We start from the raw sequence: 235,116 nt of genomic DNA on the forward strand, positions 1-235,116 counted from the left end.
CGGAAGTGGAGGAGCCAACTGGTTTGACATTTTGACCAAGAACAAGATCAAAGTGGTGGTCTCTTTCTGTGTTAACCCCAAGCCCATTAACAAGAGTCAGATCCAGGAGCAGATTGAGAGCCAGAAGCTGAAGGGGAACATGATGGGAGTGGCTCTGTCGTTGAACAAGAGCTTCCCCAACTGCCTAGTCCATGCTGTTAGCCATTACAAGGAGGTGGTGGAGATCAACAACTTCCATGAGGATTGTTACTACTATGGGAAACACAAAAGAGCCTACCTGTGTATCCACCCCGAGTAGCTGCACACGGGAAGAAGTGAACAACAAATCAATTTCATGAATGTCTTTCCCAGAGAACTGGAAATATTTCCATTAAATATAGAAATGTATTCATAAATATTGTCTGCGCTGATGCATAATCCGCTATGTCTGGTTTCTGGTATGTGATTAATTTTCTTATTTGTGATTTATGATGATTTTTTTATTATTTTATATCTTTCCTCTGTTGATGATACAGCAGCTTAAGGGTGTTGTAGAAATTTCAGAGCCTTACATCTCCATGCCAGCTTCAATTTGTTATGTGCTATGAAAACTTAGAATGATTCTGTCCCCAGTGGATGTTATAGGGTTGGGCGATATGACGATATTAGCCTGTTTGCTGCCAGAGACTTTTGTCATACACCAACATACCCATCCCTTTTAATCTGTTTACCATCTCTGGGTGTATTGGACAATTGTGGGTAATGCTGTAAATCAATTAGCTTTATGGCATTATTGTGGTGCAGTACCCAGATTTATCAGTTTAGATCTAGAAAAATTATATAATTTGAGCTTCACTGTTCATTAATGGCCCTTGAAAGCTCTAGAACAAGCAAGTAAATGGACCTTGAGTTGAAACTGTTTAATCAGCTGCTGTTTCGGACGTCAAAAATGAACCGTCAAGCTCAAAATGTAATGGAATATTTGGACATTTTAGAGAAACCACTGTTTTCTTGCCAAGAGTTGAATGAGAAGATTGATACTGCTCTCGTGTTTGTTAGATAATGTGAGCACAGCCAAGAGACAGTTAGCTTAGCTTAGCATAAAGACTTGAACTATGCAGAAACTGCTACACTGCCTTTGTCCAAAGGTAATAAAACCCATTTACCAGTACCTCTAAAGTAAACTAATTATAAGTATAAAAACTTAATTTTGTAGATTATGTGCTAGAGTAGTTTTTGGCTGAGAGTAGTGACTTCCTGGAGTCTCAACAAATAAACTCCTGTATCATTGTAATGTTCTTACACTTTGCCTTTTGTTCGATTAAACAAATGGGATCAAATATAATGTGTGAGCATTAGAAGTGCTTGTAGGCGGACTTTTATTGCCTTTGGACAAAGCCACTCTAGCTGTGTCCTTTTAGATCCAGTCTTTATGCTACGTCTTAAAATAAGCGTACTTCTCAAAATGTTGAGATATTCCTTTATGTCAACATGAATAAGAAGGTTCTCAGACTAAAGGAGATAAGTTTATCTCCCGTCATATGAGATTGTTCATTTTATCTCTCTATTCTTTGATTGATTTTCCAATATATTTACTATCTACACAACGTACATAGCCTATCACAAAATAAATAAATGACATACACTGTGGTAACAGATTTTATTGGTATCGCCCACCCCTAAATATAAATGTGTACAAAGAAAAATCTATTCTAATATTTGTGCAGCTTTTGGTGCAATATAGTGCTACTGGGAAAACTTTAAAAATCAATAGTCCACAATCACTTCATGAAGATACTTATGTATATTTTACTTTAATTTGTAATAAACAACAAATATGAATGTTCTTGTCATCTTTGGTAATCATTACTCCGTTACTTTAAAGCACTATTTGAGTTACAACCAACTAAAAAAAGAATGAAAAACATGACTAAGTATTATGTATAAGGATCGGCTGACTATTTTCTCTTTTACTCTTTCTAAATCCAAACAATCTCCTTCAGCAGTTAGAATGATTTAATAACTCCATTGTTTGTTAAATGGGTGGTGGTTGAACTGTAAAAATATCGCCACAGCAACAACCTATTATGCTCACAACTTTTTTTCTCTCCCTCCACCACCACCCAAGTTTTTTTTCTATTTAACTGGGTGTGCCTCTGCTCTGTAATATGAGAGCCACATGACCAATAGGAAGACAAACAGTCTGTTAGTGTATTTCTTCCGCAAACTTTATAAGGTGAGTCCATTTCTGTTCAAAATGCTTCATAGTGGACAGGAACATTTAGGTTAACTGTGTGTTAGTGATGGGACACTTTAATAGTAAATGATCGATTCAACTCCCATCGACTTCATTCCAGTCTCTTGTTACATAATCGAGCTTTTTCTTTCCTCTTTTGACGCATTGCTGTTAAATACGTCAAATACGCGTACATACTTTGTTAACGCAGCTTCATCTAATAAAGTGAAGTGGGTCCATTAAGATGAATCTGCAAAAAATGTAATGCAGTTTAAACAAAAAGTGTCTACTTTTATGGGCGTTGGTTGCCAGCTCCGGTGCCACCGCTTTAACTTTTTCCAGGAAGTGTCAAACTTTTTAAAGGCGTTTATAAACTTGTGTTGCGTTGTAATAAAACCCGAATCTGTGGCGTTAACCTGCGATGTTTGTTTGGCTCTCGGTCCTTCGGCTGTAAAATGATACAATTAGAGCCCTTGTACACGGACTGATCGATACGTTGTCCATTAAGAGGGCGCATTAACAGAGCGATTAGTTGTGTCTCTCTCTGAGGCCAGACTGAGTGGTCAGCTGTCAGGAGGAGGGTTTGGTCATCTTTCTGTTTAAGAGGAAGCTCTGGCACATTAACATAAATGAAGCATCCATAATTTGATCTATTTTATGGTCATTCTGTGGTTTGAAGTAGCCTGGAACTCGAAGCATGTTCATTTTTTTTTTTTTATAGTAATAATCACAAATGCAGTTAAATGAAACTGTCTCAAGAAATGGACACTTTTCCACTGTAGCTTACCATTGTTTTCAATCAGTGCATTTCATCTAACTGTTTATTACCAGATGCGGAAGAAGTGCTCACATTCTTTACTTAAGTGTCAATACCACACTGTAAAAAATCTTCCTTTATAAATAAACATTCATGTTATAAGTAAAAGTACACATGTATTATCATTAAATGTATCAGAAGTACTCGTTCTACAGCAAAACGCCCCCTGTTACTGACATATTATGTACTGCATTGCAGATAATTACTGAAGCATCAGTGTGCAGCATTGTACAGTTGTAGCTGTTAGACGTGGAGCTAGTTTTAACTACTTTACTGTATATACACTGGTATTAGTCCAGTGATTTGCTAACTAGAGGTTGGTCTCCTCCAAAGGGTGGGAAAAGATGAAAGATGTGAAGGGTAGTGAAATGATAAATGTGGTAGGAGAGATGAAAAACAAAGGTCTGCAACACAAATCTGTATTTATTTATTTAATCAATCTTTGCTTTTTTGGTGCTCAAACAGTTATTCAAATGAATCTAACAAGTGTAGAGGGGGAATCAGTTTTTTTATTAGTGTCACAGGTCAAAATGGTTGGAAACCACTAGTTTAATTTTGAACGCTGCATTTTATTTTATCAGGTTATCTTTTTTTAAATGTAAAATCATAATATAAAAAGTAGTAGTAACTTTAGCTGTCAAATGAAAGCGGTGGAGTAAAGAATATAATGTTTCCCTCTGAAGTAGTATAAAATGGAAATACCGAAGTACCTTAAACTACAGTACTCTGAGTAAATGTACTTATAGTAGTGACTTACCAGCACCGTAAATGACTGAATATTAGTAGAAATATTAGTGAAAACAAGACTCGCTATGCTTGTCTATATCTTGGCCCTCATATTGCTGGTATGCGGACTGCAGTTACACCTCCAGCTCTTTGTCTCTGAAAATGCGATTTCTTTAAGCACTTTTATGTTTGAATTGTCTGTGTGAAGGTGGTTCACATGCACTCAGTGCATGCAGTTACACAACCCCTGGGACCCTGAAAGAGATAGAGAACATCAGTGGAAAACAGGAATCACACTTTCAGCATGGTCAAATCCAATAAATTACAGTCACTGTAAATGTTCTAACATCCTGCTGGAGTTTCCTTTACTGTGTTGTTTTTTGTTCTCAAGGAAATTGTGCGGATATTGTATATTTTATATCACAATTATAGCAGTTGTGGAGGTTATTTAAATGAATAGTTTGACAATTTATGAAAAACACTTATTCTTTGCTTGCTTTCTTGATGCCACTCTCATGTCTTGTCAATTAAACCTTAAGCTGCAGCTCGCTGCTGGTCAGTTTAATTTAGACAAAAGACAGAGAAACAGCTAGCCTGACTCTGTCCAAAGATAAAAAATCTCCCTACCAGCACCTCTAAATCTTACTAATTAACACATCGTATCTCGTTTATTTAGTTGGTACAAAATGTAAGAATAAAACAACAAGTTGCTTGTTTTGTAGGTTGTGTGTCGAGGCATCAGGAAGTCACTGCTCCTGGCCAAGACATCATGGCCAGCACATAAACCGCAATGCGTCATTTCTACACTTTGGTTGACAACAATGTATAACATGTTATTTTGTGAGCTTTATAGGGACTTGTTGGCGGATTTACCTTTGGACAGAGCCCGACTAGAGACTTCTCTCTGTTTCCACTCTTTACGCTTATCTAAGGTAACCAGCTGCTGGCTATAGCTTGATATGTAATGGAAAGACAAGAGAGTGGTATTGATCTTCTTATCAACTCTGCGCAAGAAAGCAGATAAGTGTATCTCCCATCACGTGGAACTATTCCTTTAATTTCGCAGACATCAGACAGATATCTTTGTGCCCATGGTGGAATTAAATCACCAGTGTGGACATCCTTCATGTCTGTGGGTGCCTGCAGATGTGTCTGGCTGCTGCAGAGGTGTGTGATGCATTAGGCAGAGGAATGGGTGCTATCTTCTTCTCTTACTGCAGTCTTCTGCAGTCTAGCTAGATAAACCCCCAGAACAAACCTCAGCAAAGAGACAAATGAGCTGACAGATTATTTTCCATTGTCTTGTTGCCGTGGTAACTTGCTGAGTTTCATTGGAAAACGCACCCTTGCAGAGCAAGTTTAACCTCTTCCACTTAATCACTTCCCACGCCTGCTGCTCCAATATTGACTGGGCCGGCTGAGGGACAGACAGCACTGCTGCTTCTCCTTCAGCCACAATTTAAAAACCGAAGGTGAACAACACTCCGGTGGCCAGAACATTGAATTAAAACATGTGACGACAGGTTCATTACATACAGCTGCTACGTAGACAAGGAATGTGACTGAGTTTGTGAAGCCAGCTGATGACTGTACCATCATTCTGTACCAAAATGTGATTTCCACCCAAATTACACATTTCCAGTTTTGCAAAAGAACATGTCTGAACATGCCCAGAGACTCAACCTGGGTTGCTGTTACAGTCAGCTATTACTGTTTCCTGGCCTTGGAGGAGTTGTTTGTGTGAGATCAGGATTTTCCAAATCCACTGGACTTGTTTTTAAAGTGCAAGACAGAAAGTAATTTCCTTCATATCAACAATCACTTAACATCACACAATACTTACTTTCAACCTTTCATATTGTTATGTTAGGGCCATTTCCAGACCTATCAGATATATAATACAGTCTTCATGTTCAGTTGTCATGGAAATGAATGTGTTGATGCCAGCTCAGTGTATGACTTAATCCGTAGCACTTCCTCATCCATGTTGCCTTAAAGTTAAAGCAAAGGTTTCACATTTTGACGTATGCTTTTTCTCTTTCTTGCAGCAGTGTTAGATGAGAAGATCGATACCATTGTCATGCCTGCCTGTTCAATTTGGAGCTAGAGCCAGCAGCTGGTTAGATTAATTTAGTACTGAGACTTGAAACAAGGGGAAAGGGTTAACATAAACCCTGTCCAAAGGTAACAAAATCTGACGTACACAAGTCACAGTCACTGCTCCCAGCCAATCGGTCCAGCCCATAACCCCACATGAAATCTCTTCTGTTATTTTTAGACAGTGTTTTTTGTTTGGATTAAACACACAAGATGCATTAGTTAATTAGTGAGTTTTAGGGAAATTTTTTAACCTTTGGACAGAGCCAGGCAAGTTGTTTCCACTCTTTATGCTAAGCTAACGGCCTGCTGCAGCTCCAGGTGTGTATACAGTATATGAGAGTGGTATCGATCTTCTCATCTAACTAACTAACTGTAATGGGAAAGAAAACAAAGAATATTTATCAAAATCATAGCATAAAGTTTGTAGAATAGCATAAACAGACTGGCTGACAGGAGAAATACTGGCACTTATTTTGTTCTACATTATTGGACTGCATACTGTAATCTATTTTCTTTCTATTTTAAACCTGAGTTCAGGGAAAACGTATGAGTTAGTAGTTTATTTGTAAGGCTTAGCTTGGTTTAAGGTCAGTCAGTGTTCCTCAATGTTGCCCCACAACTGCACCAAGAGAAATGGCTCATTGCTTGTTTGAGATATACAGTTTAACATTAAGACCTTTAATACCTTTAACCCAACACTAAACACACAAATAACATACAAACAGTTGTTTCCGTCACTGCTGAATTCCCTTTGCATTGTTGACTCATTGCTCACTGGGTGTGGCCAGCAGCCAGCAGTGAAGCTCACTTGGCTGTTTCTCTCTTTCCTTATCAGTTTTTGCCGTGTTGTACGAGGAGCAAGGGAGAAGGCCACAGTCCAACAACACTGGAAAAGAGCTGTAAGTAGATCAAGAAAACCCAACATTTATGTCAGTATAATGACTGATACTTTCTTCCTCATTTTTGTTCAAGTCTGTATTTTTACTTTGTTCTTATAAGAGGTGTACTTGGACAAATTTTGACTTTTAACCATGTCAACATTTTTCCCTTGTTAGAATCAGTCTGAGAGACATCAGCAAACATGGCAAACCAGCTACAGAAGATTGTAGCAGAGAAGAAGGATATGGTGGAGACGGTGATGGAAGTGTTTGAACAGGGAGCTGAAGTGGTGGCCAGTATCGCCGGCGACCTTTTCCCTGTTTTCTCCATCGCTGCTCCAATTGTTAAACTGGCTCTGGACAATGTAGAGAGCAAAGAGGCTGCGTTCATGAAGGAGCAGTTTCAGAAGGTGCGAGAGCGTCTGGAGGTGGTCTCAGAGGAGATTCAGAGGATCAACGATGAGATCAAGAAGAGCGGATTGGATGCCGTGTATTTCCCGCTGGAGGAGAACATCACTAACCAGTTCAGGAAGTACATGGACATCCTCAATGCCAAACCCAAGTTCCGGGAAGTCAAAAAGAAGCTTTTCCTGGAGCATTTCGCCAAGACAGGAGGTGACAAAAACCTTATCACCCTTTACAATGCTGTGACGGGGGATAACTTCTCTGGGGAATCTGTGCTTGAGATCACTCTGAACTACGAGGAGAAAAGTCGCCGGCCAGTGGAGGACTTCTGTGCTAGGCTGAAGAAGCTCTTCTGTATCGGGCTCATTGCGCTGTTGGGCCACGCCGCTCTGAAGGGATATGATGAGGAGGATGCGCTTCTGAAAGACTGGGGTGAGAAGATGAAGGTTGTCCAGGATAAAATGAATGTTGTCATTGAAGACTGCATCGTCAGCTTCCCCAAACAGGCTGAGTTGGATTCCCGTCGACTGGTGAGAGACCGGCCAAACTTAACCAACCAGCAACTAGCAGATGCTATCATAGAGACATTAAAGAAGAAGTATGACTGGGTGGGCTGGTCTGTGCGCATATTCAAGTCCCCTACAGGCCTGTTCGCCAACAAGAAGGATTTCCACTGCCCAACAGGGAGGAGTCGCTTCGAGGTCCCCTCATCAGATGAGAAACTTAACATCTGGGTGTCCTACAGCTCCTCGCCTGAGCCTGTGGATAAGAATCACATCCAGCAGCTGATCCAGAGTCAGAAGAAAGTCACGGTGCCGAGTGTAGCAGAGCTCCTCTTTGAGAAGTTGCCCGGCGACTGCGTGGTCCACACTGTGAAAACCAGCAAAGACCTGGCCTGCTCCTGGAGCTTCGCAGATGATCTCCACTACTGGGACGAGCACAAAAACTTCTACGTCTGCGCTCACTCAGCTTGAAGTTGTAGACACTGAAAAAACACTCAAAAGTCATTCTCATTCTATGTTTGTAGGCCACTTTGTTACACCAACAATCATAGAGTCTAATGCTGCCTCTCTACTTGGCCTTAGCAGTGGAATATTACACAGTATGTGCCTTAATTTCACCTATCAATAGCCCCCTTTCACTGAATTATTCCCTTTTTCTGAGAACGTTCACTGTGAGTTTGTTGAAGTCAGCTTCATTTTATATAGTCCAATATGACCAATCACAAATATGCCTCGAGGGGCTATACAATCTGTGCAGCATACGACACACAAACCGACCAATCTCGCTTAGGATATGGAAAAACTCCACAAAAAACACTTAAATGGGGGATAAAAATGAAACAAGCCTCAGGAAGAGCAACAGAGGACAGTCCCCTCTTCCAGGACAGACAGACTAGCCATAAATGTCTTGTGTGCAGACTTCCACAACATGAACTAGATTCTTTAACTTATAATAATTACCTTCTTGATCACATGGAGCTGTACTTTGCTTATTTCTCAGAATGAATGGAAGAGCTTAGCCTTGGTTTATGCTGTATTATATCTAAGTGGTTTTGTTATGTAGTTAGTGAAGCTGACAGTTGCAGAGTAATTCTCATATAAGATCTACAACTGCATTTTCTTCTGTCATTATAAATTTAAGGGGGACCTGGTTGTTTTGTTACAGTGGGATGTGCTGGGAAAGCTGTTGATTTAGAATCCGGGTGTCATACGGAGATTAAGTTTTGCTCTTAGAGATAAGCGGGGACCTCGCCCTGTTGAGGACATATATACCTAAGCCATGAGCGAAAATGTCTCCAGACATTTACAGAGAATGTAACAGTAGCCTTAAAGTCTTCATTTTGATTTCACCTTTTTGTACTGGTGTGATAAAAATGGTAAACCTTGTTACTGGCTGCTGTACAGTTTGAACAAAAAACACAGGAAAGCACAATCCCAAGGCCTCAAACAGCATTTGCTGTAGTGAACTGGTGCCCATGAAACTTTATTTACACACCCTGCCACGAACATGCCGAGGCGTAGAGACAGCAACACTTTGTTTACATGCAGATGCCTAACATAGCTATTCTTGTGTCTTTACCTGTTTGGGTGTGCAACACAACCTGCAAAGTTGTACCTGCTCAAATCCCTCAACTTCATTTACTCTGTACTCTTATATGTAGAGAATTTACCTTTAAGTAGGATTGAACTGTTGAATTGTGGGCAATGTTTTTTTATTATGGAGGTTTTGATCAAAATTTGTATAATCTGACCATGACAGTTACACTACGTTATGAGAACTAACATATGTTGACTCTGCAGAAAGATTCTGTTTGTAATCTTTTAGACCACTGACCTGTTTTAATGTTTGTTGTAGATATCTTGTGCATTATTGTACACAAATATGTGTTTCTTCTTTGTTTCTATGTGTCATTACCCAAATTTAATACATTTTTAGAATATTTTATGTCACAAATATATGCCCCACATTTACTGTAAACTTGATACAAGGCGTTTACGTTGCACTCCTGTTATATTATTAGTATTTCCATACAGCATATTTGGGTTCAGATTCAACATCCTGTTGGTACACCAAAGCAATGAATGTAATAAATCTTCCAAATAAACTCATATATCATTTGTTTGTGTATTTTTGTGAATGACTTGCAGTTTGTGTGGTTTATATAAGACACAAACCTCAGACTGTCTGGTTACAGGACTGATTGAAAAACTGAAGTAAATACATATAAGGTCAAAAGTTGCACCCTCACTGAAACACCTGAAATTATCCCAATATCAGCTGTATGTATGTATGTATGTATTTATGTATTTCTCAAAAGAGGAACATGTAAAATATATGGTTACTAATATGTGCAGATGTTCAATTATCAACATGTGCTGTGCATTACAAAGTCAACACAAACTTTAAGCATTTATAAGTACTGTATTAACATTTAATGAAAGGTTTATAACACAGTATACTGTGATGTAGTGAAGAGATAGTATAACATTTTATTAATCTTAGTATTTTACAATTATAGCTTATCCTATGAATATGCATATGTTATACTATTATGACTGTGTTTGACCTTATTAACATGCATTATTGTCCACTTAGGGGCACCTATAGGAGGAGATGTAGTTGTTGGCAACTACATTAATGAACATAATGCATACAACTAGATTATATTGTAAATTATAAACCATTTATTAAATACTTATATACTGCTTAGAAATTCTAAATAGGACAACTTAAATTAAAGTGCTGCTGTTTTATATTTTCCTTAAATACTTGACTCTTAAAGGAAAATAAACACATTTGGTCACAGTCAAAAGCACTTCAGTAAAGGTTCATGCTCTCACTCAGAGAGACCTGAATCTGGGCCTTCTGGTTCTAGGATGTCTCTTTACCTGTTGGTCCCACTGAATTCCAGTAAAAGCAGAATAGTGACATGGCCACTGTACTCTGTAACTTGCAAGGGGGAGTTTTTACCACACACATTAAGGTCAAATGTCACAAGCAGCTCAGATTTGTTTAACTACCAGAAGAAGAGAAAAGACACAAGTACTATATCAAATTCCACCCTACTGATGTCAATGAGCGGGGTAACATCAAGGTAACACCCAATTGTTCTGAGGAAAAAATGTACATCTTGGTGAAAAAAAAAAGGAGAGAGAAAAGAGAAAAAGGATATTATGGTTAGCCTGTTTGGAAACACCCATAGTGTGCTATAATTATGTGGTTGTGGCTTTTCTATCTTCGGCTTAGAAAGACTCATGTCCCTTGCAGTACATCACACTGGTGAGACAAGTGCCTCAACAGAAATGAACAAGTGCAAAGGAAAACAAGTGGGTCAAAGATTGTTGTCTAAATGTGTTTTTATGGAGATTTCTTGGATTTGGACATAAACAGAAGGAAATTCTGAGTAAAGCATGTTACTGTATAATACAGTAATAATACACAGTAAAGTGAATTCAATAAACATGGATTCAAAACAGTACTATTTAGATTTTTATCATGTCTAAAATCAAAGGCACTTGTTACCTGTATGGAGGTTTGACGCCAGCCATGAGACCTGGAGATGTTAGCCTGCTGAACTGGTTCCCAAACCAACCCCAGCCTCGGGGTCTGCATAGCCTAACAGCGCCAAAAATCAATCTGAGGGGTCACAAGACAGGTAACAAGGTATAAAAGGACAAAAAACAACAGGTTCATCTTGATTTGTATCTTCCCTTGTGAAATACTGCATAGTTTTACTTTTTCAGGCCTCTAGAAAATAATCAAATGAACCACTCTGAGAAGGTAAAACTCACTCTGAAAGCTCACATCTCATAGTAATATGTATTGTAACCTTTGACAAGTGGTCACGAGTTGTTTAGCTTTGTTTATGAGGTTGTTAAGCCAAAAGGGTGCTGTAGTCCTCTCTGTATCTCTATCTTCTCCTACACAAGTTCATGTTTAAGGTTATTAGATTTATTTATACAGCCTTTTATCACAGGCAACAGAATCCAAAGAGAGAAAAATCCCACTGTGATAACTGTTCATCCTCCTTTCCCTGAAACAAAAGTACAATAACATGCACAATGACATGGAGTTCAAGCTTATATGACGGGAGAAAAGGAACCCAAAAGAGAGATGGGATTTAGGCCGGTGCCAGCATAAGTAACATAAGAAATTCTGCAATAACAGCAGGAACTTTGTCTTAAATTTGGAGGGCTCAGGCAGTCTTTTGATGTCGGGAAAAATACTCCAATTACGAAAATCTGGCTTGCAGAAGAGACATGCCCTGCTGTCTGGATACCTGTTTGCCAATGGAACAAGACTAAGACTGAGGGAATTTAAACTTTCCCTTTGCTTCCTAACGAAGCAAATCTCTCACAAGTGCTTTCCAAATTTCCACTGGCAAGTGACCCACTTACATCAATGCTCAGTGAACTGAGCCCCACACACTGCTTCATCAGCAACTTACAGAAAATGAGCCTGAAAATGATCACCGCTGAAAAAACATTGACAAACACCGGCAATATGGGAAGACATTTTAGAATCTGAATATATTTCAAACGTGCCTTTTAAGTTGATATGGTGAACTTATTAGCACACAGTTGCTTATTTACACTTCCATCCAATACGGAGCAACATTAGCATTTATTTGGAGTTGTGTTTAAGAATTTAATATTCATTCTCTTGTAGCTCTGTTTGGGTCTCAACCAACTCCTGAGGGACTGATAAATGCTCCATTATGTTCACCATCTACCTGCTTACTGTGTCTGTCTGGTGTAGTGGGGTTTATCAAAGATTTTTATATTATAACAGCTGCCTACAGCGGCCAAAAATGACACAGTAAACAGTAAAGTTTTACATTTCCATAATTTTACACATTGACCTTGACTATGACCTTGAAGGAATTGTAATGGAGTCAATGGGAGCCATAAGGAAAATAATGCACAACAAAAAGATTTGTTCAAAACAAATACAGCTACAAAAAAAGAACCAACAAATAAAAAAAGCTAAAATAAATACATATAAATTAGGAAAGAAAACCAGCCAATGAGGATTTTAACTGATATTTATCAAAATATATGGTACTAAAAAATAAATATGACCTTTCTTTAGTAGTAAAGATGGAGACATATAAAAATAAAGCAATAAAACCAACAGTCATATACATTTAAATTTATGGAGTGACCCCTCTGTTCTTCCTCTGTATGGCAAGGCTGCTACAGGCCGGGTTTCTATCTCCGCCCAGGTGGGTTAAAGGGGTGACTGACATAAAACTGTTGAATAGGGGAAGTGATGCTTTTAATCAGACCAGAATTACTCTTCCATGAATATGATTTGGCCACACAGCCCTGCATTGAGCGCGACCCATCAGGTGATCTCAGGAACGCAGAAAAACATCACGTGGCAACGAAAAGATTCGCCCGCCTTGCAGAAATACATTGTACTGCCACCCGTTATCTAAGTGAAACCATCAACTCTGCCTTAATTCAGTTTCAGTGGAAAAAGCAGTCATTTTGGTTTTAAAAAAGTGGTCACATATTTTAATCAGATGGTGCAGGTCAGATGGGCTGTGGGAGGGGCTAAGTTTCTGCATCATCTGCTCAGGGCTTTTGAATGCAGCTCACTTTAAGACTTACTTACTTATTTTAAGGAAACAAATATGTTGGGTTTGAGGATGAAAGTAGTCTGCTGATGCTGAACAAAGTGAAGGAGACTTCAAAGAAAGCCCAATGAAGTTAGTCAGATGCTGACATGTTCCCAAGTAGAGCTGATCTTTTGAAGGACTTCTTTGTGGATCAGCTACTGCAGCCTACATCCAAACTTACTCATCTTTCTAGTCAGCATTCTAGCTGTGGTAGATGATTGCTTTACCAAATTATTTTGCTTGTGTTATTAAATGCTGTATTTGTGCATAATTGTTTTATTGGTTGTTCATAATCTTAAAGAGTTTCCAATTGCATTACATTACAGTGCATTCCAGTATGAAGAGCAACCTAAACCACCAACTGCTGTAAAATGCTTTCCAAAGTATGTGCATTATCTGAGTGTTCTGTAGATTAACTTTCCTGATATTTTATGTAAAATAGAGTCTTAAAACTGATGCACTTTGCTATGTGCTACATGGATTACATGTTAATAAGTTGTTTATTTTTCCATATATTTTTAAAAGTGACTACACTTAAGGCTGCTCTTTATATTAACAGTGGGTCAAATTACCCTGTTTAATGTGAAAAGCAGCATTTTAGCGTTTTTCAGCTCATTGTTTTGGTTTATAGGTGATAATATGTCAGTGTTGTGTTTACAGTTTGTTGCGCTTCAACATGGGCTAAGAATCAGTTGATTCAGGTTTAAAGTTTTTAACTCGTGTCAATGCTTCATTCATGAAAAATATTGACTATTAATTGAAATATGACTTGTGTTAATGCATCCACTGAATTTACCCAGAAAAAAACCCTCTAAAGCCACAAACTAACTGACTTATAATCTCTGTCCTCAAACACCATGTTTTCTCCCAGAACCTCTTGGTCCCCTTCCTCACCCGTGATCCTCTGTCCTCCCTCCTCACATACCAATGTCTGGGCAAGACCCAACAAGCTTATGTGGCACTGCTATCTGACTATGTGTCAAAGAAAACTCTCTACTATGGAGCTTCAGAGGTGGTATCACAGTCATTGTAAGTCTGGTATTTTTTTCTAAATGTAACCTGGGGCGTCTTTTAGATCCTTTGATACCTCTTGCCTTTTAAGGAATGTACAAGCAATGACTACAATATCTGTTTTGCAATATAATAACAAACAATGACCGCAGCACAAACTATGCAAAGCTTTCAGACATCTCCACTCCACCTCTTTACTACTTCAAATAACTCCTGACTGGTTTCTCTCCCATTAGGCAGCAAACCAAAAGGTTAGAAAAGAGACAGTGTGGCTATATGGTGGCAGGTGTGTAACATTTAGGTGGATCTATCGGCATAAATGGTATATAATATTCATAGATGTGTTTTCATTATAATTCCCTGAAAATAGGAATGGTCATCTGCAGTCTGCAGGAATATAAATTGATCACATGTTAAACACAATTTCAACGTTCATATTTAATCAGCACTTGTAACTTTCAGATATTTCATAAGTGAAATAAAAGAAATCACATGTGGACATTTTTTTTTCTCATACAATTAGTTCATATATATAACGTGCTATGTAATATTTCAACTGTAAATATCACATTTCATGTATGAAAACGTGGATTTCATATATATTTTTTCAGCAAGGAAGTTGGAGGTTAAGGGCCTGCTCAAGCACACCTTAGTGGTGGTAATAAGGGTAGGGCAACTGCGGATCTTTGCCCTTTTCAGCTGTGTTTACAGACCTGGCTGGTGCAAACAAATTAGAAATCATACGTGGAGTGGTTGCCCAGTGTTAGTCTGTCAAACAATGTCAAACAATTTGTGAGTCATATCAGTTTCCAATCCTACTGTACCTTTAAATACAGATTACGTAGACATCTTACACCTCATCATTCAGGATTAATACTACATGAAAAACACAGACATACCTGTGGCTCTGCCTTAAGCCACTCCGTGTGTTTGTAACTGTATTGTGCAACAGGAATTCAACATGAATCAACAAGTACATTCGAGGCACCTGCTGTAATTTTAATGAGAACAGAATATTGTAGGCTGCACAGAAACAGGGCAGGTGTCTCTGACATGTTCGGATATTTATGGGTCTAGAGTAAAACTTCTGTCTGACTCTGCATTAAAGATAGCTTACACTGACATGTGTGGCAGTAGGTTAAACACACAAAACATTTTGTTTTATTTTTAATGCCCAATGGCTGCCCAGAATCCCACAATTTCCTCTCAGCTCAGTGTCGCTATTTTAAAACCACACATAGTTGTAAAGGTACAAAGGTAATCTGGGAAGGAATCTGTATTTAAGAGCTATAAATGCATCTTTAAAAAGACATCTGGACGAACTGAACCAAAACAAAATATTAAATCAAATTAGGTCACATTGTATAGCTGGCTGGTTGTTATTTTGAATCACATTTCAGATTACTACGGTATCTAAATTCATCTTTTACAATACTAACAGCTACAGTAACCTCAGATTGACTTACATTGTCACCAAAACTTTGAATAATTAATAAAAATTCTATAAATGATCTGTAGATTCTTTTTTAACCACATCAAGGCTTGTTTAATCAGAAACTCAAAGCAATGATTCAACTCTGTCATGTCTGTCCATCCATGCACATCAGGTTGGTGGTTAAATAAGTATAAAAACAAATAATTGTGATAGAAATACAAATAAGAAATGAGAAATAGTTGAACAAAGAGAACAAAGAGAACAATATGCCATCAGACAGACTTGGATAATCCTTCTCCCAGCCATAACAAACTACTGATAACTCTTAGTTTAAGGAAACATTTTTTATTTTGTTTAAGCCTGCTATGAGCCAGTCTTCTTGATCATTTTCCCATACTTTTTGAGTTAGTTGCAAATCCTATAATAATATTTGTCTTTCATTATGTTTCATGCTTTGTCAGTGTCTGAACATATCCTCCTCCAACATTCCTATCATGTTAACCAAGCTTATCACCAAAGTTTGAAGGCTGAAAATATGGACATATATCTGTACAGAAAAAAGGATTTTTGTATTTATTTTATTCACCAATGTCACTGTATTTATTATTTCCTAACCTAATATGCAATATTATTTTTTTAGGAATTGAAACCCTTTATAAACAATATTAATTGAGCCATTATTTATATTGCATAAAGTCGAGCTTGGAGATGGTATATGTTTGTACAGTATCACTGCTATCACTGTTTCCTTCTCAAATAAGGAAACAGTGTCACATATTTGGAAAAACCCACAGTTCAGCAGGTCATTTACAAAGTGTGTGTGAATTTAAGAGAATGAACACCACCTAGTGGCACACAGTGTCATTACAGGTTATACATACATACATATTTTCCACTTAACCCGAGAGGTATCCAGGCATTCAGACAGGTGGATTTGCAGAGGTTTTGAGATAACTACCTCCCCAATAAAATGGAAATAAATAGATTTTTTTTGTGAGGCGCACAGAAAACTGAAAATTGAAAATTCACCGCCATGTATCTTTCAGTATAGTCCCTGACGAACAACAGAGATGAGAAGAGAATAAATGAAAGGAGCTGCACCATTTAGCCAAGATTAACACATTTTGTTCATTAACAAGTGAAAGAATATATTTGCTTTTATCTGCCAAGATTTTGAGATATCTGCCTCCCCAATGTAGTAAAATTTAAATTGCTTTTAAAAACTCAAAAACATTGCCTTTTTACACTTTCCTCTTTTTATTCAAGCAAGTTTAACTTTCAGAAGCTGACAGAAAAAAAAAACAATAAACATTCCCAATGACAGACATTTTTTTCTTTTGCATAAAATTATTGTGTCTTTGTAATAAAAGCAGTTTTGATTATTTTCAGCTAGAGGAAAAAACCCCCAAAAAAAGTGTTGCTTATTCATCTTTTACATCTTCATTTTTGGATGAACTGATTTTAAGCTCCAGGACTGGTCATGAGGACTTCCTTCAACACTGGCTCGTAAATCTCAACATCTCTGCCACCCTGTTGACACAATACAAAGAAAAATCTGATAAAATAACACAACAAAAAGTTTTACTTTTAATTTAACTCATGTTTTACAATCACTACAAACAGTAATCCATCCTAATACCACAACCTCTACCACTAATGCTACTGATATTGCTAGTCCAGCAGCTATACTAGGAATACTACTACTAATAAGTACTATTAACCACCAATTTGATTGTGATCTTGTGGGTTTGCCTTGGTTCATACCTCGCCGTTCTTCCTACCAAGCAGAGCCTTGATGCCCAGAATAGCAAAGCTAATGCAGACACACAGCTGGAGAACAGCCAGGACGATCATAGTAATGTCCATGGCTGTCAACAAACGCTGATGAGGAGAACAAATAAGAAAGACAGAAAAAAAAGGAAAACATTCAATTTGAAAGAGGTTTGACACTAAACTTTAATGTTTAAAAGTTTAAAATGTAAGTAGTAATGATTTACACTGATTCCTGCACTGTGAAACAGACTCTGTTTTAAGTTACATTGTGAATACTGTACTGAATGCTATACTGTATTGTGTTTTCAAGTTTAACATTACAGGACAGGGCTGGAAAATTGCGATGTTTTTGTCATTGTCAATAAAAACCCCAATATTAATTGATGTCTGTATCAAAAGCCTGATAATTGTATTCCTCTGTGCCATAGAGCTCCATTGATCCAATAAGGCAGTGGTTCCCAACCTGGGGGTCGCCAAAACTTCCCAGGAGGGCACAATCCCTCATTTTACACAAACTTCCTGAAGTTATTGTGTACACTATTTGGGTTCATTGTACAGTTTATCAGCTGTTCTGCATTCATTGAATATTATATGAAATATCCATAAAATCACTTTGTTAGGGGTCGCCAGTTTATCATGACTTTAATCAGTGATAGAAAAGGCGTCCCTTCAGGATGAAGGTTGGGAACTACTGCAATAACATGTTGCTTCATTACTGTGAACGCACATACTGTAGTTTATTTTGAGTCTGTTCACCATCCTGCTGCATCCTCTATAAACTCCCCTTTGAATAACTAAAATCTACAGTGCCCAGTTGCTGAGCCTTTAAAAAAAAAAATGGAACTATGTATTTGTGTGTTGGTTTTAAATGATTATCTAATCAGTTGGAACATAAAGGCCTTTTCATGGGATTTGTTGAAAGTAAGAAACATATAGCATAAAACAAGCATTATCCTTTAAAAGTATGCTTACCTGGTAAAGGTACGCCATGTATCTGCAGTTGTCATCATTAGTAGACATATTGCTCATGTACCCGTTGCTCCAGTTACACATCCTGTAGACAGTGCTGTCTCCCAGGTCCATGCCATACAGCACAATGCCAACAATGGCAAAAATGGATCCAATTATGTTCACGAACACAGCGAAGCCCACCTGAGAGGAAAGACATTATTCTTTTAAAAGTTTAGTCTTAAACCCTTTTCAGATGCATAACATCTCCCGTTGTACAGGGGTTTTTTCTACCGGACTGCAAGGGTTTACTGATTGATTTGACATGTGAAGAATCACCTGAGCAACTTTTGGCTGATGATTGAGATATTCATACGTGTGCCGTGCTGAAAGTGATACGGAAGACTTTCACATAAAAGTGGGATCAGGGTGCTTATTAAAACCCCAACAGAAAGAGCACGAAAGGGCCTTTAGTCTTTACTTACCAAGCAAAGAGAGGGGAACCGGTCAGCAAGAAGTGACACAATTCCAGCTGCAATGTACTAAAGAGGGGAGACAGCTTAGTCAAATTCATTAAAATTTGTTATATTGTATTTCACTTGTGCTATAAGTTATATTTCCATGAATTATTTCTCATAAAGAAAGAATCATTTCTAGAATCAGTAAATGTTGTTCTCCATTTAGAAAAGCCTGTTCTGCTCATTCTGGTATCTGGTTGGTAAAGCACCTCAAAAACATCAGGAAACTTCCTGTTGTTGCCACAACACTCTAGAGCAAAGTTAAACAAATTAAATAAATATGATCTAAAGCTATAATTAATGTAACAAAACTATTTACCACACCACCCAGCCAGTAAGCAGTTCCCAAATTATTAAAATCATCAGGTTGATGGCTTATCCGTCCTGGCCCAAGTCCAATGTTGAACAGGCCCACCATGATCTGTACAGTCTGTTAAAGATTTAAAACAATTTAAGACATCTTAGGACCACCACTTAATACTGCATATGAACACACATTTCAATTTATCTCACCCCAAGAGCTGAAATGGCCTTGTTCTGCATCAGCCCCTTGTACACTGAGCAGCACACTGGACTGTAGCAAAGACTCTTGAGGATTTGGCACAGCGGTGGTAACATGCTCTTACTGTCAGACGTCACAGTGACCACAGTCACTCCCTCGTCTTTGACAACAGTGACGGACATCTCTCTCACACCTGCAACATGACATGGAAGTTTTGGGATGGATGGCTGGATGCATGAATACAGTTCTTTGTTAATCCCATTGGGAAATTGCAGTAACAGCAGCCAAGTAAATCACAAAACAAATAATATAAGTAAACTCAAAGAGGTAGATAATAATTTAAGTTTTAAAAACATAAATACAAACAGAACAGTATAATTTAACTGAACTAAAAGTAAAACCTGAACAATAAATGTAATATTCTGCACATAATCTATACATTTATGTACAGGTATGTAACACACAGGTATAATACAGAGATCAACACTAAGATATTGAAAATAATAATAAAAAGCAATGTTTTAATCAAATCTCTAGAGTCTCTGGTAACCCTATCAACAACCCAGTGGCAGATAGGTATCACAAAACCACCACAAAGAGACAAAAAGACCACAAAATTAAACAAAATGAGGCTAATAGCAGATATGAATATAGGCCTATTACATATGTATAAGACTATTTTAAGTTGTTTATTTTGTGTTCATTGTTACACTAAATAAAAAATGGTGCTTTTCAAAAGACAGGGCATCATGTTGTCTGTTCCTCATTTGCATAAGGTAGGGGTCTAGTCAGGCAATTTTAATAATGAATTGCTATATTCACTTCTTAAGCAAAAATGCCCCAAAATTCCCCTGTTCCAACTTCTCAAATGTGATGATTTGTTGCTTTTCACTGTTTCCTGTTACTGTAAACTGAATATTTGGGGTCTGCAGGCTTTTGTTGACAAAGCAGGACATTATTTGCTTCAGTTTTCCGTTTAAGTCCCTCCCTGAGGTATGATTCCTGCATGTCTTGTGGAAATAAAAACAAGAGAAAGTTGTGGACTGAGTGAATAGCGTCCAGTCAACCAGCACATATTTCAGGTATTTAACGCCTGTGATAAGGTGTTCTCATAGCCAGTGTGGCATGGATCATGTTGTTTGTTAAATAATAGTTATGCAGGTTTAAGGTTTCACAAACCGGCTTTGTCATGTGGAGGGAGGAAGTTCCCAGATATCGCTTCTCATCCTCACATATCTCAACCTCTTATCGTAGAAAGGCTGACACAAAATGTAACAAAAGCTTTCCCAAAAGGTTTAAAGTAGGAAATTAAAATCAATCAGCAATACACACACACACACACACACACACACACACACACACACACACACACACACACACACACACTAAAATAAAAACTGTTCAATCAAAATGGTAAAATGACATAAATACATAAACAAAGGTTTATATATATATATGTAAATATATATATATATACCATTACTCATATCATTAAAACATGATTAACAAAAAATCCATATCACCATGTTCAAAGCTCAATAAACAGATTATCTCTTTGTAAGGTTCATATTATTATGAATTGTGTGTTTTTGTGTGTGCAGAGAACTCACCTGGTTCGAGGATAAAGACTACCTGAAACTGCGACAGTCTGGTTATTTGCTGGTGGTGAGTTCAGGTTCAGGTAGCAGCAAAAAAAAAAAAAACAACAACTGACATCCTGTCGCCCATTTGATTTCTTCAAAATAAAAGCGACATTAACTGCTTGAGTAAAAGTAGCAACACAAAGTAGTTATAGACCTGCAATCAAAGTTTTACTCATGCGTAATTTAATGTCTGTGATCAGTTTTAAAAGTATATACACAATACTTCTCTCAGATGTTGGGGTACAATCACAAGCCGAGAATCCTCAAAATGTCTATAAGACAGTACACCCAAACATTTTATAACTCTATAAACATTACTGGTGATAATCATTTTATTTTTAATGTTTATGATAAAGGATTAGATACCAATTAAAAACATTTTTAACTTTTATTACATTTTACAAAAAACAATCGTTTACATGTATTGTTTCTAATTTTATCTTTAAAATGTAATCTTTATACAATATTAAAACTCACAGTTGCCATGTCAAAAAATTCTTCAACCTTATTTTTATCTTAGTTTGGGTATCTCTAATATCAAAGTTGCATCCACAATAGTGATTGTTGATCCACACAGTGTCTGTGACTGCTCGGTGTGTTTAATAATGTACATTCATCGTGTTGTGTGGGTCGGTTCTTCTCTTTACTGAAAGTATCCCAAAAGCTCAATCAGTACACCTAAAACATCTACAAACACCAACACTTTAAGTTAACCTTAGTATCATCTATGCTCATAGTTTTGGTTTTATCTGCTATAATTTTGAGATATCCAGACATCCCAGTATGACTGAAGTGAACAAAATTTCATCAGAGAAAAATTACAACTGAATGCATTTCCGTGGTTTTAGTCAAGCAAGTTTATTAAAAAAAAACAAAAAAAACACAGATTGGAAAATAAAATGTCAGTGTCCTTGATACAAATCAGTTTTGATTACTCTCAGCATGTGTACTGTTTGTAAAAGCATACATTATTATTAGTATTACAATGACGTGCAGGTAATTCATAGTCATGCATCCATGTGTTAAGTTTAAATGATTTTAAGCACCAGGACTGGTCAGGAGCACGACCTTCAACAGTGGCCGCTGATCTTCAACATCTTCGCTACCCTGTTTGGACAGGAAAGAAGTTTAATGAACTTTAATAAAGCAAAAACAGGATAAAGTTGAGAATTCTACACGTGTCTCTTTACTGAATTTAACACTGCAAGTATAGCAAGCTACTACTTTTATCCTCACAGCAGTAACAATTCATGTTATTCCTAATGCTACTACTGTTGCTACTCCAACTGCTTTCACTGCTCGTACTACTAATACTTTGCTTCATGAACCAGTTGTCCTCTAATTCATGTGTACATTGGGCTCTTTTTGGTTCATACCTCTTCCTTTTTCGTTTCACTGGTCAAAGCCCTGATGCCCAGAATAGCAAACCTAATGCTGACACACAGCTGAAGAGCAGCCATTGCAATCAGTGTGGAGTCCATGGATGTTAACAATTTCTGATGGATGAGAAATGAAAAAACATTTTTAATTTAATTTAGTTACTTTAAACTAATATTTGAACAAAAACTTGCAATTCAGTGTAGATTCTTGTGTGTCAAAGTAGTTTCAAATCAAAAAGTTAGACAACTGACTCCACGCCATATACTGTCTGATAATAATTGTGTTTTCCAGTCCAGCTTTAGGAGTATGATCACCTGGGCTAAGAGCGCCAGATTTCTGCAGTTGTCAGCATGATCAGCATTGTTTCTGCTGCGGTCACAAATCCAGAGGAGAGAGGAACCTGTCAGGTCTATGGCATACAGCACAATGCCAGTAATGGCGAAGATAGCTCCAACAATGTTCATAAACACAGTGAAGCCCACCTGAGAGGAAAGATCCCATCAGTTAAAAGTCCTAAGATAGAAGACATGTTATCATATTTACAGTACAATGCAATTTCCTTTAGTTAGTCAGTGCAGTTTGTTGTACTCTACTTACCAAGCAGGATGAAGGGAACTGTCCAGCCAGAATTGACATGATTCCAGTTACAATAAACTGATGAGAGGTCAGCAGAGAGTTCATATTAGTGACAATAATGCAGAAACTGTTGTATTTGTTTATCATATTATCAGGAATTATGTTTGCTCTCTTGTGTCCCTCAACAATATGATCCTCTCACAAAAATTTGAATCTGTGTGGACCTCGCTGCATGTGTAAAAGTTTTGGCAGCACAACTGTAACATAACACAGCTATTAAACAAGAGCTATTACAATTACAATATTACAGCATATATGCTCTCATGGTAAATACAACAATTTTATTTTACCACAGCACCCAGCCAGTAAGCAGCTCCCAAGCTGGTCAAATCCCCAGGATATGTGCTTGTTCGTCCTGGCCCAAGTCCAATGTTGAACAGGCCCACCATGATCTGTATAGTCTGTAAAAGATTCAAAACAATCAAATCTCATCGTCTATACTGAACATTGTAAGACCACAAGTTAATATCTGTATGTGAGTACATTTATTTAAACTCCTCTTACCCCAATAGCAGTAGTGGCGCTAGTCTGCATGGGACCTTGGAACAACAAGAAGCATGGACTGTGGCAAAGCGCCTTCAGGATTAGGCACAGTGGTAGAAACATGCTCTTACGGTCAGCTGCCACAGAGATGACGGTCACTCCCTTTTCTTGGATGACAGGTTTGGGCATCTTCACACACCTGAAACATAAAATGGGATATTTTTCTTCTGGTTCAGCAGTGTGTCTCCTCTCCTCTTGACCAAGGCTGTCTTCTTGAATGATACTTTTGACTTGAGGTTGAAGCTCTTAAGTTGCTCATTTTATTTTTTTGTTTGAGAGAGAGCGAGAGAGAGGGTTAGTGTTTGTAGGACAATGGGTCAGTGTATGAATGTGTTAAAGCCTCAGCAGCTGGCAAAGTAAATAGTCACTGGTATCGACCAACAACCCTATCAAATACAAATATGCAGATGTATTACGGTTGTGGTTGTGCTATAAGGCAGAAAGATTATGCCTATTGTCCCTTGCTTGAAGTTCTTTATTCAGTAACTCTCAAATATGCTGCAGAGCTTAGCTGCCAAAATAAAAGCATTGTTTGTTTCAGTTTTATACCTGCCTTTTCTCTGGGGGGCTGCCTCAGTTACATTAAATAGTATTTATTTTAAGTATTTTTCACATAGTCATATGGTGTACTTTAATGACATTAAAATTAAGTGCAATATGAATCTACTAAGCCTTTTGTAAAGATATACAAAAAAATGTTGTGTAGTTTTTGTAATGGTCACTATCTCAGAAAATTCTGAAAGTTTCATCGTTGCTTACTAGTATTTTTAATCTAAAACATTTTCCCACTCCCCTCTCTTACACAGACAACACAAAAAACAATACATTATTTATTTTTAGTAAACTTTACCATTAGAAAATATCCACAACACCCACTTTTGAGCTCACTCAACATGTTGTCTCCTTATAAAGTTCACACTAGAACAGATGAGAACTCACCTGTTATTGATTCGATGCTGCAATTGCTAGTGTGCTTCCTCTGCCAGCAGCCTCAGTTCCTTTCGCAAAAGCTAAAATTTTACTTCCTGTAAGACCGTTTTGTGTCAGAATAAAAGCCCACAAAAAGCAAGTAATCAGTGGTGTGGGGAGCAGGTGTCAGACAATATTGTTGGAGAAGCATTAAAGGTAATACAGAGCAGTGGAATAGTTATAATCTATATTGTTATATTTAGGGATGCACGGTATGGATTTATTTCAGAAGATACGATAACCGATAATTACCTGCTTCTCACGGCCAATACCAATAAGATAACCAATAATTTCATATTTTAAGTTCATAACATGTAGTTTCTGAGATGAAGTGAGCAAAGATGGATGATTTATTATTCCATATCCCTGTCCAAACCAAATCTAACTGACGTCACTATTGTTAACACAACACCAGCAACAACAACACACAAAAAACTGTTGTGATTCTTCAAACGTTCATTTTTTTGTTTTTAAAGTTCATTAGAAAAACTTCACAAACTTAATTTGGCCTTCATAGAACACAAAGGCTAGCACACGAAAATACATTATTATTATTATTAGAATGGACCTATAATTTAATCATAATAATTCATAATAATATATCATATGCATTATCAGCTGATCATTTATCTGCCCCAATAATTATTATTATCCAATAGCATTACATAGCAGAGGCCAGTCAGACATCACTGCATACACTTCAACATCATCTTCAACATATTTGGCTGCAGTCATAGACACTGTGACATTTGGTCCTTGTAAAGATCAAATTTGCTAACACAGCAGCTATTCTATTTGTATTCATTCACTCACCAATCAGCATGTTAACCCCAATCATGTGCAGAGAAGGAACATCAGCCCAGGCGGAGTCATTAAAGGTTTTTCATTTTGGATTCACTGTTTATTATTAAGCAGACTTTCAGAATTAAAGTCAGAAGTACATTACATTTACATGAACAGGCTGATGTGCAATTTACCAAAGAGCAAACAGGAAATTCCCAGCCAGAATACATATGACACCAGACACAAAAACCTGAGGTTGATGATGACAATAACAAGTGCCGGTGAGTGCTCAGCCAGAGAAATATGAACAGTAGGTGGAGTAGGACCCACAATGCAAAGTGTTATGTAGCCATGACAACTGCTCGGAAGGTCAGATTCTTCTTCATCAGTCGTAAAAAAAAAAAAAAAAAAGATCAACACTGCACTTATGAGGCAGATCAGAAAGTCATTTTGAAATGTTAAGTTTGAGTTCATATTTTTAATCAACCCCTTCCACATTTCCATTAGTAATTGAAAATGTAGTGAAGGTCATTCAAAACTGTACTTCAGCACTTGAATAAGTGTACTTAGTTATTTCCACCACTGGTTAAGACTTATTATTGCCATTAAAGTGACTCAGGACTAACAGCACATATTAATTCTATTTCAGGTATGTAACAGGATGATACTCAGCATCAGCAATTTAGTGCAGAACAAATACATTATTATTAATAAGTGCAAATGTTTCTTTAAGCAACCCCTGTAGGAAAAGACCAGAAGATTGCACCGGATAATTTGTGTAAATAACTGCATACAGTCAAGTGTGAATGCACATGATTACAGCAGTGTATTATATTAAAGCAGAGATTTTCATTTAGACTGCAGGGTTACTGGTGACTTCCTCCAGCAGTGCTTTGTAGTTTTCTGGGTCATCAGTGCTCTAAAAGAGAAAAATAATGCCAAGAATGAACGTAAAAAGGTGCAGATATATTAAAATCTGGAAGAATAGCACATACGCACATACACTTATGAAGTGAACTGTTTCCTGGAGGAATACATCCATGTTTTCCTCTATTTGATTTAAGCTCATTCTAAATTTCAGGATCCCCCAAAAAAGTAACGAAATCATCAACCGGCACTTTCCAAAATGTCTAACTATTTTAATCCTATCTCTAATTGATCTGCACTGTAACTGGCATAAACCAGCATTGACTTCCTGTTCTGACTGACGTGGAAATAAGGAGATAATTTAAAGTTAGAAGTGAGATTACCATAGGTTCATTACATAAACATTCAAACAAGAAGCAGCATGAAATTAAAAATAGAGTGTTTGTATTCAGTCTACCTTTCCTGGGTTGACTGAATGATTCTGCAGACTCTACCTTGTTTTCTTTCTTCTCACTGCTCCTCAGAGCCTTGATCCCCAAGACAACAGAGCTGAAGGTGACACAGAGCTCCAGGACCGACAGAACAATCAGCACAGCATTGATGCTCCTCAGAAGCATCTGGTGGGTCACAAAAAAGTGTTTACTTTAAAATCTTCAAACGCATTTGTTTGTTTCATTAGATTTATTTAAAATAATATATTTTGTTCTTACGTAACCCATTTCCTTCAAATTAACCTTGTTTCTAATTGGCTAATTTTGAGAGGTTCTTCATAATCAATGGATGGTAAATTTTGAGACAGTATCTGTAAAATACTTAAAGCCCGCCATCTTCCACTAATCAGTTACACCACTTATATGTTGACTGCTGAGATGATATTTTCCACACTTACCAGAGTCAGTGCTTCGCCCTCCAAGCATTTCTCCTTTATGAGGTCATCACGAAGATCTGGAGCTTGCGTATAGGATCCGTAATAACGATTATAACACGACAACCGTATGTGTATGTGTGCTATATTGATGCTGTAGCGTACGATGGCTGTGATGGCAAAACCAACTCCGGCTAGATTCAGAATCACATTGAGGATTACCTAAAATACAAGACATGTCAGTTTGTGTACAACCAAACACAAAATCACACCAGGCAATAAACAGCATAAAGTACATTCTTTATGGCAAAACACTGAACCTATTTTCTATCCTCTTCAATGAAAATACGTGTTATATACATGTCAGACAGTGTGTGTGTGTGTGTGTGTGTGTGTGTGTGTATATTGTTGAACTAAACTAAAACAAGAATAACAAATGACAATGCCATGAAATATAACATGAGGATGTTGTAAAGCTGAACTCACCAGACATGGACTGGGATACTTCTCAGACAAAATGCTCATGACACCAAATAACATGAACTAGAGAAAAGACAAAAATCATCAAGACACTTTACTGGTTCACCCAAATTATTCACAATATTTTCACATTCTCATTTCAATTTTCACTTGCATTTACAAGTGAAATATTTGCAGATAAGAAAGGATGCAATCTTGATGTGCTTTATTTTAGCTGATACCAATTAATTAAAATTAGCTTGGATTAGACCTGATACCAGTCCTTTGGATGTTCTTGGGAACTCTCTAGACACTTAAAAGTGAACTCATTGAGTATCTAGACAGTCTCTTATGAGAATAACTGTGTGACAGATTTACAGTCCCAATAAAGATGTATTTGCAAGGAAAAAGAACATTAAAATAACAAATATATCATTAGCTTGCTTACCAGTCCTCCTAACCAATAAGGATAGCTACGGTCCGTTCTCCACCACAAACCACCATCACTGGTACTGAGTATCACTCCAAGGCCGATGTTGAGCAATCCAACCATAATATGAAGAGCCTGTGGAGGAGGAAACACAGTATAAACAACAAATACATGTACAGTATAAATGCAGGTGACAGTTACAGTGAAGTTAACTGTGGTACAGAAAATTATATAGGACCACTATATAGTTTCATGGTGATTTCTAACTGTAACTTTCCTAAACATGAACATTACCTGAAGGCAGGTACAGAGCAGTGACCTCTCCTAGAGTGTCACAGAGCAACTTCAAACGTATGGTCGTAACTCACCCCCAGCACTGACTGAGACATTCTCTGGATCTTCCTCAAGTGCTGAGACACAGAGCAGCACACGGGGCTGTAGCAAAGGCCCTTCAGGATTTGGCACAGTGGAGGACAAGTGCTTCGGGGGTCAGAGGTCAAAGTGAGCACAGTGGTCCCATCATTCTTGGCAATGGTCACAGACATCCTGCCTGCTCTTTTGGACTGAAAAAGATAAGAGAGTATATCAACTTTAAATATGCTTTATCATGTTACTGTTGCTGTTTTTTTAAACCTTAAACTACCATAAACTAACCTTTGCACTCCATAAATTATGCACACAAAGACCAGTTTAGCCAGCATGAGGAGTGCTGCACTGCCTGTGGAAAAAGGTATACAATGTCTGGTGGCTCTGCGGGAGCTTCCGAAGCTCATCAGGGTTATCAGAGGCGACAGATGATATATAAGACAATAAAGAACTTGAATTTGAATTCAGGTGCAGGGCTGCTCCAAACGCTTCAGAGCACTCAGTGAGGAAGTTATGCGCCATCTTGGATTTGAACAAAAATCACCCACATTTCATCGGAATAAGTATTGTTTTTTGTTTGTTTTAGAGCTGCCTGACCCACTTTTTTTCTCCTGATAAGTTGCCAGGAAGTTCACCTATCCTCCAGTGAAGTTAAACTTGAAACATTGTGAAAGCCTCAGGGTTGGCCTTATCTTGTTCTTCCTTGTTGGCCGTGTTTATTCCCTGTGTTACAGGAAGTTGGAGCTGAGACACACACCTGTAAGCTGGGCTCTGGCAGACCCACATTGCATTGTTTAATAAAAAAAACATTTATGCATAATTTACAGACTATATATGGTCTCCTCCTTTTGTCACATACTTTCAAACCAGGTTCTGAGCACTAAATGGCTTAAATGGATGCGTTCACTTAAATGTAGGTAGCAGGGAAGGACCATGTATAATAGGAATTGGCTAGAGTTTAATTAAGCATCAATAGGTTACCAGTATAATATGAATAAAGCAGACTTACCTCTTTGTGTCTGTTAGAGTAGAAGCAAAAGCTTGACAAATGTACTCCACTCAACAAAACCTGGCTGGCTGACTGTATGTTTATTGCACAGTTGTTTGGCGTAGGAGAACAGGAACTAGTGTCCACTTATTCCCAGAAGTACCTCCCCTCTATTGGGAAGCAATAAAGAAACTTAACCCTTGCATTCAGTTAAAGAAAAAGATCTGTGAATATTCTGCTTTGATTTTTATTTATATGCTATGCTTACACCCTAAATCAAAGAAATGTGTCATGGGCGTGTAGGTTCATGGCCAGAGATTTGGAGGTCCACAAAATATTCAATATATTTACAAGTATTATTTTTATATTCAATATTTGATACAAGAAAACAAACCTCTCCAAACTCAACCATTTACATATACATAGGCACATATATGTAATAGATATGTTATAAGAAAGAAAGACAACCAGAGGGGTGGGGCACACCCGACAAATAGGTCCTTATTTGCAGATATTTGTAACTTTCATTAGGGGAACCCGTCATAAGCGCCAGACAAACCAACCCCTGTCCAACCCCTATAATGCCTATTGGCAGTGGTGTAACTACTACATGTATATGATGGCACAAGCCCCTTCTGCTGCTACGACTACTGCTAAGCCTGACATATTACCCACTATATATTCCTTATCCCTACAACCCTCCAGCAGGACAACCGATGCCAGGACTCCCTGAAAATTCCCAAGTTTACTACTACACACGTCCGAGCAGTACCTGAGCAGAGGACGCAGAGTGCAATCAGTCAATTCATGAAATCCCCAGAACTGTACAGTTGTTCCAAGGGCTAGGCTACCTCATCTTTCCTGAAAAGAGCTGGACTCAAGGTTAAAATTACATACATTTTATATACATGCCTCTATACAGTATAAGACAACTTAGTTGTTACTTTTTTGTTGTTGTTTCTCCACACTTCCCTCACTCTAGAACAGGTTGATCTTTATTTCAGTGCCTACATCCAGGAGAGCTTTTCTGATCAGTTTCACACAAAAAAAGTCATTTATTTTATTTTGACAAACGTTCTTCCCATGTCTATGAACTGATGTTTTGATCCTGTATTTCCTTTACATTCATGTTCAGAGTAATTTTAAACTGATGCATAAAAAGACTAATTGGTGTTTAAAATTTCACCAGAATGCAGGAAATTAAGTGTCACAGTTTGAGTGACACTCAAAATCTCATGGGGGAAGACCCCCCACTTAATTCGTGTCCCCCATGGAATGAGGCCGCTGCTAAAGTGTCCCATATTTTTCCACGTTGAAGGTGGAAACCTTATCTCACTAAAATTATTTATAGAGGCAGTTTCCAGGACATCCAAACATACTGACTCTAAGGCACATTACCCGATAGAAAATCATAGTAAACCAGAACAATTTTATAAAAACATGAACAAAGAATGAAATGGCCAGCAGCATATATAATATAGTTCAGAATATTACCAAGTACAAATTTTTTAAAGTAAAAGTTGATGGAAAAGACCAAACGTTTAGCAGAGACTATACCGTATAATGCATTATGTGTTATAGTTGTAGTATAGACAAAAGAGTCAATGGTGTAAATGCACATGATTAGAGAAACATATTACAGTGAAGCTTTTTCATTTTCATTTAAGCTGTAGGGTTACTGGTAACTTCCTCCAGTAGTGGTTTGTAGATCTCTGGGTCATCAGTACTCTAGAAGAAAGAAATAATATCAGAGAAGCGCAGAAAGGTGCAGATATATTCAAATCTTGAAGACTGGCACATCATTTGTCTATGCAAAGATTTTTCAAAGGAATAGTTCAACATTTTGGAGAGCACAGGATGAGAACAGGAATTCCACTCTTGTGCTTGCACAGTAAATGTAAAGCTGCAGCCAACTGGTGATTAGCTTAGCATAAAGACTTAAAACAGGGAGTAACAGCTAGTGAATGAATGATTCTGCAGACTCTACCTTGTTTTCTTTCTTCTCACTGCTCCTCAGAGCCTTGATCCCCAACACAGCAGAGCTGATGGTGACACAGAGCTCCAGGACTGACAGGACAATCAGCACAGCATTGATGCTCCTCAGAAGCATCTGGTGGGTCACAAAAAGTGTTAACTTTAAAATCTTCAAACGCATTTGTTTGTTTCATTGTTAACTTTAAACATGTGTTCGTTTTATGGAGCGAAGCCTGCGAGCTTGTTCTGGCAGTCAACTCGAGCTGCGCTGTCATACACATATGACATGCCTCACACTCCATAATCACTAACCAAGTGCATCCTTTCAAACTGGCGGTCTCATGAAGCTGCAACATTTCCCAGCTCTCCATCTGCTCTGTCAATGCTGCTGTTGCCCTGCATCCATATTGCTGCCTGCTGTGCTGTAAGCCCCACCACCATCCCAGCATCCACCTGTAGGCTCTGGCTAGGGGTTTAGGTATTTGCTCATCACTCCCCAATATCTCTATGTAAACATATCTGCGAGGAGTGATGAGGTCGGAGCCTAGACGGCAAATTCTAAATATGCTATACTGCTGTAATAAATATTTCAAATGTGAGTTGTCTGACTGAAACTTATTTATATGTATTATGGTAGGATTTGTTCTTACTTGACCTATTTCCTTCAAATTTCCTTTAAACCTTTTTTGTGAATTTCTACTTGACTTTTATTTTGGACTGTAACAAATTACACACTAACATTTTGTTAGCTTGGATGCATTTCTGATGTATGACGTTGTATCCATGCAGCAGCTCATACTGGTTTATAACTGGTGTATAATGCCTGTTCCAAAAAGAAAAAACTAATAATCACCATCCAGTAAATTGTCTTTGTGTCTATAGTCTATTGGGATTGATTATTACCAACACTGTGGCCCCCACAAGGGAGCACCAAATCTCCAGCTGCATTTACTCTTGATACAAACTGCTCTGTAGATAACTACTGAGGATGGTACATTTTTCAGACAATATCTGTAAAATGCTTAAAGACCTCAATCTTCCACTCATCAGTTATACAACTCTATTTTGACTAATGATAAGACATTTTCTACACTTACCAGAATCAGTGCTGTGGCCTCCAGGCATTTCTCTTTCATGAGGTCCTCACGAGGAGATGGAGTTCGGACATCATACTCTCTATCATAGTCTTCACACATCCACCACATCCATATGTTTCCTATGCTGATGCTGTAGAGTATGATGGCTGCGATGGCAAAACCAACTCCGACTAGATTCAGAATCACATTGAGGATGACCTACAATACAAGACTTGTCAGTTAATCAAACACAAAATCCTACCAGGCAATAAACAGCATAAAGTACTCATGGAATTTATCTCACTCTTTTACACTGATCAATCTATATTCCTGCAGTGGAAGCAGCTGGGTGGCTGGTATTCATTTTAAGACACCTCTTACTTACTGCCCAAGTGCTTTATAGCAAAACACTGAACATTTATCTGCCCTTGTCACTGAAAGTACATATTATATACTTGTCAGACAGTGTGGGTGTGTATATTGTTAAGAGATATGTGACGTTAGGCCTCTTCAGCCTGCTGCCGTCAGGGAGGAGACTGCGGAGTCTCCGGCCAAAAACCAGCAGGCTCAAAGACAGTTTCTTCCACCAGGCAGTCAGGAGATTCAACTCCCTCCCTACTCTACCGTCACTCCAACCTGTACCCACCCTCCCCCCTCTTACTTGTCTTTTCTATTTAGAGAAAACATTTTTTTTATTGCCTGTCTGCACCGTGGGTCCGAGAGGACGGAAATTTCATCTGTGCTGTATGTTGTGCATATAGCATATTTGACAAGAAAGCTGACTTGACTTGACTTGACAAATACAAAACTGCCCTGCATTTTATTTGTCTTGAAATAAAACCAGAAATACAAATGACAATGCCATGAAATATAACATGAGGATGTTGTAAAGCTGAACTCACCAGACATGGACTGGGATACTTCTCAGACAAAATGCTCATGACACCAAATAACATGAACTAGAGAAAAGACAAAAAAAACTAAATCATCAAGAGAGTTAGTGAATTCAGACTCATACTGGCTCACCCAAATTATTCACAATATTTTCACATTCTCATTTCAGTTTTCACTTGCATGTACAAGTGAAACATTTGCAGATAAGAAAGTTCAGATAAGAAAGGATGCAATCTTGATGTGCTTTATTTTAGCCGATACCAATTAATTAAAATTAGCTTGGATCAGACCTGATACCAGTCCTTTGGATGTTCTTGGGAACTCTCTGGACACTTAAAAGAGAACTCATTGAGTATCTGAACAGTCTCTTATGAGAATAACTGTGTGACAGATTTACAGTCCCAATAAAGATGTATTTGTCTTCACTTGAGCTTTGGGATAGCATTGGGAGTTAACAGATGTACATTTTGCAAGGAAAAAGAACATTAAAAAGACAAATATATCAATAGCTTGCTTACCAGTCCTCCTGACCAATAAGGAAAGCAACATTCACGTATCCACCACAAGCCACCATCACTGGTAATGAGGATCACTCCAAGGCCGATGTTGAGCAATCCAACCATAATATGAAGAGCCTGTGGAGGAGGAAACACAGTATAAACAACAAATACATGTACAGTATAAATGCAGGTGACAGTTACAGTGAAGTTAACTGTGGTACAGAAAATACCATTATATATAGGACCACTATATATTTTCATGGTGTTTTTCTAACTGTAACTTTCCTAAACATGAACATCATCTGAAGGCAGGTACAGAGCAGTGACCTCTCCTAGAGTCTCACAGAGCAACTTCAAACGTATGGTCGTAACTCACCCCCAGCACTGACTGAGAAGTTCTCTGGATCCTCCTCAAGTGCTGAGACACAGAGCAGCACACAGGGCTGTAGCAAAGGCCCTTCAGGATTTGGCACAGTGGAGGACAAGTGCTTTGGGGGTCAGAGGTCAAAGTGAACACAGTGACCCCATCAGCCTTGGTCATGGTCATAGACATCTTGCCTGCTCTTGTGGACAGAAAGAGACAAAGAGTATATCAACTTTAAATCTACTTAATCAGGTCATGGTTGCGGTTTCTTTAAAGCAGCTTTAAGAATCTTTCTTGCTGTGTTTATTATGGCAGCCCCTGTGGACAAAAGTGGTTGTGTTTCCCAATCTCCCTGATTAAGTAACATATTTAATGGATATTTCGTATTATATTACGATAAAGGCATAACAATAACAAACCTAAAAAAAAAAAAAAATAAAAATAAATAAACTGGTTGGACATTAAAAGTGCAGGATGCAAATCATGATCATGGTGTGAAGCCTGTGCTCACAGTTTTCCTCCTGTTACTGTAAATAAAAAGATGTAACTGACAAGGTCTGCAAGCACTATAATGTTTATTTAATAATGAAGCTCAATGTTACCTAACTTTTCAGTCTCTCTGTCAACAAACAACCGACCTCCAGCTGAGAATAAACAGGAACAGCCTGTATCTCAACCTCAGGTGTAAGTACGCCATGGACCAGTGTGGAAAAAGAAGCAATTTGAGACATTTATACGGAAGAATAAGACTTGTTCTCGACCTACCAGGAGGAAAATGTGAAGTAGCAGAAACACGTCGGACTGTAGGAGATTTCTTTAAAGCCAATGCGACATGAAACTCCACGATAATAACGCCCTACGTCTGCTTTTCTCAGGGACTAGGGTGCAGCTCACTCTGCAGCTTTGTGCTCGCTGCTGCCACCGGTGGTCGAAAGCTGTCACTGCAGTATCTGTCACTGACTGTATAAGTTATTCTTGACATTGAAAGCAGCTCGACAGAGTAAAAAACAAAAAAGGAGCTAATAGCATTTGTTGCACAATATTGAAAAAAATTATGTGCGATCTTTTTCATATGGGTTGTATTGAATTTAAAAGAAATGCCCCCACATTTCTTTTCAGTAAATCCTGTTGTTTTTGCTCCTCTTACTGTTGTAAAACCTTTAGGTAAAGCCTAAACGCTGTCTGAAACCCACTTTTAAATTTGTGTTTGTTTGTTTCTATTTGTCAAAATGCTAAAAGGGGAGAATGTACTCTTTTTCCACATTTAGGTCATATTGGACCAGGTCCAGGTCAAAAACCAAGCAAGATATGTCAAATCTGGACTAGATTACCCCCGAGAGACCAGAGATTCTTTAAAACACAGTTTCATATCTGTGAAACCTTTATTCAAACATAGTGCAAATAAATAGCAATGTCACCAATTTACAGTGTTGACACCACATGGCCTTTTTTTGGATTCAAGTCCACGTCCCTCCATTTTATTTCCTGATTGCCATAGACATCTCTTCTTTCTCACTTCAAAACAACAGTAGAAAAGTTATTTTTACTTTTTGAAAAAACCTTGAAAACCTTGGCCAGTTGTTTAATTTACTCTTTCAATTCTTCTTTCAAAAAGAAATAACTGTTGCTGTTAATATTGTTCAGCTTCTCTCTCTGCTTCTGCCGTGTTTTGTTCCTCACTTCACAAATCCTGAACTGTGCCTCTGTTATCATCTTTCAGCCATTAGTGTGCTTGTTCTTCATTTTATCTAAATACTGTATGAAGACATTTCTCATGAAAAGATTCATGTCTATATGTCTTTGTCACAGTTATCAACATTTTATTGAAAAATCCTTTATTTTCATCTCGTTTTTCTATCCACCAACATCTGCCATCATTTCAGACCCGTTTCCTGCCCACCAGTTGTGGTGACCTGGTCCAATGTGGTCTCGATGTGGGAAAAAAACAGGACCGTATACATAATAAGGACTGAATCGAAAATAGAATAAAGACTTACCGTATGTGTATGTTAAAGTAGAATCAAAACCTGGGTTAAATATAATATTACAATATTATACTGGGTTAAATCTGTCTGTCTGTACGTTCTTTGTACAAACAACACTTTGTTCCTCTCTCTGCCTTGTTCCCAGAAGTACCCACCCACCCCAAATATGGAAGCTTTAAACAAACTTAACCCTTTGCTGATCATGCAACTAAGAACAAAGATACTTGTGAATACTTTGCTTTGTTTTTATTAATTTATGTTATTCTTACAGCCTAAAACAAAGAAAAGGTAGCAGTGACATGGCCGTAGCAAGTCCAAAACTTGATATTTATTTTTTAAATGTATGTATTTCTATCATATCTATGATATCTATTCACCAAATTATCTAAAGCTACACATCTGGATGAGGTCTTGAATGCTTCCAAAACTTATGATAGTGACAGTAATCTGATTACCACTCTCTAATAAGGAATACTTCACAAAGGGTTTATAAGTTTAGTAAAATGGCTTTATTAATAGTCAATAAGACATTCTTTATGTAATTTACTAATTGATAATTCTGATTTATTTCAACCTGGGTCTTAATTTCCTGGCTTTTCTAATCTATTTCTATTGGCTGTATCAATACAAGTTCATTTCTGAGATCTGGGAACGGAAGAACAAAAACACTTTATTTGGCACTAAAACCAAAAGTGAGCAGACCTGAAATGTCAATAACAACTCCTAATTCTACAATTAAGGTAGAGCAGGTCAAAGTGAACTGTGATGGATCATTTGCACGGTGTTTTATCTTTTATCAAGTCAACATTTAACTATTGCAGTGATTTGGCAACCTCAGCATAACAAACATAGCATACATAACTGAACCATAACATAATCACATAACGTTTGTGACTATATATAACAAAAATGATCTTGCTTACCAAAGCACCAAACCAAAGAGAATATTGGTACTTCGACAACAGCCAAGAGCTGCCATTGTTATTAATTAATATGTTCCCGAGGTAGAAGTTGATAACCCCAACCATAATCTGTGTAGCCTGTGAATCCAAAAACATAATTTAAACAAACAGCAAACACTTAAAAAAAACAGTTAATGGGTGTCACAGCCGACTAACTGAAGACATTTTCATGCACCACATGAAACCTTTACTCATAGTCATAGATAGTCATGCACTGACTCCCAGTGCTGACTGAGAGGTACCCTGGACCCTCCTCAGGTCCTGAGACACAGAGCAGCACAGTGGGTTGTTGCAAAGGTCCTTGAAGAGAGGAGGCCAAACGCTTTCGGGGTCAGAGGTCACACTGACCATAGTGAGCCCATCAACCTTGGTCATGGTCACTGACATCCTGCCAACTTGTGCAGGCTGAAAACAGAATAAGAATACAATGACTAAAAATTCACGTTGCCATCACTAAAGTCATGCTGCCAGTGGGCCAGTTTACTGAATTTAATGTATTAACTTTTGATAATGAAGGTACAGTTTTCTAATTAAATTCATATTTTTTTGACTTGAGTAACATTACAATACATGTCTTCACTTGTACAAAAGTCATACATGTTTTGTTACTTTTACGGAAGTGAAAGATCTTAATACTTTCAGCTGACTTTTACTGATAAGATCTTGCATATCAGCTTTTTTTATCTGGTAAATACGTTTCTGAAATTGACAAATATTAAAAAATGCCTCTCATCTAGATAACCAAATGTTATCATTAACAGCTGAAACTTTCGGTAAGTTGATAAGACTAGAAGATAAAAATGAGCACAATACCTATTTGTTTCTGCAAGCAGCTGTTTTACCTTATCCACCTGGCAAAAATATCCTATTATTTAGGTTTCAAAATACCTGTATCATGTCATAAATATAAACAAAATAAAAGATTATAAATGCTGAACGTAAGACTGCAGTTTAAAATGGCATTATGGACTCATCGTACACAGTACAAGTTTTCCCTGTGTGGTGTATATCCGTGGCTGCCAGAAGTTGGTCTGTGGATGACTGAAAAAGGAAAGGTCCGCCACTCTTCTTGCTTTGATTAAGGATTGTATTAAACAAAAACAAGTGAGTGTGTCAGATGCATCTTCTGGCCGAATTCCTCTCTTTCCTCCAGTCCGGCACTTATATAGTCGGATGTAAACATTCTGTAGGTTATAAAACTAAAGAGATTTCCCTCTTTACTTGCTCTGCTCCCAGCTGTCACTATATCTCCCTACATACGAAAACAGACATGAACATAAAGCAGATGATTCTTACATTCCAGCATTTCCTAATATGGAGTTTCCCTGTACAACAAATGAGTGTGAAGCACTGGATACCATCAAGGGAACAGATGAGTTCTTCACACAGACAGAGAGAGAAGTTCAATGTATGTATTATCAGGAGAAAATATACCTCACTCTGCAAGGTGTGAATTTAGGCCACGAAAAGCATTTCCTGCTCCGTCTCTCTGTTTCTCTTGCTAAAATGTAAAATGACTAAGCCCCAAGACTTACGGTAGCTCTAGACCCACTGCTAATGCCTTGGAGAATATAGCCTGAGATATTTAATGTCATAATAAATGAAGCAAAATGACGAAATTAGCTTTGGAAAAATTAACACGTTTACTAATTTACCTTTTTAAGATATACTTTTATTAATCCCCCATAGGAGAAAATTCTTATTTGCTCTACTAACAAACTCTTTGAAGGATCTACATCTGACAGACCAGTTTCAGAAGTTGAAATCCTCTTTAAATCGTGCTTGAAACATCCTAAACAGCTAAATAAGCATTTGGAGAAAAAAACTGCCCATGATCCCTGACGTGAAATCTTTTTACCAATACAAACACACTTTTTCAACTCAACTTAAAACATTTTTATACTATAAAATAAAAAATATATGAATAATATTAGAACTTAAATGCTTTTACCTGTTTCTGATGGTTTGGCTGCACAGGTTGAGCTTCACCTAAAACTGTTATGGAATATATTGTACAGTTCGTAATATTTAGAAGAGGAGGAGTTACAATTGCCAGTGTAGTACTTCCCCTCATCCTGAAGCAGAAGCTTAACCCTTACCTGAAAAAGTCTTGTTTGATTTTTATTTAAATTCTTACATTTTAAGAACAAGTAAATGTAAAGGACAATCTTCTCTGTTGAGGGGGCTGTGAAATGTTTCAAACGCTGGTTTCTGACGTATTTTTGATTACAAACATGCAAGATTAAACATATCAGTAAACATAAGATATAGGTTTTAGTGGTAGATGGCTCAGCTGTTAAAGTGATGGTGCTGTATTGTTTCTGCTTATTTCCATCACATATCTACTTATTTAAGGGAACAGATTGTAAGGTTTTATTTTTGTTGTTTAAAAGACAACAACTGCAGTTACAGTGATTAATATTTTCTCTTTGTTGAAAGACCTAGCTGATCAACTTTAAAATAACTTCCGATAATTTATTGAAACATTCATCAGATGTCGAGTAAGCTTCTGTAATAAGATTGATATCTTTAAAGTTATTATGATACCATAACTGATATGTTTTTATTATATTTACACAGTAGTATAACGTAACTATATACATGTATCTAACACTGTACTTGAGTACAGTATTGAGATACTTGGATACTTTGCTTGTATTTGCATTTTATGCTTCTTTATACATCAACTTCACTACCTTTCAGAGGGAATATATTTATAGATTTAAGTAGAGTTACTACTTTTCAGATTAACTTTTTACATAGATTAGTTTGATATGATCACTTTTATTTCTGGATAAAACTATCCAACAGTATATAAGGCAGTTAAAATAAGCTTAACCTCAACTAGCAATATGCAATATACTCTACACTTTAACTACACTGTGCCAGTTATACTTCTGTACTTTACTTTACTTTTGAATGTGGTACTTTTACTTGTAATTGATTTTAGTAATTAGATTTATTTGACATGTAAAAATATATATACCAGGTCAAGGATAACACAAAAAACTACAAAGCAAGGTTTATATCATCACACTTACTGAACATACATGTGCTACTTAAACACATTCTCACCTATTACCTCCATAAATATAAACAACTACACATACGCCCTCCAGCCACAGTTCAACACATCCAACACAAGGTCCGCTCCCATCTTTGAGTGTGGCCACTTCTTTAGGCACACTGTCCCCTGAACGCACCTCTAGCATACTGTGTATACAGTCTCTGGTATGCGTATACGTATACCTACATTCATACACATACCTACATTTCTATGTCTTTCTCTCTTTTTGGTCAGATAACTATTTTCCACCTTTAAATCTATAACATTAAGGACTGAATTGATTTTATCTCTACTGGAACTCTATTCCACTCTATTGTTGCCATGTACAGAAAGGTATTTTGCCCATTACATTTTTTAAATTCACACAGCACAATGTCTGTGGCCTTGTCTCTAATTAAATAATCAAGTAACTAGCTTTAGATTATATATATATATATATATATATATCTTGGGTCATGATGATTGGGTCATTACCTTGTAAAATCTTATGTATGTATGTGTAAGTCTTAATTTCAGCTGCTTTACCTTATTTTCTACCATCATCAACCATTTTATTTCCTTGAACTGGCACTGAGCAATATGAGACATGGCTCTAAGGTTGGATACCACCCATTGTTGTATTGCTACTTTTACCTAAGATAAAAGATCTGAGTGCTTATTCCAACACAGCAAGAAGCACATTAAAGCAGCATTTAACTTCATACAAAGTCACTGGGATGCAAGATCATTGAGCAACACACACTTCAGATCAATGAGGAGGCAATAAAGGGAAATTTATTTTTCTCATAATTATGGTCAGAACATTTTAGTGAAATTGCTTCCAAAATTACACAGTTCAGGATACAACTGACAGACAAAGAGAGTATCAGTTTTCAAATTACATTTTGGATTTCATGATATATCACAGTGTGTACAGTGATACGTGATGGGAAAGATATAGAAACAATTTCATAGTAGTTCCACCACATTACTGAGCCTTTACCACCAGTTTAAATTGGTAACCGTTTGAATGAGGTCAATGCCAGGGAAGTCCATGGCAATGATACCAAAGCATGGTCTGGGCTGATTAGGGTAAAACTGTCTCAAGTATTGATTGAGCCATGGGTTTACCTTTTCAGCTACTCTTTTTGGAGTCAGAAACATTCCCCAGAAAGTACCAAAGCCAGTGCCGCTAGAGTAAGTCAGAACAGCATTATCACCTCCACAAGCTTCGGTGGCTTGGTTCAGCTGTTTGATTATTTTGTTGTCCTTATTTTTAACGTCACTAACCTTTGTGCTACCTTTCTCGGTTGTTTCTATGAGGGGAATTCCTAGTGTGAAGGTGCTCTTCTGCAAAAACACAATTTTCCCCCTGACCTGACCCATATTTGGCATCCCAGAAGCCACCCAGACATGTTGGTCATTGCCAATCAGACTCTGCACCATCTCATTGACAGTTTTCTTCTCAAAAGACTCTGGTTCCACTCTAATGAGCACAGCCTCGGTCTTAAACTCGGACAGGAAGGCTCGGACGATGTCCAGGACCTCCTTGAGAGTGCTGTGCTGGTAAGCCACCCCATCCATGACATAGAGGGTGTTACCCAGGCCAAACACTTTGAGATCCAGGAAACGAATGCCGACCTTGAGCTGATCCATCAGAGACAAGGCCTGGTGTTCAGTCTCTGGACCTCCGTACAGGGCCATGCTGGCATGAGTGCCAGGGATGGTGATGAGAGAGAGGGTGCGGAAATCCTGAATGCCTGCCATCCATGGAATATTGTAGGACCCCGGGAGTATGAGGTTTCCATTGTCATTGAAGAACTGGTCTTTTCCATGGCACAGAAAACTGAGGATTTAGAACAATTCACACAATTTTTTGATGTTACAATGTGACAATGTTTCAACCTAAAAAAAAACATTTTACCTTTTATTATCTTTCATATTATACTTACGTGACAGACAGCAAAATATAGTGGAATAGCAGACACTTCTGAGCAGCCCCCATTCTTGCAGAGATATAATCTATAAGATCATTTGTAAAAAAAAAAAAAATATCCATTTATCACATCAAAATCACCCATTTTGAATAAAAGACATGCTTGAATAAATTGCTAATTAATTATCCAGGGTAAGAATACATGTGACGGGTTTTAATTAATAGATGAAAAATGAATCATTTTTTGGACTACTATACCTTACAGCCAGGAGGATTTCGCAGCAAACCACCCCAATGGTCAGTGTGGACAGCTCAACAGAAAATCCAGAACTTATATTGCTTGGTTATCTGCAAAATTCTAGGTGTGGACCACAAATATCAGTTGTATGATTCAGACTGATTGTTTCTTGAGGAAGGACAATGAAACATGTTTGTACAGATTGTGGTGTTTGCTTCCAGGGTGTTTGAGAAGGTGGGTCCCCTTACTGGAACAAAACCTTGGGTCAGATTAGATTTGATTTCTAACAGGCGTTATCGCGAATGCTAGCAGCCACACCAGTGCAACAAAAATATGATGACTAAACTGTGAAATAAGAAGCGAGAAATGTGTAACTTATCATCTTTACCAGATAATTATTGAACATTTGCCAACAATAACTAAACAAAAGCTTATTACCTAATGAAAACAAGGCAGAACTGATGAATACATGTGTTTAAAAAAGACAATGAGAAATATGTATAATGCCCAACGAGGTGTCCATTATCAGGAATTAATGGACGACATGGAGGCCAGGACTGTCCGACGAGTAGCTGAGCCGAAGGACCTCCCAAATACCTGGAATGAATGAGAAGAGTCAATCAGAATCAAATATTCAGCCAGACCATGGTATAAATTGAATTACACAATCAATTCTATGAGATTTCAAAGAACAAAAATACATGTAGGGCAAGACCAAGACAAGTAATGTATTTCATTTTCAGAATCAAGGTTATTATAGTTAGATAAAATAAGATTTTTCTTTATTGATTAACTAAAAGGATATTGTGTACTTACAAAAATAACTACATCATATAAAAATATACAAGAAAGCATGGGCCATTTATTTGTATATATTTATTGGGACTGGGATGTTTACATGTCAATGAATGTGCTTGTATTTTTATACCCATTTCCAACTTGCCCCTGACAAATACCCCCCATATTATTACAAGCAAACTCACTAGGTGAAACTAAACTGAACTGGGAACAAAAAGTAAAACTGGATTGCACTTGGAACCACCGTAAAACAGGAAAAAGAAGAAGTTGTAAAGATAGACTGCTGTAGCAAATATCATCAAGAAAGGAGGGAATTAATATCAGCATTTGATGAGGGACACAATATTACGTTGGAGAATCTACTTGGAAAGAAATCATGGAAAGTATATAATCTTATATACTTTATATAACAATGATTTAAAAATAACAGGAATAATATTTTAAAAAACATTTTTATTTAGTTTTTTTATTATTTTTTTTTATTTTTAATTCTATTCTTAAGGTTAGGGATTTTAATTTGTATTTTGCATGCTACTGGATACTTGAATTTCTTGAATAAATAAAGTATCCATCCATCTATCTACCTATCTATCTATCTATCTATCTGTCTGTCTGTCTGTCTGTCTGTCTGTCTGTCTGTCTGTCTGTCTGTCTGTCTATCTATCTATCTATCTATCTATCTATCTATCTATCTATCTATCTATCTAAGTCTGTCTGTCTGTCTGTCTATCTGTCTGTCTGTCTGTCTGTCTGTCTGTCTGTCTGTCTGTCTGTCTATCTATCTATCTATCTGTCTGTCTGTCTGTCTGACAATCTATCTGTCTGTCTAACTATCTATCTATCTATCTATCTATCTATCTATCTATCTATCTATCTATCTATCTATCTATCTGTCTGTCTATCTGTCTATCTATCTCTGTCTGTCTGTCTGTCTGTCTGTCTATCTATCTATCTATTGCGCCATACTCCAGCCCGTCCAGCAGGTGGCGGTAACGCGCCTACAAGCTGGATTGCCAACCGCCATTAAAACCCGAAGAAGAAGAAGAAGAAGAAGAAGAACAAGAAGTTGTAAAGATGGCGGAGAAAAGTAGCACAGACCAAACCGGCGATGACAGCGTAGATAAAAATGTTGCTCCCGGAGGATCTATGATCGTCGTCAACATCAAAACCCCCAATGGAAAAGAGGAAATTTCGATTTCGGAGGATTCTTCTGTCGCCCAGGTTCGTTAAAAGACATTAATTCCCCCCCCCAACCTCCACAACTGTAGAGGAAAGGTTAAAACGTTATTTCTTTACATATCGTCCAGGAGCGGGACACACTGTCAAACATATGTCACACATATCTTACTCTCTGAGCAGTGATAAAGTCTGTGCCCGGAGTTAAACCAACATTTAATCACATCTGTGATTGCGGAAATAGCAGGAAAGTTAGCCTATCTAATATCACAGCTAACGTTGGCGTTGGGGCAAACATTTAAAAAGACATCAATTACGTTTCTCCTCCAGTGTTTGTTGTGTTTGCCCTGAAGCGATAACGACATTATCTATCCCCCTGTCCTCAGTGACTGGGTGGGGTGAAGTTGACAAACGTTACAAAGCAAATCCAAGTACTGTTACTGTTCAGCCACTGTTCGATACCTTAAACTATTTGCTAAGCTGGTTTACTTTTACACACTTATCCTATCCTGTCCTTCTCCTGTTTACAGTGTACGACTGCTATCTGACTCCAGGTTACATACACCTGTAGTGAGATGAAACATTGAGGGCATATTATAAACTAATATAATTAATGTTTTAGAACTAGAGTCTGACACAGACCGCCTCTTTGAAAGAGGGCCACACAATCCCTGTAATAATGCAGGAACAAGTGGATATAATGCAAAATCTGAATTACCAGTTCTCTTCTCTTGCTCTTGTCTCATTTGTCCAGTTTAAACAGGAGGTATCCAAAAAGTTCGAGGCCAAGCAGGACCAGCTGGTGTTGATATTTGCCGGAAAGATTCTGAAGGATGGTGACACTTTAAACCAGCATGGTATCAAAGATGGGTTGACTGTTCATCTTGTTATCAAGACTGCCCAGAAGTAAGTATTTCATGAGGCGTGTGTAGGTGAAGAGGCAACGGTCAAGTCTGGTGAGAGCCGTATTTCACCATTGCTGTGTGTCTTAAGATCAACAGGTGGCAGTACATCTCAGACCAGTCCCAGTTCTGCACTACCTCCAAGTTACAGCAGCAGCACCTCCAGCGCCACTGTAGCAGACAGAGCAGCGGGTGGCACAACTCCGACACCAACACTACCTGCTAATGCAATGGGTAAGAATGTACAGATGTTTTAAATGACTTGCTTGCTTTTTGCAAATAATTGACACAGTGATTGACATAATAATGGCAGGTGATGGCAAGTTGATGAAAACGTAGGAAATACTGTAAATCCACATAGTGAAAAGACAACATCTGCATCCATATGCAACGTTTCTTTCCTGTAAGGAAATTATTATATCCTTCTAGGGGATTTGTCTTGCATAATGAGCCTTTTTAGAGCAAGCGTATAAAACATACATCAGACACTGTACACGTTATAAGCCGTGCACTAAACAGTAATGAGTCAAAACATTAATCACATAGGCCTACAGCAGTGTATGGAGTATTTCACAGAGGTTCAGTATTGGTCGACCCTTAGAATTGGGGAGTGGGCTCCAACATTTGAGGCTTGAAAGATGGTTTCAAACACACTTATTCACAAGCTGATATTTGATTGGGGTAGTTATGCTTATTATTTATATGACTGAACATCAGCAGCATTGTTTCGGACTTGAAATCAATCCAAACTTTCTTTTGCATTTCCACACGTGCTTTTGGCAAGAATAAAAACAAATAACTGTGTAAATTTTAAAATGTATTTAAGTGACTGCACATATATTAGGGAGGACCTGCAGCAAGTTACCATTAAAATGCCACATCGCAACCATGTGGGAGTTCCCCATCAACACATACCTGCAAGGAACTAATCCACAACTCCTCCTCTTCCTCCGCAGGTGGACTTGGTGACCTGTCTGGCCTGTTAGGTCTAGGCATGGGTTCATCCAACTTAATGGAGATGCAGCAGCAGGTGCAAAGTCAGCTGATGTCCAACCCACAGATGCTCACGCAGATTATGGGGAACCCGCTTGTCCAGAACGTGATGTCCAACCCTGACTTGATGAGACAGATGTTTGCAGGCAACCCGCAGATGCAGCAGCTCATGCAGCAGAATCCGGATGTCTCCCGTGTGTTAAACAACCCTGAGCTCATGAGACAGGTCGGTGCAGAGCTTCCATGTTAGTGCCCTGAAACACCAAGTCACCCTCACAGAGCTAGTGCTGATAAATGTCCACTCATCAAGTGAATGCCTTGTGTTAATTGTCGCATTAGTTCAGTTATTGCCCCAGTGACAAAGGCAAACAATTAAAAGCTGTGGGTGGCGAAGCCTATGTTGTAACTGTATTAATTTTCTGTGGGATGAGAACAGTTTGTTTCTCAAGGCAGAGTAGCCGACAGCATATGATGATTTTCTTAGTCAAAATACTACACATCGCCTGCGTCTTGGCGCATGTTAATTCTCCAGAAAAGCAGCAGTTTTATCACATTCACTCTCCAGGTCGGCACATCTCAGCTACTGTGTGCTGCTTGCTATCCTCAAGTGTAGCTGAGAGAAGAAGAGAAGTGGTTGAGGTAGAAAGAGTGTCAAGAAAAAGAGGTACATGGCTAAGGAAACACACAAATTCTATTTGGTCTGCAGCTTTTTTATCTTGATTGTTTCAATCATTTAGTCTATAAAATCTTATACCCTCCATAATTTCTCAGAACCCATGGTGATTACGATCAAATTACGAAAGACATTTATGGTAGTTTGCAACTATTTGGTGACTTATTGTTTTACTTTTTATTTTCTCTAAGAAATAGGAAAAATCCACAAAAAAAGAAAATCCACAATAAAACAAACTCAGGGCTGATACTGATGGCTATCGTACGCCACCTCAGCTCTTACAGTTTTTTTGTTTTCGTTATTTGACTCCTCTATTCCCTTGAGAGACCCTAGAGTTGGCAAGGAATTCAGAAATGATGCAAGAGATGATGCGTAACTAGGACTGGGTGCTTAGTAACCCTGAGAGCATCCCCTGGGTTTTTGAATGACCTACAGAGAATTTATGCAGACACCTAAATTGGTATCTTGTGTGCAAAAGATGAAGAGTGTCACCTTTCAGGACCTTGGGGAATCTGTTGACTTCTTTCACATTTGTCTGTGCAGATGCAGAATCCAGAAACAATGTCCATGATGACCAACCCCAGAGCCATGCAGGCCCTCATACAGATCCAACAGGGCCTGCAGACCTTACAGACAGAAGCCCCGGGATTCATGTCCAGGTACCAGCTATTTGCTCTAAAATGGATAAACTTAATTTGGTGGTCCACTATATGTAGCCATAGTATAATTTATGTAAAAAAACATTAAGCCAAATAGTAATATTTACACTGTATGAATTGTTTAATATTTGGTCAATATTTGGTAGTGGTCATTTAGAGTCACTGCAGTAGTAAAATGACCACAGTTGTTTGGATTTTTGACATGATCATTACTTCCCCCTTTCTAGATCCCCTTTAGGTCTCTCAGTTCCTCCAGCCACAGGGGGCAGCATCCCTCCAGCAAACCCTCCCCCACCAGCCATGGCAACAGGACCCAGCCCATTCTCGGCCACCAGTCCCTCTCAGCAGCAGCTCATGCAGCAGATGTTACAGATGTTTGCAGGCGGAGGGCCATCAGTATGTTTCAACTAATTGCTTGAATTTGTCCTGTTTTCCAAAATCGGAGCAGAAAGTCTTACTCATGGTTAACTTTTAAAACATACGTTGCAGTTTCATCTGTTTTGATTCTTATGTTGTCTTGATAAACTCCTAATTAGTTTTTAGGCTTGTTAGTGTTTGTCATTGAGACCACTAGATAATGCTATCCTCAACTTTGGTTGGCGTTAAATATGAATGTTATCCGTTTTGAATAAAATCAGTGTGACAGAAGATACATTTTCAGAAGAAAAAATGTACGTGTACAGGAAAAGTAATACAATAACAAATACAGTAACTGAAAGAAGTCAAATTGATAATTAAACTTAATTTAGTGCTGAAACCTTTTCAGTTTGAGTGTTAAGTAAACATGAAGCATCAGCTGAAATGCATTAATTTCAAGTGTATAAACTGAAAGAGAATTTCAGCTGAAACGTAAGGACTGAAAACACTTGTATTGTGTAAGAACAGTGGAGTTTGTGGGAGTTACAAGAACAGAATTATTTATATTAGATTTTTTATTAGAAAGAGAAAAGGGTTCAAAGTGTATGCATTAAAATGAGTTGTGATGCCAGCTGAAGTAGAGTTACTGAAAGCAGATTTAAGTGTCAACGTGATAAAAGCGCCATCAATTTGAGTTAATGCGAGTTGAATGGCTCTTCTGGCTCTTCTTTTCTGAAGGTGAAAAGTAAAACTTTAAATCTGACATTGTGTGAGAGGACAAGTTCAGCCCATATTTGAATGCATAAATGATGCATGAAGTGAAGTTAATACCAAGAGAGCATGATGTCAGCTTGATTTATATTTTAAAAAAGAAATTGTGTTAAAATGTTGTGTCAAAATCAGCTGGTATAAAGAAACATTCGGTGGAATCTCTTGACTCGCTAAAAAAAGCCTGTAAAACTGAAGCCTCTTTTTAAATAAGCAGTTTCTGACCTCATGCGTCATCTCTTCCCTCACAGCTTCAGACCCCGGAGGTTCGTTTCCAGCAGCAGCTCGACCAGCTCAGCGCCATGGGCTTTATCAACCGCGAAGCCAACCTGCAGGCGCTCATCGCCACGGGAGGGGACGTCAACGCCGCCATTGAAAGACTGCTAGCCTAACTCACTCAGTTCATTCTGGGGGTGAGGGTAGGAAAACTGGTGGAGTTGGTGACTGGCATCGGAGATTTTTTTTTTCTTTTTTCTTTTTTTAATTAATAACACAGTCATCAAATGCAAGTCTGACCTGACACCCAGATACTCAGTGGTATTCCAATCACCTGTTATCTCTTCAGCTGATCTGTACATCATAGGAAGGAGGTTGGGAAATCATGGCGGGAGACGTTGTGGAAGGATGTTGCTGGTTTCCAACAGAATTGGTCCTGTACTAAATGCCGTTGCAATACTGCTACTGTGAAATGACGCCACGACTATCACTGCCGTGACCACCGAGTTACTCCTGCCAGTGCGGCCGGTGATGATTTCTGACATGACAAGTGCTCATTCACTGGATGTCTACATTATGTTACCAAGGAATTAACTTTTAATAGTTACTTATTTTCACATTATTTAATTTGAACAGATTGTATTTAGGTGGTTTTTAAAAAAATGTTTAAAAAAAAAGTTGTGAATCCGGATGTTGTTGCAGTAGGTTGGATGATGGACTTCAGCACTCTGGGTCATGAGAACCAGCTTATTACTTTTTTTCCCCTTCTCCACCCTCTTGCCTGGTTGACTGGTATTTATTTAAGTTATCTCTTCACTTAAGTTTTTTTACCCTGACAGGTTCTTGACTCTTTCTATTTCCTCTCACAAGGTTTCTCTGAATTGTACGGATTCTTGTTGGTATGGCACTGCTGCCTAAATGGTTTAGGAGGAGGAGGAGAAGGTGAAGGTTTTTTGGTTGTAGGACCAAGACTATAACGTGTGTGTGGATAAGGGGTTGGACAATGTGACTTTATATACAAGAGACAATTATATTGAGACAATAGAGACTTTTCATCTGGTAGAAGGTTTGCTATGTTGAGGTAGATATCCCTCTTTGTAATACCTCTGGTTGTATTGCCTGAGATATTGGATTTACGGGATCTCCCTTGAATACATTTGTCAGGATTTTCATTTGCAGAATTAACCAAAACTATTGTTCACCTTTTTAAAAATAACGTACCGAATAAAGGATTTTATTCATATCACCCACCCCTTTAGACCATGTCATTAGAAATAACTTTCTTAGCAAAAGGTTTGAATCAAGTTGATTTTCTGTCGACTAACAGTAAATAAACAAGAAGCCATTTGGATTTTTTTGTTCTAAATTATAAAATGGTCTATATGAAGTGATTAATTGTGGTTATTGATTATTCAAAAGAAATTGAAAAGCTATTTGGGAATTGTTTTTAAAGTAAAATCAAACTCTTTCACAGTAACACTGTTGTGAATTTCCATACAAGCAGTGTGTTGCCTGAATATAATGTTGGGCTCTGCACTATATTGCAAGTTATCTAGGAAATCTATTGTTTTACCTATGGAGAGATGAATAGTCTTTTTTTATCTTAAACCAATAAATTATTTGCAATGTTTGTCTTGTCTATTGTAAATGTGTGTGGATAATTTATTTTGGCAATGCAATTTGATAGTTGTATTATGCTGAATTTAATCCTTGATTCAGATTTCCATTTGTCCTTGCAGTGTGTTTTTGCCTATAACCTATGACACATTGTTCACTTCTTCCAGTGATATCTGAAAGGTCTTACAAGTATGTTACTCTTACTAATTATTAAATGAAAATTTAAATAATGTCTTCGTCACTGGCAGTCATCTGTACAGTTATGTTAATAAAGTAAATGTAGCGATACCACAAATATTATTCCGGGAACTGTTAAAGTCTGTATTGTGCCTTTATTAAATCTTAAGTACACAATACTTTATAAGTATTAAAAGTAAAATGACCTATTTGTTCTTATTGCTTGTTTTTAATGTATGTTTTAATTTGTCTCTCAGTCTTTAATGTATTCTGAAAGGTTGGATAATTTATGATAATATGAAAATGAAATTCACATAAAATCTTAAACTACAACAGAATATAGATTATATATTTACATCTGAAATATTATAAATACTTTACATTTACACATTTAACTAAACATAACTATGTTAAATCAGTATATTAAAACGTTATCCTTTCATCAATGTGGACTTTTAAAAAAAAAAAAAAAATATATATATATATAATATATATATATATATATATATATATATATATATATATTCACTGCCTACAATTCCCACAATGCATTGAGAAAACACCCGGAAGAGCAAGAAAACATCAGCTGACTTGACTTTGTTTGTTGAGTAGTTTTTTGACAGTTTAAAGGTGTTTGTTTGGTCACATAAGAGCACAACTATTTAAAATATAATCACAAGTGAGTGATTAAGTAGCCATGTTACGACCAAAGGCGTTAACGCAGGTCCTCAGCCAGGCGAACACAAACGGAGTCCAAAGCACACTGTGAGTACGGTGAGCCCGCTAGTTAGCAGCATGCTAGCGGTATGTTACTCGGTACGAGTTAACGTTAATACCGGTTTTTGGCTATTATACAGTTTGTTGTTTTAATGGTTACTGTGGTGGTATTTTTTTGACAATCGTGTAAATATAAAGAGGGGTAAAATATCGGGAGGAACAGACCCTTTCTCCTGAATGCTGCGGTGCAAGTGGCAAATGCTAATAACATTAACCAGTTGTTTATTTAACTGTAATTACTCTTGGCAGTTTACTAACACTGGGTAAACCTTGTGTTTAAAAATCTTATCTAATCTTAATCTGTTTTATTAGTTGTTACTTTTTTTTTTTTTTTATTGTGTAACAATCTGCCAATTATTGAAATCGTGTTGTGTTCATAATGTCTGAATATAGTTATATCGTTATAACTTCACCAGCCAGGTTGAGGTCTTCAGTTTGCCTGATTTATCCAACCAGCTGTCCAAATCCCAAAGATATTCAGTTGAATATCACATGTGGGAGGGAAAAAAAGCCATCAAATACTCACATTTGAGACATTATTATCCTGTAACAGTTTATAAAGTCATTGATTATTTTTTCTGATGATTAATCTAAATTCACTAATTAGGTCAAACCTTTCCTGTAATTTTACAGAAGCTTTTTATTTCTAATTACAGCCTTAATATCAATTCAAATTGGACTTCAACACGGTCCGGCACGTTGGTTGAACTGTGACCACCACATGGTCATTTTAACTTGAAGCAAAAAAGCAACATAATTCATAAAATGTTCTGTATTTGTACGTGGTTCAAGCAGTTTGATATAATACTTTATATGCAGCATATACAATGATTGTATTGGTAGCCCACACCTCCACTACACCCTCACCCTAGCTGTAGATATTACCAGCAGTGTTAGGTAGCTTGATAAAGATAGCTCGAGTAAAATCCACATGCTGACACATTTTTATCTGCTGGATACTGAAACATCCAAACTTTGAACTATTTTTCACCAGTTTACTGAATAATGAAGGTTCACTTCTGGCTTACTCTGGATATGGGGACACTGACGCACGAGTGACAGCCGCCATCGCCAGCAACATCTGGGCAGCCTACGACAAGAACGGCCACCAAGCCTTCAACGAAGACAAACTCAAATTCATACTCATGGACTGTATGGTAAGAAACTATTGCTGTTGTTCTCATGTATGTGATGAGTATTAATCAGTGAATTCAAACACCTGACACTTGGGCACTTTGTCATTCTCTCTCCATCTCTCTCTTGTTTTCTCTCTCAGGAGGGAAGAGTGGCCATTACTCGTGTAGCCAACCTACTGCTGTGTATGTACGCCAAAGAGACAGTGGGCTTTGGGATGCTTAAAGCCAAGGTGAGAGTTGTAACACTTGTGCTGTCAGTCTCATTAGTTCCCCATACCACCAATGTCTTGGTTTCAATGTCATGGTATTTTATACATTTGCTGTAATTTGCTTAGTCTTTTGTGTATTCGAGGTTACAGCACAAAAATGTGATAGGGCCTTTTTTATCTTTGTTGAAGGTCCCTGACGATCACCGTGTGATATTCAACAAAACATTAATTAATTGGACATTTGTTGACAAAAGGTGTGACGTATTACGACATGAACAGGTTTAAATGTATCTTAATACAGTCAGCAAGGGTGGCAACTCTCCAGTTAGCAGCTTTTGAAACAGCAGATCAGGTTTAAATGCTGTATAATATGTGAGGAATGGGAAATAAGATGCAGCCACAAGTGAACAAAGGAACAAAGACAGGTGCATATTGAAGTTTGTGAGCTTGTCAGAAGGTGAACACTAAATTTAGTTGTTTTAGTAAAGTGTGGAGACCTCCAGCATTCAGGCTTTTTTTTTTTTTAATCAGACAGAATATTTTAACTGGTTGAATGATGAACTGAAATTTCACACCTGTAGCTTCTTGATGTGGTAGATTTCAGTTAAGTTGTGTTCAAGTGTGTGTGTTAAATGTGTGCAGTTGAGAAGCTTCAGCTGGCACTTTGGTATACTGAGTCAGTCCCAAATAGCCACACACAACTGACACAACTGCATTTAACAATATGGTAGAAACATGTTCTAGTTTACTGTAGTCATAACACAAAATGAGTTATTTTTAAGTTAAATCTGCCTTTTACTTGCTCAGTTAATTCATTAATCATCATTTGGTTTATAAATCATCATAAAACTGTCCATCGCAGTTATTTAGAGACTAAGATGGTGTCATCAAATGCCTTCTTTTGTTTAACCAAAACCCAAAAGCAGCAAATATTCACGATCGATACAATCATATAATTACATTTTTGCTTGAAATCTGACTTAAAATGATGAATTGATAATCAGAATAGTTCCTGACTCGTCAAAAAACCTACAGCCTTTGATAGCACTGCACCGTGTATGTTGTGTGTGTGTGTGTGTGTGTATAGGCAGAAGCTCTGGTGCAGTACCTGGAGGAACCATTAACCCAAGTGGCGGCATCATAGTGGAGACGTGACTGAAGCTGTGCCTGCTCCTGTCTGCCTGGAGGAAAAAGCACCATATGATCCAGGTCATTGATGGACTACTGTAACATTCTGTGTACATGCATATATCTATGAGTGAGTGCGTGATTGTGTGCGTAGGAAGGAGGAGTCGGTGTATTTATAAAGAAAGTATTGAAACTAATGATTTCTATGGGTTTTTAAGTATTTGCCCTCCCTTGTGACTCTGTTCATCTAATGGTCTGTAAGTCCTGTCTGTCAGTGGGAAGTCTGATTCTACTGCTGAAATGAATCCATTATCAACTGGTCCCACGGTCGATTCATTCATTTGCAGTTTTAGTTCAGGCATGCCGAGAACAGTTAAGCAGAAAATTGAACATTTTGAATCCCATTGGAGGAATAAAATGCATAAAATACAAAAGTTTGTGGTAACCTTCATGAGAATTTCTGCCTGATAAAATGAATTATGATTACTTGCTATGTTTTGTTTCAAAGCTTTTAAATAAACAATTTTTTGGAAATATATTCACACAATCTTATTTTGTTTTCGTTTTGAACTGAGTGCTTGGTGTGACATGAGTCAGCAGAGATGGACGTGACACAGATTAGTTCAAAGCTAAAATATAATGTTTACCAGGATTAGGTCTTGAAAATACCCATAGTGTCAGTATTCTCTGATTCACGTATAACTGTATCTGTTTTTTAGTAAGCTTGAAAGAATGTCTTAAATCAGTATGAAGTAGTTTAGATTTATATTATAGTTTGTATTATTACCCTCTAACAAAGCTTAGTAATTATTAATTGCTTTTTCAGCTATATGCAAATTAAAGAACCAGATATCCCTCATGTTGTTATTTTGTTCTATTTGTAATTCTTATTTTCATCGTATGCACAGCATATCTGTTACTTGAAGATGTGACAACGTTACAATTTGCATCCTTAGCTCTTTGACATTTTCCTGTAGATAATTACAGGATATACTTGTTTAATCATATCAGACTTTCTCTTTGCTTGCTCACTTGCCTTAAAACCTGAAATGAATACCGATAAAATCATTTGAGTAGCGTAATAATTGGAAAACTGAAAATCCTTCATTCGAAGTGCAGTTTAATCACAGCCCGAGGCTTTTTTCACTTCACTTTAAATCAGTTGGATATTTAAATCAGATTGATTAAAACAAGATTTCCCTTTTTAGTGTCTTTGTTGCACACAGCATGTCTGTGTTTAGAGACAAACATGTTCAATAATGTAAGACATACTGATGACTTACTGCTAGAAACATAGTGAAAAGAGTTTTATTTTAACACGGAAACAGTGTGCCCATGGCCGAGTTAACCATGACGGAGGGAAAAAAAAGGTGCATTAATATGTTGTTGGGTGCATTAATGGCCCAGAATACAAAATCTACAACTCGCAACATTATTAGTGACCTTGACGTCTGTGGCAAAGAGAAATTGGAGAAAGTTAAAGATGTCTGACTAAATACATAATAGTCTCAAAATAATAGAAAATAGGAAAAATGAAAGCATCTCTTGACAATACATTTTGAAGAGATGTTACTAAAATGACCACACAACAGATCTGTATTTAAAAAAGGAACATGACAATCAAGAAGAAAAAGAATTGGTTGTTATTGGCAGAGGGAGACATATATCATGTGTGAGTCCATATTCCAGTAAAATCAGCATAGATACTGTTGGTCAGCTTAAGACTGACACACAATTGGTCATGTAGTGATGAAGCAAGTGCTTACTCCATGCAATAATCTGATTGGTCCAGCAGGAGGCGCCTGGCAGTCCCTCTCACCTGTACCTGGTAGTCGGCCCACCTGTCCAACCTGCCCTGCACTGACTCCATTACTTAAGACACACCTCCACTGCTGCCCCAGCACTCCCTGACACAAGCCCCGCCCTGCTACAGCAGAGCAACCTGGATACACTCAACATGTCTTGTTCAAACAAGCCAGCTTTCTATCAACTCAGATAGGGAAGGGTAGTTAAGGGCAGAAAACTGGCAACTGGCATTCATCTGTCAAAACATTTTTGCTGCCATTTCCTTTCCCAAAGCCTGAGGAACTGAGGGGCAGGCTGGTTGTGGTGTGAGTCAGTGTCATCTTACATCCTGCAATCAGTTTGTGAGTGCTGGAGTCGCGGCAGTAAACTGGGGTGGCAACATTGAATGGACAGAATATGGGGTCAGATGAAGCCTACAACTTTGTCTTTAAGGGTGAGTACAGTTCTGCTTTCTTGAGTCGATCTGCAGGTACATCCCTAAAGTCTTTCAAAGGTGTTATTGTACAACGTTCCTTTGTCCTTCAAATTATACTTCCTTGTTTATTATTAACTTGGCAGTTTTTAGGAACAGGCATATGTGTGTCAACTGAATGTAATAGATTATTAGTAATAAACAGCTTAGTTTAACATACAGTACATAGTAATACACAGCTCAGACAACTAATAGCCTGAACTTATGTGTCTGTGTGTCAGCAGTTCTGTCACCTGTTTAGGTAAATATTGTGAGAAGGTATTTTGCAAGTCTTAAAACATATCAGGTGAGTTGCATTATTACAAAGTTGAGTGATACTACAATCACATTTCCAGTTCAGCACATTTTCCCTGGGTACGTATGCAGTAAGCATGCATGGTACAGCTTATTGTTGCAACCAGGATGTGTACTTTAATTCCTGCTTATCTGTTTCATTTCATGCACAACAACATTGTAACAGAGTGTCTGGTTTAAAGTAGTATATCTGTGCCAAACAACAAAGTACATCACTCAACCAACACATCCAGTGTGTAACAGTGTTTTCAGTGCATCTTCACTGAACTTGAACTCTGTTCTTTGAAAAGTTGCACCTTGCACTATTCACTCTAATTATTCAGCCCATAACTTACATGGCATAGTACTGATTTCTTATGTGTAGCTTGTTAAGGTTCCAGATGGGGAAGTGAGAAGTGAAAGTCACTCAGAAAGGTGATTTGGTTCAGGTACAGTGATCTGACATTTGGGTACAAACATGCTATGATGATGAAAGGCACTGCAGGGGAATGATGAAGCCAAAGTAACTGTGTCCAAAACATCAACAGCATCACTCACAAGTTCCTCTGCAACATTAGACATGTAGACGGCTGAGTCAATTTTATTCACACAGCCCAAAATCACACAAAATTCATCTAGAAAGGCTTTGGGGGCGGCCCAAGAGCTTAGTGGTTAAGGCTCATGCCACATTACAACATGTAATTGTTCAGTTCCACCTCGGGGGCTTTTTGCATATCACACCTCTTTCTCTCTCTCTCTCTCTCTCTCTCTCTCTCTCTCTCTCTCTCTCTCCCGCATTTCCTGTCTATCTGGACTGTAGGCAGAAATGGAGGGGCTTGTTGATTTGGTTAAGAAAAACTCCCCCCAAAACTGTAAAGGTATATTTGTTGTCTTGCTAGATAAGAAAACTCATCACCTCCAAAGCTCACTAATTAATACATCTCATTTGTATATCCATGCAAAGACTGAAGTGTAAAAACAACAACTTGTGGTTTTGTGTAAGGTTATTTGCAAGACTATTTCTCAGCCAGGTGCAGTGCATACTGGAGTCCCCGCTGGTTGTCTAGCAACCTCATGGTGACTGCAGGAAGTCACTGCTACCTCTTCATAAGGCTGTAAAATATTGAGCTCTTCCTTTAATGGAAAAAAGGCAGAAACCTCAAGAGCAGCAACAGAGGAGGAATCCCTCCTCTCGCCGGTGAATTGTGAATGTGTTCCCAAACTGATTGTTATCGCTGAGTAAACTCACTCCTAAAGCAGTGTGTGCTATAGTATCTTATGAGTATGTGCAGGTTCATTCCACCCAGCGATTCCAAGATAGCTCGAAAAAGAAACTTATCAGTAAAATCAAATTCTATGGTTTGCTTGGTATGTAAGCCTACACACTTCACACAGTACATGGGCACATTGTGGGAGAACACTGCAGGAGTCAGTTTATTTTATCTTAGAAATATTTTTTTAAGTAAGTATTGCTACTGGACTTTATAGTTTGCCAAAAACTGTATCACTGCATAAAACTAAGTTACTAGGTATTTAAAGTTAAGTTAAGTTAAGTTGTAGGATGTCATAATGAAACTTTGCTCTATTGAATATACCTCAAAGTTATTTTTAAGTTTCCATCAGGATTTCCACTGGGATTTCAGGGCTTCAGTAGTTACATTTCCACTCCTAAAGGTCATGAAAACACAAAAAACGAAAAGGTAATCCTCACAGCAACACATCAAGTTCTTCCCAGCTTCCTCAGGATCAACAAACCAGGCCGGCGCAGAGCTTGAAGGCCTCTTGTCCCGCATTGCCATAGAAACCATGGGTATTGTTTGCATAAGAAGTTACTTAGTGGTGGAGGAGAAGAGAGGGGAAAACAGGCATTCTCACCTCACCCATTGGAAAAAGAAGCAGTACAGTAGATCGCTGTGCCACTGCAGTAAACAATTACCTAAAACAAGCAAAAGTAGAGCAACTTGTAAAACATTGTTTGCAGGACCTTAGACTTCAGGTTAAACATACTGTTAGTGAAGAACAGGGGCCACCTTTCAGAGTGTACCTTTATGGGAATGCGCAGGTGTTCAGGAGAAAACGTGCCAGCATTTTTTATCTGTGACTAGTGAATAGTGAGCAAGTGATTTGTAAACTCCAGTTGAAGTTCATTCTTTGCCTTCGACACAGAGTTTGAGAAAATAATCACAAATCACAAGGTCCATTTTGTAGCTGATCTTAAGCTTTCAACCACATACTCTTCATAAGCAGATGGTTTACCCAGGTGATGTTTAAATTAGCATTTATTTGGAGCATTTTAAGGACATCATGTTCATGTTGGCTTGAAGTTCAAAGTTAATATCCAACTTTGGAAAACAAAAAAGTTACAAAGAAACGTCTCACTACAAGGTTCATTGGGTTCATTTAGTAACTGTCCTGGTACTTTAAATCATATCATATGATCATTAGCAGACTGAGATGGAAATTTGAACATCTACAGTTTCATGACATGGGTAACTCCATATGCTGATGAGGATCATGTGATATGACTGAAAGCCCCTAAACAGTTACTAAAATGGACCTTGTGGTGAGATTGTTTTCTCAACCAGCCAGCAGAAGAAGAAGTATTCAGGTGCTTTACTGAGGAACAAGTAACAATACCACAGTGAAATAAATGCTCCATTATAAGTTAAAACCCTCCATTCAAAATCTCACTAAAGCAAAAGTACATCAGTATTAGATGCTACATTTACTTTAAGTATATGAACTAAATGTACTCATTATGAACATGCTTCCATTCAGAGTTCTATATTTATCATATATATATATGATTGCTGGTTCATTAAAGTATTTTTGTTTTTAAATGTCAGTTTTTGTACAGAATTAATAAACATGATTTAATGTGTTAATTACCTTTATAAAGATGTTCGTACAGAGTCAGGGGAGCTGTTTCCCCCCTGCTTCCAGTCTTTATGCTAACCTGTGCTAACCTACTGCAGACTGTATGTTTAATGTACAAACGTGGGAGTCGTATCAATCTTCTCCTCTAACTCTCAGCAAGAAAGCAAATATTTCCTAGAATGCCAAAACTGTTCTTTCAACTTTCATCACACCCTAACTCCATAGCTACATAATTGCAGTGGAGATTTCACAAGAACTTGGATTGTCTCACAAGCTCACACACCTCAGCAGTAAGCTGTGACTGTGTCCTATCCAGTTGTGCAGAGATCCCAGTACTTTCCTGCCTGTGCCAATTAAGCCAAGCCTCTCTCTGAGTCAGCTTCTAACAACTGAAACCCAAACATTAGTCACTGAAATGTACAGAGGGGGTGTCTGTATTATTAATTGCCCTGTTTACCCAGTAGGTAGGTTCCTCTGACCAAGATAGAAGGAAGTAGCAGCTTAACTTGTTCCACCTGATTTGGAATCACCTTACACTCTAAGGGACTGTTTTATCTCCCAAAACAATGGCTCACTTGTGAGTGTTTTTTACTTCAATGGTTTTAAGTGTTCTAGAGGGGGTAGTGTGTCTTCAGAATGTCTATTGTAAAGTCCCTAAGTCTTCTGTCACCACATTTCTGCCCCAAGTGGTGAATGTTTTAATTCTGCCTGTGCTTTGCAGTGTATTCAGTGTATTTTAGAATTGGCATCTCACCAGTGCATGCTGGGATAGCCTACCACCCCTCAGTATCCTTGGTTATCTCCTTACCATTAAATAATGTGGTGTATTTTATTACTGTCATCCCATGTTGTTCCCCAGTGTTTTACTCAGCAGTATTTGCTCTTCATGTAAAAACGATAACTGATTTACCAACAAGGTGTGGTGCTGTTTTTAATATAGGACATCATATCCCTAAGTGTGTAATTAGCTCCAGACTTAGACAGTTAAGACTGAGGATGTATGGGGCAACCAAAAAAGACACACCTAGACTAAAGACTTCAATTAAAAAGGGCTGTAAAGGATGACGTGGATATTACAGTATTAGACTCTGTGAATAGGAGTTTTGTCTTCTTTATCCAAAAAATACTGGGTTTACTTTTGCAACGACCAGATCAAACCCTAAAAAACTGAACCTTAATTCTTGGGTTTATTTACTGTATTTTGTGTCCTCTGCAGTGGTTCTAATAGGAGAATCTGGTGTAGGAAAGAGCAATCTGCTCTCTCGCTTCACCAAAAACGAGTTCACCCATGACAGTCGCACAACCATAGGGGTGGAGTTCAGCACACGGACAGTGCAGCTCAGCGGCTTCACCATCAAGGCCCAGATCTGGGACACAGCCGGGCTGGAGCGATACCGGGCCATCACTTCTGCGTACGTGTCAAAACCCATCACAGCTTTTTTATAAATCCATTAGTATGTGTGCTCATTCTCTCTCTCTCTCTCTCTCTCTCTCACACGCACACACACACACACACACACACACACACACACACACACACACACACACACACACACACACACACACACACACACACACACAGAAACACAGAATGGCAGTGTGAATGTTCAAATGTTTTTGCATATCTGTATGTCTGAATATTGTTGCCCAAATTTGCAATGCTTTTCAGCTGATTTTCAAGGCATTCCTGCAGTTATTTTATGATTAAATATTAAATTTCTAGTCCATCCACATTTTGTTAAACTGTCTCAACTGTAACAGTTTACCCACAGAGAGGGGAAGTGACCTTGTTCCTTTCAGTCTAATTAGGGCATATGGGCATGTAAAGAGCCAGAGAGTCCCCTGTTTAAATTGCAACATGAATTGTGGATGTAGTATTTTATGATCTTACTCTCAGTAAAGAAATTGGCAACTGATCCAGGCAACCAGCGGACATGTTAATTAGTGAGCTTTAGAGGTGCTGGTGGCTGGATTTTACCTTTGGATAGAGAAGACACAGAGAAAGTAGAGACAGTTTTTTAAATCAACATTTCATGCTTGTTTTCTTGCTCCATAATTGTTGAGCAACCAGTATGTCAGCATCTTAAGGTGGTGCTGTTATCAGCCAAAACACACGCAAGGACAGGCACTGATCCTCAGTTTCCTCCCACATTACCTGAAAAACCAGCACATTCTCGTCTCCTGTCAGTTTCCAACTGGCACACTTATGCGCCAAAATCCAGTTGGTTAGGGCAGAGACCTTTGTTTGAACACTCAGCCCTCAGTGGGTCCCTGTTCTATCTGAGGGTGCTCCTGATTCAGTCTTTTTTTAATTAAACTAGAAGGATTACCAATGTGGAAAGTGGTTTTAAAACAATAGAACCATGTCAGTTTTATTTGAAAGACACGGAAAAATCTGAGGATATGCTATAACGCTGGCTTAGCTCTTTTCTGACAGCTTGGCTTTTTAAGTAATTACTTGCCGACTTATTCCACTATTCAAATTCTCACTCCCATGGAGTTTCTCATTTGTGCTGTAACAAGCAGCTAAAACCTATTAAAGTGGAATTAATTATGCTACTAGAGGACAGTAGCAGAAATGTAATTGTGATGAAAGTATTGATTGGTCCATGACTTCAGAGCAATCGTCAATCATTCAATTTTTTACAGTTGACAGCAGAACAATGCTTAAAGCGTCTCAAATCGATCGGGATCAAATGACCGTGTGCTGTGAAAGGGGTCACTCTTAGCAAGAACCCATAATCATCACCCGACTCTGCAGAGCTGCATGACATCTTTCAGCTCATCGTTTTGGTTTTTACGGCGCACAACTTTACTGTTTTGGTTCACTGTAGCTGCTCTCACATTGTCACAACAGCTAATAATGTACATATGCATGCTTGCTGCAGAACCAAATGGCAGGCCGACCAAAATAGCATCTAGCTGGAATGGAAGAGCCAGATATTTTCCTCAAATGACTTACGTTACACTCCAAAGTTGGAATGTGTAAAAAGGAAACTATTTGCTAACAAGTTCACCATTTCAACTCAAAATGCAACGATATGTAAATGTGTTTGCAGCTTTTTTCCACTGCCTCCAAGTGGCCAAATAATCTGTTATTACATTGTGTTTAGTGTGTGTATGCAGATTGTTAAGCTTCATTAAAGTATTTTCCTAAATGTCACATAAGGAGTAACTGTAAAGCCACTCTCCTCCGATCAGGTATTACAGAGGTGCTGTTGGAGCCCTGCTGGTCTATGACATCACCAAACACCTCACTTACGAGAGTGTGGAGCGCTGGCTGAAGGAGCTGTACGACCACGCTGACCCCCACATTGTGGTCATGCTGGTGGGCAATAAGACTGACCTGGAGTCAGAGAGATCTGTGCCCACTGAGGAGGCTCAAGGCTTTGCAGGTACAAAGAGCTGTGCTGAAAATCATTACATTGGATTTGTGTGCTCATTGTTCATAATTGGTTAATGGGAACTGGATTTATGATGATTGTAGAGAATGTAAATTAGTCTGATGTTTTGTGATTTGGGGAATGTAGCTTTAAAGTGACACCAGCAAGAAAATTATAAATAATATATTTAAAATAACTAACATAGCCTATTTGTCTTATTTGTATTATCTAGAAAAGAATGGTCTTTTGTTTCTGGAGACCTCTGCTTTGGAGTCAACTAATGTGGAGGCAGCATTCAACAATGTCCTAGCAGGTAACTTATTTTACTGTATTTTAACTTTTTTGCAGGATATATTCTTACCAATACAGTATGGTTGTTATAGTCTATTAACTGTGTGGGTGGACATATAAATGATGTGGGTTGGATACACGCGTTTTCCCACAAACATGCTGGGATAAGGCTCTACCCTGTGACCCTGAATTCAACCTCACATAGCCATACCTCCATCTCTTCAGCTCATGGAGGTTTAAAAAAGGCTAGGTCTAGAAAAGGCCAGGAAAATTTGACCTTTGATTTGATTGACTACTTTAGAAAGAAACCCCTCTGGTTGGTTTTTGGTTGGAAATGAACAATTTCACCTATTAATTTGTTTTGTGAAAGGTTCTTGTCAACTTTTTTGCATCATTAAACTCAAGAACTAGAGGCATATTTACTTGTTTTGGTGCTATAATACTTCTACTTTTGTCCTCTCAATGTCCTCTCTATTCTAGCATGCTGTAAATATATAATTTATATTAATTTTCTACCACAGAGATTCAAAGAAAGGTGAGCAGTAAGGAAGTGGTCCGTGGCTCCATCAGTGCTGTGTCCTTAAACTCCAGAGCAGAAAACACAGAGGAGCAGAAGCCTTGCTGCAGGAACATCTGATCACAAGGTCCTTAAGAAGCCCAGGGGCCTCAGGGTGGGCGACAGGTGAACTCCTCCTTCACCCACAACCCTGTGCTAAAGCTCGACGAGAGGCAGGCGACACGGCAACCATGGGTGCCAATATTAATGGTCCTCCTGGCTTAAGTGGCACTTTGAAATGACTGATTTACAGGTTTTACAAGCTACATGGTGGCTCGATGTATACAAAAGATGATTCATGTGAACGAATGAAGCTGGAGAACAACATCAATCTTTTAACAGTCCCTGCTGACTATTGAGCATAGGTCAAAAATAACACACTGTGTTACCTGTAAGATGATATATTTATAATCCATGCAGAGAATTGGAGTAACGTAGACGCACCATAGCATGTGTAATGTTTAAAACGTAAATGACACATTGGCTATTACTTTATGTACGGACTGTGGGTCTTGCTATCGCTGCTGTGTGTGTTCTCCGGCTGATGATCTAGGATGAGTCCGATTTCATTTCTTTGGAGAAATAAACGATTTATTGAGACGGTTGGCTTACTGCGTGTTTTTTATGTCTAATAACAAAAGACAGGCCCTTTTCACAGACGACATTTTGACATGTCAAAATAGAAAATCACAGGTGTAAATAATATAATGAATAATGGCTGAAATCAGTTTATAAGTTTCAAGGTTCTGGTATTGTGCATACTGGCTCACTGGAAACCCTGAAGAGAGCAAAGCCATTGTTAGTGTTTTCAGTAACACCTGTGCTCTTCCCTCAAAGTAGGGATAGATAGATAGATAGATAGATAGATAGATAGATAGATAGATAGATAGATAGATAGATAGATAGATAGATAGATAGATAGATAGATAGATAGATAGATACTTTATTTATCCCGAGGGAAATTCAAGTATATAGTCAAACTATCTGCAATGATGAAGGCCTATAGACTTTTCAAGTAATTATAAATTAGATTAGTAAGTTTTACCATCTCAGCAATGATTCAGTTCAAGTCAAATGCTAGTTTTCAATCACAATAACACACACACACACACACACACACACACTCCTAAACTGACAATTTCTGTGGTAAGCTCAACTTTCTGAGAAGCCCTCCATTATTTTATGAGTTAAAGTCAAGTTTTAAACCAGATTTGGCCAAGATCTATGTGCGAACCATGCCCTTCTCAAACTGTTTCACGTCAAAAGCTGCATCAGCGGTTCATAACCTTGTTCATAATGAGGTCTGAAAATTCTGGAGACTTCTACATTAAAAGAAATGAAGACGAAAAAGGTCCTGAGAAAAGAACAGCAATGAATTTTAGACGTACAGCAGCATCTCCGTCTGACAGAGTAGGTCAGGTGTGGGCAACCTTTTCAAGCATATCTTTATTTTGACTGTGCTGCAATAATTTACTGGCCTAATTAATGTTGGCTAAAGCAGGCAAGAATGATGATGCATGTAGTGAATGAGCGTGCAGGCCTCTTTAGAGGGCTGGGGAGATATGATAAAAATGTTTTTCCTTCCTGCTGCAAATTTAATAACAGTAAAACCCAAGCAGCTGTCAGTTTTATGGGAAATTAGTAGACTGCCTCATAAAAAAACAAGAGCTTAACCAATAACTGCCTTTTATCAAACACCGGATATCAGCTGGTCTTTGTTACCGACGGCTCCATGTCTGATATGATGAGGAGGTTCATCCCTGACCACAACAACATGGAGACTGTCTGTAAAACCTGCAGTGAAATCTCATTTAATGATGTGCTGAAACACTGACTCAATAAAGGCTGAAACATGTTTCAGGGACTTTCTGATTCTGGCAAGTATTAAATTTTTAATTACTGTTTATACTATGTATCATTATTCGCCCTTTGCTCTATAATAAATTATATAGATACTCAATAGGGTGCATTTATTTAAATCTCATGCATTTATATCCCACATTTCAGGATCAGTATCTTAGGTTCCAATATTAGCTTCTTACCCCTTTGTTTAAAGTAATAGATGTTCAATTTAAAATAGTTTTGTTTAAGATAGTAAGCTGGACTTGGTGAGATACTTTCTTAAAAGATGTGATGAAACTTGGATGTTTGTACATCTACAGCCAAATGTTTTGGATTGACCAGCAAATTCTCAAACCATAAAAACTAACTTTTAGCCACTTTTAGTATTCCTCTGAAAACTTTTGCGGAATTCAATGGATAGCTTTAAATCCTCTTTTCTCTGTATCTTTGTTGTGAATTCAATTATCATAGTAAAGTCTCCCAATAAAGTATTTGAAAAAGAATATTATTAATCTATTAATTGTATTATATTGTTAGCTACACATTGCAGGCAACAACTGTGACTTGGGGCAGCTGTGGCCCAGGAGGCTGAGTGGGGCGTCCACTAATCAGAAGGTTGGGGGTTCAGTCCCCAGCTCCTACATCAATATCCCTGTATCTTGTACCTTGAGATCCACTGAGCAGACCATAGAGTGTGTAATTCAAGTTGAACTACAGCTACTGTATGTGCCATAGACTGTGTCTACTGTAACTGTGGTTCAGCTTGAATTATTTGTCTCTATATAAGATGACAAAGAATCTGATAAAGCCTGAAATCCTCACATTTTAAAGGGAAGTGGAACAAATATTTAGGATCAATTAATCCAATCATTGCAGGTCTGCGTGTTTGTTTGTTGGATTTAGAAATTGATTTGGGAGGGGTGACGCTGTGGAAATGCTGTAAACATCGATCACAGATACAGAGCACTCAAAATTCTATAAATCAAAATTTAAGTGTATTTAACCATGTTTCTCTGAGACCCCAAATATAATGCATTTAGGCATCATCAGTCAAAATCATATTTATAAGAAATTCCTATAAGTATAGGATAAGTCCTTAGGTCAAGAGAGTAAAACAATGTGTACATTTTTTTAAACTGGGCCCAGGGTCTCCATGGACCCCAGACAGAAGCTTTGTATTCTCAGAATGGCTTCTTTAGTACTCCACATTATCTGCAGCCTAATGTGGGCTGAAGTGACACATTTCTGCTGTGAGATATTTGTGATAGCAATGTTTGCCAGCTGGGCTTTGCTGCTGCAAACTAACCTGAAGCTTGATTTCTTATTTTTTATTTATTTTATTTTTATTTTTTTTTACTTACTTTGCAAACAGGTGAATAGACAATACACCAAAAGACAATGTCAGAGGACAGACGGAAATCATAGATTAGTTAAATAAATTATACAAGGTAAGCTCTGATTGCTTTCTAATTTAACAGTATGAGGGTAGAGTAATGTTTTGTTTGATTTCACTTACAAATAAAAAAAAGATGGCTTTTAATTGGAAAATTAAGATTTGTGGATGTGGAATTTTGCAGGCAGAAGGATCAAATTGATGGTATAATACTGATTTCTTTACGCAGAGGGGTGAGACAACAAACAAACAATGTATTTTCATATAAAAGGGTAAAATCAGAAACTTCAAAAGCACAAATATCTATATAGGAATGGGGGACAAGTCCAAAATAAATGACATAAATCTTCTCCAGTTGACAAATTAGCACGTTACATCAATGTCCTTTTTATATCTTTGCAAAAATAATTTGGAGTGATGAATCATTTTAAAAGACACTTCCTTGACCTTATTTAAAATAAAATATCTATTTAGACACCATATTTTTCTCCGGTCCAGGTCTGGATAGATTATTCCAGTAGGAGACAACATTTGCAACAGAGACCACTTCTTTTTGGAATAAGGCACATATATATCTATATAGTTATTATTCTTTTTAGAGGAGAAACAGATTGGACCAGGATCCAGTGGTACTACAGTCAGTTCAGATATAACTAAGTTTCTAAGAAGCATTACAGCACCAGAAGCAATTAAAAAAAAAAAAAAAAAGCAAAGCATATTCCCTTTGGTGGTATCATATAGGAACACCATACTTGTCTTAAAAAAAAAAAAGAAAAAAAAAAATGACATTTACATACCACTAGAAATTATGAGCTGAGTAAATTCCTGAAGCTTGATATTACCTGTTGAGGCTTGGGGCCGCAGACGTCATCAACAGCGATCAAATCATGAACGACAGCGCAGCGGACCAATCACGGCAACACTCGTGACAGGTGTCGATCAGCTATTGACCAGTGGGAGTGAACAAGGGGGCGGGACAACAGAAAAAAAAAAAAAAAAAACTGACGTTACGTCGCAGCCTCGGTAATGGCAAATGACAGAGGTTGAGGAAGAGGAGGCGAAACTTTTTCAGTTACTAGTTGCTGTTAGGGGTTAGGTTTTTTTTTTTTCGGTCTACGCTTGATAACAACAGCAGTATTATATTCTTCCACTCCGGGCCGGTAAATTTAGCGTCCTCGTCGTCTGAGTGAGAACTGACCCCCTTTTTCCCCTCCTCGTTTGAGTCGTGAACGGTGGTCGGTCGGGTCTCGAAGTAGCTGAAATACACCAGAAGTTTGTTCGACTTCGAGTAAATACGTAGCAGCCGCCGAAGAGGAGTAGCTATGACTAACAGAGAAGACGAATATGACTATCTTTTTAAAGGTGAGTCGCTGTGTTTATCTTTTTATCTACGTTCATTTTATTTTATTGTTTTTTTTTTTTTTTTTTTAAGCTAGGTAGCTAATTTCCGACACCGAGCGTTTCACCTGTGAGCAAGTGTCATTTGATGCCGAGGTGTTGACCCTGCATGCCTAACAACAAGGTGTAAGACGACATTTATCAGACCTAAGAGACCAAAAAAAAAAAAAAAAAAGGCACCTGCTGCGAGTCGTACGCTAACTTTTTTTTTTTTTTTGACTGTTGTTAGTTGAGACACACGCTGCGGGGCATGGTGTTATTTGCCAAACCCCGGCCATATGATTGCAGCTTATGAGGACTTTTTATGAATCGCGTTGAAAGCAGCATCTGCGGTGGAGTCATCATCTTTTTCTCAGGCCGATGACGCAATCATCTTAGGATGCGGTGTTGATGGGGGGTCATAAAAATGTGACAGGGACCATAAAATCATTGCAGCCTCCGTGTAGACTTGCTTAGAGAAGAAAGCTCGGTCCATTATTTATTTTTTTAATTTTTTTTTACCTGAGGACTTCATTGTTTACTGGAAGAATCATCCATGTTTGTAGTTCTTACTGTATAGAGCTTTGCCACTTAGGCCAAACTATCACTTCTTCTGTTGATAACAGTTTTCACTTGCTCCTATTATTAAACCACCTTCTCTCTAATAATTAACAGTTGTCAATATGGTGTAACAAACATTTTAAAAGCCTTATATATATATATATATATATATATATATATATATCAGCAGGCTTTCCTTGTGACTGGATATTTTTAACAATATGCAAAAAACACTATCCCATAATGTGTCATCTGGTATAAAAGATACTGGGGGGCTGCTAACTCGTACAGACAGTAGTTCATAGTTGTACTTTAAGCATAAGCAAGGGGAAATTAAGTGCCCATGGTCTGTTCAAATATAGAACACTAAACAAGCATGTGCTGTCAAACTGGAAATACCTGCATGAAGTGTGTTTGTGTGCGTAGCCACAGAGAAGCTCTATCCCCCGAGCATAGAGATGATGAGATTCGCTTACTCCAGGATTAACAATGACATCTGGTGACCAAATAGCAAAGTTATCTGAATCAAGTGCAGCAGTGCAAGGACACTGATAAGGTATCGGCTGCCATTCAGTCTTTGGCTTAAACCAGGAAAGGGCTAGCGTTATTGTTACGGCTCTCTTTTGTTCCTACAGCCTCCTTTTGTCCCTCGCCGTTGGACAGCATGAGTCAAGTTGGGTGAGCTCTTAGTGAGTCACATAAACCTTTCCCTACTGATGGAGACATCAGCACAGGAAGTCATCCTGCTGTCCTGCTGAACTCTTTGTACAGCTCATTGTTATTTTAGTGATGTGCATGAGCCTCCAATCGTGGGTTTTTAAAAAAATAAACTTTTCAATCTCCTACGAACTGCTACACTTCTGTTCTTTCTCCCAAGACATCTCTTTTTTTGGATTAAAAGCACATTTCACTATTCCAACTGAGTGGATTATGTTAAAGCCATCTGTTTCTTTAAGTGGATAATGTTTTGATTCTCATTGATGCCTCTTGATGCCATACAGTCAGAGCAGAGGAGAAAGTAATTATCCTGCTTTAATAGAAGGTATCTCTTTTAGATTGCCAGCCGTAGCCAACATTATACGCTGCTTTAATTTCACATTTATGGTAATGAAATTGGACATGTGACTGTGATATTTTATAATATTTATATGGATTCAGGAGATGAGATATATCAATTTATTTCACTGAACTGGGCGCAGATTGTCAGTTTTTATTTAGTTTCATTCTTATTTCCTACATTCACACGGCCATAGGTTAGGCTACATTACTGGGTGCAGGATTGCATAATATAATAGAGAGGTGTCATATCTTCATCTTTTTAGCTGAAGAATGCAAACCCAACAATGGGTGAGTGAATGGGTGTGTAATGCAACTATGATAATACCTGTCTGATGGCAGAGGACCTGGTAATGGTTGCATAATGATTTTTGTCCTCCGCCCAAGATCTTTTGTGTCAGACAAAATGGAGAATGACAGTGTTACCTTTTTGGCATGTAAGGGAGCCACACTGTTAGGATTGTGTAGTCCCCCCCTTTTTCAAAGTATAAATTAACCAGCCCAGATTTTAATATGGACAGGTTTATACTAGTGTCTATGCAGTTTCTCTTTAGATTGAGCAGTATTGCTTAAATGCAAATGTAGACACAGTGTTCGGTTTGTTAATGCAATTTCAACATACCATAACAAGTTCCTATTTCCTAATAGCAGGGTGGTGTACGAGCGAGGTTGGTTCCCTTTGACAGATTGACTCACCTGATAATTGTGGAAGTAGTTTTCTGACATACACTCACTGTATTATATTTTAGGAGAGTATCCAGTAGAGGTGCCTCGTCATGGTTACACACGAAGCATTAAAGGTCTCGTGTGTAACATTCAGGAGGATTTGTTGGCAGAAATGGATTATAATATGCATAATTATGTTGTCGTTAAGTGTATAATCACCAAAGTAATAAATGTTTAATGTTTTATATGTGCTGCGGGTCGCCTTCCAACGAGGCCACCACGTTGGACCACCATGTTTGTACAGTAGCCTAGAATGGACATACCAAACACTGACTCTCAATAGGGCCGTTCATATATTTTGCGTCTCATGGCCACTGTAGCTTCTCCTTCACGCTTGGAAGACAGAGGGAATTTGTAGGAATTGTTAGGGGTGTTTGCTAGATTTGCTAGATTTTTACGCTTTGTTTGGGGAGTGTAAAATGGTGGTCCTATTAACTAAAGCAATCTGGAGGAAGGTTTAGATATAACTTAATGACCCACTGCATTTTGTGTTTGGCATTCACACAAACTTCAGCAGAGTCTTGGCTGAGATCAGAGTGAGTGCTCAACTTTAGTAGCAGATGTCTAAATGTTTTATTTTTTATTTTTTGCAGTGAATTTTTGGATTATATACAGCCTTTAAAACAGCAGGACAACTTATACAAATTGATTTGAGCATCTGTGTGGAATAATCTATGTCTTTATCTTGAGGATTTAAGAAAAAAAAAGAAAAGAAAAACGTATTTAACTTTTTAATTCCCTTCTGTCAAATAATATAATGACTGAAGTACATTTGATGGGTGAAATCTACAGCGAGTCACTGGTTTAACCTGGATTCATATGCTCAGTCTGCATCTATTTCCTGAAAAGAGCAGGTGGTTCTAATATTTTGTATACTCAGTGGGAGTCCCGTGAGTTTCTGCTCTACCTCGGCTGGGAGCCACACATGTGCGTCATTGGCGAGGCAGGCTTCCTAATAGAAATGAAAATCAAATTTAATTAAAAAAACTCAACCCATCTTGTTCAGTGTAACTTCCCTTTGGTTTAATGGACTGTAACACCAAAGGTATATCTTAAATTTTCATTTATTTTTTTACAGCTGCAGCACGAAGTATGCAAAACAAACACAAAACAACTATTTGTAGTCTATTCTCCATATGAATATTTAATTCTTGACAATTTTGTTTGCAGGTGATTGTCACACAGTGTGACTGTACTGACGACTTTCTCTTTCTTTGTCTAAAATCCCCCCTTTTTTTCTCCTGTAGTGGTGCTGATTGGAGATTCAGGTGTAGGGAAGAGTAACCTGCTGTCCCGCTTCACCCGGAATGAGTTCAACCTGGAGAGCAAGAGCACCATAGGGGTGGAGTTTGCCACGCGCAGTATCCAGGTAGAAGGCAAGACCGTCAAGGCTCAGATCTGGGACACAGCTGGACAGGAGCGATACCGTGCTATCACTTCTGCGTGAGTACAATATACTAATGTCCAGCATACATGCTGACACACACACAGGTCCATATGCACTGGTTAAAACAAGCATATTCTTGATATAGATACATTCTAGGCAAAGGAACTATAAAGGGCCTCTTTTGCTTCTTCATGCATGAGCATTCTGCAATTTTTTAGTACAAACGTATTCAGTCACATGAAGTTTGGCTGCATCATGAATGTCTTGGGTTGTAGTTTAAGGGTTATAAACATCCAGTCATTGCCATTCTCCATCCATGTATTGAATTTAGAATAAATCAATTACTGCCTTATCATTACTAAGATACCTAGAAAGAGATATTTAAAAGTGATTAAGGCTACAAAATGCACCTTTTTGCCTTGGGGCAGGAAGTGTTTTGTTAATCACAGCTTCTTCCTCATTTCCTCAACTTCCCGTACAAACCTTTGTCACTCTTTTTGAGTTCTACCTTGATGCAGCAGCCAACCCTAAGGCATTGGCATGTACTTTGTACAGCCCCCACGGCCATTGAGGTGGTCGTGCTTTTTTAATTAAAAAAGTAATGTCAATAAATGTTCAGTTATATTATGAGCTTTGTCTGCAGGCAAATATGTTCAGGCTTTACTGTTTTATTTCTGGTGTCTCTCAGTTTCTACCAATGTTGTTGATGAGACGTCCTTGTTCTTCAAAGCTGGCCAAGCCCATGTGACACACCCACAAATAATCCTGAAATCAACAGGCTGTGACAAGAAAAAGTTGTCTACTCCAATGAATATCATATTCACCTCCTCTCATGTTGCGCAGGTACTACCGTGGAGCAGTTGGAGCTCTTCTGGTTTATGACATTGCCAAGCACCTGACATATGAAAATGCTGAGCGCTGGCTGAAGGAGCTGCAGGACCACGCTGACAGCAACATAGTCATCATGCTAGTGGGCAACAAAAGTGATCTACGCCACCTTAGGGCTGTGCCCACAGACGAGGCCAAGGCCTTTGCAGGTATTGTCACTGTGATGGCACTGTATGTGTGTTGTGTGAACATATACAGTATCTAGCCGGTATAGGCCTGTGAGGCTGCTTTAATTAGGCCCCATAAGTACTTTATAACATATTATGTGTTGTGCAGACACTGGATTTAATCAATGCTTGTACAAGTATAACAAGATTCTTTTCAGTGTAGTTTGTACTGTTTATTTAAAACAGTCATTCCCACTAGGAACACCCATGATAGAAATGTTTGCACTGTGATACTGTAAAGCATTTTACATGAATGTGTCCACCAAATATCATATGCCCTTGGCTTGAATGTGTTTGAGTACATGTAAGAAAGTACAGCACAAGGTCAAAATAATTAATTAAACTTCCAATTATCTCTGCCGTCTTTCAAGGCTTTGTGTCAGAGCAGGTGTATTTTTTACAGTCAGCCTTGCAGTTCATATAATTATCAACCTTGTGTAAGAATGGTTGCACCTTGTGTTTACTCTTGACCTTGAGTTTGTTGGCCTGAGTCCTGAACAGTGTTGCACCTGCTTTGACTGGTAAATGACTCTTGATAGGACTGCGTGTAAGAAAGTCAGGTACACGACTACTGTTGATCCATGTTCGTGTAAAGAATGAATTTTTGTTGGCAGATAAATAACGTTCTTTTACTAGTTAGCGCTTTCTGTTGGTACTGATTTGGTTTTTTTTTATTCCACTGACCTTATTTATGATACCTGATTTACATAAAGGCCATGTGGTGGACACATCCATGCAAAGTGTATTATAATGCAAAGTGTAGGGTTCTCTTCGAAGAACACAACAGTGGACCAGTTTGATGTCTCACTTACGCTACGGTGTGACTGAATTATATACCTCACATATAATAGTAATGATTTTATACTACATTTTATTTTTAATCTCTTTTATACTTGCAATTGAATTGTGCTGTTTTTTCCGACCAATAGTCTAAAACTAAAACCTATTCAGTTTACTATAATGTTAAGATTAAGAAAAGCAGCAAATTCTCACATTTAAAAAGCTGGAAAAGCATAAAGTGCTCTTCATTTTCACTTGAATATTGACTTAAACTATTTTAATCGACTACCAATCATTGCAGGACGTAAAAGCACCAAATATTCGCTGGTTACATCTTCACAAATGTGAAATGTCTCTCGGTTGGGTGTTATTCTGTTGTTGGTCCAATTGAGTAAGCATCAAACAGTTTTTGACTTTTTGATGCTGGTTGAAAAGCACAGGTTTAAATGATCAAACTAAATGTGGCTGAATTCCATTTAACTGCCTCAGTTTCAGGGTCCTGGTATTTTTCTAGTTCACTGTCACGCTGTCATGACTTACTGGGACACATGAATTGATGAAGTTGGTTTTAATAGTAACATCTGAGCTTTTCCTACTATTACAAGTTAAAATATTTTCAGTGAAATGATTTTATTGAGTAAACAGTTAATTTATTATTTGAATATAATTCACAAGTTAATCATGCCTCAGTCTATACAGTTAAATTAGTAGCATAACCTTCTTAAATGGAGAATGTATGCCACAGCAGACCATATTCTTTGCTTACAAAGATTTTCTTTATCAGAATGTAAACCATTATATTTGTTATTCTGTATTTGTGAGTAACATTGCATTTCATCAGATTGTGAACCTACATTACTGAACAAACCAGTCAGCTGTCACACAACCCATTCAATTTTCTATAATTACCAAGCAGATCACAGTGGGCAATCAAACAGGGTGCGTTTGAAATTACTACATTTCTGGGGAGAACCCTGGAGTGAGTGCATTATGCAAAGAAATCAATCCCAGTGCCAGTACAGTCCAACAATACCATACAAATGTTAACTGAAAGTTTAAAATAATGTAGGCCTAAACATATTGTGGCATTATGTGCGTATGTGTTTTACAGAGAAGCATGGCTTGTCTTTCCTGGAGACATCAGCGTTAGACTCATCTAATGTGGAGCTGGCTTTCCAGACTATTCTCACAGGTGAGTTTCCCCGTTTGTGTTTATTTCTTGTCATTTTTTGTGTTTATATCAATTTAAAGAATCAAATTGCATTTTATCCTGAAAGGTACTAAAGTCTTAAGCTCACAAGCCGTCTAATGATATGCTTTATATATATTACATATTGATTAGTCTGAAAATTATACATTTCCATCCAGACTTTAATGGTTTACATAACACCTATCATCTGCCACTAGATGGCAGCAAAATCCATCTTATGAGTTCTCCTTGTTCATCACTCATGTGCAGTCTGTGGCAAGAATACCACCTGAATGCATTTTAAGGTCAAAAATATGGGTAATTGGCACATTAAAAGACTACTCAGCCAATCCACCACTTAGCCCATCAGCCAGCCCTGATGAGAGCCTCTATGAAGATGGTCAGTCGCCAGCAAACCATTAGGAATTTTTTTTTTGTGTGGTCACAAATCCACTTTGACCATTGTACCAGATCTGTTCAAGAAAGAAATACTGGTTCACCAATATCTTTCATAAATGCATATCTATGAGCAGTTTCCCCAGTAGGCAAATAGCCACGTTAACAAGTGCATGCGATGTTGGAGATTTGTAACATGGAGAAAAAAGCTATTGTTGTGACTGAGTCAACCCCTGGAGTGCCTAAAGGGACAATCCAACAGTGAGTGGTGCTTCCACTTCAATTGCTCCAGGGGCTATCATTCTGCAAGTATGTGCTACTTGCTGTTTGTATTCTGCTTCTGCTCCATGTTCAATTCCCAGACGCCTCTGCTTGAGCCGTTTGAGCCATTCTGCCCAAACCACAGCTTTATCAGTAATTTGTAATTCATAAAAAACTTCAAACCAACAAGCCCCATTGAGCTAACGTTGCTAATTGGCTCATTAAGGGAGGAGAAGAGAGGAAGTTAGCAGTGCATTAACACGCCGGTAAGAACTGAGCTTTAGACCCAGTGGAGCAGAGAATACATCATGTGTAGATATCAGCAGCAGACAAATCGTAGGTCAAAGAGTGTCATGCTGATGTATTATTGTCTTTACAGTCAAAGCAGCTGGTGCTGTGTAGGGTCTGTACAATGACTCATAGTTTCACCACCTGACGTGTCACGTCACAGTCAGCCAGGAGTCTTGTTTTGCTTTAGACCTTCTTGCTTCATAGGCAGTTTTTATTTTAGGGCTGTTTTGTTCCACATCTGGCTGTAGTTTAGAGTTAAAGCGGCAGTATGCAACAGTAAGAGGGGTGTTTGCACTAGTCCTGCTCTCCTCTGTCAAGTTGATCAACTGACCATCCCAGTGGCATTTAGGCAAATGGCATTTGGAAATGTATTGAAGTATTGAAGAGGCAAATGCTGATGACAAATAACTACTAACTAAAAAAAATCCTCACTGACTACAATATGCAATACTGAAAAAAATTTAATGCATATTGTAGCATTGGGGAATGCCTAAAATGAGACTTGGTACTGCCACATGACATAACGATGCCAGTTTAGGATGGAAAGAATCCCTTACTGCTGCCAGGAGTCTGGATAGAACAGTTGTTGTTCAGTTTTGCCATGCTGTTTGTCCTTATCACAATATGCCCCACTGTTGGCTGGATTTATAGGCATCTACACATAACTCATTCCCTTTCACCCTTCTCTCCATCACAGCCATCTACAACATCGTGTCACAGAGGCAGATGTCAGGGCGAAGCGACTCAGACTTCTCACCAGCCTCCAACGTAGTGCCCATCACAGTTGAGCCCACCCAAAACTCAGCCAATAAGGGTGTCTGCTGCCAGAACAACTGAGACCTTACCACTGACCTCCTCCTTCACCTCCAGGCAATTGGAGAAATAGCCAGATAGACAAACAGACACAGACAGGTGGACAGGCAAAAAAGAGAGACAGGTAGAAATAACCATTTCACATAAGGACACTTGTTCCAGGGTTGATTCGTCTATTGTCTGGTTAAGAAAACTTAATGCAGTATAAAGAGGGGGACCAGTGAAGGATGGATAGGAAAGAGGTTTAGATAAACAGACAGAGGGGTGTAGTGAGGGAGGATTAGTATCAATGGAAAAGAAAACAGGTGAAATGCACCGTACCCAGTGCATTAAGCTATGAAAGAGGTACATCATCAGAACTGATTCACAATCTAATGAAAAATGTAACACATTATAAGGTCCCTTTTGTATCTCATCATGATTTCTGTCTTTGCACACTGTCTCCTTTTGAAAGCTCTTTTTTACAAGCCAGTAAATGCTTTCCCTCAGTTTCCCACCACCAGGATATTGGGCAATAAAAATCCACATTTAAAAGACTGAGCTGTCACCCCTCTGTCACCACTGTCATTCCCATTTTCCATAAATGTATAATATTTAGAAAATAATGTCCCTTACAATATTTATTGAACACTAGATTAAGTTTTTGTTTGTCCAAAGGGTTTGCAATTTAACGCTAGTTGGTTTAGATTTTCCACACTGATTGTTTCACAGGAAAGGGAGCTTGCTTTTTGATGCTTTTGTTTTTTCCCCACAATCATATCTCTATGTGAAGCGTGTAAGGGCACCTACCCCCCACAAATGGAGGAGCAAGGGCCTCAAGTCATTTTTCCTAAATCCACATGCTGGAATTTGGTCTAAGTTGGTTGGTTCAAGTTGTGTTCCACCAGGCCACTCAGAGCAATAACATCCCTTCCTAACAGTGACATGTAATTTCTTTTTGATTGCTTTTGATCTTTGTTTGGAAGGCTTTCCTGCTCTGTGCACACTTGGTACTCTACAGATGAGTCATGCTCTTGCAAGCTTTGCACAGCATTAACTCTAAATGAGATGGGATCGCTGCATCACTAGTGAATGGGTTAACAGCCTCACATGTCAGTGGGATAGAAGTATTGGCTCTGCTTATGACTGTTTCACCCCTGCCCTGAACCTTTGGGTGCAGTGGGAGAGGTTAGGGAATTGGTGTAAATGCATGGACAACCCTGTGCTGCTGCTGCCTGCTAGCTGGGATAGATAGATGGATGGATGGATAATGTTTCAGGGGATGAGGTAGTGAGGGCACTCAGCCCTGCCCTGCTCCTGTGGTCTCTGATGTACCCGAGATGGCTTGTTTTACTGTAAGTGAAATCCTCCACTGCCTGCTCACCTACTCCTTTCTGTCTCTCTCTACACTGTATGTAACTGGAACAGGACTCTGCCTTCTGGGATCTCCCTGAGGTCTGCCCTCGCTCTCACTTGTCTTTATTTCCTGTCGAGGGGGCGGGGGTTGTATTCAGGAGCCAGGATTGGGTTTGTTAGTATCTAATAGTTTAATAGATCAGGAAAAGGAGAAAGGATGGTAGTGTTAGGAGGGGCTTAATTAAATCCAAAGGTTATGCACACAGATGGTGTTTATCCTGGTGATGTGTTTCCACATCAACACTGACTGTTGACTTCACAGGTCTTAAATTGGGTGGTGTAGGTTAGGGCTTTTTAACATTTATTCTAATATATGTATATTTGGACTGCATATGTATAAATAAATCTCATTTGTTATAGCCTGCCTCTTCTCATGTCTCTTTAACAATAATGGCGGAAAGTAACTGACTTCTTCTTCATTAGTGAATCTGGTTGAAAGCGTGATCATAGAATACTGATATTGCTGCATTATATTATTTAATTCTGAATGTCTACTAACTTAACACAAGATATTAGCTGTTCCTTTGATCCTTGGTATTCAAATATGAATAGTCATCATCATCAAATTATCAATTAAGGCATAAAAACTCCCACAAACAAAAAAAGACAACTGTTTTCAATTGGAGATCATTTCATTTTTGTTTTATTAGAAACATTTACAATACATCTTGAATCTTGGAAAAATAACAAAGAACCAGAACTAACATGGCGCAGATACAATAATAATAATAAAAATGTCTCCAAAAAATGTAATTCACAAAAAAACATGTGCTATAACAAATAAACCTGCAATATCACATGCCTTGTAAGGGCATGGCATACTGTAACAGAGTTCAAAGACTTCTTTTTTTTTTTTTTTTTTTCCATCCATCAAAGTTGACGGTCAGCCACAGAGAGCCACATTGGTAACCCTCTTTCACTGTTCACAGAGAAACCAGAAACTAACGCCAGGTGATGCTGGCCCAAAAACTAATGCACTACGACCACTATTAGACCGGTATGAAACACCTCTACTGTGCTGGAAAAATTGGAAACGCTACCAAAGACAAACTGTCAGACTGTATTGGCCTCTTTGGAAAAGGTTGCGAGTTTCACCAGCGAGTGCCACTTCAGACCCCGTCCTTTACATGCAGCAGAAAATGTGCCATTGTAGTGTTTTCGTCAAGTTTTATTTATCCGTATCAACTCTTAAACGAAGAACTTCAAGTTAATCAATATGAGGTGCAAACAGTCTTTCATCACTAACAGGTAACTGAGAATACAAAATCCGACTTTGATGTGGGGACTGAAATGGTCTCTTTGCCTGGCTCCAAACTCATGTCAACTTTCCAGTTTCCAAAGAGACTCCAACTATGAAAATCTACAGAGGAGAAACAGCCCAGGTGCACTGATGTCAAAGGACAACACAGGACCTGCACCATTTCTCCTGTCTAAGTGACCATACAACATACATGCAAACTAGTACGGTAATGAATCTGTTGTGTGTATATGTGTGCATCTAGTTACATAGATCTACTACACAGTGCGCTGTTGTCCTCTCCTAGATGCCTCCGCTCAATTTGCACATTTCACCTAATTAACACATTAGGGAAAGTCTCTCATGAAGGCTGTCTTTAAGCTGATTATGCTCCGTCGCTAGTGATCACAAACTGTCTGAGTAGTAGATGTAGAAAATGTATGAATGAAAGTGTGTACAAGTTATGTGTGGCCCTTTTGGCGAGAGGGTCACAGCTGCCTCATTCATTCCAAGCGTTGCAGTCGTAACATGTTTTATACGTTTGATAAGTAAAAGCGAGTTTAGATTACAGAGGAAATGAGTTATGTGTTTCAGTCAGTAACATGGGGTTAGTTGAAGGGGAGAAAGGGGTTACAGCAAGCAGCACTGCACAAAGAATGCTGATGCAGGAAAAATATATAATTGAGGCACAAAATTGATGCTCTGTGACTAAAATATCTCCAAATTCTAAAAAATATTATATTATTTTCTGTAATTATTCCATTGTGAATGCACCGATGTTGAAGTAGTGCATGTCTGAAGTTAAAATTTAAGCTATGGGGAACTCTCGTTCCATTTACTTCATTTACCATGAAGTACGTGGAAAAGACGAGCGTCCATAACTTTCATAAATAAAACTTCTAAACTTCTTTTCTCATTTTACTTATTAGTAGAAACTGACTTCCCTGTGTTTAGAAATATATTAACTTCTTGTAATTTTAATTAAAAAACAAAATGTCTTGAGGTTACTCATAAATATGTTGCTTCATTTTTTTTTTTTTTACTTTTCATAAATAACTTCCAGATACTGACTTCTTTTTTTTCCTCTGCTTTCTATGAAATAATAACCCATGTTAGCAAAATAGATTTGAGAAATTGTAATATGTTTTTTTTTATTCATTTTAAGTTACTTTCTATAAATGTATGTGGAAGAACTCAAATATAGTCTACGTTGAAAACCTGTCGCAAATCCTTTCCAAAAAACAAACAAAAACTTAAAGCTCACTTGTAAATTGACAAAACAATAAGCATAAGGAGTGCATTGAGTTGAGTGGTCTTTTTTTTTTTTTTTTTTTTTTTTTTTTACATTCAAATGCATTACTTGCTCAATGTGTGATTTAGACAGGTTGGTACAATTGCTTAAGTGCATCCATTGAAAATAAGGATTTCCTATCACTCCTTAAAAGGGATTCTACATAAATGCATAAAGACCTTTTCATATCAAGAGAAGAAAAACATCAACAGTTTCTACCATTACTATAATAGTAAGCTTAATACAATATTGTAAATAATACTAACAAGAACTTAATGAATCAAATGTCACTGTGAGTCACCCCACCCCTTTGTTGCACCACTGAATTAAAAAGTATTTCATACTGGGTGAGTTGGACAAATGAAACTTACACCTTAGCATATTCTTAAGAATCATAATTAAACTTTATGTATCGATTAGTTAAACTACACGGTAAATATATGATTTTAAACCGATGTTCACTTTAAAGTCTTAAAGCTTTTTATACACTTTAGGTATCAGGCTGATGAATTCGTTATGCGATCTTAACTTTTTTCTGATAAATCTTACCTACTTTACTAACATGCAGTTAAACTTAAGGATACAGTTAATGGCTCTCTAAACGATATTAACTAAAAACAGCGTTGTGTTGTTCACTATTACACTGTCACTTTGTTTACACCTAAACGTAATCCCTCACAGTTTACTCTGAGGGTCCTAAAAAATTAAGAATTCAGCCTGAATTTTCACTGACTTGTCATTGTCAACACAATTCCTTGTCTGTCTATTTTTTTTTTTATTTCTTGGGCAGTCCCGTTTTATCTCAACTTCTCAACATCGGTCAGTTTTTCAGAAAGATTAAGATATTCCCTGGACTGTTTTTCTCCCAACAACCTAACCAGGACAATAGAAAAGTACTCAAAGGACTGTGTAAGTGCCAGGATGTGCTTTAAGCTGATCTCTTTGGGGAGAAGTAAGTCTGTTACCGGCGCCTCTGTAGTATTAAACTAATCTTACAACACTGAAACATGATATGCCTTCATTTCACAGATATCGATTGAGTGGCTTCTAAGACTTTTGGGTAAACAGAGTAATTCTAGCTATGCGATTATTTCTTAATAATCCTGATTCAATAAACTCTAAACCAAGTTGATTTTGATGCTAAAATAAGTTAACTCAAGTGATAAGTTAGTTCATGTTCTCTTCTTGTATTTTGTTCTTTGGCTATGTCTGACCTTTTTCTTTCAAAAACAATAAGAGATGAAAAAGTAGGTGCACGTATCAAATAGAGCCATGAAATCAGAAACCTATAATTACTATGTAAACAGAAATCATCTTAAGATATGCTGTAAGTAACACGTCTGCCCTGTATGTAATTTAACAAAGAATAACGAGTGTAAAGAATCAAAGATTGACAACATGACTGCAGAAAGAGAGTGACTGGTACATCATATCATGTTGTCCTACCCTCTCCTTCTCACTACTGTGTGTACGTTCTAGACCAAAGCCTTCGAGACATCAGTCTGTCATAAGTAAAGTCACCAGCTCCTGCTTTTTAACAAGCAGGACAGACTCCAGTGCTTATGCTCTGGTCTTGCTGTTTGTTTACACTTCAGGGATCACTTTTACAGCGTAATGAGATTTCCTCTTAAGTCACAGAAATTGCAGTTTCATCTTTTCAGTGCTACTCAGGAGAAGGAATCCTTAAGTTTGTCTTGACCCACCCTGTGATCTGATTGATATTCAAAAAAGTTTAAAAAAAAATTAAATAAAATAAAAAATTAGGAATTAAATGACTAAGACCCTGATGAACACAACAAGAACAATTACTTATCCTGAAACGGTTACTAATTAATTATATCTCTGTTTCAACTGGCATGAATCCATAATGAATTTTAAGCAGATATGAGACAAAAATGCAACGGTATTATCCTAATAGTGAAGGTCAATTTCTGAATAGAATATTATTTAAAGAACTGACTAAGCAGGCTCCTTTGTTTATTGTCCCAGTATAGTCATATTATTGCTTTTCATCCTAATATACATAGAAACTGATTTATTCATTTGGGCTTAGGTTATTACACATACTATTCATTTGAGTTTTTATTTGAGATTGGATTTATACATCAGCGGCTTTATAAAGGATATTCATTATTACAGCTTATAGTAGTGTCTGGTTAATTTCTTATCTATATATTTGGATGAAATACTAAGTTAATCAGTTTAAATAATATTTCTTAAATGTATGGATCTATCTAATATACTATTATAGTCAAAAAGGAGGATGGGGCGCATATATAAAAGATTTACTCTCCCTAAAACTCAGAAACATTTTGAATTCCATAAGCTAAAACATTGACAATGACACCTTCAGTTTGTAAAAATAATCAAAACCTCACTTCAAGCGGGGCCTTTGTCTGGATGTTCATAACCGATACACATACTGTATTTACATAGATGCTCAGAGTGCTTTCCAATAAAGTACAATACTCATTAACTTATACAGCGTCTAAATAGGGAGATTCTCAAATAAGCCCTCTCTTCATTAAACCAGTGCAAAACTCAACCAAGTCATCAGCATTGACTAAATGGATGAGAGGTCTCCCAAATTACAACTAGTACTACTGTAGTATTAAGAACAAGAACCACCATAATACAAAAAAATGATAGGGAATCCTTATGTGCATGTCTTTCAAATTCTATGAAATGTATTTCACCATCAGTGGTCGGTTTGGTATTAATCAAATGCGCATGTTTTGTAATAAGGTGCTCTACTTTATATTTTAAGAAAAGTGTTGAAGAGCCTAATTTCCTGAATCCCTCTAATCCCCACCCAAGCAGTTTGATTCACATTCTTTTCTCCAAAAATAAAGTATTTTAAAAGTTGTTTTAGGGGGCGGTACTATCAAAGGCCAAAGTTGCTACCTTGTATGCCAAAGTAATGGCGATATTTTAGTAAAAAATATTAAGGCAGAAAACAAAATAACAAAAATACTACGTTCAAAGAACAGTGTCGTACTGCCTTGAATTTGACATTGAAAGCTTAAGCCAAACCACTGTGCAATTTCTCCATCCATAAAATCATAACTATTCTTTCTTTCTACATCAGATAGATTTCAGGGTACTTTTTTGCAAGTACAGTGCTTTCCCTGCAGTCCACAGGCGAGTGGTCTGCTTTAAATGTTTATTTATTTATTTATTGTTTAAAAAGGAGGGGCCTTTGTGTCCAAGAAGACACAATCTGTAACTGTTAGTTCTTTTTTTGAGACAGAAGCCGAGTTGAATTGTTCTCTAGCACAACGCGAGAGAGGCCTGCTGAATCACCGGTGTTCCCCATCACCACTACTGGCCCACATGTGACAACAACTCAAAATTCGCTGCAAGACTTGAGTGATCAATAAAACTGCTGCAAGGTTTAATATTTTTGGAGCATACTTGTCTCTTTCTCCAGCCAAAATGACCCCCCCCCCTCCCCTATCATTCAACAGCTTTAATCCCTACCCCCATCCGCTCTCCTCTAGCCCTCTGAAATCCCCAGGCTGGGGCTAAGGCAGACGCAGAGGGTGTGTAATTTGATTCAGCATGAGTGCTGGTTAAATGGGGCGTTTCCTCTGCTTTCCTGTCAATTACAATTGTCTGATTTCATTCTGGAAGCTCAAAGCGGGGGGGGCTGCCATTGGCTGAAGCCCGGGTGTCCATAGTGAAGGGGCAGCTGCAGGATGTCCCATACAGTAGCGAGCTGACACGATCTGCACTGGCGCTGTCACACAAACACGACCCCATACAAATTTCAGGGTGGTGCAGTTGGGGAGTGTGGGGGGGGGAGTTAATGCTGCACCCCCGTGCGATAGGATCACGCAATCTTTCTTTGTAGGTAAGCACGTACATTATCCTCATTTGCAAAGGGTATACAGGAAATTGTGCGACATTAACGCTGAAAACAGGTAACTGGTATATCTCCTGATAACTGTAGATAATTTATTTTGCTGCTAAGCCTCCCCTCATTTCACAGGCGCTGCCAAATTCAGCTAGTGTCTTTCAAATTTTGTATGTGTGTGTGTGTGTGTTTTGGGACAAAAGAGGCCCCCTCTCCCCAGTAGGGACAGCTCAGAGCAGCAGAAAAGGAGAGGAAAAGGGGGGAGGAAGGGGCAAGAGGGAGTGGAAGGAGGGGGTCCTATTCGCCCAGCTGCATCCAGACCGTCCAGCCCCCTCTCTGTGCCTGTAACACTGGGGTGGGGCGCGCTGCGGGACCCTGTCCTACCCCTCATACAGTTCCAGAGTCCCCACACGGTCCGCACCTGGACCAACCCATTTGCCTAATTATCAATGAGTAGATCCAGGCCGTGTCCGAGCACTCTGCAGCCCACGCCGCTACCGGGCCCAGACAATACGCCCCACTCAGCGAGGCCTTCGAAAGCAAACGATCGAACTGTAAGCAGGGGGAGACATAAAAGCCAAAGAAAAGAGAGAAAGAAAGGGGGCTAGGCGAGACCTCCAACTTGGGGTCACAGCCACAGTGTGCCATGAAACACCTGCTCCTGTACAGCTTTGCTAATTACAGGGGAGACAGCTGGCCCCTCAGAGCTCACACATAATGCTGTTAGAATTGGGGACGTGGAGTAAGGATTACTGATTTGGGGCTCTGTATTTTACAGTGTCAACTATTTTAATCTGAGTCTGCTGCTGATTCAGGAAACATTTTACAGTTTTACTCGGCTTCTGTCCACATACTAATTCTCCTCTTTATTTACAGTGCACACCTCAGAGAAATGCTTGTTGACTAGAGCTCTTGCTGTGTCCTATATCGTTCAGCGACTGTGGCCAAATGACCACACAAGACAATAAAGCGCGGTTAAGGTGGCTTTGAAACAAGTCCATTGGGGAGACAGATATCGAGAACTAGCCAACTGGATGAATTCCAAGGCTTTCGGCCTCACAAATTAAATCAGTGCTTTAAGCCAACCCAGGAACCACATGCTTTTCAAGTGCCACGAGGAGCAAGCATTACTGAATCTTTTCAACAAACTGCAGTGACCAAAGTGTAATCAATGGCTACTGGAAAGAAAATTTGACTGATACTTTATACAACTTTTATCTATCTCTGTGAATAATCACACCAATAAAATGTAACCAATTGTTATAAATAAATGTTGTAATGTCCTATCCCTTCTTAGGATTAATCTGGTTTATAAGACTTTAAGGTATAAGAATGAAATATGGGGGTGTCTTTTGTTTTCTTGTAAAGGTTACATGGCTTTGACCGGAACCAATCTATTCACATTTTCATTTTGCTAAAATTAATATCTATTTTGGACCTATTATATCAAACCACAATCACAGTAAAACTGAAAAGGCTGAATTCACCTTCACATCAGTTCCCAAAATTTCCAGGTATGATTGAAAATCCTATTTTAGACAAAGATGATTGTAAGGTGCAATGAAAATTCTGTTTTTTTTCCTTCTAATAACAACATTGACTTTCTAGGTCAGTCAGGTGCAGATTGGGTACCTCAACAATCATCTTCCTTCCATATAAACCCACTTCATGGTAAAATAAAAATTTGAATAATAAAATGTTCACATTACTGTCTACCTCTGCCTACACTGTGATTCATGAATGAAAAACAGCAGCAGTCAAAAAACTGAAAATGCAAGGTACTATACTTCTCTTATAAACAAAACTTTTATAAAATATATATGCATATATATATATAAAAGAAAAACTTAAAAATATTTCTTATACTTTTTAGTAAAGCAAGCAGTGCCTTCTAAAATATCTGCTTGGTTGTTTTTAAATTTTCTGAAAAACAAAAATGTGTATTATAATAATAATCATAATAACAGTAAATAATTATTGAACAAACACTGACAAAACTAATGATAAAAACTGATGTGGTTCCTTAGGAGAATATTCGGATGGCCTGTGTGACCTGGGTGTGGCACACTGGGCACTCCGGGTGGTTGAGCTCACAGATTCGGATGGCACACTCCATGCAGAAGAGGTTATGGCCACAGGGCACCAAGGCAGCCGTCACTTTGCTTTCAAAGCAGGTCATGCAGTCCCGCACAGTGGCCGGTGGCGAGTCCGGCACTGGCAGACGGCCTGGGAAACCCTCGCCGGCTGAGGTGGGCTCGCTGTGGGCGCGGCGGGCCTGGGCATGAGGTGAGCCGGCTACGGGCACAATGCTGGTGACTGAAGAGTTGTTGGTGCTTCCACCTCCGCAGGGCTCTGGTAAGCCAGGGGAGAGTCTGGTCAGGGGGAGCGGGAGGCCTCCAAAGCTCTTGGAACGCTGCTGGGCGTAGAAGGCCACCTGTTTGGGGTAGTCAGGATCGCCCCAGCTCTGGGTACCCTCTGATCCAAAATAAGAGCAAGGCTTCTCTCCAGAGCTGGAGAAGTTGCTCTTGTTGTAGATTCCCCCTCCCTCACTTCCTCCTCCCCCTCCCCCTCCAACCATGGCATCTGAGAAGTTCTGGCGGTAGCTGCTGGTGAGAGGCTTGCGCTGGCCCCCCTGCAGCCCCCACACCTGCTGTAGCCGGCTCTCCAGACCACCGCTGCTGCCCGCTGGGCTGCTTCCACCATTCGGCCCCAGACAGTCGTTCTCGTTATTGTGGTCATGCAGGCCTCCTGTTCGGAAAGCGATGTGTGCTTCAATCTCCTCGCGGGCCCGCTCGGCGTTGCTCGGTGACCCTGTGATTTCAAAGACAGGGTCGCGGTCTCGACTGGGAGTGACGATGTAAGTACAGGTTTGCTGCTGGATGCGTTTGATGGTGGATCCTTTAGGCCCCACTACCAGCCCCACAACACGGTATGGCACTCTCACCTGAATGGTGGTCTGACCTGGCAAAGGTGTGGGCGGGGAGCCGCTAAAGGACACTCCCAGCTTGTTGCGGGATGCCCGGAGCATGGAGAAGTGCTCTGCAGCAGAGATGATTTCACGGCGGGCCAGTGCAACATCCTCCTTCCGGCCAGTGATTAAGAACACAGGCTCCTCTCCTCTAACGGGGGTTTTGATGTAGGTGTTGGTCTTGGCCCTCAGGGCTTTGATCTTGCAACCTGCAGAGACACCGAAATACATTTTAAAATAAGTAAATAGGATACATCGGATAAATTTTGTGACTCACAGATCAAGTGAAACGGTTACAAGTGAGAACACACTTTGCTATCAACCTGAGCTCACAAAAATATCTCCTTAGTTCACTGTAAATTCAGATTTGTTCACTGGTTATGATAGTTTCACCTAATATGATGCAGGTTTTTACTGGCCAGGGAGTAATTATCATGATTTATGAGGTTTCAAGCACCTAAGCATTAGTGTACTTCTCTAGTGTACTTATTTTTTAGCTCTAAATCAAACACACAAATTACTAAGAGATACATGGATGATGCAGAGGCACTGGTCAGCGTAGACTGGAGTGTTTTGGAGGGTTGTAAGAGCAAATGCAATATATTTGCCCTATGCTGGTGAGCAATCGCTTTCCGACCTCTCCTTGAACTTAGGAGACAATACAGTCAATCCACATATGCTTTGTTTTTGGGCCTTTTATTGCTCTATATCTGCCCTGTTTCTGATCAGTGCGCAATAGTTTACTCTATTAAGTGCTTTTAAGGCAGAGAGTGCAGGTTGATGTTATTTCATGACAAATTACTTGCCATTGTAATGGGACAGAACAGGACATGGAGTAAATCAGTAATTATTTCAGAGGATTGTCAGGTGCATTTGAGGTCAAGAGGAACATGCTAAGAAAAGACGTAGCAATTCTGTTCCCATTACACCCCATGAAGAATGCATCAAGTCGTTTTCATTCAGAAACTCTGGCAGCTTCCTCATTAATACATTCACGTTTATTGACGACCTAAACATGCCTTTCCCGTTTCGACCGTGTCTTAAAGAGGCCGGTGCATCTCTTTGGACAAGCAAGAATTATCAGGCACCTATATCTTCCTGTTGAACAAATTTCACCAGACTCCAAGTGCTTCACATCACACAGCACATCATTGCATTACCTATCTGAAAATCACAGCAGCAGCAGGTATCAGAATACCTTATGGTGAAGAGGAATGTAACTCTAATGCTACTAAATAGGCCTACTTTGTTCAGGAACACTTACTTCTCAGGGACCCGTGGTGCGGACAGAAGGACAGTGATGCTCTAAAGGTTTAGTATTGCTCATATCCAAAATGTGAAAATGCCCTTTGTGGCCATTGCCTGGTATTAAGCTAATAGACCTGTTCATGCCACGGGGATCAAAGAGCAATTGCCAAATTCCTTTTCTCGAACTACATTGTACCTTTTAATTAGTCCAAATTAATGTCTCAATTAAATAATTATCTGTAAACAAAATAGGCAAAGATTAATTACTTGCAACCAGAAATTGAGGTCACTTGTGACAATTGTATTTTCGACTGTGGTGTAAGAGGTGCCTGTGATTCAAAACAAAGCCACCCTTGATCTGAAGTGCTCCAGAGGAAGGTACAAGAGCATCCTCTGGAATCAATGCCTGTGACTCCCGACAGGAGAAAACAATCATATCCAACCCTTTCTTCGTGACAGGATACTCCGTTTGCCAGATTCACCAGGCGGGCTGTGATGCATGGTGCTGAGAAGAAGGGGGTGTGTATGTAGTGCTAACTAACGAAGGGCCTGAATCAAAAGCAGCTCGACTCAAATCCCCCCAAATCAGCACTTCTTCTCGGTCAAGGCAAAAGGGTCCTCTCCTTGCACTTGTGCTCACTGGATCCACCCTCCGGCTGTCTTCGGTTACCCCATTAAAATTCAAAACTTACACTTCAGAGTAAAGAACAGGAGCCGCAATGGGAGACAAGGGGCACTTAGCAACACAAAGTAAATCCACATTACCACAGCAGTGGAGCAAGAAAGGAGAGTGTTGGTAAAAGAAGCCATCCCAACTCCTCTGAACCCCCTTTGACATTATTCGCGACCTGTTTGTTTTTGTTGCATGATAAATCAGGATTTGCTAATGGTACCTTATCCACCCTGCAGTGTTTGTACTTCTCTCAGTCCGACCGCCTATTACTCCCTCTCCTGACAGACAACCATGTGGTATTGAGAGTGTGCAGTGAAGTGGGGCTCATGAGGAGCCCCTTGTGTTGAGCTCCAAGGCGTGACTCCCATTCAGCTTTTAAATGCTATACTGCCCTTCCGTCCCCATCCTTGTTTTTTCTGCCCCTCTCACCCATGGGTCCATCACAACAGTTAACAATGGGTGCAGCCACACAAACACCACCACCAAGCAGAAGAAAGAAGACAAAAAAAATCTACTTCTGGGTCCCCTGCTTCAAAAGCAACTTAGGTTCAAGCTTGGTTGTACACAAATATGGAACTTGGATAGAGCAAAAAAATTAAAAATTCACCTGACAACAGCTTTACTACAAATAAGCACAAACAACTGAATTTTCTGTTTTTTAAATAAGGATTCCCACCTCCTGGTGCAACTTCTCGCTGAGTCACCCTTTAAGGCCATCCCGTGTGCCAAGCAGAAACACTGTCTTAATGCGCCCCTCCCCTCATCCCCCGACTTTCACACCTTTGTTTGACAGCTGCTGTCATTCAACTTCAGGTCTTTGTTCAATAAAAAAAACCTCCAACTGCAAGAAAAATGGGGCAGAACCTGTAATGTGTCTGGAATTGAACTTTCCAACTCCCTCGTTTGAAAAAAAACAAGTGGACCACGCTCGCTCTATTGTCCAATTGTGTCACTGGGGCAGTGCGCAACATAAACAACGAGCTGAATAAATGTGGAAAGAGGCACAACATCTTCCACCACTGAGACCAAACGTGTATATTCTGGCCATTTTCCTATCAACCATTTAAAAGTGAAAGACATTCCTCTCCTCGCCTGCTGCACGTTGCCTTTTTTGAACAGTCTGGCGCGTCTCAGACGACAAAGGAAGCAAGTGCTCTCCGTGCTCCAGTGTGTGTCTGTGCGCTGACATTGATGGCGTGGATGTAGAATAATTCGCCCAGTAGGGAACGGGGGGGTGGGCGGGGGTGGGGTGGGCTCTCTCTCATGCTCTCTGTGCAAATTCACTCCAAAAAAAAAAAAAAAAAAGCAAAAGCTAAATAAAACCCCCAAAAGCAGCGAAACGACTTGTTTCAATGTGTGAGTGTTAGGATGAGTACACGAGAACTTGCAACATTGTGGCTGAAAAAGTGGGAGGCTGATGTCTCGGGGGAGTACAAAAAACACGCGAGCACACACACACACACCACTCCCTTTTCTTTGTCAAATAACACCAGGTAACAGTTAGAGAACAAAAAACAAAGCACACGGGAAACCACGGCGGGGGTAATGCAGCACTGTTAGTGGGATAAAAGCACTAAGTTTGACGGGGGAAATTATTTGCAAGCCAGCGGTTTACCTTGTCTCCCCACTATTTCGGCCACATGTTCAGAGCTGGGCACTGGGACGCATTCTGTTATGTTGCAGCCTCGTCCTTTCGTCTCACTTGAGGAGCTCTCGTACAGGGCGCACAACTTGCTCTTCCCTTGCAGAATCGCCGTGTCCCCGCCACCTCCGACGCTGTTCGTGTGGTTGTGGTGGTTGTTGTTATTGTTACTCCGGTCCTGTACTCCTGTTGTTGGGGCTCCGCCGCCGTCCTCGCCTTCCCCGAGCCCCAGCAGAGACAACTGGCCCAGCGCGACCCTGAGGGCACGGGAGTCGTCTTCCTCCTCGTCGGGCGGCACAAGGAGACCTTCGCTTCCGAAGCCGGAGCCGGCCAGATCCCCGCCGTAGCCCCCATTTTTCTCCATGATCCCTGCTAGAACCAGCAGGCTAGGCATGGCTAACAAAAGAGTGTGTGAGACAAAGACAGGGGAAAGAGACTGGAGAAACAGCACCCGTGCCGCCTCCTCCTCACCCCCTCCTCCTTCCAATTCCCCCCTTTGCGCTAGTCCCTCCCATAGACCGGCCCCCTCTCTCTCTATCCAGACTTTCAGTACAGTAGTCTCTCTCCGAGCTCCAGGCAAACGGGACACAAGGCCGTCTGCACGATAGATGGGGCGGGCGATGTGTTGCTCCACCCAGTCTGGTTTACACAGCTCCCCTCCTCGCCGAGACAAAACGAGCCGCCCTCCCGTTGTACCATTCCGTCTCAGGTTCCCAAGCCTGTGGCATCTCAAATCAAGCTCCTTCCCCCCCCCCCCCGTTACCTATAGAAGAGCAGAAAATACCTCATAGTTTACATCCTGCACCGCACTCGTCTCAACGCACACTGGTCCGCGGCTCTCTAGAGCTGCAGTGTAGCCCGAAAACCGCATTTCGGCGACTTATGTAAGAATAGCCATCCAGGATGTAAACAGTTGCGTATCAAAAGGTGCAAGTACAGTGCGCACATGGTTCATCTGGTGGTGAAAAGATGATGTCAACTTTAACGTTCAGAGAAAAAACGAGCTGCTCCTGCATATTATGGGTGGGATCGCGGACCATCTGACATGAATTTTGAGAGTAAAGGAGTTAGTGGCATTTTTTTTTTGGGGGGGTGTCCGCCCACCTCTATGTAGCCGTGCTTTGCGGCAGGTCACCGCGTTGTTGTCTCCGGCGCCGTTGCGCATGAGGATGTTATGTATAGGAGGGAAAGAGGGTGTCTGGAGGGGGCGGTGGGGGCTGTATACGAGGAGGAGAAGAGAAAGGGAGTTGTCAGACAGGCGTTGCAGACCCTATGCAGCGAGGGAGCATCAGAAAAGCCCTCACACATTTCCCGTTAAAAAAAAAAACACACACACACACAAAAAAAACCAAGGGTTTTGCAGCAGCCCCGGTGAACAAAGAACCGCGCCGTTCGTTTCGCGCACAGACTCCCCAAGATGTCCTCGACAGAAGCCACGCCTGACGGCATGGTTGTAGTACAACACAAAGACTCAAACTGCAGCAATAAGAAGTAATAATAATAAAATAATATAATAATAAAATAACAAGAATGATTATCATTGTATTAATTTAGTTAGACTTTTCTTCAATTTTTGGAGTTTTTTTTAGGTTTCAAACAGGTAGCAAAGTACCTGCAACTTACATTTATTGCCATTAAAACCTGGAAATTTTCATTTATCTGCAATAGATAAATAAGTAAGACCAGAAAAAAATAAAGTGAGGAGATTTCTCTTATACTATAATTATTTTATTACTGAGTTGTAAATTATCATTACTCTTGGGTCACCACCATAAATAAAGCTTTGAGGAAACATTGCGTCTGGTATATAAAATTGCCATACAGTGCTGAACAGCAACTGATGTCATGTTTTCAGCTTCCTTGTCAGTCTAACTGGAGCTTAGCCTATCGTTACCATCTGTGCATATGCATGGTTGGGATGTACAGTGAGTATGTGTTGCGTAAGGCCACCTGAATGACGAGGCAAACTCTGGGGATGTTTTTCTCTGAGAAAACATTAATTGCTCCACCGCTTCACCGTCCATATGAGCAAAAACAATAAATAAAACACAATAAAAACACTGAATTTGATGTCCACTGATGTTTATATATTCATTTCTGTTGAAAGGAAATTTCTTGAAATCTGTGTGTGTGCTTTGTGTTCCCAGGGGAGGTGTTGAATTCACTCTATAGATGACTTGTGCATTTTAACTCCCTCCATTAAACCCAATTATTAATTCTCCATCATACGTGGTGTTTTCTCACACTCTACCTGTAATAAGAAAAACTTAAACACACACGCGGTCTTCCATTTGGGCTTATATGACAGACTGAGCGTGGCATGTGACTCTAAGGGAGATTCAGCATGAATATTTTAGCATTTCTAGTGAGAACGCCTTCTGCCTTTTAATAACACATAGAATTGAGCAACAATATAATCACAAATTTCCAAACACCATGTCTGAAAATAGAATAAAATATAAATGTTGTGATAAAACTGCTACCAGAACGATAGAGCAGGTGTATTTACATGCATAATCACAGTCTAGACGCGCTCTCTGGGTGCCAATCAGGAAGGGGTTTGTTCCCCAAGGGTGTGTTGCAGATGAGAACTCACAGGGAGACTCCTGGTAAGAGTCCTGGATTAAAACATCCCCTCTCCACCCAATAACATGGATAAAAAGCAGCAGCAGGAAGAGAGCAGGATGGCGTGATGCATGAAGGACTAGAGGGTGGGCCCGGGGGGTCTGCCCCCAATCCCCACCCCACCCATTGGAGAGACCAGAGGATTGGGTGAGAGCATGGTTGGGATGGGGACGAGCACCACACAAGGGCCAGCTTCTCAGTGGTGCACTGAGTATGCCAGTGTGTCCAAGAGGTCGTCTGGCTCCATTAAAAGGGGTCCGCCGGGAGTCCAGAGCCCCAATCAATAAAAAGCATGGATCTGGGATAGTGTTTCCCCCCATTCAACACATCCCTCTCTGCCTGGATGTGTGAGTTAGGCTTGGCCTGTTGGAGGCCTGATTGGTGATGCTGTTGTACCACATAACCTTTGTGACCCTGAACTAAACCTTCTCTTGCTCTGAATGAGCCACAGCAGGTCTGGTCTTTCATTTAGACCTCACTGCCTATGGCTTTAGGCTACAATTCTCACTTGCACACTTGTGTTTCTGTGTGCATATGTGTGTGTGCGTGTGTTAGCTACACTTGTGAAACACAGAGTGTTGAGGTCATGTTACTTGCACACAAAAAAACTCAATGATCTTGACCATCTGGTCGTCACAGTAGTGCGGTTTCTCTTTTTTTCCCCCGATGAAAGGCTGACTGGCATCTTTGGGGAGATGCTGTGGTTTACTGTGCCGCAGAGACACATACCAATCTCTTTGTCCAAGAACCCATGCAAATATTGCTCTCACCTATGGACAGTTTCTGTCTTTCAAAGAGAAAAGCTTAATAGGTTGTAAAGACATGTCTGTGAATCCCTAAAGGACATCCCTTTGACTTCCACGGCCAGATGTCCTTTTCAAGACTTTTCTGGTGCCCCGCTGTCACTTGAATGAGGCTTCTGTGAGCACAAAGGGATATGTTGGCTAAGCACCACGTGCTGATGCCATAGTGAACGAGCTCTCAGGGATGATGTAAGACCTCATGCAAATGATACCACATCTTGTGCTCATGAGCTGACGAGAGCCCTGAAGTCGATCAGCTGCACAAATGAAACACTAAATGCAGTGGCCACGTTGTGTGTGGGGTTTTCCCTTCTGTATTAACAAAAGAAAAGTTTTATTTGGTTGTTTTTTTTGTATTTGTTTTTATTTGATGTATTAATTTGTTTTTTCCCACTTTTTTTCATGGGAGAAAAGGGCAGGGCAGCAGTAGCATGGGTACTTACAGACAACAAAATAACAAGTAAAGAATAGAAAACAGAGAGAAAGGGGGTTGAAGAGGAGGATGGAGTACAATTAAACTGTATTCCAAATTTGGGGTAAGTCAGACTCATTAAGCTTCACTAGTATTACCAGAAAGTGAAGCTTAATGTGTATGTTGTTTAAAACTGCACATTCTTTTAATAAGCTGAGACAAGACATGAAGACTCTGTAAAGTAATACAGTTCAAATCTAGGTTTTCATTCCACATTGGAGTCAATCCTGTCAGCTTATTCACTTTTTTACAATGCTTGGGGATTTGTTTAGTGAGCAGTGTGTGATCCACAAATACACTCTGTAGAAAACTACTGTTTGTGAGTGAGACAGCTAAAAAGTGTTATTCACAACTTTGGCTGTTTTTTCAGGACCACAACTGGTTATTATTTTCTTGATTAATTACTCTATTCAATTTGTGTGTGTTAGTCAGTTAATAGTTTAGTATGTAAGATGTAAAAGGAAAAACTGACAAATGCTAATCACAGTTTCCAAGGTCACATGTTAAAATGGCTTATTTTTTCCAACCAACTGTCCAGAATTTTATTTTATTTTTTTACACATTTGCTTGATAAATGAATAATAATCAAAATAATTGTTGATCAATCGACTTGCTCATAATTTTAGCTCTGCTATGTATGTGACTATGCTTGCAGCAAAGCCTTTGGTGAGACAAACATGTTGGCACTTTTTTTTCCATCTTTAAACTCTCTGCACAACAATGTGTGATTTTGTCTACTCCCCACACACACAAACACAGAAGCAAGTGCAGTCTCTCCTCACCCAATGTGAAATACTCAGATGCATATGAAGCTTTTTGACACACACACACACACACACACACACACACACACACACACACACACACACACACACCTCACCCTCTAACAACAAACACACAGGCACTGGGATGTTGTGATTGGGAGAGCTGGTGTCAGCAGGGAATATGAGTCAGGTAGTATGACTTCATTGCTTTTTACGGGTATTAGGTCATCTCTCTTCTGACTCCCCCCCCCTCCACACCCCTGTCTCTCTAATCACATTGATGCTGTACAGCCAGTGACACGCCTAGTGATGAGTAAGACTCACCTCACCGCTTGCTTCCAGTACGGTGGTGATCTCACACACGTCACTAAGAGCTTTTGAACTCAAGAGTCCTGCTTGGTCTTCACTTTCTTCTTGGCCTTCATTTTCTCATTTTACTGAATGTACTGCCGTCAATGGGATAGTCAAATATGGCTTTAACGGTACGCTATGAAAGAGTGCATTCTTTCTGATCTGCAGAAGGATTAAGTCACGCGATCCTTATCACACTGTAGAATTACTGGTTGGGTCACATTTGAATTTAAAAAATGTCACTGAATTATGATGGCGTGGTAGAATTAAAGCCTCTCACACCTGATTGCACAACATGCAGCTCTACTGCACTTCAAGATCATTTTTATATGTCAAGGATAAAAAGCAAAGTGGATCAGCTTTAATGTCATTTTCAGACAGTATAATCAGTGATGGAAAGTAATTGAGTACATTTACACAAGTAGTGTATTTAAGGAACATTTTAGACGAATCTGCTTCACTTGAGTATTTATATTTTATGCTACATAATACCAGTGGTGGAAAGTAACTAAATACATTTACTCAATTGCCATACTAAAGTTAAATTCTGAAGTATTTGTAATTTACTTGAGTATTTTCATATTATGCTTCTACTCCACTACATTTTTAGAGAGAAACATTACAATTTAGATTCATTTTACATACACAATGACACAATAACTACCCAGCAGTAGTAGTTAATGTTGTTATGTTGTTTACACATTAATGCATGTACAGTAATACAAACCTCTGGAAGGAGCCATTATGCCATTTTTGAATAGAGGACGATTACTCACTAAGTTTGAATACTTAATGCGCCACTACTTAGGACTTGACTTCCACTACATTTATCTGACTGCTACATTTAAAACTAATTTTGCATATTAAGAAAAAAATATACAATGATCTTATCAAATGTGATCATTTGCTATCATTTTAACTGCCCAACAGTGTATGAAGTTAAAAAAAAAAGTATCTCTTGTGTTGTTTTAAAGGCTTTATGCTGAAGCCAGAGACAATAAAGTTACTAAACTAGCAAGAGAATCCAGAGAATCCTGTAGTGTCTTTGTGCCTATGTCTGGAATAAACCTGAATAACTTCACTGAGATCTGGACATTACACCTGATGAACATGCTGTTTGATGTGTTGTAACTGTCTTATTCTTGTATTGTTTGTTTGTTAATATAGTAGTAGTAGTCCTGGAGGATAGCACTGATACTGGATGGTGTCTTAAATTATCCTAGTGATGTAAACTTTGATTTTACTGATATTTTCAGGCAAAAGGAATGGATTAATGTGGGCAACATTACAACATTACATTATTTGTAGAAGAAAAGTACAGCTTACAGGCATTAACTGTCTATTTCCTCCTGTATTTGACATATTGATCATATTTCTCCATCAGTTTCTCCATATAGTTTATTCTGTTTACAACGGCACTGCTTTTTTCCTCTGTTTGCGGGTGTGGCTTTTTCCGTGTGATGACTAAAAAACATTTAAATGCTGATAATAAATAAAATATAATATATATGGTCACATAACACTGTGAAATTGTCAGTTTAGCTTTGGAGCACTTTGGATATTTGCTAATAGTACTTTTCATTTTGTGTGGCACTTTTATTTGTATTGGAGTATTTAAAATTGTAGTATTGCTACTTTCATATAAGTAATTAAGATCAGGGTACTTCTTCCACAACTGTATGTCATTCAGAGATTGATCTTTTGGATCATAAACATGTTTACTGTTGGGCTCCAGCCTAAAAGAACATTTTGAAGGCTGTAGTTTCCTCCCAAAGCATCAAAATATGTACATCTTTGTTAGTGCGATTATGCAGTCATTTCAGAGTTACAGATGACAAACGAAAACTGCCCTGAAGGTACAGTTTTAGTACCAACGTAAGCTACAATCACAGCAAGCATGGGTACATTCTCGGCCTTATTTTCTCAGAGATCATGAGGCCTCCGAGTGACCTGCAGTCCTGTTCCATCATTTATGAACATTATGAATGTAAACAAACCATTCACAGCTCGGTAACATAGGTCATGTAAAATTCATGTTCAGCTGTTACATAATGATAAGCATACCCACCCAGAGCTCTGTAAAATATTTCCAGCAGCACCCTTTAGTTGTTTTTAATTTGTGCTTTTTGTTTGTGTTTAGAATGAGTTTGGGATCACGGGGAATTAAACTGACTGCACTATTCAACTGGGCCATCTGTACAGCTTGATAGTGGTGGCCGTGCTTGGTATAGCTGCCTTGAGGAATGTTTGTATGACGCTTCCTGGCTGCCAGTTTAATTAAATTATCAATTCATGTGAAACCCAGCTCAGGTCAGTGTATCAATTATTGCCAAAGTGGGGTCCATGGAGTCCATGGAGGGGCCCCTCAGGGCTCTCCAGGGGGTCCCGAGCGAAATGTATACCACTGTTATTGTACTCAGAGCATTCAATCAAAGTGTTTTGATGATTGCTGTGATATGAAGTATCTGAATGGTGATGTGATGGATCTGTGATGAATTTGTTGAGATTTCTGTAGCACTGAGTTTACAGACTCCAAAGTACATATATTTTATTGTCTACAAACTTCACCTGCTTTCTCTGAAAATTCCTCACCAGCTAAAAATAATCTCAATCCGAGGCGGTCTCAAGCATTAATGATGGTCGCCAGGTGGCGCCTATAGGCTGCATTGTAATTAGCAGAGATTGGCAGTTTAATCAAGTGTGTTGATTTGCAGGTGGCTGTTGGCTGCTGGCTCGGCTCAAAGGAGTTCTCCTGCACCGATTTGTTCTAAGAAAAACCGACCCAGTGGATAATATCATGATTAACTGGACTGTCGACATTTTGAAAGGTCAGTAGTGACCGTGGAAAAAAAGGGGGGGCATGTTTTAAACGACTGCAGAAGCGCTTCATTGTTTCCCAGAGAGAGAAGGTAGGTGCAGCCAGTTGAGTCCGTTTCTGTGTAATAAGTGTAAATAATGTTTAAACTGGAAGGCTGTGTGTTGTGTTTTCGGGTCCTTACTTAAAGGAGGCAGGCAGGATGTTGAACCAATTGGTGAACTCTGTGACCCATGTTGGGGGACGTCACCCTCAAGTTTCCATTCAGTGTGTCAGCCAGTGGATGGCGCTTAGTATCTTCGCTGTGCTTGTGAATGATTTGACAACAGACAACAGAGAAGACAGGGGGCGCCAGAGAGGCGCAGTGTGAGAGCTGCAGCATCATTCATGAGGAAATCGGACTGCAGGGATGGACAGAGATAACAGTTGGTTAGGTACACCCAGCCAGAGGCGGATAGTACTTATATATTCACTCAAGAACTGCACTTAAGTACAATTTTGAGGTACTTTGTTTGTGTTTTTCTATTGTCTGCAACGTTCTCCAATTCAGAGGCAAATGTTGTACTTTTTACTCCACTAAATGTATTTGGTACTTTACTTACTCTACAGATTAGGGTTAATAATACAAAAGAGTTGCTACTTTTTACTTAAGTAAAATATTTGAGTACTTCTTCCACCACTGCACCCAGTCTAATATAGTGAATCTTACCTTCCTGAAGGTTATAATGCTCAGTTTTGTGGAAACTGTTTTAGAGAGGAGTTGATTCAACTTTATGGTCACTTTGGAGGCTGCTGAATATCACGTTACACTGAGATGTGTTTGATATTTTTATCTTTTATATCATTGAGAGTAGCTATGCTGAGAGTATATCATCTTAGAAAGGATAAAATGTACTTAAATTAATTTAATATTTAACATTTGTTTTATCTGAGGGTAGTGGTTTGTAAAGTTATTCAAGTGTATCTTATTACAGTACTTAAATGTTTATATGTATATTGAAAGGGATATTGGTCACTGTAATTGGGGAAAAAAAAGCTTCAAAGAGATCCTAAAGAAATTTCAGTGTACAAGAAATTGGGGACAAACATCCCTTATTATGTCTAAACATATATTATCAAGTTCAGCTGAGGCTTCAGCAGTATGAGTTAGTTAATTCAAGTGGTCCTTTTAGGTGTTTTTGAATACATGCATCAAAATGGAAATGCATTAATGGAGTTGCACTTATATAGTGCCTTCCTGTCTCTAACCACTCAAAGCTCTTTACACTACACGCCACATTAACGCACAGTCATATAGTGATGGCAGAGGCTGCCATGTGCAAGGTGCCAACTTCTCATCAGAAATGAACTAATCCCATTCACACACTTTCACACCGATGGCACAGGGGACACTTGCATTGGGAGTAGCTGGGGATCGAACTGTCAACCTCCTGATTAGTGGTCTACCTGCTGTACCTCCTGAGCCACAGCTGCCCCAGGGTGGTGAAAGAAGTATTCAGATTCTTAAGTAAAAGTATGAATAACAATGTCAAAAATAGTTAATTTGGTTAAAGTATGAAAGTACTCAGGACGTAAAATATCCTCTATCAATGTTGTAATATATATATTTTACATTTATTATTATTATTATTATTATTATTATTATTATTATTGGTGCAGGAAGCATATCAATCTAGATATCAATCAAACTTTATTTGTATAGCACCCTTTTGTACAGGTCTGTGGAATTCAAAGTGATTCACAGATGACTGACAGGCTCATGATTAGACTGTAAACAATAAAACAACTGATGGCTTATACAGACAAGATATACAAATTTGAACTATGTAGTAACGAACGCATGGAGCTAATTCCACCTATTTACTGTTGGATGGTTGGATTTAACGTAGAACAATGAATAATTTAATTCATAAACCACAGTCAGTATATTTACTTCTATTTTTCCGGTAGAAACAGAAGTGACTCCAGAGGTGAGATTGTTCACCACTGCAACATCACACACGCAACATCACACACGCAAGTTTTCCCATCCCACAGTAGTTGATTATTCGGCCTGATGCTCTGTCCCTTCTGCAGTTTCCTCAATTTCCCCCCGGGACAGTTACTTCCTCAAATTGCTGATTGAAATAATGAGACAAGCCTCTGATCCTTCCCCATCATATCTGTTTAGACCCACCCAAGAACTTAATCTGTCATCAGAGATAACACATTGTGTTGCCTGTCTCAGCAATATTTATTCCAAATTTCCTGTGCATTATGAAACATTATAAAATGGACTTGCATAAGACTATAGGCTGCTTTGATCACTAGTAATTTGCATGGTAAGCTTCATAGTCCATGTTATACCTGTAGAAATGGACAGAATGTCTAATATTTAGCTTTACTTTGAAAAACAGAAGAAACGAAAAAAAACCAAACACAAGTATTTGTAGATTACTTGCTTATCATAACCTTTCCAAAGCATATTGGGTTATTGTGCACTAAACAGAGATATGGTAGCACTGTTTTATTAATGATTAATGCAGATGTGTGAACAATGGTCTCTCGAACAGATTACACAGTGAAAGACTGCTTTATAATAATAGCTGCTGTTGAGGTACAATGCAAGCGTCGATACACACTAACGTACAGTTAACGTGTTTTTGAGTAAGCGACACTGGTGGTTTGTCAAATGAAAGATTAATGCTTCTGTGAATTTTTTAATTATACAAATTAGTCGTTGTTTCGTCACGTCATTGGATCATGAGTTATGAGTCTGTGCAGTAAATGGAGAAGAAGGTGATAAAAGGAGATTTTGTATGTACTGCATTGCCTGTGTAAGCTGTTCCTCAGGTTTTGAAACTGGAATGGGTGAACAGTTTACAGTAGCCTACTGAAGTCTGGAAAAATTCTTCCTTCCCTCACCAGATTTTCTCATGCAGAAATTCTTCTTTGTCATTGCACATTTTTCCCAAGAGAGCAGCAAGTCAGTGGATCCTAATGGAGAAATAAAACCTCTAGATTGCACAACGGGCACGCCTTATTTTGTGCTGCCCGCTTGGAATGTTGTGAGGGTAGAAAGAGAGAGAGAGCAGGGACAGAAAGAAAACTGACTGCTAACGCATTGTTCAGTGTCTTGTCTGAGTTGCATCACAGTCTGTCATGCCTGTTCCTGTCTTTGCACTTGATGAGTGCATCTGGGATTCACAGCTCAACTGTGTGTCAGTCAGCCGGCTGAAGACTTGAATGGTAGTAGTTGAAAATCCAGGTTTACTTTTTGAATTTTCCAAATCTCATTGAAAGCAGCATCCAAATAATATACAGTAATTATTTTACAGACGAGGATCCTGGCTTATAAGTCCAGAGAGCCAACAGGTAGAACTGCACCACTGTGCAAGTACTTTGCATTACTTTACTTACTTTGAAACTTGATCAATGGATTGAGTAGTTGTACGATTGATCAGCAGCTACTTTTAATGAATTTGTTTGACTCACTTGGGACCAACTCTACCAGTTGAGCTAACAGGGCGCCCATTTTGACTCACTTTTCAAGCCAAAATGCCAGACATTTAATGGTACCAGCCTCTCCCATGTGAATAATTTCTGCTCTTCTCAGTTTTTAATATCATTGTAAACTGGATATCTTTGTCTTGTGGGCTGTTGGTTGGACAAAACTAGATATTTGTGTATGTCACACTGGCTTCTGGGAAATTGTGTTGACCGTTTTTGATCATTTGTTGCATGTACTTTCTCTTCTCATTCAGCCTTTATAGTTTGTTTTTTTTAGGCTTGAAATGTTTTGCTCTGCTAGTCCCTTGCTCGCAGAAGAAGAGATGTGATTGAATTATTGTTTGTGCACACAGACAGCACAAGAAAAGGAAATAGTTTTTTCCCCAAGAAGAGAGTTGTAGAAAAGCTTGTTTTAAGAGAGATGTTTGGGCTGCCAGCCAGGCATTCTTGTCTTCGTATGACTTCCATGGAAACAAAAAACCTTGAGATGGAAAGATAAAGAAAAAGAGAGAGAGAGGCAGAGAGGAGGTGGAGGCTGAAGCACGGTGTTTGTATGGGGATGTGTGACTCAGAGACTGACGGCTCCTTTCCACTGGAAGGCCACACTGAAGCCAGAATACACCCTTAGCCACTGGGCCTGCCCCATGCCCAAAAACAGAGACACTGTCTTGCCCCTTGTTTAACCACATGCACATACACAGACACACACACATGAATGAAGTAGCTTTCATTTCCATGGTGAAGAGATACATACACACACACACGTACGCACACACACGCGCGCTGAAAACATCTTTTTCCTTTGCATCAGAACTTGATTGGACCTGTGATTCCATTAACTCCACCCCGAGGAAATAAATATAAAACCAGAATCAACTCGGTTCTGAGTGTCAGACCTTTAGTCTGTCAAGATGTCTTGTGGGAATTATTCTGTCTTTCACTGGGAATATAATGCACAAGATTTGTGGACTTTTACCTCCCGGCTGTCAATGGACGAGCTTACTGACAAGTTATATTTCTGCTATGGATAACACCAGTAACCTGCTATGAGGTAATTAATGATTTCTATGTACTTTGGACTTGTTTGATAATTTCGATTTTGTGTGTTTGTGTGTGCTGAGGTCACCTCTGTTCACGCCTGAAGCAGAGAGGATTTTCCTTTTCTGCTTTGTAAAATTGAAACAGAAATTTCTCGTCCATTTATTTACTCTACACAGCCGTTTTCAAACAGAAAAGTGGGCTTAGTATTTATTCTTTTTAGCAGCAGGGTGGAGCAGGGTGAGATCCGCACATTCACACACTTTCACCCACCTAGGAGCTGTTCAGTATCATCAGTGTCACCGCGTTTTATTGACAGACCACTTGCACCAGTCGCTGAGGTCAGTCTGTCTGCGAGAGCTCTGTCTGAGTGAAATGAAAGGAGAAAGGAAAAGATAGGGCCAGTGCAGGGAGAGATAACGCTCAGCAGCTGCACTGTGTGTGTCCACACTCTCTCACTCACTCACTCACTCACTCACTCACTCACTCACTCACTCACTCACACACACACACACACACACACACACACACACACACACACACAAAAAGTCTGTCTACCCTGACTCCTCCTCACCGCCCCACCCTCCCTTCTCTTGTGCTCCCGCCCCTTCTCTCTCTCTCTTCAGCAGTAGGTACATGTGCAGTGAGCGACAGCTAGGAAAGCAGTTCAGGGCACGAGCCAAAGGCACACACACCCACTAGCAGAGAGCAAGACTGCATTATTCAACGGATCCTCTTCTCTACGCAGTCGAGAGGTTCTCAAACAACTGAGGTAAGGTTCACAGAGTTTCCTCAGATTCTTGTCTCCCTGTGAGACATTTTATGTTGGTTACTCTGCCAGAAAGAGCCACTGTTGTGTAAATAATGTGGTCATAGTATGGTGCTTTAACTTGTTCAGCAGATCAAAGTTATTTTCAATTTCATTTATTCAGGGAGTGGTGTGGAATAACTTTTCATAACTTTTAAAAAGTTGTAGCTGATTTCACTGCCTGCTTCTGTTGAAGAGTGGAACATCAGACAGCACCTGTTAATGCTCGGCACATTTTGGGAGCTTAAATGGATGCTTCATTTATTCAAAGTTAGTGCAGAGAGTACTTGTGTGAGTAAATGGGTCTGCTCTGTGGGCGTGTGTACGTATCATGTACATGTGTGTGTGTGCTCCATCCCACCCACATGGGCGTGCATGTCCTTGGGTGCACTTTTGGTAATGGGCGGTGAGAGGATGGATGGCAAAGTTTGGTGCATCCGCCCACTGCTGAACCAAATTTGGAGTATGCTTTCCCGCCATTCACTGGGAAAGGGTGGTTGGGTTGTGAGTGGAGCAGCTGCTGAGGAATATAATAGTTCTTAAGTTACACCTGTTTGGCCACAGTTGATAAAAACAATACTGATACATTTATTAATATTGCTGACTCGACCATAACTTTGACCATAATTGGATTTTTTTTAAGCATTGCCAATTAAAGATTTCAAAGGGCAAAATTTCTTTTTTTTCCCTCTCTTATTTTCAAATCTACCCTAAAATATAATATTAGAATATTTTAAAAATACAATTTTGGATTGTATCTTCAGTGACAGATGCCTGTAATGCGGCGACCTTTAATTCAATTCACTGTTAGCACACATCCAAACAGGCGCAAAGTGGATGTATGTCCTTATCAGGGCATCCTGCAGCATTTGTTTATGCTATGACTCAACACTTTGGTATTATGTTGGTGCTGTGGGCGAAATGATCACTGCAGAACATGCTGATCTCGGTAAACTAGTGGAAGCAATTGTGGTTTGCCTCCATTTTACCCAAAACTCCGGAGAGCAGAGAAGGAGGGATGTGTTTTTATTTATTTTGGTGTCCCTGGCTGCAGCTGCATATTTTAAGAGCAATTATAACAGTGTTTAATTGCCTTGTGTGTGCAAGCCGAAGGTCGGGTTGGTGCTTGTGGGAAAATTTGTTTGCTCAGGAGCGAACTGCATAAAGTAGCTTAACTACTCCTACAACAAGGTGTGTGTTATGACAGTGTGTTACGCTCTGCAGTGAAAATATCAGCGTGAATAAGGGCTGTTATCAGGAGCACTACAAGCAGGAAAAGGGCAGGAAAACTGTAATGCTTCCTTTTTATAAAATAACAGGGGTTTTGTATCCTAAAAATCTGAAGTCCTAAAAAACAAGAACCAAATTACTTTCACACATTCATACAATGCAAATACAGTAGAGGATGGTTATTAATTAAGTTTTATAGATGTGCTTACTGACTGTGGAAAAAGGATCCTGGGATACATTATGATGCAGAACTATGAGCAGACCCAGCACTGAAGGCAGGCTGCCCAAACAAGTATCATGGTTATGCAAGACTGGAACATTTCTTCAGTATAAACTGCATTAAAGTTTAATGTGTGATTCAGCCTGTGATTTGGTGCACTGTGTTTCTAGGGAAGGGAGCCCAGATACTGTGGTTTTCATTAACTCTTCTTCCCTTGCCCTCCTCCCCCACAGCCAGTGACTCACCCCCTCTGCACCTCTTGCTGAGCCATTATTACCATGGAAACCCCGAGCCAGAAACGCACCAGCCGCGGTGGCACCGCTGGCGTCTCCCCGGCCCGCATCACCAGGCTGCAGGAGAAGGAGGACCTGTGCAACCTCAATGATCGACTGGCTGTCTACATCGACAAGGTGCGCTCGCTGGAGATGGAGAACGCTGGCCTGCGACTACGCATCACTGAGTCTGAGTCCTCAGTCACCCGCGATGTGTCGGGCATGAAGTCGGCCTATGAGGCAGAGCTGGCCGACGCCCGCAAGACCCTGGACCAGGTGGCCAAGGAGCGAGCACGCCTGCAGCTGGATCTGAGCAAGATCAAGGAGGAGCACAAGGAGCTTAAAACCAGGTAGGAGGAGCATGTGGGAGGGTGGAGCTTGAAAGGGAGTGGTTTTGTTATAGTAGTGATGTCAGAGTGGGTGTGGCTACACATACAGTACATGTTATCGTATTTATAGTATATGATAATATATTATACACATACAGTACATACAACATTCAGTTACTGTTTTGTTATTTTTCACTCACAATGCAAGAGAATAAAACAGGCTTTCATCAAAACAACCATAAATACATCTTTAAAGTTGTGCTGCAGTATTGATGACATAACATTTATTTGCTGTTGTCTGGTTCCTTTGTGGTGGGAATTCCCAGTTTTTTTGGCAAGTGATCCCACAGTAACTTGGGAATACTCCTGTGCTTCTTAGTCCGGGAATTAGGGGCTTGTCAGATTATAGGCAAATCATGCCTGTGGTATAGTACAAGATGATGATTCAGATAAATCATTCTTTTGAAGTTAAGCCACAAAGGTGAGATAAGAATATTGAGTAATTTATCAGTTATGATGACAATGTTATGGCATCGCGGTATGTTAGGTCCCTGTACTTGCTGTGGCACATCAGCCGGTGCAGGTTTGCTCTTGCGTTTGTGTTCTTTTTAACTGACATCGTAAAATGTTAATATGTTTCCAAAACATTACATAGCAGTGGTTAAGGCGGCGTCGCAGTCAAAACAACTGAACATGTGGATCTGAATGCTGTAATTTTACCTTTTGTGCTGTGATGCCTCCAGTTAACACCTGCTGTTGTTCAGCACAACTCAGGTGGTGCAACAGCCTCATTTCCTATGAGGAATGCAGTGTGGAGCCATACCCGACATTAACACTGTAGATGACATTCCTGGTGGTTAAGTTTGTATGACTTAGCAAGAACAGTTTTGTCACTTTAACCCCAGGGGAGGTGGAAATTACACACCTTCAGTCAAACGGGCTCCACCTTTAACATACACAGTCTGTACTGTTGAGGTAGAATTATTGCCCTAATGACAGAAAGTCTTTCATTACTACGTTTGACACAACTCAGATGCTTAAAGCTGTATGAGATATTGACACTATGGACAAAGGTTTAGAATTCACATCTGTAGTCTGTTGCACTTTTAATGTTAGATAATAATAATAATTTTAATCATAAACAAAATAATGAAATATAGTGCTTTACAATAATAACAGAACACATTTAAAACACAATGAGAATAACTAAAAGCAGACAGATCAAAATGAACACATTATAAAACACAGAGCAAAATGAACTAAAATGTTTATAATTCATAAATGAAATCACCCATAAGCAAATTGAAAAAAGTGATTTAAAAGACGAGACAGACAGCCCTGGTCTCCTCAAGCAGATCATTTCAAAGTCTAAGAGCCCTGACTGCAAAAGCTCCATAACTTTTGTGTATCAATCTGGACCTTGGAACAACCAAGAATGACATATGTAAGGATCTCAGGGAGCGGGAAGAGACATAGGGCAATAAAAGATCTGATGAATAGCGTGAGTGAAGCCTCTCAGGGCTTTGTAAATAATCAATAATAACTTGAAATCAATTCTGAAAGCAACAGGTAGCCAGTGTGAGGAAGCCAAGATCGCTGAAATATGATCATTTTTCCTCGCCAAGTCAAAATCCCGGCAGCATGAATGATTAAACGTGCTCTGGCTGTTCGTGAGCAGATCATGGGTTGAGAAACATGGAGTTGTACCAACAATGTAAAACTCTTATCTATTCATTATGAGCAAGAGAAACACTGTATGTGTTTCACATAACCACATATGTGTTAAATGTGATGCTCTTGTAGTAGTCAATTGCATCAATAAAGTTAATATTTAACTAATAGAAAGTCATATAAAAGTCATCAGACCTGAGTGAGGGTAGAGGGTAATAAATGATTTACTTCAGGTATTGTGCATTGTGAGTTAACAGCAGATAATTCTGTATAATTTAATTATTTCTATCTTTTTTTAGGATGTTTACTGAATGTATGAAGCAGTTTCACCTGCAGGTTGACAGAGTTTGATGACTGTGATCTCCTCAGATTTGATTTCAGCTATGTAGCCGGATGACTGCAGAACAGTCTCCTGCCGTAGGGCTCCGCCAGTGGTGGCTGCCCAAGGAATGTGTCAACGTCTTGGCAAAGTGCCCCTTGGTTAAGAAGGGTCTGAGAAAATCAAACTACTAAACGTATAGTATTTGTATTCCTGCAGTACATTTACTTGTCAGGCTACATTTGCTCCTCTACAGTCTGTATTAGTTGCAGACAAATTTCCTTTTTAGAGAGTAGAGGAGAGAATATAGAGATAGACATTCAACACATGCTTTTTTAACAAGGTGAATTTCAAGAAGGCGGCATATTGTCGGTGTTGACAGCAAATACAGTAGGAACGCACATGGCAGGGAGTGCTTTGCCCCAGTTCACACTATTGTATTGTGTGTGTTATCACTAAGTTGACTTTACTGTTGAATGCGAACTTTGAAGCATATCCAAGTGAATGAATGCAAAACTCAGTGGGCGTGGCTCTGAGTTGCTTTTGGAAAGATTGATTTAAAGAAAACATTCTGCAGGAAATGTGCTTTTAATGTGACTCATTTGTACTCTGCAGATGTGTATTTGGGTGCTGACCTTCACTGTGGTGTCAGTTGCAACGCTGTTCACCCAGCCCGTCAATCTATGGTTTGTAAATTTGCTCTTACTGAAGGTGGATGTTGACTTTGTGGTGAGCTCTGGGAAAAAAGAAAAAGCCAGTATTATTACATTTTGTATTCACCTCCACAACGTCCCCCATGTCATTGTGCTTCTTTTTAGTTGTCCAGCTACCAGGCAAGAAAAGTAGCAACGGCTCCCTCTGCAATATTGTTTTCAAAAGGAAGCAGATCCTTTTGATGCGTGTGTGTGGTGGAAAAGAATCGCTCAGTCCGGCCCGGGCCGGCTTTATCTGCTATACTTTAGCCCGAGTGTTTGATGTTTGGTTGCCATGGTGCTCTGGCTCTTGGAATCTTGGCTCGGCCGTGTGACGGGTGGTGACTCAGAGGTTTTTCATGGCCTTTGGAATGGGCTGACTGTAGACTCACTGGAACGGGAAGTCAGGTTTATTAATACACACCGTACGGACTGTTTTGACCGGTCACTATGCTGAGCTTCAGGTGGCGACAGCAGCAGACGGTGGCACAACAAACACTGGACAACTACGTCTCACAACATGTTGACTTCTTGTTAATGTCCTTGGTTAGTCCTCTCAAATTTGACAGAATGCATGGCAGCAGGTGGAGCCGTCACTGCATTTCAGTTGACCGGACACACCTGTTTAGCCCAACGGCATGACACTGCGTCTCTTACACACACACACACACACACACACACACACACACACACACACACACACACACATCTTTGTATGCATAACTGCAACAAACACATGCTCCCCCCCTGAAGGCAGAACCCCAAGCTGTTGCGCCAGAATGCCAACCCTTCTCCCAACAGCACTATTTGACTTGTAAATAATTCAAAACTGTAGACAAAACCAGGTGTAGGTGGAATGTAGTGCTGTAAAATAAAGTCTAAACCTAAAGCTTGGAGCCTAGGAAAACAAGTTGAGAAACAGAAACGGGTCAGAAAACACAAGATACAAGTCCCCGAGCTACAGCGGGAGCTACAGAACAGTGTTCGCAGGTTTGTAAAGGTCTCGTTTAGTCATCTTTTCCTTTAATACTGAAATAGTGCGGCTGTCTGGTGTCTCGTGCCCAGTCTAACCTCCAGCCGTGCCGCTGGCTGTGAAACATGAGCCTGTGTGGGAGAACTGGCTCCTCAGTGTCACCGGCACGACTCGCTCTCTAACTCCTTCCCTAATGCCCCACCCAGACAGATGAGCGAAGAGGTTTATCTCCGCTCTGTTGATATCATGTTACAGTTAGCTCTACCCATGTTTTTTTTTTTGCTAAAGACATGCACTCATGTGAACTATAGAGCTTATTAGTCGATAAATTCATCGACAGAACATTTATCAGCAACTATTTTGATTATCATCTAATTAATTAAATCATTTTTTAAACCAAAAATGCCCAAAACCCCCTGCTTCCACCCTTTTACATGTAAAACAATTGCTAATTTATGTAGTGTTCTGGGGTATTAAGATTTATTATTATTATTATTAATTATTTATTATTATTATTATTATTATTATTATTAATAATAATAATAATAATAATAATAATAATAATAATAATAATAATAATTGAAAATCATTGGTTGCAGCTCGAGTTAACTATATTAATTTAGTTTTATATGTGGCATGCATGTGTTTGTATACCTGCTGTCTAAACGCGCCTTTTTTTAAAAAACTGTACTAAACTTTGAACTTCTTCAAATGTTGGTCTGATAAGGATGAGACTCAACTGTAGAGGTTGAAAAGTAAACAGCCATTCCCTTTTCCGGATCCAGTCTACTTTGAATAGATAAAAGCACGGATTTACCTGGGCTGAGTTCGCCCTGCCTGTTGGCACAGTGTGGTTTAGGGTGTGGCAGCAGGTAGATGAAGCTCAGACAGATTTTCTTGCAGTCAGTCTGTTTGTTTTTGTTAAAAACATGGATTAGATAAAAGTGCTGCAGTAGACGAAACGTGGCAGAACATGTCCAACACAGATGGAAACTCAACATAATACAAAGATCAAATGCTATATTGTACATGTTCTTATACTTTGTTCATGGGCTGATCTGCAGCATTGATGCCAACTTGTGGCTTTCACAGCACGACTAGGAAGGCAGGAAGTGCACTTATCATACAACACATTCCCATTTCCTTGTTTTGGAATACTTGCTTTCAGTGTTTGTATAAAGTATGACCCATTTTGCTGTATGGCAGTGATATCACTTATTTGCTTGTGTTGCCTGTATACCACCCACAATTCTCTTTGATTTAGTTTTTGTTTAGCCATGAAGTACATTTCCTCATAATAGCCCATTTAGATGTAAAGCTGTATTCTGACCTTTACTTGTTACTATCTGGGGACCTAATTTGCCTCGTGCAACATGTCACATATCTTTATTGTCAATTCAGAACTACCCAGTGGGCAATGATATTTATGGTACTGAGGAAACAGACTGCACATACTAAGCAACGCATACAATGTGATAAACATTACATCTTTCTATTGTCTTGACAACCTGTATTCTGTGAGTACAAAGGGGAAGTTAAAGGGGGAGCACATGACGGAGTGTTTCTGGAGTTGTACGTCATAAGAAGTGGTCTAATATTAGTCATTGTTTCAGTGAGTAAAGTTTCTATGTTTAACTCGAGGGAAACTTTCAGTGCATTACACATTTAAAAATAAGGTGTCATATTCATTCTTGGATTTCCCTCGGGTTAAATAAAGTATCTATCTATTTATCTATCTACATCTGTGATATTATTGGGCCGTGTAATGTTTAACAGGAGGACTCATTCAAGCTGCACTTGTCAAGTTTGTTGAGATAGAATGATTGTGTTCAAAGTCTCTTCCTAAAATGGACAAGAGCAAGCCTGCACTCCACTTCTGCTCAGGCAGCTTTTCAAATGCCTTGCTGTGGTTTTTTTTAGTGTGAAAGTGAAACTTTCTTTCAGTGGTCTGATGAAGAGTGCATCATTATACCATCTTCTTACTTTCTTAGTGATTGGAAAAGTACCTCTGACTATGTACTTGATCATCTCAGACTAACTCTGCTAAGGGACTTTCATTATACTGAATAAGAAATCAGTTGTAAACAACCAAAGTCATATAAACTCAATTACATCATTCTTATTTTAATAAAAATACCTAATTTATTGGTAGTTCCAACTCAAATTTTCTAATACATTCCAGGAACCAGAAATTAGGACAGTACCCAATGATTAATTTCACTATTTATACATCTTCAGAATACTTTTTCAATTATTGCTTGATTTCAAAAATATTAGGCAGTAGTAAAAAAAAAAAAGTGTCAATTTAATATCATAAAAGATTTTTTAAAAAAGCAGCAAATCTACGCATTTTAGAACCTTTAACCTGAGAATACGTATATTTCTCATAGAACATTTTCTGTTTAAGGATGAATCAATTTGTTTTCAGCTGTACAAGAAGTGAGTAAAAAATATCATGATTATGTTATAGCTTCAGAATAAAATCTAATCTAGTCTAAACTATGGCGTATTATACTGTACACACCTTCCTTCCGAAATCTGAAGTGAAACTGATTATACAGCCTTGTTCAAACTTTATGTAACGGAGGAACAAAGTCTGTAACTGCCATGGTGGTATATCATTGTTTAAAAGTCAAAAGTACCCAACTTGACAGGTTTTTTATGTTTTAACACTCACTCAGCTCAAAGTCTGACCACTTAACTTATAATTGAATGTTTCACCGTATCCCTCAGCCTCAATAATCATTGCACCTTTTCACAGCAGATGTTTTGACTTGCCATATCAGGAAAAGCACCGGTAGAACTAATTTAATTAAAAATGGCTTCATTCCATGTAAGTATCCCAGTAAGTCTGCAGATGAGCCAGCATGCACGCTATAAGAAGCCGGAGCTGCCTTTATTCATGTTGTTAATTACACTTGTGTTTTTCATGACATCAGTCAGAATATCTACTGTGAGAAATGTCTGTCTTTCTCAAATGGCTCATTGTCATTGGCACCCTCTCAGGTTTGAATTTGGCAAAAAAAAAAATTAACAAAATTAAACAAACTCTCAAATTAGTTCTTCAGAACATTAGCATTTTCAAGCTCAGCATCATGAGCCCCGCTTCCTGAGGCCAGAAACGGGGGAAACAAACTACCATCCACCACCAGCGGCAGATTTCATCGCGCCGCTGTACATCTTTTGTCATGCCGTTTGATCACATTCTCGTCTGTTCTCCTTGCTGCCTCAGGGGGGAAACCCTGTGTTCCCCTACGATGATCTCAGCTTGTATTATGTGACAGCAGACAATTGTCTGTCACATTGAGTCACGCCAGGGCAGATAAGTGCTCAGAGAAGAGGCCGTGATTTTGGGTGTCATCCAGCAGCGATGTAAATTGGCTCACTCTTTCTAAGAGTCACAACATTGAAGACACTCTTCACTGAATAACTTGTTCAAAAGGGCAAAAAAAGAATATTTTCTGGCCCTTTGCCTATAAGAAGGATAATAGTAATTTGCATTGCTTTGTGACATTACACAGCAACAGTAAATCTGCTCCTGTTCAACCACATATACTGAAAGCTAGAGAATAACTAACTAACTAAAACTAAAGGAGTAATGGACGTTTGTTTTCCATAATGTCATGAATAAGAAAGCTAAAATTCATGTTAATACGAACAGATTATGGCTGCAAATAATTATTCTCATTATCAGTTAATCTGCTGATTATTTTGTTCTTACAATGTTACAGTATCGTGAAAAATGCACAATTTCCCAGAGCTCAAGATTGCGTCTTTTTTTCCCCAGAGATGTTCTGTTTATTCACAGCAGCACTAGAGGTTCCACGTTTTTTCTAAAGGTTTCTGTCTTCGCGCAGATGTCCTGTAGATAATATCATGAGGTGCTATAAGGCCTGGTGAGAGTATGGCTGGCTGGTCTGGTGACTATTTGTTCAAACAGAATACTTTGCAATGGAAAACAGATGTGGCAGGCCTGTAAATATGCTGGATGGCTGCTGTATGGAAGCATCGGTTTGGTTTATTGGTGTGCAAGTAATGAGAGAGTTGGTCTTGGACTTCAGCGGACCAGAACTTTGTACAGAATGGAGGTTTTGGCAGGCTGCTGTATTGTGTGTGTGTGTGTGTGTGTGTGTGTGTGTGTGTGAGACAGAGAGAGTGGAGTTTATAGAATTAGAGTTTCCATAGAGCCTTTAGAGCCAGCCAACCCCTTGATGACTCACTCGCACATGGTCAGGGTAAATCACTCTAAGATGGTGGGACTCCACAGAGTCTCTCTCTCTTTCTTTCTCTTACTTGCTCGCTCTTTCTGCCCAAGGACCATCCAATTGGGACATGGGAAAGGTGGGTGCACTGTAACCTCAACCGTTCCTGGCCCATCTGGTTCGTTATGTAACAATTGTTCGGTTTCCAGACCTGCAAAAGCTCATTTACTGTGTTTGGAGCAGTTCTACTATATAATCTAAACAGGGCATGGAGTTTGTGAAGGAGCTCTTTCAACTTCATCTCAGATGTTCTGCATTAACTATTGTTCTTGTTTATTTGGACTGAGGAAATGTGATGAAGAGCCAAGTTTTAAGTCTTGATGTGGTTCTACATAAGTTACAGCACTGTAGTCTTTTGTTGTACTTTGGTAAAATCACTGGAGATGCTGATTAGTTTCATTTAAAATCTTCATCACCTGTATATTTCTGAGATACTGTGAGTACTGCTGTGTGTGTTTGTTACGCACAACCGATGCTAGTTTCCTTAAAATAAAACAATTGGTGTTTTTCCACAATTACATGCACGCTCTTCTTGCTCATCAAGTATTTGGAAAATAGTTTGCCAGATGGGTGGGGTTTGCCACAGAGAACACGGAGTGCCAGAGTCTAGACAATCACAGGAAAGCATAGGAAAGTCAATTCCGCGTCATTGTCAGTGTTTTACAGCTCACCTGGCACTACATGAATTGTCCTGATGCAAAACCAGCCTTCTGCTCTGAATATGAGCTACAAGAACACATTTCTCCTGCATACTCAGCAGTGAGCTCTCTCTCGTGTTTCCTGTATTCAAAGCCAGTCCCCTTTGCGTGAGAGCACCAAATCGTCAGGCTCGTCCCACAACCACCACAACTTGGTAACCCTCCAAGCATCAAATCCTTTTTTTCCTCATAGGCTAGCACAAGCTGAATAATGCTGACCGAAACTCAAACAGTCTCATAAACGCCACATGGGTTTCGTGTAGCTTAAAGCTAACATGAGCAGCACTCAATTTTCTACCCATGGAGCTTTCATTGTAACTCAGTGCAGCTGGAAAGAGCGCTGTGCCTCATTGGAGGGGGCTAGAACGCAATCTGTTGTTACTACATGGAGCATAAGTGAGGGTGGTGATACACTAGGGAGATTTCTTATTAATGCAAATGAGAATTAAACTGCAAATTGAAACACTGTTCCAATTAGAATGATGTGTGAACTGCCAAGTTAAGAAGTACAATTAATGTGCAGCGCCGCATACATGCAGAGCGTCAGTGCTCGTCTCTCCTGGTAGCAAGATATTATTCTTTACTTAAACCAAAAGTGTTCTGGTAATGAAGTTGAACCTGATGTCAAAAATGATGCAAAATTATTTTAGTGCCTGCAGGCTCAGCGAGGTTGCATTCATTTATAATTGGTTTATTTTTAGTTGTCATTTACTTGGAATTGTACACGTGAAGGTTTTTCAGGTCTGAGCAAGATTTTTTTGAAGATGATGAACAGGAAACTGATAGTGGGCAAAGTACCAAGTCTTATCTTAATTTCCTGAAATTCCTTATCTGTGATCTTTGTTTTACAAACCTGTAAAAATGAAGGGGCAAAGTGTCACCTTGGTATTTTCTCTTTATCACTGAGTATAATCTGATTCAGTACCAGTGAAAAGTGACTTATAAACTAACACAACGACATCCAGGCAACCGCCGTCTGACTCATTCCCTGATGAATCATCAACTAATCATCCAGGGAGGAACAAGGGCTGTTTCATACCCCTGTTGGTGTCTGTGACACACACACACACATTTTCTACACACCTTTCTCTTTCTTCCCTCATTGACTAACACCGTGTTTGAAGAACTGCATTAACAAATGCAAATTTTCGCAGGCATGAATGGGACAAAGAGTACATATAATTCTTTTCAGTTTGCAGAGTTTGTTTTGGTGACAGCTTAAACAAAACCATGAGTTTGACATGAAAGAACATTTCCTCCCCTCTCTGTCTCCCCCCTCCGTCCGGGGTTGTCTCGTCAGAAGTAAACTCCCTGAAACCTATCAGACACGGTCGGCATTTTCTCTGCTTTAAGACTGAAAACACTAGGAACTCTGTTCCCATCTGCCACATGTGGATGTGTACGGGTGGCCCCTGGCAAAGGCTGCGTTGTTGTCAGTTTCTGGTGATTTATCACACACGCATATAAACACACAATCCCTGTTTTTGTGTTCTTCTTCCCTGAAGAGATGCAAGAAACAGTCATGTGCCAGCCTGTAATGATTATTTTACTGCATATTTTTAGTTTGAGTTGCACAACAGACGTGGAAAAGCACAGTTGACTTGAACTAGCAGGCCTAAGTGTCTTTAGCATTTTGCATTGTTGAGATTCTGGTTGACACTCCTCACATCTCTGTTTATCTAAGAGTGTGTGAACCAACTCTTACCTACTAAACGTGTCAATTTTAATTTTGTTCGCTCTTAGTTCAACAGCGCTTCTTAGAGGTCGTCTGCAGACCTTTTTAGTACGTCTTTTATCTACAGGTCAAAGTGTGTCATGTTAATGGACTGAAAATGAATCGGAAAACAATAAATTGTTGTATTAATAAAAAAAACAAAAACATTTCTGTTATATATCAGTTATATATGAGTTAGTTATTGTGCACAAAATACAATATAGTTGCTGTTTAATTAGGGTCCTGTCCCTGGTCTCTTCTAAAAGGGAACTATTGGAAGTTTACCTTTTTTTTTTTTTTTTTGTCCGAAAAATTATTGTATTTAATAAGTAATTGTAATTTTCCATTTTTGGCTTTACAGTTTCACTATTACAAAATAAAAACTGTAGCACAGATGGTGGGATTTTATGTATGATTTGTCAAAGCGGAGTAAGGATACGACCGGTAGGAGGACTTTATCTGGGCCTCTTAAGATTAAATACCTTGATTAGATATGATTGATTAGCCAAAATAAGCAATTTGAAGACGTCACTTTGGCCTCTGGGAAAATGTTTTTCTTATTATTAGGTTCAATTCGTTTTTTGTTTTTTTTTATTAAATGATTAATTGATAAATAAATAAAAAATTAAGACCATTAACTCAGTATTGCATTGTACTCAAACACGTTTTCCTGATGCTATTTCTGGGTCTGGGTGTTTGTTTACTACATCCCTATTATTCAACAACCTTCCTCTTAGTCACCTTTTCCCTCCAGTGTTCCACACATAAAGCAGCTTTGTGAATGGCCAAACTAAATGTAGTGAGGATGGAAAGAGCAAAGGCCAGCTATAATTGGCGAAAGGAACATTTTAGACAATCTATAGGGAATTCGGGAGAACCCCCTTTTTTTCCTCTGCTCAGTGTTTGAATAGTGAGTCATCAGGGAAACCCCACCCACACGTGCCCACACATGCCTGCCAGACGGGGTGTGTGAGGCTGTGTGCTTATACAGTAACATACCATATCGATCATTGGACACTTGTGCTGCATGTCAGAGGAGTTCTTTGAATGGTGTTACAGGAAATGAACGAGGTGATGAATTGTTTTTAACTACAGCAGCCCCTTACAGAGAGGCACTGGTTTAAACACAGTGGAAAAGAAAAAACATCATGGGTGAAATGAATCCCCCCCCCCCCCGTTCCTCCACAGCTTCAGCAGATGTGCCCATGTGCAAAGCTCTGAACCCCCCTACTGCTGCAGGGGAGCTGCACAAGGCTGCATCTGTAGTGGGCAGCTCCCAGGTGTCAGTGCATGTAGGTTTCTCAAGCCCTTGCAGCTACTTTGTTTTTCCATGCAGCTGCCATAAATGTAAATATGTTCTTAAGTGCCTTTTTTAAAAATAAATAAATAAAACATCTCACTAATCTCTAGTGGTAACTAGCTGTGCAGATAAAATTGGTTTTATTTTAGCCTACGGTTTGACATATCTATTGTTGAGATGTCTACTGCCATACCAGTAAAATATCGTTTAACTGAATTTCACAACACTGAAAATGTTTAATATATCAGAAAGACCTGTCCTTTTTTACTTTGGGTAAACCAGAGAGAATGCTCGCAACATTTTTGTCTTGTAGCTAGGAAAACTGTTGACAGTGGAGTCTGACTCATCCAGGAAAATGGGCAGAGAAAGAGATTTTAAATTAAATTACAAATTAAACAAATTAACCTAAATTATGTTAGGGTGGTCGCAGATATCTCAGAGACAATTATCTCAAAGCCTGAGTAAAACAACCTAAACTGTCTGTATGGGAGGTTGTAGTAGAGGTAAGGAAATTAGCTTTGTTGTAAGTAACCTTTTTAAATAGGATCCAGTGCGGCCGAGATTATGTCCTCTCATTATCAGAAACAGTCTGATCGGTGTAGGACAGAGCGGAAGACTGTGTTGACCCTCAGTAAGTAAGAGCAGGATTTTTCCTGCAAAGTAGGAGAAACAGTGGAGGCTGCTCCATTAGTGCAAAGGTCAGACGATGAAGCCGTATCATAAAGTGTTTTAAATTTGGAAGTCCGGTAAAGTGGCCATGAAGAATGTTCTGCACACAGACTGACTGTAGTTGTTTTAGTAGAAGTAGGGCATTAAAATGGTGCTGCTGCTAAACTGTGAAAATTGTACACAAAAATCTAAGATGCTTTTTCTTTCCTTCTGAATCTAAATGTCTATCTGCTCTAAAATTACCACATTTTCTGTCTTAAATTGAGGTTTTGTCTTAGTTCTCGGTACTGATTACTACTTGGCATCAGATGTTGCAATGGTCTTTATAAAGCTTTTTTTTGTGGAGCCATGTGGCTGCAGTAATTCGGCCATATCTTGTCAAAATTGTAGGGTAGTGTGCACAAGAAAGCACACAGTCTGAGTGTTGAGATATTTTAGAAAAGCTGCTCAGAAAAGTCTACACCTTTTTTTTTTCTTCTTCCATTGCGTCCACAGCGTGGTAGAAACGGCATACTAGCAGGCCTGACGACAAGGCCTTGGTTACCATGGCAACGGCATAGCAAAACAGAAGGGGGGGGGGGCTTTTTTCTCTCTTTCACTCCACAAGGCGGGGTTCGTTTCTCGTTACTGGGGTGGACAAAGATAGCTGTGAGTCATCCTTGAGGCTGGGAGCCGAGCCAACACATTCCTCCTCCTCCTCCTCAGATTTCTTGTCTCTATTATTCCCCCTCTTTCTCTTTCTTTTTGTCTTTCTTTTCGCATTTCCATTTCACACTCCCCCCCCACCCCAGCAGCCTCTCCTCTCCTCTTCTCCCCCATCTCACACTGTCTCCGTCCAATAGCTCCCATTTTGTGTCTGTGCCTTAAAAAAATGTGTCATTTACTCTATTGTAACAAAATGCCTTAAAAAAAGCTTTGATATTGTAGCTGACGAGGTGGAATGATGTGTAAACCTTTATTATTTTTCAGTAATATTTTTTTTTTTTTTTTCCAAGAGTGCAGACATTTGTATGTGGGAGGAAAGAAGGCATGACAAATGAGACAAGTGGTCTATAATCAAAAAATAATAAAAATACACTTTATCTGTTTTTAATTCTTTCTTTCAGTGCTGAATATTAAACATACAGTGCTGCCCTTTTTGGTGCAAAGGTCTTTCTCAGTTTGTAAGCTTAGAAACAACTTGTTTTTACTTGCAACAGATTTCCCTTATCTTGATGAAACAGGCTGGTAGTTTTTCTTTTTTCTGCTTTATTTACGTAATTTCCCAAATGTAATCTGCATTTGTTTGCTCGTCTGTTGGCTTTCAGCCATTCTCAGTACCACATTTGTTAGTCTCATGCTGACTGTGTATTGTATTGTAAATATTAATAGTGTGATTCTTAAAAAAAAAAAAAAAAAAAAAAAAAAACCTGACTCCACACATGTTCTGAGCGCAGGCTATGAGACTTCAGAGCTTTGATGGAACAGAATGTAAACATAAAGTCGGAAGATATTTATGCTGGCAGGCTTTCTAAGTACACAATTCATACTCAATTATATAAACAGGTAGTCCAAAGCAAACGCCTGCATAAGGATTTCATACGCACAATCAACTGGATTATGTAAATAGTACGTGAGAGCATAGGCTACGTATGCAGGGACACATGTGCTGTATGTGCCAGTATACACAGTTCATAACACATTTAAAGAGTTGATGTGATACACACGCACACACATACAATACGCAGATGCACTTAACTTACATGGTGGTACACACATTTTCTTGCAGCCAACACTCCCACACATGGAGCTGAACAGACTCAAACACACACAAATACACCCACATATACACGTGTATGTAAGAGAAATACAAGCACGCACACACACACTGACAAGGTTTTCCAATATCCCTGCGTTGTCTTCAGACACCACACACTGTTTTAAGCCGACATCCTGGAGCAGCATCCTGGAGATGCGTGAACCAAAGACAACATGTTAAAAGAACAGTTAATGTAGCCACTGGTCATTGTTGTGATATTTTATTTATTTAATCTGACGATTTCTGTTTATAGACGGTTTTGTAAGTATATTACAGTAACCGCATGAGGTTTAAAATATCTCTGGTTTAATTTATCATGCGTTAACAGCTTAATCCGTTTAAAATTGCTGACAGAGTAGGCGTGGATGTTGTATTCAGGAGCCGTGAAGACTGAATGGTCCTAAACTAGTACCTGCATATTACGACTTTTCTTTTATTTATTATATTTTTAAAATTGTGGCTTCAAAACTGCCCACAACCACCCTAAGTATGTATTAAATTCAGAGATCCTACAAAAATACATTTTGTTCCATCAAAGGGAGTCATTTTAGAAGCCATTCAGAGTTTGTGCTTTTCTGGTCAGTTGATTCCAAATGTTCCTGCTTTTGGAAATGATAAAATCATTTTTAATTTGCCACATGTTTGTTTTCCTTTTGAAAACTCAACCTGTTAATTCAAAATGTTGTAATTGCACAATGTTGTTGACAGACCACAACAAAAAAAATGCTCAGAATTCCTCGCTAGATTTTAAAACGGCCCAGACTGCTTCCTCTTATGTAAATTAAGCAGGAGTACGCACCAGCATGCACCTCTCCAGAGCCTGAAGAGCCCCTATCTAAGGCTGGAACTCTAAATCGAATTTGGTGTATTGAAAAGTTCCACATTTGTGACCAAATTTGGACTCAAGCTGATCCAAATTTTTTGCACAGCCTTGTTCAAAGCCCGAACCACCTTGAGAAAGAGAACACCCAATAATACGGGCAAGCACCAAACCACACTATCAATACCAAAGCGTACAAAAACAGATAAGAAATGTAAGTTCACAAGCATTAATAGCGACAACATAATACTAATAACTACATTGGGGCCTTATTTTCATCCACACTTTTCTACATGAAGGTAAGCGGTAAGGTTAAATGATATTATAGTCTCAGGACAGGACCACAATGTCATCTCATTATAATGTACCTCCCCGCTGTGCGTACATGTCATCGTGATTTCCTTTTACATCGTCTCATCTCATTAGATCTTCAGCCATGCTCGCAGCTTGACTCTAGGGATGTCCATGTGTGTTAGTCGTCCCACCCCTTTGGTCAAGACTGAAATATTTTAACGACTGTCTGATGGACTGACATTCGTGGTCCCCAGAGGATGAATTCTTAAGACTTTGGTCGTCCCCTGACTTTTCCCGTAGCGCCACCAACACGTTAAAGTTTTTAAGTGAAATATCTCAACATCTAATTGATGGTTTGGCAGAAAACATTTCACAGATATTCATGGTTCCCAGAGGATGATATCTTATGACTTCGGTGATCCTCTGACTTTCCCTCTTGCGCCACCATGAGGTTGACATTTTGTGGTATTGAGTGAAATGTTTCAATAACCATTGAATGGAGTATAAGCATCTTAAAGGGGCCACTTGTACTGAAGCTGCAGTAGTATACTTTAAGAGATCTCTATTAAAAGCATTTATCGTATTGTTAAAATGCATGTCATTCTGCTGTAAGGAAATCTCTCTGTCTTTTCATCATATTTGTGTATTGAGAAGAGAGTATAAATAGTCGAACAGCATGTCACTTATACCAAACCCACTTCTGTCCATTAATTCACTGCTGGAGCTGATCCACTGGGCCCATTAGCACTAATGAACGTCACAGCAGCCACACTCTCAAGCATTCATCTGCCTGCAGAATCAGACTGTTAAAATGTTTCATTGAAAAAAGTATTAACGTCTAGACAAAGAGCTGTATAGTTGAAAGTAATGTTTATCTCAAGTTGTAAACAAATGTGAAAAATGTGTGTACACATATCACTAATGCATTTGCACTTTACAACCCATTTTAAAAAGAAAACACGTCTCTCTTTGTCTCTTCCTCATTACAGACCTGTTTTGGTTGATTTGGGTTTATTATTAAAGTCCATAATAATATGTTAACGAGCAGCATTGTGGTGAATTTAAAATGCTCCACAATAACATCAGCAGGCTCGGAAAATGAGTTTTCATCACACCTAAAGAGTTACACAAGCCTTAGGGAACACGGCCCAACCAGAGGTGGTTAAACTCTATCATATTGTTACAGTCACAACAAGATAATTGTTATCTGAACATTATACAGCAGTAACCATCTCTCATTTTACCCCAGTTACTAATCTGACTTTCTTGTAGGTGTCTTGACACTTTGATGTCTGGCATGTTCTTACGGGCCGTCTATGTAACTGTAGGCTCCAGGCTTTGTAGGTTCAAGAATTTAGGGAATGTCAGTAGGTGTGTGTGTGTGTGTGTGTGTGTGAGAGAGAATGTGTGTTTTCGACACATTCATGTTTTTCTCTGTGTGTTATTAGGCATAATTTCAAGTACTTGTAACCCCTGGGTTGTAAAGAGTCACATTCTTGTCTCACAACAAAACAGCTGACTGCAATCTAGTCAGAAGTCCTCCATTGTAGTCAATTTCTGTGTAGAGAGAGGTGTATCTCTTATTCAGCCTATACTCATTGATATAAATGGGGTAGACAAAATAATAGAAACAACTGGCAGTATAATGCAATACAACTTAACAATTTGCGATGCAGAATCAACCACTCTCTAAATTATTCATGGTGGTAAGATTTATTGCAGGACTGCTGCAACAGCTGTTAAATGATACTGTAGAAGACTGTATTTTGGCGACTAGGGAAGTTTATAAATATGAAATGGTGCATTCCTGCAACATCTGGTCATTTAAATTAGGTCCTGGGCTCTGAAAAAAGGTCATTGATGACGTAGAAAATACACTCATTTACCAGTTTATTAGGTACACCTAGCAAAAACCAATAGAGTGTAATACAATGAGGCTAAACTACAGTTTCCTAAAATTACAGTTGAATCATCAATAAGAAAAACTGAATACTATTACCTTCATTAAGTTCAATTGGTTAAGGTTTATTGTTTTAGCTAGGCGTACCTAATAAGCAGGTAACTGATGCAATCTATTGTAACATGTTTGATCAACTCTGTGTATATTAGTACAGATACAGTAACATGGGCATGATTTGGAGTTATTGCTATACAGGTAATTGGTGAAGGATGTCTGGGCCTCGTTTCCAAAGCTTCTTATAAGTGTCTGTGTGTTTGTGTATGTCTTTGTGTGCATGGGCGGCCATGATGCTTATTTGATTTGGACCCACTCAGACACTGGGCTGTGACTCTTTCTTTTTTTTCTAACAATGCGTATTCTGTGAGGCTTTTACACAATTACCCTTTCAAGTTAATTTGTACATCTGTAAAGCATCATGGATCTATTTTCTCTGGATTTCATTTTAGACTTTTTCTGGGCATGAAAGACTTATTCATTTTTTTTTTTTTAGCTTTTCATCCCTGAAGCATGCAGCCATATTGTAGTTCTGCTTTTCCACCACTACATAGTGTCTCTTTGTCCCGGCTGTTTTCAGGAAGCAGAATTGCATTTTCAAGCTCTTCTAAAGCCTGATTAGCGTTTATTGAACGCAGTAATAGAGAATGATGGCTGTATCATGAGCCAATGAATGACTGTTCACTTCTGAGATATAATAGCTTGTGAATGGACTCCATCTTTGCTGTAAATCATTATTCTGCTGTGGAGTAACTTTATCTCACTGTGAGTGTGTTTGTGTCCGAGTTAAAGTGTATCTGTAGCTCATTCTGCCTGCTCGTCCTAACACCCGACTGGCAGTGACCGGAGAATTCTGAGGTCTGTGTGAGCAGCCTGGAAGTCATCTCCCCCAGCAGATGGCCATTATTAGTGACAATGAAGACTATCCCACAGGGCCAAATAGAATAACAGGGAGCCCATTTCCTCCTTGGCTGTGCATGAACCACCTATACTGCTAACAACCTCTCTCCTTCCCCTTCACTCTCTTCATCTTCTGCTGGGGAATGTATTGTTTTTCCATGGCTGTATCCAAGTTGTTGGGGTTTTTTTTTTTTTCCAACCAGAAGTCTAAATTGGTTCCTGTAGTGATGTTACAGGAGAGGCGGTGCACACATGCACTAGCACATGCGCAACAAACGTGAATTCTCCTAATTCAACACAGGTTCCCTAGAGATAGAGTTAAATGGGCCCTTATTCAGTATGGAGGCTAATAACAGCACGTTGATGTGTTGGCTTAAGTTCAGTTCACATCAACAGTTGACAACTGCTGCGCTCACTGCATTGTACAATGGTAGTTTGTGTCATCCACAACTTCTGTCTCTGCAGCACAGTTAGCCACTACTTATCAAGTTTCACTTTAAGCAAAAACAGATTCTATTAGCATTAGCACAACTTAGCATTTGAGCCCTAATGGTGAAGTAACTGGGAGAAGTGAACCTCATACAGAAAACGGCATTGAACACATGTAAAAGCATTTGTGCTGCAAGGCAAGTTTATTTGTATAGCCCCTTTTAGACACACAGAGGCAGGTCAAAGAACTTTACATAAAGCAAAGTAATGAAATCTAAAAACACGTCAATGGAAAATTAAATAAGGGGTGGGTAATCTTCAGTTTAATGGCACTAACCAGCATTTATCAGCTTTAACAGCAGCCTAGCAGTCAGCACTTTGGTGAGAGTTTTTAAAGCAACATAAGATAAATTGCACAGCTCCAAAGAGGCCAGATCATCTGTGGCCAAACTGCAAAGTCAGAAAGAGCTAAATTATGTAATATGTCAAAGAGAGCAGCCCTGAAAAACACAACACAAGACAAGCTGCATTACCAGAAATTAAACTACAATTAAAAACCCACTAATAGGGACCTGATGGTCATGTACAACAGGGGGTGAATGACGTATACAGTATTGAAGGAACAGTAAACTAACATCCACGTCTTCTCTGTCTCGCATCTTTACAGGAACAGTAAAAAGGAGTCTGACCTGGAGGCAGCTCTGGTCAGGCTCAGGGACCTGGAGAGCCTGCTCAACTCTAAAGATGCTTCCCTCAGTACCGCCCTTGGGGAGAAGCGAACCCTGGAGGCCGAGGTGAAGGACCTCAAGCACCAGCTGGCCAAGGTAAAAACATTTTTATTAGAACTGAAGTTCTTCTTATTGTAGGCAGGAAGGAAGACGTTTTTCTGGTTCAGGGCAAATAAAAACCCTTCCAGAAACACATGTTATTTATACTGTTCTGGCACCGCAAGCACCTACGCTATTGTCAGGATCTTTTCAGTTACAGAGGATGTCTTCCCTCTTACACATCACTATAAATTGTAAACAGAAAACATTGTGGCCCTGTCACGGTTTACATGTGGTTAACCTCAGACTTGCAGTGATTGTAATGAGAGAACAAGTTTAAAATCCTTGGTTGCCACCTGTGCAAAAGTGCAAAGCCACAATGGTTGACATTTAAAATGATTGTCTCTGTGTGGGCGCAGTCTCTACCTCCCTAAGTGCAGAAATGCCTCAGTAATAATTTTATGAAAACCCTCCAGGCACTTGATTATGAATGAGGGAAAGGTGGTGAAGCAGACAAGGTTGCATTCTCTGCTATTTGTTTTATCAATGAATTTTACCATAGGACTGATGTAGATACAGCTGTGGCCTTGCTCCACCTACTGGCCACAATAAGGAAATGCAGTTTTTCTATTAAAATAATTGATATGCTGCACAGATCACACCATGAGCTGCGTCTGATTTTTTTTTTTCCCCCTCATATATGCCTCCATTATGCAAAGAGCATTTCTCTCATCTCAGTTCTCTCCTCATCTTGTCTTTTCCTCCGCCTCCTCTTCCTCCCTCCCAGTTGGACGGTAAATTAGCCGATGCCAAGAAGCAGCTGCAGGATGAGATGCTGAGGAGAGTGGACGCCGAGAACCGCCTGCAGACCGTGAAGGAGGAACTGGAGTTCCAGAAGAACATCTACACCGAGGTTCCCACTCTTCACCTTAACCCTTCTATTTTTATTCATCTGTCCTACTTTTCATCTTTTCCACAGGATATTGATTCTCTTCCAACCATCTGCGTGTTTGCTTTGCATCTCTGGTGCAGATCTGTCTCACAGATGCATGTTTTTGCTTTTCACCTCTCTTTTATTTTATTTTCACACAAATGATAAAAATAAAAGCAGAACTACGAAAAAAAAAATTAAATGCTTAGATTTCAATTCTTGCCATAATGAAGTCTCAGTTGTGACAATGTTCTGGTTCTAGTCAAGCCTAGACCAAAACTGACAACAGACGTGTGTTTTCCAAATGCAAACATAATGAGTCGGAGTTGCTTAAAGGTCAACAGAGAGGTAGATTCCTCTGTTTGAGCCCTGTACTTCTAAACAAGTAATTACTGCACAGCGACTGACTAATCAATGCAATTAAGTTCATTGACCATAGCAGGTTTCTACAAGTTGAGTCTTTAAAATTGTTTATAGTGCCAGAAATTAACCAAACTAATCAATACAAATTACTATTTTTTTAAATAAAGTAATTAAAGTAATAAAGAGTTGAGAAGGTCAAATCAGCTAAGCGACTAAGGCAACACCATGAAACAGCAAGTAAGCGCTCTTGAGACTGATAACCATTAGCAAACCCGTCTGTGTCTGTAGGAGCTGCGTGAGTCCAAGCGTCGGTACGAGTCTCACATGGTGGAGATCGACAGCGGGCGGCAGCAGGAGTATGAGAGCAAGCTGGCTGAGGCCCTGACTGAGCTGAGAAACCAGCACGAGGAGCAGGTCCGCCTCTACAAGGAGGAGCTCGCGAAGACCTACAACTCTAAGGTACGTCTGGATGCTGCAGGAGACACAGCTCTGTCAACAACTAGAGTCAAAGTAGTAGCAGTAGCAGTAGCAGTAGTAATGTATTTGTTTTGTATACAAAGGATGCATACACGATTTTTACAGTTAATCAGGGTTTAAATTTCTTTTTAGCTTGTGTCTTGCCTTTTATCTACATATAGAAGGGAAATTAATTTAAAAGGCATAACCACTGTCTTGTGGGAATCTTAAAAAGAAAATGTGAATAAACACAACAGGAGTTTTTTGTTTGCTGTACTAGATCCCTTGAGAAATCTATTTTAGGAATTTCTTTAGGAGTTTCTTAATGAGTTAACTTCACAAGAAGGATTGCAAGAGACAACAAGCTAAAGAGTTATTTTTATCGTTGTTTTGTCTTCAAAAGAGTTAAAATACTTTGTTCATTAAATGATGACGTCCCCTAAAATACAGTAAACACAAATCTGTATTTCAAACAGCACAGTTTTTTCAGTGCAGTAAACCACTGCTGATAGCTGACTGTACCGTCTCTCTGTCTGTCAGTTGGAGAACGCCCAGCATTCGGCTAACAGGAACAACCACTTGGTGGGAGCTGCCCATGAAGAGCTGCAGCAGACCCGTGTCCGAATGGAGGGCATGTCAGGCCAGCTCAGCATGCTACAGAAACAGGTATACACACTCACACTCATACAGCCTGTCAGTCGCACTGTCAGTGGTTTGTTATCTCTCTGCTGGTTTTACTGGCCACGCTGCTCTGTGGATGACTGATATTATGACGAAAGCACCAAAACACAGTTTTTAACTGTTTCTTCAACTCTAATCACCATTGATTGATTTAATGGTAATCTTCACCTGGCACATCGAGTGTTTGTACTGTTACAAGTATTTTAATGGACTAGTAGTGTCTTAATGGACTAACCATTGTATGTGTGTCCTCTCTAAATCAGCTGTCAGCAAGCGAGGCCAAGGTGCGGGAGCTGGAGGACGCTCTGTCAAGGGAGCGGGACCTGATGCGGCGGCGGCTGGAGGATAAAGAGCGGGAGATGACTGAGATCCGTGCTCGCATGATGCAGCAGCTGGAAGAATACCAGGAGCTGCTTGACATCAAACTGGCCCTGGACATGGAGATTAATGCTTACAGGAAGCTGCTGGAGGGAGAGGAGGAGAGGTGGGGTTAAGTTGTTGTAAAAGAGACGCTCGACCATTGAAAAACATAGGCACCTTGAGACAAATTCATGTCTACAGCTTGTTACAGGAAGGGAGGAATCACTAATAAGATAGAACACAAAAAGTCATTACTCTCTCTACTGACTGAGCACTCAAAGGAAGGCGGCGAGAGTTTATGAAGTGTTTTGATGCAGATTTTTCTAAGAGGCTCCAAGAGCAGTTTTTCCTTGAGCAGTTCTAGTTCGGGGCTCTTGGAGCATCAAAGGGTTAGGTTTAAGAGCAGTAAGGATGGGATATAAAAAGGCACTTCACCAACAATGTGTGACTGTATCAGTATGTAACACTGACTGCCTTGGTCGTCTAAATCTATCATCTAAATCTCTTCCTCCCTCTTTCCTCAGGCTGCGTCTGTCACCCAGCCCTCCACCCACCAAGGTCACAGTGACACGGACCTCCGGCTCCGGCCACGGCCACACCAGCCGCCTGCTCCAGTCTGCCGCCACCGCCTCCAGCAGCCGCAACTCCTCCGGCACCAGCACCAAGAAGCGCCGCCTCAATGACAATGATAGCGAGTCCTCCAGCATGGTGGGGGGCACTGTGACTAAGACTCGCATTAGTCAGCACGCCTCAGCCAGCGGTCGCATCACGGTGGACGAAGTTGACCTGGAGGGCAAGTTCGTCCGTCTCAGCAACAAGGCCGACGAGGTAAGTGTCTATCAGTATAATCTATCTGCAGGCTTTTCAGACCCTTTTAAGCAGGCTAATACGGTTTTATTTTAAAGTTAAAGCAATTACTTATAGTTCTACAAACCTGATTTATTAGATGTAATAAAGACTTTCCTGGTTACGTAATACATAACTAACATTTTCTTTCATGTTTCAATATTCTAAGAAGGACAGGTGTAATATTGCTTCAGCCTACACCTTTTCAGTCTGTTAAATGTTTTTACTGTCCAGATTAAGATTAGATTTTTGTTTTTTAAATTGTCTGTCCCATCTTCCATCTCTCTTCCCATGTGTCTCCTGCAGGACCAATCTCTGGGCGGCTGGCAGGTGAAGAGACAAGTAGGCAATGCTAGCCCCATCGCCTACAAGTTTCCACAGAAGTTCACTCTGAAGGCTGGAGGAACTGTCACTGTAAGTTACTCTGAGTTTTGTAGATCTGTCTGTTTATTGATCTGTACATTGTTGATTGGACTTATTGTTTGCCTAGTAATAAAGGTACTTTTTTCGATTTCGCCATTAGTAGTGCTATGGAGCAGTATTTTGTGGGTCCCTGTTTTGTTTGTGTCATGCACATGCACATGCGCATGAGCATGCGAATGACATAATGCACATTCCTGCCAATGTTTTCACACTTTTTCACTGATTGACAGGCGGCAGTAATGCGCCACGAAAGTATCATTGTGCCAAAATTCAGGGCAGAACTGCAAGCTAGCAAAAATGGAAATATTATTTTTTCAGAAATCAGCTTAAAAAATGTTTTATGTGTTTTTTATATGTATAAGGAAATGCATTCAACAAACACGGAACACTTTTTTGTTAAGAAGAAAACTCCACAGCGAACCTTTTTAACTATTTAATATTTTGGTTTCTTTCAGTAGCAGCTTAAAAAGTGGCATTCATGATCTCTTGCAAACCTTTGACCTTTGCAGATCTGGGCTGCATCTGGCAATGGAACCCACAACCCCCCCACTGACCTGTTGTGGAAGAGCCAGAACTCCTGGGGCACTGGAGACCTCCTGCAGACCATCCTCATCAGCGCCAATGGAGAGGTCAGCTGTCACCTGTATTTGTTTGAGCCTTTCCTGTATTTATGCTCCTTTTAACTGCAATAACTAAATTATTTTGTCATTTTTATTCACCATCAGGAAATGGCCATGAGGAAAGTAACACGCACCCTGTTCCAGGATGATGAGGATGATGACATGGTAAAGTCCTCTTCTGTTTAGGCAACTCACAAAACGCCATATATTATGCATCAGGAACCACACAGCTTCCCAGCTCCCTGTGACTGCAGGCGAGCAGCAGTGTTCAGTAACTCACCCTGTTGTGTGTCGCCCCCTGCAGGGAGCTCACAGCACAAGCGGCGCAGACAATGAGTACAACTTGAGGAGCCGCACAGTGATCTGCGACTCCTGCGGGCAGACGTCAGACCGCTCCGGTGTTTGCAGCAGCGGGGGTCTACCTGAAGGCCTCGTAGGACATTCCTTTTTCATGGGCAGCAATGAGCCCAGACAGGTACTATACAGTTATTGTAAATGATCAACAGCAGTCACACAGCATACAGCAGAAAAGCATTGTATTGTATATAATTAAAGTATTTGCATTACTGATTAAAATAGTTTGATGATGTACTGTGCAAAGCATTTGATGTTACTCAAAACATCAAATAACAACTAAATCACTACTGAAAATGGCAGAAGTGCAGGCACCAGGACGGTATTGGCGTTTCAGTTAGATACAAATAAAATCAACGGCGACTGTGGAAACAACAATGCCATGTTGCGTAGGTTGCTATAGCAATAAACAAAGAAGATGGCATATGTAGTGTGAAGGTAACAGAGGAAATTTCACAGCCATAAACAGCCATAAAGTTTGACTGAGATGAACTGAAAACTCCACAGAGCAGCTTCACCAGTTAAATCCAACAAGACACCAAAAGGAAAGTTGAGAGAGGCGTATCAATACACCAGCTTATGCCTCACACACATAAAAGGATTAAAACAACCCCAAAAATGACAAAACAAGCTCCATATTTAACTCTGTGTGTAACGTATTTGCAGCAAAGAGAGAGAGGGACTGTGAGATGTTTGCAGGAAACCTTTGGGGTTCCCTATTTGCTTTGATTGGCTAAGTCTCCAATCTGATGTTTCTGGTTGAAAGTCAACATTTTCAGCGTCAATGTGATTTTTAACTACTAGGAGGATGAACAAATGGTGCAAAAGGATCCTTGGTGATATGAATAAGTTATTCTGAAATTAAACCATACAAACCTTACTATTAAAAGAAACTGGTAATGCCTTATTTTATAGGTCTGTATTTTTCAAATAATTCCACTCATGGAGAAATCTTAAGTTTTTGCATGCTCGGCTGACCTGGGTGGTCACTGACACTGTTGGCCACGACAGACATTAATTGATTATTATGAGTTTCATTGTCTCTACAAAACGTTTTTTGCAAACGCTGACTCATATTACTGTCAAAATAAAAGAAACCAAACAAAACATAATATTTTACGGAATTACACAATTACAAAAGCAGTGCATTACACTTTTCTGTTGATTATATTGTATGCTTTACTGGAAAAAGGAACGTTATTACATTAGAGAAATAGAAAACAGCTAATTAGTGTCCTGACTGTGTTTTTGTCATAGATCTTGCTAACCGAAGTCATCTTATCCTTTTACCCAGTTTAATTGTTTGATATAATTTAGTGTAATAATACAGTTTTCTTATTTTCTGCACATTTAACGCTGCTCTTTGTCACTTCCTCCTTCAGGGCCGCGTCAAGCCGGAGAACTGCTCCGTCATGTAAAAACCAGACAGCACCTCACCTCCTGTAGCCCATAAAGGAGAATAATTTTCTACCATTGGGATGTTTCTCTTTATTTTTTTATATGATCTTGTCTTATTTTGTACTCAGATTAATCTGTGGGTTAAATTTTGCTTTTAGGTTTTGGCAAAGGGCACAGGATTTTCATATTAGTTTTTTTTTTGTATTTTCAAGTTATGTTATTGCATGTGTGCCTGCTAATGCTTGTATTGTATCCTGCTTTTCTTGCACGCACATACACACACACACACACACACACACACACACACACACACACACACACCAAGCTCCATTGACCAGTGCTTGTGCTTCGATCCGAGTCGGGGTTTCACATTTAATGGCCAGGCTGTCAACACTCAACACGCACAGCTAGTGAACCCTGTCAGGAATAAGTCTCTATAGCCATACAGACAGCAGGAGAATGAATCTTGAGGGGTTTGTTTATCATGTTTGTCGCCCATCAAATAGATCAGATCTTTATTTGTTAATTAAGATGTTTACAGCTGAAATTTGTTTTTTAGGAACAGTATTGTGTTCTCTTGATATGCTACAGAGAAACAAATTACATAAGGTTTTTTTTTTTTTTTTAACTATGTTGGAAAAGTCTCCAAAGAAAGCCAAAGTACTGTAAGCTCAGGGTGTACAGTGGGTTTTTTTCACCTCAGCCTTAGACAAACATGTCGTAGTACATTTTCTACAGTATGTAGATTTAGATCATACGGTTGGGCAGCTGTGGGGCAAATATTTAAAATTGAAAAATATATTATTATGAGAGGAATATATTTTTTCTGCAGTCCACAGCTCAGCCCCAGAGAAATGTATTGGGTTTTGTTTTTGAATGTGTATTAAAATAAGGAATTATCGTTTGCTGGATAAGTTGAATATACCCAGTACATGCGTATCTCGTTTTGAAGTACATTTAAATGTGTTGCCTTATTTCTTTTTTATTTTTAAAGAAATTCCAAAGATGTTTTGCTATGATGATAGGAAAATGTGTTTACTACCCATAGAAATATCAGGAATAGGTTCTATGTTTGGAGTCTACTGACAAACTTGGTGCCATATATACAATATATATTGATATCTCAGCTGACTAACCAAACCAACACTATTCTAATGGAGAACTGTTGCTGCTGTTTAAAGAGTGCAACAGTAGTTTTGGTAACATTTTGACAAGCTTTTATACATATTAGAAATATGCATGTGCCTTTTTAGAGGACAGAAAACCATCATTGTTCTTTGCACACATGCCACGTATTGCAGTCTTGTGACTGTCAGCTGTCCTTTGTATTGCTCCAAAGAACTGGTCATAAGGGCTTTTTTTTTTTTTTTTTTCCTCTAATCTTACTGGCTTTGCAAATCCCCAGGCATGATTTTGGGATCTTTTGTAGGATTGTGGGGTTTTGTATACTTTGTGACATTGGCTTCATGCACTGCTTTTATTCAGGGCCTCGCCAAATATGCACAGCAGGTAGATTTGTACTGTAGTCTGGCAGCTTAAGTCACTTATACTCCAGTGAAAAGCATATCAAAGCATTTATGGAAAATACTTGATAGTCTCTCTTTATTTTTTTTGTTTTCTATTATACTTAATAGATGGTATTTGTGCCACATTACTTTTTTTTCCTGCCTTAAATAGATTTGATTTGACACTATGATCCCCAACAATCCTTAATGACAATCATTAGCTAAAGAAATGACCAGCTCAAAATATGTTTAGTTTTTGGCCTGTATGACTCAGATTTATATGACATAGCATTTATCTCATTACATTTAAGAGACATAATACTGTATTTAATTGTGTAACATATGCAACTATTAACTAAATGATCCCTCTCCGAACAGATCACTAAAAGGGTGTGGTCAGGGTTTTTCAGAGGCCTGTCTGACTGATTATAAACCAGAAAGCAACTTCTTGCTGTCCAACACTGCTTCTTGTTTTTGTGTTTTCTTAAACAGACAGCTGCTCTTTAACATTTCTATGCAATGTTAGTTCAAGTTAATAAACGAACCAAGACACTTACAAAATCAGATTCAAAACACAGATGCGGTCTAAGTGACAAAACCCTTTTTGAAAGGTCTTTGTGAAATCCTGAAACCTCGCTGTTAAAGTCTTGACAGAGACCTCATGAATCACTTGAAGGATTTTACAGAAAGGGATTTCTTGTTGTGAGCCTTTAATGCCAAAGTTGTAATTTGCTTGAAGAGGGATTTGTGTTATTTCATAATGATGATACATAGTGATACTGTAACATTACAGAAAAGCCATGCATTCTTTTCTAAAATAATGAGTAAAATTCTTTTTTTCCACTGACTCACTGTTGTAGTTATTTCCTTCATATAATACATTGCCAAAATCACTGATGAAAAGTGCAGCCAATTTTATTTACATTATATACACGTCATGTTCCCATGGTTACATTCAAAAATATATGGCCATATATAAAAAAGCTGAAGCTCTACTCAAAGCTATAGCATTTAAAGCACAATGTACATTCCTTTTGGTACACAGGGTTTCTATTAGCTAGTTAACAGAACACTTCATTTGATCCAAATTCAACACAAAACAAACACATTATAGAATTTCTAAAATTATTAATAGGTAACACAAGATTTTGGTTGACAAAATACAATTTAGAGAGCTAATGACACACTTAAAGGTCGGCCTATAGCTTTTTTTCCAGACTGTTTTAAAGCATTTTGAAGCAAACTGACCAATAGTTTCCATAGTTGTACTGTAAATGCAGTTTTGGCTAAATGATTCACATGTATTAAACATAAAAAACAAACATTGGAGCAGCAGTATCTAGTCTTAGAGTGTCCCTGTTGAGCTGAATAAACATTTGAAGACACTGTCATATGGTTTGATAAAAACTGACACTTTGGCAGCAGGTATCAGGATGTTTATATGACCAGGATTTAAAGGGGAAGTGCCCTGATTTTACACATCAAAATCTAGGAGAGTATTACTGCACAAGTTATATATCCAATCCAAATGTTGTGGCTACAGAGGGAGCTGCATGAGGTCTAATAAAAAATGCCTCAAGTGATGTCACTTGAGTCAGGGTCAGTTGCGGCTGAAGACTACAACTCTGAACATCAATAAAATCTGCAGGTGTGGAGTTAGAAAGAAAAGAGCTCATCGGACCTCTGCGGACCGCTCCTCATCTCTGCTTGAGGCCAGTGGCTCGAGGCTACATTAGCCGCTACTAACACAACACACCAAAATCTCCGACCTAACTGTCGGCGGTTGAGTTGTATTGTGGGTAATGTAGCTGCCAAATTTAGAAAATGAAGAAGAATGCATGGAATTAAAAAGACAGTCTCTGGTTCTGCTGCATTGCTTTTGATATTATAATATTCATATGAATGTTTTCATTAGTGTATAATCACCTGAAAACAAGAGTTAAGGTTAGGGGTTATTGTTGTGTTTTCGTTACCTTAGAATGAACCGTTTTACCTACAGGGAAAGTGGGTCTTCTTCTATGGAGTCCATGTTGAACTGCCATGTTTCTACAGTAGCCCAGAATGGACAAACCAAACACTGACTCAACCCTGGAAGGCTGGGCTATATTCAAATGGTTGATTGCAATCTGCAACTTCATCTCAACATACCACTAGGTCCTACACACTGGTCCTTGAACTGTCCTACATGAGTCCGACAATGTTACAGGAGTGCAATGATAAATTGATGGAGTACTATTTTACCTAAGAAAATTTTTTTTTTTGTTTTTCACTCTTTAAATACCATGCAAAGACAAAATGTGCTGTAGGACACTGCATTGACATTCATAATGCTGCTTTGATTTGGCTTGTAATTTCCTGCTCAATGATGGTTTGTTTTTCTCGACATAAACAGTGTTTGTGCTAACACTGAGCTTTTGGTATCAATTAGTGAGCAAATTTGTATGTACGTTCTACCACACAAGCCCCTTAACAATATGATCATCTTAAAATAGGGCTGTGCACATTACTGTAAAGCTAACAATACATTTATTTCTATATTTACAAAGTTTTAATCTGACAGCAGCAATAAGTGAGCCACAGTTGTTTAACCACGCAGAGGATACGTACATCATTGTGTATCTAAATGCCACATTTGGAAGAGACAGTGATATGAATTATATTTAAATTGCTGTTCATCTTGGCCTTCAGGTGGTAAAAAAAAAAAAAAAAACCTTTGTACTTTGGTTCCTGAAAGTAATAAAGAGACTCCAACACTGGCGGGATTATTTCCACATTATTTAGTCCCATGGCCTTTGTCTCATTCCTTTTTTGAGGTTGACAAGGTTTTTCAATGAGCAAACCAAAAAGTAGTCCAGCTGCGATGAGTTCATCCAAAGCTGCCTGTGGATTTTAAAAATGTAATATAAAAGTAAAACAAAAACAATGTCAACAAAACTAAAGTCATTTTTGATGATGAAGACAGAAGAAAATTTGGGCCTTTTAAACACGCACAACAGCTGATGCAAGCAAAATGTGTGGAAAACTTCAATTACAGCAAGTTTAGATGAGTTCAAACACATAAACGTTCCCAAGTTGCTGCTTTTAACCGTGAAGTCTTTTGGTGTATTTTTCCCATGGGAGGTGAATGCAGCTGAAGCCCCGATGGCGTCGCCACAGTCCAGCCTCCCTCACCACAGCCTGCTGGCTCCCCAGTCTGGATGACAAGTCTGTCACGGTGAAGCAAGTAACACTTTAGTCCACAAAGGGGCAGTGTTGAGTTGAAAGGGGGGCATCCACAGTAAACAAGGGTTCCTGGGTGGGACAGACGCCTCACCGCTGCTCTGTGGGTGGTCTGCAGCTCTGATTGTCAGAGAAGAGCTTAAAGTTAGCTCCTTCTTTGCTGAAATCATCCCCACCAGAGTGAGGAGGAGGGAAACTTGCTCTGCTGCTGTGACTGTCACTGAGGTGTTCTCCTGGGGGAGGGTGGTCGGCGGACCGGCGGCAGGTCGTAGTGTCCTGGGATGTGGCTGTTCACGGGGAGGTCATAGTGGCTCTGGGGGTCCTCGTGTGGAGCGTGACCGAGGGAACTCTGACGCTCTGGGGGGGCGGGGGGGTAAACAACACACTGAGTTAACAGACACTAAGAATGAAAGCTCTTTTTATACTAAAAATAAATAAATTCTACTATATTTAAAAAATGTCATGCCCTGATCATCTTTTGGATGCTTTGGTTTTAGTTTGGGCAAAATGTTAATTTTTCCTGTCTGAAATGATGTTTCCACAACTGGTTTATAGTTGATTATTTTCCTTCCTGGCACTGTGAATGGGTTACACCTGTGTGGTGTTCGGTATTGGTATTGAGACTTCTGTGCACTGCTTGATTTGATGTTGCACGATGGCACAGAGCTCTTGCTGAAAACTCTTCTTGAATCCGATCTTGACTCACACTTGACTGGAGATTTACTGTTTGGGTCAGTCGTGAATAAAGCTCTCAAACAAAAGCTTTAGTGTATAAGTGTCAAAAATAAATGGATACAGAGAATGTTCTAACCTTTGGTCTGTATTTTAAAGCAAATATCATCTCGCACAAACCAGATATATAAAAATAAAGTATGAATCGTCTGCTTAACACACAAATTATACGAAACACTGATAAAATATCAGTCTTTTCATCCATCCATACATCAGCTTTATATACCTGCAAGAGAGAGATGGGACATGAGGTCTTTTCAAATACTGTATCCCCTCCTATTTAGCATTTATAAGCAGTATATAAACATCTTATTAATGATTTATAAAACATTTTAATGTCATAGTAAGCAGATTTAAGTGTGTACTAATGGGGGTGCCCCAAAAAATATTTAATTGTTAGTGTTAACAACTACAACTCCTGGAAGCTGGTGTATAAACAGATAATGAATATAATATATAAATATAGTTTTGTAATAATATAAAATATGAATACATATAATTATTGACAAATACTGCACATTAAAAAACACTTAAAATATACATATATGTGCTTACAAATACATTATAATGTGATTAATGTATTATAAACCATAGTTAAATCAGGTTATACTTTATGTGTCTTGAATATGTATTCATCTGAATGTAATGTTTTGTGGTTTTTCTCTGCCAAGTCTTAAAATATAAAATATATAAAAAGGACCCCGGTTCACTGAACACATTATGAGCCCATGAACCATGATTTTAACTTCAAACAGGCAAGGAGGCCATTTTAAGTATCAATAAGTTATTTATACTCCAACTTTGTACACTTTATTAATACCCTTTTATAAATCATTAACCACAGTCTTCTGCTCCCAATAGTGCAAGTGTAAATAATAATAAATTGTTGATGAGGGGGAGTGCTATTTTCAGTCACTTTTCCTCACCCAAGTCGTTTGAGATAACCAGGATTCAAATTAGTAATATTCTCCTTCACTCCATGAATAAAGACTGACATCAAGCCATATTTCCATTAGTCTAAGGTTTTGATTATCTTATCTCGTCTCTGTGCTAAAATAACTTCAACCCTTTTGTAGCACGCTGAGTGTGAGCTGCCTACAATAACACTAGTTTCCCATCATCATGTATTAGTCTGACTTCATGTTGATGTGTTACTGGTGTCTACATTGTAATAAAATGCAACTAATAACAGCCACCCTTTCTTCTGCTCCTCCTCTTCCCTCCAGTGTCTTTTCTTCACTTCCATGTAAACAGTTGTTCATTCATCAGGCTCCGTCTTGAGAAAGCCCATCCTTCCCATCTGTCGGAGCACAAATCCTGTTCTAACGTTTGATCTAATGACTGATCGGGACTCTAAAAGAAACTTAATGAGTGTTTCATTTTGATGTCAACATTCTTTTAAGCCTCAGCTTTCTCAGATTGGATGACAAATGTGTCGTCTGATTTTGATTAAAGGTGGAAGGATGATGCATTTTTGCAAGTTTCTGATGTTCTTAAGAATTACACTAATTGACCTGACAGGCTTTAGAGCTGAAACAATCAGTGTATTAATTGATTAGTTCATAGACAGATGTTCAGCAACTATTTTGATTATCAACTAATTGTTAAAGAGTGAGAGAGTAAGTCTCTACAATTCAGAAACTCTTGATTTTGATGAAATTCAACAATACAAGTTATTACTGAGGGCATATTTACTTATGTGCATGAATATACTTCTTTATTGAGGTGAACAATAAATGTACCTTCCTACATGCGATTGGCTCACAGAATATGCAATGTGACTCTGACCCTCCTGATTTTGTTCTTGTAATATTGCTCATGTATCAGTAGATTTACAAGTCACACTGGTGACACAGATGTCTGGTATGCTGCATCCTACGTCCCCATATTATAATAACCTTTCTGGTTATGAAAAAATAAAACTGAAACTGTTGGAGGATGCTCACCTCTACGTAAGGTAGCCGTGTTAAACGGTGGCGGGCTGATCTCAGTGTACGCACGGTCTCTGGGCACGGCAGACTTCATCTCCATGTAGCTGCTCTCTGGCGGGCAGAAGGGCAGGCCGGGCAGGTCTTTGATGGTAGCATAAGGATTCTCACTGTTCAGAGAGCTGCTGCTCACTGCCACTGTGTCCTTCAGCTCTGTCACCACACAGGAAGCAACGAGACAGACGTTAAAACACATGTTAAAAGTACATGTGAAGAGTTAGAACGCAGCACGACAGCAGCATCAATGGTTGAAGTGTAACTCTAGGTCAGGTTTTAACTTTAAAGCATTCTTTTAATGCTTTTTATGAGTTATTATCTCCCAGGATTTTATGTGTTGAGATGATTTAAAGAAAACCTAATGGAGGGTTAAATACCACGACCTGTGACTAATCTTAATTGAAATCCAAATGTTTGTAACATTCTTCTATAGACTATTATTTTGGTTTTAAAGGTCATGTTTTTAACTAAAGTGATACTTCATCAGCTGTCAATTATGGTGAAACACAAGATTAAGTCTACAGACATGCTAGACATCCTTTGTACTTTTTATTTAACACATTCATTATCTTAGTTTAGCATGTTATCATGCTACCATTTGTTAATTAGCACTAAACACAAAGCACAGCTCAGACTGATGGTAAGGTCATTAAATTTGCAAGCATTTAGTCATAAACCAAAGTATTGGAGAAATTAAAAGTCTGACCTGATGATGGCGCTAGATGAAATTACTTTACAATTCAAAGTGTGGGCCCAATTTAATGGAAATCCATCGACTACTTGTTGAAATATTTCAGTCTGGATCAACGTGGTGGACTGACTGACTTACTGACATCCATTGCAATCCATATAGCCAATAGGATGGCTGAATTTATTATTGGTTATAGTTTCTTTTATGGGTGTATGGCAAAAGAAATATGTTAAAAAGCTCAAAATCCTATTCTTTCAACATTTATGCATGTTCATGTAATCATATAGCTTTATGTAGCAACCCGTTGCTGGTGTAGTTTTGGTATCCCTACTTCTATAGAGCAGGTCAAAGGAGAGGAAAAGAAGAAAATAGGTTAATAAACTACCTTTGTTATAATATTTTCCAAGGCTGGCACTGTAGCTGTAGCTCCGGTCGATTCCAAAAGCTCCTGTAAACAATAAAAGACAAATCTGGCATCTTCATTTTCATTTATGGCAAACTAATCAAAAGCAGATAAGCCGCTTTGGAAACCTGCAAAATCAATACCAGGTGAGTAAAAGCTGGCAATCAACTATCTCTTTTTATGAAGTCTTTACTGTTTTTTATGGTCTCAAATGTGCATTGTTGACTAAAATGATTTTCTGTCCAAAGGAAATGTGATGGTCGATAAACGCTTGTGTAGACTGTAAAAAAAGAGAACTTTCTACGTTTTCTCCTCAGCTGTTAAAGCAACCGTCTCTGCCCACAATTTCTCAACATTTACACTTTCTGTGGTTTTGTTAAATCAGGGATTCTGAAGGCCTTTATCAATACAGGTATCTTTACACTGAAGCCGCTGTCAGCTGATATTTTCTGCTGGTATAAAATGTCTTAAACAATGACTATATTATTGTTAAACACAAATTCAGCGTGTTCCCCTGAAAGATTGTTCTGTCTGGGTGATAAAATTAGACTACTACCTTCCACCGACACTCGGAATAAGGAAGTACTTTTAGGTGTGTTAGCAGAAGGTTATATTAGCATTAAGTTGCAGGTTTAACTGATTATTTTTATGTAGCTGTGGTCCAGAGGTCAGGAAACCAACTGCTTACTTTTATTAGCTTGTAAATGTTAATCCACTCATTTCATTTTACTCTGCAGCAGCAAGTCTCTCTGCATAAGTGTCTCCTCTAAACGAATAAAACGTAAAGTCACTGATCCTAAATGTGAATCACACTGTGGTGAGCCACCCGGACGGACCTGAGTCTTTGCGGGGCTCGTGGTGTTTCCAGTCTGCAGGTAGAGTGGCATTGCTCTCGACCCCAAACAGGCCCCGTCTCTCCCTCTCCATGTTTTTCACACTGCAGAACAGCTGGTTATTGGTGTTCTGTATGACAAACAGAATAATATTCAGAAATCCTCAATGAAAAGAAAAGTTCAAGTATGCTAAAGTGACAATTCAATTTAGCACCACAGAGCTGCGACTTACAGGGTCAACATTTTATGGTTTACGATTTCACGGCCCTGAAAACACGGCCAGTTGTTGTTGACTGGATAAATTACATATTTGTCACAGTACTGCAGTACAGTTGCTATGAGGCCTGAAAACTGCCTGAAGTATCAGATCACTGAGTTGTAACAGAGTTAACATTCACCTTGATGGTGCGGTCATGGTTGTTGGGGAGGTGTGGCAGTGGAGGCCTGTTCTGGCTCAGTGTGTGGTAGCTGGGGTTGGAGTAGTAGTGGTGGTAACTGTGAGGAACATCTGTATGCCAAAACAAACACATGGAATCACGTCTGCTGCAGTAAAAACTACCTCAAGGTCAATAAAATGCATCTCTGTGGAACACTAATTACAAAAACACAACAGTGAGATACAACCAAAACCACACTACGACCAAGAACAACTATTAAAACGTCAAAATAAACTGCTTATATCTTTTGAAAATGTTAAACATCCCCTAAAGAAAACTAACGGCCGGCTAATATTCACTGCTTGGCATTGAATTTGATTTCACTCTATCATATAAAAATCATTACAAATACATACCATGCAGACAAGAAAGTCCAAATCCAAACAATTTTTTCTCTCTCTCTTAAGTCTAGTTTACCAAATTTGTCAGGCTGAATTCAAGTGAAATGTGTATAAAGTGAATGTTTGTTTGGTTGCTCTACTCAAGACGCTTAGGTGCAGGACAAGGTGGGTGTTCATATTTGTAAGTTAGATAAGAAGGTGACTTTAGCAGGAAAGCTAACGTGGGCTGTTGTTCAAAGTTTGTGGCTCTTGTCAGTCTAGTGTTGTATGGCAAGCTGCTGTTAGTCGGTGTAAACGTCACATCTGTTCCAGCTGCCTAGCTGAAAACGAAAGGGGACAGAGCATTTGTAGTCAGGGCCCCAAGGCTATGGAACAATCTGCCTGTGGAAATCAGGTCGGCTGAATAACTGATCTCCTTTAAGTCTCTTCTTAAACAGACAGTTCTGTTGGAGAGCCTTCACGGATTTTACTTGAACTGCCTTTTATTGACATTGTTTTTATCAGTTTTCTTGTTTTATCTGGTTGAAATTTTCTTTTAAAACCTGATGATTTTATGATTTGTGTTTTATTTTTTGTGAAACACTTTGTAACATAGATTTGCTCTTATTATTATTACTATTACTGCTTTATGCTAATATTTGACTGGCTGTATGGAAACAAGTTATCAAACTAAGTGGGCAGAGAACTAAAAGTGTAACAGACAAAAAAAAGCAATTTACTTCAGACTTAAATGAAGTATTAGAACAGGTACAGAATATACAGTACTACGTATTGTACATACATTGTACTACGTACTACATTGTATGACCTGATAAAAATATCCTCTGTACTGTACCTGGAACGGCGTACTCAGAGTTGACTGTGCGGCTGGTGGAGAAGGAGACAGTCGGCGTGTTGTTCTGCTTGTCCTTCTGCCTGCGGCGGTAGAGCAGCAGCAGAGCCAGCAGCAAGACCACCAGGATGACGAGCACGACGATGCCACCAATGGCGCCCCACGACTCCCTCTCACCTGGAGGAAGAGGAACCATAACGCTCCCTGACTGCTCGGACGAGTCTGTCAAACAGGAAGGGAGAGAGAAATCAAGTAGTGCTGGGCGGTATGACCAAATACTTGTATCATGGTTATTTCTTTTTATATTCTGGCAGTTTCACAGTATATCACAGTATTTGTTTTGCCTGACAGGGACTTTATTAAGCTAAAATATGAAAACATTTTAATGTCATGTATGTACTGAAGGCTTTGATTACTTGGCCCCAAAAATGATCAAAAATGATAAAATATATGAAGGAGTCAGAATGCATAAAACAATTGCATAATGTACAAACTGCGTGAAAAATTCATTTTGTACAGGAAATTAAAAGTGATATACTCCATCCAGGATACAGCCCAGCTCTAAAATCAAGTACAGCAATTAAAGCAGCTTTCATTAACTTTCCACCTCTGAGATGGAACAAGGACAACCATAGAAACCACACAATTTACAAATGGAATATCAAGGCAGTGAAGTTTTTATGCACTACTTTTTAAGAAAAAGACTAAATAAATCAACACAGGCAAAAGAGGAGAGGCAGTCGGTGAAAGTCGATGTATAAGATCCTAAAATGTATGCATGTATACCTTGTTTGCAGTCATCTCCTCCACCTTCACACACACAGTCTCCAGTAAATCGGTCACAGATGAGGTTGGTCGGACAAGAACAGGTCTGAGTACAGAATGGACCAAAGCGTCCTGGACTACAGGCTGGAAAACACAAAGCACACATCACATCCACCTATTAGACTCATGTAATAAGTATTTAACTATAGTTCAAACTAGATTATAATGATCCACTTGTGTGGTCATATTATAGCAGGTTTGGGATGAATAGTAGTGGACACAATGCTGAATACAATTATAATTAATCTTAATATTTTATTTTATTTTATCTATTTAAATGAAATTAGTTTCAACATTATACTGTAGAGATGCCACAATTAGTTGATTAATGATATAGTTGATCTGATCAACAGAACACTACTCCAATAAATACATTAGTCCAAACACAACAATTCTTATTGTTTACTCACAAATAAAAACATACCTTATGAATATTATATTCTTTTTCTGCCATTAGATAAATATTTACACACTTGGGCTGTGGGTGATTCTTCACTATTTTCTGACATTTAACATATGAAATGATTGAGATATAAGTATATAAAAAATAATCAGCAGATTGACAGATGATTAAAATGTTTGTTAGTTGCAACCCTGATAGACAATATATATTTTAAGCAAAACAAAAACCCTTAAGAGGGCATGTAAGACAGCTGTGAATATCTTGGCGGTAATAGGCTAGTGGCTTTTGCACCAATAATACCAGTTTATAACACTAAAGGACCCTCTTGTGATGTTGTGATTGCTGCATCAGTCAGCTGTATTCCTCTGTTAGCAGTCATATTTCAGAAAAAGCACTTTTCTAGTTGTTATATGGCGTTGCACTCACGTATGGAGCAGTCCGTAGCAGTCCAGCCAGGCAAACATTCACAGTGACCGTCCCTGTGGTCGCATGTTGAGTTGTTGGCACAGTTAACACACACTTCAGAGCACAGTTTGCCATAGTAGCCAGCTGGACAAACTGTGAAACACACAATGTCATATATAAAATTACTTGCACTAGGTTATGTTGAGATTTAATGTAGAAGATGTCTGTAACATCTATACCATGTGTTTAATGTATAAAATTAGTTTGGATGATTTGCACATGGGTGTGTAATTATTGATTTAAATGCAAACCTTGATCACAGTTGGCTCCAGTATGTCCAGGTAGGCAATCACACTCTCCTGTCACATGGTGGCAGCGGTACGACTGGCCACAGGATGGGCATGACATACTGCACTGGTCACCGTACATACCAGCTCTGCATTCTGGGGGACAGGAGATAAAGGGTGAGCCAAGGCAGATGTTACGCAGTAAATCCAGTACACTTCTGGTTTTGATATGATGTGATTTTTGTTGTATTTCAGCTGGCTGACAACAACACTCACTGTTCTGACAGGTGACTCCCCAGTAGCCTGGGCGACACACACATGCTCCAGTTTCCCTCACACATGTGTCACTGTTGGGGCAATGCTTGAAACAGGTCTGGTTACAGTGGCGCCCCCACAGGCCCTCTGAACATGGCTCGCTACAACGAGGACCTTGAGGGGAAACATTTGCAGATGAATAAGTATTGCAGACCCACGCTGAGTGTGTTTATCCTTTACTTAAACTACAACTTAACTGGTGAAACAGTCTCAATTTAATACTGATGCCTCTATATGACCTACATTGACAAACAAGACCATCAGCGAGAATATAAGTTCTTCTTAATGCCTGCCACTGGGTAGGAGTAGGTCGGATTGCCCTTAAATTTAATGAAACGAGACAGTAGAAACACTACCGCTTTTGTCCACAGGGGCCGCCAGAATCAACACAATATGGAAGTTCCTTGTAGGGCATTACCTCAATGGATAATCCATTTCCCCATACTGAAAAGTCCTGCATTCATAAATTGAATTCAGTAAAAGTAAGCAAATATAACCAGTAAAATTTATTCAGCTATCAAATGTAAAAGTAGTTCATGTGAACAATGTTTTTTTAAGTTTAGTATAAGTAATATTGATGCGATAATCTGTAACTAGTGGGTTTGCATTTTTTAGTCCATTATCTACATATTGTGTACACTTTATACTGCCTTATTTGTTATGCCAACCATTTTTCAAAGGATAGCGTAGTTTGATTTACTTCAATCCACAAATTAAATGGTTAACTTTTAATTACAGACAGTTTTAAAGACTTTACTGGTTGCTATCAGAAATGTTAATAAACCTTAATACTTTAAGTACTTCTAGCTGATAGTACTTCGGTACTTTTACTAAAGTAAGATTTTGGATGCAGGAGTTTTATTTGTAATGGAGTATCATTTCTACTTTTACTAGTAATGTAAGGTGTAAGGGATTTAAAATGAATGGGCAAAAATACACAATGTCACTGGTGGTTCTTTAAGTTAGAGAGCAGTATAATCATAATCAAAGAGAGTGTTTTAAAACCTGTGAATCACTTAGTTCTGTTGGACCAGATTTATCTGTTGTACGAAAGCCAAGTTGGCAGCGACACCAGGAGGACGTCATCACTTACCCCACCAACCTGGCAGACAGTGGCACTCCCCGGTGGTAGCTTGGCAGCCATCGGCCTGAACACAATCACACCTCTTCAGACAGCCTGGCCCAAACGTGCCCATCTGCACATGTGAACAAATGCCAACGGGCAAAGAATTGTCAGGGGAATCTCTTCAACACTCGGCCAGCTCAGTCAGAGTCAGACAAAATACTACACTGGCAGTGTGTTGTTGTATAGACAGCCTGGTAGGTTGGCATTGCAAAGACAAGAAAGGCACATGTCCAAAACACAGATTAAAGCATATACAGAAGATGAGGTAAGGGATGAAAAGCTGGACAACATTTCTACACTGTCCAATCACAACTGACATATTCTGTATAATTATCACCTTATGATTTGTGTATTAGTCTTATCAAAGATAGCAGTTCATTCATCTACTCAGCTTGAGAGTAGTAGAATAAAGAATAAATATATAGTGCATTTGTCTTATCTTGTGTAGTTAGGATTATTTTACAAAGTGACATGTGTTTTCATGCAGTGCTGTGGCTTGAGTCCAGGACATTTTATGCTGCTTTGGGAGACAGAGAAGAAGTGGGAGGATAAACTGCTGCACTTGTACTTGGCACCTCCCTTTATTTAATATTTTTCTACTTTTATTTTATTTTACTATGTGTGTATATTTTATTTTCCTAAGTTTCATGAAATAAAACAGATTATTGTCTGTATTGGTGATATTTTGCATTTTTAAAAGATCATACAGGTCAGAGTTTACCCACCTTTAGGTAGAAGGTTTCTAGAAATATGTTTTTTTTCTATTTGTATTCATGGTATTATTATTATTATTATTATTATTATTATTATTATTATTATTATTATCATCATCATCAATATTATTATATTGTATCCTACTGTAAAAGAGAAAGCGGTGTTTCAGTAAATGGTTGAGGCATAAAAAACAGATATGTGACAAAAACACACATTTTTGTCTGGTTTAAGATTATCTGAAGGATCAGTTTTTCCACCTCTTTATCACTTTATAAGCAAATAAATCAAGCTATAAAGCCTCATATCCAGGCATTTACCGGGCAGGGTTGGTCACACCGCGCCCCCTGCCAGCCGGCTGTGCAGGTGCAGGATCCATCTGCAGGATTACATTTTGCTCCATTGGCGCAGTGGCAGGTGGCATTGCATCCTGGGCCCCAGGTTCCCTCAGAGCAGGGGATGGAACAGTCAGGCCCTCGCCAACCTGCAGACACACGAAGGACCGTCAGCCATGTTCAATTGGTTACATCGTTGATATAAAGTTGTTCAATCAATTTTGCTGCAGTCATGCGATCACCAGTCTGTCAACAGGTCAAGCATTGACCGTTATTGTGAATTATTACCCTCTTTGCAGAAGCAAGTCCCGTCAATGGGCGAGCAGTCAACAAAGTTTTCACAGGAGCACTCCAGGGAGCAGTTCTTGCCATAGGTGCCACTTTTACATGGTTTCTCACAGTGAACTCCCTGCAATAATAAATAACAGTATTAACTTTGATAATATTTCTAGAAGGCAGATAATAATTATAGGTGAGATAAACATTTGGTAAAAATAGGTTATTAAATCTAAGAGCTACTGAGTACCATCACAGGAAGTGAACGGAAAATCTAATCTAATGAACTTATTAATTAATCCACTGATTCCTAGATGGTACATACTAAACTCTACCACTCACCGTGAACCCAGGGGCACACTGGCATTGGCCGGTGGCACTATCACACACCCCTCCATTCACACAAAGACACGGCTCCAGGCAACCATGACCGTAGAAACCGTGAGCACAGGTCTCATTACAGAACAGTCCTGCCCACCCAGGCTGGCATGTGCATTCTCCTTTCATTGGATGGCAGCTGGATAGTGAAAATACAGATAAATATGATGAAATCGTCACAAGAATACAAAGAAATAAACCGTTTTCAGTTTGAAAATGTGTTGATAGAGAGATTTTTGCACATATGTTAAACACTCCTAGTACACTGGATGTTCCCAAAGGATTGTTATTAGAATATGTGTGTTTACTTCTACCTCATATTTTTGTTATTGGTACAGTCATTCTTTACAGGCACAGCTGTTCTAAAATCAGAAATAATCATAATTGGTTGAAAAGAACATCTCAGCTGGTGGAGCTAATGAATCTGAGGACAATGTAGCTGAGCTAATTAGCAAACACAGGTGTTTTCAATTGTTCTGGTTGATTAGACTTCCCAGGTTAAAATAAAACAAGAGTAGTGTGTGGGAGACGTCAATCAAGCACAGTCTGCACACGCCCACACAGTCCTGAGAGGAGGTCTAATCAGGTGAAATAAAAACACCTGTAGGACCTTTAAAGTAAAGCAAAGCCTAGTCAAAACAGGTGGGAGCTGGGAGCAGATCTAGCTACAAAGTTATGAAGCCTAACTGACTTCAGTCTACAGCTAACAATTAGACAGCTAAATGTGCTTGGTTCAAACTAGCAGTTAGCCAATTTAGTCAGTATCATAGTTTGGACCACAGTCCAGAACTTTGAAAACCATGCAAAACTTGCGGTCTTCAGCAGTTAATGGAGCCAATTTAATTAGCAGGTAGCGGATGACCTAAGGTCTAAATGGGGCCACCAGAAGCCAGCTGACTTTCCCAAAATTGTGTCTCTTTGGCTCCACTCACTGAGGTTTAGCTCGACCAAAATTGGATTATCTCTGCCTCCAGACTAGCACTGCCTCAGAAAAATGTATAGTTCAAACCCCTTCATCTTATTCTTTTCCCGACACTCACCCGAGTGTGTGCTTATCCTGGCAGAGACAGGTGCGTTCACAATGCATGCCGTATTTGCCGGGTGCACACATCCTGTCCCTGCAGTGTGGCCCACTGAAGCCCGGCTCACATAGACAACCTCCATCAATGTTGTAGCAGCGTGCACCGTTAGCACAGTCACACACACCTTTGCAGTCCTGACCATAAGTGCCTGCAGCACACTCCTCATTACACCTGATGGCCAGAACACAAAATAGTTATATACATACACAGAAGAGCTGGACCAATGGAAAGTAAAACACAAGTCTGTTGTTAATTTGCACATGAACCACAAACCGAAAAAACTTCTGTATTGTGGGTAGCCAGTCATGATGTCAAGGCTGTTTTTATCTGTTTCTGGTGTCTATTACACAGTTAGAATAAATTATGTTTGACAGAAGGAAGGAAGGATAGGAAAGCTGCATTGGTTGGCTGTTCAGTGCCTAGAAATAAGGCAATATGACATGTTAATCAGCCCAGCTGCTCTATAATGCCTCAGTACCAAAGAACATCAAGTATATGAGGATGACAAAATACCTAACCAAGGTTTCTCCAGACTCAACATTCACTTCACAACAGTTTTCTATTTTGGTGAATGAGCGGGCATATAGGACGGCCATATAAATATAACACTTGCACAAACACACCTGTTACCAGTGAAACCTTTAGCACACTGGCACTGTCCCGTTTCAGGGTCACATTTGCCCCTGTTGTGACAGACACACTCCTCAGCACAGTTCGGTCCAAACCTTCCCTCTGGACATCGCTCTGTGCAAACTGCACCCTGCAGAGTAACAAGGAAAAAAACATTGATGAGACAGAAAAACGTGCCAAGCAAACGCAGATGCATCTTTGCAAAAACAGGAATAAGATGCCAGCGTAGCAACTTTACAGACTGATGCAGTTACTCAGAAAATAATCGGTTAGTTTAGTCTCTGATGGGATCACAATCATGCCTCCCCTCATGCGAATCTTCCAAATGATACATTTCTTCACATTCGCAGAAAACCATCTGCATGTCTCCAGAGAAGACAGGTTGCATTCAAAAATGTCTTTAGAAATAAGTCAGTGTTATGAAAAAGGACTGCTTTGTCCAGTATTTGGAGCCAGCTGGAATATAACACATGAGATAAGTCAATGTCTGGCAACTTTCACAGATAACATTAAGGTTAGTGTCAGTGCATGAAAATTTACCATCCATCCAGGGGGGCAAGCGCAGATTCCTTTGCCCCTACAGATACCACCATTCTGGCAGGGGCATCGTGCCTGGCATTTACTGGGACATGCCTTCTCACAGCTGGGGAGAAAGGATGGGGTCGTTGCTTAATAACAGTTTAATGGACCACTTTAGTCCAAAACACTCCTGTCCTGGGACATTCCTGAGGACTTAAGTAAATGTTTTGTTCTACAGTAAAAGTGCACAAACAAAGTGTTTCTATAAAATTTATAATTCAAGCATCAGCACAAACAGTGGTGTAGTAGTTAACTACATTTACTATACATAATATACATAATACTTAAGTATAAAAATACTCTTTTTTTTTATTTTTATACTTCTACTCCACTACAATTCACAGGCTAATATTGTGTATTTTACTCCACTATATTTTAATTAATTACTGTAGTTACTTCACAGATTCAGACAAAATATAATCAATCAATAAATGATGGTGTATTATTAAAGACTGAGGTAAGACTTTATTGATCCCTTGGTTAAATTTGCAAGCTAGTAAGTAAAATGTGTTCCACCCTTACCAGCTGCAACATTAAGTGATGTACATTAATGCAACAATAATTATAATACAGTCATGTACATTATTCTCAAACAGGCCATTCTGCATAATGAGTACTTTTACTTTCTGTACTTTAAGTATATTTTGAAGCTGTTACTTAAGCAACATTTTTTAATGCATGACTTGCAGTATTTCTACGCTGTGGTATTGCTACTTATACTTAAGTTAAATGTCTGAGTAGATATTGATGTCACCACTTACATAGATTACCATTTGGAAATCCTGCAACTCTAGAGCAGCTGTATACAGTTAACGACCACATGGACAATGTTTTTAACAGTTCGTACAGCCCTATAATATTCTCCTTACTACTCGGAGGAAAAGTAGTATAAAAAACGAGAGATCCAGAAGAAAACCAACAGTAGCTTCCTGATTACTTTAAGACTTGGCATTACAACAGCTTTGTGGGAATCATCAGCACAGTTGGAACGTGTCTTCAACCAATCAGATTACTTGGCTGAAACTACCTATTGTACAATTCTTTGTAGGGATATTACATTTTGTAATGCGCCCTTGAGGTATATTAACATGGACAAACTTCAAATATACACAATTCATCAAGGAGCTCCATCCCATAATCAGTGTTGCCAAGCCCCCTTTTTTATTTAGCTCAAAGTGGTGTGTTGTGCTTTCACATTGGCACGTGTTTCCACTAATATCTAGCGGGGAAGAATTTTCATTGCTTACTCATCCTCAGGGGCATCTAAAAACAGGGTGTAACAGATGACTCATGGATTATTCTATACAGCAGGGTCTTTTTTTCCTTCTTAAAATTAAGTTGTGGAAACAAATAACTTGGTAAGAACTGACAGATCTGTTTGTGACAGACCTCCTGAGAAAAATAAAGATAATGAAGTCTAATGAAGTGATGTGTAATGAAGTATCTGAGGTATCCAGTGTCTCCTAAATGACATAATGAACTGTACATACAAATGGCTCATACCAAAAAAGACCAGTTTAGTTTAGACTTAAATATCTCAATTATTATTTGATGGTGTAAGATTAAATTTTGCACAGACCTTCGTGGTCTCTTGAGCCTGAATCCTACTGACTCCTTTGACTTTTCGTCTAACCCCACAATGACTTTTACATTGTTGGCTTTGGTTTATGATAATAATGGCCTTCCCATCAGCCTCAGCCTTACTTTGTGTTTAGTGCTAATTAGTAAACACGCTAAACTTTAGGTGAGCGTGATAAACATTATACTTCCTATACATCAGCATGTTACACTGTCATTGTGAGCATGTTAGCAGTCTTAGTCTTAGAGTCTTAGTCTTGTTATTTGTGTGTCTTGCTTCAAATTGCTACTCGAGGGAACAAATAAAGTATTTTAATTGAAAATTGAAAAATAATCTGTATGTAAAATTTAAAACTGTGAAAAGGGGAACCTGAAAAGGGGAACCTTCATTTGGAAATGAAGGAAAAAAAAGTTTTTAGGTCAATGTTTTTCTCTGTTTACAAAATCAACACAGCATTTATTAACAAATCTCCTAATATGGAAAGATCATTTTATACTGCACTTACAAAGTTCCAGTGAATCCCTGCCGACATAAGCACTCTCCTGTGGCTTTATCGCAGGATCCTCCAGTCCCACACTTGCACCTCTGCAGGCAGCCCTTCCCGAAGGAGCCTGCAGGACAGGAGTCCTCGCAGAGGCGTCCTATGAACCCCGGAGGACACTGACAAGCCCCCTTAACAGGGTCACAGAGAGCTCTGTTCTCACACTTGCACTGCTGACTGCAGGCTGCTCCCCAGTGTGTGTCGTCACAGGCTGAAAGGTAACAAGAAAAACTATTATGTATTTACTTATGAAGTTTATTGATCCAGACTAAGATATTGAAACACAACCTCTAATTCTTCTTGTTTATTTGTGCAAAAATAAAACTAGGCTTTTGGTTTATGTGGTTTGCTTTTGCATTTTTGTTTAATCTCAGTCTCCAAACTTGATAAAGTTCATTCTGTTTATTGGATTTAATCTCAATGAAAATACCTGTAAAAAAAACCATTGAAAACACCGAACTTCTCCTCACTTCTTAAAACTCAGGAAAACTTTTTTTTGTTTTTCAGACGGCCATTACTGCCTACACACTTTGACACCAGGGAGGTTCTCACTGTCATTGCCCACATTTTCCAACGATTCAAACCAGTCAGCTTCCAGTAATACCCCTGCCTCCCTAAACACTGAGTCAAACCTACTCTGCAATAAATGAAATAAAAACACTGAATCAAAATAAGATTACACATGATTACTGTAACTTGCATTATGGTGCCAGCATCATCATTTTGAGTCAGTTTTGTTGATTCAATTTTACTACCATACACAGTGGTATACGCTTACAGTAATATATGATGTCATGAAAACAAATGAACAGAAACAAATCTGATTAAATTCAGTGTGTTCAACAGCACAGAGATGAATAACAGAACAGAAACAAAAGAGTGCGTGTGGATGACCAAGTACTGACTCTGCCCCACATTTCTGTGGACCCTCTCCCATGCTTTCACATCCAAATCCTCCCCTTTAGCCCAGGAGTGTTATATTACCAACAAATAACTTCAAATTGGCAGGGAGATTTGCATGGAGCTCACAGGACGGGGGGGTTTTAAATGGTTAATTTTACAGAAGCCTGAGGATCGGCTCCAGGGGGTTTAATGTAGAGTGGAGATTCACACAAGGTTTGGATTTCAATTCATGATGAAGAGATCTCAGTCCGCTGGGTTGTGTTATGAGAACCCAGATTGGTCAAGGGTGCATTCTTTAAATTTCTCATCAATAACTTAGGCTGTCTTGGACTTTTGGACACCATCGAGAAAATGTGATATCCAATAGCGCTGACGTAACACATGGATGGGCTTCAGTTGTCTTCTCTCAAGCTAAAAGCAATTCCAACAATTTCATGCTGACCTTATGTAAGCAGCAGACATTTATGCACAGAATCAACTGTACACTAAGGCTGGAGCTACATGTCATAGTCCATGTTCCCAGTCGCCCCCACCCCCCCTACCTTAGTCTCCAAACATATGCCCTGCCACAGCTTTGAAAAGTACAAGGACTGCTTTGACAATAATTACACAGAGGGTAGAGTAGAGCCAAATTTGGCCTGGAGCTAAGTGCGCCGCCATGGTCTGCAGTGTTTATTGCACTGACTTGGAGCAGGACCCTTGCCTCTTTTTGTTTAAATGAATCATAACTTCACTTGTTCTCTGTGTGGGCATTAGAGAGGGGTTCTGCCGGAGTGTGTCACATTGAATAATGAGAAACTCAGCTGGAGCAGCGATTATGTTTACACAGGCATTCTCCAGGACAGCAGGGGAGATTTACTGAAGGGTCTGCAGGGCTGGTACATCCAGACAGAAGATGAGTGAATGGGTGAAATTTACCAGATTGGATGTTAGATTTTTTTTGAGCAACCAGCTGGCAGAATCCAACCCTCCACTGAAGAATATCCAAAACTCTTCCCATCTGTTTGTTTATCTGCATGTAAACATACATCCTCAAGTGCAAGACTTTCTCTGATAGTGTTGCTGAGTTTGGGTTGCTTCAACAAGTACACCTACTTCAACTTAACTCAGTCTAACTTTGATTTAATCATTGTAATGGCACACACTGATCAACCCAAAATTGCCAGAAGTTTGACATTTGACGTCAAAGCAGCATTCATGGCCAATTTTCTTTCTAATTGTTTGCATCTGTGCATGATAGTTCAGTGACCTACAGCACGTTTGTTTATTTATCACTGTGACACAACAAAATACGGTGGCCCCGAAGTACAAACCATGACCTCTCAGAAAAACATTAGCAGATCAGAAAACACAATATTCTATGTAACAAATTTACAAAACCAAAAACCAAAGTGGAGTATTTCCAGGTGTATTTTAGATAGCAAGATTAGCAATGTTGTAACTAGATTGATCAAATACCCTGAAAATCTTTTTTCTCAATCAGCTACTTACTATGTGCAGTGAGGTCCTACATGAACACACAATTTTCTAACCAAAATTGGATCAGTTTTGGTTTGTAACCTTCAAATATTTATAATTGTTTTAATCATACTGAATATTTTTATCGTGAAGTTACTGTGAAAAATCACAGTGAGGTGAATATGTGCCCATACAGAGATTAATATGAACTCTGCAGGGATACAAACCATTATTAGTGATGCTGTGTGCGTGTAAACCCTGTGATAGACTCACACTTCAGAACTGGCATCTCTTGACTGTCCTTTTATGAGAAATACACACTGATATGGTGGGAAAATTCTTTCTTTTTCCCCTGAGAATTTTCAAATTGTCAGTGGTGGTTTGGATTATGCTTGTGCCCACAGTTCACATACTGTCCTGGATATCCAACCAACCTTTGCTGTTCATTTTTTTAATTCAAGCTTTTTGGTTCTTTCTATCAAAATCTACTGTGAAACAAAGTTTATGTAAAGCATAAATACTTTGACATGACATCTCCTAGCTCCCAATGAGCCACATTCCTGCCTTTCCTTTACCTCAATTGTTGTCATTACCCCCATATTCCTATTTTTTCCATACCTCCTTTTTGTCACCTCGTGTATAGAGCGAAGAGTATTGAGTATACTTCTTCCTCCTCTCTTCTATTCTCTATATTCATAGGCAAACAATCATAAGAGTGTTCAGTAAGAAAACCTCAGGCCCCTCTCCTCTTTCCCATACTTAGATAGCTCAGCACGCAGGCATCCAGGAAGTATTAGGCTTATTCTGCCAAAAAGACTCCATTATAGGACGATACAGTGAAGCCAAGGCCGGAGAGAGGAGGAGGAGGAGGAGGAGAAGTAGTAGAAGAGAAAAGAGTATAGTGAACGGGTGAAAACAAAGGAAAAAAATTAAGTGAGGGTTTGTGGAGTGGGGGAGGGAGTGTAAGGAGAGACGGAGAGAACTGAGCCATGCAAGAGAAAGAGAGTGGGGTAACATTTTCCATTTCCCCTTCCCATCATCCCCCTGTCAAGACATCAACCGCTACCCGTTAAAGCTAATTCCTTCTCTCTGCAGAGGAATAAGGGGGGAAATGGAGGAGGACCGTGTACTATTGACCCAGCTGACTGCGATGAAACGGGCTAGAGGTAGTGGAAAACTTCATTTTAGTGAGGGCAACAGCAGCCCCGCGAAATGTGGTTCTGGTTTCACACTCCACGTTGTTTGGACGATCAAATTTAAGGAGATTTCAGACAAGACAAACAGGGTTAGACTCACTGTTCTGAGTTGGTGCCTTGAATAACGATTATATAACCTTTTCTGCTGACTTTAGTTTTATAAAAGAAAAAAGAGCAGGTTTAATGTCTGTCTTTACTCTTTTTTTACTGACTATGGCTACTTTCAGCATATCATACAGTATTTAACTCATAACTTATTGCTCTCATGCTCTTCTGTAACATCTTTATGGAGTATGACTTTTCACTTTTATTACACTGGATTGTTTTATTCCTTTTACTTTAAAGCTGCTCAAAATTTGAGCTATTATTATGAATTTTTAATAATAACTGTGAGTGAGAGGTGGAGATGCAACTTGTCGTCATTCTGGTCTACTAAACTGGTTTCTGGACTGAGGCTGACAGTGATGACTCATTGCTGTGCATGCGGTAATGCTCCCTTGCTGTTTCCATTGGAAAGGCCTTCTGCGTGTGATGGAGTGGTGTATGTGAAGATCAGCCACTTGACTAATGGCCAGATCATTTCCTGTTGTGTATGTCAAGCGTATGTGTGTGTGTGTGTGTGTGTGTGTGTGTGCACCTGAATAGAGGGGGGAGGGAGAAAGTGATGGGAGAAAAAGCAAACGAGAGAGAGTGAGGAAATGTCTGTGAGCGAGAGGAAAAGGCTGATTCATACCGCTGGAACAGTCGTCGCCTCTCCAGCCTCCCTCACATTGGCAACGGTCCGGAGCAACACATCGACCGTGGACACACTCCTTGGTGCAGCGAGCTGTTGATGAGAAACATACTTTATAACAGACCCAGCTTTGTGGAGACTGGTGGACTGAAAATATTCAGTATGCAATGGATTGTACGTCATCCAATGCATACTGAATATTTTCAGTTCAAGGAAGGTGCAAGGTGTGCTGTTATCTCAAGCTGCTGCACGGCACAGAGAGTACAGATCAGATGTAGAGGACAGTGGTTCGCTACTATTTTGGTCTTATGTACTCCAATAGCCCAATAGGAAGAGTTCCAGAACCACTTCACCAACAGCACCTGTCATGGTCCAAATGTGTTAACTTAAATCACACTGGATGTTATATAACACTAATACATTGTATAGTGTCCTCCAAGTTCAACACATGTGTTGTTTATCCATGCCCTCAAGAATGACACGTAGAGGCATTTTCTGATCTGACACCCCTATCGGCAGGATTTATGTGTGCCTTTCAAAACACTTACAGCTCTCTTTTGAAAAAGAAATCCATTTTATGATGTGACAATGCTATACGTAAAGTTTAAAGACGATTAAAGATTTGGGTTAAAATGACAGGACAAGATTAAGGGACCTTCAACGCCACGGTTACAATAATAAACACGAGATGAGGGTTATGGACCGATCATGGTAGTGCTTAAATAAACACGACTGTTGAACAGTGGTCTCCCGTGTTAAAGTCTTGTTGTGTCATCGTCTAGTCACTCCAACCTCCTCCCTATGCAGACTCTGTCACTGTAAAACGTCACCTGGCTCACTCCTTTGCACTCAACAAAATTACTACAGCGACCAGAGGGTTTTGTTACTTGAATGTAAATGTTTGAGGCCCAATGATTGATGCTGTTGTTGTGTTTGGGAGAACAGTCTCTTTACACAATTTTAAAATTCAGTTTTGGTCAAAAATTTAGGTGAAGTTTGACAGTGTTTCCCAAACAGTTGTTTTTTTTTTTTTCAGTACCCTGTTATTACCACTCACACTGCTTTTAGATGATTATATACTAATGAAAACATAGTTATGCATATTATATTCCTATATTGCCAAATAACCTCTTAAATGTTACACACTGGACTTTAAGTAGTTTTTACACAATCTCAATTGCAGCACCAGGTGTTACAACTGCAGTACAACTGACCCATAGCTAGCAGTTTCAGAGGTACTGGTATAAGAAATTGTATCTGTTTATAGGGAATTTAACTGTTATCAAAGAGGTCTATCAGACCAGTAAGAAAAATACTTGTACTTGCACCTCTTGTACAAATACATAAGTAACTTTTAAGTTAATATGGCAAAAGAACACTACTAAAACTAACAAATAAGTGAAGAGTATTTGTGTGTTTTGCTCTTTCAAATGAGAAGCACTTTAAGAAGAGTGCTACAGAAATGTTTATGATTGTTGTTATTATTATTAATGAAGACCATACTTGTGGTAAAATCCCTTTCAAAAGTGCACTGTTTCAAGGGTGTTTTTTTTTTTTTATTGAATCAAAAATCTATTCAACCGAAAAGCACTCTTTCCCTCTAAATGTATTCCACCCATCATAAACAGTGTATGAGCTGCCAGCGGGACAGCTGGGCTCAACCATACCGTTGAAAGCACCAGTGTTAGATGTCATTCATACTGTCAAGGAGCTTCCTCTTAGAAAGAGAGTTGTGTGCTTGCCAGCTTAATAAATGGTTCTGCTATTAATTAACTTAATTCAAACTTGCATTTATGACTGAAGACTAACAATTCTGCCAGAGATCTCTTCACTTTTTGTTGTGTTTTCTCACCCCACGCCACTGAGAACCACGTGCTGTATATGCACTTTCTTTCCATCCAAACACAATAATTTCACCGATTATTTTCCTTTCTAGTTGAAGGTGTGTGAATACTGGAGGCTGGAGATTTTGGTGATCTAAGAAAATGCTAACTTGTCATCAAATGAAGGAGGTAAGTATAATTATATCTAATTATATGTATTTAGAAAATAAAACACTGTACAGAAAGTGGGTTGAGGAGGAGTCATAGATGACACATTGAAAGCAGAGATATTTCAATTATAAAACTCAACAGCGATTATCTTTTCTGATGTCAGTCAGTAAAATCAAAGGCTTTTGTGTTTGAGTACAAAAGAAAAACTCTCTCTCACACACTCTCTCACGCACACTCTCTCTCTCACACACACACACACACAAGATTGTTAAGAAAGGTGGCTCAACAACAAGCAACCAAAAATGCATATTATCTCTGCTGAATGAAACACATTTATCTTCAAAATGACAGTTTTTCCAGCATAAAGCACAGAAACCTTGTTATTACCATCTGCCTTTCTGAGATCATCCACTGTTGTATGAGAAGGTTTGTAAAGCTAAGGTAGAATTTTCTCAGCCCATGCGGGGGCCATGTATGGTTTCACTTTATTTATATATGTCACCGCTGACTGTCAGCAATAACAGTGTGTCAGCAAACTGTTGACAGCTGCATCAGAACAAACTCTGTTTATTTGAACTACTGCTCCCATACATTGTTGGGAAATATAATGACAATTAACTTTACAGTAAATAACCTAAAAGTTAAGATTAGGATTAATGTTAGGTTTGTCACATAAAAAGCTCCATTTGTTAGGGTGACATCACGGCAACTGAGTCGGGAATCAAACCCATATGTAGGAATGTTTTTCCCTTCAAACATATTTTATCTTTATTTATTTATGGCTCTACATAACACACTGAATCCAAAGAACAACACGTTAAAGTGAGGACAGTTATTTCCACCATGGATCCCGAAACACAAAACATGTCACATAAAATTAAACAATAAAATCCCAAATTGTAACGGTACAAACTAAACCAGTTGTTTTGGACGACTTGATATTTATTGGAAGTTTCTGTTGTTCTACCCTGAGCTGTACAGGCTGCAGTGCCACCCCCTCTGAATCCATCAGTAACAGATGCTTAGGTGATGAAATACTTGTTGCTGAAATCTTCGAACTGAAATGAAAATATGAAAATTGCTAAAATGGGTGTAGGGGGGTTTTCAACGTGTCAGCAACACATAGTTTAGTTTAGTTTAAAATTCCACCTAGTACAGCTAATATAATGGGAATATTCAGCATGAGAAGCCCCAGTGGTAACTGAACCCATAATTGTGGTAATTCCAGTGTCATGTGCTACTTGTATTGACTATGCACATTGCATGGAAAAAAACACCAAAAAGAAACCTACTGTCAGTAACGAGAAGTTGAGTCAGAAATGTGATGACTCTGTTCTCTGTAACATAATTTAAATTGCAAACCACAACCTTAGGAGCCATTTTGGTGTTGTGCTGGATTGCTGCCAACATCATTGTTAGAAGGTTTACTTTATTGATCCTAATAACGGAATCTTTCACACATATATAGGGAATACAATCACACACTCAGAGCTTGTAAACATGTAAATGTGGCCTGATGGGCTGCCGTGTAGCGGTGCCCTGGGAACAAAAATGTTTCAACCCCAAATTGGCTCGTGAATCTATTTATACACAATGTTAGTTTGCATTGTTCAGCTGATATTCCTTTGAGTCTGGTTTAGAGGTGTGTACTGACCATGGGGTTATAGCTACACCCATGGGTGGGACCTGAGCCATAGCTATCATTGAGGTCATGTCCTCAGTATTTGTATCTTTCCTTTTATAGCAACCTAGCACAGTTACATGAAGAAATAGTCATTTATAGGCAGATTCAAGGGTTACTTGGACTTGTGACTTCAGTTTTTCTAAAATCCTACCCTACAGTCCGGAGAGGGATGAAACTACTGATTTATGAAAAACACAGTGTGTTTAATACAGTACCTGACAAAGAGACAATTTGGTCTTGAAACATACATTTTCTAACATGATAGAGTAAAAGAAAGTGGGGCGTTCAACAGTGTCCTTTGGAGTTTAAACAAGTTTTTTGGACACAGCATCTGGACAAGGAAGATATGTCTGTGTGTTTTGCACACCAATTGTTTGAAAGATTAATACATCAGATGTACACATACTGATTGAGTTCTGTTTACTTCTACAAGGCGAGCGCGAAAGCAGGTGGGGGCTTGTGGATGAGTGTGCTTCAGTGTTTATGGTAGTGATGGTGTATAAAACCCTGAGTTAAAACCTCTATGAACTCTAATAATTCCCTGCTGAAATATTTTCTTCTTCTTCTCCACTGTTCTACTTTTGACTTTCCTACTGTCTGTCTCAGTAATAAAAAAAAGTATGCAGATGAGTGGATTGTCAAAAGGTTTCCATAATACTTACGGACGCATTTGTCTCTGCTCTCGTAATAACCTGGACAGCACTGGTACCTCTTGCGGTAGTCTGTCTTGACCGCCTGCCTGTAGGCAGTCTTATAGGTGATCCTGAAAGAATAACACAGTCAAACAGGACACTTTGACCCTCCACTGGCAGGAACAGGAAGTCAGTCCAACAGGAAATGAGTCATCACGCTGCTGCTACCTGTGGCGCGTGCATCTGTAGGAGGTCCGAGGGTCCGAGCAGGGCTCCTCTGTCACATGGTCGTAAGGATGCGAGTAGGACTCTTTCACTGAGGTGGTGAAGCTAAAAAGCAGCACATAAAACAAAAATCATACACAGCCAGTAAAAACAGAAGTTATCAAGCTGTATTTGAAACATAATAGTTTATTTTAACATTTAATCAAGGACAGTGGTATTTGCCTGAAAAGTTGGGGATTGTTTTGCTTTGTTAAGCGTGTAGTGGCTGTGAGGGGAGCAATATCAGTCGGTCAGTCCACCCCTTTGGAACAGACTGAAATACCTTAACAACTATTGGATGGATGCCATGAAATTGTGTGCAGACAGTCATGGTCCCAATTAATGTTCCCTGTCAACAAGTAGTCGATTAATGGATATAGCTGATCAACAGAAAGGCCTCTATTGTAATAATGATTTTCTTAATTTTCTTAAAGCAAAATGCAAAACATCTGCTGTTCCAGGTTTCTCAAATGTGAGCATTTGATGCTTTTCTTTGTTATATGTAATAGCGAACCGAATATATTGATGTTATTATATTATATAATTATCATTATTATGTTCCCCTCAGGATGAACTCCAATAACTAATGTTGGCATGCTAACACAAAAAATAAGATTGTGAACATTCAAGGATTCAAGGATATTTTATAGTCATTCACAACAAGGTTGCATAATTAAATTTAGATATAGTTTTCTTCATGCTACCTACAAAAATGTATCATTGAGTCATAAAAATAAAAATAATTAAAAATAAAGTGTATTGCACTGCACCTAAATACAGCCTCACAGAGCTGCTAGCCTGGCTGTAGACTATTAGTCTTTTTTAAAAAATACATTAGAGGAACATCAAATGTTATATTAGTTGTACTAATACTGAATTCTGCAAATTCATAAAACGTTCACAAATTTAGCTCAGATGAAAGTAAAAAATCGAATCAATGCTACTAAGACACATCCTTTCACTTTTGTTGGATTTAGATGAACTGTTGCAGGTAATCTGAAAGCTATTCACGTAAACAGCTATGTATCTTGGATTGGAAAAAAAGTAATGGCCACGAAAAGGATGGCAGGAAACCATTTCTATTCTGCAAAATCGTTTCAATGGCAAAGAAGATGGTGAATTTTATACTGAGATTAGTTTCCCACCAGTAAAGAGCAATCACAGGAATGCTGGGTTTTTTTTTTGTTACTTGTGTGGTGAATGAATATCTTGACCGACTGCTGACCTTCATGAATCCTGAACCATAAAAACCTTCAGCGAGACGTAAGCAGAACTGTATGAGAAAATATGTTGTATTGGATATAGCAACAGCAGTTTATTTGTTTGTCACAGTCAAACAAGCCTCACCTCTCCCACAGACTGCACACATTGGGGTCCCTTGGGTTTAGAGAGTAGCTCAGACCAATCAGGAAGCTAAAAAGCAGCAGGACTGCGGAGCTCTGCAGAGTCGGCATGGTCCTGAGGGAAAAAAAGACAGACATTTATAGAGGGATGCAAAAACCCAAACATTTCAGCAAGAATGGCACACAGCCAAAACATATTTCTATTGTTATTAAGGGGAAAAACACAAAAGGCGGACACGTTAAAAGCAACATTTGTACAACGCAAGGCAATCTGGTTCTGCTTTGTTTAGGCCATGCTACAGAGGTGATGTTTTTACTCTATGATCATTTCTGAGCTTTTAAAATGTAATTTCATTATACTGTTAATTATTAACAATATTGTGTCCACCTCATGTATATTCTCATTTTAATGCTTAAATAAACCATTTTGATGAACAAAAAAATTACAACAAAAGCATGTATATATGTGTATTTTCTGAGTGTTCTTCCTAAAAAAAGAAACGGACTAGTCTTGAAACAGCAATAACAGCAATAACTTTCTAATAGTCTGTGAGGCAAACGTACGGTGGAAAATGTTGCACACACAGATGGAAAATGTACAAAAAAGTTCCATTCCTGCTCTAAACCAAGATTAACCTTAATTGTCTTTGTTTTTTATTTACTATAATTAACATTTCGCAGCATGATGGATAGAAAGATTCATTGAAAACTGGTTCTTGGTATCTATAAATTGCGGTTAAGATTTAGCCTCTGACAGTAAAAGAGTTCATTAAACGCTCAGCAGAGGTGAGGCAAAGAGCCAGACTTGAAGCGTAACGCTGTCTGCGCCCCGCTGAGCTCCACACCGTCTCAACAGGGCACATAAAACACACGCATCAGGAGACAACCTGACAGCAGTGAGGATAGATGGGGTGGAGTGAGAGCATAAGAAAGAAAGAAAACGAGAGTAGAGAGGGGGGATCACAGTTAAGAAATGTGACTCCTAACTTCATCTTGACCCCTATCAATCAGCGTTGCAGTGAAGCCTCCACACTCCTCTGCTGTCCCCTTCCACACTCCAGCAGCATCTGGATCTGATCAGTGCATCGGCCCAAGAGAGCGCCTCGACACGGGGACCGCGTTGGGCTCTCAGGGAGCAAAAGGGAGCCGATTTTTTCCGCTTGAAAATATCCAATAGAAATGAACAGAAGTTCAGCAGGCCAGTGGTGTGAGCCCTATGGTAAAAGTATCGTGGGAATGTTACGGCATTTCTAAAAAAAACGGGGACATCATGTTGACATAGTATGTTACCCTCTGTTTTCTCAACAAGTCCCGTCTGACAGAATTATTGTACCACAGCTTCTCATGTCATGCTTTCATGGCCTTAGGGGGATTTCTGATATGTTGGGACAGTGACATCGCACGGATCAAGACTCGTCTTTGGTCAAGTGACTCATGACAAAACATTTCAGATCTCAGAAGAAGGAGTGACAACAAATGCCTCTCTTACTGCTGAAACTTGAGGAATGGACTAGAAACGTCATTAGGATTCATCCATCCATGGATGGAGGGAATGTCTGTCCAGAATTTAATGGAAGTCCATTGCGGTGGGCAAACCAACCGACACTGCCATCCCTCGAACCAAGCTGGCATGGCTAAAAATATCATAGCCACCTCATGTTGAGTTGATTCTAGATCTAGATTAGGGTAAGATTTCGGTCAAGGATGATTAAGACATTTAAAACTAGATTTAAAAAACCCTTTACATTACAGATCTGACCCTAGCTGCTGGCAGTGGTTCCCATTGCATCACTCCACTGTCAAACTACATCCTTTTACAAGCCCTGTCTCCTTCATGTAATCCATTTGTGGTAGAGGTATGTATTTCTTTCACTTTCAATGCACATAAAAAGTCCTGACATTGTTGGCTCAAAAACAAGCATGGACTCTCCTACACAGATTGGGTCTTTTGTGAGTTGTATGACCACTTTCACCTGGCTGTTGTCTCATGAAAAGATTAGTTTAGGTGACTTAAACTTTGGTAAGAATTTGGATATGATTTTGATCAAGGTTAAGTAACTAAACTAAATCGGTAAAAACGTTATGATTTAGAGATTTGACCCTGGTTTCTGGCAGTACTTTATAGCCCTGTCTTCTTCATGTCCTCCATTTGTGGTGCTTTTCCTGCACATATTTGCATTTTAAGTCACTGTGCTCGGGAAATTTGGGGAAATTTCCTGAGGAGAAAAAGATTTGCCTGTGGCTGGTGAATAATACATTGCTCTAATACTGCCAAGGTCAGCGGTTTAACTCCCATCCGAGCCACTTCATGTATGTTTACAAAATGTGTTCTTTATGGTGCTTTGTAGAAAAGAAAACCAACCCCAGAATAAGGATGACTTGATATGCTGATTGTAGAAGCAGTCCACCATAAACACTCAATCAATCAGAAGCTCATTTAATAGATTTACATCTACATTAACTCTATCCAGTGGCTGGTTATCACTGCTGGAGATTTGGCATGGTGAGGACTGCAGCATAAATCATTGTGAGTGCACAGATTCTCTGCTTCTGATAAACTGCCTCTTACTACTCTCCTACCCACCGTCAGGAGTTAATTCACTTGCTGGCACAAATGTTAACGCCTAAGAAATCTGTGCCACAAAAACAGAATTTTATGAGAACAGGCATATGGCTTTTATTAAGAGGAGTCATCAACTTCACCAGCCACTTCATTGGACTGGGGGTAAATATTTTTCATTACCTTCTTTTCATTTTAATTGTGCTTCATTAGAGAAAGGCTTCAGACCGCATGGGAATTCTTAAACGCTGAGAAAGAGAGCTTAATGAGTGCAGACGGAGTTGTTTTGAAGTCGAGCTCAGCCGCTGTTTGCATTGCATGTTTGAGTTACCTACAGTGGGAGGGGGCCAGGTAGACGTCTGGAGCTCCAGGTGGTATTATCATCATGTGAATACTGGACTTGTCAAGGAGGCAAGCCTGCTTTTTTAGTGGAATAAAGGAAGGCAGGTAACAAAATTTTGTTTTTCACGAAACTCCACCACAACTGTGGACTGATTGATTCTTCGCCTTTCCTCCTTTCACATAATAGCCTTCTACGTTACAGCCCTAAGCTATCATTATTTCCTTTGAGCTTTTTCCAAACTGCAGCTCTGAACCTTCTCACTTGGACAAGCTTGGCCATGCAGCAGAAAAGCACAAGTAGCATAATGTATTGCAACAGTTTTTCCATTCAGTTTTGATGTTTAGCTAACAGCTAACTGGCAGCGATGTATGCACACCTCCACATTTCACATCCACTGGTGAAAGAGGTAAAGTCTGGACCAAGATCTGTGAAAAACCACAATAGTAGATATTTTGGTTTTGTTTCTAATGTAAAAAGCAGACAATCTCATCCAGCACAGTGAAACTTTCATGTGGCTTCATAAACCAATAGAAAATAGCAAAATACCACACACACAGGCATATGTGCATGCGCATGTGCACTTAAACACACCCATAACGCCGACATGCATGCGCACACACACACACACACTCTAACACCCACAGCTTGTGACTCTTTCTGATCATGTGTTTTCATGTTCTGGAGACATTACACACACACATCAAATGAGTCCCATACGCTGAAACGAGTTCAGAGAGAAACTATTTTTAGTATCTGAGGACATTTTGCTAATTCACTGAGCTTCTCTTGACTCATACTGTCAAGGCCCAAAGCGACGGCCCACGCGTACACGCATCGTACCAACTGAGGAATGCTGTGCGCTGGTTTAAGGGCCCGCAATGCTCTTTCCAGAACCGCACAGGGGCTTCAGGGAAAACAAAAGCCCAAATGAAAACACATGCACTGGTTTTATGTTAATCTTGGTAGACACTTGTACCCATGTTATTGCCATATTCTGTTTCAATCAAGAGCCCTTCAGGACACATAAGTGCTGACAACAGAAAAATTATTTTGATTCGATTTCATGCAAGAGAGCCATTTTCTTGATAGATGAGTATTCCCATCAGACTACATGTTCGTATTAGTAAAACAGTCAGGACAGAGAAAATGTAGAAACAAGACCACCTTCTCTAATGTGATTATCAATAGCATGAAGTAACAACAAACTGTTGAAGGACTAGTTCAACATTTTTGGGAACAGGCGGCTCATTTGTTTTCTTGCTGAGAGTTAGATGAGAAGAGTGACACCACACACGTCTGTCCATTAAATATGAAGCCTAAAGACAGGAAACAGGGGGAAACAGCTGGGCTGGTTCTGTCCAAAGGTAACAAACTCTGCCCACCAGGCCCTTATGGTGGCCCCTTGTGACTAATTAACACATTTTACCTCATTTGTTAATTCATAGAAAAACTGAAATGTAAAAACAATAACTTATAGTTATAGTTATATTAGGGGGTTATGAGCAGGGCTATTTCTTAGCCAAGCATAGTAACTTCCTTCCTAAGTCTTGCTGTCACCACAAGGCTGCTGGTTGCCTTATGCTAAGCTAACCTTAACTTAACGTAGGTCAGCTCAGTCAAAAATGACATGCAGATGGTCATAATGCCAAACCAAAGGCTTCCAAACCATACTCTACAAACCAATGGGTGACGTCAAGTTCACACTTGAGCATGTTTATCACTATCTTAGTTTAGAGTATATATAGAATGGAGGGGCATTAGTTTTGCCAGTATTTGGTCATTAACCAAATATTGGACAAACTGAAGGTGGCACTAGATAAAAGATCAGGGGATAAAACTTCTTACAATTATTCCTGAGGGGAATTTCTCCTGCAGTGTTTTGATTTTCAGGATTAAAACTAATAACCTGTTCCATAGAAAAGAGGCTGCTTTCATTATGGTGATATTTTAAGGAAATTAAAATGATAAAATGGTTCTCTAACCTCAGATTTCTGTCTCTCTATTTATTTCTCTGTAGTTGCAGTGCTAATTGAGGCAGAAAATATTAGTCACCCACTGGAAGGGAAAGTCACTGGGAAAATAAAAATAAAATAGATGGAATAACATATTGGCTGTGGTATTAAGAGAGACAGCGAGAGAGAGTAAGAGAGAGCGTCCAAATAAGAGTTTGTTTTCATGTTGAGGTGCTCTGATGTCAGAGTTTCTGTTTCTGAGCTTCTCTTGGAGTTGCAGACTCCAGAATGTTCTTCCAGAATCAATAACATTAAAACTTGAAGCACCTCTATTCTGTGCACTATTTTAAAACTCTAACCAAAGTCAATCAGGCTCCTAAATAATGGCAACATGGTGAAGTACTGTAGGTTTTCTTGTAGACTCTCTGCCCTTGAGCTATGACACATGTTCCTGCAGGTGCAATGCATTCTTGTGTGTCTTAGAAGTGTGAATCGCACTGTAGATGAATTATGCCTTATTTCATGCTTTCATGGTAACTCTAATATCAGCACCAGGTCCACTCTAAAGTTTAACATCTGATGTAAAAAACTTCATAATAAGGTCACTAATAGAACAGGCCAACTTGACAATGATGGATGCAGGGTTAGAGCAGAAAGCTTGTTTTTGATTGAGACGAACTGGATATTGTTGAATAATGTAAAATAAGATGCATTCAATTATAAATGTTTTGAAAAACATTAAAGGATTACGTCTGGGAATACTTTTAAAATAAAATCAAGAAACTTGGAAGGTCGTTTAAATGAAGGCAGGTGTTCTTTATAAAATTGTCTTTTAAACATGATATCAATTTCATGAACTTTGTCATAGTTTATAAATGTATAAATCAATGACATTTTTGAGTTTTTTGTTGTTTTTTTTACCTTTGGATTACTGATTACATTTTTAATAAGGTAAATTAGTCACTGCAGAGAACAGTTTCAAAATAAAAGTAGCTGCCCAACCCGACAGCATACAGATGAACTTTAGGGAGTGATTTAATCAGCCAGTGGTTCCCAAAGGGAGGGATAAGTAGTGGTTAAACTATATTATAATGCCATTAAAACAATGAGAGAGCAGAAATGAAGAATCATTGCTCTTGTATCAGATTTTACTCCCAAGTGCTCTTCCCACCCAAAGTGAGGTCTGCACAACTCGAGACAAAATCGTAGCAAACAGGAGTCTGTGGCTTATGACAGGCCATTTAAGGGGGCCTCAAATAAAAAAGTAAATGGGAAACCTGCGTACTCTCAAATTGTGAGCATTATAAATTGTCAAAACCTCCAGCAACAGACAAAGAAAAGGAAATCAAAGGACAAACATCAACTCGAATGTTTCCTGGCAACAAGATGGTCACACTGCACATGATTAAAGCATCGCTGTGCACCATTACATTTTAAAGTTGGCCTATAAAGTTGCGGTGTGTATCACAGTCTTAAGGAGATTTAAATGATCACCCTCTGATTGTGATCATCACGGGTATCAAAAAATACCCTCCACAGGGGACTAGAGGCCAAAGGTTTGCATAGCAAATTTACAGTTTAACTCTTAGAATAACAAATATATAAAACTGCACGAGAGCAGAAACTGACAGAAACTGGAATAAATTACCCAGAGTCCTCCATGTGACACATCGACCACAGTCCCCTCTACCCTCCTCCCCATCCCACCCTCACATTAAACCCGAGTTACTGTAAACTGAATATAAAACCCATAATCCTTTGCATCTGGGCTCTTGTCTTGGCGCGCAGGACGGGTTCGGCTGCTAGACCGCAGTTAGGCTGGCACACACTCTCCAGTTGCTGCTATGCCTCATGTTGGGTGGGTGGCTGGTTTTTGGGGGACAGGAGGGACCCTTAACAAAACACTGGGGACTCAGAGAAACGACTACACGCCACACCCAGAAATGCAATGTGAAAACACACATTGAACTCCAGGAAAACACACACATATTTCATGATGTTCATCCGTTTTGCCAACTTATCCAGTGAAAAATCACAACTACATTAACACACTTCACTCTGTTTACAGTAAAGACATCATCATATATACGGTAAAAGGTGGTATTCTACCACGAAAGCCGAACCCCCACACTGGAAAAAGCTTTTGAGTGGAAAACTCTTGGCAGCTCAAATGCAGTTGACGGTTCTCAGGGGAGTTGCGTGACAAAAGGATGATCTAGCGAGGGAGAGAGGAGAGGAGGGGGAGGCCTTGCACATTTCTTGGGAGTCTGAATTTCGCTGAGTGAGCTCAGCAGTGTTTGTTATCTGCAAGATAGATGCAAGCGAGGGGAATATCCCTGAACTATTGAACTTAAACAACACAGCACACCTTTGCACTTTGAAAAGTCTGTTTCTTTTGTCTCCTTTTTCAGGCAGTTCAGTTGTCTTCATTTGACCCTTCACTCTGCAACGGTATCTTGTAATTATGTGAGCAGATCTGCTCCACAGTTTTGTGAGAGTTTCCAGTAATAACATGGGAATAAATAATTTGGATCCTCCTCAACAAAAGACTTCTTACCAACAGGCTCTTAAATACAACGACAGATGCCCAGTGCAGCCTGCCAATCTGTCCTTGGGTTCGAGTCATTTTAAAGCTCTGTTAATTAGGGGAGCTGCAATGGAAAAACTAATGAAATCACCTCATGTCAACTCAATGTCATTGCTACGAAAACTTTAGGCCAGCTTTCATTTGGCAGCTTCAGGCACTGTGGTCTGCGATCCTTTATTTAACTGAGAAAAACAGGATACAGTTTGTGTCCCCCCTTCCTGGTCACCCCTTACATTCATTCAAGTTTAGGTTCCAAGGGGGACCAATGACTGTTAGTAGTACAGATTCATCACATCAGGCAGCAGATATGAGGTCAGTTTGCTGTCTTGAACTTCACTTCACTTTATTATCCCTTCATGTCACCTTACCCAATAAAAATAAAACTTGAAGGACCAGTGTGTAGTATTTAGTGGCACTTAGAGGTTTTGTTGTAGATTGCAACTCCCTCGCTTCACCTTCTCTTTCCGAGCACAAAGGAGAAACTACGATGGCTGTGAGACGTAGCGCTCGCCAAAGAAGGCGACACACGGCATCTTTAGATAAAAATGGCTCATTCTAAAGTAACAAAACCACAATGATTCTTATTTTTAAGTGGTTATACTACTACTATGAATTATAATAATTATATTACATTTCTGCCAATAGATCCTGCTAAATGTTACACACTGGACCTTAAAGTTATTTATAAGTTAAATGTTTACTTATACATAAAACTAAAACAAAAAAACATAAACAACTTAAAACATCAACTACCTGAACATGAAAGCAGAAACCCATTTAAGATGATGGAATCCAAGAGGATGCAATGTGCAATGACTACACCTTTTCCTGTAGTGGTAAATAGCTAGTGGTTAGATTAGCTAGAGCTTAGTGTGTGTGTGTGCGTGTGTGAGAGGGTCTGTTTATGTTGGAGAGTTTCCTTATGAGTGAGGTCAGGGTCAGAAAGTACTGGAGCTCATGTCACAGCCTCTGTCCCCTGGTGATGGAGAACAGAGTCTGTGGATAACAGTGGTTGGAGTGATAAGGTCACCGTGGCAACGCTGTTGTTTTGGACCACATGAGGACATCAACAGGAGTCCAACATAGACCCCAGGCCAGGCTGGTTTCGTGTTGACTCCTATCTGCAAACAGTAGGAACTGCAACAACACTCATAGAAATTGAACTAAACATGTTTCTGTTGCAAAATACTGGAATACTTTTTGGCTTAAAAACAAAATGTTTTTTAGTTTGAAAACATCCACTAAGTTTCAACTGAGCTGGAAGAGGGCTAATCAGTGAGCTATGGGAAGTGTTTTGAATAACGAAAACAAGTAGTAGTTTGAATTTGAATTGAGCTCTGATGAGCCATTTCTGCACTTCTGAATCTTTTGATTATTTGAGATATGACATTGCAGACATGCCTGATTCAGAAACTGAGAGACCTATATTTCACCCAACAAGTCCTCCAAACCAAACTACAAAATACATGATTTTTAACACATAGAAGCATGTTCTTGTCTGACGCTACTATCGGCAGGAAGACATCATTCATCTGTGCCTTCCAGAAATGTCAAATCAATGTGAAATCACTATTGCTAAATAGATCATTTTTATTTAGGGGAACATCCTAATTTGGGTTAAAAGTGCTGTGTGGACAAGAGGTTACAAAAGCAAAGTGAGTTAGTTGGCTTGGGTTTTGCTCTAAGCATTTGTCACAAAAATGTATTGCGATGCCTTATACTGTTTGGCGCCACCCTCCATAACTGTTGTAAATGCTAGTAGAGTCTAGAAACGAAGTTCAGAGTACCAGAGTTTAAAAAACCAGTAATGATGGAGAGTTTTCATCAACAAGCCCACTGTATAACCTCCCCATAAAACATAACAAACTTATTTTGTGCTATTGTGAATTGTACCAATCATACTTTTAGATTCTTACATATAAAACAATGTTCTGAATTAATCCCTATGAGCAAATATGTAACTTGATACAACAGTATAACTGCACAGGGAATAAAATAAAAACAAAGGTTGTAACTGCAATCCTTGGGGACGCTGATGAGCAAACAAATAAATAATTCTTGTTTTCTTCATTCACAAAACGTTTACTTCTAGCAGATGTGTGTGATTTGATGTGGTTTACGCTTTTTTGTTGAGCTGGGCTTTTTGCCAGTTGGAGGCCTACACTTTCCCTGTTGAATCACTGACACATTTGAGGCTCATGCACTCTGCACACAGACCCACGGTGCAAACTGTTGCCTGGTCCTCCACACTACAGACCAAAACCACAAGCAGGATGACTGTGGCTTCAATGGTCAGAGAAAGCAGAAGGGTCCACAAAAACAAACATAAACACTAAGACACTATGATAAATAAACCAGTTCACCTCTATGAAGCAGAATAAACAAAAACACAGACTTCCACACCTTCGATTGAAATCATGTCTGGTCTCTTTAAACAAGTGTTTTATACAAACTTTAGGGAGTGAAATGGTGGAAAGCCCAAAATGGAGGCCTTGGCTGAGGTTTCAGAGCGACATGACCATACAGTGCTGTAATTATATGTGCTGTAATGCTCTGTTGATCATACTGGTGCAGAGACACATAAGAGTCCTTATAAAAACACAGCCTTTCCACAAACCGTGACCAGAAAACATAGCTTTGCATTGTAAACTCTCATAGTAAGAACACAGGCGAAAAACCTCTCAGTCCACAACATTAGAAGGCTGCAGCCCGTAAGAAACACAAGTAACGTTTCAGAACTCACAAGCATGTAGAATCACCAGTTTTATTAAGGACAACTTAATGTTACAATTAATTGTCACATGCACCATCTGCTTCCACATGTGGCTTTATCACATAGTGGCAGGATAGTATGTGTGAACTGTACTGTGATTATCAGCAAATTGGCTTTTGACAGGGGCGCCTTTGTGACTTGGTGGTCAGACAAACCATGAAAACCTAAAAGGGAGCTGGATTCAGAAATGTAATGACAAGAGTTTAGTATTTTCTGCAAACTGACTGCGTGTTTATTGGTCATAGCAAGCTTCAGGTCAAATGAAGTGTAGCAGATTCCTCCTTGTACCCTTGATAACAAAAACTGTGTATGTTTCAAAGTGATGTAAAAATAGAGAAAATTATGATTATATTGCTTGCACATGTGATGGACAGATTGTGGCACCTTAAAAGAAAAGTACTTAAAAAAATAATTCCAGTTTATTGCAACTAATTAGCACAACAACACAACAAAATACAGTAGTTTTGCAGGTGTTTGGTCATAAACCAAGGTACTGGACAAATTACAATTTTGATCTGATGATGGCGGATGGTGGTGGACATCAGTGCCTGTACTGAATAATGGCAACCTATCTGATAGTTGATCGACATGTCACTGAAAACCACTAGAGGAAAAACAAACAGATGGCTACATCATTTGGGAGCCACAAATGTCTGTGTAAACTTTAGAGAAATATTTCACTGAATATGCCTGCTGGTGGCACTAAATGAAAAGGTAAAGATCATCAAACTCATTAAGATTCATCCATTTGTACCAAATTCCATGGCAATTCATCCAATAGAGGCTTAGATATTTCAGTCTGGACCAAAGTGGTGGACACTGCTATCCCTATAGAGCCGCGCTGCTAGAGAATCAGGGCCAAGTTGTAATTAACTGCATCTATCCTTTAATGAAAAACACACTGACAACATAATAGCAAGAGAATTTCAAACGTCGCTGATTCATGTTCTAACTATTTGACAATATCTCTGCCAGTATGATTCTACAAGCAGGATATTTCTAATGGCTGCGACACTTGATTGATCAGTTGGAATGTCCTTTGTGCCATTGTTTCAGACTGAATCACAGGCGAGTTGTTGATTCAGACACACACTTCCTCCTCATCTCTTCCTGTGCTTTACTGTCGAACTGCTCTCCTCTGCCAATCAGGAAGCTCTCTAGACCCTAGCTATGAATGTTTCTGTGAGTCAAGTTATTCTCTTCAATTTGCATTGTCATTGTATTACTTTATGATAAGGCCACGGTGCCTCTAATTTGACTGAAATAGTGTGATGATGTTTTATTATTTCCTGAAGATGAGTCAATAGTAACAGTATTGGATTTTTTTTTAAATATCTGCTGCTTAATCTGCAGATTATTTTCTTGATGAAGACTTCGATCAGTTGTTTGGCCTATAAAAAAATCTGGAAACTGTGAACAATCAAAGATATACTTGAGCCGAAAGGGACGTCATCCAATGTCTTGTAAGACCAAGAAAAGGAGAAAACTCTCACTTGTAAATGAACTAATAATAAACCTTTGTGGACCACAATCTACCATAGGAATAAATAAAATGATTTGTCTTTTGGTGTATCTTCACCTTCAAAACACAGAGTCAAAAAACACATAGAAACCTTATTGTGTTGCAGTAACAAACAAGCAGTACAATTATACCTTCATTTTTATCATTTTTTATGAAAAATAGCTAGAAACATTGATCATAAAGCTCTGCAGCTGCACAGTGACATTCTCTTCAGCCTTTTGTCGGTCATTAAACATGTCAGTGACATTTAATTACACCATTGACCCTTCTGATGTTTTGGTCCTAATTCTTTTTACACATCAGTGCATCATCTTCATGCTCATTATCCCACCATGAAAAGCTAATTTCTTTAATCACAAAGCCTTTCTTCTTTTTTCTTGATATTGCCTTAAAAGACAAATTATTTCTGTCCTCCTCTTTCAGGGTCAGAAAGTTGTGGGAAACGCTGCTTTAAAAACAGATTCATAAGGAACTTTGGTCACTGCGTTTTTAGCTGATCTTTCCATGATAAAACTATGCAAAGGCCAACACTTCTTCATCCATATTTATTAGCACAGAGAGTTCCTAAAACATATACAGAGCAGGCCATGAGGTCAAGAGCCTTTGAAATCTTCAGAGGACCTTAAAAAAACAGAAACACTCTCCACTGAACTCTTACAACAATCACAAACTGTTGCTGTCAGTGTTGTCTCTGAGCAGAATAACTCTTTGTAAGGAGAAAAAAGTCAGTAATTATATTAAGCAAGCAAGCAACTATTAAATTGGGTGCAAGACTTCGTTTCTGCAGTCTTGATCCTTTCTCTAACACTTATTATGTCTTGGACATGTGTTGATCTTGGTCGATGCTAGACTTTGTCTTGGCTATTATAATAGGGGGCCACCGCACTACAATATGACATCCCACCTGAAGAAACTTCTGTATGCAATGAGATTGTATAGAGCTGATATGCTTTTGACTAATGGAAAATGTTCATGTTGCAGCTGTATCAGTGGTTTATTCTTAGTCTTCTTTTATCATTTGTTTTCTTGAGTCAAAATAGGTCAAATAGACCTGAGTAATTCTGGTTTTGGTCTTAAATTGATATCAAAACCATCAGGAACTCAACTGGTTTTACATGTAAAACCTGCAGGTTTTACAGGATAAGTTTGGTGATATTCTGTATTTTTCTTATTTTCAACAAAACCCATGAAAAGACCAAAACCAACAATGAACTCATCCTACTAACAAATGTTGTTTGTGTAGTGAAAGTCTGATATAGCTTATTCCTCCCTTACATAGAGCTCTATTGCTGATCAAAAACTATTAAAAACACATCAATTAGTCACATTGTTGCACTGGCTGACATGATAATTTTATGATGATGAACAAACACAGTTTGTAGCTGCCATAAATACTGAACAAATGCTGTACTATAAAAAACTACAGCTGTTTCTTAAGAAATTCCCCGGCCTACCATTTTTGGTTTTGGTCTTTTCATATTTGTTGACAGATAAAAAACAAGAAAAATAAGACTCATCCTTTAAATCTGTAGCTGAAAAGAAGCTAAGCTAAAATCCAGCAAATATTAACATACCAGTAGTGTGTAGTCACACTATAATTATATATTGCGTCACTGCTGCTGTAGGGTGTCAGAATGCATTGTGCACATCAGGATGTACTTCAAGTGGGGTGACATATGCAAAAAGAATCTGAACCTGTTTCAAAGCTTTGCCAAACTTTACAGTCTGTCTCTCACAAGCTGGTTGATCATTGGTGTTCAGATCTCCAATCACTCGTTTGACTTGTAGTTTCTTACGAGGGGAAACAGCCGATCAGTCTACAGCCACGAAAGGGAAACGCTGAACCGCTACAGGCAGCTAAACCTGCCAAGTCATCACAAAACTCTGCATCGAACATCGACATAAACACAGATGTTCACACACAGACCTTGTCTGTTCCATGTACCTCAACACACACATGCAGGCACACTGCTTTCTTTTCTTTCCATTATAACCTTTGTTTTGGCTGAAGACTGTGCAGATTGCTTACTCTTGTGGTCTTGACCCTTGTGGTAGGGGAGCTGCTGTCCAAACCCAGTTGGAGAGGTGTGAAATCAAACCCCATCTGCTTTGGCAAAACCTACCATGAGCAAAGAAGCTGAATGAGCAACAAAGTCTGCAAAACCCAATTCTAAACTTATTCTGAATTGAACAAGACCTACTGTATAAAAACAACTGTAGCAATTCAGTGTTTTGTTGATGTATGTTGGGTAAAATATGGGCTTCTTGGGGGGTCTATGGCTGCAAACAAGATTGCACCGAATGTCTGCGGTGTCTGAATAATATCATAGGAAGCATCATCCTTTACTGAGAAACAAGGTTTAAGAACGACATATTTCATACTGCGGATAACGTTCCCATGCAACAGCTTTAATATGAGTCTTTAAGTCGTGGCTGTATGAAAGAGAGAGCAATTTACAGTAACAGACTTTAACCATGCTGCATCTGGTTTTGATTAAGACAACACTTCGAATGTGACTGGATGGCAGCTCTTTTTTTTCTCTCCTCGCAGCTGCCACGATACAGCAAGCTGGGAACCATTTGAGCTGGCGTGGCCTTCTTTTTTTCTGTTGTTGTTGATGTTTTTCTGCCATTTGTTTTCAAGATTAACCTATAGCACGATTTCTTCTCCAAAGAAAAACAAGGTGACACCTGGTAGATTTACCAAAGACTCAAGTGTTGCTGCCTGCGGGGTGGTACAAACATTGTGCAAGGAGAATGGGAGCTGCACACTGGGAGACAGATGTGCATCTCAATTAATACCATGTGGTCAAGCGTCTGTTGTAACTGAGGTACTTAGATAACCAGGATATACTTGGCAAAACAAGAACACAAGCAGCCACAGCAGCAGAGTACCACCGAGGCAGGTAGAGTTCACCAGAATAGTTATCAGTTATTATCTCTATTGGTTTTCCTTTTTTATCTCTGTTTCCAGGAAGTCCAGCCTGGGCCAGTAAATTCCTAAAAGTTAAACCCCATTGATTTAAAAGCCTACCTCTGGCACATGGTGTGCTGCCTTTCTGGAGGACGAGGTGGAAACCTGCAACTTATTAAAGTGATCATTTTAGAGCTTTTTTTTTTGTTTTTACACATAGCCCCAGAGCTCCTTCTCTCTCTCTCTCTCTCTCTCTCTCTCTCTCTCTCTCTCTCTCTCTCCAGATGGGCCTCATTCTGCAAACATCTGGAAGTTAAAGCCTTATTTTCTTCACTCAAAAACTTTAGCCACGTGTGCTACCCTGAAGGTGAACCCTCGGAGATGTTCCTTAACTTAGTCTCTTTCTCCATGCTTTTCCCAGCAGTGTCACAAGACTGAAACAGTTTCAAACCCCACAGGTGGTGCCATTAATTCACTAAGTTGGTCCGCCTCGTGGCTAAAGACAGATGCAAGTAGGCCCTGCAGAAAGTGCCCTAGTTAATTGAAAACCCTGGCATGGCTGTCTGTATTGTGCAACACATTAGCCTCTAGGAGCTTTTCTGTATGACACCTGCATGTCTGTCCAACACAACAGGAAGACTGGGTCGAAGAGCAGACAAGAGCCAGATACAAGTCACCACACAGGACATCCTGGGCAACACTGTGGGAGGGCAAACACTGTCAATGGTAGTAGGGAGTGAAATGGGTCCATGGGCCTGTCATCTTGTTTGAGCATGATGTTCCAACTCAAGGAAACCAAGTAGAGGGGAAACTGTTAACACTTTTCTTTTTCTGGATGCCCAGAGGCAAACAGAAGCAGCGGGAAACACAGCAGGTCTTCTGCGAGTCATAGAGGAATATTTTTTTTATCATAGTGAGGCTTCTCTAAGATTTTCACTAACTGCTGCAAACGGATTTCAACTATTTACCACTTAATGAGCAAGAAAGCAATTTTGTTGTTAACACATTGCAAAAGCAAAAGTTACCACAGAGTATCTTGTCAGCACTTTATTGACGCCGTCTTTGAAGATAACATGCTTTTCCCATTACTTTTTAATTGACTACAACTCCCTAGTTCATTATCATCTGTCTCCAACTAATAATTTCATCTCTTTGGTTTCTTTCAGTTTTCTTCTACAGGGCAAAAGAAGAACAGTTTTCAATAGAACCAAAACCCTGTCCACACAGCCCCGCAGGTCCTTGCTCTCTCTGTCTTCACTCATCTTTGCAGAGCACCAGGGGAATGAAAACTGGGACAAACAAAAGGAAGCCGATAGGAAACATCTTGCATGTAGATCCAGGTCTGCATCTCAACAGTCTCTTCCTCTGACATGTAAACAGAAGTGAGTTGGGAATAAAATCAGGCACGTTAAAGGAAAAGTCCTTCAACGACACCATCAGACCTATACTGACTTTACTACTCCCACTTTTTTTTTTTCCAAAAAAGCTTTTTGGCTTCTGTGTCCAGTTTTACAAAGAATCTTTTTTTCCAAACAGAGCTTGCGTTGTTTTGAGTAATGGGGACACTGACAAATGGTGATGATCTGTCATCCTGCCTTTCCTGAGCCTAGGTTTGTCTTTCAGAAGTGGCCTGGAAAATGGAATACAAAAAAAAGAAAATAAGTTCTCTAATAAAATGCAAGATGGACGACTCCAAGAGTCATAGCTTAACACAGCTGGTGGAGTGGATCTGGGTATCAGCTCAAGAAAAACATCTGAAGTTCTAGCAGTTTAGGTCTGTGTGGTGCCAAGCATGACACAAAGGCCATTTGTTTTTCGCATGCAAATTTTACATCTTGTATGGTAAACTCATGATATTTCATCTCATAACTGACAAAATAAACATTTTACGCTCCATCTGCACGACCAATTTCACTTTGGCAGGCATTAAAAAACAAACAAAAACATAAACATAACCCCATTTTCATTGCAGAAATGGAAATAAAAAGCGAGAAGCCCTCTGGGCCTTGAATTTGGTGCTGTATTTCCTCTAATTCTACGTCTCAGGTTTCACTTGGTTCCAGTCCTCCTGCATAGACACCACAGCAAGACATAGACACCAGTGAAAGCCCCTGAAATCTTAATGAACAATGTCTCCACTGCTGCTCCACCCACCGCCCCAAACACCACCCACCAACCACCAACATAAGCAACTTCAGGAAAGACCCTCACCACAGTACAAGTAGTCTGTGGTCACTCCATCAAGCCGCTGCTGGCTCCTCCTTCTGTTCCAGCCCCAAACCCCCCGACCTCTGCTTTTTATGATTGGTTATTTGAGCCAGAGCCCAATGAAACTGTACATGTTCCACAGCCAGAGCAGAGCGAGCGACCCAAAACCCCCGAGCTGGAGGACTGCAGTCGAATCTGCTCCAAATTACTTGCACGGCTGCAGAGCACATGGGGTTGAAGGGCTTATATAAGCCTGTGGTAGGAATATTCAACCCGTGTCACCTTCTTTTAAATTCCCTGTGCTCTTTGTCTTTTTTTATAACTATTTTAGCATCACAAATAGAAGCTCGGGGAGTAGAAAAAGCTCATTTTTTATATCTACTTTACTTACATAAGGAAAATGTACTGTATGTCACTGATGTATGAAAAGTGTGGGATGAATAAACAGGATTTCCAGTGACCTTATGCAACATTTTACACGTAAATAAAAGTCAATTTTCCAATGTGCCACCCATTACCACACACAAGTAAATTACATGGAAATGCAGAAACCCTACAGCAATAACTATTTAGCACCAAATGTCACTAAACTAAAAGAAAGCAAACAGCCACCTCTGCAGCTCCCAGCTACCTCCAACTAAACACTTACACCAAACACTACATGCTGCTGCTATCCACCTACCTAAACCTAATTATTCAGCTAAATAGAGTGGGTTGTAGCTTAAAATGGAGGAGAAAGAGGAAAAACTTGGCAATATAAAATTGTTAATATAGCATTAGCATTAAAGCTGATGTTGCTCCAAGACCATTGCGCTTCATTGATCTGTTTGTTCACTCCGGGTGAATGTACGTAGATTATATCATGGGACTCAGATACAGTAAAATCAGCTCCTGTATCATTTCCATCACTGTAGTATCTGTGATTGCCATGGTCATAAAGTTGGGAAATTTCAAACAGCAGCAGCAAACACTCAAGTCATTCTAAAGTTAAGACATTTCACTCAAAACCTCAAATGTCAAACAAATGGTGTATCAGGAGGAAAAGACAGGGATTCACAAAAGTCATGAAGATTCATTCTCTGGGAACCATGAATGTACCAAATTTTGTGCCAAATCATCTTGTAGATGTTGAGATATTTCACTGGACCTATGCCGCTACATGAAAAGTCAGGCAATGGCAAGCCATTAAATCGATGTATAGATGTATTGGGATATTTCAGTCTGGGCCGAGCAATCCACATAGCCAGGCCTCAGTCCATGCTTCAAAGGATAACACAAAGACCTCACTTAAATAACACAGGATTGGTGTGTGGCCACTGGGTTTAAACTTGTCAAGAAAAATTGTGGCCTTCAAAAGACAACATGCAGACACTCTGGGTACCCTCTATGGTGTTACAATAAATTCTCAAAATGTCCAGGCACTGGGGGATCAAATTAACACTAATGCATCTTACCTCAGTTCTCTCTTTTTTTTCTATGTCAACCTCGTCTCTTTGTGTCTCTGGCCTGTGTCATCTCCAATCAAAACATATCCAATAGCTGGCCTGAGCTTGAGTCCTCTCCTGGACAACAGATGGTATGTCAGCCAGATCTCCAGCTGTCAGACAAGAGACGGGTTTGTTTTGCTCGACCAGACAAAAAAAAATGGGTCACCATTATACCCCTGATAGCTGAAACAGTCCGGAGGAGGGCAGACACATTTTCAAGGGGGAGATGCTATTTTCCACTAATGAGGATCTCATATGAGGACACAGAAGAAAAACAAAAATGGTTTTACTGAGGCACAATTGTGTTATTTTTCAAATGCAGAATTCAACTCATGAAACCAATATATGTAAATAATGGCACAATGCTTTCAGGAATACTTGGAAAAGAACAAAGGAAAGTTCAGTCTGAGACTTCCTGGCGATTTTTGGTTGCCAGAGCAGATGTGAGGTCCAAACCAGGTGGCTGAGATTTACTCTGATAGTTAATCATATCTTGCCTTCCTCACAGCTGTTTTTTTATGCCTTAAATGGTGCCAAAGTCTCCTTAATCAAAAAACCTTCAATCATAAGTCACAGACAATAAGTGTAAAAGTGCAAAAATGCTGAATTTACAGGGTGAATTTACAGCCCCACCGAGGAAAAGAAATGAGGAGTTTGTTGCCAAAACAGTACGCCTCGATGTACAGCAGTTAATCATTTTATAGCTCTAAATATACAGGGGATCGTGACCGTAAAGGTGTCAGTCAGTTTGTCAACAAGCGACCATGAACACTCCTTTTATGTGCAGTAGTTTTTTCTTAAATATGGTGCTTCTATCAGATCTTTTACTCATTCCTAAAAACTGCACCGCCTCAAAAAGATAATCAGTGAAAATGAGGAAACCATCAGTTTAAAAGCATCTTAATCATATTGCTTTTTATCAGCAGAGACTTACATATCAGAGTCTTGTAAACATAGTCCTCATATACGTGCACAAAACAAGCCTGAAAGCCTATCTGCCTCTCGCATCTGCAGAAAAAAAAACACTCTGCTTCACCTGATTAACTTCACTGACAGGACATGAAAGTTTAGTCACCATCGCACACAGGATGTCACACAGTTGTATGGACTGCAGCCGCTTCGCTGCCACGTTTCATTGGCTTAACTGTGACCTGAACACAGACCAAGAGATGGATCCAGAACTTTAAGTCTGAACCACTTAATGAAAACCAAACACAACAGAGGCAGAGGAGCAGGAGGAGGAGGCGAGCACTGAGGAAACAGCAGACCCACTCCCAGCAACTTCCTCCACAATGAATCGAAAGAAGAGACACTGCCAGAGGAGCACAACTTTCGACTCAAGCACTCTCTCTTGATAGAAGCTGGAGAGATTTTCAAAGCAGAGCCAGAGATGCCAGAAAAAGTCAGTCAGGCAGGAAATGTACAGCAAGTGCATGAAGTGGTGACACAATGCCAGGAGTTCATTAGAACAAGTGGTTTAATTCCCTCACTGATAAGTGTAATGTTATGTCTTTATATGCTGTCGTTTAATGAACAGACAGGTGGTTTTATTGTTATAGTGTGTTAGTCGGAGGTCCCTTCACATAGCGCATTAATGATAGCAACTAAACTAAACTGTGTGGAGAAATCTGCCAAAAATGGTAATGAAATGTGATCTACACACCAAGTACAACTGAGTATATTTAGTTAAGTGCTAGACCAAATTTTGAGGTACTTGTACTTGACTTTACTTGAGTATTTCTTAAGCAGATACACTTCTACTCCACAACTTTTATTTGACAGCTATTGCAAATTAAGTTAAGTAATTATAAATACAAAACATATGATTGTCTTCTAAAATATGACACATTGTTCAGATAAAACTACTCATTTGCAAGCATAAATGTACTCATGGCTACTTTCCACCACATGTTTTTAAGAAGAATTTAAAATGCAGGACTATTATTACTGCATAGTTGTATTTCTACTTTTACTTGAGTAAATGATCCGAGTACTTCTTACTTTTACTTGTTCACAACTATCCAGCAAGTGCAAGGTACCATCTTTTAAAATGACTTATAGCCCTAAAAGATCTGTAGTCTCCGCATTTCAAATTAAGTTCAAAGCAAACAACATTCATAAAAGTAACTGTAAACTCACAGCAGATTGCTACAGTTGCACTAAAGGGAAATTACAGGACTTTTTCGCAATGCTCTAACATCTTTTGGGGACTGTAGTAGACATGTTGCGCTATTTTCCATAACAGCACATTCCCATACAGCACCATACGCGACAACGCTACATCATTTTAATATGTAAAGTTATGTGTCACGTCTATTAACCAGTAACATGAACCATCATACTTGTCTTTGGCTTTTCAAATACACCGACAATTCTCCGTGACAATCCCGTTTGGTTTTCATTTATAATCACTGACAGCATTTCACTCACCTTGCCGGCCAAGAACTCCTGGATTATCTTGTCGCTCTAATATCTCACTTACACTTTTCCAAGGACGAGACTGAGAAGGGGAAGGAAAAAAAGCGTTTGTTTCAAGGTCTCACACACAAATCTTCAAGCGGTATAAACATTGAGAAGAGTGTAAAGCGAGAGAAGGAGACCAGTCGCATCCGCGAGGGAGGGTCCTGAAGTGGAGCCAAAGAAACTGGAAAAACTGTGACCGTAATGAGACTGGTGCAGAAAGGGGGGGGATGAGGCAAAGAGGAGATTTAGGAAGGTCAAGGGGGATATTGAGAGTGGTGTTTTTGTCTTCAGCAGACAGACCTTGATGTATAAGTGTGTGTGTGTGTGTGTGTGTTAAATGCTCCAGTGGGATAATACCTGATGGGAAACAGAGGAACTTTGGGTCTGACTCCTGCAGGTGGAAAAATAATGCTTATTTAATGTCTATGGAGATGATGCATAGCCACAACATCAACATATTTAAACAAATAGTTTGACTTTTTGGGGAATTATGCATATTTGCATTATTGCTGAAGGAAAGTGTTGATACCACTTATGTATGCTGTATAGTAACTATGAAGCTACAGGCAGCAGCTGGTTAGCATAGCTTAGCACAAAAACTGAAAACAAGTGGAAACAGCTAGCCTGGCTCTGTCCGAGGGCAAATAAATAAATAAAAATCTGCCTTCCAGCCCCTCTGAAGCATTATTTGCCGGACTATTTCTTGGCCGGGAGTAGTGACTACCGAGAGTCTCCGCTGTTGCCAAATGGACAGATGAGAGTGGTTTTGATCCTCTCAATTCTCAGCAAGAAATTGCAAATAAGCTTATTTTCCGCAGTGTCGAACTATTACTTGAATGGACTTCAAGGTGTTGAAATGGAGCAAATTCTAACCAGAGGATGGCAAAAGGCTTAAAAAAAGGTGAACAAGATAATCTGGTATCATTAATATTCACCAAATTTCACTGATGTCTAGCCAGTAACTGTTAACCATTACATATTGTTACTTTTCTGCTTTTGTACGGAGAGGAAAGTGGACACCTGAGCTTTAAATTGATTTGTGTTGAACATTTCATACATTTCATTCCCAAACTATCAGCATTAATCTGCTGCTGCTATATCACTCATCACTTTTTCCACCAGATTTTGGAACCTGGCTGCAGTGATTTGATCCCACTCAGCCTTTCAGAGCATCAGTGAGGTCCAAAACTGGTCCTGGCTCGCAGTCAGTGTCCCAGTCTATTCCAAAGGTGTTGGATGGGGTTGAGGTCGGGGGTCCGTGCAGGCCAGTCTAGATCTTCTACACAAAATTCAAAAAGACATATCTTTATGGACCTGGATGGGGATGCACCTTTTTCTCTATCCCAAAGCATAAAAAAAAAAAACTATTAAAACACCTGTCTGTCTCTCACACTCTCTTACTCGCTCACACACACTCTTTATTGACAGCTGAGTAAAAACCTCCTCTGAGATAACTGTCAGTCACTCTTTGCAGCCAGCAGTTGGAGAGCTTCCTCCCAAACAGTAGGCCAGCAATGATAACCAGCCTGTTTGGGACGGGTGTTTTTTTCCCCCCCTACTGAGTGCTGACACAGATAAACAACTCATGGATGGAGGCCTGGTGAAGCAAACATCCTCACTGCACGGAAACCAAGAGCAGGGGGAAATAAAATTGTTTCCTGCAGGCCACATAGGGGCTGACCAGCAGTCCCATGCTGAAGACACGGAGAGGGGGAGGTATCATTTTAGTGTTGCTTTTAGTTGTCCTTGTAAGGTCAGAAAAGGTATTCAGTGAAATAATCCAGGATGGAACTTTCTATTACACCCAAACAAACATCATTCCTAACATTCAAATCTCTGCAAACAAACCGTTAGCATTTGCACTCAAGAGTTTATCTCTACTAGTTTCATATTTATAATATGCCTGACAGTTGCTGCTGGTTTGAAATGTCAGATCCAGAGTTAAGAAGAATCATGTAATAACATATAATTGTGTGAATTAGATTTGGGGAGAACCTGCTAAACCAGTGGTTTTCAAACTGGGGTCTAGTGGCCAACAGGGGCCCTTGAGTGGGTTCTAGGGGGTCCCCAGCAAAAGGAGGAATATAATATTTTAACTTTTATCACAGTTTTTGGAAGTACAAGGGAAGAAATAGCCTTTTTGATTGATTTTAATTTATAGTGATTCTAAATTGATCATTGATTGACAATGAAGACTTTATTATCTTCAAACCTACAAATACTTTGAGGGGCTCCTGAAGACAAAACCCTCTTAAATTGGGGATCTGTGGTCTAATGTGCATCAATTGTGAAAGAAAAAGAAACAGGCTTTATTGGATCTTCTGCAGACAGTTAAAGGAAAATGGTGTCTCATTGTTTGGGAGGCACAGAGCCTGAACCTGTTTTCAGTCAGGTGTGATATTATCTGAAGTAGTGAACTGGCCTTTGACCTGGAATCTCATAAGGCAAATGTTGCAAGTCATTTGTTGAATAATGCATCCATCAGATATGTTGTGATCCAGCCATTAGATCAGTTCTGCTTCTGCATGCAAGTGTAAACCAGTAAAACGCCCCTTATTAACACTATTTATAGCATATGGCTTGTTGAATGTATTGTAGAAGATGATACTATTGATGTAAATAGATAGATAGATAGATAGATAGATAGATAGATAGATAGATAGATAGATAGATAGATAGATAGATAGTAACAACACAAACACGGTAACAACACAAGTAAGTTAGTTAAGTAAAACACGACAGGAGCTGCGGCTACAAGCTGCCGCCTGAGGCAGCGCCAATTATGCATCACACATTTGTACCAGGCATGCATTTAAAATAATCACTTGACATTCTTATATGTGTTTTATTTTTCTTGTGTCAAATACTGCCATCTACTGACATCTGGGTGTTTTATGGCTGCTACAACCTCTAAGTCACCACTGGGACGGTCATTAAAAACTCCTACATATTGTATTAAAAAAAGTGAGAATAATTAATAAATCCCCAGCAGTACCCAGAATTTTTCTTTATTCTTCTGTGATTGTGTTTAATTTGATTCAGTTTAGTGAGAATACTTTCCCATTATCTATAAAAAAAAGGTCACCTCCAATTAAAAGTCAACCAGTTGTAGAAATTAGCTTAATTACTGCACTTAACTATTATTTTGATGTACTTATTACTTACTTGTACGTGGATATTTCCATTTTACAGGGACATGTTTACTCCTCTACATTTAGCTCTCAGCTTTAGTGACTACAGATGAATAATTTACACAGAAAACCGATAACATGTTTCTAAAATCATATATTGTTAAAGGTTGAACTAAAACTTAAAGTATGGTTATTAGTTCCAGGGCAACATTAGTAGTAATGTTATAGTGAGAAGGCCTTTTTCTTCCACCCCTGTATTTAACATTAAATAATCCAACTGTAAATGTATTACAGTGCAAGAGAGGAATATTATATAAATTACATATATATATAAATGCTTCAAACTGGATTCTAATATCGGATTTAAGTAATAGATTACTTATTAAAATTATTTTTATGACGACTTGTGCTACCGGCACTCTGATTGGACGGAGAAGAAGAGAAAGAAGGCGGTAGCGACAGTGACGTGTTTCCGGCGTCATGTCAGCTTCCTGCAGAAACCGCATGGTTAGCTCCGAGTGGTACATTGAAGTCAGTGTTTTATCCCGTCTGCTGGGTTTATGATGTCGTTTTAATGAAACAAGACGTCTAAAGGTAAATCGGGCTTAATGTCGGATGTGTTTGTGTTTGAGTGGAAAGCGTTAGCTGACAAAAGGCGGTAAAAACAATGTTGTTATGTTGTGAGGTAGAGAAGAAGAACTGTAATCATAACCTGTTTAAAACCTGAAATAATCAATCATATAAAAAATGTATCAGTAGTTTGTCAGATTAGTGCCTGCAGAGGTATATGGCTGGGATATAAAAGTAAAGTTGATCTAACAGCTGGTAGTAATTCAGTAAAAACAAAAAGTAGGTAAGTTGTTTCTTAAAGGCAAATATTTTCTATTACAGTAAAGTCAGTTATTTTATTGATAAATCAATTCATCATTTGGTCAATAAAATATCTAAAATGTGAAAAAAGCCCATCATAAAAGTCCAAAACTCAAAGATATTTAGATGTAACATCCTCACATTTAAGAAACCAATCATTGTCCTTTTTGTTTGGTGAATTACTTAAACAATCAATTGATTATCAGAATAATGTCAATAACCATTGTATTGATTGACTAATAGATAAACAAACACTGTTTAAAAAACTGTTGGGAGTTGTGGTTTTGTTATAACACAACATGAAAATGTAAATCTGCTTGTTTATCTGACAGTAACCGAGAGGAGTTTGACATTCAGCACTGTGTGACGGTCTTTTGATGTGTTCAAGGACTCTTTTAAGTTCGATAGTTTAGTTCTTTCCTGCCCTAATTTTATTAAGTTGTCCAAAATGTTCACTACTATAAGATTTCCCAACCCTTTTAACCTGAGACTCCTTAAATCGAAGGCATAGGTTGCATTATGTATGTGTGAAAGTTGTGCCTAGATACCCAAAGATGTGTTTTTCCTTCTCATATTGATATTATTGTATAAAATCTTTAGTTGCTTGAAGAGGCAAAATTATTAAGTCATTCACAAGGGGGGAAAAAAATAAAATTAGATGCTTGGAGGGGTTTCAGAAACAAAGAATATATTGTGTTTTGCACTAGTAAATGAATCGAGTCTTAATATTCTGCAAACTGTCTTTTATACAGATGGCAGAAGTTGTACAAGAGAAAGGTCATGGTTTGAAGTTTGCAGAGCAGCAGCTCCTGCGTCATGGTTGGGAACACGGTAAGAATATCTATGTACTACATGTGTGTCACGCAACAGTTGAGCCACTGCCAGACTCGAGCGCAGGTTTCATACTCAGTCCACTCTGTCCTCAGGTAAAGGACTGGGGCGAGCAGAGAATGGCATATCAGAGGCTATCAAGGTCAAAGTGAAATGTGATAAAGGAGGGGTGAGTGACATTTGGTTTTATGCAGCATTTTCTCTTGTAATGGATTAATGGTGCACTGCTATAACTGTTCTGGTACCGTATCTATGACACTTTATTATTTGTAGACTCACATGTTGCTCCTCTCCATCAGATTGGCCATAAGGAAGGGGAGCAGTTTACCTTCCACTGGTGGGATCACGTCTTCAATAAGGCCTCTTCCAGTCTGCAGGTGGAGTCTGATCAGGTAAGTCCCGCCTACACAAAGCTGAACACAGTCAAATACTCAGTCACTTGTACTCAACACAACATGATCAGGAGCCTGAGCATATTTGTAATCTAAAGGTAGTGACTGATGTAGTCTTGCTATGTGTAAAAAAAAAAAAAAAAAAAAAAAGTTATTCAAGTTGAGTTGTGTACATTTGATGTTTGTTTTTTAATTTATTTTCTGGGATGATTTATTTCAGAATGAGGAAATAATCACTTGTGATATTCAGCTTTTTTCTTTTCGTTTATTAGTCAAACATTTGCAAAGGTTACCGCTGATTCATGCCTGTGAAATCTTCACTCACTGACACCTCCTCCACTTGTGAATGTAGCTGTATTTAGCTGCTTAGATGGTTCAGTGTGGGGATATTTTTAGGATCAGGTTGATGAATTTGAACCATATATGAATGCTATGTTCAGATCTTTCAACTCCAAACTTTCAACTAACAACTTATTTTTCCAACAACACCACTTCAGCACTGATGCGCTCCTCTTGTTTTGATAATGAGTGAAATCATCTGGTTGAGTCTTTGACAGAAGGTGACGTGTTTTCTGGTTTTTCTGTGTAATCCAGAACGGTATTCAGTTGAAGAAGGCAGTGGATGAGGATGAAGAGGATACGATGATCTCCAATAAAAAGCCACGGAAGGCCTCGCTGGCTAAAGCCAAACTTTATGGGTGCTTTGTCAAGGTAATCTGTCTGTTTGTTGTTTGCTAATGTAGGATCAATTATTTATTGGTTTTGGGGAGAAAAAAAACTTTACCAGCAATTTGACTGATTCTGGTCTGAACTGACAAAGATTTCCATGCTTCTCTCTCAGTCAGCCACACTGCTATCCGGTCAGGAGCAGCCAAAGTCTTCAGACTCAGACGACAGCAGTAGCTCGGAGGAGGAGGAGGAAGAGGAGGACGACCAGAAATTGGATCTCTCCAGCACCATCATGTAAGAGATTCATCTGCAGCAGCCTTCAGATTTATAGTTTTTGTTTTGTTTTTTCCATCAAAAGCTGCACAACATGTTAGCAGCGTCAACATGACTACAGCTGCAAAGCACTTTTTAAACTGTTATCTCATTCCGGATGTATTATGGTCAATTTCATTTCTTTATAATCAATCAGTTTTAATTTAGTCTGTTACTCATCCAGTTTGATTCATGTGCAAAAGCACCTTTTTAACATTTTTCAGAGTGCTATACAATGTAATTAATTCATTGATACCCAACAGGCTTTCTGATTCTGATCTAATGAAGGTGTGTGGAGGACGCACGGCTCACAAGTAAGTTCATCTAACTTTAAAAGAATTAGTCTCTCACTGCCTCTATTTGCATATCTCGAGGACCGTTCATCTAATCAACTTCATACTTGGCCATCCAAGGGAGTGCAGTGTCGAGTTTGGATGAGCGGTCCTCAAGAAAATTGAGAAACATTGCCCCCACAGAGCAGTTTAAACTAGTTGTCGACAGCATGGATTTTTTTAATTTAGCTGATGCTGATAATTTCCTGCTTGTCATGTCTGATTTATCAATAGTAATGATAAAGCAGTAAAGATTTCATTCATTTAATGTCAGATCTGGAAGAAAAAACTCCCGCAAATGCTGACAACTGCAGTCTATAGTCCCGTTTTTTAAATGTGTATTTAGAAAATTGTAATACATGAAACAATTGTATATTTTGTTTTTCATGTGTACAGTGTCCTTGGCCTACATTCAGTAAATGAAATATGATTTAACAAAGAAGCATAATAATTATAATAATAACAACGATAATAATAATAATTTGGGGCTTATGTTTTTCTGATTTCTGATGCATTTCTATTGTGTTTCTGTAGAGGAGCTCGGCACGGCTTGACCATGAGCGCCAAGTTAGCCAGGCTAGAGCAGCAGGAGGCTGAATTCATGGCTAAGTACGGCAAGAAGAGCCAGTCAGCAAGTGCTTCACCAGTATGCGTTACACCGTCTCCACCAACCTCCCAGTCATCTCCTCCTGAGATGCAGGAGCAGATGGACGAGGACTCCCAGAGAAAAAAGATGAAAAAGAAAAGATCCACTGGGAGCATTAATGTACTTAATGGTGATGAAGTGTCTGAAAGTCCTGAAACAGATGTTAAACCTAAAAAGAAGAAAAAGAAGACAAAGAAAGCCAGTGAGGACACTGAGGAAATAACCTATGCAGTTTCCACTGAGGAGGATGTGATCTGCATAGAAGATGGGGAAGCAGACCATTCCTGTAAAACAAAGAGGAAACATCAAAAAAAGAGAAAAAATGCAGAGCCGAACGAAGAAGAAAGAGCAGCTTCACCTGCAGCAGAAAGTCCGGAGGACACTGCTGAGCTGCAGACTGACACAAACGTGAGGAAGAAGAAGAAAAAGAAGAAATCCTCCAAACGCGACAGTGAACCTGCTGAGGAAGAGAGGAGTAATGATACAGAATCTAGCCAATCAGAGTCGGTTCCAAAAACCAAGAAGAAAAAATCTGCAGCTCTGTTGGAGGAAGCCGAAGTTGCACAGGAAGAAACGACAGTAAAGCAGAAAAGGAAAAAGTGTAAAAAGGACAAATCTTCTGTAGATGACAGTACAAACGAGGATGCACTTCCTCCAAAGAAGAAAAAGAAGAAGTCCAAAGAGTAGTATTTGATAAGAAATGTTTTGGACATTGATAAACAGGTTTATCTTGGCTGGTTGGTAAAGTTAGCATTACCTTCAATCAGCTGTGATGAGTTAATGTGCCAAACATGGATTGCATGGAGGCTGTGCTCTCTCATTTGACCTGGCCTGTAAACTGATTTAGATATTTTCCATTGATTGGAGAATATCTTATTAGTAATTCAGACCAGTAACCAGTAATGACACCCAGCAGTTGTGCCTCTTCTGCCTGTTAAACAACCTCACTTGTGTGCTATGAAAGAGTAGATTTTTCAATCAATATTGTCTGAACTGTGGAGTTTATAACCTGCTGCTGATGTTCAAGTGACTGAGGGAACCAGGTCGTTTGTTGGTGATGCAGACTTTTTAAGATTGTTGATTGTATACAACATGAAATGTGTTCAGTCGATCTTTTTAGTTTGAGCCTCTAAATCATTGATTTAGTGAGTCAATGGTCCCCACTTATCCGCAGGGTGCAGCCCAAACCCAGCTGTCTTACAAATCAAGTCAATGTTGACATTTGTAGGTTGGGACATGTGAAATCATTAGAACTGGTGCCAATTAAATTGCCTGTGTTGACCACTTTGTGTGGAAACTTACAATGAAATGTCAAGAATTCAGTGTAGTTTCTGCATCAAGAATAATTGTTTATTTTATTGTAAGGAAGAAAGACATACACATGAAATGGATGAAACCAATATTACATTAAAGTTTGAACTTTATATGCAAACAACATTTTATGATGCATCTAACTTGTGTGATTTCTTTTGTCAGTTTTATTTATATAGCCCAGTATCACAATTTGCCTCAATTGCTTTCACAATCTGCACAGCATACGACACCCTCTATCTGTAACCCCTCAAATTGGTTGAGCAAAAATCTCCCCCCAAAAAACCCTTCAAAAAGGGAGATCCCTCTCCCAGGAAAGACAGACACACCCAGGTTCACAAGTTTTCAGTGAACAGAAACCAGACATTGAACGCTTTAATGATGATGTGACATTTATCTAAATGTAGGATAACCTGGGAAATGTACTTTTATTGATTATTTCTAGCACAGCTAATCCCATGCAACATTAACCCACAACACCCAAAAATGTATTGAATTATTTTAAAACTTTAAATCAATGCCATCTCTAAGGAGAAAAAATGTGAAAGTTTTAGGTCTTCAACACAAATGGTCCTTTGATCTGACCCTGTGACCGTGACCAGATTCATTCAGTCATCCCCCTACCATAAGATCACAACCCCCCTAAACAAACATGTATACATGTACTACCCCACTTAAAACATTCATCTACCACACTGGTACGACACTTCATTAGCAGTTATGTAACTAGAATCGTGTAATATACTCATAGCTGCTATGCACTCATCATCTTTCATATATTTGTTGTTCTCTTTTCCTCCCCTCTAACAACAAAGGCCACCTACGAGCTGGAGAAGTTACTAATGAACAAGGTTGTTCTTGTGATGAGTTCTCTCTTCAAAACGACTTCCTGAGAGGGGTTCTGCAGTCTGATACTACGTTTTGCTCCAAAAAGCGTGGCCGCCTCATATGTGGGGATGCTCTGCAGGTAAATTGTATAGTAATCAAGTTATATATTATGCAAGTGAAAACCTGGCGTGTGACACCTACATCATTTTATTTGGGTATATTCCTGTTTTACGACTTGTCTCTGTGCTGCATTTGTTTTTGCCAGAATCTAAAACTTCCGGCACTGGAACCACTAATTTTAAACTTTAGCTTCTAGCCTTTTACAAACTATTTTGTAGTAACCCCATACAAACCCTTCTCATTTTAAGACTTTCCTGGCCGCAATTAATTTCAATGAAAATTCTGCAGAGCTGCAGTTCCAAATGTAATTTCCGAAGGTCAAGAGAGGGGGACGTCAAACTAAACAAAGCTGCTCTCTGAAGCACCGGTGACATTTAAAGTTTCAGACCTCATCAATCGTATGGTATTCATTGGATACAAGCATTACCTCTTCACACAATGTACTGCAACAGTGAGATTCACAGAAATGAAGCAAACTTCACAGCTTCAGTATTATCCAACCATCTCTACAAAACAGTATTGGCCCACTGTATTTTATGTGGTTATTAAAAACTTTTTTGATGAAAATTTCTGAGGGAGTAGGAAACTTCCCTGAATAAATCATGTTTAAAAAGGTCACACTGTTAAACAGCTACAGTACATTTAGTCTCCTGACACACCACACTACTCAAAATGCTACTAAAAATATTCCCAATGCAACAGTGTCAACATCTAAAATATGATGCTGCTATTTATATCTTTGCTCTTTAGTTATTTTATCGTTTCAGAATACCCAAAAATGCCACATTATGTTCTGTTTTGTAACTCCACATGTAAAATAGCCTATAGACCTATATCTTTCTGTCCTTTTTACACAAATAACTGAACTTTCTGAACTCTGACTTGCACCGGTAAAAAGGAGAAATCATGAAGTTCATGAGGTGAAGGACAGAAGATGTGTCAACAGATTGTCTCAACAGCTTACAACAGGCACAACTGACGTATTAAATGCATGCAGTGTTCCTGGATGTAAAATTACCTCATTACAGTACATGTTGAATCATCATCATATTCATAAAACAGAATAAATACTTCCCTTTATTCCCTGTTACACAAACTTTGACAAATATATAAGACCACATAGTAATGAGAATAAAATATGTAAAACTGACAGGAAGAACAGTAACTAGTTCATTTGTTCATTTGAGACTGAAAAGTTAATTCTTGGATGAAACAATTGCATGACAGCATCCATAAGCAATTCTGAACCTTTTAATTATATATTATATTTCACAATATTCCTTGGCAGACGAAATTTGCCCAGTTTTCTTTATTCATTATTCATCATTATTTATTATTTTCATTATTTCTGAGCATTTTAAGAACTTCTCATCCATATTGGCTTAAGCTTGAGATTGAAAGCATCAGTCTAAAAGTTATTCACTCACTAAAAGTAAGGAGGCAATGATTGTGGCAAAAAGTACTCGGATTCTTAGCTAAAAGTAGTTATCAAAATCAATGTAGTATACGTATACGTATTGTGCAAAATGGCCCCTATCTGAGAACGATATGCTATAAAGTGGATTAAAATCATGCATTACCATGTAAGCATCAGTTATTTTTTAATTGTAGCTGTTCTGTGATTGTCGATTTGTGATTTAGTTTTTCAGGAAGTGAGTACTCTGTTATTTCTAGCTAAAGTGTTGCTAATACAGCGTTCTAAGTATTCATTTATCATTACTGTTTGATTAGCTAACTTTTCTGTGTTTCATTAATTTACTCTTGTGAACTCTGTGTACTAATGTTACTCTTTTCTGGGCAGGATTCATTTACTGGAAAGTTTTAAAATTTCAGGATGACTCTGCTCAGCTCCGCATTCTTTCTCTCTAAGATGCTCATTTCCACTATCAGCTGCTGATTTTCTGCTGTGAGGTTGCTGAGGTTCATTTATTAACACACTGACTATGGTGAGAAGCACATCAGTGCATGCATTTGGTGTTATCAGAGAAGTATTATTTTCTCTAAGCCCACATTTACTTTTTTTAGACTGATTTCTGTCTTGTGGTAGCCTGACATAGGGGTCATTTTAAAAACACATCCAGAAGTTGAAAGTCGGCTGCAGAACAGCATTGCTTTGGAGTTAAGTATGTTTTATGTAAATGGTAATAACCAGAGTTTAGTTTCTTGCTTTAAAGGGTTATGCCTTAGCAGTCAACAGACTTTTAAGAAAAGCTAATGAATTATTGCTGTGATTTATAGATTATCTGTCTTAAGCAACTCTCAGATCTCTGCAAGTTGATTTAAATAGCACACTGAAACGACAACTGCCAAGAAATCCACTTAAAAAATGTAGAATATGCTTAGAAAATGTTTAGAAAAATAGTGTATCGTATTATAGGCTGTACAGGCTTGTAATCAGTAGACTAAAGCAAAAAACAAACAAAAACAATCCCTTAATGGCAAAAACAAAACCTACTCCTTAATGGCAGCAAGCAGGCACAATTCCGAGAAAGCTGAACTCATATATGCATTTTTCTTTTGTAGAAGACATCCCAGACTGACTCAGCTGGTCTAAATGTGGTGTAAGCTGCTATAACTGTTTATTGAAATATACTCTAGTGTGTTGAAATGAAACTCAGTGTAGATGATGACACTGATGCTCGCCACCAGGACACAAAGTATCCCCAAAAACACAGCCAACACACGAAAGTGAGAGTGTGCAGCTGCTTCACCATCTGCTTGTTATGAGGAAGCTCATATTCAAACCATGATTGTAATTATAATGAAGTAATTTGTTATTATTGTTATCATGGCTGCATGGAAAATGTACAGTCGATTTTGCATTGTAATACACTGATAAGTTTGTTTGTTTTTTGACATTTTTCTGACACCTAACAGTTTTTTCTTCTACTACGTTTGGGAGGGTTACTTTAAAAAATGTAATCTGATATAGTTACTTATTAAAGGTCCAGTGTGTATGATTTAGGGGCATCTAGCAATGTTTTTTCATTTATGTGTTATCACCTGAAAATAACAATCGAGCTGCTGTGTACAGTAGCCCGAAACGGACAAACCAAATACTGACTGTAGATTGGGCCTTTTGCGCTTTCTGCCATTTTCATGGCCATCATAGTTTCTCCTATACATTTCACAGCCTGTTCTTGTTCTCAGATTGCCAAATACAGAGGTGAATGGTGTTCAGTTAGTTAGGTCACAGCATGACCCCATGTAAAACAAACAGGTAGATGTTCCTCTTCCCCCTAACACTTGACAAACTGCAGCTTGCAAAACGCTTTCTTGCAGACATTTAAAGGATACGAAAAAAAGTTGACTGTAATCCATTACACACAGAACAAAAAACATTATCAGATTACAGTTCAGTTTAATAAAAAGTTCTAAAACATATAGTTGAATTAAAACCTGAGTGTAAAAAAAAAAAAACAACTCTGAACATTATAAGCTTTGTAGTAAAGGTAACATTTATGGCAGATTGTATGTACAGGTTTACCTAATAAAGTGGCTACTGAGTGTATATGTCCAAGGAATATAAACAGATTATAACAAGAAGTAGATGGATGATTATTCAGTTTGCGTCCTTATCTCCTTATTTGTAGTATTGAAGCCTGATATATAACACAAAGATGATGTGTACTGTTCAACATTTGCAGAAATGGATACTTTAAATTAGAACATAAATTAGAAAAAGACATAAAAAGAAAATGTGCTGAAATCCTTAAAAAAAACAGGAAAAACACCATCCGTTTTAACCGAAAAACATCTTAGATAGATTTCTTAAACGTTAAACAATCAATTTGGATTGTGCAGCTGATTCTTTGATCAAGGTTCTCCTTTCACAGATCCAGTGGTTACTCTTGTCGCAGTGCGCTTTGTTCCAATTGGCCAGAGGAGTTGCATGTGGCTGAATAAGAGCACAAGCTACTCCGTAGAGAGGTTCTTGTGTCCTCCAGTACCTAAAGAAGAAAATAATTCACATGGTATCGAGCTGTGTTTTTTTGCAGACATTTATAGGGTATGAAAAAAAGTTGACTGTAATCCATTACACACAGAACAAAAACATTATCAGATTACAGTTCAGTTTAATAAAAAATAGGGAAACTAGAGCTTATTTTACAGTCCCCAATTCATTATCATGGCCTCTAGTGAAAAAAATGCTTTCACTGCGTGAAGATTTCACCATTATTTTGTCTTTTAAGTAGAACGGAACAATATCACAGTATAATGCAAGCTCTGCCTTCCAGCTGTGAAAATGATCTAGAGGCTACTGTCTGAATTTGCTTGATGAAAAGCAAGTTTTTCTTTAAAAATACACAAAAGGATTTCTGATGCTAAAAAATCTTGGTTTCCCAATTTTCTTTTCTAAAGTCACATTGTTCTGGTGTCTAAAGGAATACAGGTCATATTATTGATATTCTCTTGTCTTGGCATATTTCGCATTGAGGTAATCCAAAAATAACACAAAGTAAAGAAAGTTACATTACCTTATTATGATACTTGGATTAGGTTACTGACATTTTTAGGTAATTATTAGTAGTAAAGTAAAGTAAAGTACTTTAGTAGTAAAGCAACCCTCCCAACCTTGCTTGCAGAGAGTCAGATGGGAATACTGATACTATATGCTCATATCTGCTTAGCTTAGCACAGATACTGAAAACAGAAAGAAACTGCTAACCTGGCTCTAAAATCCCGGTACTAGCACCTCTAAAGATCACTAATTAACAAGTTATGCTGGTTTGGTTGGAGTTTGGAGTTTTCTTGTCTCCAAGAAGTCACAGCCAAGAAATTCACATAACCTCCCGTACATACTTACTACACACACTGCCAAACAAGCTATGAACTATTAATTAACAAGCTTAAGAGGTGCTGATTAGTAGATCTCAGCCAGGCTAACTGTTTGCTCCTATTTCCAGTGTTTTTGCTATGCACAGCTGACTGCTTGCTGGCTATAGCTTCATAGTTTGACACAAGAGTGATATTAATCTTCTCAGAAAGAAAAAACGCCAAGTGAATTTCTTTGCTAATGCTTACAGTTAAAGGACCAGTATGTAGGATTTGGTGGCATCTAGCGGTAAAGTTTCAGATTGCAACTAACTCAACATTGCTCGCGTCTGTATTTCACGTGAAGCTTGTAGGAGAACCATCTGCCACTTCAAGATACTAGATACAAACGGTATAGGATAGAGGCCGCCCATATCATCTTGCCGATGGTCTGGTTTATTTAGCGCACTGACAAACGTGAGTGTCTGAATTACTGCGGGTAAAATTAGGTTATGTGGGAACTTTTGGTGCTTGTGTGTGTAGTTTTGCACTTACATCACGGAGACATTTCTTCCATTGACCCACATCCACTTGCCCATCACATCCTTGCTGCTCAAGCCAATCCAGTAACCATAATCTTCTTGATCTTTGGTGTGGTTATTGATGAATTCCTACGTTTGTGATACAGGTGTTGATTAAGAAAATAATGCCTTTGCAATAATATAATAATAATGATTTAAATACACAAAGAATGACATGCAAAAAGTAGAAACATTAAAAACATAGAAAGAAATTAAGATAAGCTTTGTTTCAACACAAATGAATCAAATGAAGTAAGTAAGTCTTGCCTGTTCCTCTTGGCTTTCAATCACCACCAGATTTGCATTAATTTCTTTGCATTTGTCACGACTTCTCTCCCAACTCTTCCAACTGTTATCAAAAAAAAAGTAACAGCTCGACTGAAACTGGACCCAGCCGTCCAGACAAGGTTGACACACTGTTAAACAAGACAGAGACAACAAAATCATGATCATTTTGTATTACATAAATGTGTATTTAAAAATGTATATTTTTGATATATATTTTGAATAATTAGAACATTTTCATTCATCCCTCTTTCCAGGTAATTCCACTCAGAGAGCAAAAATAAATGAAAATCTAAATACCATAAAAGTTACAGGTCCAGTGTGTAACATTTAGGAGGCTCTATTGGCATAAATGGAATATAAAATTCCTGTTATGTTTTCATTAGTGTATAATCACCTGAATATAGGAATCGTTTTGTTTTTGGTACATTAATGAGCTCTTTTTATCTACAGATGGTGCAGGTTGCCTTTTGTGGAGGCTGCCATGTTGAGCCGCCATTTTTCTACAGTAGCCCTGAACGAACAAACAAAACCCTGCTTCTAGATAAAAGATAAGTGTTTTTCCGCCACTGTAGTTTGTTGAGGTTCAATCAAAGGAGTTTCAATCTGCAACTACACCACTTAGATGACACTAAATGCTACAGACTGGACCTTTAAGATAAATGAATGAAGCTCTAGAGAAAGTGTGAAAAATGAGAAAATGTAGACTTTCTTTTGCATAAAGGCCTGTCGTTCATTTTTACGTTCTGTCCTGCATTCACTTCTCTCATTCATGCTTGTGCATAATTTCCTTGCTGTCATTATCTATGGCTGTCAATCATGATATCAGCTGTTCTCATTAACTGGTCACATTTTGTCCAATAGCACAGCGACATTCCTCCATTGTTAGCCTATTATCTTGCTGCTGTCATTTTAAATATGATTTTTTTTTGCCTTTAGATCATTCATTCTGCTGTTATGTGTGCCCCTCCACCTTCCCATCAACCATCACCACCAGTGTCTGGACTCCACATGGGGGGGTTATCTTTCTGCCGCTCAGGGCAGATGCCCCTCAATCACAAAAATCTCTCATACAAAAAATATCTTTACTTCATTCACTTGTTTCTCCTGGTTGAACTACATTCAGGAGAGGTGACAAAACCTAAACAGACTAGAGTGTACCATGTTATTACCTTTCTGTGGGCAGTGGGCAGTCACCTGGAACATGTCATGTTCCATGATTACACTGATGGTCCAGTTGAGTCCGTCTTTTTCTCTGGTCAGCTCTTCTGTCCGTCTCTCTAAGTTGGTCTTTTCTGTCCACAGCTGCAGATTTTGGGATGTCAAGTTGGTGTTTTCTCTGTACTGCTCTGACATAACTGTGTTGACTGCAGTCAGAGAAGAAACCGTTACTGTTGCACTTTTTACTGTCAAACTGCCTTGAAAGTCCTTGAAAACAGGCAGAAAGACTTACAGTGGATACTGAGGGTGATGACGGCCGACACCAAGAGGACACAGATAATCCCCAAACCTGCTGCCACCAGATGGAGCAAAGTACACAGTGGAGCTTTCTTTTTATTTTCTACCAAGAACACACACACACAAAAAAACAATGTATTATAGCCTACTAATTTATAGCAACTTGTTATTAAAGTAGTAATAGTTTTAATATGGTAAAACACAATTAACCTGGTAAGACAGAACTTGTATCCAATGTCTGCTCCACAGTCTTTATGTCTTCATAGTCATCCATGTCTCTTGGTTCCTCTGCAAAAAGGAAAAGAGCTTAAAGGAAATGCAATGTTTCGTGACTATCAAGACTTACTTCTTGGTCTGCAGTGTGGCATTTTGTTATCTATCCCTGGCATGTCTAGAAATGTACTGTTCTGTTTGCATTACCGACAGCAAAGCCTGATGTTTATCATAATGCTATCAGACAAGATTATAACTATACTGTATGTTATGACAGACTAATAGCTGATATAGTATGTTATAGCTAACATAGTGCACATTTTGTCATGCCAAACACTGTTAATTACCACAGAGCTTTTGCAGTATTTTAGTTTTTTGTTGAAATCATAAAGTTCCCAAAGATTCGCAATGTGCTGTTAAATTCAAAATGTTGCAATGTGAGAGTGTTTGAGCCACAAACATCATACATGAATCAGCTTTAAGGTGAAATGAAGAAAAAAATACTGAGTATCAGTAAAAAGTCAAAAGTACAACTATAACAACTGCAATCAGTGTTTAATTATATTTTATTTCAACTGATGTATTATTCTGTAAGCAGCACTTCAATGTAACTAATTTAAAATGCGTAGAAGAACAGGGGATCATATTATGTTTTGTATGTAAAATATTACTTTGCAAATAACTTCTATCAAATAAATGTGGAGTAAAAAGGTATATATAAGTATTTCCCACTTAAATGTAGCAGGACATAGAAAATAGAAAAAGCCAAGTACCTTGAATCTACTTAAATACTTAAATGTACTTAGTTACTTTCCACCATTGTCAGAAGCTCAGTTACATTGCTTTAGTATAACTACCAGTGCAGACTGTGCTAAAAAAAAAAACAGAATATGTGACTCACCACGCGTAGAAATACCTTTAGTCTTGAAAACCACCGTCACATAATTCAGTTCTTCCTCCATAACTTGATCAAGTTTATCATAGAAAGTCTTCACTTTCTCTTAAAGACAGAAACATCAATCTAAAACCACCACAGAGTCTTAAACGCAGGTCATCTTCAGTGCAGCTCGGTGTAGTTTCAGAGACAGAGGACTATATGACCTGTAGTTCTTCTTTTTTGGTAGAATGTTGTAAGAATGACAAATTGTGGTTTTGTTGTTTATGACACACGTGGTGAGCAGGAGCAAATGTCACCACTTTGCACTGGGTTAATGGCAGGCCATCAGATGTCTTATTATTATGTGTAAAGATACAAAAGTTAAAATAGCAAAATTGTTCACAGAGTTAAACTCTTCTCTTTACAGCATCAGGTGGTTATTTTGACTACTTTTTGTTAAGGACTTACTGTATGTATGCCTTTCAGAACGAAACATTTTCTTTATTAAAGGACATTATATAGCGTTACAGTCACTGGCTGTTTAGTTCAAAACATACAACTGGTATCATTTCTGTGTTCCTCATTTGATGTGTCTTGAAGAATAACCTGTCTGTTAACCTTTTGTTTTTTTTTGTGAAGTACAACTCTTATTACTTATTGAAAACTCGAGCTATGGACTTTTTACAAAAAAAACCCGACAACACATATTTTTTACTAAATATGTTTACCTACTATAATGATGCCAAAATGATGTAAAAAAGTAAACATGTATGAATGGGTTTTTCCCACATTCATGCAAATTGCTTATGACTCATGATTTCCCTGGGCTCAGTTCTTCATATATTATCTGACACATTTTTTGCCAATTATAATCAATCAAATGGTTTCTGTGTTTTTCAAAAGTAAAAGATTATCGAAGGTGATCCCACTGGAAGAGATGAACTGCATGATGGAGTGAGAGACTACACAGACTTTTAAAAAGCAGGTAATTCATAGATCTATTGACAGATTTGACATTTTCCCACAAAATATGCTGTAACACAGCAGATGGTGGGCTATGAATATGTAAATGCCTTCATAACTGAGTCTCCATGTAATCACACAGCTATCTTAACTGAATTAGGGCACTGGCACTTTACTGGTAGTATCTATTTGTAACCACAAGGGGGAGCTCATAATGTGTGGAGAATGATTTGACTCTGAAGGTCTTTAATTTGAAAATCCGTCTAATTTATTTATTTATCCAAAGTGAAGTAAACACAAACACTATAAATAGACTTTAGGCATTAAAACTATAGCCTATGTGAACTGGTATTCACGGATGCTGTAAAATGTTTAGAGCATCTTGTGTCTTCTACAACAAATGAAACATGTCTTAATAAATATGAAGTATAGTATCAAAGTGAAGAAGTCATTTTAGTAACGTTTTATCAGCAGAGGCTTAATGATCAGGGTTTATTTGTATCGGACAATAAAACAAGCAGCTATGACGAGGAGCAACAAGTGACTCATGACTCTGACAAATCAGCGAGCAGGATCTCTTCAGGAAGCGCTCCCAGCTGTTTCTACCTGCAGACCCGGAGCCACAAGGAGCCACAAGGAGCCAGATCTCAGAACTGACACAGGCTCTCCCAACAGGCTGAACAAGTAGAAATATATTTGACTCTAAGGACTGTCCCGGCGAGCAGAGATGGTTTGCGGCGGATTCGTTTGCACCAAGAACGCACTCAGCGCTCTCAATATACTTTATGTTGTAAGTAAGAGCTTTTATATCAATGGATACTTAACACAGAGGTGTCCCTAAGAACAACTGATTTTAAAAGAGCAACTAATGTGTCTGCTTTAGTCTCGACTGAGACTCTGAAATGCGCTCCATGTTGGTTTAAGAGGAGATTAAAATGTTTGCTTCCTATCTGCCACAGGCAGGTGTTCTCTGTAAATGATTAAACCCAGTTCATGGCTGCTAATTGCTTTCGCCAGCCTTGGCATAATTGTTGGCTTTACTCGGAGGTAAGAATGAATGCCTAATGATAAATAAACCTAAAAATATTTATTTGAAGTAGAAAAGTTCTATGAGTACCCGAACAAACTCTGTAAACGAAAAGCACAAAAAAACGATTAATCATCCGGAAGAGATGGGGTGTTTTGTCAACTCTTGATTATTATTATTATTTTTAAATTAATTATAGTAATTCATTTAATTTATTTCTTATGTCCCTGACTTATGTCATGCAGTAGCCCTGGAGCTGCTATATATTCAGAGGTTTATCTGTCATCCCCTGTTCTGCATATTTGAATAAAGTTGTAAAAAATAAAATAAAATAAATGAAATGTATAAATATCTAGCTATATATTATCTGTTTCACTACAGCTACTACTACATGATGATGATGATACATTTATTTGTAAAGCACTTTTCAAGTTTAAGAACAAAGTGCTTTCCAGATTAAAACATAAACACAACACAAAAAACAATCCCAGTATCTACCACCCATGAACATATAAAATTAAGAACAAGATAAAAGGGCTGATATATTCATATAAAAGTTGTAAAGGTGGGTCTTTAGGAGACCCTTAAAAGCTGCCGTGGAGTCAGACGATCTCACACTGAGGGTCTTCAGTCAAAGGTTTTTGATCTTAGGGGCTTGGCTGGGCTGTAATGGGTTAAAAGCTATTTAATGCAGTCTGGAGCCAGATCATGGATGGCCTTGTTAGTAATTAATACAATTTTAAAATGTATTCTGAAGTTAATTGGTAACAAGTGCAGTGATGCTAAAATTGGGGTGATATTAAATCCAGTTGCCTTTGACCTGGGACCTTTTTTAATATCCACTCACTTGGATTTTTATTTATTTATTTTTTAAAAACATTCTCTGGTTCCAGCTTCTCATGTGTGAGGAATTGGAGCTTTTCTTTGTCATACATAAGAGTAAAGATAAAATATCTTCAAGGCATTTGAAGACATCACCTTGGGAAATAACAGGCATTTTACACAGTTTTCTGACATTTTAGGCGAATGGGTCAATCGAGAAAGTAATTGATTTCACCCCTAGATTATCTCTAGGTGGAGAAACCACCTTCCAGTCCACTTATCCACTTCTACATAGTCACTGAGAAGGCCTGATGCAGTCACAATGCAGTCAGGTTCATATATATATATATATATATATATATATATATATATATATATATATATAAATAAAAAATATATATATATATATATGTATAAATAAAGTATGATGACGGGTTAATTTTCATAGAATAGTGTTTAGAAAGAATACAAATGTTATGTAAATCTCTTTAATACAATCATGTTAAGTTTGCTTGATAGACACCTGACACTTTATGTATTTTGCATCTTTACAACAAAGAGCCCTGTCCTTCATCAACAGTTGTACATCAATCTATAAAAAGACTACATTATTTTCTTTAACCATAAAGACATGCAGCCCTGAGTAAAGCCTGCAGTCTTTTCTCGGGCTACATCTAAGACCCACACAACCTCCACCATGAAGGAAAGGAAGCGCCTATAAACCCAGAGAGCCGTGAGATTTTAGTAGAAAAACTGAACTAAAATGTTGGTGGTGGTGTTGTTGGTGTAGAGAGTTCCTTAAAAAGCTGACATTGATTGCACTTCCTTCTTATCTCATTCTGACATTGTTTTCTTCTTCCTTAGTTGGTGAGCCTGCTGCTGATTGGAGTGGCAGCTTGGGGGAAATGGTTCGGCCTGGTCTCCAGCATCAGAGTGGTGGCAGGGGTCATCGGCGTGGGCACATTCCTGTTGGTGGTTGCCTTTGTGGGGCTGTGTGGCGCTCTGAAGCACCACCAGGTCCTGCTCTTCTTCGTATCCTTTTGGTTTCTTCCGTGTGGTTTATTTATAGCAGCAATTGGAGTCACCTCACCCCTTGGGATAGTAGTTGTGTGGAGGATTTTATTCCTTGTTTAAGTTGTGTTTTCATGGTGAGATGTTAAATTCCTGAACTTGATCCAGTACATGATGATCCTGTTCCTAGTGTTTGTCATGCAGTTTTCTGTGTCCTGTGCTTGTCTGGCCCTCAATAAAGACCAACAGGTATGCTTATGTTGTCTGTGCTGAACTACAGTTCAATGATACAGTTATTTTGGCCAGCAGTTGACCTCAGATAAAAAATGAACACTACAAAATATGCTTTTCAAATAAATGCAGCTTTTAAACCTCTATAGACACAACCAGACTGTATGATTTTCCTTTCCAGAACCATCTGCTGGAGGTTGGATGGAACAAATCTGAAGAAACTCAAAAGGACGTAGAGAAAACACTCGACTGCTGTGGCTTCCATTACGTTAACTACAATGGCTCATGTACCGCTGTAAGTAAATCACCTTGAATATACCTTTCTTTTTCCTCCTCGCGGCAGCCACGTGGTCATCATGATGCATGATCTCTGGCAGTTAATGAATTTTCTTCCTTTCCTTTCCACTTCCTCTAGAGCTGCTTTCACAACACCCCTTCACCGTCTTGTAACACATGCTCAGACATCATCCAGCAGTATGCTGGAGAGGTGCTGCAGTTTGTAGGTGGTATCGGACTCTTCTTCAGCTTTACAGAGGTCAGTGAAATGTCACGGCAACAGATGTGTTTTAGAAATGTGGAATTTGTTGTGAATAGGTGCTGATTTGGACATTGAGAAAAACTAAGATTGCGCTGGGATGAAGTTTTGACACTTGCCTATTTTTCTTTCTTTTCAGATCCTTGGAGTTTGGCTCGCCCATAGATACAGAAACCTCAAAGATCCTCGTTCAAATCCTGGAGCCTTTCTTTAACCACTCATGATTAAATAAACCAAAAGAATGCACTAGTGAATAACTGTATTTCCTTTTAACTTTGTAAATCACACTTCTACTTATATACTTACTAGTGTGACAGTAACACAAGGAGTCTTGCAGTCAGGAAACTTCCTCAGTAATGTCGTCTACACAGCTTTTATCTAAAGTTTGCACACAACCAACATTAGACACTGAGTGTATTGAATCTAGCATTGCTTATGTGTTATTTAATCTATCAAAAGTCACTTTGATACTTGCTGCTCAATTATTCATTGAAATTATGAAATGTTCAATGCTGTGAACAAAAATTGTGTTTCTTTGAAAGAAATAGTTTGACATTTAGGGAAATGAGCTTCACTTTCTTGTTGATACCACTCTTATGTCTGTACGGTAAATTTAATGCTGCAGTCGGTTAGCATAGCTTAAAGACTGGAAGCAGGGGGAACAGATGGCCTGGCTCTGTCTAAAGATAACAAAATCAACCATCACTAATTAAAATGTTATATCTTGTTTGCTTAACCTGTAAAAAAAAACATGTTTTTTAGGTTTAGGCCTAGTGACTTCCTGGAGACGACCTATAACATGTTGATTAGTGCTTTAGAGGTTCTGGTAGGTGGATTTTAACACCTTTGGACAGAGCATCGATAGCCGATACCCCCCCAACTTCCAGTCTTAATGCTAAGCTAAGTGACTCCTGGCGTTTGCTTCGTATTTACCATACAGACATGAGTGGTATCAATCTTCTCGGATATTTCTTGGCAAGAAAGCAAATCATTCCCAAAATGTCAAACTACTCCTAAACCTGTAAGTCTCACCTCTTTAATTCTTTAATCAGTCTCATAGTGACTGTGCAGCAGCTGTGTGTGCTCGCCATACACACCTTATGCAAATAAAGTGCAGGTTAGCACCCTGATGGATGGATGACTGTACTCACCACTCCCAGACTAACTATTCATGGGTGACCACACACATAAGTGTGTTTTGCAGACAGTGGATTTAGGTGTTGGATGTCATTATAGCAGGAAAAGATTAAGATCAAACTGGTAGCAGACATACTGTTATCAAAACAGGTTTGTTTTTGTTTTTTAATGTGTATTTAGTGCTTTTTGTTTTTGATTTAAAACGCATCTGAACATTATGAATTCATACTAAGTCACATTGTCTGTGTCTGTAGTCATTTTCCCTAATTGTCCAAAATAAACACGCACAGTTGCAGTGCATGTACGGAAAATGTTGTGTTATTGCTGCACTTGTCAGGTCGAATGCTGATAGGCATGTTTTTCACTAACTTGGTGCCACATGACTCGCTCACATTCTTCAACCCAAACAGGATGCCAACCAGGAACTGAACTTGCTGTTTAGATTCCTCCGAATTAGCCAACAGGCTGGCTGGTGGTGGTCAAACCTGTTCACCAAGGTGACTGTGAACTTAAATAGCTCAGCTGTTGCACCGCCAACTTGTAAAATAAAGTAATTGTGTTCACATCACATAATTATCTGTGTTCTATTTTTATCTCTATTCATATGAACAGATTGCTGTGTACTATCCTAGCATGCATGGCCTTATTTAAAGACTGATATAAAATATTTGAATATGCTTACAAGTTTCTGGTTAAAAGACAATTATATGGATTGTTTCATAGTTTAAAAGGTTCTTAAGGGACTGATGGAGCTGGGAAAACACATGAAAAAGACTGAATATGACACTTATTTTATATAATTGTTAAAATAAAGTGACCACTGCAGACGTGTTACTGCTTGTAATAATAATAAAGTTTATTTTTGTAGCACTTTTCAAAACCAACGATTATTGTTTACAGAAAGTAAAAAAAAGTTAAAATCTTAAATATTTAATATGCAACACTGATTCATATACACTGTGTGACATTTTAGTTGTAGAGTATAGCATTTTGGGTGAAGAGTTTTTACGTACCCATAGTTCTGAGCAGGAAAAGCTTGGAAGTACTTCCAGGGTCAAAGGTCATTTGGAGGAGAAGCAGAGAGGAAGCACATGGTGAGTTTAGTTGTAAGTTTGTTTGTAAATCATATAATGAATTATGAATGGTTTAACACACACAATGCAGTTTAATTTGCACTTTCCCTTGCTGACCTTGATGGTGATTTGATGCAGCAGGATAAACAGTTAATAATGAAATTAAATTAAATGAGCACAGATGGATAAAAAGGCTGAAGATAATTGAGGACTTGGCATGTAAAATATAGAGTTTCTAGGCAATCTTAATAATCACTAGTGGGATAAAATGTTCACTTTTTCAACTAGAAATACTTTCAGTGTGGACTGAAGTCACTTTGATTCCTCATGTCTTCTGTCTCCTCCTTCTGCACGGTGATCAAAGTATTTTGTGTTCCATCAAACTCATGGTTCTTTGCATTAAGCAAATATGGCACTCAGTTGTCAGAACACTCAGCCTGATGGCTTCAAACCAAATCTGATCACATGCAAGGCCATAAATCTATTTCTCCTGAGGCTGTTTTGAGATAAGTTTTGGATAGTTTGGATGTCCAGCATTCTGAGGTTGTTATCTGGGGAGCTTTTATCACATTGTCACGTCATATTGTCTGCATGGATCTTTACTAAAATGAGGCATGGGCAGAAATTCTGTGTCATGTGCTGAGCTCTTCTGATTTTCCTCTTTGGCTATTTTTGATCTACAACACATCCTCTTGGCTGAGTTTTTACTAAAGTTTCTACAAAGCCGTTGTGGGCTCTTTGCACGTCTTTGTGATGGGCAGTTTTTCAAAATATGACGTCTTTTTAATCTGGGCAGCAAGTCTCCTGCTCTGATAAATGACTCTGACTTTGGCAGCTTGAAGGGAAAACCCCAGCAAAGCTTTAAATTTGTTCTCATCCTTTGGGCAGCATATATTAAAAGAAACTCTTCTCTTTCTGTGTGACTGTGTAATGTTGTTGTTCAGTGACAGGACAGCATGGTCAGAGTCTGTCCCTATCTCATCTGTCTGGGCTCTCCCAGGAGGAGCTGGGAGGCATTGCTGGAGAGAGGGAGGTCTGCAGTGCCCTGCTTGACCGGCTGCCACTGCGTCCTGAGCATTTACTCAACTACTGTACTTAGGTGAGTACAATTTTGATGTATTACACAACCATTTCCATTTCAGGCTACTTTAGGGTATTTTTCACTAGTTCAGAGAGAAATATTGAGCTTTTTGTTTTACAGCTTTAATTACTAGTTATCCGGATTTAGATTTTACATTAAAAAATAATAATAATAATGAAATACGCTGTCAAACCTTTTGCTTGTGACCTCTTCATCAAATCAGTGTCTAGTCCTTTGACACATTTCAGATGTCTTCGAATTGTTAAAAGTTCCCAGAGGGTTTTATCTGAATAACTATTTGAGGCCCAAAGTGGTAAAATTATCCAATATTTTACATAAAAGCAAGGATGAGAGAAAAATGAATACAGATTTATACACCAGAACTTTGTTTTTAATTCTTTGATCTCCCATTAATCATCTGACAACCCCTCAGATTCATCTTGTGACCCTTTGGAGGGGCCCGACCCCTTGGTTGGGAATAAACTAGCTAACTGTACATAGAGTAGTTAAAACTAGCTCCTCCTCGACCAGTTAGTAAAATGTTGCTTACACATTAATTGCATCAGTATTAATAATGTAAAGTAAACTTAGCTGATGATACTTTTACTTTAACTTAAGTGGATGATCATGCATTTCCATTTTTCACCTTTAGCAACATGTGATGAGAATCTTTCTTTCAACAAAACAAGATGAAGCAAAGGAGGCAGGACAATCAAGGTTAGTCAACATCAACTGGAATTTCCTCAGAATTGAATTGTAAAAATTGATCAAAACTAATTCAAAATAATTTTAAAAAAGATATTAGACAGTAAATGCTGCTTTGAGAAATTCACCTTTACTTTTGCACAATGGATTATGAATATTTCAAAAATAGCATCGTTATAGTTAAAACTTCTCTTGTAATTATTAGTCCTTTTAAAGATTCAAACAAGACAATGTCCATTAATTAATTTTTTTAAAGTCATTCTCTGAACCCAATGGTTGACAACAATTCTTAAAAGAGCCAATAAAGCCTTTCAATGCCAAGTTTATGTTAAGGTATACCTGGTAGTAGGAGAGACATCTCTACCAATAAGCACAACTGTGGAGATTGTGGCCATGTTTATGCAACCACTCTCCAATACTTTTGACTATTTGTTTCCAGAAAGGAGAAATTAATTACTCCATTTTGTTGTATGTAAATGTAACTACTGCATCTCTAACTAACTGGACAATTTCCTCAGGATATAATGCTAATGTTTCATATGTTTTCAGCTATTGTAATTCCCATGTACTTTCAACTAGAACTAATCATTACAAATTAGTTTCTGACAAGTTTATAGCAGAAATTTAAATTTGTCAGTGCTCTCTGGTGGACAAACTGTGTAATAGCAACACTGTTTCTAAATGACCACATATTTGGCTTTTTTGTTTATGTGGTGCAATTTCTAAGACAAATATACCAATACTAAATTTAGCTGATAATCTAATCCAGACTTAAAAAGAGTACCATTGTATTGTATCAAGATTTTTATTAAGCTTACTGTACATTCATGTACCAAACAGCATGTTCATCACATGAAAGTTTACTCTTGCGCTAGAGTATTGAGAGGAAGGCAAAAGTCCACTAAATAATGAAAATTCAGGCTTCATATTAACAAAGCAACACAAGGATAAGAGGGCAAAAAATACGGACATACGCATGTATCCAAACTGAATTAAAGTGACCTGATTTAGTCAAACTTAAATCTGATACAATACCTTTCAACAAAAGTTGGACCAAAATAAACAAAGAAATAAATAGGCACTGGGGAAGTAGTCACATTAGCATTAGGCAGTTAGTCAAGAGAGCTGCTAACTGCTTAAAAAGGCAAGCAGACAGTTTTGGGGGTGAAGCTGCATTGAGTGGTTGGTAAATCAAGATCCAAGAAATAATAAAGATGTAGATGGAAAGGGTCTTGTAGGTTTCTTATCAGTTGAACTGGATTATGAGTCTGATGAGAAGGCTCTGTGTGCGTTGGGGAACTGCTGAGAGTTGAAATCTGGGTCTTCCCTCACTCGTTTCTTGATGTCTGCTTTAACCTGAAAGAAAAAAGACATTGTTATTATCATAGTGGGACCCACAAGTATGTTCCCTGCTACTGCCAGTGACATCAACCTCATTTAAAATCCAATTTACATTTTTACGACACTATTGGGTACATAACATTACTCAACACTGTCTTATGTTGCTGGCTTCATATGTTCGGATACGGACATTAGCTTTTTTTTCTGTTAACGTTTTTAGACCACAAATATTATAGCTAAACATTTTGAAAAATTACTTTAGACGAGAGCGTTGGTGAGATTTATGGAAATGGACAAAAACACGTGATGATGATGTGCCAGTCTAAACGCTGCTGCTCTTGTAAATTGTGTTGAGAACTATAGTTTTTTCTGCCCACAAAGTAATTGTTCAAATTAATCACGAACTTCTAATAGCAAGTGCTGTAGTGTAGTTTTTTCTTGCCACTGTCGCCAAGTGGTTGCTCATGGTGTTGGTGTTATATAAATAAAATCTAGAACTGGATGCTGATTTGTTGTACAATATGGAAAGTAAAGACCAGAACCAGGCTTAGCTTTTTCAAAAATACTGTAACTTAATGAAATTAGTTAGTTGTCTTATTTTGTGTGACCAACAGTCCACAACCCAAAGGTTTTTCCATTTACAGTTAAATAAAACTGTGAGAAAGAGCAAATATTCACAATTAAGTAGCAACAAAATATATCGGAAATGTGTAATACATTGTAAAACTGCTTGGATTGAGAGTAAAGATGTATATTTTCAAAACAAAATTATGCCACAAATTGTAAATAAGACTTATTAGTAACCAATATGACCACCTGTGTTTTAATACAAATGAGGCTGAAACTATAGTAATTTTTAGACTAAATCACTGGTTACGTACTATTGTATTGTATACCACTGGTGGTACGCGGTGGAATCGCTGGAATGCTTTTTAACAATGAAAAATATCAAAATGCAACAAAATTTCAAATGAAAATATTTAAACTATGAGATAAGTGAAGTAGTTTTCACTGGCCTAAATGATGTGTAGTGCGTCCCTGGTTTGTTCTAATGTAAGATTTAGTTACTTGTTCTGCATAAGCTTCCTTCAGATCCTGGGTCTCCAGGTCATCTTGTAACTGCTCAGCTGAAGTGATGGGCTTCACCCCTGCTGTCCTGGCCGCTTGACTCACTGCATCAGAGAGGGAGAGGAGGCTTCCACCACCCAGTCCTGTCTGAAAACACACACACACAGACACCTTAAAAATGGTAAGGACTGGTGACATTCGTAAGTAATATGTAAAGTTACAACTGATCTTTTTACCTTCCTACGTTTAGCTGGCATGCCATGCAAATAAGCGTCAGACAACGGCGGCTGAGCCTTCATCTTCCTCTGGGTCATCATATCACACCTGATGATGGGCACCCATTCCTACATCACGTACAGTAAATAAACAAATAAGATGGGGATTATGAGTTTTGTGTTACTGTTTTTCAACTGCAGCTCAACAGGAAACACTGTCCTGGGAAACACAAAGAAGAAAGTTTGTACAAAAACACCATAACTTTGGAAAACACCCAAATAATTTTGATGACTATATATTGTGGTCCCCCTGTCTTACACTGGAATTGTGTTAGGTAAGGATCTCGACATCCAATATGGACACAATTGCAGCAGACAAAAAACATCCTTTAAAGCAGTGGTTCCCAACCTGGGGGTCAGATCCAACATTGGAGCTAATAGAACAACAACAAGAAAACACAGAATATGTCAGAAACTTATCTCTGATGCTCAAAGGAACAGAAAAAGGGTCCCTTAAAGAAAAAGGTTGGCAATCACTGCTTTGAAGGACCAGTGTTTAGGATTTCCTAGCATCTACAGGTGAAGTTGCAGATTGCAACCAACTTGCCTACCAAGGAGAAACTAAAGTGGCCACAGAACTCGCAAAAAGGCGATCTAGAGCCAGTGTTTGTCCATTCTGGGCTACTGTAGAAACTTGCCATTTCAACATGGCTCTGTGGAAGAAGACCTGCTCCCTCTGTAGATAAAAACAGCTCATAACTGTTCTTATTTTCAGGTGATTATACACTAATGAAAACACACGTGTAAATATTGTATTTTCTCGCTACCAATAGATTCTCTTAAATGTTACACACTGGACATTTTAAGGTACTAGAGAGAAGATCATAAAAATCACTCTGACAAAGATCTCATTGGTAGAACTCACAGCATTAAAACCAAAACTAATGTGTCGTTCCAGTAACAGTCCAGATAATCCAGTATGGACAGTTTTCAGTGGAACTATTTTCACCAGAGGAAACAGTTCCTATAAAAACTGTTTAAATTTCAGTTTAATCATTGGATTATAGTAAGGACACTGTAAATGTGAAGCAGGGTTATACAGAGTATGTGTAGTCATGAAAACCCTTCCCTGGAAAAACAGATAAAAAAATCATGTTAAATTGGGCTCTTACAGGGGGAACAGCAGCTGCCCAGGCCTCTGACTCTCGAGGAGACTCCTCACTCCCTCCCTCAGCTCCAGCTGCTGCCATGTCGCCACCTAATGGTGCAGCTCCTCCCGTGGCTCCCAGGTCCCCAGGCAACACCCTTGTTTCCCGTGACGACGCCCTTGTGTCGTGTGACACCGACATGGCCTCCTCTGCTGTGGTGGCTGCAGCCGGTGAGAGGGTGTCCCCAATCTTTGGAAGTGGAGAACAGCGAAATGAGGGAAATAAAAGTCAAAACAGCACTTAAAATGTCAAACTGAGTTCATCTGAAAAGGACATTAAAGACACACCATGCTTACCGTTGCACTTTGTGCTTGTTCAGGCTCTTGTGTGCCAGTTGCAGAAGACTGATCTCTCTGTGAAAGAATGTCATCTAATATTTATTAGCCATTTCAGACGTGCCGTTCAAAGTAACAGGATATGTAACAGCCATCAGACAAGAGGGACTCTTTCTCTGCATTAACATGTTACATATGCATTTTGTTCTGCAAAATAACTTTAAAGAAAAACAAGACTAAAATATACAGTTCTAGAAACAACATTTAGGGAAAAGAAATAGATTTTAAAAACCAAAGGTAATGCCTGCACACTCACTTCATGCCACAAAAGAAATGTCAATCCTACTTGGATCTTTGTCAGGTGACATTGTTAAAATACCTGCCATCGTAGAGCTCGTCAACCTATTTGTGTGCATGGTGTATAAATATGGCTGTGGTTTCCATTTTTGTAATATTTGGACCTGCCAAAGATCAAAGAAGGTTTGAAATGTCATTATTAAACTTTTATGGCAGTATAAGTGAGTGTGCAGGCGTTACCTTTTTTGTCACTGATGTTTTCTGAAAGCCTCGCACCAATGTGATGTATGTATAATTACTCTCTTCAACTCAAGAAAGAAACATACTTTCCATGTTCTGGGAAGAAGCCATACATAATGAGCTAAAATGCAAAATAAATGTTAAAAAAAAGGCATGCAGCTGGTCCGTTACCTGTGTGTGAACTATGTAGTTCTGGATCTGCTCCTGTGTGACAGGGATGTGCTCGAGAATGACCTGCAACCTCATTGTCATCATGCTGGTCATCCAGTTGACTAGGCTGGGGCTGATGTCACTGGACATCCTCCGCTGCACCAAGAGAAAATAAACCTTTTACTTTACAGCTGTTTCTTTTTATATTTTGTCTTTTTGGATTGTTCAGACTTTTAGTAGCGCTTGTTTTGTGTCCTAATGTTATCAGTCTAGCATCAAAAAGTAAGATACAAAACACAAATAAAATAGGAACAAAAAAAACTGAAATCTGAAGCATGTGAAAAGGGGATTACAACAGGTGAATTAAATGAAGGGATATGAGAAATAAACAGTAGCTGAGTAAAAACCTATAAGGTTAAGGCAATAGTGAGTTTGTGACCAAAACAAAGCTTCACAGGCATGGCTTTGTTGCAATGTTAACAAGCTGGTCATGCAAAATAGATTTGCACAGCCTCTTGAAGTTTCCTTCAACGTGTTGATAATGTCATAACTGACCACCATCAGGCATTGATGTCAACTGCAAGAAGATGACTTATTTGCATAAAGCACCAAATTTTATATCCTTTGCCTATCAAGTCGCACTCAGTTTCATCTGGAGTCTACTGCCTACTGTCAGAGTAGAAACAAACAGTGAGTGAATTAGTAAAATATTGTATACTGACTATTCTGTGGTTGATGACTGCAGTGAGGGCTCTCTGGTCTCCTCTCAAGCAGTGCAGGTTGAGGGCAAGACACTCAAACAGTGCCTGGTTACACATCTGTAGCAGGCGGGGCCCAAACGAGTCATCTGGATGTGAAAAATATTGATATTACATAGTTAGCAAAAAAAATACAGTCCTACAGAGACTGTGAAATTAAAGATACTAAGTAGTCCTTTACCTCATAGCAGTATTCCTTAATAATAATCTAAATGCATCCACACATAAACCTAATCACCAAGACTAACTGATTTACACCATTGTTCTTTAGGTTTACCTGTGCAACGTAGAATATGTGTGGCAATGTGTTGCAGCTGCTGTCTGAAGAAGGACATGTTGGTCTGAGTGACGTCAACACCCTCCAACACTGTGACTGAAGACTCTCTCTGTGGAAGTTGAATAAAGAGGTCATTACATGTAAAAGCTACACTGGTAGCACAGCATTGCAACAGTTAATAAATCAACTTAAACTCTGCTGGCTTTAAAATTTTAAAATCGGTACAGCTAGAATACAACATCTTAATAAAAGGATTACTGGATTATATTTAAATTTAAATTTAAAAGTGAATGAACATTTTTTTAAGTTTACAGCCTGCACGACACAGGGTCTTCTTTACTGATGACTTGAGTCATTGACTTTTGGGGGACAGCCCTACATTTGTTTTGTATTTTAGTGATAATAGAGGACAGGACATCAAGGACTTACAAAGCTCTCAGTGATATATTCCTCCAGTTCGTTGACAAGACTGTCAGCTGCAGCCTGGGGGATGAAAACAGAGGACATGATGAAAATCAAGAGAATGAACATAGAGAAAAAGATCAAAATCCTGCAGTTATTGTTCATTTACACAAAAGAAACAAAAAGACAAGCCATTAAACATGGAACTAATAATAAAAAGTAAATTAACTATGTACCTTTAACGTACATATTAAAAGATGGGTGATCCATCTGAAATAAACAACATTTAACTGGCACTTACAGCAATGTTCTCATCAGTGGGCTCTCTGCCATTGAGGTAGTTCTGGGTGAAGAACTGGGACAGTTGAGGCTGGATGCGGCCCAAGGGCTGGTGCTGGCCATGGAGCAGCATCACCAGGTCTGACATGGTGAATGTCTGGCACACCAACATCAGCAGCTCTCCAAAAAACCCTGGAAACCACAACAAAAGACAACATTTTTAAATGACATAATGATTTGATGATATTCTCAACAGAATGTTTTCATCACATAGCTACATAGTTTGTTCTTTACCGGTAGGATCCTCAGGACTGATGAAGATGTTGGTTGCCTGGGACAGCCTCTGCATGAACTGGGCAATGCTCTCTGTGTCATTCTGGGCCTGGCCCAGAGAGCCCATCATTGTGCTCAGGACACCACGGACGATGCCTGTGAACAGCTCCGGGTTGAGGGCTTCGGCTGCCCCAGGGGGATTGGGCATGGGGTTGGGCCCTGGAGTATGAGCAGGAGTGGTACCAGAGGGAGGTGGGGGTGGAGAGAATATGGGTTGGGCCTAGAAATCAAATGGAAACAAGGAGTGAGGATTTGTTAACATTACTTTGCTTTCCCTTGAAATGCAAGTGATTTCTTTCATGGAAAGCACCACATGGTTAATGCAACTCACTGTCAGCCTAGCTGCCCCCTAGCAGACTATTAGGAGACATGATGATGATGTTACAAGTCCAAACACAAGCAGTTGTATGAGAACTAACAAAATATGGCCTCAAATTGGCAAAATTATTATATAAATTATAAATAGTCTCATCGAAGAATAAGTAAAAGAACAGTGCAAATCTGAGCCAGTATTCAATGCCTTTTTTAACTCTAGATCATCCACTCTGTTCCTCACTACACAACTGCTAACTCTGTGGGGCTCTTTGTCTCTACGCTGACACTGTGTATTTATGCAATTGAGAACGTCTGCAAGGGCTGACAACACTTTGGAAGTCACAAGGAGAGGGAGATAAGATTTTTAAAAAGATACTGAATCCTTCAGACAAAAATATCCAAAATGAGAACAGAGAAAGTAGAATGTCAACAACAACAACAACAACAACCTGTTACTCTGATTTTATTATTATTATTATTATTATTATTATTATTATTCTAATATTCTAATAGAAGTAATAGTAGTAATTATTATATGAATGACATGAAAATGCAGGTGCACGTCATATCCAAACACATGTACCATTTTCATGCAAAGTCTTTTAAGTGCACTCAAGTCAAACATTCAAACACTGACCTGCTGCATGAATTCACTCACACCCTGGATGAAGGCTGGGACACCAGATGTAGTGACAGTAATTGAAGGGGTCCCTATAGTGCCCACGCCAGCTCCACCGGCTACCCCCAGGAGAGAACCCAGGAGTTGGCTGAGGTCTGGGGGCATCTCCTGGGACTGGGGCTCACTGGTGTTGGTCTCAGGTTGGTTTGGTTGGCCAGTAGTGTTTGCAGAAGGTGGAGGTGTGGGACCCGAGGCGGAGAAAGAAAAGGAGGAGGAAGAGGAGGAGGATGATGAGGAGGTGTGAGAGGAGGAGGAAAAGGAGGAAGAAGAGGGTGTGGACGTTGAAGAGGAGGAGGAGGATGTGACTGGTGTTTGACCAGCTGTAAAGAAAATTATTTTAAAAAATCATCATTATTAACAGAAATCCTTGACCAACGTTTTTAAACTTTATAATTACAGAAAAAAATGCAACTGATGAAGTCCAAAGCTAAATTCAACAACAGCAAAACCTTACCCATTTGTCCTGGCAGCAAAAGCTGTCCAACCAATCCACTAATCATCTGGTTGAGAGCAGCAGGGTTGAAAGCCTGCGGAGCAACATTTTTTAATTAGTCTCAAATTGTAGACAGGGTTCCTACACCTTTTCCAAAGTGAAATTCAAGACTTTGAAGGTGCATTTTCAAGATTTACAACCTTACAACTGTGCTGAGTTACATATATACTTAGAATAATGATTGTGCTACAAACAATCAAAGAAGTTAAAGAAAAACATAATGTTTCAAAACGTGTCACCTGTCTGTAAGTAGATTTAGCACCCTATATATAACCTCGCTGAGCCAATATAAAACAATCACTAGACAAATAACTTTAATTTCACTAAAATCTTTACAGCTTTTAAACCAGAGTGTTAGTAGCAGACTAACCTAAAACACCCCCCAAACAATCTATGAGGTTACAACTAAAAATATTATTGGTTAGCTGAAACCAAAACACCCTGGCATGGTCAGTGAGTGATCGAGCAGACATTTCATATGATCGATGGTAAGAGATGATAGGAGAATAAAGGAATGAAACAAGCAGAGTCTGTAGTTTACATTTCCAAACTATTTGCGAAGTGTTGCCAACTCAGCAGTGGTGAAAAGGAGTACGATTACTCAAGTACTGTACAAATTCAAGGTACGTTTTCTACTTAGGTTAGCTTACTAGGGTTATTTATTATGATGGTAATGTAATTTCAAGCCCTTTATCCAAAATCCAAGCACTTTGCAAACCTTAAAACACAACATTAAAATTATTTTTAGAAAGCATTTTCAAGGACAAAAATAGGAATCAAATCAGATAAAAGTATTCCCACCTGTCCTGGCTGTTGGCCTGGCATGGCAGCCCTCACATTGATGGTGGTTCCACGGGTGCCAAAGGCTGGGGGGGGCATGTTGGGTGCAAAGGGGGGTCGGGTGAACACAACCCTGGCCTGGGGCTGGGGCCCAGTATGGGGAGGAGGGGGTGGAGCAGTAGGGGTGGTGGTGGGTGTGTTAGGACCCGTGGTGGTAGTTGAGGAGTTGGCTGTGGAGCCGTAGCCAGGAGGGGTGGGCTGGGGTGGGACTGGTTGGCCAGCGACAGTGGCGGTGGCGGCGCTAGTAGCTACAGCAGCGGCATATTGGCTGATCTGTTGCATGAGATTCCGCATAAAGTCAGGGGGGAGGGCACCTGAAGAAACCAGAGGGTTTAAAAAAAAAAACATGATTTACTTCTGTTCTCAGCAGACAATGAGAAGAAATTTCAGGAATTAGAAAAGTAAGTATTTGTTTCTGATCTAAACCAATACATTGTGTTTCACTGAACTTAACTGTTGCAAGTTGGAAAAAAGAAACTAGACTGGGCTATGTAAAATGTGACATGTCAACTGTACAATTGACTGGACTTACCTGGTTGACCAGGCATTTGCTGTCCAGCTGCAGCAGGATTTGCACCTGGGCCTGTACATACACACAAAAACAACACACAAAGACTTTGAACTTCTTCATGCAATCCTAAAATAATTGCCAGTACATTACTCTCCACAAAAGTACATTTGTCATCATTCAACAAACATTGAGAAAAGAAATCTTATGAAATTTGAGCTTGCAAAGCAGACAAATTCAAAGTTCCATTCTTCAAATCACTGATGGGGTAGTGTGCAATCATTTAACTCCAATGTCGCCCGACAATATGACACACAAACAGCTTTGATGTAGTGGAGCATTCAATCAGTGGCGGGTAGGGGACAACACACCATCCGTGTTCATCTGCATCATGACCACCGGAACTGCCTGGTGGCTGATCCTGATGACCCGGGGGCCAGCCTGTCCCTGTCCAGCCTGCTGATTGGAAGGGGAAGACTGTGGGGGAGAGGTCTGTCCCTGACCTGCCTGCTCAGACTGGTTTGCCGACTGGGTAGGCGGAGCTTGTCCCTCAGTGCTGTTAGCCGCAACAGTCACCGTGGCACCCAGGTTCATCTGTTGGTGAAATTGCAGGCGCAGTCAGTCTTGTCATTAAATGTTCAGATGAATAACTTTAAACTAAAATATGCTTGCATTCACTTACTTGCACTGGAATGTGGTGGTGTACAGCTCCAGGCAAAGTGACTGGGGTAGAATAGTGGGTAAACGGGCGGAACACATGTAGGTGGCGGGGCACAGGGCTCATGAGGTTCAATCGCAAGTCACTGAGGGCCACGAGGGCGTTGCCAAGTAGACGGAGACACTCCCATGTCAGGACGAGAGTGCGCTGGTCCTCCTCTCTCTCCTGTGGCAACAAAGAAACAAATCATGGGAAATATATTTATTTGATTTCTTGCCGACAGATGGGAAGATTGATACCCGTCTACCATCAGCAGCCAGCTAACTTATTTAGCACAAAGGAAACAGGAGAAACAGCTAGTCTGATGGTCCAACAATAACAAAATCCCCCACACCCACGGGGGATCAATAAAGGAGCATCTTATCTTATCTTAACAAGCATATCTGAAGCTCACTAATTGACACATATCTCAAAGTTTAAGTATTTCTTGATCAGGCCCAGTTACCAGGCAACTAGCCAGAAGACTCCAGGAAGCTACTGTCCCATAAAAATAATTATTAATAATAATCATTATTATCACCTGATATTTAAGTTAATGCTGCCTTACGAATTTAACAACTGAGGATTTGATTTGGTATTTTTGAAATAATAAACATTTTAAAAGATATTCAGGCATCCTAATAAAATAAATTATACCAAGTATGAGCAGTTAATTATTATCTGGATTTTTGAATCATACTCTATTATTGTTGTATTCTGCAGTAGTGGCTGTCTCTAGCAAGGTGTGAGCTCTCTGAATGAACGGCTGCAGTCTCTCCTCTACCCTCCGCAGTTCAGTCAACATCTCTGCCAACTCAGCTGGGCTGGGATGACTAGGAGAAGAAAGAAAGGCAAAGTTGATTACAATCAAACACAAAAACTTGGTCAGTGGTCATGACAAAGACATAGAGATAAAGAATCACCACCAATGAGGACATAAAAGATATTTATAGTTAGTTTCAATAAAACATTTTAAAGAGCGATAACGACTCCTGCCGTGGCCTATATGAACTGCTATATGTTTGCAAACTTTATGAATTATCTGCATTGATTCTATGCTTTAAAAAAATCAATGTTCTTTTCAAACTGACAAACTTAAAAAGGAGAAATACTTGTGTGAATCCTCAACTATCTGGCATGGGTAACAATCTGAGTCACAGAGAGAGAAGATGTCTCACTTGGGTCCAGGTTGGGGTGTTGGTCCCTCAGATTGTGCTGAAGAGGTAGGTTGAGGTGGGGGAGTAGTTGGAGGTGGGGAGGTGTCCATGGGCTGGGCAGAGGGAGAGGGAGTGGAGGTGGTAGATGAAGATGGAGGAGGAGGGGGAGCAGCAGCAGCAGCACCAGCAGCACCAGCAGCAGCAGCAGCAGCAGCAGCAGCAGCAGAAGTCGTCTCTGTTTGGGAGGATGAGTCGCTCGATTGACGCTGAAAAAAAGACACAAGATAGCAGGCAAATTTGTTACTGATAATGCAGTTATTACTCTTTAGCTTTGTTACTGGAGTAATTGGAAGGTTGAGCTCTCACCTCCATTCTGTGGATAATATCATTGATGTCCCTCAGCAGGTTCTCAGCCAGCACAAGCCTCAGCCTTGGCTCGCTTTGCACTGGTTGGTCCATATCAATGTGCACATTCACAGACCCATTGCTCTGTAATAGAAAAGCTGACAATCAACAAACACAGGATAATGTTATCAAGGATCGTATATGTATCAGCAGGCTTAGTATCTTACCCCAGTGCTGGTTGTGACTCTGGCATTCCTGGCATTCTCTCCCATGCCAGACACCATCTGCTGAACTGACATCTAAATAAGAATAACAGCGCACAAGTAAAGCACCTTTGAAAACAACAATTAACATGCAAGACAAATGGTTATTCATGATTAAGACTGGGCAACATACTGGATAATAATTATCAGATGTTCATACTAGACTGTACGAGAGATAAGGAGCTGGACCTCAAGCTGCCTTTTGTTATATGGAGAGTCATGTCAGAAACCATTGTGAGAGCAATGGGAGAGATCTGATGTAATTGTTTTTGTAGTGTGTAAAATTGTTCAAAATAAATGACGAAAATGCACCATTATAATTGGAGGGGAATAAAATAAATATTAAAAGAGTTCTCCACCGATTTAGCATTGCCACACTATATTATTGTTGGAGTTTTTTTTTTTCCATTCTACAAATTCATTCATTGTCCTTGTCCAAATCTGGCACCTACACAAATTGCAACTCAACTGCGGACAGTTTGGTCTGAGATTCCCTAAACAAATCACAAACTGGACCTACCTGTATCTGCTGGGGGTCCATGATGTTAACAGGGACGTTGAAGGTGCCAAGCATTACGTAGCTGTTAGCGTTGCGATCATGTGGAGGCACTTGTGATGTTCCCTGGGAGGATGAGGCAGGCCCACTGTCAGCTGAAGTGCCTCCTGACCCTGAGCCAGGCTGGGACGGTGGAGGTGGTGCCCGCTCCACAAGGTGTATCACCTTGCCACCCACATCTGGGACAACAACAGGGAACTACGGTTACATCTGTCGATATCTGACAAATCCAATTACTTTTGCCAGGATTACTGTATAAATACAGACAGAAGCGAGTGAAATCAAAGCAACCATATGTTTGAAATAGACTTTTATAACTCAAGTAAGACTTGGCACAAGAGAGCTAACTTGCTTTACTTACTTTTGCCCACAATAAAAGGAACAGCAAATCAACAGAAAACTGTACAATAAAATAATAGAAACCCTAAAAGTAAATTCCTCTTTATTTACCCACTCAAAGTTAAGAATCAGTGTGCAAATAATGATAAATAAGAAAAACATTTTATGAACGTGCAGCAGGATTACAACTTAAAAAAACAATCAGGAAAAATTGCAAAAACAAATGCCCTTGAAACAAAATAATGTCACGTTCAGCATTGCTTTAACGGACCCCCTCGATTACTTACTATAGTCTGTCAGAGTCCTTTCATCCTGTAAGACTCTGCCCTGGTAGATCAGCCTCTGTTTGTCCACAGGGATACCCACCGAAGGGGCAATGTGCTCCTTGAACTCTTTCACTGTCAACTACAAAAAAAAAAAAAAAGATGGTACAGACATGAGTCAGACTATCGCTAAAGGCTGACTGAAAATGAGAATACACTCCACAATTTTACAGTATGAACTGATGAATTTACCTGAGCACCAACAGTGTAGGTTCTGCTTTGGGAGTCTAATGTTTTGACTGTCACCTCTATGTCTGCAGTTTGTTCCTCCATGGTGTTCCTGTATCAAAAAAACAACAACATTGTGTTCCAGTAATTATAGCCCAACTGATACTGGATACTTGAGGCCAAAGCCAATATTGATATTTGAGAGTTTTACATTTTTTTATAATGTTACATCAGCTGGTATTCATTTCTTAACATAAACAACCTTTTTTTTGGGGGGGCAAGGATCCCTTAAACAGCTAAGAAAATAAACTCCTGTGCTTTCTAGTGGACAAACACTGTAATGGACAGTCTCTAAATGACCTCAAACATATCTTTGGCATTCATATATGACATTTCTTAGTACTTATCAGCTGCTATAAATCCTTTTTTCCCCCCCATTAACTGAATAATGTGTATAAAATGTCAACAAATAATGCTCATCACAATTTCCGAAAGACAACACTGGTGTATTTAATTTAATTTGTTTTTTTTTGTTGTTTTTTTTTGATTAGTTGATTAACAGAACATTATTTGTCAACAAATCTGATCAAGTAACGTTAATCATCCAAGTCACATATCGAGAAAAACTTGTCAAACATCTTTCCTGCTATTTCAGTGTGCGGATTTCGCTGTAACTTAAATATCTCTGGGTTTTAGATTACACTCAGGACAAAAGGAAGCAGACTGAAGACAACATTTGTGCAAATTTGGGAACTTGTGAAGGCCGTTTCACTTCTTTCTAACATTTTACAGCCTGAACAACATCTCAAATAACTTAACACGAAAAGACATTTAACAGACCTGCAAATCATTAATGGTCAGAATCACGAATAACACACACAATCAAATACATACTGAATAACAAAACTGCCCCACTTAGCAGCAATAACGGCGACAAATACAGCAACAACAACTTCGTTAACACAAATCATAAAAGGTGAAACAGAAGAAGGACGTCGGTTGTTGTCGTTAAGTCGGTTAACGTCGGTAACTAGCAGCTAAAGCGGGTTAGCTGTTTCCTGCGGGGTAGTCAACAACACGGGCATTTAAACACTTTAACATAAACCGAGAACATTTAAACAGTAATGTGTAACAGTGTAATTAGTAATAGTAATTAGGAATAACGTTAGCCAACTCGCGTTAGTTAGCATCGCCTAGCTTTAACCTAGAAACCAGACTAGTGAGGAGGCTAAGCTAATGCTAAATAAACTAAACGTTACAACACACCGATCACATCCGAGACAATACGGCGTTTCTTCAACGTTTCAACGCCGCTGGGTGGGTGTTTGACGGTTACCTTAAAAGTCTCACTATCCTTTCAACTTATCCAGTGTATGCAGCTGTTTCTTATCATCAAATAACATGCAGATGACTTCCTTGTACGAGCTCTGGCACTTGCTAGAAGCTACCAGGGTGCACGGATGTGACGTCGGAGGAAGAGGAGGAAGAGGAGGAGGAAGAGGAGGAAGGGGGAGAAAGAAAAATGGCGAATCTCGTGGAGGCGACGAGCCAACAGCAGTTTGAAGGTTTCTTAGCCAAAGCTGGAAAATGTCTGACCGTGGTGCATTTCCAGGCGGCATGGGCTCCGCAGTGCGCTCAGATGAACGAAGTGATGGCCGAGCTGTCCAAGGAACACACGCACACCACGTTTGTGAAGCTTGAGGCGGAAGCGGTGCCGGAGGTGTCGGAGAAGTATGAAATAGCCTCTGTGCCCACTTTCCTCTTCTTCAAAGGTGGCGAGAAGGTGGACCGCCTGGACGGGGCGCATGCTCCGGAGCTGGGCAAGAAGGTACAGCGCCTGGCGGTCACCGGGAGTCCGGGTGGAGCTGCGGTAAGCGGCGCGACAGACTTGAACCAGCGGCTGAAGAAGCTGATCAACGCGGCCCCCTGTATGCTCTTCATGAAGGGGTCCTCGCAGGAGCCCCGCTGTGGCTTCAGCCGGCAGATAGTGGCCTTGCTGAAGGAGCACAACATCCAGTTCAGCAGCTTTGACATCCTGTCTGATGAGGAGGTCCGACAGGAGCTGAAGACCTACTCCAACTGGCCCACCTACCCTCAGCTGTACGTGAACGGAGAGCTGGTGGGAGGACTGGACATAGTGAAGGAGCTGGCTGAGTCTGGAGAGCTGGAGAACACCTGCCCGAAGGCTGTCACCTTGGAGCACCGTCTGAAGACCATCATCAACCAGAGCCCAGTCATGCTGTTCATGAAGGGCAACAAGGAGGCTGCGAGATGTGGCTTCAGCAGGCAGACACTGGAGCTCTTGAATGGTGCCGGGGTGGATTATGACACCTTTGATATTCTGCAGGATGAAGAGGTGCGTACGGGGCTCAAGACATATTCTAACTGGCCGACCTACCCCCAGCTCTACGTGAAAGGAGAGCTGATTGGAGGTTTGGACATACTCAAGGAGCTGAAGGAGAGTGGAGACCTGGTATCAGTGCTGAAGGGGGAGTCATAGGTGGATCTGCCGTGCCATCAAAGAGAGAGGGGAACAAGAAGCTACTGCACATACCCAAATCGGCCCTATGTCACTGATGCAACATTACACAGACGGACGGGAATGGAAAGAAAATTTATGAAGATAATTGATTTGTTCACTTATAACTAAACTGTTGTAGCATAGGTTCATAAGAAACTACAGATAACAATGAGAATTGACCTTTAATAGTGTTACTTGAGAGTTTGGCTCTTAGAAATTCTTAAATACATCTTCAGCAATGTTAGAGTTCAAAGTTAAGCAATCCCTTTGCTTGGCCTAATTTTATAAAAATCCCTGCTTTACTCTGGGAAAATATACTGGGAACAGCTTTAGTTCATATTATGGTGTCCACATTTCTGTCTTTTACAGTATTCATAACCACACGCTTTAGAACTGGTTTATATTTAGTTAACCTTTATTTGCCAACTGGCTTTTCATGCCGTCCTGTCCACACCTTCTTCACCTGAAAGACAGAGAAACTGTATAATAAATACATATAACTATGTGGCACTTCTTGATACTTTGTTCATCAGTAATATGATTAAACAATAAAGAAAAGTCTTGAGACTTGGTGTTCTGGTGTTTTTGGTGGTCCTTTGATTAACTCACTAATGTGTGTGTGTGTGTGTGAAATATCACTTTGTAGAATCTATGGGCAACCAAACAAATCCTGTATTTAACTTCGTATGGGAAGGTTGTTTAAATTACATTGATTTTGCTGTTGAATAATGAGATTTGCTGTGTCTGTAACCATAAATAAAGCACAAAAATAAGTCAGCTGTTGTTCAACTTTAACAGTATTGCAAAGTACAGCATCAAGTAGAGTTGAATCAACAACAACAAAGTCTCAACATGAATAAAATATAAGCTTCCCAAAGGAAGGAGTTCTCTGCACATTGTACTTTTCTGCATGTCGGAGCGGAAAAGGTTCTGCTCACCTCGTTTTAGTTAAATATTTACAATCAGTTCGGTTCAGATCTTCATTGTCCCTACAGTAGAGGACATGCATAACATAACATACAAGGGGACATGTGACATTAGGCAAGGCACATTTATATAGCATATTTTTTCCCCAAAGCAACCCAAATCCCATCTATTTACTTGAGGGCCCAGGTGGAGTCTTTCCTCTTTATCCACAGCCACTGACTCCCCTTTTCAGCAGCTCTGGAGAGGTCCTTGACTGCCTGGGCCTTCCCTCGCACTCCCTCTGAAAGTGGATGGTCAAAGCTGGCTTAGATCAACTGGGCCTTTTTGCAAAACTTCTCTGTCCCGGTGATCTGCTAAAGAAAGCTGCTGTGTGCCAATACTTTTGCTTGCTACTTTAACAATGTTAGACAAATGATTTTTGTTTTGCACTGTGAGGTTCCCATGCCAAGAAATATAACAAAAAAGTTCAAATGGACTCAATAAAATAAAGAGGACAAAGATTTATAAAAGTCAGAGTCAGTCAATTAAGTGTGCAGGAATTAGAAGTACTACTATATATGGTAGAAATGATTGCAATGAAACAGAAATATAAATGTGATTTTACACTGCATCAGTGATCTGTTTCTGTAATGTCAATTTCCATTAAGATAACAAAACAAACTTTGTCAGGTGTGATTCATTTGGTCAACACCGGCACCCATGATCATCAGCGGGAGCCTGTAAACATCACAAATTTGTGATTTCTGGAGGAGTTAAAACAGGTGTAACATTGCTTGTTGTTTGACACCCCCTTGTGGAAGTAGGTGTGGAACACAAGTATAACCTGACCTCAGTTACATTTACCTCCTGATAAAAATATGTTAGAGCTTAGATGATTTGTCAGTGAATCAATTAGCGAACCAAAACAAAATTAATGCAACTATTTTCATAACTAATGTGATTAAATTAAGTAACGTTTAATGCAAAATGTACTGGTTTCAGGTTGTCCAATTTGAATAATTTAAAACTAAATATCTTTTAGTTTTTTAGACAAACAAGCAATTTGAGTCTGGTAATTTAGGCTGTGTGAAATGTTTTACATTTCTGGCTTTTTATGGACCAAAAGACTGAAGGATTATGCAAGGAAATAACAGACAAGCACTAGTGTAGGATGATGGATGAGTCACCGTTAACTTTAAACAAGTAGTTAATGATTTCTAGTAGATGTATGTTGACAGAGAGTGTGGGATTTCTTCTGTCAGGACAGACCAAACAAATTAGCAAGTCTCTGTTTTTTAAGCGTTTCCGAAACAGGTACTTGAGGTTGTAGCATGTTAGCAGACTTTCAAAGTTTCTTTTTTTGAAATAGTTTAAAAGAAACCGCCTCCTCCTCCAGGATGATGATGAGTCAGTAGGCCCCAGAAAGACTGCTTCTCAGTGAGTTTGAGCACATTTTGGAACTTGAGCAAAACTCTCTGTGGAAAAGAATGATTCATCTGCTTCAAATGCATTTATCCTAAATCTTGAGTCTTTATGTTAAGAGACAGAGATACTGCCTTAGTGAACCCATTGTCTCTTTTAGAGATCAGGGGTATTGCAGCATTGTATGTTAATAATTTACAGACACCCACACTCTTTTGAACTGACACGGGTGCTCTGAGGATTAACAGACATTTTGACCAGGTTTATCGTCAAATATTAGCTCTCAGCAACTGCAAGTATGCTGTGTGAAGTGTGGTCATATTTCCTGTATTTATATAGTTTGTTGTATCAAGCCATTGTTCCTTGCGCATTTGTTGAGCAGTTGCCTGTCAACATTGTTGAACATCAGCAGGTGAGAAACAAAATTTTGATTTTCTGTTTATCATCAAATGCAAACCGTAATCTACTTTTTTTTTACCAGCCTTTTTGATTTGGGTGGTTTCACAGGAAAACATTTTATGACAAATGTGTAATTTGTATTGTATTTTATCCAATGTTGATAAATTGCTTCTGGTTAAGCGTGTCCTACGTTGCACTGGTATGTCACAGTTACTGCTGATGCAAAAAGATTTACCGAGATAAACACCAGACAAACTCCCCACCCCCTCTGTTTTTTCCACCAGTGGTCTTTCAAGTTGTGGGTTTATATCTTGAGATATGTTCCATTCTTACTGTTGACACCACCCCACACTCTTGTGCAACCGTTCTCTTTCTCCGTCTGTTTTAGTACCTGGGTAAGTGGTACTTTAAAGCAGCAGTCGGTCGCAAAGAGGCTGACATCCAGAACTTCAGAGCACTGGACAACATTTGGTTCACCATGGAGAAGACAGCCAATGACACCCTGCTGCTGACTGGAAATATGCGCATGTGAGGCAGCAAATACTCACACGGAAATACACACATATATAAAAGTACACTGGAGAACAGTGTAGGGAAACACACTTTATTAAATGACCAATGTTTCAAAACCTGGTGCATCTTCATCAAGGCCATGACCTCCTTCTTTAAGGAAGTTCAAGTTTCTTAACACACCATGTCTGCATATTTTATTATGCAGGTAACGATGAGGTCAAAAGACCATTCTCCAAAACTAGTATAAGATGTAGCAAGAATATTATGATATACAAAATTATGAAGCTATTGTTTAGAATGGTGGTTTTGACATGACGTGCAGAGTGATAAATGATCTGGTATGCACTTCTTTGGTGAATATAGCAGTTAAATTTAAGCGTAAAGTGTAGATGTTTATTAAGTCTTAGCACAGAAGTAGTTTGCTTTAATTAAAAACTGTTTTACACTTTATTCATTCACAATACTTTTACTTAAATAAAAGTACCAATAACATAAATAGAAATACTCTGTTAGGTACAGAAGCATATCCAGTTAAACTGTAGTGGTTGAGTGGGCGACTGTGGTTCAGACAATTAAGTGGGTCATTGATTATTCAGAAGGTTGGCGATGTGATCCATGGAACCTTGATCAAGATACTGAACGGTGTGAAAATGAGTTAGTTTCTGTCTGACGTGGCCAACAATGTATGAATGTGTTTGAATGGGTGAATGCAGCATGTAGTGTAAAAGCACTTTGAGTGGTTGGAAAACTAGAAACGCACTACACAAGTACAGTCCATTTACCATGTGTGTCCTTGAGCAAGATACTGGGTCCCAAATTGCTCCAGATGCTCTGCCATCAGTGTGTGAATGAATCAGTTTGTCTTCTGATGAGCCTTTGCCATCAGTGTATGCATGTGGCATGTAGTTTAAAGTGCTTTGAGTGGTCAGAAGACTAGAAAGGCACTATATAAGTGCAGTCCATTTACTAGTTGCCATTTTAATGTCAAAAGTAAAATTACTCATTCAGCAGAACAAGAACAAGACAGCAACAGAAACAGAAACAAGAAAACCCAAGATCCTTAATAGACACCAGAATTAGGGAAGTGACATTCAGAAAGTGCAAAAGTGTGAAAGTATGTTTAAAAAAAATCCAAGTTTTGATCACATGTTTATCTTGTGTCATTATATAATAAAATGTAAAACCGCTTCATGCTAAATATATGTTAATTTCACTTTTTTTTTTAGAGGAGACCACTGCACAAAAAAGACCTGGATCTATCATATACGTCCTGAGAGGGAGGATTTGGAATTGGAGGGTAACTACAGTAACATCTGCACTCAGATGCTAAAAAAATACACACAGAGACACACAGACACACAGACACACACACACACACACACACACACACACACACACACACACACACACACACACACACACACACACACACACACAGAAGACATAAATGGGTATGGGTTTCTGAAAGGTAATTTTATTTGTTTAAGGTGGGAACTTTGTGCCAGTGTTAAAATAAAGAAACATCTTCACACTAAAACATTACAGGGATTCAATAATTTTCCCAGAAATGAATTAATAGCAGGGTGGGGAAAACCCTTGAGTAATTCAGTTAGACCAATTGTACTGCTAAAGTTCTCTACTGAAATTACTTTTGGATGGGTTTTAGCTTTAAAACTTCAGGATCCTGAAAAAGTTAAATTCACAAAAACATTAAATCACTATAGTTCCAAACTTGTCAAGTCTAATTCTTCTATCTCATGCTGTCTCATGTAGAACAAGTAAGTAATGGTGTGAAGCAGGGGTGGATTTAGAGAAATATTCATGGGTTAGGGTGGCATGGAGACTTTAATGGGTGGCAGAAATATATGGCGATTTAATTGCAAACAATCGCATAAATCAATTTGCTTAGAAAAGCCCCCAAATGAAGATATTTTAACTCAAACACATTTATTATTGTGGCACAGTAGTGAAGCAGTTGATATCTAAAGCTGCCATTAGAATTTAATAACTTAAAATCTTCATATATTTTTCCAAATACATGTCTTTTTATTGAACTTAGGTTTATTACTTTGTCTAAAACATGGACATAACATATCAATAAGTTATATTAATTAACTTTGTCATTTTAACACATAAAATGTATCTAAACTAATGTGTTACATTTGATAGCATTTGATATAAAACTGTTCTGCCCCTGGTGGTGTTAAGTAGAGGGCATCATTTTCTTCACGTTGACTGGACTACAACTTGCCAAAGATTATTTCCAAAATGTACAGTTTTTATTGCTATGGTGATCTACAAAAGCCTACAGAACAAAAAAAAGGAATTTGTGGACACATTTGCCCAAGATTATTTCCAAAATTTACAGTTTATATTTCTATGATGTACAACAATAAAGCCTACTGTACAAAAAAGGAATTTCAACAGGTGGATACCAACTGGTCAGAGAAAGTACCTCATTCAGTAACAACACTAACAACAGCACATGATTTGTTATTTGGTGGATTTTGGTGGAGGTTAACATCTGATAGCGCCAGGGTTACTGTTTTCCCCTGTTTCTAGTCTTTGTGCTATGCTGAGCAAAACAGCTTCTGGCTGTAGCCTTATCTAACTGGCTTCCAGAAAGCAAACAGTGTATTTCCCAAAATGTGAGAAATGTCACTGTTAATGCTGTGCTTTTGTTTTCCAGGCTTGACCAAAACCATTAAAGTCTGTTGGTCAACTGATCAACAAAGTGAAAGCAGCCTTATACCAAAGACACTCCTGTTAATGATTAGTTGTAGCCCTTTGAAAGTAAACAGCAGTATGTTGACTTCGTCTTGTGTCACTCACTTCTATTGCTACTGTTGCTGCTTGTGTCTTGTTGTACTGATCCAGGAAGGACATATCGGAAGAACCTCCTCTGGAGCGGCAAGTGGGCCAATTGCTCCGAGTGCATCATTTTCCAAGAAGTAGAACCACCTCTGAACCAGACAGACACAGAGGACTCCCTAAACAGATTCATGATATATGGTAAGCCATCAGTTCACCCCAAATAATACTAATTTCAGCCCTTTCCCGCACTATTACATCTGCAAATAACTATAAAATATCTGCAAACAGCTTGGTCTGCATAATATGTGTGAGAGCAGTATAGAAAAGCAGTAAAACTAAGAAAATGTTGTCATGCCTTTATTTTATGTCTGTTTAGGTTGATTAAGTACTTTCCAGGGCCATTGTACTAGGCCTACTTAGAAGACCTTAAAAATGCAGATACACTCGTCTACAAAGAAAATCCATTCTTTCATTTTTCTTATCCATTGATTTGTTCACTAGTGTCTGTCTGACTTTCTACTTTTGCTATTTCCAGTATATTGAAATAAATGAAGCTACAATTTAAAGCATTTTAAAAGGTAGTTTAACAACACCACATCATGTGAATTTGACAAAAGTCAAAAGCTGAGATGGCAGTTTGTGCTACTCAGCTAAGCTAGTTATCTTTAGCAGGAATCACAATGGGATTTAGCTTCTGCTTTAACAAACTGAATTACCAAGATGATGGTTCATCAAATTATATTTCTTCAATTACAGATGACAGCTTGAGAAACATCAGTTAAATAAATTTAAGCTTTAGTTTAGGCTTGTCTGTCTTTTTCACCAGCTAGCTTTTACTAATATAGTCCACCCCTCCGCAGCTGTGTTTTAACTTAAGGCAAGTGTAGTCGAATCATTACTCTGATGGCCCTCAAATCCAATGTTCAGCCTTGTACCTTTAACCTACTGAGCTAACTGAAAACTGCAGCAAAATCCAGGAAATCACGAGGTAAAAACTGCCTTTTATTTGGCATAAAGGTGAGCCAGCTTTCATTTCTGTGTGAACTATTACTTTATATAACAACTCCCACAAGATACGTTAAATAAACACTCAAACATTGATCGTTGTATATGTTTGACAGCAACCAAAGTCTACTGCACCTTTTTTTTGTCAATTGCCTTTCACTGTAGCTCGCCAGACGGATGTCGACTCTGCGGTGGTGACAACATTTTTTAAAAACACAGCCTGTCATGGCATGTTGGCAAGTGTCAGACTACCCCAAGAGAAAGGTTTGTCGTTTAGATAATATACTTTTTTAGTGGAGAAGATGATAGGAATATTTCTTTTTGAATCTAACAATTATATCTGCATTTACAGAGTTTTGCGCCTAAATATTAACATTGGAGGTAGGCACTAATATTACATTTTACTCTCATTGTCATTTTAATGATTTTCCATACTTGAAGGTCCAGTGTGTAACATTTAGGAGGATTTGCTGGCACAAATGGGATATAAAATGCTAGATGTTAGAGAGGATGCGCCTTCCCAGTATTTTTTGTGGTTCTAAAGTAAAGTAACGTTTGGGTAATGCTGAATACCCATGTTTAACACCCAAACGCATAAAAGGTAGCACGCACACAGATTTCCAGGACAAACTGTAGCTCGTTTTCATTCCCAGGTCAAATACAGACGCCAGCAATGTTCAATTAGTTGCAATCTGCAACTTCACCACTAGATGCCACTAAATCCTACACACTGGTCCTTTAACTTGATCTGTCATTGCTGATTGAATTACAGGCTCTTCATTCTACATCATATTTTACAGGATGTTGCCGGGGGCCATGGACGTCCTGGATAACCATACAATTATTTCATGGTTTTCCTCTGTAACAGTGAAAATAAAATATTTTTTTCTTGAAATGTGATATTTTATTCACCTTTTACAATAAAGAAGAAACAAAGACTGAAAATTAGTACCAACATTTTTTCAAACATCAAATTACATCATAAAAAAAAACATGATTTGTGGTTTAATGCTACAATGAAAAGTGAAGCCAGCCATGATGTTGTTTTGATTTTCCTCATCCACCTATTATCCCTGTCAACTGTCACTTTCAGTCCAAATAACCAGAGGCACCTTCTTGGGGGAGGACCCACCCACAACCACCCAGCAGAAACCCAGGGAATTCCCATGATGCCACAGAAAAACCTGTTCATATAACTTGAATCAAGGCAGCACAATTCTATATTAGAAAGCTTTATTTATTATTATTATTATTATTATTATTATTGATAAAATAATAATAATAAAAAAATTATTATTATTATTATTATTATTATTATTACCTAAAAGTGGTGGCACAAATATGATGGAATCCTCCCAGAAAAAAATATTGTTTCCTTAAGACTCTGTTAAAGTAGCAGACAGGATCAGTTTTATATAAACAAAATACTTTTTTACGACTCTATGTTGTCCTCTATATATACAAACTTTAGGAAAGTTGTTAAAAACACCCAGAGTGTTCCCCAGACAAAAGTCTCCCAGCATAGGCAAACACACAGCAACCGATATTCCACTTTCTTTGTACCTCACCTTTACGCTGGGGCAAACAAACAAAACAGAAATTATGATTGTGAAATCATCATTGCTGTACGTGTCCCAGAGACAGTGACACATCACAACTGTAAGACATTTCTTTACATATGTATTTAGTAAACAAAGCGCAGTCACTTAGTAACACATATTTGTGAGATCAGTTAGGGTTGTGGAAATGCTTTGGGAGATGGAAACAGAATGAAAACAGAAGTTGAATTTCCCTCGTCAACTTTCAGTTTTTGGTTTCCCCTTATTGGTCTCTGCTTGGTTAAACTCCAGTGTGCCACCTGATCCTTATTTACAACTCACCAATTTGCAGTAACTGTGTGGGCAGTCCTTGTGCATTGAAGGCACAAGGAGTTTTAAACTGGTTATAAAGCAGTTTCAATTGAATAATGATGCCTCTAAATGACTCACTTAAACAAAGAACATCAGTGAAAAGATTGGCTATTTCTCTATAGTTATTCTTAATGCTTGTCATTGGTTGGGATTCAGTCGGCTTCCCCTTGAAATCAGACAAATAGGTGGTGGAAACACGACCGCTTTTGTCTAAGAGGGACTGCCAGAATCAACACAAAATGAAAGTTCCTTGTAGGTTCTTTTGTATTTGAACACACTTTCCTCCCTTGGGAAGTGAATATGAAAACTAACTTCTAGTATCAAACTCTGCACATACATCATTGAGCACAGTGAAGCTCAGAGCCAAGTGAAGTAACAATAAGCAAAACAAATTTTTCAGTGGAGTGGGGCTTTAAAAGATTTCTAACATGAATCTGTTGCGGGAAATTAAGTCATCTGTAGTTCTGTCCAAGGTGAGAGCCTTTGTATT

The 235,116-nt window shown here is 39.0% G+C and overlaps 19 protein-coding genes across 39 annotated transcripts in view; 11 read left to right on the forward strand and 8 right to left on the reverse strand.

Annotated features, from left to right (window-relative positions):
• Positions 1 to 1,821, forward strand: part of rpz5 (rapunzel 5) — a 4,066-nt gene extending 2,245 nt beyond the window's left edge. The window contains exon 2 of the mRNA XM_051405891.1: positions 1 to 1,821. This exon is cut by the window's left edge and continues 951 nt beyond it. Within this exon, the coding sequence (XP_051261851.1) occupies positions 1 to 298 (298 nt within the window). The 3' untranslated portion in view covers positions 299 to 1,821.
• rpz4 (rapunzel 4) overlaps positions 1 to 9,762 on the forward strand; it is a 12,412-nt gene extending 2,650 nt beyond the window's left edge. Inside the window, exons 1-4 of one of the 5 annotated variants that reach the window (XM_051405894.1) lie at positions 1,976 to 2,215; positions 5,807 to 5,942; positions 6,694 to 6,757; positions 6,914 to 9,762. In XM_051405894.1, the coding sequence (XP_051261854.1) occupies positions 6,940 to 8,115 (1,176 nt within the window). In that variant the 5' untranslated portion in view covers positions 1,976 to 2,215; positions 5,807 to 5,942; positions 6,694 to 6,757; positions 6,914 to 6,939 and the 3' untranslated portion in view covers positions 8,116 to 9,762. Of the gene's footprint in view, positions 1 to 1,975; positions 2,216 to 4,665; positions 4,691 to 5,806; positions 5,943 to 6,197; positions 6,359 to 6,693; positions 6,758 to 6,913 lie in introns of those variants that run through there. The other 4 variants (XM_051405892.1, XM_051405895.1, XM_051405896.1 and 1 more) reach the window with 4 other exon arrangements.
• A 7,185-nt stretch (positions 9,763 to 16,947) lies between these two features.
• LOC127367509 (uncharacterized) lies at positions 16,948 to 21,153 on the reverse strand. Its single transcript, XM_051407400.1, has 7 exons — positions 21,066 to 21,153; positions 19,467 to 19,648; positions 19,273 to 19,383; positions 18,921 to 18,977; positions 18,460 to 18,639; positions 17,479 to 17,595; positions 16,948 to 17,244 (listed from the first exon to the last, which is right to left on the reverse strand). The coding sequence occupies exons 2-7, from the start codon at positions 19,635 to 19,637 to the stop codon at positions 17,176 to 17,178; spliced, it is 705 nt and encodes a 234-aa protein (XP_051263360.1). The 5' UTR covers positions 19,638 to 19,648; positions 21,066 to 21,153; the 3' UTR covers positions 16,948 to 17,175.
• A 793-nt stretch (positions 21,154 to 21,946) lies between these two features.
• LOC127367003 (membrane-spanning 4-domains subfamily A member 15-like) lies at positions 21,947 to 24,680 on the reverse strand. Its single transcript, XM_051406508.1, has 7 exons — positions 24,597 to 24,680; positions 23,619 to 23,796; positions 23,405 to 23,515; positions 23,076 to 23,132; positions 22,793 to 22,960; positions 22,475 to 22,594; positions 21,947 to 22,205 (listed from the first exon to the last, which is right to left on the reverse strand). The coding sequence occupies exons 2-7, from the start codon at positions 23,784 to 23,786 to the stop codon at positions 22,137 to 22,139; spliced, it is 693 nt and encodes a 230-aa protein (XP_051262468.1). The 5' UTR covers positions 23,787 to 23,796; positions 24,597 to 24,680; the 3' UTR covers positions 21,947 to 22,136.
• An 825-nt stretch (positions 24,681 to 25,505) lies between these two features.
• On the reverse strand, positions 25,506 to 36,351 carry LOC127366884 (membrane-spanning 4-domains subfamily A member 8-like). 11 transcript variants are annotated; one of them, XM_051406286.1, is made up of 7 exons: positions 36,190 to 36,351; positions 34,205 to 34,391; positions 28,049 to 28,165; positions 27,628 to 27,684; positions 27,166 to 27,363; positions 26,771 to 26,893; positions 25,506 to 26,328 (listed from the first exon to the last, which is right to left on the reverse strand). In XM_051406286.1, exons 2-7 carry the CDS (start codon positions 34,379 to 34,381, stop codon positions 26,263 to 26,265), a joined length of 738 nt encoding a protein of 245 aa, XP_051262246.1. In that variant the 5' UTR covers positions 34,382 to 34,391; positions 36,190 to 36,351; the 3' UTR covers positions 25,506 to 26,262. The 11 variants fall into 11 exon arrangements, with proteins under 11 accessions (XP_051262246.1, XP_051262247.1, XP_051262245.1 ...); XM_051406287.1 differs by lacking the exon at positions 28,049 to 28,165 and adding an exon at positions 33,847 to 33,963; XM_051406285.1 differs by lacking the exons at positions 27,628 to 27,684; positions 28,049 to 28,165 and adding exons at positions 33,337 to 33,393; positions 33,847 to 33,963.
• Positions 36,352 to 40,958: 4,607 nt separating this feature from the next.
• LOC127367136 (uncharacterized) lies at positions 40,959 to 45,144 on the reverse strand. The gene is made up of 5 exons (XM_051406710.1): positions 45,052 to 45,144; positions 42,798 to 42,956; positions 42,380 to 42,479; positions 42,138 to 42,207; positions 40,959 to 42,031 (listed from the first exon to the last, which is right to left on the reverse strand). The coding sequence occupies exons 4-5, from the start codon at positions 42,188 to 42,190 to the stop codon at positions 41,185 to 41,187; spliced, it is 900 nt and encodes a 299-aa protein (XP_051262670.1). The 5' UTR covers positions 42,191 to 42,207; positions 42,380 to 42,479; positions 42,798 to 42,956; positions 45,052 to 45,144; the 3' UTR covers positions 40,959 to 41,184.
• LOC127367135 (ubiquilin-1) lies at positions 44,193 to 50,748 on the forward strand. The gene is made up of 7 exons (XM_051406709.1): positions 44,193 to 44,378; positions 45,088 to 45,239; positions 45,327 to 45,469; positions 46,192 to 46,454; positions 47,445 to 47,560; positions 47,788 to 47,956; positions 48,937 to 50,748. Exons 1-7 carry the CDS (start codon positions 44,232 to 44,234, stop codon positions 49,075 to 49,077), a joined length of 1,131 nt encoding a protein of 376 aa, XP_051262669.1. The 5' UTR covers positions 44,193 to 44,231; the 3' UTR covers positions 49,078 to 50,748.
• A 499-nt stretch (positions 50,749 to 51,247) lies between these two features.
• lamtor2 (late endosomal/lysosomal adaptor, MAPK and MTOR activator 2) lies at positions 51,248 to 54,483 on the forward strand. The gene is made up of 4 exons (XM_051407178.1): positions 51,248 to 51,460; positions 52,467 to 52,629; positions 52,749 to 52,838; positions 53,905 to 54,483. Exons 1-4 carry the CDS (start codon positions 51,393 to 51,395, stop codon positions 53,959 to 53,961), a joined length of 378 nt encoding a protein of 125 aa, XP_051263138.1. The 5' UTR covers positions 51,248 to 51,392; the 3' UTR covers positions 53,962 to 54,483.
• A 1,377-nt stretch (positions 54,484 to 55,860) lies between these two features.
• Positions 55,861 to 64,203, forward strand: rab25b (RAB25, member RAS oncogene family b). The gene is made up of 5 exons (XM_051407050.1): positions 55,861 to 56,184; positions 60,590 to 60,785; positions 62,575 to 62,768; positions 62,989 to 63,069; positions 63,569 to 64,203. Exons 1-5 carry the CDS (start codon positions 56,148 to 56,150, stop codon positions 63,682 to 63,684), a joined length of 624 nt encoding a protein of 207 aa, XP_051263010.1. The 5' UTR covers positions 55,861 to 56,147; the 3' UTR covers positions 63,685 to 64,203.
• A 3,637-nt stretch (positions 64,204 to 67,840) lies between these two features.
• rab11al (RAB11a, member RAS oncogene family, like) lies at positions 67,841 to 78,484 on the forward strand. Its single transcript, XM_051405316.1, has 5 exons — positions 67,841 to 68,200; positions 71,806 to 72,001; positions 72,789 to 72,982; positions 74,892 to 74,972; positions 76,615 to 78,484. The coding sequence occupies exons 1-5, from the start codon at positions 68,161 to 68,163 to the stop codon at positions 76,752 to 76,754; spliced, it is 651 nt and encodes a 216-aa protein (XP_051261276.1). The 5' UTR covers positions 67,841 to 68,160; the 3' UTR covers positions 76,755 to 78,484.
• Positions 78,485 to 78,751: 267 nt separating this feature from the next.
• Positions 78,752 to 91,520, reverse strand: mex3a (mex-3 RNA binding family member A). The gene is made up of 2 exons (XM_051405315.1): positions 91,014 to 91,520; positions 78,752 to 87,686 (listed from the first exon to the last, which is right to left on the reverse strand). The coding sequence occupies exons 1-2, from the start codon at positions 91,432 to 91,434 to the stop codon at positions 86,533 to 86,535; spliced, it is 1,575 nt and encodes a 524-aa protein (XP_051261275.1). The 5' UTR covers positions 91,435 to 91,520; the 3' UTR covers positions 78,752 to 86,532.
• Positions 91,521 to 104,023: 12,503 nt separating this feature from the next.
• Positions 104,024 to 134,300, forward strand: LOC127367327 (lamin-A). The gene is made up of 13 exons (XM_051407085.1): positions 104,024 to 104,169; positions 105,889 to 106,277; positions 125,417 to 125,573; positions 126,304 to 126,429; positions 127,099 to 127,269; positions 127,807 to 127,932; positions 128,211 to 128,431; positions 128,832 to 129,135; positions 129,460 to 129,567; positions 130,086 to 130,205; positions 130,302 to 130,361; positions 130,501 to 130,671; positions 131,933 to 134,300. The coding sequence occupies exons 2-13, from the start codon at positions 105,934 to 105,936 to the stop codon at positions 131,966 to 131,968; spliced, it is 1,944 nt and encodes a 647-aa protein (XP_051263045.1). The 5' UTR covers positions 104,024 to 104,169; positions 105,889 to 105,933; the 3' UTR covers positions 131,969 to 134,300.
• A 52-nt stretch (positions 134,301 to 134,352) lies between these two features.
• On the reverse strand, positions 134,353 to 183,598 carry pear1 (platelet endothelial aggregation receptor 1). Of its 3 annotated transcripts, none has more exons than XM_051407082.1 (24): positions 183,382 to 183,598; positions 176,372 to 176,461; positions 162,610 to 162,720; positions 161,227 to 161,328; positions 161,029 to 161,129; positions 156,689 to 156,781; positions 152,363 to 152,609; positions 150,240 to 150,342; positions 149,693 to 149,829; positions 149,028 to 149,240; positions 147,952 to 148,126; positions 147,622 to 147,742; positions 147,319 to 147,482; positions 146,255 to 146,357; positions 145,123 to 145,275; positions 144,871 to 145,002; positions 144,581 to 144,712; positions 143,713 to 143,835; positions 142,930 to 143,148; positions 141,715 to 141,824; positions 141,320 to 141,446; positions 140,466 to 140,528; positions 139,351 to 139,545; positions 134,353 to 137,029 (listed from the first exon to the last, which is right to left on the reverse strand). In XM_051407082.1, exons 3-24 carry the CDS (start codon positions 162,714 to 162,716, stop codon positions 136,890 to 136,892), a joined length of 3,060 nt encoding a protein of 1,019 aa, XP_051263042.1. In that variant the 5' UTR covers positions 162,717 to 162,720; positions 176,372 to 176,461; positions 183,382 to 183,598; the 3' UTR covers positions 134,353 to 136,889. The 3 variants fall into 3 exon arrangements, with proteins under 3 accessions (XP_051263042.1, XP_051263043.1, XP_051263040.1); XM_051407083.1 differs by lacking the exon at positions 176,372 to 176,461 and adding an exon at positions 180,919 to 181,061; XM_051407080.1 differs by lacking the exon at positions 176,372 to 176,461.
• Positions 183,599 to 186,993: 3,395 nt separating this feature from the next.
• gpatch4 (G patch domain containing 4) lies at positions 186,994 to 192,034 on the forward strand. The gene is made up of 8 exons (XM_051407086.1): positions 186,994 to 187,139; positions 188,168 to 188,246; positions 188,342 to 188,415; positions 188,546 to 188,638; positions 189,233 to 189,349; positions 189,480 to 189,601; positions 189,883 to 189,933; positions 190,486 to 192,034. The coding sequence occupies exons 2-8, from the start codon at positions 188,168 to 188,170 to the stop codon at positions 191,282 to 191,284; spliced, it is 1,335 nt and encodes a 444-aa protein (XP_051263046.1). The 5' UTR covers positions 186,994 to 187,139; the 3' UTR covers positions 191,285 to 192,034.
• Positions 192,035 to 196,244: 4,210 nt separating this feature from the next.
• LOC127367331 (C-type lectin domain family 4 member M-like) lies at positions 196,245 to 201,228 on the reverse strand. 2 transcript variants are annotated; one of them, XM_051407092.1, is made up of 7 exons: positions 201,065 to 201,228; positions 200,146 to 200,223; positions 199,931 to 200,038; positions 199,650 to 199,844; positions 198,460 to 198,608; positions 198,167 to 198,282; positions 196,245 to 196,806 (listed from the first exon to the last, which is right to left on the reverse strand). In XM_051407092.1, exons 1-7 carry the CDS (start codon positions 201,108 to 201,110, stop codon positions 196,635 to 196,637), a joined length of 864 nt encoding a protein of 287 aa, XP_051263052.1. In that variant the 5' UTR covers positions 201,111 to 201,228; the 3' UTR covers positions 196,245 to 196,634. The 2 variants fall into 2 exon arrangements, with proteins under 2 accessions (XP_051263052.1, XP_051263051.1); XM_051407091.1 differs by having other exon boundaries at positions 196,246 to 196,806; positions 201,050 to 201,228.
• Positions 201,229 to 202,578: 1,350 nt separating this feature from the next.
• On the forward strand, positions 202,579 to 207,062 carry LOC127367334 (tetraspanin-13). The gene is made up of 6 exons (XM_051407096.1): positions 202,579 to 202,778; positions 204,702 to 204,869; positions 205,017 to 205,097; positions 205,261 to 205,374; positions 205,495 to 205,614; positions 205,754 to 207,062. Exons 1-6 carry the CDS (start codon positions 202,716 to 202,718, stop codon positions 205,826 to 205,828), a joined length of 621 nt encoding a protein of 206 aa, XP_051263056.1. The 5' UTR covers positions 202,579 to 202,715; the 3' UTR covers positions 205,829 to 207,062.
• A 3,334-nt stretch (positions 207,063 to 210,396) lies between these two features.
• Positions 210,397 to 224,603, reverse strand: LOC127367323 (large proline-rich protein BAG6). Of its 4 annotated transcripts, none has more exons than XM_051407079.1 (25): positions 224,473 to 224,603; positions 223,161 to 223,248; positions 222,933 to 223,050; positions 222,271 to 222,485; positions 221,715 to 221,786; positions 221,509 to 221,631; positions 221,164 to 221,408; positions 220,686 to 220,818; positions 219,971 to 220,171; positions 219,792 to 219,882; positions 219,313 to 219,363; positions 218,742 to 219,094; positions 217,902 to 217,974; positions 217,406 to 217,767; positions 216,415 to 216,673; positions 216,143 to 216,312; positions 215,869 to 215,922; positions 215,440 to 215,548; positions 215,127 to 215,251; positions 214,426 to 214,560; positions 213,730 to 213,795; positions 213,407 to 213,631; positions 212,256 to 212,363; positions 212,020 to 212,166; positions 210,397 to 210,966 (listed from the first exon to the last, which is right to left on the reverse strand). In XM_051407079.1, the coding sequence occupies exons 2-25, from the start codon at positions 223,239 to 223,241 to the stop codon at positions 210,871 to 210,873; spliced, it is 3,612 nt and encodes a 1,203-aa protein (XP_051263039.1). In that variant the 5' UTR covers positions 223,242 to 223,248; positions 224,473 to 224,603; the 3' UTR covers positions 210,397 to 210,870. The 4 variants fall into 4 exon arrangements, with proteins under 4 accessions (XP_051263039.1, XP_051263038.1, XP_051263036.1 ...); XM_051407078.1 differs by having other exon boundaries at positions 213,739 to 213,795; positions 219,660 to 219,882; XM_051407076.1 differs by having other exon boundaries at positions 219,660 to 219,882.
• A 14-nt stretch (positions 224,604 to 224,617) lies between these two features.
• Positions 224,618 to 226,229, forward strand: glrx3 (glutaredoxin 3). The gene has a single exon (XM_051407090.1). The coding sequence runs from the start codon at positions 224,659 to 224,661 to the stop codon at positions 225,634 to 225,636; it is 978 nt and encodes a 325-aa protein (XP_051263050.1). The 5' UTR covers positions 224,618 to 224,658; the 3' UTR covers positions 225,637 to 226,229.
• Positions 226,230 to 227,821: 1,592 nt separating this feature from the next.
• On the forward strand, positions 227,822 to 233,611 carry apom (apolipoprotein M). The gene is made up of 7 exons (XM_051407097.1): positions 227,822 to 228,397; positions 228,773 to 228,912; positions 230,124 to 230,194; positions 231,775 to 231,909; positions 232,882 to 232,980; positions 233,069 to 233,097; positions 233,517 to 233,611. The coding sequence occupies exons 1-6, from the start codon at positions 228,284 to 228,286 to the stop codon at positions 233,080 to 233,082; spliced, it is 573 nt and encodes a 190-aa protein (XP_051263057.1). The 5' UTR covers positions 227,822 to 228,283; the 3' UTR covers positions 233,083 to 233,097; positions 233,517 to 233,611.
• Positions 233,612 to 235,116: the final 1,505 nt, after the last annotated feature.

The sequence above is a fragment of the Dicentrarchus labrax genome, unplaced genomic scaffold (genome assembly GCF_905237075.1).
Source record: "Dicentrarchus labrax unplaced genomic scaffold, dlabrax2021, whole genome shotgun sequence".
NCBI classification, from domain to species: Eukaryota; Metazoa; Chordata; class Actinopteri; family Moronidae; genus Dicentrarchus; species Dicentrarchus labrax.

Bases quoted from the DNA above. Each gene is read 5' to 3' on its own strand.
- LOC127367509 (XM_051407400.1), bottom strand. From the start codon at position 19,637: ATGTCCGTCACTGTTGTCAAAGACGAGGGAGTGACTGTGGTCACTGTG. The intron at 19,384-19,466 runs GTGAGATAAATT...AATCTTTAACAG, and splicing joins AGGCCATTTCAGCTCTTGGG to ACTGTACAGATCATGGTGGG. The intron at 18,978-19,272 runs GTAAATAGTTTT...TCCCCTCTTTAG, and splicing joins CTTACTGGCTGGGTGGTGTG to TACATTGCAGCTGGAATTGT.
- LOC127367003 (XM_051406508.1), bottom strand. From the start codon at position 23,786: ATGCCCAAACCTGTCATCCAAGAAAAGGGAGTGACCGTCATCTCTGTG. The intron at 23,133-23,404 runs GTAAAATAAAAT...ACCTCTCATCAG, and splicing joins CTTACTGGCTGGGTGCTGTG to TTTATTGTAACTGGAATCAT. The intron at 22,595-22,792 runs GTGATCATACTC...CTCATCCATCAG, and splicing joins ATCTGGCGCTCTTAGCCCAG to AAATTGTTAACATCCATGGA.
- LOC127366884 (XM_051406286.1), bottom strand. From the start codon at position 34,381: ATGTCTATGACCATGACCAAGGCTGATGGGGTCACTGTGTTCACTTTG. The intron at 27,364-27,627 runs GTGAGTTCAGCT...CTTGTATTTTAG, and splicing joins AGTATCCCAGTCCATGTCTG to GTAATCCTCAATGTGATTCT. The intron at 26,329-26,770 runs GTAGAGTCTGCA...TTTCTCTTTTAG, and splicing joins GTGAGAAGAAAGAAAACAAG to AGCACTGATGACCCAGAAAA.
- LOC127367136 (XM_051406710.1), bottom strand. From the start codon at position 42,190: ATGGGGGCTGCTCAGAAGTGTCTGCTATTCCACTATATTTTGCTGTCT. The intron at 42,032-42,137 runs GTAAGTATAATA...CTAAATCCTCAG, and splicing joins TATATTTTGCTGTCTGTCAC to TTTTCTGTGCCATGGAAAAG.
- LOC127367135 (XM_051406709.1), top strand. From the start codon at position 44,232: ATGGCGGAGAAAAGTAGCACAGACCAAACCGGCGATGACAGCGTAGAT. The intron at 45,470-46,191 runs GTAAGAATGTAC...CTTCCTCCGCAG, and splicing joins ACTACCTGCTAATGCAATGG to GTGGACTTGGTGACCTGTCT. The intron at 47,561-47,787 runs GTACCAGCTATT...CCCCCTTTCTAG, and splicing joins GCCCCGGGATTCATGTCCAG to ATCCCCTTTAGGTCTCTCAG.
- lamtor2 (XM_051407178.1), top strand. From the start codon at position 51,393: ATGTTACGACCAAAGGCGTTAACGCAGGTCCTCAGCCAGGCGAACACA. The intron at 51,461-52,466 runs GTGAGTACGGTG...ATTTTTCACCAG, and splicing joins AACGGAGTCCAAAGCACACT to TTTACTGAATAATGAAGGTT. The intron at 52,839-53,904 runs GTGAGAGTTGTA...GTGTGTGTATAG, and splicing joins TTGGGATGCTTAAAGCCAAG to GCAGAAGCTCTGGTGCAGTA.
- rab25b (XM_051407050.1), top strand. From the start codon at position 56,148: ATGGGGTCAGATGAAGCCTACAACTTTGTCTTTAAGG. The intron at 60,786-62,574 runs GTACGTGTCAAA...TCCTCCGATCAG, and splicing joins TACCGGGCCATCACTTCTGC to GTATTACAGAGGTGCTGTTG. The intron at 62,769-62,988 runs GTACAAAGAGCT...TGTATTATCTAG, and splicing joins GGAGGCTCAAGGCTTTGCAG to AAAAGAATGGTCTTTTGTTT.
- rab11al (XM_051405316.1), top strand. From the start codon at position 68,161: ATGACTAACAGAGAAGACGAATATGACTATCTTTTTAAAG. The intron at 68,201-71,805 runs GTGAGTCGCTGT...TTTCTCCTGTAG, and splicing joins ATATGACTATCTTTTTAAAG to TGGTGCTGATTGGAGATTCA. The intron at 72,002-72,788 runs GTGAGTACAATA...CATGTTGCGCAG, and splicing joins TACCGTGCTATCACTTCTGC to GTACTACCGTGGAGCAGTTG.
- mex3a (XM_051405315.1), bottom strand. From the start codon at position 91,434: ATGCCTAGCCTGCTGGTTCTAGCAGGGATCATGGAGAAAAATGGGGGC. The intron at 87,687-91,013 runs GTAAACCGCTGG...GTGTCTCTGCAG, and splicing joins CGAAATAGTGGGGAGACAAG to GTTGCAAGATCAAAGCCCTG.
- LOC127367327 (XM_051407085.1), top strand. From the start codon at position 105,934: ATGGAAACCCCGAGCCAGAAACGCACCAGCCGCGGTGGCACCGCTGGC. The intron at 127,270-127,806 runs GTACGTCTGGAT...TCTGTCTGTCAG, and splicing joins CGAAGACCTACAACTCTAAG to TTGGAGAACGCCCAGCATTC. The intron at 130,362-130,500 runs GTAAAGTCCTCT...CGCCCCCTGCAG, and splicing joins ATGATGAGGATGATGACATG to GGAGCTCACAGCACAAGCGG.
- pear1 (XM_051407080.1), bottom strand. From the start codon at position 162,716: ATGCCGACTCTGCAGAGCTCCGCAGTCCTGCTGCTTTTTAGCTTCCTG. The intron at 156,782-161,028 runs GTAAGTATTATG...TCTCATCAACAG, and splicing joins GAGCAGAGACAAATGCGTCC to CTCGCTGCACCAAGGAGTGT. The intron at 141,447-141,714 runs GTGAATGTTAAC...TTTGTCATACAG, and splicing joins ACCATGACCGCACCATCAAG to AACACCAATAACCAGCTGTT.
- gpatch4 (XM_051407086.1), top strand. From the start codon at position 188,168: ATGGCAGAAGTTGTACAAGAGAAAGGTCATGGTTTGAAGTTTGCAGAG. The intron at 189,350-189,479 runs GTAATCTGTCTG...CTTCTCTCTCAG, and splicing joins TTTATGGGTGCTTTGTCAAG to TCAGCCACACTGCTATCCGG. The intron at 189,602-189,882 runs GTAAGAGATTCA...GATACCCAACAG, and splicing joins GATCTCTCCAGCACCATCAT to GCTTTCTGATTCTGATCTAA.
- LOC127367331 (XM_051407091.1), bottom strand. From the start codon at position 201,110: ATGGAGGAAGAACTGAATTATGTGACGGTGGTTTTCAAGACTAAAGGT. The intron at 199,845-199,930 runs GTAAGTCTTTCT...CTCTGACTGCAG, and splicing joins CATCACCCTCAGTATCCACT to TCAACACAGTTATGTCAGAG. The intron at 198,609-199,649 runs GTAATAACATGG...CTTGTTTAACAG, and splicing joins TGCCCACTGCCCACAGAAAG to TGTGTCAACCTTGTCTGGAC.
- LOC127367334 (XM_051407096.1), top strand. From the start codon at position 202,716: ATGGTTTGCGGCGGATTCGTTTGCACCAAGAACGCACTCAGCGCTCTC. The intron at 204,870-205,016 runs GTATCCTTTTGG...AACTTGATCCAG, and splicing joins ACCAGGTCCTGCTCTTCTTC to TACATGATGATCCTGTTCCT. The intron at 205,375-205,494 runs GTAAGTAAATCA...CACTTCCTCTAG, and splicing joins ACAATGGCTCATGTACCGCT to AGCTGCTTTCACAACACCCC.
- LOC127367323 (XM_051407076.1), bottom strand. From the start codon at position 223,241: ATGGAGGAACAAACTGCAGACATAGAGGTGACAGTCAAAACATTAGAC. The intron at 221,409-221,508 runs GTGAGAGCTCAA...TCTTTTTTTCAG, and splicing joins ATATTATCCACAGAATGGAG to CGTCAATCGAGCGACTCATC. The intron at 220,172-220,685 runs GTATGATTCAAA...TTGTTGCCACAG, and splicing joins CAGAATACAACAATAATAGA to GAGAGAGAGGAGGACCAGCG.
- glrx3 (XM_051407090.1), top strand. From the start codon at position 224,659: ATGGCGAATCTCGTGGAGGCGACGAGCCAACAGCAGTTTGAAGGTTTC.
- apom (XM_051407097.1), top strand. From the start codon at position 228,284: ATGCTGTGTGAAGTGTGGTCATATTTCCTGTATTTATATAGTTTGTTG. The intron at 228,913-230,123 runs GTGAGGCAGCAA...TTTTTTTTTTAG, and splicing joins CTGACTGGAAATATGCGCAT to AGGAGACCACTGCACAAAAA. The intron at 231,910-232,881 runs GTAAGCCATCAG...CTTTCACTGTAG, and splicing joins AAACAGATTCATGATATATG to CTCGCCAGACGGATGTCGAC.